This window comes from Vidua macroura, chromosome 7, assembly GCF_024509145.1.
Source record: "Vidua macroura isolate BioBank_ID:100142 chromosome 7, ASM2450914v1, whole genome shotgun sequence".
In the NCBI taxonomy this organism is placed as follows: Eukaryota; Metazoa; Chordata; class Aves; order Passeriformes; family Viduidae; genus Vidua; species Vidua macroura.
In genome coordinates this window covers 22,096,579-22,340,371 of record NC_071577.1, presented here as the reverse complement: position 1 = coordinate 22,340,371, position 243,793 = coordinate 22,096,579, and the positions used below count along the sequence as shown (strand labels likewise).

Genomic DNA, 243,793 nt, shown 5'->3' with positions numbered 1-243,793 from the left:
TGACCCCCACAGCCCACCTGTCAGAGTTCCCCCATCCTCAGCATTCTCCAGATCTTTCCACGTTCCTCATTCCACTCCCATACCATCAGTTTTTCCCTAGTGTACTAAATCTTCCTCCTCTGAGCTCTGTCATGCTGCAAAACTTACATGCAAGAAACAGGAGGCTTGCATTGTGCCTGGTACAGTCACGTACACACTGACTGACAGTGCTCAAACAGAAGGGACACAGCCACACCACAAGTTTCAAGGACCCCTAGGGAAGAAGAGGCCATTTTTTTGAGTATCTTCTCCATTCTAATATCCACACAAATCTTGCAGAAGTTTTATAGTACTGAGACACATCTATTCATTTTAGTTTAGCTGATCAACAGCTCCAAAGTTACTGGAATGCAGGACCTAGCAACCACCAGCAGGCAGCATCACTGTCAAAGTGATGCACCTCAATGTATTCAGAAAACAAGGCTAAAATTTCCCCAATATACAGCACCCAGTTACTGATAAGCAAGATTAGATGCAACAGCAAACAGGCTCCCTTTGGTAGCCTTAACATTGAGTTGTCCTAAAAAGAAACCCAAAAATCAAACTGAAAGTGACTTTAAACAATGTCAACAGGACAAGCTAAAAACTCAAATTGCTTATAAAATACATAAACTTAATCACTACCATTAAGAATTTCCTTCTCATGCCAAAACATTACTTTTCTAGTAAGACACATACAACATCAAGTGCTGTTTGAAAACCAAATACAGCACTGCAACAGGGTTTTTTCAAAAATTCTGCATGAGTGAAAAGAAACCTGATCTTTCTCCTTCCTTTCACTCATTCATGACACGCTACTGCTCCCCTAAAGATTCACAGGTGTATTTTGTATGTGAGACAAGATGTAATAGAAGTTATTGCCCTAAAAAGATGTTTTTTAGAGATCAAACAAAATAAGTGCTAATTTCTGCATATGACTATTTTGCCTAACATATAGTGTTGAAAGACCTTCCACTATAAATTAAGAACATGAAGTTCTCTTCATGGAAATCAGACAGATGGATAATAGCATGAGCAGAAAGTAAATTCTGTGTAAGATCTGCAGGGTCTATGAAAGTCTTTACTATTTACATAGGATCTAAATTTTAACTGTTATATTTTCATTTAAAAATGTAAATTTAATTGAGAACAATGCACATAGCTGTTAATTTTCAGGATTTTTTAAAAAATAAAGCATGCTTTTAATATATGTAGAAATGAAATCCCCTCATAATTTCATACACCTGTATGAATGAAGATTACACTGTAATTATGAAGTACTGGTTTACATGAACTGAAATCCAGCATCTTAACAATGCACCTCCAGGAGATAAGACTGGTTGTTGTTTTAGTGTTATTTCAAATAAACACAACAAAATATTGAGTTATATGTTTAAAACGTTTTTATAATGCTGATAACACTTTGTTATGATGACACTTTACATAACACATGTAGGAGTGCTATTCTATCCTGAATGGGAACAAATACAATTTCTTTCAGGGTTGCAGATTTTTCATAAAAATAATCCAGATCTCTAATATAGTTAAATTCATCGTATCCACAGTATTTTTTTTTTTGCAGACGTGGTCTCTGTCACTGCAGTACTTCATTCATAGTTTCCAAAGTCTGGTTAACAGAACTCCGTGAGTCATACAAAAAACTAATTCAGTTTCTTAGACATGCACGGGCCTTGTCCAGGATTTCCTTCCTGATCTTCGGATAGCTTGGATGTACTTTAAGGACCTGTCAAAAGACAATACAACCCAAAAGTTCAGAGCTGGTAATCCCCCTTATCACTGAGCTTACACATTTTAAAACTAAACTAACAACAAGTTTGTTATAAGAATGCACAAATATTTAATTGTGGATAGAGACCACCACACATGCAAGTCAAAACCACCTCTATCAAAGACACTGCTTCATTTCCACTGTCCTTTCAGCTTGGTGCAAAAGACATGGGAGTCAAGGGCTAAAGCCTCTGGGTGGCATGAAATGCATGAATCAAGACGGCGCCTCTGGAAACATTTCTGAGGTTTTAAACATACTTTCTCTGCAATGAAGAACTGCCCTTATGCCTTCACTCCCTTGGATCTTTCTTAGTGTATTCTACCTACTCCATCTTCTCCCCTTCAATTCCCTCTTCTCTCTTACCTTCCATTCATTTTGTTCTTCCTAATTATCTTTATTTCTTGGAAAAAGAGCAAATTTAATTTACTTTATTATTAATATGAATAATTATTAATTCATAATATTCCCTCTGCTTCTTTAATAGTAGCCCTTCCTCTTTACCCTGCATTCGCTCTGCTTATGTTTGCACCATACAAAGATAATAATACCTCAAGTTACTAAGTGTCTTCTGATACTAATATTTGATTTGATAAATTTTTTCATCTACACTTCTGTATGGATTCACCAAGTTGCAACCACATGGCCGAAAGAAGGCAGTGCCATTTGAATATCCCTTCACATATGACAGCCAGACACTTTTATTTATCTGGTTCCATGGAGCTCAAGACAGAGCAGTTTATGAAGAGGATATTTAACTTTTTAGATAGGGCACTTTTCCAACATTAAGCTATGTATTTTAGAAATGTAAACTCAACCAAAAAGAAGGGTCATGATGTAAAAGAATGTTGCTACAGGAGACAGAGTATTGAACACATAAACAAATTCTACCTTATGGCAAACATCAATTGCATCAACATATCTCTTCCCTTTCAGGTAATTGAAAGCCAGCCTGTAGCCTGTAATTAAAGAGGTGAGGGGAGAGAGGGTGGAGAGCAAAAGCAACAATTTCAGTTTCTGTATTGAATAACAAAAATATCACATTTGAATTTATTTTGGGTCACCATGTGTTTCTGAAGTTAGTATTTTTTTTTCTACTGTTGTCTCACATAAGCCTGATAATGATCAAAATTTCTACTGAAAGTCACTTCAAGTAGTAAATAAAAGTCCTTTACACACTGATAGCTATGTCTGAATCAAAAGGAGACATTATTCTGGAGAGCATGTGCTACTAGAGAGAATACATAATGGCTGCATTCTTTCAATTACCATGGTATCCCACAGAGTTTCTCACTGTGGCCTGCAATACACTGTCCCTCTGTAAAGGTAATTCCATTATTAAAGGAAAAAAGTAAAAAAAAAAAAAAAAAAAAAAAAGACAACTAACTAGGGAATTAAAATGCTATTCAGTACCACTGTCAGCAGACCACTGATATAAAAAGTCACATGGAATAGCTAAGTCACATAGCAACATGCCAGGCTGATACTTGCAACCTAAGACATAAAGCTCAAGTATATCAGCCTGGAGAGAGACTAGGCCTGAGGAAAAAAAAAAAACCATAAGCATTCAATTTCCAAAATGTGAAATTTTAAATCTTTCATTTTTAAACTTATTCTCACTGTTTGTATGGCTTTACTTGCCAGATGGAAATTTGCTGCTTTAACCATTTTTGTTCTAATGCATGACAATCCTCACAATGCTGTAATGCAAAGCTAGAAACAAGTGCACAAAGTACCTTCAATATCGTACTCTCTTTTGTATGCAAGATTATTTCACAGTTTAATTTCACTAAGGAACTCTCCTATCTAGACATCAAAAGGTTTTGTAATTTGTTGAATTACCACTCTCCAGAGGATTTCAAAATTAAAAAATGAAAAGTCTTGATCTATGTTCTGTACAAACTCAAGAAATCACAACTCTTTATTATTAAAACTTCTTTCTAATACATTTCATTGGATTAACAACTGTAATATTTTAGCAACAACCACCATGGCTTAGTCTACAAGAACAGGAACATCTAGTAAAAATTACTGCACCCGAACTCAGATATATGGAGGTTTTTCCATTTAACCTATAGTCAGATTTCTATCAGTCATTTTTATTTCTGTTTTCATATAAGCCTTCCTCTGGTTTGATCCTCCTAATTTTTTGGCTCACAGTACATATGACTCACAACACAATAATCCATCCATGTATGTGCATTTTCAGAACTATGTTGTAAAAGCACGAGCTAACCCACAAACATTTAGTCCCATTAATAAAATACTACTTTAATCTACAGATCGTATTAGATAAAACCATGAACCAAAACACTGCAGTTTCAGGTACGAAACAAAATGTTTGGCAGTTCATGTGCGTAACAGTTAAAATCTTTTTTAAAAAAACACTGGTTTTTCAGCTGATGCCAAAGACTGTCTCATACTAACACAAAAAAACCCCACAGGGCACAAAGAAAGCACAGATGAAAGACTAGAAGTTGTATGTATTTCCAAGGGGCAATAAACACATCCCAAACCCTGGTACAAAAATTGTGTCAACCACCGGCCTTGGGACCTATGGACAGATTCTAGATGTTGAGTAAGAAAATGGTATTTTATCCTATGTATCCTTTTCACAAAGTGTTTCCTACATTTAAACTGTGATAATTTAGTGCAAATTTCAATTTATTATCCAAACTGGAACTTTACTAGTGCCTCAAGTTTTCAGTTTGCTATCTTTTTTAAAATAGATATATTTAAAGACATTTAAAATAATTTACTTTTTAAATCCTCACTCATGTACATAAAACCTGATCAATATAGGTGATTTGAATCAAAAATGAAATAAACAAATCAGTGACCTGCCACCATCATATACATATATATATATGTATGTAATTATAAAAGACTCTCTACTACAAACAGTATATAGCAGATTACTATAAATACATTATTAAAGTTAAAGCTGTACATACAGAGAAAGTTGTTCAAAAACAGCCAACTGAAACTGTTTCAGATCTAACCTTGTACTACAACAGTAAGCAGAAACTTCTGAAGTATCATAAAGCTGCTACCTCTCGCCATGGGGGCTTTCCATGTACACCTTAAAACATTTGTGGTTTTATGTAGGAAAACCAGTGATACTTTATTTCTATGGAAAATTAAAAGCAGTCTTTCCAGTAAAAGGTAGTTGTTTCATTCCTACCATAGTACCCAAAATCATACTTTATAGGTTATATATACATGCCTACTGTTGGATTCGTCTGGTTTCCATATTTCCAGGCCATTTCATAATTTATTGCTGCATCCTTATATGCCTGTTCCTTTTCCATTATGTATCCCATGTATTCATAAGCCTTGCAGCATGACTGCAAAATATAAATATTTATTCAAAATTGTATTTAGGTAAGCTTGCATATAATAACACTGACAACTTAATTGCTAAAATACTCCAAATCCATACAACTGGAAAGCACAAGTGATACTTGTCCTAACTTTGATGACACAAAAGTCTTGATTTAAAGTATCTGTTATATGGAAGTTATATGGAATTATGCTCTACTCTAGGTCAAGTGCAGAGTTCATCACAGAGGCCACTGCAACGACTCCTACAAAACCAGGTATCTCTCTCAGTTAATAATAGCCCCACACAGCTGCTTTTCAAGTCTAGTGTTGTAGCTTCCACAAATATTGTTTGGATTTTTTCTTAATAAAGTATGTTCATAGCTTTGTTTTTGAAAATGGTTTAACATTATTATTTTCCAATTAAAGCCTAAAGACAGTCATAAGTAACCTAAAGAGAAAAATCAACCATTAAGTATTTAATTTCTTATGAATCCAAGTGGGAAGTCACAGGCATCTGAAAAGCAGGTTCCAAAAAACTATTAAGCATTAGTTGAAAATACCAGCCTTGTAAAAATGCGGGTGTTGGAGTAGTGGTGCTGCTGCCAATAATCTGTCCCCCACAACCCTTCCCTGTAGAATAGCAAGTTGAGATACAGCCTTGCTTATATTATACACACATATAAATCCATCTAACTCCATAATAAAACTTCATATAAAAAATATAGTAATTCATGCAGAAATCTTACATTTAGTATGTAAAGCAGGAAAATAATTTATAAAAAACCTAACTACTGTATGCCCTTACCATTAACAATTTATATTATCATGATGCCATTAGGTAAAACATTTTCAGGAGAAAATATATGCACCTTTTCTGCAAAGACAATGCAAAGCAATATTGGTATATAAATTACCTTCCATCTTTAATTTTACTACTTCCAATTAGGCTTTCAAAATCTACTGATAAAAAGCTTTCAAATCACAGCATAGTGGGATCAGTATGGGAATGCTTGAAAGTTGAAGATAAAAATATACTTTCCCTCTCATTTGTGATAAACAAAACAAAAAGTTCAAAACCAAGAGGAGTAAACAGTAAGAAGCCTCAACTTCATAGAAACAGTCTGCTTGCTGGGATCTTACTAACCAATCCTCTTTTAAAATCCAAAAAAATCCTTATTAAATTACACTACGCTTTTATGAAAATTTCACTCAACATTACTTAAATTGTATATATATGCTATTCAAATCTGTTAAACTAACAGAAAAACTAACAAATCACAGTAACATGTTTTCTCAATCCAATCAAGTCTCCCAAATTGGAGAATACCACATAAAAGATTATCTTGTGGATTGACAAAATATGTTAAAATGTAAACTATTCAACATCTCTTTGTATAGCACAATTCCTGCTTACCAGCTTTGCATGCAAGTTGGAGAGAAATCCCTCGTTCCTGTGCTGCATTGCAAGGAGCCAGATATACACACTTCTAATCTGCCATCCTTCTTGCAATAAGCAGAGCCTGTTTATCTAAGTCCCTCATGGGTCCCAAACTTTTATAAGAAAACAAATTACTTGGTAGGCTATGTTTTAAAGCAGCATTCATGGTATACACCTGCTCACAGACAATCTATTTCAATATAAGTCTTGTTTTGGGAGATGACTCATGTTTATCCTTCAACTATATGGATTTTGAAACTGAACACATCCTATTTTAAAGAGGCCTCTCTGCAGAAGTACATAATAGCACTATACCAAAAACTGTTGTAGTTGTCTCTCAATTTTATGTTTAGAAATAAAGCGTTCAAAAAACATCTCTCTCAGAAGTTGCTAAAATGTGACTGAATAATGAACCTTACCTTCTATACTAATGAATTAATAAAAAAATTATAAGCATCATGTCCTTTTCTAAACCAAATCTGTGCTCTATAAACAGTATCCTGAACCTGCAGCAGAGTGTGTATGGAAGAGCAGCCTACTGGACTGCCTCACATGAAGAAAAGTCAAGCTAGAAGAACATAATCAGCTTTTTGCTGATCAAAATCAAAAATAAGCACAAAATAAGTGCTTGTTCCCATAGTCAAAGCACAGTACTGTGCAGTTTCCCTGCTCAGGAACCCTGAGGTAAAGAACACATTAGGCCTTGTCCCCTGACAATCTACCAGACAGTATTGACACAGAAAAAGATTAATACCAGCATAAAAAAAAAATAATCCTGCAGTGTAGCAGGCTTACTAACATAAATGTTTAGTAACATAAAATATGAAGACAGCATCTCAGTAAAAGGAGCAAGTCTCCAAAATTTACACAGCCACATCTTTCTTCATCAGTTTTGTGAGACTCTAAAATGCATCTCTGACATTTCATAAACACTCCAAGTTTTTAGATTCCCTTCAGCTGAAACTTGCGGAAGTTGCTAGAGAACTTGAACAAAAATGACTAAGCAGCATTCACAGGTTTGTTTACTACCCTACAGTGTGAAGTTGCTGGTTTCCTGTCTTGTTTTGGCCTACTTCTCTTTAATAAGTGAAATACCAGGCAAAATGAATAAATAAATAAATACATTTCAAAACTCTGTTTCAGAGGAAAAGTAAACATTTTGATGAATTAAAAGAGGAAGGTTCTAAGGTTACTTTCAATGTGCACTGACTTACCCTGTTATAACGAAGGCATCGTTTTAGAAGTTCACCTGCCATATCATATTTTGCAGATTGAATATATATATCTGCAAGCAGAAGCCAACTCTTTTCAAATTCCTCTGCATCAATGGGATTCCAGCTCATTTTTGAAATCCGTTTTAACTGATTTCTGGCTCGCGGAGTCTGTTTCAAGATCATGTAGGCTGTGGCCATTCCCAAAAGTGCTGGTATATGATCCTTCTGCAGTAAAAAGTAAAGGGACTGCTTGATACTTTTTTATTTTGATTTTTTTAAGTAAGACTTTCATCAGGTATCTAAAAACTAAACTAAAAGCTAAATCTCAGGAAATAAAGATAGAGCATCTAATCTTACAGACATGTTTTGCACCTAGTACTACAATTATTTCTGTAATCATGATAACCACCAGGCACAAGAAATGGTAAAATAATCCACAGGTATTTCATCTCACAAGAAAAAAAAAATCAGATATCACTAAGAGCTATACTTTTTATATACAAATAAACACTTCAGATAAAATCTGAATCACTTGGAAGTTACAATAAAAGTGGTATTTTTCACTTAAAGAAGTGCCTGTCAAATATGAGTGAAAGGGACTCCGATTCCTTTTATTAGGTGTACAGCTCCTAAAAATTTAATGTCTAAACTGTATGCATCCAACCTTTATATAAACAAACAGGATTCTTAAAAGCCATCATTATAGGCAAGAGCCTCAAAAGCAAGCAGTAAGAACTCCTGGCACAAGTGCAATTTTTGAAATCCTGCCTTCATTAGCAAAGGATGAGAATGGGGCTCACATCTTGCAACTGCAACCCCTACATTCAGAGAGTGGTTGTATTAGGCGCTAACTGAAATGCTTCTTTCTCCTTCTCAGTGCTCCTGACTCACTGTTGGTATTCTGCCTTTGCATCTTTCTAAGGTTGTGCTGTAAATACACTTGTCATAGTGCATTAAAAAAAAAAAAATCCCACCTAAAGCTCCTCTTCCACATAATAGGCTCATCCCCCTTCTCCCTCAATAGCCACACCTATCATGGATCAATAACCTCAGAAATATGAAGAGATTAAAGCTATATTTTTATGCAACCCTAGAGGGAAGAATAATCTGCGGCACTCCTCCTGGTGGAACTGTCACCATGTGAAAGATATGCCACATTCACAGGATCTCAGATCAATTCTGAGCAGGACTGGGAAGCCAGTACTGGAGGCAGAGGGACCTGGTTTGTGATTCCCAGAACTGCCTTACTCGTGAGATCATCCTTGGTATACTCGCCTCAGCCAAGCTGCTGCTCAGCACTACTACTAAAGAGTAGTAGTAACTCATATTATTTTATAGCATTCTGATGGACTAAATCTTTCTACACCAGTTGAAATAAAATCTGTTGAAAGTTACTGGTAACAGGAATATCTATTATTAATCATAAAACTAATAACTACAAATAGTTATAAAAATATTGGAGATTTATATCCTAAGGATGAATTTTAAGGCAATGGATAATGTTGTTCTGTAGTCTTTATTCTGTCAAATTGCTACGAAGCACTGCAATTTATTTACATCCTAAGACACACTGCTGGCAAGCCTGGGAATTAAAAAACAAGCCCAGCAACCAAACAGCCTACTCACGTTTCAGTAACTAACAGTATCAGCATTTAGTTGGGTTCTAAATTTGCAATTCAACCAAAGACTTCTAAAATATATTGTTATTTTAGAAATGCCTTTTTCAAATTTTATGTAAAATATTCTTTGATAGGAGAATAATCCTTAGAGCAAATAGCACTAACACATGCCACTCTTGCTGAATGTAAACTGCAAGACTAGTTAAAAACAATGTAGTAAGTATGAAAGGGAAGAGTGAGGAAATGAGACAGGTTACTAACCTCAGCCACAACTATTTCTGTGAAAGTGTTCAGTGCTTGTTCAACACTTGATTTTTGTTTGGTTGCCATGAGACAATAATTCTCCATGATTCGCAGCTGAATGTGACCCTGAATTGTTTGAGGCTTAAGCTCCTTCAGTAGGTTTCCTGCTGTTCTTACAGCCAACTGCACAGACTCCTGCTTCTCTGTTGAATTACTATTAGCAGAAAAAAAATGTTCATAGAAGCTTATTTTTTTAATAAACACCAAAATAATTACAAGTTAGAACTGCTCCTGTGCTAAAGACATGCAATTCTGTAGAAAAAAGGCTCTGGTATATAGGCATTCTACATTGATTCTCTTCAACAACAGCAATTCCAACTCAACAAGCTGATTTTAACACTGCAAGTGTCCAGCATTCCAGAGCGAATCTTCTATATTTTCTGCTTGAGGCTCACTTATTACAGTATAGAATGGCCTCTCACAATAACAAAGAATACTCAAAGCACTAGATAATCTCAAAGTTCTAGCAATTTAAATTAACGTACATTGTCAAGGGGCAGCAGAAGGAGGAGATGACAGAATAACCCAAGCAGTATTTGTTTAGTTCACCTACCCTATGTCAGTATCAAGATTTTCAAAGACTTCTCCACCCACAGTTTCATTATCTGGGTTCAAACAAATTTCAATCATGTTGTAGACTGCATTCTGCCCCCAGTCACTGTCCTTTCGAGCTTTATTAAAATGCCGCAGTGCATCGTTTGGTTCACCCGTGTACCTGTACATGGATAATTAAAATATTTAAAGCTGGGCAAGTAAAATTGTCTGTTCCAAATGCCACCCAAATCCCAACAAACCCCAGTATTTAAAAACAGATGACCCATTTACACGTTTCAAGGTTTAGACAGCATAGACACCATATTTCAAGGTTTAGACAGCATGCATACCATTGCAAGGATCTTGTTTTTGCAAACTAAAAATAGTCTGACAAGTTACAAAATGTGAAGGAAAAACAGAATTACATTATTGAACCTGGAAGAACATCCTGAGCTATTCAGAGAAATTGAGAATTTCCTTAAATCCTGACGCCTTAATTAAATCAACATAGCACCTTTAAATGATAATGGATGACTAGAAAATTAATTTAAATCCATACTACATAGTCAAATAAATCTTATCTTAATAATAATTGCAAGTACCAAAGATACAGTCCTTTGCAGTAGTGAAATCCTGGTTCAAGCTTTGTTCGGGAAGAATGTTTTTCAGCCATTAAAAGAAATCTTGGGACTTCTTCTAATTTCCCGGCTCTTCTTAACAGATCAATTAATCGAGATAGGGTTGCATAGTTATCTAAATATACAAATAATTAGGAGACTGTAATTCTCTTTATTTACTATATGAATAAGTTAAGAAATCATGAGCCTGCCTTGATTTTTTCACATATAAAAGTGAGATATGATTTAATACATAAGGCATATTGCACAGTAACCTCAGATACAACAATGAAGATGTCAAGTGATACTTGCAATATCTTTATACAGGTTTTTATAGAAGTATAATTCTACTTCACTTTCAAAAGCACCCAAAACCATTTGCTGCACTATCATGACTTCTTTCAAAGTCCATTAGAAAGCTTTACATTAATTCTGGAAAATTTTTAATAGATTTTAGTAGCTTTCTCTCTGGTCCCAACTTAAAAATTGCTAAAAAAACCTTACTGCTGTCCAAGACAAGTTTCCTTTATTAGTCTTCAAATAAAATACTACCTTTGTGTTCATGCACTTGACATTTTTAATATACAAGAAAGTGCTTTACAGTGAACAAGTAAATAACACCTTATTAGTATTTGACTTAAGGTAAACTATTCACATTACATTGCAGCAAAGTAAATTACTGTATCTACGAGAAGTATTTTTTATCACATTCCCCTAAAATATCTTTATGTCTTAATATACGGTAATGGTCTTTGGCTTTAGTATCCATTACATTATAAATAAAACATTTCTTTTTAATCAAGCAAAGAGTTATTATTCAGCTATTTATTAATCTATTTTGTTAGAACTATATATCAGAACAAATTTAAAAGTATCACTGCTAAATATTCACCTGGCTTGCGCTCCAGGAGCTGCTGGAAATAAAAAACAGCTTGTTCGTAATCCTGCTTCCTGAACATGAGATCAGCCATCATCTACAGTATTGAACAATTTAGAGAAAAGAAAACAAGATATTATAAATTGTGAAAATGTAAAATAAAAATTATAATTAATTGTCTTGGTTTCGGGCAAATTTGGGAGAAAACATTAATGAACTCTGGTTATGTGGAGAGCTAGAACTATAGCTTTAAAATGCTGCAAGAGCTGCACAAGAAGTAAAATCACTTAGACTTTTTATTACTCTCTGGAAAAGAAACACAATATACAGCACATGGGTAATAATGAACAAGTACATGAACACCTTTTCACATAAGGTGCAAATTAAAAGGTAATTAAGTAGTCTGCCATATCTTTAAAACATGGGTTTTTTTGCATAGTTTTACTCCTAATTTTATTTCAAGTAACTGCAGATTATGCACATAGAAAGCAAAGTTAGTTTACTGTTAGGGAAAAAGAACGATGATAGCTCACTTCAGCATGTAAGGTAAAATGAGTTCTTTAATTTCAGTTTCTCTCCACTGATAGTTAGCTAATATAGAGTAGATTTAATAACATATTTCAAGAGTGCTATTACTTCTGTTCATGCACTAGAACAAATTTCAGATGTTAGATTGCTATGAGAAAACACATTATTCCCATCGTAAAATAACTTTGCTCATAGTGTTACATGAAACGTTGCTCAGACTATTGAGCTGTCTTTTAGGTCAAGAAGTATACAAGTCCTAGACAAGAACCTGCAGCTGGGATTAAAACTTGTTACGTAGGAATGTGAGTAACTAAGGCTGAATGAGGCTATAAAATTACCTTAAATACACAGTTCTTTTATCCTAGCACTTAAAAAAAAAATATTTGTTTTCATATTACTGTGCTGGGAAAATAGCTTCTTCCTTGAGTATTAGCCAATTATCAATAGAGCCATACTTTATGCAATCTTACTACAACTATTTCCTTTACTTCTAAAGACTCTTTTTATACTGAGGTAGAACAATGGCTATGACTGCGAGAAACTTCATATTGAAACATCAGCTGGCATAAACACAAAAGCATTTTGTTGCCATGGATTTTTCGCTTTTTTTTTGAAATCACAAAGCTGTAGGCTTTTTTAAAAGTAGTGCTTTATGAATATATCATATTGCAGCAATAATTCAAAAAGCATTGATGCAGGATTAGTATAACAGCACATTACCATCGTTGCTGCTTCGTTATCTTGGTCATTCTTCAGCAGTAAGGAACACTGATGTTGACAGGCATCAGTATCATCTTGTGCAAGATATAAACGTGCAAGTTCCAACATTGCCTGTATATTAAAATATTTAACTGAATGTAATACAAAGATGAATAAAGTTGGTTCAGTTCTGAGTATCAACCTGATATTATAGGGCTCCAGGGAAAAACTGTATCTCCACTAAAGAGAGAGCCTTCTCTGCTGTTTCCTGTGGGCTCTCAGTCAATTAATGTAATCCATTTTCATTCTCTCAGCTTTTAAAACAGAGAAAACTTTTCTTCTTTGAAGGGATATTCTAAAGGTACATTGAAAACAGGGCTGCTCAGACAGTACTGCTCTGAAGACACCAGTATTTTGGTATGAATAATGTTCTTGGAAAAATGTAGGTGAAAGTAGTTTTAAAAATGTTTTGAAAAAAGCATTTTTCAATTACATTAACATTCACCAACTAATTCTGGAGTACAAGTAAGTTTCAGAGGAAACTATTTTCTTATTTGCATTTCCAACCTACCACATCAAGACTCTGTGTGAATCCACTTCTGAGAAGCCATCACAGAGTAAATATTGACAAACTGAAATGTACACCAGCATACATTCTTAAAGCTGAAGTCCCATCATAGACTATTCTAAATAAAATGCCACAGAAAACTTTATAAACAGAAGTTACCACAGATTTAATCAAGTTTCTATTGAAGCAAACAGAAGGTAAACTGCTCACAAAGCAAAATTAGCAGTAGATAAACTGTAAGTCACTCCTATTTAATTTTAAATGGTGTTTTGATTTTGTTTCCAAAAGGGAGACATTGATAACTGCATCATAATTCTTTCGCTAGTTACACTTGTGAAAGGCACTTCTGAATCAGAACAGTGTTTTAAACATCCTGTTCAGAACATGCAGGCTTCTAGCTCAGTTTTTAAACTGTTTTCTTCCTACCTCCTGTTCTGCTCATACTCAAACATATACCATGTCATTCTGAAACAGGAAGGCAGGTGGGTAAGCACTGAAGTGATACAGAGAATGCATGCACGTCAGAACTTTTAACTATGAAAGCTTTCTTTAAGCTGCTGCTCTTATGTGCACAACTCAGTGGAATACTAAAAGGCAGTCTTGGAGTCAAGGAATACTTCCTGCAGGAAGAAAAAAAAGACAGCTAAACTGGAGTTCTACACTAGATTCTAGAGAGTGGAAGTTGTCTCTAAATTTTCAATTCCAACACAAACAATATTATGAAATGATGTGCATGATGTAACCTGCAATCCCCTTCAAGTCTCCTTCGGGAAACTGCATTGCCTCTTACCTGATCAAGGAAACAAAGGGAGGGTACTACCTACCAGATTTCACGGCGTACAACAAAACAACACAACTCCCCTAGGACATGCTCTGCAATCTCTTCACATTTACCTGAATAAATAGTATTTCAATCCCTTTGGCTAAAATACAGGAGATTTTGTTCTAATGAAACAAGGTCCAGACAGTTTCAAAGGAATTTCCATTATTTCCACATATAATTTTAAGGAAAGCAAACTCTGAAGGTGCTGAGAGACAGATGGACTTTTAACAGCTCAGAATAATGTTTTGTATCTGAAATAATTAAATTCTAATTTTGTACTAGCAATTATTTTAAAAATTAACAGAAGAAAACAAGTTCAAATCTACTGAAACTATAAAAATAGACTGAGAAAACTCCTTTATACTAGTTGTGGGTAACAAAATATTTTGCTTTCATTACTCAACAAGTAGGCGGCAAGCTCTTAATCAGAAATTCAGACTTATTTTCTAAGATATCACTGTATTTTGCGCTGTTAACAAAGTAGGATTAAAGCAAAAATCTTCAGTAATATCTAGCAGATATTTAGTACAAATGTCTACACCTTGTAACAATGGGAATCTCTCAAAGTATGATTTTATAGCAAGAACTAAAGGGAAATGCTATGCTGGTATTTCAGTGTTGGTATTAAAGATAAAGTAAGGCTTTGATACTGACAAAGAAAGCCACAGCTGTACCTGGACCATGACAGGGAGTTTCCTTGCTCTTAATGGGGAAATCACATTTTAAGGATGCTTTTATTCCCTTCCCTTTTTATTTTTCTTCTCCACATCATTCTTAGAAGATACCTTGAGAAAAACCAGTTTCAAATACACTGAAGTTGTAGCTTTAGGAGGGATGTAGATTCTTGGAACCACAACACACGAGTTCAAATATCAAAACTAAGTGATGTATTTAGCAGCTTGTACATGTGACAGCTGTTCAGTAACAACCATCAAAATAAGAAGTCTTCACATACGTCTAAGTATGTAACATCATTATGATAGAAAATAATGGCAAATGAACAAAAATTGTATTTATTGATTTATAATCTAGAAAAACCTCACTAAAGATAACACTTAATCTTTGTGCTCATTATAATTATATATTTCTTAGACTTTTGCTTCTCTCTCTCTTATCTCCAAAGCCCAGGGTTACAAAATGATAAGAAGGAAGAGGAGGATAAAAATAAATTTGAATTTACCTGTATTCATCAACCTGTGGGAAAGAGACTGTGCAGAGAAGGGAGAAGCAGTACAATAATCCAGCTCAAGATCAGCAACATTCTGTGACTAAAATCAGAATCCTACCAAGTCCAGATAAAAGTCTAAAACTCCTAAAGTAGATGTAGAAAAGATAGAAATTGTCTGTACTGACCAAAATCATTGGGAGTTCATTTCAGAGGACAAGCATCAAGCAAGACTGAAACAATCTCCATCATTACTGGTACCTGAAGACAGGCTCACTGGGAGTGCATGCAGACACCACTTGAGTCAGGCATTCTTGTAACAGACAGAAGTTATCAGTGCATGCAACTATTCTATCATGATAAGCAATAAAGGGGAGGAAGTTCAAGGTTCTATGTATATCATGAAGCAGAAATAATTGCAAATTATCCTATTCTGTGGATAACTGGAAAAATGTTTTACTACATCTAAAAACTGAATGAAAAACAATGCAAAATAGAGGGAGAACTGACCTTGTTATTGGTTTCACAGTGAACAAGGGCTTCTTTGTAAAATTTAATTGCTTTTTCATAGTTTCGCTGGGCTGTTGAATGTTTTGCAATCTCAGCACAAATCTCAGCCGCTAACTGTTTCTGTGCAGGAACTGCATCCAGCTGTTCTACTTGAGCCCGCTTAAGCACTCTGCCTTGTAATTCCCGAGCCTGGTGTGGGGAAAGCAGTGAGCAGTCAAAAACTGTCAAAGGAATTCATTCCATTTCTCGACTATAAAATAGTTTACTTGTCTTTTTTTAAGAGAAGGAAGTAATAATACTATTCTGCTTCTTACAGCCCTACCATTTTGTCTAGGAGGAAATTAGGACTAAAACACAAAGTAACATCTGGGGAGAACTTCCAGCATCTCTCTGAAAACCAGGGGAAGAGACCTGTTTAAGACATTTAAGTCAGTGCTGCTGAAATCAAAATGCAGATGTTTTTGTGTAAATGAATGTGGCATCAAAAGGAAAAGGAACAGGAAAATATTTCAAAGAGAATGGGTACAAGGAAGGACATTTTTGAGGGCAGTAGTAAAAACAACAAAAGAACCCCAAAAGGACAGAAAGTTTTTTTGAAATATGATATAGTGAGAAACCTGGAAGAACTAAAGAAGTAAAGAAAAGAGTAAGAGAAGGAGACTGCTTCGGAGGAATTTTACTAAAGGAGAACTGGGGGGGGAAAGTCAACTTTGAGAAAGAAAGGAGTACATTATAAGAAAAAAATAAGTATTTAACAAAGATAAATCTTACCGGTATTAGTATTTAAACTCTCACACACAATTACCTTTCTAACCAATCTGCAGGCTTTTCTTGCTGGTCAGAAGATGCTACCAAGGCTTACAATTTCTGTTACCTTCAGTTTCACAGAGTGGAGGTATATAGAATAGAAAGTACTGACCACACCTCTTGCTAAACCTTTTCATGGAGAAAGCATTTTCTAAGGGATGAAATCTCAAGCTTCCAATTTGAACCTTTCAAGCCTCAGTCTGAAGGATAATATTGAACTGCAGAATGAGCAGATGTTATTATGGATATTTAATACTAATACTGCTGTTCAGCAGTACAACAAAACAACAGGTAGGGATTGAAAGCTGCTCCATTTTGCCCTGTGAACTGTTTTCAATGCTCAGCTAAAGATATGTAATCTAGCTGCCCTCATGGCCAATTTCATTTTCACCTGATATGCTAAAACTATGTTCCACTCACAAATGAAGGCAAAGTAAGACTGCAGGCTTGTAGTAAAAACCTGCATTCTTTTCCCTTGCAAAAAGTTCAGACTGTGTAACATCTTATGTACTTTACATTTCACAGCAGTCACTGGTGCTTTATCCCCAGCATACACTCATTTTCCACATTCACACAGATATTATGGTTCAAATATGGGACAAAAGTGAAACCAGAGGTAAACATGAGAATATTGCAAGTTTTCACAGGTATTTTTGGTTTTCCTCTTTACCTGTTGTAATGAAACAATAGCTCTGTCAATTTTCTCCATTTTGCTGTAAATTTTTGCCAGAAGTACCTGGTAGCGTACATCTTCCATCAGAGAAGACAACTCATTAACTGCAGGAATGACATTAAACAAACATTATTCTTGAAGGAGCTGATCCCAGTAATGTCAAAGGAAGAAGAAACTCATCACATCCTCCAGGAAAGAGCTTACTTGAAAAATTCACAGCTCCATCTTAACTTATTTAGAACTGTGATCTGACTTGGTGCAATGCTAGTGGGCAGAGTCTGTTGGTAGTAAGCAGAGTAGACATTACAGACTACAAACAAAGTGAGATTTAAGGCCAAAGATACTGAAAGATGCAAATAGAATAAAAAAAAAATTGACTGGTCTATTAGCATTTTCAGAGATATGAGAGAAAATATTTTGATGTAAGCGGACAGGAAATAAAGCCATTCCTGATATTTCTTGTTTAAATCCTCCTCAAAGTCAATGAAAAATGTCCAAATTGATATAATGTGCTACTCTACTGCCAAAAAGCAGGAGACAGTTCAATGAAATTTCTAGCCAGACCTCAAACTATGCTTCTTTTCCTAGAGTCTGGAACAGACATGAATATAATAAATATTTCAGTATCTACTTAAAAGCAGCAGGCTGCTTTTGCATAATGGTTAAAATAAATATGCATCCATTAGTATTTGAAGAATTCAAGCCTTCCCTGGCTTAAATTTATTTTACTCTACTGACAAAGCAGTATCTTGAGCACTGTTCCACATTAAAATATAGACACCACCAAAAATTTTGGTTTATCTTTATTAAAATTAAGGAGTTTATAGAATATATTCTATCAGAAAACTGGTCTTCAAGGCGCTGTAATTGTGACATGCTATTTTAAATCAGAGATTAGACTGTGTAACTTAGACCATGTAAAATAATTCCCTTCAGGGTATTTCCTATCATTAATTTTTTTCCCACAAAGTATATTCTAGCATTTCCATAAAAAATTATTAAACCATTAAATAATTTTCCCAATCAGCCAAAAAAACCACATTTTTCTTTTAGAGAATGTGTATGTATCAAAACAACAACAACAACAAAAAAGACATTTAAAAAAAGACTTTTTGCTTCATTTTAGGACAGAAGATAAGATTTTAAAGTACATGGGGCAAACTGTATTTACTGCTAATTATTTTTCCACACTAGAAAAATCAAGCTGTCTTGAGCATTTCTATTAAATTAGCCATATCCTCAAAGGCTTAACTAGGACAAGAATACAATGTTAAATCAGAGGACTTTTTCAGTAAGAAGTAAGCAAGATGGAAAACCAACATACTCCTGCAAAGAATGAAAGTGATACAGCGACATAAGAATGGACTACTAATAATACTGCTTATAGAATGGACTACTAATAATACTGCTTCTCTATTCAGACAGCCACAAAGGTTAACAAATGTAATTAAACCACTGGGAAAAAAGTGCCCATGAACTCATTTACTCCTTAGAGTCATGCAGAAAACACAAGTAACAGTCGAAAAAATGGTATGTTTTCCTGTGAATTAATAACAGTCCTACCAGGCTCATGATGTAAAGCTTGCTGAAGTACTTTTTCTGCCTGTTCATACTGCTTCAGTTTCATTAAAAGCTCAGCCAAATCATAACAAAGGAAGTTCTGTTGACCACTTCTCACTGCAGCCTCATAGTAACTGATTGCCTTGAAGAAAGAAGCAAAAATTTGTGTATAATTTAAAGATAAATCTTAAAGACAACAACCTTGTAACTTAGGTATTCAATGGCATGTTGCTTTACTCTTTTTTTCAATGGAGAAGCAATAAAACATGGGTTTCAGTGCAGGCCCAAACCCACTGCAAGTCACCAGAACTACAATTCACCAGATTAGAATCCACCAGTGTGTGGATCTACCAACTGTGCCTTTGGCCAGATGATCTGAAGGGAATCTAAGAACTTCCTTTCAGGATAAAATGTCTATTTTAGCACTCTGAAATATAATACTTTTACCCAAGCAAAGCCCACATGCTGAAACAGTATTCAACTAATCTAATGCAGTACTTATAGAATACCTTTGAGTAGTTATGTGTTTTGATTAAGGCTTTTCCAATTTTACTTGCTAAAGATGGATCTTTCGGATTTTTCTTCAAGGCCTGCTCGTAGACTTCTATGGCTTCATCAGGCTTCAACAGTAAAATATAAACACATGTAAGTCAAAGATTAAGATAAAAGGTGTTTGAAGAAAACAAAATCTGGTAACAACTCCAGGAATGACTGCCAAGCAGTACTGATTCATAAGCTACAACACTTCTGAGAGAAGAATGGTTACTATAAACCTGGAGGAAACGTAAAGTCCATGTAAATTAACACTGCCATGCTAAAACAAAATATGGAGAGACATGGCAAACAAATGAGTTTGAATAAATATTCATTTTTCACTGCAATTTCTCTACTACTGTCTTCACTGGCTAGCAAAGAGGTAGACGTAGTAGTCCTGGATCTGTTTTTCTCCTCTAGCCACGTTACAGCAGATTAATGAAGAATTATCACACGAAGTGGAATTTGTTTAAGGAGAAAACTACACACAAACTTTAATATGAAAGAAACATTAATCATCTACAGATCTCCAAACTAGTAATCTAAACTATCAGTTGCATGTCCTAACTCAATATATTTTTTTTACATATGAATTTAAACATGTAGCCTACAAATTCCTATGTCCACTTGACTACTGCCAATACTAAACAGCATTTCCAGTTCATCAAGAAAGCAAAGGATGCAAAGAATGTATAGGAACTAGACAATTAAAACATTTAAGTAAAGCCATCAGCATGAAAACTGTTACCTAGAATTATTCTAAGTTTCAGAACACTATTGTAAACATCTCCAGCTTCTTTGTGATTTCAATTTAGCTCTCACTCTAGATATCCATTTGTCTTATGAGGCAGTGTTGCTCTAGAAAACATTCCCTCCTTGACTTTCACCATGTAAGCTTTTAGAAGAAATGTATTTTCAACAGTTTTTAATTTAAACAGTTACTCGTAGTCAATATTTATTGTTTTATATCCTAAAGCAGTTTCTGTTTAACAAATATCAATCAATGAGAGTCAGCATGCCACAATGTTTCAACTAGACAAAGTCAACAAACTACTCAAATATTCCATTCCTCTCTAGCAAGCACTCACCTCTTGAATATTCATGTATGCATCACCAAGAAGAAGCAAAGTATGAGCACTTGGCAGTTTTTCTACTAGGTCACTGGAAACAGAAAACAAAACCTTGCTCAGTATTTAACATGTCAATACTGGTATCTAAACAAGAGAAGGGCACAAGAATTTTATCCTCTGCGGATTTTAGTTTTTTATTTCTCAAAATAAACAAAAAAAATCTGAAATGTCTTTTCAAAATAAGACTTCCAATTATTGTTTTAAAAATTACCACATTTGCTCAAATGAGTTTGTGTCACTAAGTATTTCTCATTTATTGCAATAGAAAGAAAAAATGAGCTCACCACGTTATCAGTAAACTTCTAGAAAACTATGCAAACCACAAACTTTTACCTATAGCAGGTGACATACAACTTCTTATCTTTCCTATACTGAAGATAAATATCTGCCATTTTCTCTTTAGCTTGTACAAAGTAAGGCTGTTCAGGTGTAATATTGCGGAGCATAGTCAAGGCATGTTTCACATCTCCTTGAGCAATTGCCAGATCTGCATTTGCAATCACAACTCTTAGCTCCTCGGGTGTTCCAGAAAATTCATTCATGGCATCTTGGATGACTATAGCAGCTTCATGCTGCAAATAATAAAAACAACAGAATTAATTTAGTTCCTGTCATTGAACTGCTAAAAATAAAGACATCATAAGCATTTATGGGCATTATGCAAACCAACCAAAAAAACTACAATAAACATAAACCATAGTATCCACTTGTTTCGCCATAGTGTTTTTGATTTTTTAAAATAAAACTCCTGTGATACAGACTACTATAAAAAGTTCTAGTATAGAAAATTACATTTGTGTTTCATATAAACAAGTACATGCACAAACTTCAACTAGAGAATGGCTTTAGCACCTTGCTCCAACAGGTCCTGCTTTGAGCAGGCTGGCCTCCAAACCACAGAACTGTATGGCTTCTCTTATATTCTTATACATATGTAGTATCCTATTGCTTATACAGACACAGCTGATAGCAGGGATGCCGCTACACAAAGATAAGGAAATGATCCGAAACTACTGCTAATAGCATTCTGACAGCAAAACAGGGACCTACATCCCAGCAAATGAACGTCAACAGTGTGAAATGGTTTCTGTAGTCTCGAAATTGAGCACCTGTGAACAGTTTGCTTTTCTTTGCTCTGTAAAATTTAAGGTACTTTAATTCTCAAATCAGATATTCACATGCTGGAAATTTTACTAAGCAAATCCTCCTGCTACAAGAAGTGGTTTTCTATTCTGAACTAATAGAAATGGGAATGGGAAGAGGGAATTCTTTTCAGGTGTGTTTTGTACTTGAGCAGGTTTGCCATCTTACCGGTTCTCCATTCAAACGATGAGCTTCTACCAACTCTAAGAACACAGACACACGATCACTTGCATCAATTTCAATACTTTTTCCTTTTGTTTTTGAGGAAGCTGTAGGTTTTCTCATTCCAGGCAAATTCCTTGCCATCTGTAAGGTTTTAATAGCTTCTGATATTTCTCCCACCTTCTTTTGGGTTTGGGCCTTAATTAAGTGATACATAGGATGTTCTCTCACCTAAAAAAAGAGTAAAATAGAGTTTCCAAATTTTACTTGATGTAAAGTATTCAAACCCCTTGAAAGATTTTTTTTTTTAATACTGACTTTGGTTTCTTTTTTTCCCTCCAAATATACACAAATTCAATTTCAGAAACTTACTTCTGAAAATATAAGAATTGTCAGAGTATGCAAACCAGAAATTTAGTAAGTTTTTAAATACAAAGAAACTATTACAAGGGATGAGACTTTGGGACAGAACAACATTAATCGCTGCTTTAAGCTATATTGAATTTTAAGGTATTCTGAGTGTCTCCCACATTGCTGCATGCACACTTTTAGGCTATTCATTAAAGGAAATATACAATCATTATTTGGCACAAGTCCTGCATGCTATTCTTCACCTTCCTAAAACATCATATGAAACAAAATGTCTATAAGAGACATACAGCTCTGTGAAATGGCAAGGACCTCAATTAGGTAGCTAACTAGATATTAATCTTCAACTTTCTTGTATTACTTGGAGAAAGAAAGTAATATGGGACATGCTTGCAGAGAAATGGTAGTTTCGCAGACAAATGGTAGTTTCCAGCTAAGTGGTCTCAAGACACGTGGGCACAACTCAGACCTAATGAGTGGTGTGTGTACTGTGTTCCCAACTCTCTGCTAATCCTACATAAAGTTCCTCTGATGTCAACAAATCAAAAATCCCATACTGTAATGTGTAAGACCCATGAAGTGTAACTTGTGAGGTGTTAGTTATGTCTTCATGGTCATTTCTTTGATAAATATTCAGATATCACATTCATATAAACATTTAGATACTAAATTTGTAGTGGAAGAGTTATAAAAATTTCAGTTGAAAATTATTATATACAAAAACATACTATTTCAGATGACTGACTGAATAAAATTATTTCATTCTTTTGTTAAACTCACCTCAAAATTATGGCTTAGACAAAGTTCCAAGGACTGAGAACATAGCTTTATATTGTTTTGAGCCAAATACACCTGGGCCATCAGTAAGTGTGCATCTGCATAAGAAGGGTTCCTTTCCAGACAGTAATGTAGATTACTATGGGCTGCTTCAATATCCCCTAGGAAGTGGGGAAAGGAAGGGAAAGTGAAAAAGCAGTTGATATGAAATACAGATTTATATATTATATATATATGTTATATACGCAGCATTTTTATTTGCCAATTTTTAAAAAATAAATGGCAGCATCCAGTGAATAAACTCATATACAAAGTATTATAAGGTTACGACATGAAATCAAAAGCAGGTCAAAGGTATGGTATTTTCTCATTGCTCCATCTGTAAATCATTCAATAAATTAACTTTCTGGCAAACAGTAGATAAAAAATACTGTATTTATAGGTCTATATAGATACTCTCAGATAAAGAACAAAGAAGTGAAGAGTAAGTGTTCTTCACTTAGTTGTAACATGGTGTTCCGCAGTGAAAGAAAAATATTCATTGTTATTTACAAGCGTGAAATTAATTTTTTATATTAAATAAACTAAGGAGGCAGTTAACTACCTATTCATATAACTATTACCTGACAAGTACTTCACTTTTGCAATTAAAAAGACAGCTTGTTGAAGACCAGGCACAGTTTTTACAACAGTTTCAAGAACTGAAGCACAGTGCTTAAGAAGTGGTGAAGGAGACTGCCCAGGACTTGCAGGCTAGGAGCAAAAAAACAAGTAAATAATACAAAAAGAATGCCAACAAACTAACAAAAACCAGCATTTGAGTCAACAGGTTTTAGATGTAGATTTCTTTTTAAGTCTGAGCTTCACTTTAAACTCCAATGAGCATTAGCAAAGCCTTGTTACTTCCTTCAGTCAAAGCAGCTGTTGTTGAGAAGAAATATAAAAATAAGTTTGAAGTTTAAGGGGGCAACTTCTTGATATCAGTAGGAACACAAGACAGTCTCAGACTTCAAGGACAATAAAACACTTCAGACCTGACATACACAGAAGATTCAGGCCATAAACATTTGGTTACGCATTCTGATTTACCAGGCCAACTCATCCAACATAGCAGTACCATGAACTAAATTTCAAGAAAGCCGAAGTTAGAACGAATGATGAGAAGGTTGAGAAGAAAAGGTTCTGGTCCTGTCATGCCTACCCTCATCCCACACCACGGCACATATCCATACTGCTAGCAACAAACTGAAAATAGAAGCTGAAAAATAGCTACTTTCATGCAAACCGCTAGTACAATATTTTAATGTTTTAATTGCTCTTTATCAGAAACATTATTCCTTCCTTTCTTTCTGTTACTTTAGCTAGTTCCTGGTTTATACATTAAAAAAGGAAAAGGCAACCTAAACATCATTAAGCTCACAAATAATATTTTCATAGGTCCCAAAAGCAAAATGGAAGCCTCCACCACCTAGCTAACTCCACACTTTCAAACACCATGTGGTCCTTTTCTGCAATAAAGAGATAAAGGAAACTTCAGCAAAAACCTATCTTTTCTTTGCAAAACCTTTCTATGGACAAAAATTCAGAAAAGCTGTTTGAACTCCAAATTAAAAACCATCATTGCCATTCAATATTTCTGGAACGTATCCCAGGGAAATCTTGAGATAAGAGCAAAACCTCATAGAATGTCACTTCCTATCATCGCCATCTTTGACATGAAAGTATCACCGCTACTGATGTTTTAGACTTTCAAATACTGTCATTTTCTTAGAGATGGTAAGGCAGTTCATAACAACGTAAAGCTACTTCTTTTCCTGTTAAGATTTTAAAACTCTACATAAACATATTTATGGAAAGGTTTTATAATCAGGCTAGAAATAATAAAAGGATAACAGAAGTCAGCTCCCAGCTATTTCAGAAGAGTAATTTATTTAAGGAAGACACTATTTAAATAAAACTTAAATGTGTTTCTTCTGCTTTAAAGATGTCAGGTCCCCATTCTATTTATTAAGTTTTATCTGGCTTTGTTACCAAAACTAGAGCACACAAATTCAGCCACGGAAAATTAAGCCACCCAAGTGAGTGAGATTTTTCACTGGAATGAACAATAATATAAAAAGGCAGTATTCCACTGATTTTTACCAACACATGAAAGAATTTATGTATATTGAAAAGATATCCTAAGCTAACAAAAATATTTAATGAATAGGGTGGTCAGTGTCAACATCCTAGTCTCATAATGAGACAGCTCTATTCACTGTATCATTACAGTTTCCTAAGAGATACTAAGACAGTGCAACTACACACACAGAATGCATTGAATAAATATCCCAAGTTTCCTCAAGTGTCATTACTGTCACTTGCTCACATCACAAAATGCGTATTTTTATAATTACTTTGACTAAACAGTGGTGTAATATCCCAAAACATATTCTTCAAATAAATTCATATCTTAAAAGGGAAAATTTTCTATTTTTTTGCTTCATGATTAACTGTGCCCAAAATGAAAAATTCCCATTCTCAGACAGATGCGATCTACAGGTGCTTACCTGTGATGGACAAAAATTAAGATATTCTCTAATAATTTCTAGCAAGAAATCAGGGTTTAGTTTTTCAAAATATTCTACGCCGAGAGGAAATCCATGCAAAGATGAAAAGTGAGTATCCAGAACATCATTCAATAAAGCAAAAACGTCTTCTTGTCTCTTATGTTTTTTCATAGCTAGGACTGCATGCAGGAAAGATAATTCCTACAGGAAAGAAAAACACAAAACCCCAAACATTCTGCATATTCCAGATACATTTATCTGTTACTCATACAATATTACATAATTATTAATGTTAGCCACTTCTTTATTTTTACAGGTACTCTGAGACATTTAGTATGTTGTAAAGGACACTTGATGATTATTCTATCAATTCATTCCTTTAATTTGTGCAAGAACTTTTACACTTGTCTCATCACAAAATCCTGAAAATAATTAACATTTGCCCCTCCCTGACATTTCAAACTTACGTTCAGAGAAAAAACACAGCTAGAAAGTGATGATGTTTTTGCTCTGCAAGCAAACAGTTTGGTTGCCAAGTTAAACAACACATTGATTAAAACATAAAGAAAAAGTGAAACTTAAGACTTAATAGTACTCCATTAATAATGCTCAAGTGACTGAAATATAGAATGTGTAATAGTTAGAAGGCTACAGTTCAGATTGTAATCAAAGTATCTCAGTAAAGAAAGATGTCTCCTACCCCAGATTTCCCAATGGATTGCTGAATTTCATTAAGAAACTCCAACTGATGCTCTGCATCTTCTAATTGCCCTTGTATTAGCTGGCAACGGATAATTCCTGTAACACATGGAAAGACTTTATTGCCAATTCATCTTCCTAGTCAAGCACATGCTTTCTTTTCCAGAACTAACTTCTCCTCTCCTCAACCTACTCAAAAAGCAGTGATAGAAAAAGAAAGAATGGATCAAGACTTATGGCAATTCAAATTTTAAATACTCAAAAAAATTAGGTAGATGATACATGACTGATACATTAATATGCTATATAGCAGTTTGAAATGGTAAATCTTCAACTGGTTATAGACTAAGCAGAAGCATCATGAAGTCTGGCTTCTAAATTCAGAAAAATACAAAAAGGAAAACAACCTCAAGTACACACACAAACCATTTCTGCAATCTAAAGTTTTAATACTGTTTAAGGCCATGGCACGGTCAAAGAGGCAAAAATACAGGAAAAAATCTGACAGGCAAATATTATATATTTACACTCCATTTTCTTGACACAAATGGGACTTACTATAAAGTGGGGTTTTTTTGGATGCAACACATACATCCAAAGTATGATGTTTTGACTTGATTATGATTTTCAAGCTAATTTGGACAAAATAAGGACATGGACAGCTTGTTCTATCATGCCCTTGATTTTCTTATTTTTGTAATGCCTAAGAGTTCTCTAGTTCTTTGGTACTACAGAAATTAAGTAATAAAGTAAAATACAGCAAAATGTCTGTTCCAACTATTTCTTTGGGAGATCTAATTTAGAATAGAAAAGATTAATTTTTCAATAAGGAAGACCAAAAGACATATTCAGTAAGGAGACACTGTTGCCACAAGGAAGAAACCACACAATGAATCTGAAAAAACAAACCAGTGCTCCTGTTCTAATAGTTCTAGATTTTCCTACTACCAGTAATAGGAAAATTTGACTAATAAACAGTGTCTAGTAAAAATCAAAAGGAAGCATAAGACCTCACCAGTTAGTGCAGAAACACTTGTTTCATCAAGTGTCATAGCAGTCTTGTACCATTTTTGAGCTTCTTTCACTTTCCCTTGTAAAATCATTTGGTAGCCAAGTTCAGTAGCAAATTCTGCATTGTCAGATGCCAAATCAAATGCTCTCTGTACTAAGGTTTGTGTATGCTGAAGGATGAGCTGGTTCCGGCCACACTAATGGTAAGAACAATCTTTAAGCCTCATGCTTTTCTTAGTTTTCAGATTCAACTAGACAAACACACTGAATCTAGCCAGATCAGCAGAGACAACATCATCGCATGTAAGAATAAATTAGCCCGTAGTAATGCTATAAAAACGGTTACATTAATGTGGGGTGGATTCAAACATAAATATACAATACCATACAATAACCAATAGTTGCTTTGAGCACTTCTTTACAGCAATTTTTGATAAATACAGAGATCAAAGAAACCTCCACTTTCAAGGTTATGTGATTTACTTTGTCAGTTTTGTACAGTAAGAAGATGGTTGGTGAACATTTGAGTGTATTTTCACTGTTTCTCACTTAAAAGCAAGCAGTAAAACCGTTTTTTGAATGAGATGGCTTAAACATTGTAATTAATGCTGAATATAAGACTTGAAAAATGTGGTTACCTAGGCTACATGAATTAATCTATTTCAATTGTCCACAGTTTTCTACTTTTTAGTAGATATTTAACATCTGCCTACCAAAAAATAGAAGAAAATCGGGATATATAGATAGGTGTATGCTGCTTAAGGAAAAAAAAAGCATACTCACCGTTCTACTGAAAGCTAAAGCCATCTTACAGAATAGCTCAGAATTACGTGGTTCTAATCTATCCAGTGCTTTAATCAGGTCTCCCAGTTTTGCTGAAGCCTTGGAAAAAAAAGAATAATATAATAAGTAATAGGAAGAATTAACAAATTAGGACAGTCAAACAGTTTTCACTATAAACTGCTCATATTTTTACTATGCACTAATATCTTGAAATGTAAATTCTGAGGTTTTCAGGCTGAGGACTTAGACTTGACAACTGTTATGCCAATACTTTGGAATAGTAAAGTGACAAAATAAAATAAAGCGGACCATGTGTCTTTTATCCATGCTAGAAGAAGGTGAAAGGCTTGAGCTAAGTCTGGTATAACAGAGGCATCCCAAAAAGCAAGATACTCCGAAGAAGCTGATCTGCAAATCCTGTTTGGGCTTCAGTGTGATATAGACACACATGCTCAAAAGCAAAGCACTTCCAAGTGCTCAGACTTTTAACACAAGTTTCTCAAAACACCAAAGGGGATTTTCTGACATACAATAATTAGGTACTCAGAGTTTTTTAATAAGACTTTAGATGCAGGCATCTGAAATGTATAAATCTAAAAGGCCTTGAAATTTTTCCCTAGACATGGCTCTTAGTAGAGTGTTAACTAAAAATTCTGGAGTAAAATGTCACATGTAAACTATGTCCAGCAAGGTTTCTTTCTGGATGGCTCCAACTGGAGTCAGCAATTCTTACTACTTCTTCATATTTCCCATGATTGTTCACAAGACTTAAATTTGATTGCAAGGAGGCTAATGACTGAGTTCTTTGCAATAACTGAAAATGTGTTGAGCAACATAAATACCTTTTCATCTACAACTTGAAAACACCTACAACACAATGAAAACACTTTTTTTTTTGCTAACTTTCCACTTAAATTATACCATTTTTTATACCGTAATTAGAAAAAATACAGAATGAATTTTTGGTGACAATTTAGATCAGCTATTTTAGAACTTCCTGAAAAATGGCACAAGTGCTGTACATACAAAATACATGCATATAGCCCTGTGCAAGAAAATGGATCTTGGGAGTAGAAAAAAAAATAGTGTAGAATGCTTAAATCTGAAAAAACCCCACAACTGTCAAAAAATGGTGAACTGGTGTAACAACTATGACCTGCTTCCAAAAATCTATCACTACAAGACCTCACAATTTCCCTTACTTCAATTAATAAAATATTTAAAAATAATGAAAGGCTTACAGTAACTTACTAATTTATCAAAAGAGCATTTATACAAAAAAGGTCACTTTGATGAATCAAATCAACATGATTCAGTCAGCTGCCCAGATTAGATTTCTGTTTGGCTTGACACCTGTTTTCTGGAAAGATGAAGGTTGAAAGTTATCATTTCCTTCACATCCAGAAATCACCCCAGCAATAAGCTGGAGTAGCCACTCAGAACAGGTGAATGTATCTCCTGCAGATTAGTGCAGCACAGGACCAGCCAAAGTATATGAGAATACATAAAAAAAAGACAGCCTTTGTAGGGACCAGATGCCACATGCACTATGTTGTGCTCAGCATTCTGCTAATAAGGACTCACCTCAGATATATTTCCTCCCCTGCACAGATGATGCAGCGCCTCCATTCTTATGGCTTCTATGTTGAGGGGATCTTTCTGCAATAGTCTAAAGCCAAACAACAGATGAATGTAAAAAAAACCAAACCAAACACTTGCTCAATCACCTATTTTATCCTAAAACAGGAATAAGGTAACTTGTATTTTACAGCCATTTTACATCATGGATCTCAAACCAAAAGCACAGCTCTTATTTCATGCCTATCTCAAGAAAGATCCCCTTCCATCCAAAACGGATTCATGTACTGATGTAGCATCCTCATAAAATTGAAAGGCTGGTTTCTAATAAAACTTTATTTACTTGAAATTTATTTTTAAAAATCTGATGCAACTAATCCAGATTCATTAACAATGAATAGAAACCTATCTACTTTTGTTTCAAAATGTCCTTTGGGTCTAAGCACGGCAAGAAAAGAACTTAGTGGTGTGCTACTTCATACTCAACCTATGTGCCGTTTCAATTGTCTGCTCCCAGTCCTGCAAGGCGAGCTGTAGCTTCATTTTCTTTATGAATGCAGGGATGAAGTTTGGGAAGTTTGCAATTATCTGGTTCACAATTTCCAGAGCTCCCGAATAATTCTGTCGGACTTCAAAATACTGTGCCTAATGGAAGGAAGAGAAGCCCTATCAACAGCCTGTACAGTCACACAGGTGAGAAGATTCAGAAATTCCTTCATACAGAAACCAGGAAAAAGAGCTAGAGAGAAAGAACTCCTTCCTGAAGTAATAGTTTTACCTGAGTATCAACCACAACTAGACATTTTGCAACAATCAAATAGCAAAGGATGGTGTCTAAAGCCTGGTGTGCGTGGTAAGTGCTCTGTAACAAAGGTAACTGCAGTATTGACAACTTACTAGTCAGTTGCGAGCAAGCAATAGTCAGACGTAGCTGAAGAGTAAAATCCTTCTGTTAGGTTTCAAATACTTTTGTATGAAGTATCCCACAATTTTAGGATATTTAACACAACCCTCCAATGAAACATTTATTCAAGCTCTGAGGCACATACTGTGCAAAAACCCACATTCAGCAGGTAACTATTGTTGTTGCCCGAATTAACAATTTTCTAACTGTAATGCAATTTACAGGATAGTCCAAATACAAAATTTTCAGAAGTCAAGAATCAGAGGTTTAAATTAATTCAAGTAGAAATAAATTTAGGATTTAAATCTTGTTTTGCTTTGATGCTTTGAATTTACTTACCATATTCCAGGTGACTGTATGCATGCTGTTTTATTTTGTCTTTTTAAAACAGAAATTATGCAAACACAGTAGATTTTGAGAGTTTATTTTTTAAGCCCTAGTGAGATTCATGTCTGTCTAAACCCTAATTACTAAATAACTACATTTGACATATGCTTTTAATCTAATTCAATGGTCCACATGCAGCCAAGCACACACACCTAACCAAATACCATTTTGCACACTCTCCTGAACTTCAGTCTTCTAATATTCACTGAACAATTTTTCTACATTTAGCTTTAGAATACTAAACAAACATCAAGTCAATGAGCAACAATGCCTGTGATATAAAGTAATATGCTTTGAAACAGAAAATGTGTAAAGAAAACAATTCATGCAACTCCTTTAATGAAATGTAATCATTGATGATTACATGAACACAAATGAACACACGAAATAGACTAAAGACAACTTAAAAAGAGTGTTAACAATATTAAAAAAATCACACTACAGTTTAACTCTTGCATTTTGGCACATAGCAATTCTGTAATGTGCATAGGTATCCCGTGCAAAAAGGAAGAGACTACACATTTTTACATTTTCAAGTCATTTGAAACTCATTTTATACATATAAATAGAAAGGTTTTCCCATCTGCATAGAAAAATCGTAACAGTACACATTTAGATTGGCTGAATTTAAGCTATACTTTTCACATTGGTGTCTAAAGAACCCAAAAGTACCTACAAAGTCTGAGCTGTATCTCTGTTTCTTGGACAAGCTCATTATGCACTACTCTTATCAGCATCTCTCCAATCACGCTACAAGACAAAGATAACATTTAGGAAGAGTTAAAAGAGTGAAGGAAACTTACTTTACCAAGCAGTGCAAAAACATCATTGCCTTCCTGCAGTGCTTCATCAAAGTATTTCAGAGCTTTTTTAATGTGAGTTTCTTTCCCACAGGTGAGATCAAGCCATGCTTTCAAAATTAACCCCTGTTAACAAAATACAAATTGGATTTCTTTGCTAACTATGTAATAGAAAATTACACTAGATACAATAAGCAGAAATAACCTAAATAGAGGACTTAGAGTATCTATTTTAACTGCTTCAGAGGCATAATTATATCCAGTCTTTAGCATAACCTAACACTTGGGTAATTCATTCCAGAGTTAAATTAACCAAACAGTATATTTACTTACAGAAATAGAAAAAAAACACCAATGGCACCTAACAAGTCTAAGATGCTCAGCAGTCAGAACAAAACCTCACAAACATGACCACATTAGACAGAATATTTTCTGCAAACATTTCAGTACAATGTTTTTTTAAGATTTTCTTTATATGAGACACCAAGAAACATACTGGTGCTGCAAAAAGGGAGAAACTTGAGGTTTTTCTTCTACTTTCTGATTAAAAAAAGAAACCTTTATGTGCAAGGTAAAACTCTTGACATTTTTCAAATCCTCAAAAGTATTATTAGAAAGAACACCTGAACAATTAAAAGGCAAGATGTTTCCTTTCATTGAAGAACTTACCACTTAAAATTAATGAAATTTATTTCTCTTATGTGTTCCAAATATTAGTTGTAACTTAAGTAAATAAAATCTATTTTGAAATGCTGAATTATTTAATCAAATTATGATTGCCATCAAAACAAAAACTTAAAACCCAAAATATCACTAGCTCTTTTAGAACAATAAGAAATGGGCCTGGTATTTAAAACTCAAAGGTTAGTAGAAGTGCCATATTTTGTAATTGCTAACAATCAGGGTCATGATTTTGTTATGTGACAGAGACTGGCTGAACTTTATATAGTCAAGCATTTTTTTAAAGAAAGGCAGGTGTTGTACTTCTATACAAGGAATACATAAACTATCTTATCAAAGTAAGTGTGTACTAAACAAATCTTATTTCACCAAGTTTAAACACTATGAACCACCTCCAAAAAATCTGATGTAAACATTTAAACATAATTTCATATTACCAAACTAGAAAAAGTGCTAATCATAAGTGAATTTCTAAAAAAAAAAAAAACCTATATATTTAAATACTAATGTACTTTTTCTTTTCTATGCATGTATCTGTAAAAAAAATAAATTAATTACTTTGAATATTTTTAAATAGTTCAGCTGGAAATATTTCACACTAAGCAACATACCCAAACAATATTTCCAAAGAATAAAAGCAAGCAAACAAAACCAAACTACTATTGTTTCAATAAGCAAAATCATAAATACTGCTATTTTACCAAAATGACCTATCCTTAGTCTTTTCAGGAACTACCATATTATTGCTTCATGATGTCCTTAATTATTTCTTCATTAATGTAAGTTATTTCTACATTAGTATAAATTAGCCAATAAATTAGTTCTTATTTAAAATAACTACCAATTTAAATTAATAATCACTGTTAGTTTGAAAGCTAAGTCATTACTTAAATCACACTTTCAGAAAGTAAGGTTTAGAATAGCTGCAGATTTCTAACTCATGTAATAGATCAGACAGAAAACTATAAATTACAAATTGAACAACGTAGTGATACACACAATAGAACATTTTTGTTTGATATTACTGTAAAATAATGCATTCAGTGTTAACAGCTCTGCCTCAAAGATGTTTAACTACAAAAAATATGCCAGATTTTTTATGTTTCTCTCCTTGAACTGAAGCTGATACCTCCTTTAAAAAAATAACATAGTAGTTTTTCAGAAACCTCTTTAGAAATTCAAGATTTTAATGAACTGTAATGTCTCTATATAAGTGCTAAAGACAATGCCATATATAACACTTATTTCAGTAAAACCCTAGGCAAATGTTGACCTTAACAACAGCTAACAATTTGTATCCCAAATCCTCTGGGTATTTTTGAGCCTTCAAATCCAGATGTCTCCCTCTAGTGAGACTATCATGCTTATTTTTTTGCTAGGAATTACGAGTCTTGGTATCAAGTAGCAATACTGGCTTAAGCGCATATTATTCCCATTTATTCATTTATTTTCATTTATTGAGCCATTATTTGTTATTTACTAACTGAAAATTAATATTAGTCAACAAAAAATTATGGGAATTTACTCAGCTGTGTCAAATGAATTTATAACAGTTAAGAAGGAAAGTATTAGAACACAAAATAGTCCAGGGTAACTTCCAAACAGTATTAATGCCATAAGTCTAGCTTCAGAGTATGCATTGTCCTATTAATCTTTTACATTACAGAAAGGTAAGAACCAGTTACCTCTTTCCCACCACCAGACACTTTGATCATTCTATCAACATATTCACGGGCTTTGTCCTCACGACCAAGATGCCACAAAAACAAGCCAGCATAGTACAGAGCCTGCTGTCCTGCTGTTTTACGTTGTTCCTTCAATCTTGCATCCAACTCCAGAATAGCATCTCGATCTGAAAAGGTTTTGTTCAGAGCTCTTGTTGACAGCCTCTCAAAATATTATAAAAGAACAGCACGTAAGCCAAGGGCTTCCAAAGCAAACACTGCTTCTCTACTGTACATTGATAAACATGCAGACAACCCCACCCAATTAGTAATATTTATCAGGTACAGATGGAAAAGGCAGAAGAGGGTTCCCAACAACACAGTTGATGGCGAGGTCCCAGAAGTGGGAAGTCCCAGATGACTGGTGGTTATGCAACCTGATATCCATCTAGAAGGGCAGGAAGGAAGATCTGGTAAACTACAGGCCTCTCAACCTGACCCTGATGCCAGGGAAGGTCACCATCAGGTTACTGAGTGCTATCACACAGCACCTACAGGACACCCAGGGGATCAGACCCAGCCAGGCACTGGGAAAGGCAGAACCTGCCAGGCCAACCTGATCTCCTGCTATGACAATGGTGACCCACCTAATGAATGAGGGAAAGGCTCTCACTCTCAGAAAGTCTTGAGAGCCACAATAATTTTGCTATCCTGCCATATTAATCCTCAGGGACTCAAATAAGAATAATGCCATTAGTCAGAGCTGTTTCACATCAAATTGTTTGACAAACTGTCAGCAGCAGCTATAAACCTCCATAGCGAGAAAGATACTGCAGCAATACTTTAACAACCACTCAATGTACCTGATAAACCTACTCTTATTTTGAGAATGCAATTCCTAACAAAATTATTCCAGCTTTTAGGCTGAAGAAAGGAATATAAAAACTCACAAAATTATTTTTTACATTTGTATAGCCAGGATAACTTAAAAGATAGAAATGGCTTTAAAGACTTTTCAAGTTGCAGTTCTACTCAAAAGTACCAATATCAGATATGAGTGGACAACAATCACAAGAAGATTGATTCAATCTTCTTCTTCCTTCAAAGATTCTTCATCACAGCAGAAAAGATTTTGTGTGTGGGTGTGTATGTGTTTTATTTTAACATTCATTCCTATGCTTCAGAGTTTAGTGGTTTGGTATTTTTGTTTACAATCTTGGTAAGCATCACTCAATTCAGTAATAGACCCTATGTCAAATGCAAAGCCAGAGTAAACCTTTTTAACTTAGGCAGAATTAGCCTACAACTCTCAGGCTTTCACACAGAGCTGTTTAAAACATGAAACAGAATGTCTTAATAGGCATACCTGGATTAGGGCTCTTTTTATGGGCATAGATCAGAGCCATCATTGTACAAAGCGACACCTCTGGTTTGTTTTTAATAGACTCCAACTGTCGAATACTTTCTTGGACATCACCTAGTAAAAAAAAAAAAAGCACAGAATAAGCTATCACACCTTTCAAGACAAAGAATATAATCATCAAACATCAACCTGACTTAAATTTTCCCTTCTGTTTTTTCTTCTATGCTTTTGTTCCTTATGCATATACCCACTTTCACTTGTTTGTGCCAGTCTTTCAAACAGACAAAGGAAAGAAAATAGCATCTCAATGCAAAGAACTTGAATTATGCCAACTAATTCTGTGCTAGTTCTGCCAACTGTCAGAAAGATGAAAATCATATTTATTGTTTTATACAGGGCATTGAACAGCTCTTTTTGCTCCTGTTTCTTTATATAACCAGTATTTTTGTGTGACTATTTCTGTGACTATTAGCAAATTAGCCAATATCTTGAAAAATGATAGGATTCTTAAATAAAAACATCTGGGAGTTTGGTAATAGACACACTCCCTCAAATCCAGCATACCTTCCCAGACTTGTCTCAGCCCTCCCTATTTGGGTTATTTGTTAATATTTCCAACATCCTTGGAATATACATGTTGCTCAATAAACTTCTCAGAACAGTATAATTTACACAAAGATCCCCCCATTAGGTATTAGCTGTCAGTTTCCTGGAGACAGAGGATTCAACAAAATTAACACAGCCGCTTTGAAGGGAAGAGCTGTTAGCTGGGAGACACTAGTGAGTTTCCGATCAAATGCAATATGCGTTTGGGCAGGGCTCAAATTCCCTCCAAGGAACCCATTTGAGCCCGTCATGAAACCACGAAAAATACTTGCTATTTCTCACTTTGGTACGATGCTGTCTAGATCACTTTCATTCGAACTGGGGAGGAGCAGGACAGATGATAACACACCGATAATTTACTCAACAAGGAATGCATTCAGACTCCGCAACATCGCTTTTCCCCGCGCAGCGGACTAGGGGCTGAGTTCTGGGAGGCGAGGCAAGGAAGCCCAGCGTTTCGGGAGAGAGCGGCGCCGCCCCGTTACCTGCCCTCAGAGCGCCGTAGGCCCGGTAGAAGAGGAGCACGGGGTCCGCGCCCAGCCGCGCCAGCGCCTCGTCGGCCGCGGCCCGGACGTGCTGGAAGAGCCTCTCCTGGCAGTAGTAATTGAGCAGCGCCTGCGGGAAAGCGGCCGCGGGTCATCGGTGCCAACGGTTCGCCCCGGGACGGCCCCGGGGACACCGCGCCCACCGCCCCGTCCCGCCCCAGCCCGGCCGCCCGCAGTCCTGCCCGGCACCCCCGGCCGCTCCCTCCCTCCGCCGGGGCGGGACGGCGGTGGCGCCCACTTGCTGCACCTCAGCGTCCATCGTCGCTACCCGACGCTACTGCAGGAGGACTCCGGAAGGGTGAGGACAGCGTCCTGCCATTGGCTTGGGCGGGAAGGAGGCGGGAGAGACACGGGAAGAGAAATTCCTGGAAGGCGGCGGGGCGGGACCCCGCGGCCGAGCCCGAGGCAGCGGGCGGGAGCTGCCGGCGCCTTGGCGCCCCCTGCCGGCTCGCAGCCGGGGTGCTGAAGGGGAGTTTGGGAGTGTGTTTTATTTCCTTGCTTTTCGTGGCTGAACGTGCGGCTAAGTGGCCCGCGCTTCATACGTTTCATAATGTAACTGAGCACTTCAAGTTATGTGGCCCTTCTCTTAGAAATACAATAGCAATAAGGTCAAGTCAGATAGAGAAACTTCGGTTCCCACAGCCCCCGCCCCCCCCCCCCCCCTTCATCCTGGAGAATTAAAGTTGCAAAGACTAGTGAAATTAGGGTTTTTCTCTGGAGGTGAAAACATCCTCAGCCCTAATTTCTAGACACCAGAAACAAAGGTTGCTAAAGAGCATTCATTTGGAATGGGAGCGCAGTCTGTCCACCAGGAATGCGGGCAGTGATGCCACCGAGGACAAGGAATGGAATCCAATCTGCACGGAGTTTGTAGGAGAAGCTGCTTGGCTCTTGTGGCAGAGTGCTCAGAGTGACCTTTCCTAGCAAGTCTATTACACGTGAACTTTGTCACAAGTTCTCATCCCCAGCATCAGGCAGGTGCCAAAGAAGCACTATGTAATTAGCATTCTTGGGTTTCCTTGTTGGCCAAGACAATCCTCTGATTTTCCTGCTGTGTTTAAGTTCTGCTTGTCTTGTTCTGAAGCTACATTTAGGCTTCTGTAACATTTAAAACCTATTAGAGGTATGAGAAACAAGTTGGGGTTTTTTCTGTACTTTAAGGTAACCATTTAAGACATATTTTGTCCACATATTAATCTAAAAATACTTATCTTTTCATTTTGATACTTAGGCATTTTGAAAGTTCTAGACCTCTTTTTTCATAACAACAACAATTTCACAACAATTTTACAGAGAAAAATTTCCCTCCCTTGAAAAAATTGTTGATGAATTTCAGGGAAAATGCTATTTTATTTCTGCCACTAATCAAGCATACAGACTACAGCTGCTTATCAACTGGTTTCATATGAAGTTCAGTATTCACTGTGGGTGTTTTCACAGTAATTTGTAGGGAAATGCAATATAAAATTAGGTAAACATATAAAATGAATATTTTTAGAAATTCACTGAAGCAATTAATAAAGAATAAGGAACAGGCTCACTTTCCAGATGTATTTGTTTTTTTCCCCTATTGTTATCCACAATAACAATGGTTGCTTCTAGGAATGGGGTGCTTCCAGAGAGATTTTTAAAATTCCTGAGGAAAAGACCAATGATTTATACATTCCAACACCATTTCATCTTTTTCAGAAATGCACTCAAATGTGAGATGCTCTGTAGCCTGTTTGTGAACAGGACCCAGCAAGAATAAACTGGCTCTCAACCCAAGTTGGGGCATGTCATGGATCTAGTACTATTTTCTGTCCTCATTTGGTCTTTGTAAACTCTTGAATGCTCAGTTGTCATCCCTGTGCCTGCTCTGAGCCTCCTGGGACACACTCAGGGCAGCTCTGGTATTCGATGGCTGTGCACCCACTGCCTGGAGCTGCTCCTGAGTCACGCAGGGCAGAGCTATTGATACATGCAGGAGTGTCATGCTCACTGTCTAACACACATCAAGTAACAAATTCCTAATTAGTGACTAACAAGCAAGTCCCAAGGATTTCCTTACATGGAAGAACGGTATAGTTGCAGTAGAGGTTTTCAGTATCCTCTCATTCTGTGGTTTAAAAGCATACCCTTTTTATATTAATGTCAGATAATAAATACAAAAGGAACATACAATAAAAAATGTAATCTTTATTATTCTGACGCATTAATAATGTTCTTTAGCATCAGTTAGGGTAATAGCATTTTCCTGCATGCAGTTCACTAATACAGATTTAGTCAATAATTTTAATAAAAGTAATCTATATTTAATTTTCCTGTGTAAGAAACAAAAAATGTCCTGATGGATTGGATTATACAATTTTGCTACTTTCTCTTTGTGAAAAAATATCGTGGACCCTAGATAATATTTAGAACTGTTCTAGTGCAGCATGAATGAAAAAAAAATCTGTGAGTAAACATGATAAAAGATTCAGGATTCTTTGAAAGAAAGGTTGTATCTGAAAACTTAGGATGCAGGCACTGCTTAGACATTCAATTTGAACTTTAGACCATTTCCCAACTGCAAAAAAAAAAAAAACCACCCAAAAACATAGCTTTTTGGAAGCAAATTATGAACTTATTTAGCAGAAATTATTCATATGTTGGCAAATACTGTAAAAAATAAGATCCTACAGTTATCCATTCATTTAGTTGTATCTTGTTCTCAGGAGTTCTTCTGTGAAAAAGTGCTATGGACTGAAAGTAACAAAAATGTTGTGACATCAACCTGAAGGTAAAATTCAGTTCTTGTTTTATGTACATAATGCTGAAAAATAAAATAAAATGATTTTTACAGTATTTATATTTGCTTATAAAATCCTAACATTATTTTCAACAGGTTTAGTAGTTTTCAACATCTGTACAGTTTGGATATACATTATATGTTTTTCACTGAAAATTCAGAAATGTAAAACAAATAGGCTCCTAAATAGCTGCAAAATATTGCTTAATGGTATGGAGGAATGAGGTCTTTTTGCGTAGTTTATTTCATTTAGCTCGGATGTATGGCTTCCCATGTTTAAGAATCCTGGACAGTCAAAGGAATAGCAGCATAGGCAATATAAACATGCATTGATTGCATCCAAACTATCTATAATGGTAGATAATACATCATTTTACCTGTTGAATGCTTGCACACTACACTTATTGTGGTACATATTTGATGCAATAAATGTGCTAAAGTCATTATCTGTTTGCTCAAACATGCACCACGGGTTAAAAATTATTTACATAGCAGAGGGCTTTTCATTAACGTGTACGACATCAACCTTACTGAGAGCTGAAGATGGCTAAACAATACTGCAGGATAAAGCAGAACAACTTTATAGAGGGCTCTTTTGATCAGTTTGGTGGGCTGAGGCAGATTCATTTAGTATTCGTATGCAGAAAGACATTTGACAAAGACAATATCTGTGACTCCAGACCTAGGAAGAAGTTTGCACCTTCTGAGACTTAATGGTCTGTGCAAAAAGTAAACCATATTTACTGTTCTTGTGAGTTGTAGAGGACTTTACAGGCATACTAAGACTTGTTTGAACATGATACGATGTGAATACATTAATTAAGCACCTCAAAATCTGTTATTCCTTTCCAGAAACACTGTGCTAAAAAAATCTGTTGTTCTTTGTGACTTAATGTTATTTTCATGCATGATCTATAAGTGCAGCATGCCTTCATGCAAATAATTTCTGTGTGTATATTAGTTGTATAATAGAATACCTGGCCCTTGTACCTGTAAAGGTGTACTTAATTCCCTTCCCCAACAGAAGCCCCATTTACAAAAATAGTCACATATAATAAACAACATATGAATAAAAACAAGATGAATCCACCAACACAGATTTTGTAAAAATATGAAGTATGTGGCAGTTGAAATGCAAACAGTGGGTAGAGTTACCATATTGTTTTATGCTAAACACACAAATACTTGGTTTCACACCCCTTTAATTTGTCCCTACAGTCTGTGTAGCCATTCTTCTCTCCTCTTCAGCAGTGTCAGCTGGTAGTGAGAACAGTAACCTCCTGTCAAGGTTGTTTCTTCTTATCACAGTCACTGACAAGAGGTCACTGTCTTTTAATAGGCACTGACCTTTAATGTACAGTATATTTGTAAAAATTGTCAGTTTGGCATAGACCTCCTTCAGGAGTCCTGTTGACACAAACACATGATCCCTACAGCCTATGAACTACTTTGCACATATATGATTTTTCTTGCTATTTGTTCTTATTTCTGACCATCTTTAGCTTCCTTTTCATGCTTTTCTTTGACTGGCCTTATTACATGATCATAAGAAGGCGGACAAACTGCTGTTGATGCCGTTATATCTGTTTTCTCCGTGAATGAGTTTTCATTTAACTTGTCAATAAGGATTTCATCTTTCATACCCTGCCCAGCCCCACCTTCAGTTTTATTTTTGTTATAGATAAAGGAAGCTTGTTTTACTGTTCGTTTTAAAAGGTGACGTCTGTAAGCACGCTGAATGATGACAGCAGACACCTCTTCCTGCTTTCGTTTCAGTGTGGTTGTAATTGGTTCATAGGAAGCTTTAGAAGGATTGGATGCCATAAACCGATCTTCCATCTGTATTCTGAGGGCGTCCATCTCCCCACTTTCCCCCAAAACACGCTTTGTGAAAGCAAACAAGATGTCAAGGCAGTGAATTCTGTCACCACTCACCATGGGCAGATCCATTGCAATAAGCTGGACTTTGTTAGGTTTGGGTAGATGAAGAGGAGGCTCAAGTGCTGCTGCAAAATCAGACAATTTCTCAAATTCCATGAATTGTGTTGCATCGGGATCAAACTTCTCCCAGACTTCATAGAACATCTCAAAGTCATCCTCACTCAAGGGTTCAGCGCTTTCTTCAGTAGCAACACCAAAGTTCTCCAAAATCACAGCAATGTACATGTTCACCACTACCAGGAAGGATATGATAATGTAGCTGACAAAGAAGAAAATCCCAACAGAAGGGTTGCCACAGTCACCTTTCACAGAGCTCCCCGGATGAGCCTTGTTAGGGTCACAGTCTGGCTCCCCACTGTTGAGAATTGGGGCGAGCAAACCGTCCCAGCCAGCGGACGTGGTGATCTGAAACAGGCAGATCATGCTGTTGCCAAACGTTTCAAAGTTGAACATGTCATCAATCCCAGCTTCCCTCTTGACATAGGCAAAGTTGGACATGCCAAATATCGCATAGATGAACATGACCAGGAAGAGCAGCAGCCCAATGTTGAACAAAGCAGGAAGAGACATCATCAAAGCAAACAGCAGAGTGCGGATTCCCTTAGCGCCTTTAATGAGGCGCAGGATTCGACCAATTCTGGCAAGCCGGATGACTCTGAATAGTGTGGGAGATACAAAGTACTTCTCAATCATCTCAGCCAAAAACATTCCTAAAAAAGAAAAAAAAGAAAAAACAACAAAGGTACATTACCACTTAATCTCCATATCACAATAGAAATTTACAAACACAGTTTTAAAATTGGCAGTTTCGTGAAGCAATTGAAGATATTCTGTAGATTACACTGGCATAATTTCTGTTTTAGCAGTTACACGTAGTCTTTGCAGGTGCAGTAAATGTTGGATGATTATAACAGCTTTGATGGTTTAGCTAAATTGCAAGTTAAAATGTAAAGTTTAATGACCTGGTTGCAAATCTTGCAATGGCAGAAGCTCACCATATAGCTCTATTCAAGAAAAAGTTCACCTCCTATTCATTTTATCTTCCTTTTAATTTAATTAACAAGACTTACCTACTATAGACAGAATGACAACCACAAAATCAAAAATATTCCAGCCTATAGTGAAGTAGTAATGGCGAAGTGAAATTAATTTCAGAACACATTCTCCAGTGAAAAGGACAATGAACACGAGGTTTATCCAGTATAAAATATTTTCCATTTCTTTGCTCTGGTCATCAGTTTCTACCATCATGGTAACCATATTAAGACAAATAAGAATCATGATGCTGATGTCAAATACTTGCTGTGTTACAAAATCAAAGACCATTCCTTGGAATTTATTCTGAGGAAGAAAGAAAAAAGAAACATCCAATACAAACTGTAATTTATTTACATTTCCTGTTAGAAGAAAGTAGAAAAACACATGCAGTAAGGCTTATGAGACTTCAATAAAATTGTAACTAGTGTACACTAGTTACTAATTGAGTACTCAAATACATCAACTTAATTCAGCCTCCTGTGTTACATATTCATAAATAAAATAGTTGTAAGTGAAAACTAATTTTTTTTAATTTTTGTTTTCCATTTCTGCTGACTAATGCCCTGGTTACTGATAACTTTCAATTGGCATATTTCTGCTCTCCCTGTATCAATAAAAACTCTTTGTAAATAGCTATTTGTCTGATGTGTATAAATAATTTTACCCCTGGTCTTGGTATAGGTTTTTGTGGTTTTTTGGATCCCAGCTTTTTCATTGCATTGTAGTATTTCTTCTGCTCTTCTGTCATAAATATGTCTTGACCTCCAAAGTAAAAACATGAAATCAGAACTGGTTATAATCACATTTATATGCAGTGCTGAAAAAACTGAGTGATTCAAAAATCAAGGAGACTAAATCGGGAAAAATATCTCAGCTATCAAATGCATCTGTCTACGATCTAGGCATTTAGTCTAGAAGTCTGGACATCCGGTACTGTATCGCTCAAAAAAAGAAAAAAAAATGCAAGCAACATCTTTTTACAGTTATTTTCCTGGAACTCCAAGATATCATTTCCCTTACCTCTTTTCTTTTATAGTAAGAGATACAGTAAAGAGTATTTGAGATAAATTCAGATAGTCTGGGCTGCTCAATACTGTCACTTCTGAACTGTGATTTCAGTGAAAGAAACGAAAAAGACAAAGTCAGGTTTTCAGTACCGGAATGTGCTTTAGGTATCTCTAGTTTATCAATCACATTAGCATTGGGGCCCAAAGTCTTCAAGGTTCTTGAGAAAATGGATTATCAGACTTAGGAGAAACTTTGCTGAAGATTGAAGCACCCTTGGTACTATTAACAGCAAAATGTTCTCTTTTAAGTCTTTTATTTTGATTAGTTCTGTGTTCAATGAAGTTGTATTTAGCAAACGCATGAACCTGCCTTTGAAGTCCGACAGTGAAGGTAAAGAAGGAATTACGGGTCCTTCATATTTCTAATCAAAATCCATAGTAACCTTGTTTTAGAGACAGCTTGAATGAAAATCTATGAGACTTCCCATACCTCTTGAAGAAAAGTTTTCCTAGATAAGAGATACTTGCAGACATCTAATTCCAGGAATGCCAATGCAGACACAGGACTGAATACAGCCCTTTGTGGATGACTGTGTGGGAAGCTTGAAGATGTGGGAATGCAAGGACTGTAAGCTGGGCAGGTTCCCTGACCATATACCTATACGTTTCTACATGTACAGCGTCCAAAAATCTTGCTTAGTATTTCTCGTTATTAACATAAACCCAAAGACAGTGACACAGTCCAGTAAAATAAAAATAAACTAGTAATTCATAGCTGCTTTAGTCCTTGAGCTTTCATTGCTTTATCTATTTAAAGAAAATAATTTTAAAGGCAAGCATCTCCTACTCAGACAATCTATACCAGTGAGATTATCTACATCTGCACTGTGAAACAATAAAAGAAGGTCCTGAAATAGTTACAAACCACTCCTGCTCTATATAGTTTCAGATTGTTCAGTGCCACAAAATTGAACTTGAATACTTGGGATCAGATCATTAAAACATCATCTTTAACTGCATGAAATGATTTTGAATGATTTTTTGTTTGATGGAATGATTTTTTGTTTCATAACTAGCTAGCTATTTTTGTGTGTGTGTGCTCATAGAATACTAAAAATCAAGAAGGAAAAATCCTAAGAAATTATGAGTGCTTTAATGTAGGGACCTAATTAAGGGGTTGGATCATGCAGGAAGACTTAATGAAGTTTAGTTATGAAAAAGCAGAATGACTTGAGGAAGACCAAACTGGGAATTGACAACAGAACGTTCTGTCCTGCTCACAAAATGAAAAATCTTATGACTTTAATGAATACTGCAGGTATGATTTTGTCATAACATACTGCAGCTTTTTGAATTTTGAACAAGCTATGGGTGTACTTTCCATATATTATGCACCTGCAAAAATGCATTATTTTAGAATATCTTTAGAAGAGAAATGAAACAATACTTATCTTCTTTTTTTGCTGATTGAAGTTGTCAATAATGACACCAATGAACAAATTCAGGGTGAAAAAAGACCCGAAAATTATAAAGATGACAAAATACAAATACATATACAAGTTGTCTTCATACTTGGGTTGCTCTAACACCTAAGGGGAAAAAAAAGTGAAATATGATTCCTAAGACTTCATGTGAAAATTTCAACCAAACAAGTGGCAACCTTGCACAAAGTGTCACCAATATTTTGCATTTGGACAATATTCCTATCACTTACATCAATATATTTTTTCTATTCTACCTCTTGCTGATAGCACCTGGCAGTTTGCATTCAGCTGTCCACATTTTGTTAACACAATCTCATACTAATCAATTTAGTTTTTTCATTCTATTGTATGGATATAATTGCTTATTTAGGATAAATACACACTTGTAGATAGACAGACCTCAGGAAAAAAAAATATAATTTAAAATATTTGCAGTACTTACATCTCTTGAGTCAATAGCTGCATACATAATATCCATCCAGCCTTTAAATGTAGCCTGTAAACAGTACACACCTGTTTAAGCATTCTAAAGACAATTCATTTAATAATTTCCTGCAACTCAGTACAGCACCAGGAATAATTAGTAGCATTAGATTTCTAAAGTGTTTTGCCTCTTGGCTCTCTATTCAGCTGCTCATCGGATATACTGCTGTGTATCCCATTACTTTGTATTAGATATGAACATTTTAAACAGTAAGTAGGATTAATTTATTTCTGATTTCTGTTTAACAAAAATTAGAGAAGGTATTTTAGTTCATCAAATCATGTCAGCTGCAAGAGCTATGTACAGCTGGGTGTATAGCCTTATGTAACTGAGTTGCCACCAATTAAGGCTAATATGTAGTTCCTCTGTCCTGAGTCAGAAAGGTGGCAACAAAATGGAACCAAAAATTTGATAATTTCAAAAAAGGTATTTTCCTATAATCAGAATATAAATTGAAAGATTTTACCTGGTTTAGTGATTCTATGTTCATTTTAAATACAATATATTGTGCTTTACAGAGCCTAGATGTAGATGTCTCATACATTCTGAGATAAAGTAGTAGGAAGTATTTAATGTGCATTGAATACTTAATATGCCTCATAAATGACAGCATTTACTAAAATTTTGGAGGTATTTCCTCTGCCCAAATCTGTACATTTCTGTATTTGACAGTGAGGTGTAGATTGCTTCATCAGAATGTTCAAAACAGAAAGTAATTTACTCTGTTGTGGCAATTAGTTCTCTTTTAACTAGGCAACATCTCCAGGTAGAAATCACTTGGTTTTTAATCCAGTTGTGCCCCAAAAATAGAGCAAAAAAAGGAAATAATTCTATGTTGTTTAAGCCTCATTACAATTTTGCAAAACAAGACTGCAGATCATTGGTTCCTTCATTGTCCTTGCCACAGAGACCAGTTGCAGGATAGAATCAGGAATGAAACACATTTCATCCATGTTTTTTACTGGATCACCATCATCTTCAGGTTTCATTTCTAGTGGAAGTTTCAAAAAACCTCTTTTTTATGCAGGACACAGAGCAGTTTGGCATCATCCTGAAGTGAACTTAAAATGAGAAGAAATTATTTTCTTAAAGGAAAGGTCCTTTACACTTTTGGAACAGTGGAATACTGAAAGGAGCATGATTATCCTTAGATGCAAATCCAGTGTGCAGCAACTTTCACATCTTGGGGTCAACACAGGAAATATAAAGCTCAGGTAACTAACAGTATGATGGTGAAATCAAAATATAGTATCAGAGGACGAATAAATCAAGAATAAATCTGAAACAAGTAGCAGTCAGCTGAAGAATTTAAAGTCCTCGCAGAATGCTTGGACTGCAAGGGATTAGGAGAGGTAGATAAGGTCTATTTATGTAATTACTAATATATGCTTAATTTGTTCTCAAAGGCTTTTAATGGTGAATGCACCACAACCTTATTAAAAATATGTATTCTGGAGCTTCCTTTTATTATTTCCTAATGCTTACATCCTTCTGTTGCCATTTAAGACTCACCTGTCATAGCCATTACATATTTGGAGAACTGCAGGAATCACCTTCATGCAGCATCTCTTACTTTTTGCAAATTGATGGTTGCCATCTTTCTTTTTTAGGTAGTGATCACTGTTCCTTTAGTCTTCCCATGCAACTCTTGTTTTCCAGAACTCTGATCACTTCCCTTATTTTCCTCTGAGCTCTATTACAATGGTTCATCTCTAGTAATGGCAACTAAAACAGTATTCAGTATTTCATCTAACAAGGTCTAAATAGGGCAAGATGATTATATCATGTCTTACAGTGCTACTTTTGTTTCTGTCTTGGTACACTACTTGCATTTTTTGGTATATCATGACTTGAAATTAGCACTTCAGTCTGAAACACCACATGAAGATAATGGGTAGAGTTTTTCTTCAGAAAGATGATGCAAATGATGGAGTGGCACCTGTGGAAAGTGTGTGCTGTTGCCTCAGATTCAGACACATGATGATCTTTGCATATCATCTTCCAGGCAAAACAGAATAATTATTGGCTTTTTTTGAAATTTATTGGTTTAGCCTAGATTAAGTAGAGTCAATGAAAATAGACTAATTTTAAAATATTAAGCTTCACCGTCATCACTAAAGTACTGCACTATAAACAGACAGTACCCTTTAACTAGTGATAGGAAATAGAGCTAAAGAACTGAGCTGTATTATTATTATTATTATTGTTTTTGTTATTGTTGTTGTTAAAAAGGAAACTTGAAAAGAGTGTGGGGTGGAAAAATAGAAATATAACATATTGCTATCTTGTGATTTCCACAATGAGGTTCATAAAATTCTAAGACATTAAAATTTTTGAAGAAATTAAGAAAGAGAGTCAAGATATCCCATTCAGTGAAAGCATCATGTCTGCTGTAGATGCATAGACCTGTTTATATTTATCTGCAATGTGTTCTCTTTAAGAGAAATAAGGTGTCATTTGTGTATTTTTGTATCCTGAAAGAAAATAACACAGAAAATGACCAAGAGATCAAATGATTAGTTTCCATTTTGCATATGACCATATAAAAAATATTGTATCTCCTCAGTGACACTAAATCAGGAATAATTAATTGATTTCAAAGATTACAGCAGTATAACTGAAGTCAGCATCTGTTGCAAATGTTTTTTTTTTTTTTTTTTTTCTGCCAGGGAGATTTCAATGACACATTCAAATGCAGATTCAAATGTAGTTATAAAAAACAATGGAACAAACATCTCCCATCTCCTTTACTGTTAAAAAATCATAGTTTTTTTCTCCCCCTGATAAATAATTTCTAATGAAGTTTTAAGTCATGCTGGAGTTTTACCACTCAGTTTCTTTACCAGAAAAAATCACCACGAAGATTCACATTCCCTTTTGGAGATACAATACCATCTTGCTTTTAAAATACTAACCTGCTGGAACTTTGAAAGTACCCTAAAGTTTTAGCCTTAGAATTCAGCTTCTGATTTTTTTTTTACCATACACTTCAAGAGATGTGTGGTCTTACTGATATTAGTAACAGTAGAGTATAATATTGTGCTTTGAGACCCACTGGTTTGTTACATTTTTTCCTGGTGAGCAGGGTATACTCTTACTAGCTGGATAAAAGCAGGCCTCTGGGAGATTTACTTACCAAGAAATCCAAATACTAAGTTCAAGTTAAAAGGCATAAGGCCATAAAATTATCAGGGCAGAAGCCAGATCTCTGTGTACACCAACCTTTTCCTCTTCACTCATTGGTGTATTACAATTGTGAAAGGAATTTCTCCAGCAGATCTGTCTCTGCTTTGATGCTTCTCTTTAGGGACAGATAAATACTCAAGCAAGTTCAGACCAAGAAATGAAAAAAAGAAGCTTGAAGATCCACATAAAACAACATCATCTACACTATATTGTAGAAGAAAAAATTCTTAGAGAAGAAATGTGTGCTTATATGACTGATGGTATGAATAATTATATTCCAACTTCAAATTATGAAAGAACTCTGGAAAACAGTTTGATCAACAAAGTCCATAAAACTTGGTTTTATCAATGACTTGTATTTTTAGGCTGTATTTTTGGGCAGAAAGAATTATAACATTGCTATAATACTAAAGATTTACCATGCAAAAATGCCTCCCATGGAAGAAAAAAACCCAAGAAATGTCAACCAAAATTTAGGTAATGTTCTTTTCCTAGGCCCCTCATTCAAGAAAGTCATTCAGCATCACTGACCAGTAAACTCAAGAAAGAGCTTGTTAGAGAGTTCCTTTTCCTTAAAGTTACTATCACACATTTGCATTTTTTTGAGCCCAGAATACTTCTTTCTGAAATTATCTCTCTGCTTTTGAGTATTTCTCTGTGAAATATGTATGTTTCTTTTCCATATCACTCTTAAAAAAAGAAGAGTTTTCTGTGATGAACAGACCCATATACTGCCGGAGGCATTAAAAAAAATTCTTTACAGGACTCATTTATGTCTTTCCTAGAATAATAAGGCCCTCAGTACCTTGGTTTGAAGTTCTTTTGGCTTGTTTTCATTTTGATTTTTTGTCATAAAAATGATTCTAACTTTCATTAGTATTCACTTCAATTAGTGATACAGATAGTAAGGTTATGGTTCTTGTAACCCAGAAAAGCTGAAGGAATGGAGAATGGAAATAATGAGGAATAAGAGGAAGCTTTCTGTATTTGTTTTCTAGCCTCCTGGCCTTGCATCAGTAATTCATGCACTGATACTCTTCACAGAAATTGTTATTAGAAAAATGACATTGACCTCCCTGGGCTTATTTTCTCAGGTCCAGCACTAGCAGAAGTTTGTGCCAGAGGTTGTTGAAGTGCAGAACCAAATGGTTTCAGTAGGAAAGGCCATTCATGTTCACTTTAGGCAAACAGGAAGCATATCCACTTGCATCATTATAATCAGATTTTTCAGGCTCAGTATATAATTTTAGGCCAACTGCTAAACTTTCAATAGCTTTATCTTTGTTTCTGACACAGTAATGTGTACCTCTAACTGAGCCATACCTTAGCATTTAGTCTTCTTCCTATTGCTGCAAGCTGTTTAGGAAGGGTAGGAAAATCTACAGCTATGACATACCTATTCAAGTGTCATGTTTGTTGAAACATGATGGCTTTGGAGTCCTGTTCTAGAGTTTGATCCAAAATACTTTATATATCAAATAGAAAATTACCTTATCAGTCTTTTTTGATTGAGAAAGCAATGTAAGAATCTCAAACAGTTATGAATTGTGGCCTTGTTTTCTTGAAGGTGAAAATACATAGATTCTCCACATTTTAATGCATTAACTGAAAATCAAGCTGATATTCTTTCTCAGTCCTAGGGCTCTTATCATTCCATAACTGCAAAATCACTACTACTGGCTTACTTACCAAATCTTAAAAGATGCAGGGATGATGTTTTGTTCAGTGACAGAAATGCCCCTGTTTTTTCTGCTATGTCAAACAAAAAGGTCTTGATGATTTTACAAGCATTTTAGCAATACAGAAAAACTAAGCACTGTTGTCATGGACATTCTACTCACACAAAATAACCTCCATGATTAAGTGAGGGTCTCATGTTCTTGCAAGATCTCTACATTGTAGATGGTGCACAAACAAACAGGCTTGTCCTCCATGAGAGCTAGGTCCCTCTGTGTTAGGTCTAGATTAAATTTTCCTTTGGAATTGTGGGAATGATTGTCAAATTTCTCCTAATTTGCCTCCCAAAAAATCCAATAATTTAAGAATCTAAGTCTTCATGAATGGAAATATTTGTGTCTTTTCAATAAATAGAAGATGAAATAATCTATGCATAGATACACTGAAATAGATATGACTGCAAGTAGCTGAGGGGTAGTGATTGCAGCCACGAAGCCAGGAAAGAAATGAACCGGGAATAAAGACATGTGTCCCTGAGTAGAATAGGTTACTACTAGAAAGAAAGTTGCAAACTACTTGGAAAGAGTTTTGTTGGTGTCTTGTTTCTCCTGAACACCTGTAATGAAGCTTTCTGATTCCATGGGTGAGTAGACTTCATAAACACGGCAAAGAAAGTACTTAAAGTCTTTAGTTACCAGAATCAACTTGTATTCAATTCAGTATTTTATTTCTTTAGTACTATTGGTCCCTCTCCACTCTTTCCCAATGTGCCAGTAAGGTAAGGAATCACAATGAAATTTAAATGTACAGACTTACGAGTCACACAGGTAAGATGCTGTATTAGGTGGGAGAGGCAGTTCACATTGCTCAGAACTATTGCTGTAGACCTTGTGCAGGACTATGTCCATACCACTGCATCATGTTAATGATTTGTTTTACTGGGATTTTGTATAAACAACATAAAATCTGGAAACTAATTTAAAAAGCAATAAAAAATAAACATAAGATACTGCAGATTTAGATAGTAACCTCAAAAAAAAAAAAAAAAAACCAAACAAACAAACAAACAAAAAAAAAACCCAAAAAAACCCCATAGAAATTGCTGAAGGTATACAGCATAGGTAAAAGTCCAGCATTTTCTTGATTAAAGCTGGGTCAGATTGGTATTGTTTTTGGTATTGCTATTGTCAGATAGACGGTGTTGTGAGGACATAATTTTTGATACTGAAGGCATATTCTTATAGTATCTGTCTGCATATATTTTCTTTCTTCTTCCCTCAGATTTTGCTAAATAAACTCTATGAAGTCTTTTTGCACAGAAATATCAGGAAAAAAATCATAATTATAGTCTCAAGTGGTATTTTTCTTTTCTTATTTCTCTTCTGAATGAGAAATTGCTTTTTAGATTCGATCTGCTCTGGCAGCAGCCACAAACCTGAGATGAGATTAATTACCTGGAATTCTTTGTGACTTAATCACACCAATGGAGATTTTTTTTTTTTTCAGCAACTGGAAAACTTAAAATATTTAGATACCTGAATACCATCCCTAGGTAATTCTAGAAACTTTAAAAGTTAGAAGTGGCTAAAGGACTAAGGGTGCCATAAATAGGACTCTGCTTGCTGCTTATGAAAAGAGTAATCAATTACCAGTGTAGCAGTGTAGCAGAACTACTAAGTCACAGATAAAAATCATCAGGAAAATGTTTTGTCTCTTTGTTGCTAGAATTGCTTTTCACTACTGCATATAAACAGGAAAAGGTATATAAAGAGTGATCACTTACTACTTGAAGTAAAGAAAGATACCCAAATCCTACATTATCAAAGTTTACTTTCACGTTTTTCCATCGGGCACTTTGATTGTTTTTTATGAGTTCCTCGCACTGACTAAAATTGTTGATTTGGTCGACTTCAAACCTTTCATCAGTTGTGGTGTTAACACAGTAGTAGAACTTCCCAGCAAACAGATTTACTCCCATGATGCTGAAAATTAGCCAGAATATAAGACAAACGAGAAGCACGTTCATGATGGATGGAATTGCTCCTAAAAGGGCATTCACAACCACCTAGTACACAAATACAGGGGGAAAGAGAAAAGAATATAAGCATATTTACAGCAATACATTTTTATATATTGTTTCACCATTCCTTAATAAATGCTTATTCAGAAACTAATACTATACATTTTAAAGCAGTACATTAATAACTGTAGCATTGCATCACTCCTTTAAATTATTGACATTAGTTCATGTAATGACAAGAAAATAAGTGAGATAATGACAATAATTAATAGAAAAAACAAAAAAGAAGACTTGGCAGTAGTAAGATGATGCCTGACACTGACTTGTTCTAGATAAAAAAGAAAAATGTGCTAAATGAAAAATGTAGACATAATAAAATTCTAAAAATGAATGAAATTATTATAGCTTAAAAAATGTTTAAAGCAAAATGGCAGTCTATAGATTTGATCAGCATAGTTTTGAAATTTAAGCTAAAAATATAAATGCCATGAATCTAGAAACTAAGCTCTACATAAAAGAATTATGCACGAATTAAAGACATCACTTTATTGCCTTATTGTTCCATGCAAGATTATAACAAAGATTAATTTCTTTGTATACGAAAGCAAGACAGGTTTGCAATATGTGTCTGCTTGTATCAACATAATTTATTTCAAGCTCCAGTCTTGTTGTTTCATTAATTAAATTAGCAATACCCTTAATTTATCTAAAAAAGGATATATTTAGGACTTCAGATTTTGCATTTTGAATTACTTTTGGGGGGTTACCTTCTTAGATATTTGCAGGCAAGATGTCAATCTATCTTATGTAGATAAAAGGTGCATTTTTCTGATATCTATAGAAATTAATCACATGTGTCTGTCAGACCTATCAAAACTTTTGTGATGAGCAGTTATTTTTCTTTAAGTATCCAATTCCAGCTTCTCATTTACAAGTTATTTTATTTAAAAGTTCACATTTTTTCTTCTGTAAACTTTTGGGACCTGGTAGGAAGGTAAAATAAAATATGAAGTAGGATTCTGACTTTCAATAATCTAAGTCCTGCAGCAAGGCAGGAAAGGATTGGCATGGATATTGGAGTACATTAAGTTGTCTTAGTCCATCTCTGTTCCCTGCAATATAGATGCATTCTCCCCACTACCAACATAGTTGTGAGCAAGCTCAGAACTGCTCAATCTTACCACCTGTATTTCACAGCCTCTAGAAGGCCTTTGGAAGAGGAATATTGTGGTTGTGTTATTCATCACTCAGCATCCTCCTCCCCTCTTCCTCCCAAAGATTATGGCCAGCAATTAGGATCTGTTTAGAGATCTTAGGTAGAAATGTTGATTTCAGGGCATATTTTCTATTCAATTAGAATGGTCTCCTCCATTGCCTGACAGTAGAAATGGGATCTTTCTGTAGCAGAATAACCCTTATCTTCTATAAAACCATGATTTGTTTTTTTAAGTTTAGCACTTCTAAATTTTAAAATTTTTTTTATATTGCTTGTATTTTTGGTGATGAAAGGATACCAGTAATAAATCTGTTGCTATTTAGCTTCATGGAATTGAGAACATAAAAATTAGAAATGGAATTAGAAATTCATAAATTTGTTCCAAGTCTGACCTGATCTATGATACTGCATAATGCTATTGCTGCTTTGAAATTCTAGGCCAGCTAGTGTTTGTCTTTTTTTCCCCCACTCATAAAAATGTTCCAGATGTGTTACACTGATTGAATTCCTCTGTTTAGTCTTGATGAAAAACCTGAAAATAAAGATGTCAAGAAAGAAAGATGGGGATTTAGTTCTGCAACTCAAATGAATCAAGGTTACCTCTGCTCACACAAAGAATGGTTTTGCAAAAATTGAGTGCCTGTAGCAGTTATCTTTATAACAAGCCTGACATCCATTGAACCACAGCACAGATCCAGAACAGGCAGCAGAATAATAACAGCAACAATAACTGTTACAACAATTATGAATTGATAATAGTTTTAGAAAAAAAGATTTCTGCAAAATGCATCAGTGCGTCTTGCACTTGATAATCTTTAGATGACCAGGTAATGCAGTCTCGCCACTGAGACTATGGAAAGATCAGCCACATCTTCTTGGATAAAAAGAGAACAGCTTCCAGCAACTGTTCCAACAATGCTTCCAACAACTTATTTCATAGAGGTCACTGAAAACCCATCAAATGGTAATAATTTTTGGTCACTACTGACCTGGCCTGGATGCGAACTGGTGACCTAGAGATGAAAGGCTCTGTATCCTATTACCAACCCCTTGAGCTATCCAGTCCCCCTGGAAAGTTTTTTAAGAAAAGAAGAAAAGAAAATTAAAACTTTAGAAGTTGTTTTCTGTTTGCATTTTTTTTTCTGTTTGATTTTTCTTCCTCAACAGCGTTGAGCCTTACCCCTATCACATTTATAATGTAAAACTGTGTTGCTACATGTTGGTCAGATGCTCGGCTGACTGTAAAGTCCTCTTTAGCAAGAGGTCTTTAATTTCTTCAACACATACAGTTGCAGGTAATTGCCGTATGAGTGTTTTTCTGTTTTACTTCTATTTTTTGGGGGTTTTTTTGTTTCTTTTTTAATGGTGTTTTGTTTTTTTTTTTTTGTTTTTTTTTTTGGTATTTGTTTTGGGAATTAGCTGAGATATCTCAGGATAACCAGGACATTAACTTAATATATATCCAAGATTGTACCCATACATACACAGACAGCAACTACACACAAGTTACAGCAAATGGACAAAAGAAAGGGAAAACCAATTGAAAAGTGAACTGAATGCAGAAAAGAGGTCAATTAGGATTTCTAAATGAGTTAATTTACCAAATAAAAATTGCCATTCTCATCTTGTTGGAAAGAGTCTGTAGAAGGTTAAAAGAATGTTGGCAACTACAGCTCCTATTTTTGCTTGCTCTTTAAATCTAGATCAAATATATATGATTCAAAATGCATTTTTCATTTTAAAAGGGGCTATTTCTCATGGGCCTATTTTCTATTATTTGTTGATACAGAATATAATGCCAGTAAATTGGAAAAAGATGTTTGCATAGTTGTTTCTTTGGTTTTATAAATTACCTATGAATTTCCTCAAGGCTGGGACGTTGCTGGTCAGGCTGACTCCAGTGAGCAAAGCTGCAAAAGCCCAAGTTGATTCTGCTTGTTCACCTTCCTATAACTTCAGGTAGGTGGAACAGCAATAAGAACAAGTGAGAAGCAACACCTGATGCCTAAAAAGACAAAGGAGCTCTAGACTATTTTACATTTCAGTCAACATTCATCCAGGGGGGAAAAAATAATTGTGGGAAACCATATCTTCTCTAGAAGAAAGCAGTATGTCATATATATACACAATTTTTCATGTTTAAATTTACATAATATTTATCTTCCAATATCAGATTTATATATAAGAGAATTACTGCAATACTAATTGTATGTCCTATTTTCTGGCCAATATGACTTTCTGTCAAGGCAAATTAGTAATCCAGATGTTTTTCATGGCTGCTGCTTGTATCTTCTTTTGAAAAAATCTCCAAAGAAAACAGTAAAAACTGGACAAAAAAAAATCAGTTTTGGTGTCATAACTGTTCATATGAGGATTGTACAAAACACTAGCTTTTCCCTGCTGTATGAATAGACTATAAAGAATCTTTACTAGATTGACTCCTGCTGTGGGAGACGTAGCTGAACACGTAGTGAGAAATAAATGTATTTTAGTTGCCAAGGGAAAGTATTTTCCATGGATCCTGACACCTCAGCTGCCACAGACTTTCCAGGAATTCCTACATTGGAGCTGAGTAATGGATATATCAGGACCTCCTGAAATCTGTAAACAAACAAGGAAAAATCTTTAGTAGTACTTATCCACTTTTCCCATAACTTTTGCAGATTCTGTGAAGAAGTTCCTAACTCTCTTCCTGGTGCAAACGAGGAGGAAGTTACCATCTTTGGGATGGAAAGGGAGATTACAGGACTGTGTGTGGAACATTCTTTCTACTCAAAATTAAGTACTTTTTTTGCCTCCACTTGGAACGTATCAACTTTGTAATTTTACCCTTAAATAGGAAAAGTTCCCAAAGAGCTGCCAGAGAGAACATTTGCAGTGAGAGATGGAGAAGTGAGCAAGTAGAAATTAGTTTGGATTCTTGGTGCAGCACATAGATAAGACTGCTGGAATGGCAGAGGGTAAATGAATGGACACAGATGTAGGCACAGGTGACAGTGGGATCTGCATTTACCATGTGCTCATAGTGAAGGACCTGGAGGACAACACACAAGGAAATCTAGAAGACTCTGAAACCATGCTGACTTGACCAAGTGGGTATCAAGTAACAGACAAGTGCATTCTCTCTTAAACTGTGGAAGAGTTGAGGCAAGGGAAGAAAGGAAATAGTAATTGTATGTAAACATACAGTAGCTATCCCAGGCAGGGGATCAAAAGAGCATCTGAGGCAGACCATGAAGAAACCCCACCTATTAATCAGAAAGATTAACTATCTGGTGCTATAATAATGGCTTTCTGTTCTCCCTGGTACTGTAAAATTGATGATGGAAACTGCCTTTCTCTGAAGTTAGAGGAGCTTCTTCTACAAGTCATAACACAGCAGTAAATCAGTGAGATTGGAGGAAACAGTTATGGGGCTTAATTTAGGAGCAGCTAAGTCAGTTGAAAATGTTTGTCACAAAAGCAATGGAAGTAGTGGACCTGAGGGCCAGCAGACAGAATAAAAACATGACCCAGTGTTAAGGATTAAGAGAGACCCTCAGCAGAGGCTCTGGGATTTTTGCCATGGTTGCTTAGTGTGAGGTTTGGAGGTGTCCATGAAGGAAAATGACTGGTGATGCAGTACAGGAAAAATATTCCCACATAAGATACCCTGTCTCATCGGAGTGCATACGTGGAGTTGGATTGAAGATGGCTGTTGAGAGAGAAAGGTTAAAACGAAGATTTGGTGAGGACGGAATAGTTTCTCTCAAAGTGAATTTGCAGCTGGGAATGCTAAGCATGTCAGTGTGGGAAAACTCCATTTATTATGCCTAGTGTTGTTTATCCTCTGCCTGTTTTGAGAAGTAGAATTCCTGTGCAGACATAATACACTCTCACAGACATGCTTGAGCCTCCTGCTGGGAGACAGAGAGCTCATAAAAGCACGGCCTTGTGATAAGCTGTGCATGCACAAAGCCCTTTCATATATTGGGGCAGGCTGTGAGCCCTACTGTCCCCACGAGGATGAAGTAACCCTAAGGGAGCTTGTGTCTCTGTGTGTCTCTGCCTCCCAGCATTGTTGGCAAGGTAATGAAATAAATTTACTCTTTGCATTTGAGCTGTGTTTTGCTGGTTGCCCTGGTTACCTGTTGATTCACACAATGGCTATCTAAGGATAAAAGTTCTTTACATTGAAAGGATAAAGTATATGTACTTTGCCACAGCACTATTGGAGATGGGAATTTTACTCAGAGTTAATAATGACAATTTATCCCATTTTATCAATGTTTATATCAGGTGATAAACATATGAGATATTGCAGTCTAGCAGATGACGACAGAACAGGAAAGGAAGAAAGAGAGAGAAGGAATTGAGAGAGAGAGATTGCAATAATTCTTTTACCTCAAAACTACAAATTTTGTCATTGAATAGCTTGGAATGGTACCCTGGGAAGAAGCATGCTGCATGTGCTTGGTGATCAGCTATGAACTGGCTGTAGAGGCAACAGTGAATGAAAATTAGGTATATCTGTGAGAGAAACTGCAACCTACTTGACATGATCCAAATAATGGTTAGAGAGGAACTAGGAGAAATTTTAGATTCTAGGAGCCTAAAAATGTAGAGTAATCTAAGTAATTAAAACTTTCTCATTTTCAGTTAATTACTCCTATTTTGTCTCAATGGACTTTTTCCAAGAAACTAATTTTCATAAGTTTGTCCCACAAATGGAAATCAGAGTGGTGCACCATGCACCATGTTGATTTGAATGTATGATCTATAATCCACTAACTATGTGCTAGTGTTCCAGTATTTACCTGACATAAAAAAAAAAAAAAAAAAAAAAAAGAAAAAAGAAAAAAGAAAGAAATCCCAACCCAAAAGAATCCCAATCCCAAACAAAAACCCCCGCCAGAATGAAAATCAAACACCCCTATCCCCCAAATGAAAAAATTTGAACCACAAACCTCCCTAAAATCCCTTCCATCAAGTAAGAATTTCCCTTAACCCAACTTAAAGCTATTGTCTTGTTGCCATTTTTGCACGTCTGAGAAGAGTCTGGCTTTGTCTCTTATCTATCTTCCAACCCAAATTACAGGTAATTAATGGATTTTCCCATTAATAGGTGTATACTAAAAAAACTAGTTTCTACTTATCCTACACAGTTTGCCCAAATTCTATATATATTCTATTCTACACTCTATTCTATTCTGTGTGCATATATATTTTATTTTTAAAGACATGATCTAGGGTTTTGTAAGGTCAGAATTAAAAAACATTTAGAAAAATGTTTAGAAAAGTTATAAGAAATTTGAAAAAATAAAAAGCCACTTATTTTTGCATATAAACAAATGTTTATCTTTAAGTCATGATTACTAAAAAATTAGTAAACCAAAAGTTTGGAGAAGTAAATTATGATGGTGGGCCTATACTATTATTTAAATCAAATTTTAAAAAGGCAAAAAAGGTTGTTTCCTGAAACAAACATTGAATGCATTTTGTCAGTGTTAGGCATGAGAAGGACCTTGTGTGAACCAATTGAAAAAATATATTTATGACAATGTCTTCAATTTTTTGAGCAAAAGGAAGACTGTGTTGGGAATATACAGTGAAGATTATTAGAAAAGTATCATTTAAAGCAGAGATTGTAAAAAAAGTTGGACTTAACTGAGAGTATGCAAAGTCAGGCAGGTGGAAAGAACCAAAGAGACCTGTCAAGGAGTTACAAGTGAATCTTAATCTGAACAATAATGAATAAATAAAGCTGAAGTAAGAGATAAAAGGTCTCAGAGGATAAGAAAATCACTCCCTGAACAAGACAATTGCTGTATTTTCTACTTTTCTGCAACTGTTACTGTACAAGTGCACCAAACTGGAGAATGCTTCTCATAGTGAATTTTGTCTTCAAGGAAAGCAAAATACTTTCTCAAACAATGCACCAACTATTTTTATAACACTTGGTGCTGGAGAAATTTCATACTATTGGGTGGTGAGTTTATATCTTGGAATGCCACAATTGTTAGCAGAGAAGTTCAACTAGGTGATTCTGAAGTTCTGTTCTAGCTTCAATAAGAAAGTTTAACTTGTTTAAAGTAGCAACAATAGCATTTGTTATTCACATAACAGTCTATTAAAAGCAAGCTACACTGTTGGATTTAACAGAAGATGAGGTTCTGGAGCAGCCTGATTCTGTTTCTCACCAGAAATCAAGTATGCAAAAAGTACTTTTGAAGACAATATAGAAGAAAAGACATAATTTTACATAATGCATTGTAAAATAAAATAATTATCTGCCAAGCCATAAATCACAGGGCTCCATTAGTTTGAGAAGACCTGGTAAATATTGTAAAGAGACATGAGCATGAAAACAGAGCAGTTACTTGACGTGGGAATAGTATCTTTGTATTTCACTGGATGCAGTAAAAAGAATCCAATTTCTTGCTCTCCTTGTTGCATTAATGAAATGTCATCAACTTTTACATGCCCTATAACATTTTCAATTCAAATCCAAACTATATTATGTATCCCATTAAATTTTTTAAAAATTTGGATCCTAACAGTGAGGGTTTTCTGTAAGATACAGCAAATACAAAACTGAAAAGAAATGGTATCATTTTCAATTATATAAAGTAACTCTTCAAAAGCTCTCTTCTTATTGTAGGATTACAGTCTAAAAAAATACTAACATGCTTCCTGTATGATTTATGAACATCTACATAGAAAGACTTCAAAGTTTAAATTTTTAAATTTAAACTGAACGACAATTTTTAATTGTCGTTCAGGAGACACAAAACATCTCAACAGACTTTCCTCAAAGCTCAAAGGTAATGAATAAGATCACAGTCCTCAGGAAGTTCTAATGAGTGCATGATGTTTAGATCAACAAAATATATTCCTCTATTTTTAAGAGAAATTTGAAGAAAATATTCACTCACTTTCTTGAGAGTGAATACATAATTCTAACTGTGAGATAAGATGCTGAACTTACACTGAACATGGCTGCTACTGATCCATCATTTACACTGCAGCTATAAAAACCCCTGCATTAGTGATATCCTCCTGCAGTTCATGCTTGCAAGGTTTGTGGTTTTAACAAGTGGATTTTACTAACGATTCTAGTGAATGCAAAATTTGTATATCGCTGATATGTCTCCTGCAGGACATTTTTAAACCCCAAGAAAGATAATACTCTTACTGGAATTTTGTAAAAAAATTATGAAAACTAGTTTCCAACACAGGCCAAAGAAGAATGACTTCAGATTCCAAGAAGGGATTTAATATGTTATATATTGTGTGTATACATCTGGAATTATTTACTTAATGTAACATATAGGGTGTTTTAAATTACTAAAAAAATTAAACTGCAGTTATATAAACATCTGTAGTTGTGACTATTCAGATCACAGTATTTTGCAGTGTGTTTAAGGTATTAAGAGTAATGTTCAAGACTTTCTTCAGGTTATTTTGAGTATATTAGTTATAAATTGAGTAACAGGGTAAAGCATAGATCTTTCCAAAACAATATATAAACCAGATTCAAATTTTTAAAGAAAATCAATTTTTATCTCAGTTAAAAAAGCCACTAAAAATCTTAAAATAGCTGACAAAAATACCCATTTGCTCATTTTCATGTTTTTTCTTTAACATTGAAATTTCAAAGAATTATTTCCAAAGATTTAAAGCAATTGAGAAGCAGTGGAGGATGAATATATAGAATCTACTTTTACTGATACTGGGATTTGCAGATGAGGTTGTCTCTCCTCCTAACCCTTAATATACAATGCAGTGATTAGTCAGACTGTACTCATTAAGGGTAGAAAAGGAGGAAATACTGTACCCACAATACAGGTAAGGGGAGGAACCAGTGGTCCACCCCATCCAAGCTGAAACATATCCTAAATGAAATAGAAATACATAGCCTCTTATTAGTTGTGAATCTGTAATGACAGACACTTGATGCTATGTTTTATAGCTCAGTTATATGAGAAATGTTTCTTTCATACTAATGAAGTTTTGAGTACTCTTGAAAATGCCTTATTGCCACTGGTAAGGGAATCTAAGGAATAGCCATTGAATTTTAGAGGAGATTTAAGATTTAAGACATCAAATACTCTAATTTAGATTTTAAAAGTTATGAAATTGGACTGGAAATTTGAAATACAGTAAATGTTTAAAGCCATCAGCCAGAAATATGCATAAGGCATGCAAAACTGAAAGTGCAAGTGTATTTCAGATTGTTTGCTGCCTTCTACTATTTCTCTAATAAATCAAGCACGGCATGTCATGCTTTATTTTGTGAAGTTAGACACAAATGCATGCTTTATTGTCACTTAATTCTCTAACTCAGCAAAGCAAATGTACTCAGTATTCTACATTTTCCAGTAGCATACCAATTCAGAACTAGCGCAAAAGCATTATACTGCGAGTAATAAAAAGCTAAACAAAAAGCAATGGGTATATTCAAATCTCAGTTTGCATCTACTTCTGCTTAGTACATACACTAATTGAGATGAGAATATAAACCCTAAGACAGAAATTTAAATTAAATTAAAGCAATCCTTTACTTTGCCTTCCAGCATCTGGGTGGAGTTGGTTTTGAGATTCAGTATAGAAAGTATTAAAATTTCTCAGAATTCAGTATACTAGCAGATATTCTAAATGCCTTTAATATGGCAGAATTCACTTCTGTGCTCAAGGCCAGAACAAGCTATGGATCGCCTGTACACTATTTTGGTGCAAGTGATTCATATATCTTATACTCACTTTAGAAATATAATTATGAAACGGCATAATTATAAAATTAATTGTAACTAAAGAGTATAGCTGAAGACTTCTAAGAATGTAACTTAAAATTTGAAGTGTGTTTCATATTTAGGCATAACAGAATAGTCATTAGTATGTACTGACTGTGTAAAATGCTGCACTCTTCCAATTTACCAGAAAGAAAAACTTATTTAAGAGAAACATTGATTGAATTAAAATAGTTGAGTACTTGGCAAATTGTTTTACAAAATGATGCAGAACTTCTTATATCCACAGCCTCTTGTGGAATACTTAAAATATTTTATATTTTCAGTGCAAAATATGCACAGTTTTGAACATAGGTAAACATTAAAATTTAAATACATGCTGAATATAAACTGTTTTATCACAGCTCAGTGTAGGTATGGGCAATATAAAAAAGCTAAGAGGGCTGTTTTATCTTTATTTTCTGCAGACAGACAAAAGAATCTCTTTTTATGAATTCTTATGAAATGAACTTGGTTTCTGAGAAGACTTCAATTTGACTATAGTTTTATGAGCTGGTCAATTATTTATTATTTGAATCTTTTTACTGTTCGTGAGTCATTCATAAAGTAATGCCAACAACTGTCAGTAGGCTCTTTTGAATACTTGCCAAGTGCTTTGGAAAGAAGCCGCTATTTCAGAAGTGCAAGTAGTAACTATAAGGCCTCTATATATTTGGCCTGTCGAATCTGCTAAGTGACTGGAATCAGGTACTTCATTGACTGTCATTAATATTGGAGGATAGGGTTGAAGCCTATTTGCTTTTCCAAGTTTCTCTGTGATTCCTAACCAGTAAATTGCTCATGAATTATTCGTGTTGTGTAGATGAAATTCAATCATATGATTGGGCTCCTGGCAGAGTTTCATAGTTATTCAGCAAGCAGTAAGGGAAAGCAATAAATAGATTTCAAATAACAGGTACCTTAATAACAGCTTCTTTATGCATAAGTATCCTAGAGCTTGTAAGTGGAAAATTTACTAAGGCAATCATGTAAAGATACAGAAAAAATGAATAAAACATTTGGCAATCAATTTTAACATCTTTTTAGAAATGGTCTTTTCTTCCAATATCATTTTAATAGCTGCATTTTTTTTCCTCCCTGAATAATGTCTGTACTGGTCTCCCATTCCTCCTGCAGCTGACCAGAACATCATTAAAACATAAAGCTGACAGCAGTTTCCCAACATTTCTCTGCACAAAACCACATACATTTATCTGAATGTTCATGAACATTCAAAGAAAGACAAAGAGAAAATGGCTAAATCAAATAGTTGCATATTCTGTGGTACTTGACCAGCTCTTACCCTGCTGAATATCACTTCATGAGTTTCATATAAGGAGAAAACTGCTAAAGTCAATTTGCTGCATAAAGCTGAAATTTATTAATTCAGTAATCATTGGTTAGCAACGTATTTTCTGCTGCATTCTGAAGTGGAGATAGGTAGTCTGCTGAATACAATTTCAGGAAAAGAATTAGAAGCCTCAGTTTGACTTAATTAATCTTCGATTTTTTAATGAAGATTTTGCATTGTTTCCTCTTATGTTTCCATGATGCAGGAAAAAGCATTCTCTTAAAGCATATTTCATTGACATGCATATAGAGTTAGTTTGTATTCAGTGGCTTTAAGGAACAGAAGGTATAAACAAATGAAAAAATAAAATGCCTTCTTGAGTGAGATGAATAGTAAGCAGGGCCTCTAAATTATTCAGAGTAGCAAGAAATAACTTTATATACATTGTATTGAATATTGAATAGAGATTAGTTGAACTAAAAGAAGCATTTAACATACAGAAAGAATAACTTCATAGAGGAATCAAACAACTTGATTTGCTTTTTAAGTCAGCCAAACTCAGAAATAGATTTAAACCACTAGTGGAAATGAATGTATCTGTAGTATCATCTAATGAAATTCAGTGGGGTTAGATTAAAGGGGGTTTATAAAATAAAATGAAAAACGAAGAAGTTCAATTTCTAGGAGAAAATATCTTTGTTAACTAATGCTAAATTAGATTCCTGTATAAATATTTTGATATATTTATCAGTAAATAAATCAATACAGTTGTGTTACATTTTATTTATAATTAGGACTCTGTTAAGAGTTCATAGTTGGCAATTTCAAAGACTCATATGAAAAACTCCTGAGATTGGCTAGAAAGTAAAGTAACCTTAATGAATATAAGTTCTGTGTGATAACTGTATATGGTTTTAGGTGAATGGATGAAGCTTTTTGCTTATCTGTTAGTAAAAGATATGCGATAAAAAGATAGTGCAGCCTTTCTGCATGGACTCGTCATTCCTTGTTGTGCATGCATGTATTCCTTATATGCATGCATAGTTTCAGACACTTTCACGTTGTCTTACCCTCATGCCTTCAAATCGTGACAAAGCTCTTAGAGGTCTCAAAGCTCTTAGTGTCCTAAGGGACTTAATGGCACCAAGTTCAGAGTAACCCAATGCATTTGCTGTTAAGCTAACCAAAGAGACCTATATGAAAACAGGAAAGTAAAAATTATTATATGGTACCTTCTACTTTACATACCATAGATGAGAGATATACACTTCGTTAGAAGATTCTAATTTTGGATCACTTTCTTCAGGAATAGGGAGTCTTTCAAGTTAAAAAAAAAAAAAAAAAAGAAGAAGAAAGAAGCAATATGAAAGGTGAATAGGTAAACAAACAAGCAAAAATATAAGATAACTAATATCTGGAAACATTAGTACTTCTGAATTTCATCCTTTACTACTGATCTGAGGACATATAATACCACAAAAACTGAATTACAATAATCTCTCCTTTTTACCAATTTAGATATTGGTCTTATTTTTTCTTTGTTTTACAATACTTCTGGGATCAGTAGTTGTGGTTGATAATGTCATTTGATTGCCCACAACTGAAAGGGAAGTGATTGAAGTTTGTGTTGAACTACATGTGGATCGCAGAACAACATTGCTCCCTGAAAATTGGTAAAAAGGATTATTTTTGCTATAGGCAGTTATACTGATTAATCCTTTTGCCTGACTGCTGAAATTATGTGCTTTACAAGGTGACATTTACCTGGACTATGCTGTTTCTAAGACCTTAGAAGAACAGTTCCATAGGTGGAAGAATTTGACAAGCCTTTAAATATTCCATGTCCCTACATTACCTCAGTGCGAAATACCACATTCTCCACATTTGCTATGGCTCCTGTCCAAAATATCACTTTCTGTTTGTTTCCCATTTCCCCTAAATGTTCCTTCATTATGCTGTTCTAATTACTTAAGTATTTATTGGGCCAAAAATAGCATAATGTTCTCATATACTCTTTATTATAAAGAACAGTGTATCAGGTAAAAAGAATTCTAAGACTGTGCTCATATTTAAAAACAAGCATTATATGTGCAATTTTTAGCTGTTAAAAGTAAATAGCTTTTCTGAACTTTTCAGCAGCTCTAGCAAGCACGAAACGTGGTTCTTCTGAAATCTAAATTTCCTTTTTCCAGCACATTCATCGTATTACTGAAAACTTTAAAATTGCCTTAATCTAAAAGAAAATTAAAGAAAATATCCATGTGTGTAAATCCAGCATATATCATGAACTAATTCAGACACTTGAATATGTACTATACCTTCACATCATGATGTATTCACATTTTCACATTCACAAGATGGCTGTTCGGGATAGTACAATTTAAATAAGGTCAAATATTAGAGAAAATTGGTTTAAAAAATGAACAGCTGATTCTGCTTCTTGCATGCTTGTTCAAGCTTTTTTGTTGTAGGTATCACTTAGGTACCCATTTTGAGAATTTCAATACTAAAGAGCAAACTGTTTTCCAAGAGAGGGTATTTTCTTTGTATGAAACATGGCTATATGTAGCTGTATATGTGGAGTTGAATCCTCAATATATTTAAACCACAATGTATACAAATCAAAAATGTTGTAAACACCCATAAAAAAAGAAGGGAGGACAAAAAACAAACTGAAGAAAATTAATTGTTCTGATGCTCTAATTAGCCCTTGTATGATGGGAGCACATTGAGAAAGTGTTGGATTTTTGGCAAAACTTTGGGACAATAAATTCTTATAAAGATCTCTTTTTGCCTATTCAATGTACATTTCTAAGTCATTGAAACCAGGACAAAAATAATCTTAATTTTAAAACTGAGCTTGTTCAATATTTGGTTTTTGTATATGTTTTACCAGAAATTACTGTCTTGAAAATATAGTGACTGGTTCTGGTTTTGTAACTCTGTAAAACATAGTATTTGACGTTCACCCACAGAAATTCATGAGCTGCAGAAACAGTATGCATTCCTGCACATTGATGTTTCTTTCCCCAGGATATTCTTAAATGCTCCATAATTGTATCAATGCATCAAGAAATGTTCTCTCCCATTTCACAGCACAGTACTGTAGAGCTAGAACTATGAGATAACCCTTGCAGCAAAGATTTCAAACATGCCTGTGAAGACTGCAAGCTCACTAGTACTTATTGGACTTCAATACTAATTAATCCACACTACCAGTGCTAGAGATAAATCTTTCTTTCCTTGTGGAGCCCTTAATTTATCCACATGCTGAAATTTGTGGATATGATATTCATTTTCTTGCCAGAGGAGTTTTGATTCAGATGTTTGTCTGATGTCTGGTGGATCAGACACACATCTAAATGCAGAGTTCAACCTAGACCACAGCAGGAGGAATGATGGGTCTGAAGGTGGGAGCGAGCATCCCAGGCCAGAATGCAAGGCAGGATGACCTCTTTCAACAGCAGTGTTGGGAACAACCCCCAAACTGCTTGGGAGCTACCATGCAAGGTCCTTGTGTTCAGCAGGAGAACTTCCAGTCTCTCTTAACATAGCAAGGCAGTGCTGCAAACATTGAGTGAAAGAGAGAGAAACATGGAATTTTTCCAGCTACCTTACTTTTCAAATTGAAAAATAGACTAGTTGGCATTAATAGATATTATGGCTGCAGAGAAAGTAAGTTTAAAAATTATCAGACAAATATAAAAGTATCACCTAGGAAATGCACTACATACATCGACAATCAGGAAGTCCAGCCAGCACCAGGCATTAGTAAAATATGTTTGGTAGCCATAGGCCACCCACTTCAGCAGCATTTCCAGAATGAAGATGTAAGTGAAGACCTTGTCAGCATATTCCAGCATGGTCTTGATAGTTTTACGTTGTTCAATATATATGTCTTCAAAAGCCTGTGAGTATAAACATTCAAAGCTGTGTTATGTTTGGTTACTGCACATGCTTCAGGTTGTAACACAACAAACCAAAGACAACAAAAAAAGGAAATAATATTTAAGAAAAGGCAAGGATATGTCATTTCTATCTAATGCTTCTTTTTCTGATAACTCAGTATATATCTGTTTTCTCCCTATGGAAATATATTTTTCCAGGTCACAGGAGGAAGAAGCAGATATTACACAGCAACCACTACACTTGTCAGAGATTTTTAAAAATGTATTTATTTATTGCTTATAGTGAATTATTCTTCTCAGATCATATTGCATAGTGACAAATGGAATTGATTCTGCCAAGTGTTGTGCCTGAACTGAATTCTACAGAGATCATTTGGCTTGCATGTAGGTAGGCCCAACTACAAAATCCAGGGCCATAGCTGTAAAATTTTCAGGACAATGACAATACAAGCTAACTTTTGTTTTTAAATCCTCTGGCTTCCTGAAAATTTTAAGTTATAAATCTTAAAATAAGTTACTCCTTTCTTAAAAAAAAAAAAAATCTATCTTAATCAATTACCTGCTTTATTATTCACATTTTATGAGATACATAAAATTTCTGAGCTCCTTGCCATGTTATTTACACTTTTTGTGTTCTCATTTCTAGGCAATAGAAAAACAAATAGCTCCTGCTTTTCATAAATTCTTCAATTTTTTTTCCTTTAATTGCTTTCAAATTTCAATGATGCTATTATTTCTTATGGAGACTGACTGATTTTATGAAGCTGAAAGAACTGGAATGATCAGCTAGCTTGCAAAGATTTGGATATTTTTTGATACTAACATTCATTTTTACTCAGCTTACTTTTGAACCACTTGACATCTGTCAGTTCAAGTGATTAGTGTTTGTATATCAGACATCAAGCTAAGATCTGTGTAATTCTGGTTACTTCCATCAGGCACTGTGGTACCTGACACTCCTGTATTCACTAGAACCGGGAAGTCAGCACTTGCCGTTTCATTTGTACAGGTGGGGGATGCCAGAGGCTGAGTGAGCAGCGCTCCTGGCAGGGAAATGTGTCTGCTCCCTGCCTGGGAGCCTGGGGAGGGCTGTGCAGGCAGCCTGTGCCTGCTGCATTTCCTGGCTGTGCTGACAGTGAGATTTGTCTGGAGCATGGCCTTGGGGTGAATGTGGGATGCAGAGCTGTTAGGTACAAAGAAACCTGTTCGCTATCACAAAGGACTTTAAAGGGAGAGCAGAGTCTCACATCTCCAGAGACTTGGGCTAATCAATCCATGGTCTTTGAAACGTTTTCACAAAATAAAGGTTCTTTGCATGACACACCTTAGACTCACAAGCACGAGGTACTAACACTGTGGGATCTTGTCTCAAACTTTCTCTAAATATAGTAATAGAAATTCACCTTTTTCGGATCTCCTTCCACTACTTTTCTCATTTAAATTTCTTGTCACTGACGATTTTCTCCACTTAGTTGTATGAAACAAAATTCATTGGCGTAAACTTGACATTTTTTTTTGTTATTTGGAGGATTTTAAATGGCATGGAAGGTGTCACATGGCATTGCATAAAAGTTGTTTTTCTGATGATTGTGTCAATATTAGACCAAACAAAAGCAGAATAATTATTAGAGATGTAGCTGAAACTAGTGATAGGTATTATCATAAACTGCTAACAGTATTTAACAGTATTTTAAAGTGTTGGCAGTGGTCTAATGAGCTTATAATACAATTTGAAACACAATTTTGTTTATTATGTAGGAAGTTAAGTAATTTGCTAAAGGGTAATTAAATCTGTCAGGGTAGAGGCTAGATATACTCTGCATTATCTTACAGTAAATAGTTTGCCTAAGAAACATCACCTCAGTGTATTTATTCAGACTCACTTTAATTTAAAAATTCATCTATAACTTCTTTATTCTTCATCATTATTTGTATTTTTGAAAAAACATATTATTGTTAGAGTTTATTTAATTCATTTATATAGATTTTTATTATGGTTGGCTTCCCTTTATTCTGCCCTTGCATGCTTGTAAAAGCAAATCCATGTTTTTGCAGATGTCCCTTCAGTCTACATGAGTATGAGTCAGTAGAAGTTTGAATTTTAAGTCTAAATAATAAATTCTTATTCTTAGAAAGGAATTAAAAAAACCCCACACAGTCTTAGCTTTTTTTTTTTGCTGTTCTAGCACACAGCATTGATAGGACTACATAAGGAAGCCCTGGCCCTTGCAAGGTGTTTTGAACTGTTTATGCCATTATGGTTCCAAATACTCAACAGTGACAGTCCTTTTCCCTGAGCTACATCAGTAAACAGCAGTGAAGGGAGGGAGCGCAAACAAATAAGAAAGTTTAGTACATTCTCTTCTTCACATGTGGTTTCTCTCTGCCTGAGGCATATCACTGCCACTTCCAGCAATGGAGGTAGGCTCTCTCTAATCACTTTTGTCTGTTCTTTTTTCTACATGTTGTTAAGAAGAGACTGGTTTTGCTGCTTTTCCCAAGGCCTGAAAATTTAGTCCTATCATTTGAAGACATGGAATTGTATTAAGTTAAAGCTGTGTTAGAAGAGATAATTATAAGGAGTTTTCTGACAACACAGAAAGGTTCTGTTCGTGTTTTACTTACCAGAGCTCCACTACTGAGGAGAATCATAAAGACAATGAAAGTCTCAAACCAATTGTGTTCAACAATCCTGAAGCAGGTTTTTCTAAGGTTCCACCACTGCTTTCCTCTCCCTTCTTCTATACTTACTTGACAGCACTTGAACCTTCTTACACAGCCTTTAGAACATTGTATGTAATGACAGGAGGAAAAAAAAAAAAGAAGAGATTTTGTTGAGTTGCATTAATTTTGGTTATGCATTCTGTTAATAATATAATGCTATCTTTACTGTGCTATTTAGTAAAAACCCAATAGATTTTTACCTAGATAACCTTTTTCTTCAAAGAAAAAAAAAATTGAGACAGTTGGAATTTACAGTTAAATTAACAAGTGAGAAGAATGCATTTCTCATTTATCAAGAAGTGCTCAATACCGTGCACATAAAAAGATAAAAGTCCATCAAGCATGAAGCCAAATTACAGAATACAAAGTAAGAGTTAAAATATAAAAACTCATCCAAACATCAGGTAGGTTGATGTAGTAAGATATGGGCAAATAATATTAAACTGTACCTTCTTTTGTTCAGGATACTCAATTCAGGCAATCTTGCATTCATTGCATGAAAAAAACCTAAGCCTCTTATCTAAATTCTGGGCTTTTCAGTACCAGTTAATTTCTCTAACTAGTGCCCCTAATTTATTTTACACTTTTATAATTTAGCTGCTGACTTTTATGCAGAAAAATATTAGTAATAAATAACAGTATATTCCATGACAAATCCTAGGCTGTTACAGTACTACCTCTTATGAGTTCAATGCAAATTTCTAAAGAATGATCTGTTATCATGTCCAGAAGTAATCCAACCTGACAATAGCATTTATTCTCCAATGCCTAAATCTAACTTTTGTTTACAGATACCAAAAATGGTATTTGTATCCTGATACTATTATTTAAAAAAAATATTTCTTTCTCCACCTCCTTCACATGCACACATCCATAAGGTTTCTCCCAAAGAAATGCCATTGGAAAAACATTTATGACCAGATTGGGGTTTTATTGAATTGTGGGCCAATATAAGGAAGAATGAAAGATGAAGGAGTCCACCATATTAGACTGTTCTTTCCCCAGTTGGCACGCAAGGCTCTTCCTTCTCCTTTTGCCAATTTGTAGAAGATTCATTTAGCATTTTTCACAAGACCATCTAGGTGCAGTTTTCATTTATCGCTAAACAGATTTATTTTATTGTAGTAATGTATACTTTATAAAGCACTTAGATATCTGTGAAGAAAATTTTAAAGTGTGTTTATTATCTGTAACTAAACTCTGAAAGTACAGTAACATACTAAAATAAAACTTTCAATACTGCATTTTTCTTATTTTAGAAATAGAGATACATTTCCAATAAAATGTTTTCTTAACTGTTTATCCAATACATTATATAATTGTGGTATCAATTTCCACATAATGAGTTATGGACTAAAATTACTACTGCTAGTAATCAGAGCTTAAACACTAACAAAAGGGTAATATGCTTCATAAATCTTAATACTTAACTTACATAGAAAATGGTTCTGTAATTCTATTAATAATTATTACTAATGTTTTTCTTCCAAATACCTTCTGTGAAGCAGGCCTCTGGCTCCTGGGCTTCTTCAGGTTCAGCTTCTGGTTGTTCTTCTGCAGGAAGTCCAATATCAACTGTGCTGCCTTCAGATGAGCTAGATGAATTTAACTTCTATAAAGGAAAGAAGCATCACAAATGAACAGTAAATAATTAAAAGGCAAATATTATTTGATTCTGAAATAAGTAAATTAGACAATGTTTTTGAATATTCTAGAGTTCAACATAAGTAAGTTGTTGATAAAACACCTGAGAAATTTATAGTCTGGTTTTCTTCCTGTACTGTATGAATCTATTAAATAGAAGTTGTATCAGTAACAGATCAGACTTTAAATAAGATTGTGCTTTAAACTGAAAAATGTGGGTAATGCTAAATCTGAGAAGATTTATGACCACAACAAGCCGTAAGTCATAATGATCTCTTGACCTACATAGAAATAATGAAGCTTAAAAAAATATACAGGAATTTGTAGTGTCTACTGGAAATCAGGTAAGAGTCTAAAAATAACTGCATAAATGAGGTGGGAGCTCAGAGGAATGAGGAAAAAAAGCAGAGAAGGCCATACTTCAGGGGTTAGTAAATCCAGATTAAAACTGCTGGAAGTCTAGCTCAGAGTGAGGCAGAATCTGCATACAATAAGGCTGAGGTAGTTTAAGCCCATAAAAAAATCAGATGTGTTTTATCAACAAATTTTCAACAACGTGACGAGCATAAAGACAGTGAGGCATAAGTTGGAAACCAAATTAAAAAAAAAAAAAAAAAAAAAAAAAAAAATGCATTTAAGCTAATTCTCATCCTAAAAATCCCAAAACTTGTAACATGTAATGTGCAGCTGGAACCTGCTTGCAATCTATCTCTTTGGTATTGTGGCTAAAACTTGGGCAAAATTGTGAAGGAAATATATTTAAGTATGAATGGCTAAACAAAATAATGAAACAACTGCAATATAGATCACTGAGTCTAACTGTAAACTCAGCACTGCCAAGACTACTATTAAACCATGTCCTCAGGTGAGGTGCCACATCTTTTAAATACCTTCAGGTATGACAATTCAACCACTTCCTTGGGCAGCCTATTCCAGTGTTTGACAATCCTGTCAGTGGAGAATTTTTCCCCAATATCCAATCTAAACCTCCCCTATGGCAACTTGAGGCCATTTCCTCATCCTGTCTCTTCTTACTTGGGAAAAGAGCCTGATCCCCACCTCGCTGCAGCCTCCTCCCGGGTTCATCATTGCTAGGTGGCAGCAGGCCTTTTGGTATTGAGGACAAAACACCCCAAACAGTTACAACAAAACTCTTATTAAAGCAGTGGCAGCAATAAGTCAGAAGTGTCACAGTACTTTTTCAATGGGATAAAAGGTAACCCTGTTCCTACAGGTAGCAGCACATCAGCAGACAGCTTTCCTAAGCTTTCCTAAACTGAGTCTATGTCTAAACAGGAACAATTCTCCATTGGTCAGTCATAAACCAGCTGATGTCTCTCTATTTGACTGTCTGCTCTGTGAGAAGTTGGAAGACTGGACTGGACAGCATGAAGGTAGTTGTGGAGAGTAGATGATATGTCATTGTTTTCTTCTAAAGGATCTTTGTTTAAATGTTTTATTTTGAAATTGTTCATGCTGAGAGTTGTTCATAATGTGCTGAAAGAAATTTTAAGAACCTTTATTGTAGCAGTGGTTCATAAGCATAAGTCAAATTAATTATAGACATTTTAGCTAATATTTATAATCATTAATTATATTATTAATTATTAATGGTGCAGATATTAATTAGGGAATGAGAACAACAGTGTCTCTGAAGTAAGTTGCTGTGGGGAGAGGCTGTTTTGTACAGGTTTCCTTTCTTGGAGGAGGATCCAAAAATTGCACTTAGCTTAACACTGGCTGGGAGCACTAGAGGGCTCTTACACACACTGAAAGGATAGTGATAAGGAATTCAGCTACCCTAAAATTTGGCGTCTGAAACAATGGTAGCAATACAACCGTGTGACAGAAGGGGGAAGATGAGCTATCCTGTAAAGAAACTGCATTGCAACCAAAATGGGAACTAGCTGTTTAAGGCTGAGGTTTCTCAAGTGAGAAAATTAACATTGTTAAGTGTCTGGAAGGGCAATTTTCTAATTTGATAAAATGGCAACAAAATAAGTCATTGAGGGTGTAGTTGTTTTGCAAATTCTGTCATCAAGTCAATTTCAATTATTTTGCTAAAATAGCCACATACAAAAAGTTATGTAATGGAATAGTTATAGCCTTTATATGCTTTTTAAAATTACAGTTCTCAAAAAGGCATTATATCAATAGTCTGCTTTAGCATTCCTTTGGCAACAGTAGATATTTTCATCTGTTGGTACTTTTCAATTTTAACAACCAAGTGAATTTGAATTATATGGGAGAGTCTGGTTAAGACTTCTTTTTATGGGAATCTAGGTGTAGAAGAGCTGACAATTTTAAAATTCAAAAGAATTCATATGTCTAAAGGAATGTCTAAAGGAGTTACATAAACTATTTATACATTTTCTGGTTTACATATGCTTTTTCAAGAGGCAGAGAGAAGATGTATCACACTCCTCATGGGGCCCTTGTCACAGAAGGCAAACAAAAATTTCTAGTGGAAGAACACTGCAGCTAAGGCACTGTCCCCTACAAGTTGTTATAACTACCATGTGGACCATACTTGGTTTTATGGATTAGTTGAGTCTCCCATTACATGGCCTCTTATCCCCTCTAGGAGGCTATAATTCTTAACTCTTTCTCACACTTCTGTTCATCAAGAATTAGGTCCTCCTTTATGTACTCATTTATGCCTATCTACAAAGAAATGTCAAAATAATTGATTAAGCATTGAATACACTGGTTTATGAGAAGTAAAACAAAAAAACCCTAAACAATCAAACAAAATCGCACATAACAAAAACCCTCAAAAGATGAGAGAGAAGTGCAAAAAATATCTAAATACCTCTTTGCTTTCTTCCAGGTCTGATTCACTACTAAATTCTTCTGTGTTTAAATTTTCAAAGTCGGATTCACCCACAGCAATGGGCACTGTCACAGTGAGGCTTGGGTTGTTTATGAATGACATGTAATCACTCTCATCAATTATGTATTTTTCCACACTGCTGCCTGTGCCTATACCACTGGTGGTTCCATTTGCATCTTTAATATAATCATGGTCCTTGCTTAGTTCCACAGTTGTATGGTTAGAAATACAGCTATTTTTGTTGTTTAAATCTTCAAGTGGCTTGATTTCATCTAAAGCTTTCTGTTTTTTAACAAAAGCTTTTTGGATGAATTCACGTGCTTTTCTCTTCACATAATCTATGCCTTTCTGCATTCTTGCCACAGCAATCTGGAGATTGTTCATTTCATTATCATCGTCTGTCACAGCAAGGTTGTCTGCACTAAATGAGCTCAAGAGCAAGGCCAAAAATAGGTTCAGTACCTGCAGAAAGATTTTTAAAAATATGTTCTAAGATGTTCTAAGATGCTTTATTTTAAAAAATAACGTTTATTTTGTTAAAAAATGTCCTATTATTGACATCAAAGACTGAAAACCCAATAATTCACCATAACCAAAAAGTACCCTCAAAAATTTTTCTCTTCTCTGTAAAAACCAAGCTTATTTCATTTAGTTCAGGTCCTGCTCACTATTCAAAAATATTTGTACGACTAATATCTGTAAATGTGTCTTTAATTCCCCACAGTATGTAAATATTTTGGTGTCAAAGCTTATAATCTAAAAATGGAGCTATCAGATTTGCTGTTCAGCATCATTAAAAAGTTTCATTTATCCCATCACACAACAGAAATTAGATTATTTAGGTGACTAATCATATGGTATAAATAATAAAAAAAATCCACAGCAAATGGTCTATAAAGAGCCCATAAACTAAAATTATTTGGAGCACAAAATATTTTCAAAGGGCCAAAAGAGAAATTAGTCATATTCTTAAGTGCCCACTCGGACATTCTTAGGATTTTGACATGGCAGAATATTTTGTTCTTTATCCAAAAAAGCTCTTAAGCTTAACTTTAAGCATTTCTTGAAACCACCTGCTTAAGTGCTTTGTTGAAGCAGAGCCAGAGCACTTAGTTCACTTCAGGACTGAGACCACTCTCTTGCCAAATAATTTTTTGTTAACACTTGGATTACATACCACTAGGTTTCCAATCACCATGACCATCATGAAGACTGTAAGGCACATAGCTTGGCCTGCAACCTCCATGCAGTCCCACATGGTTTCTATCCATTCTCCACACAGCACTCGGAATACAATCAGGAAAGAGTGGAAGAAATCTTGCATGTGCCAGCGAGGAAGTTCACAGTCACTGGAGATCTTGCAGACGCATTCCTTGTAGCTCTTCCCAAAGAGCTGCATCCCAACCACAGCGAAAATGAACACAATGATGGCCAGCACCAGGGTCAGATTCCCCAGAGCTCCCACGGAATTACCAATAATTTTTATCAACATATTTAGTGTTGGCCAGGATTTTGCCAATTTGAAAACTCGTAACTGGAAGGAAAGAAAAATATTGTTAGGCGAACCAGAAAGACACAAGGCTATTTGAACGTTAATTTGTGTAAGGATATTGCTGCAAAATATGCCTTTAGTTGGATTGTTCAGAGGATATCATCTTGCCTAAAAGCATGAAGATGGAAGTTTCCCTCAAGAAAAATTTGTAAAATTGTAATTTGATATTCTCAAAGCATAGCTTTTACTGAAGGCCAAAGAAGCTACTGATTTGAACTTAAAATCTAGGGTTCACCTGTTAAAATAATCTGGACAACTTTTAAACTAGTATTTGTAGAGATCTGTTCCTGTGATGCCAATCAGAGCATAATACCTCTAGTGAGTCAATTTAATTCAGCATAGTGGGATGTTTAAGGTGTGTACATACAAAGGATACTTTGGAAATAAGCCCAGGGTACCTACTGCTATCTGTTTGAATCTCTATCAATTTCCACTGAAGACTGTAAAATACCACAATTAGTAAGGATTTGTGCTAATGAAACTGTCCTCAGGATCAGTATCATGGCAAACATCAAGCAAATTTTTAAGACAAAAATAAACTTATTTTAATAAAGCCACATTGAAAAATCAGTACAATTGAAGTATATTTACCAATCTGAATGATCGAAGAACAGATAGTCCTTCCACATCCGCAAGACCAAGTTCAACCAAGCTAAGGGTTACAATAAAGCCATCAAAAATATTCCAGCCTTCCTGGAAATAATAGTAAGGATCCATTGCAATTATCTTGAGAAACATTTCTGCTGTGAAGATTCCAGTGAAGACCTGAGTTCAAAGGGCAGTTTGTTATTTCAAGGTGAAACATAATACTCCAGATCTAGTTTAATTCAAGCTATGTCTTATCCAAAAGCAATACTTAAAAATAGTTACATTTACTGTAGTGATTTATTATGCCCACCTTCCCTTAACAAGTGTCAGAAAATCAGGTAATTTTTCTATTGATTAAATTTTGTACTAAGCAAATTACAAAACTTCTGTTTTATAACATTTGAAATCCAATTTCAACTTTCTAAGGATATGGACTTTATCATGTGTAGTACAAAGAATGTCCCAAATTTGATTTTCAGAACATAAACCAGAATGCTTTCCAAGAAATTATATGGTATAGCTCTTTCTTGTTGTACAAATTACAAATTAGGCCAAATCTAAGGCTACAGGGGGGCAGCTTCTTGCCTGCTATGACCTGCCTATAATTCAGCTGAACAGAGGTGTGATTATACCAGATGAATAAATGGAATATTATAAATGGTATATTATAATGTACCTCAGTTGATACAGCAACTGAGATACATGATGATGTGCTGAGATACAATTTCCTGAAGCTGAGTAACTTCTACCTAGGCATGCCCAGAAGTAGCAGCAAAGTTGGTTGGCTTAAACATTTCAATATCAGGAATAGAAGAGTAATTAAGAATGCATTTTAAACAAAGTGCTGCTGGTAGTGGTTTCTCATAATGAGTTTCTGTGCTGAACGAAGTAGGAATTATATTTAAGACCCACCAAAGTAATAAACCTGGGTAGCTTTGAGAGAAGTCTTGGGAGAATTTCTTCTAGGATAGGAATGTACTAAAGTCACTGTTAAAAACTGCTTGAGCCCTGCTCTGACTGGTTGTTTTCTGTTTTCTTTTTTTTTTTTTTTTTTTTTTTTTTTTTTTTTTTTTTTTTTTCTGGTTTTGATAACCCATTTTTCTGCAAGCTGGAAAGAAAATAGGACAGCTAAAGAGAATAATCTAAGTGGGATAATCAGGAGACAGGAAAGAAGTCTGACTTGCTCTGCCTAGGAACACCAATACTCAAGATAGATTGTTATAGTCTTTAAATACACTCTAGATACAGACACCAGAGAGGGAAAGGTTACCAATTTTTAAGATATAGGATTGGAACCCCTGAGAAAGACATAGGAATGATACAGTTTGAAATGCTGACAGGTTCTTAACAATCAGAACAGCACAAGAAGCTTTAAAGTGGAGCAGGCAACCTCCAAGATCCTCTCTATTGCAGAAGGGGTTCATGTCAGGGAGCCTAAAACTGGAAGAATGTGGTGCTTATAGACAGGTTCTCTCACACTCCCTTTGTTGTCAGAGGTACACCAAGATTTATAGGGAATTTTCTTGGTTGGAAAACAAACCTATAAAATGCTACAATACAAAATTTTACATTTTATTAGGAAACAAAGGTTCAGCATTTCCCTTATATTAAGTATATGAAAATCAGCTGTACAATTTTCTATTCATTCTCCCCCCCAAATTCTATAGTTATTTACATATAACTATATATATATGAGGAACTATTTGTTCCTCATATATATACTATATATCCTCATATATATACTATATATATATGAGGAACTATTTGTTCCTCATTACAAAACAAGGATTATTAAAAATCACATTATAAGAAATCAGTTCTTAAGAAGGACATAAAGTAGGACTGTAGCTGCAGATACTTCTATGATCAAACCTGTCAGTTCAAAAGCAGGAGAGCTACAAAAAGTTAACTCATGAAATCTTTAATAATTTATCTTTTTGAGGCAGAGAGAAAGGGAGAAAATACAGCTGACAACCTGAAGAAAATACATCTTACTAATTATCAGAGGATAAAAACAATAAAAAATAGGAGAGGAAAAAGCACTGTGGGATTTTTTTTTACATAAAACATAGAAAGAAAACAATCCACTTATCCATATAAAAAGACTTTTGCACAAGAAAATTCTAGAAATGCTTTTAAAGGGATCTTTTAGCTATTGTAATTTCTGCTCAGGAAACAGCAATTAAAAACACATTCATAATTTAAAGATTTATATTGTATTGATTGAGAAATTAACACTGCATTTATTTGCATAGTGTCTGTTTCATGGAAAAAATGCATTTCCTGTAGTAGTTACACAAATCAAACTCTGCTTAAGATGGACTTTACTTAATGTAGCATTGGAGCCAATTTTTAAATTTTTAATTTGATTTTGCAGAACACAGCAGTATATTGATTTTACAGCATCCTAAGCTACATGAGCCAGGGTTGACAGTCAAATTTCCAAAAATGTTCTGATACTTATATCTGAAGGTAAATAAATATCCAAAAAGCTGTTAAAACCTTTTCTTTCAGTTACTACAGGCATATTTCCTTCCAAATCATGACTGTAAAACCCCAACAAACTTACCAGATTTCCAACTGAAAGTACATTATTGAATTCGTCGGTCATTGGATAATGTTCCATAGCCATAAAGAGTGTATTTAAAACAATGCAAATTGTAATAGCCAGGTCAACAAATGGGTCCATTACCACTAAGTTGACAATGTGCTTAACTTTTAACCAGTGTGGACTGCAGTCCCAGATCAAGAAAATATTTGCAAATTTATACCAACACGGTGGGCATTTCTGTCTTGATTCTTCAAGTTCTGTGGGGAAAAGAAAATTTATGTATGCAACTATGTGATTTCTCTAACAGTCCTCATTCAAATATGAATTGTACCAGTCAAGTTTTCAGTCTGTAGTGGTACTGATTAACCTCCTTTAAGCCCCGATTCCACAGGGCTTTTAAGGAAAGCCTTTAAAAATTGCTATTGAATATATTTGCTATGTTCAAAGCTTATCTGTCAAGCACAACTTCTTTGTATTACTATCACTATGCCAATCAGTATCAATTTATGCATCAGTTTCTAATATGTATTTAATTTTTCCGTGATTACACTTCAGCTTGTTTCTCCCACCTACTGTTCAGCTATGTAAATATTTTTATTCTGAAATTTGTAGCATTTAAGTGAAAATGTTTGTTCCGAATTCAAGAAAAAAATCATTTTGATGACCTAGAATAGCTTTACAGAATGATTGAATAAATATAACTGTAAAAATGCTTATATATTTTAACAATAGTTGCATATGTTTGAAGAATATTCAGTGGCTTTTTTGTGTCCAATAATACATTTTTAATTACTATGTGTAAGTACCCACTCACATGTGTTAGAAGGCAACAAAACAATGAGATAGAAATGCTTCTTTATGTAATAACTTTAATGCTTAGTTATATAATAACCTTAATAAATAAAGAGCTTTGAGATTACTGGTAAATATATATCAGTTTGTTGGATGTTATCTGTACTTAAGCTATTTTAAATCTGTTTTCAAGTTTCAAATCAAACTTTTAGAAATCTATGGGAAAAACAGAATTAAATATTAACCTATGCATAGCACACACCTTCCACAGTGTTTGTGAGGATGCTAGCAATACTCATGGCTCTTTCCCTTAAAGCTGGATCTTCCAGGAAGTCCATAGAAACATGAAAAGAACCTGATATTCTCTTCCTCATTTCTGGTTCTGTTGTGGTGCCCTATACAGAGAACGATAGTAGGTGAGACCACGTTGAAGAAACAACCAGATAAGCAAATACTACATAAGCCTGTTAGTAGTGTCTTAGCTTGGACACGTGCTCCGTGCACTTCATATTTTATCATGTCAGACTTTTATTACTTTTTAGTACCTTTTAAATAATTTTAGAATTCCATTAGGTCACAGGTACCTACAGTTCAAGACTGAGAGGGAGTTTATTGACTCAATTTTTGCATTTTTTTCTTTAAGATATGGAAAGTCTTTAAACATTTAAACAAATTTAAACAAATGGAAAAGGGTTGAGTTCAAAATATTGCACAAAATTTTGCAAACTGTAATTTTTTTTCCTTGCTCCTGTTGACAGAATATTCTGGGGTTTGCAACATAATAGTCTTTTCTCCTAATCAAACTGTAGCAAGTAAGAAAAGTCTGACTTCCTCATGCTTCCTCATGCTAGTATTTTTTAGCAGTCTGAATAGACAAATTTGAACTAAGCAAGAAATTTTTTTGGAGACATTTTCTCTTACCTTTGTATGGTAAGAGAATGGCAGCAATATGTGCTGCCAATATGTTCACACAGCCATTTGCATTTTTAGAAATATGTATTAAGCTTTGATCTTGCAATGAACTATTTGTTGTCTATACTACAATACTCCACCAGAAATGGATGGAAAATATATAGGAATGAGAAATAAGTGGTAATAAGTAATTGACAACTTCCTTACATTTTTAACCAGGCGGATAAGGAAGAGTGATATCAAAATTAACTAATAATGCTAATTTTGATAGTGGTAATACAGCATCATATTGATTGCAGTTATTGAACATTTTTGTATAATATTTTCCACTGTATATCAACTACGATAGCTAGATGGACCTTTAGATCAGCTAAAGGAAAGTATGGCACAGTAATACAGTGAAGCATAGCATTTTTATGAATGTGTAAGTTTTTACTCTATTACTTAGAAACTGTCACTTGCATTTGTTAGTTATGTGAATCTTTGTAAGTAAATGCTTAGCTTGCAAACCTATCTTAGCTGTTTTATTTACTAAAGAGTTTACAAGATGCAGGAGCATTCATAGCTTGACCAACCAGGAAGCATTGCCAAGGGTTCCATTCTGTAGAAAACACTGGCTGGTGCAGTAAGAAAAGGCCACCATGCCTGAGCTATTTAAAACTTTCTTACATTGTCATCAGTAGCTGGTTTATCTATTATCACCTCTGGCAGAAGCTGTCCAACAGGCGATGTAGGAACAGATGGTCCACCAACCAGGGAAACCACCCCATTGCAATCCACGGTGCTGTGCATCTTCCCATTCACTGGAAACACTGCCAGCATCCTGGATGACCTACTGGCCTGGCTGATGTTACTGTTGCGCCGTTCACCGTGCCTGCGCGGCACAAAGAGAGAATCCCTTCTGCTGTCATTGTCTTCAAAAGTGCTGTGCTCATCATCAGCAAAGTCATTTTCTGACCCTACATCCTTTGCTCGACCTCTGAAGCTGAAAAGACTTGTTCTGCTGTTGCGCCTTGGGGAAAACAGGGAGCCACGAATGCTCAGCAAAGACTGCAGGTAAATAAAATACGTGATTATTAGCTGAAATCCTCAAACTTAGCACTGTTATTAGATTAGGATTGGTTTTCTTTTTTTTTTAGATAAGAGTAACCATATTATCCAGAAGCTGCATGCTGCTGTGAAATTTTTGCATGTATTTCATTAGAGATATATTTTGCAGCTAGAAGTATCACTGTTCATGGATTCTTAAGACAAAACCCATGCTGAACACTCCTTTTTCATCTGAAGTTGCCAAATAGATTAGTTGCATAATTCCCACCAAGAAAAAGAGGAAGTCCATACACACACTTTTTTTCATGTATGAGGGATCTCACCCATAGTGAACAAGCATTGGTTCGAACATCATTGAAACAAGAGGAAAATGTGAGGTTATCATAACAGAAAAATAGTGTAGCATTTTTACAAGTCTAGGTAATATATAATCATGCTAAAAGGAACCCTACATAATCAATCAGAGGATATGTTATTATGATTTTTAAATAATACTATTAGAAGAACAGAAATACGAGGTTACATTTAATTCTGAGGGTTTTTTAACAAGGCAATCTAGCAGCTAGACCACTTCCTCTCAAGCCCTAGCAACACTAATTAAAGTAATAAAAGTATCACTATTTCCTTTGTTTATGCAGTAGCATCATATTACTGTACTTTAGGAAGACTAAAGTAGTTTTGCAACAGCCTATGATGCTTTAAATATATGCTTTTACTTAAAAAAAACAACTATAGGCAATACCTGATGTGGAGAAGAATACTTCTTTTCATATGTCAGTCTATTGCCTTCAATAGACAATCGGAAACCTTTCCTTCTGATGCTGTCTTCTGATTCAGACTTGTGAAATTCATCTTCATCTTTTTCCTCTCCTCCAGACTGTTCTTTCTGTTTCCTTTTTTTCCTTCTATTTCTCCTCTCTTTTGCGCTCTTTGAGCTCAATTTTGATGCATCTGAGGAACTCTCTGAGAGCCCTCCTGCTTCTCCTGCAGCACTGGGCTCCCTGGACTCTGCAGATGCTGTTACTGCTGCTGTTGTCACCGCTGCCGCCTGCCATGGTGCAGAAGGAATTGAATAAACCATGACCTAACATTTTCCTTTCTTTAATTTACTTATACGTAACTTCTACTCCAAAAGTCCCAGATCTTAACACTTTCTACAGGGTATCCTCTCCCTAGGTTTTTCTTCTACTTATTATTAATCAGTTGACTCAAGAAATGTGTTGGTCACAGAATTCTCTTAACCTTCATGAGTAAATTTTAAATGCAGAAATCTATCAGACTGTGTTAATGGCACTAGACTAGAAAAACATAGTGAATAACCTATACCTAGTTTTGAATATTCCTTCTCGATGGCTGAATCATTCACAATACCCTTCTTCAGTGCAGAACAGAACTAGCTCAGTCATTGAAAGACCAACAGGGTACTTTATATTTCCAATTTCAGAAAGCAGAAATTGAATATCTCTAGTAAACTCACTTCCTTACAGTCCTGCATTACTACACCATAAACGATACCTGTGCTGCTTCTTGTTGCTTCTTCAGTTGCTCCAGCATCTGCTGAAATTCTGCCTCTTTCTGCTCTGCTTCTTCCAGAGTTGCTTGGTTCTGTTCTTCATATGCCATGGCCACCACAGCCAGGATCAGGTTTATCAGATAGAAAGAGCCCAGAAAAATCACCAGAACAAAAAATATCATGTATGTCTTCCCAGCAGCACGAAGAGTCTGGAAATAATAAGACATTTATAAGCAAGTATATGTTAACTGTTCTGTTTTTCATACTGTTAAAATTCAGATAAGAAAATTGACTCTAGTCCTTTTGCATCACTGATACAAACATATTTGGTCTATTTTTCATTAAAAATTTCTCACCAGTTGATAAAGGTTTTCCCAGAAGTCCTGAGTCATTAGCCGAAACAGTGACAGGAAAGCCCAGCTGAAGGTGTCAAAACTTGTGTAGCCATAATTGGGGTTTCTACCAGCTTTCACACAGGTATATCCTTCTGGGCACTGCCTACAAAGACAAACTGGACATTACCTATTTAGTAATTTTAATATTATCAGCTGGATGTTAATATACTCATATGTGCAGCCAGAACTGCAAAATAACATGTTTTGTCATCAGGTATTGCTCTTCCTTTACTTATCAACCAGGCATGAGCTATATTGATACTAAATTACTCATTCATCATGCAAACACTCAGTTTACCTGACCAGTCCACTGAGTTCTGATCAAGAATACAGATCTTAAGCCCAGTGTAAAAGCCTTTCTTATGTGGAAGGAAGTGGTCACTCAAAATAAGGCCCACTCGAACTGCACATCTATGGAATGTGGATCTAATTTCTACACAGTGCAATAATATGATGACATTTGTTCTTACCCAGCATCAGAGCTATTTCCACAAAGCAGAGCATCGTTTTGCCCTTCCAGAAAATAAAAATGACCTGTTTCAAAAAGAATTTAAAAGATTATAAAATTCAAAATATAGCCATTATCTCTAGAAGTTTTAAGGTGATTTCTGATCCAATTTTAAACATGCAGTGCTATTTTCTCAGCAGGACAACAGCTTTAGAGTAAATGACAATATGAATTTCATTAAGTACTATTGCTCACAGCATTCACTGTTAAGATGCCAAAATTTACTAAAAATTCTGTCAAATGCTTCTGGATGTGGATTCTCCCTTCTGTCTCATCACTGAACTAAACAATGCTTTGTGAAATGATGTGTAGTTGTTTATTAGAATAATTACAATCTATCTGAAAAAATATTCTCATAATTTCTTCAAAACTGCCTGATCAGTGTTGCCAGGGGTTTCAGTTTGTTGGTCACAAGCACTTGTGACAGTTATCTCATATATAAACCCTGCAAAAACCCAACCATCTGCCAGTGGCTCTGATGGCCATGGGTATGCACACTGCAGTTATAGCTCACTGACTCTATGAAGGCCCTGGCATACGCCTAAATTCAACTCAGACATAATTACTGCAGCAGTCACAACTTCTTAAGTAAGATTTTAAGAGTACATGACAAAATTATTGAACACCTTAGTAAAAGAAATTGGGTAAGTTCTACCAAATCACCCTGTAACCAATCATACCAAGGTCTGTACAATAATGCCATAGTTAAAGGACATATTAGATGGTTTAAATAAGAAAGACATTGACCTATCTCTTCTTACAAGAACATGGAGATGAGAAAAACTTTGTGCTTATTAAGATTCATCTTGACTGTATCCTTGAGAAGTGTTTTTCTTTTCCGCTTCAAAGCAGATACCTACAGTCTTGATTGCTGAAGTCTTGATTTTTGTAAGAATTGTCACAGGAGAAGCTTCTCCTGTAATAACAATCTCCCATTTGGTCACAGGCATAAGGATGTTTTTTTATACAGGGTCAGACCATGTGTCACATTTCTGATGGAATCCAAAAGTATTGCCTCAGGCTGTCTGTAAGGAAAGGGCAGGGACAATGGTGATGCTCCTCTGAGCACCTCCCTAGCTCCACCACTTCAGAATCATAGCAGCTTCAGAATCAAGGTGGTACCCTTTTTGCTTCCTGAGACCATTTAAACCCCATGTTGGATTTCTGTTGTGTTAGATTCCATTAAAATTATCTCATTTGAAAATGAGTGCAGGTGACTTTCAGCTTGACTCTGCCTGTGCTGCCCAAGCCAGGCTACTACAGACACTAATGAATTCTGAGTCTGAGGAGGTGTCACAAGCTGCTGGCTCAGCACATATTGATTTGCTGCAAGAAGGGACACAGTACCTGGGCCAGCTGCATCACTCCATCCTGTGAGCAAAATTCACCATCTAGAAAAATGAGTGTTTAAGCTGTATGTAGACCTTGATCTGACACTTTGCAAAGGACTCATTTTCAGTGTCTAATGATGTATCCACATCTCACAGGGAGCAATCTCCTGTGCTGTGCCAATTGCGCAGCCCTGTGTGGCTGCTGTCGCTCTGGACTGGTGTGCATTGCAGAGCTGCTCTGTGCTGAAACACAGCTGTAAACAGAAAGCTGACAGGATGCTGGCCACAGCTGACCCTTAGGAAGCAAATTTTATTCTGCCTTATGTCAGCTAATCATGATTAAAAGATGCTGGAACATAGCAGCTTGTTGGGAAGAATTCAAACCTGCCTTGATGCGGTTTACATGGAGCAGTCAGTCCTGATCAGCACTGCACCAGCTGAGCTGAACTGCTACAGCAGGTCTGCATTCAGGTTCTGTGCTTCAGACAAGATGTGCCCTGCAATGGTGCTGTGCTTGCCAGCTCCACAGAAACTAGAGCCACACCGGCCTTCTCTGAGTGCACTGATAAACCTGGGCAAGTGCTCAAAATATTATCATGGTAGGAAAATTTTTGTAACACAAACATATAACCAACTGAGAAGTATAAGCAGGTATATCAAAGAGAAGTGAAAAATCCCTCATTACACCAATGGTGTAAGTTTGGCTCCTCTTTAATTGATTGGGAAATGGGAAAATTTCCCTGCTAAGTGAGCACCTAACTTCAAGAAAGATTAAAGCTGTTTGAGTAAACATAGGGTATAATATGAGAAGCACAGGGAATAATTGTTATTTCATAAAATAGATTGTGAGATGCTTTTCCTCAGAAAAAACTTGCTTATGGAAAGCTTATTAAGACAAACCTCAGCTTATCTGGAGCTAAGTTTACCAGAATTCTTATCTTGGAAAAAGAAAAGGGTGTGGGGGAAAAAAGTGCTTGACTCATTAATGCCCAGAATGCTTAAAGACCCTCTAAATGATGTCTCCAAAAATGAGCTCAGTGGAAAAATTAGGGCTTACGTGCATTTTTCTGCATAGTATACACAACTAATGGCATAATAACTTCCATAATTCCTAGAAAAGACACTGCCATTGCACTGCTCTGAGCTGCAGGTAAAGAACAGCTTATTGCCTTGTGAAGCAGCTGGTTTTTGTATCCTGTCTGCAAAAAGAGAGCAGGAAGCTGTGAGAAGATAATTTTACTCTTTGAAACTGCTGGTAAGCAAGGACAACCTTATTAACTTCATAATAAGACTTGTAATTTCATTATAAATTTCATAATACATATGAAATTCTGTAAATATACCAAAGGCAGATGTAGCCATTCAGTAAAGTACTTCCTGGAACCAATTCAATTGAGCTTTATTTTCAGGGGGCTTCAGGTCTTCTTTAAATCAAATGAAATCAGAACTTAAATTTATAAATTCTTTGTTAAAAAGTCAGGAAATTAAGTTTGGCCTTGAAGTCTAGGCCTTCATTAGGAGACTGCTTAGACTGTCATACCCCATGGCATAGGATCACCATGAATTCACATGTTCAAGTAAATTGAGTTTCACAGAAAGATTAGTTTAAGAAATTCAAATGGAAATCCATCATAGTCATTGATTAGCTGTGTGATCACAGTTAGAAGCTGTCTCACTTCTATTCAAAATTTGTCTGGCTTTGACTTGCAGCTATTGAACCTGTTATATCTCTGCCTGCTAGATCAAAGATATGTCTACGATGAAAATTCTGTTCCCCATGGATTTTTTTTTTTTTTAACTGTGATCAAATCACCCCTTAAACCTTCTCTTTGATATGCTAAGTAGGCTGAGCTCCTGGTCTATCTTGGTATAAAGCATGTTTTCAAACCCTTTAATCATTCTGCTCTTTTTTGAACTTCCTCCATTTTTTCAACTTTCTATCTAAATTGAACTTTATACAGTATTCCAGTAGCAACTGCAGTACTGCTAAATACAGGGGTAATTCTGTCTTCCTGGGCAATAATTTATTTATGTGAACAGGATATTATTTAGCTTTTTGGCTGCAGACGTTTAGCCTTAATTAGTCAGTCCTGGAGTCAGCCCTGGAGTCCTTAGGTGCCTCATCCTCTATATTGTTTCAATTGCACTTCTCCATCCTGCCTTTCAGTTTCCCTGCAGCTTTACACATAAGCTGCTGTGGCAGTGTATTCCAGAGCCTCTGTGGCATTATCTTTCCTGTGCCCTCATGTTGTTCTTCATGTCACTTTTATTCTCATGACATGACACTTGCAAACACACTATTGCCACAGCAGGTGGCAGGAAGCAATTGTCTTTGGTCTGAGATTAATCTCTTTTTCTCCTCCTTTTTTCTATTCTTTGCTTGTGGCTTTATATTAAGTGACCTAATAACATGCATATACAAGCTTAAAAACCAGCCAGCCATGCAGCACCCACTCTAATCAAAGGGCACTCCAATTAGTGCTAATAGCACTGTAAGAAGGAGCATGCTGTAGGGAATTTGAGGAGATGATAATGAAAATCACAGAGATGCTGTGGGAGACGTGCTGTGATCACCACTACACTGGAAAGGATACTCAGGTGAGGAGACTCACCTGGAGACCCCACGATTTCTCTTTGCAGCTGGTCACTGTAATCTCTTTTCCTTTTCTATCTCTCTCTCCCCTTTAGTTCTTAATTTACATCTACAGTCTCTGTGCAAACCTGTCTCACAACATGAACTGTGAGCATTGAATTTTAAGACTTTTCTGTCTCAGGGGAGATGTGAATTTGGCAGATGGAGTTGACAAAAAGAGCTATTCCAAGTAGCAAGACCACGTTCCTTGTTCCCTCTTCCATGCAGGCCTTTAGAGCAGATGTATGAGAGAGAAAATATTTCTCCTACTCTGTCTTAACGAAATGTATCATTCCTTCCTCTCCTTCCTTCTAAGAACTGGGTCAGCCACAAACCACTTCAGTGCAGACAATACTTACTTTCGTCTTCAATGTACCCCTTCCAGTCAAATGGAGTCACTGTGGAATTAACCAATGTACCATTTTCACCTATGGTGCTGTTTAGCTGGGAAGTAATATTTGTTTCCAAAGTAAAATTTTCTGGAGGCCACTGCAGGCATTTATTCCTCAGGTTGCCCATGAACAGCTGCAGCCCTATCAGTGCAAATACACTCAGACAAAACACAGTCAGGATCATCACATCTGAGAGCTTCTTCACAGACTGAATCAGGGCTCCTACAATAGTCTTCAGGCCTGCAAATGGAAAGGAGTTTTTATTCTGATGTTGGAAAATTTTTCAAAGCACAGAAATGACAATGTCTCCCAGTAAAGTTACAAATTTCATGCAGAAGCCCAAATACATGATTGTAATGTCTGTGAAACAACATTTTTGTGAAGAACTTTTTCACTTGTGAAAATGAATAAACAGCTGAAATTTATGTCCACTTGAAACTGTGAATGGAATGAGTTGCATATATTTCAAAACAACTTGATTCAATGATAAAACAAGCAACTATTTTTTATTCATGCTGTACACTGATCTCACATAAATATCTTCTTTCTTTTCATTTGTCAATACATCTTGCTCCAAACCTTTACTACTATCAGTTTTATAACATACTAGATTTAGAAGACAGTAGTAAAAAGCCTGTTGAACAATAAATAGGATTCAAATTTAATGCTATAAAACTGGAAATGGTTTGGAAAATTGTAGCTTTTTAAGATAATAAATCCCCCATGCAACACCCATGCTATTCTTTATTATCTTATTCTTTTATCTTCTTAGTAAGTCAACATTTCAAACAGTTTTATTTTTTAGACACAGATAGTCATGAAAAATACCACATAACATCATGTAGGTAGGATACACATGGGTAAGAAAACTTTAGGATTACTAATACTCATTGAATGTGGAGAAGGAAGCTTGACGTCATACGAAGCAAACCACACACACTGTGTACTGCAATGTCTCATGCAAGAATCTGTTAAACTCAAAGGCTGATTTCAGAAGGAAAGTGCTCATTTTCAAAAGCAATGAATCAGAGATTTCAGTGAATCCTGATATCTTCTGATCCCTGCTTTTTTTTTTGTGGAAAAAAATAAGATTTATATTTAAAAAATATGAATTCTGTTTTAGTGAATTAAAGTCAGCCTCAGTGTTTAACCTCGCTCTCACCTGGAATGACTGATATTGTTTTCAAAGCTCGGAGAACTCTGAATGTTCTCAACGCTGAGACATTGCCCAGGTCCACAAACTCTGTCACATATCTGTAATAGGGGAGTTCACACACAAACACAATGACAGGATAAAAAGGAACAGTTGGGAGGTAAAAGGGGCCTAACACCTTACACCAGTTACTTCTTACCTGGAATTACAGAAATAGTTTTCAAAGCTCTCAATACTCTGAAAGTTCGAAGAGCTGAAAGATTGCCTAGGTTTACAAATTCTGTTACATACCTGTAGGATTAAATCACAGTTATTCAGAATTTAGGCAAAGTTTATGCTACTTACTTGGGTCTTGCATCAAGACCACTTTGGCGTTTTTAGCAAAAACTTAAACAGCAACAGTCAGAGGTTTACCTTTCACTGCAGTTTGCCTTGCATTATTATACTTTCAGAGCCTTCAGCTAAATTAAATGTCTCTGAAGTGAATCACACTGATTGTACTTTGAAAGCCTAAAATTTATCTAGACTAGATTGGTAAGTTTGGAGAATGAAGTCAAAGGGAAGCTCCTTTTCTGCTCAGAAAAAAAAAAAAAAAAGAAAAAGCAGGACATGAAATTAGCCTCTCTAATACTATCTGTACTAATGGCTTCTGCAGTATTTATGTTTGCATAAAAATACGCATTTTTGAAAGTGAAAATTGTTTTAGACAAAAGTAAGTCCATAAAAAGATTTCCATTTAACAAAGTTGGTATGTATCGATACTAATTTCATGCCCTTTTTGCCCTTCTCCTTCCAAGAAAAAGCAAAAAACGAGAACTTACGCAAAGGTAATGACAGTGAAATCAAGCCAGTTCCATGGATCTCGAAGAAAAGTAAAATCTTCCAAGCAAAAGCCCCTTGCAATGATTTTTATTAGTGACTCAAATGTGTAAATGCCAGTGAAAGTATACCTGAAAAATATAGGAAAATTTAATCAAAATAAGTAGCAATATTTTACATTGGTATTCTGACAGATCAAATGAAAGGGTTTTTTATTTCACAGCTGGAGAAGAAATACAGTAAATAAGCAATTTCTTCTGAAATGCATTATATTAATCAGAGATACTTTTGTATGTACATTAATTAGTTCTGCTGTTGAAGTACAGCAGTCCTGATCTTACACATAAATAAAAATAAATAAATCCATCAAATAAATAACATATTAAAATTTATAGGTGACATTCAGCTTAAAAGTATGCAGTACTAGGTCCTTTACTGTTAAGTGAGAAAGCTGTGAGCATAAATTACTGGATACTGTCTGAGTCACCAACATATAAAACACCTGGTATTGGCTCTAAAGCGGGAAGGATGCAAGCATGCACTGAGTTCTCACTTTAGTAATACTTTTGCTTGTATGCTGCTCTTAAGTGACATGAACATTGAAGTGCCCATGGTTCTGCTATTAATGCAATGGTGTAAGGAAGGGCAAAAGAAATGGGTAGGTGCTAAACCATGGAGAAAACTAGTGGAATCTCAGTAGAATATGATCTTTAAACTATTTTCATGTTTTTTCTACCCAATTGTTCTACTAGAATGAGATTCAAATAATTATTCAACATTTCTGCATAGTTCAGAGAGGAAATAGTCATAATGCCTCACGATAACTCCTGCTAGCACATCTTGCACTGCAGTTACTGGCATGGTAACTCCTAGAGGAACAGACAAAGATATATTGAAATAATGTGCAACTTACTCTACATTCTTTGTCCAGTCTGGAGGGTTACTCATGGTCATAAATACACAGTTGGTCAAAATAGTGCACATGATAAGCATGCTGAATAATGTAGGTACAGTTAAGGAAAACACAGTAGCTGTTCAGACAATATCACATCAGTCATGGCTTAAGTACAGTAAAATACTGCCACTTACACAAAACATTTAACTTTGGTAAACACTGACATACACTTTGCTTAACCTCGTATTTTTCACTTTAGTACATTAGACTTTAATATTGGTCTCGATTTGTTGACACTCTGATGTTGCTTTGCTGTTGTCCTGATGTTGTTTTCAGCCAGTCCTGAAAAGGAGATGGCTCTCACACCCTGGGAGGTAACATGAATTGAGCAAGAGCCAAAACCAAAATACTTTGCAGGAGTACACAGTTTGCCTTAAGTACCTGGCATGACTGAATAAGTGTTAGTCTTTCACTTCTACAGGCTTGGTACTAAAATTAAGAGTTGGCATATGCAAGGGAAAAAAGTTTCTGCTATCTACCCAGAGTCAGAGCTGAGCTGAGTCAGTACCTAGCACAGCCAGTCTGTTGAAAACACAGAATAAAACATAGAATAAAGTTTTTCATTGCTGAAGTGAGTGCATTCCATGTTTCCCTAACACCAGCTTAATGTTTCAATCAGTGAAACAGAAATCCATAGTGAGCTCAGAGACTAATGTGAATAGTTTTCCAGTATTACTTTTGGTCTCTCTCAAAACCCAGCAAAATCAGTGTATTTGTTTCTACTAATGGTATAATTAGAAAATACTTCAATAGTTGTGTCAATTGCTTGAAAAGCAAAGAAAACTAGTGAAGATTAGAATGAAATAAATTTTTATTTGATGTTCCAGCAAGGAGCATTTAGGTACTCTGGGACTATGAAACCTAGACAGACAGCTCAGAGGGGCTGGTTCTAGGGAGGTGAGACAATCCTCTGGGGCTTCATGACATTCAATGCAATGTTCTTTGTCCACTAGATCACTGCCTCTTCAGACAGTGCAGTTCTTCCCGTTTTGTGGCAATAACCTCTGTTCAAACATTTGGAAGTACTGAAGTAACCAAACTAGACGAAAATCTGACTCAAAATGGCCACATGATGGCAGCAAAAAATCAGCACTGCTACACATTTACACCAAATGGTTAACTTACTTTTCCTCTAGTCATCTCTCTAAATTATGTATTCCTTAAAAGTCCTTGCATCACCATATGGCAAAGAAAATAGTTTAAACTAAAGAAAGCTGTTTACAGCTAAGATTGTATCTGAGAGCCCATGATTTAATTTTTTTTTAAATCAAGTAGATAGCATTTGGTTGTTTTGGGTGTATTTTTATACCATCAACAAAACCAAAATGAAACAAAAACCAAACCAAACCAATCATCCACCACCACGAAACCCAAACCAAGAACATGACCCTTCACTCTAGGTGAAGGAGGAATAAGAGAAGTAGCACCAGGATCTAAACTTCTCAGAAAATTGCCACAATCATTTAGATCTTTCCTTACAGCAGCTGAAATATTCAAACTTTAGCATAAATTTGCAATAAACACTCAAATCACAGGGAAGGAATTAGCTGCCTGATTCCCACAGACAGGTGTGTGCCCTTTGCATAAATGGCTGGTCCAGCAGTGGACATTTTGGTATATTTCAGTCAGTGACTTAATTAGTTTTGAAGATCATGTTGCCATACAAACTCTGTAGAGTAAAAATTGTTCAGTGCCTTAGAATAAATTATTAGAATGCCTTACCATGTTTGTCATCACAGTCCACAGACAGGTCTAAAGAGCCTGTTTTAATTTAATTAGGAAATTCCTTTCAATATAGAGAATCCATTTTGGAATCCAAATTGGAGATGTGTGGCTGCAGTTTCAGTCATCTCATGAAAGAGTTAGAGAAGTGCAACGTGCACTTAGGAGAGCTGAGGTTTTACCCACGTGCAGTGTGTTGTGTGCTTACAGCTCAGTGCCATGGTACCACTCATAACAAGGGCCACAGGTAGGTCCTTGCACATTGCTCACTCTTTACAAAACTTGGCACATCTGGGAGCCAAAAGTCACCAAAGCGCTGTCCACTCTGAAAGGGAGCAGATGCTCATTAAGGGCTAAAATACTTAGAAATATAGACTCTGACCATTTCTCTTATGAGAATCTGAAACATAACTGTCACATTCAATGTCTGTGCACCTCTTCTGTTCTCTTCCACATTTTGAGCGATTGATTTACAAGCTCAATATTCCCTTAATTTACTATTTTATGTTCTATAACAATTCAACTATACACATAGACAAAAAAAATCTGATCTATGATGACTTCTTCACAGAAATGTACTGCCTTTCTCATGCTCTTCCCATACAGGCATGCAGAGGCACCACACAGCCTCAAGTTAATCAATTACAGGAGCAGCTGAAGTCTCTTATCACCTGTGTGGATTGGTGGAAGATGAAACAATTGGGAAAAAACCAAATATTGCCAACTGGTTTCACAGATACCATCTGGCAGTCAGGCCACACTGTGGAATACTGTAATTTAAGCTTCCAGAGCCTTGCAGAGGAGCATTTACACATTTTTCTCTAGAGCACCTCCCCAGTTCTTTCTAACAGAAATCTCTAACACTCTGCAGCTCCAGCCACTGCCACCTTCCTTTTTTTGACTGCTCAACACTCGTTCTCACCTTTTCATTCTTTCCTATTAATTGCCAAAGGGTGGCCATCTCCACTCTTGTGCTGCCTCCTCAGTTCCAAGTTCTACCTTAAGTCGAGTCAGGCAGGAAAGAGAAAAAAAAGGGCAGACTACCAGGAGATGAGTCAGCAGAAAGAAACTCATGCTGTTACCAGTTTCTGCATTCAGTATTACAGTAGGTACTGGCAGTGAGAATAATTGCAGGGAAAGTCTGTGGGCACTGGAAAGAGACACACTGTTTCTCTGCAGGGCAGTAACATCTGCTCATGTTCTGGGCACATGTGATCGGAGCACCCTGCACAGAGGTTCAGGGAATTTGGAAGACAGACAGATGAAGGTTTTCCAACCAATGTGCTAGTTTCATTGTGCTCAACACTTGTCTTTCATACTGAAAGTGAAAGGCACATTTCTGCTACAAAGGCCAAAATGGCAAACACCTGCCATAAAATGTGGAGGAAATAGAGTTTATCTATAAAAGTCAGAGGATTATTAAAAATAATAATCCATTTTACCCCTCATCTTTTTGTGTAGGTAGCTAATCTTGTATAAGCAGCTGAGATTTGAACTGTAAAAAGGAATGTATTTAATGGTTCTTAGTTAAAACACTTTAAAATTTGCAGTGTTTGTACTATAATGAATAATATTTTAAAAAATAGAAAATTAGAGAACCTGCACATCTATTCTTGTGGTTTAGATTAAAAAAAAAAAAAACAACAAACAATCCTATGCCTATATCTAAGATATAAATAGCTCCAGCAATAATTAGTTGGTTGTAAGAAGAAATCAATCCATATACTGAAAGAAAACCTCTTTTTGTAATAGAGTTAAATTACACGACCACTTCATAGATGGAAGGGAAAATACTGAAATTCCATATTGTCTACTGGAATTTCTTTTGTTCTTACTGTCATCAAGACCAGCTGGATACTCTTTGAAGACAATTAGGAGAAACTTAAAACCAAGACCAAACTCAGTAACCAATATGCCAGTGAAAAGCCTTACCCACAACTCAGCCAGATGCAATGATGGAAGGTATTGCAAACCAGTGTCATGTGAAGGAATGAGAATTCATTGGAGGCTGCAGTCTGACAGTATTTGGCTGTGTTTTCTCACCATCACCACCACTGTGTCTCTAGGTCTCTGTCAGCTCCCTTAGCTACTGTCCCCAAACGCTCCCTACCTCCTCTCCTGCCTGTCACCTTCCCCTTCTCTCACACTGCTTTAACTTCCCAGAAGCTCAGAGTAAAAGGTGTTCTGAGCTAGCAACCATCAGCCTTGTTTCTTACTTTTTCCAAAGACCTAGAAAATTCTGCCACCAATCTCTATTAATAAGGCTTCTGCCTTTCACTACTTGTTCAATGTTAGAAGTCTTACTGTCACACTGAAATTTTCATTTGATAACTACATTTCTCAGTCCTGAGGTTTTGCAAAAAAACCAAATGCACCAAAGCCTCACCCACTAGAAATTCCCATCAGCCTGTTATGACCATCAGGCAGCAATCCCCCATGTCAGTCTAAAACTTTACCTTGTGCACCATCCCATCAGGTATGGTCCCCCAGTCTGTCCACCACCTGCAAGTACAGCTGCTTTGCAAACCGCCTGCAGGAATGCTGCCTATGCTTTCTGGCAATGTATTAAATTTGGCAGAGATTTATGGTGCAACTGGGAGGGTTTGGGAATGTGAGAACCGGCGTGCATGAGCCAGGCTTCAGGCGCACTGCTGCAGCAGACTGGAAAGCTGATCCTGAGGACAGCCCCAGAAGGACCCTGAACCTTTATTTATGATGAAATCATTATCTGTTTTCTTCATTTCATTTTGAACAACCACTGAAAAAGGATATGAATGTACCAAAATTTTAATAGCTATTTTTCTAAGAGGGTTGAAGGGTGTTAAAATGTACAGGGCAGAGGTGGCACTGAATCGGAAGATTGCCTTCCCTTTATTCAATACTATAAAGGTCTGAAAAAGAGAAAGAAAAGACATTTTATCAGAGTTTATTCACTGTAGATTCTCATTTAAAAACTGTTACAAGCAAGCAATCACTAAAATTGTAACTTTTTGAACAGTTAATACACAAAAGCGTGAATAATTTTTCAAATAAAAATTATTTCCAGTACTTACCTGATGAATCTAACATATGAAAATGCAATTAATTCAATTCATTAAGGTTTTTTGTTTACTTCTTCATTAAACAAACTCAGTAAAGTAATATTCCTTTTCATGTGTTTCTTGTAAATAAAGATGCATAAATTATTAACTGAAATTTTATTTATGTTTTCCCCCAGAAAATTCTCCCTGTTTGAAATAGTACAAGTAGGGTGTGGTGGTGCATTCTCCCACACTCCTTTCAACCCTATTTGGGGACTTTATTGATCTATTAGTCTTACTAACTCGAAATCCTTCTGGGAACTGATTTATTAGACTATCCACTGTTGTAATTTTTGGGGTTTTGTGCTAAGGAGAGAGGGAAATAACAGCAACATATACAGCCATATTTAGGTAGGTCTCTGAGGACTGGAAATCTGAATATACCTTACTAGAGGAGAGCAAGAGACAATCCCAGTGATCCTTCTGCACAATTGTGGTTTCCAGGTGTGAAAATTTCTCACAAAATACATCCTTTTAAAATTTAACTTTTAATATCTATGGAACTAATCAAATTTAGAGAAACTTGCAGGCATCAAGCCTTACTTCAGAGGATTGTAGAAGACTCTGTAGGTTAAATGTCTCAAATAAATCCATGAGCCAAAGCTAAACAGTACGACAGCAAACCCTGCAAACACTGCTTTGCTTCCACTGCAGGATATCATGGCTGCACCTGCCCTAACACTACAGCACACAAAATGTGGGCTGTCGGGTTCTTTTGTGTCACTAAGGTGCTCTTCAACTGCAAGATCAATCAGAAAAGAATGAAAAACAGTGCAGAAGGAAGAAAGGTTCAGTAACTCAGAAGAAATCTCCATCCAGTGAAAGGGACGATGCAAGAATAACCTAAATTCAAATGAAATTAAAGGAAAATTTCTTAAATTGCTTTTTTCATTTTTTCCATTGTCATATTTTGCACATAAGCTATGACAAAGCCTCCCTGATTTCTGTTAAGTTGCTGATGAAATGAGCTGTAAGCTAGAATTCCAGTGGAATCGTGGGCAAGGTTATGTTGGTTTCATCTGGTGTCCATGATATCAAGTATTGCTTCAAGACTATAAGCAGTGAACTACGTGACTATTTCCAGGAAGGCTGGCAGACAGGGAAAATATGCCAAGGAGGTTCAAGGAGGACAGTGCTTCAGTCTGCTGAGATTTGGAAAGTTTAGAATGTATGAACTGTGAAGTATAGATACAAATGTCTAGAAACACACAGGAGAGAGATGTGGAGATGGGGGTTTACTGAAGGCAGAGGAGAAGCAAGGATTCAACTGTGAGGAAAAGCTGCTCCAGTCTCAGTGGCTTCTTCCCTCAGCTGTCCCTCCATCACAGCTCTACACTGAACAGCTTCTCCTACAAACCAAACCCCTTAGGAGTAAGGGACTCTACCAGGCAGACTTTACACTATCTTGAGTACAAACTCAAGATGTGTAGGAATGTATAAGATATGTATATGATTTCCCACTTCTGCACAGAAATGGAGAAACTGCATGTGAAGCTGAGGACAGCCTGAGCTAATGTTTCCAAATTGCACTTCCAGTTTGGGCTTAGAGGTAACAGCCTTCAGATGACCTGGCCTTACATGAAGTTTTCATTTCAACTCCTGAAGCAACCAACCAGATGAATGACTTTTTAAAAAATGTTTTAAAGCCTCACACCCCAAGGGGAAGGTGAATTTCCTCTGCCAGGTCTGTCCCCAGCCCCCAGGACTCACGTCTCAGATGCCTCCAACTCATGCTCTTTTTGGTAGTTATGAGGTAGTTGACAAAATGCATTAAAAATCACACTTCCTGCTAACTCTGTATCTAAGACTACTGCACCTTCATTTAGTCAACCTATATTTTAAAAAACATCTTTGAACACAAGCATCTTAAACACACATCTATTTTCTAACATGCCGTATGGAAAATAACAGCATGCTGGCACAGTTCCAGTTTCAGTTGGAAGCTGCTGCTATTTTAGCTGTTCTACTTTCTGCTGCCCTGCATAAGCAGAACCAACAAGACATAAATTCCCTACCTCGGTTTTAATTTTTCACTCAAAGCATCTTTGTGACTTGAGCTTTCAGAATGACTTTGGTGGTCCTCTAACTTCTAGCCTTAAATATGAATTAGAACTGTACCTTATTTCTGAAGGAGAATTTTCATTAAAAAGTACAGGCAAGAGCTGATATGCCCTATGTAAGCTCCCTGCTATGCCTGCTATATCTCACTCCACTCTCAACCCAGATGCAAGCCAATGTGTAGGCAGTGTGGATGAACATGAAGTATTGTACCCAAAGCTGTCAGCACAAAGTAGACATACACTAAGAAAAGCTAGATAAATTCTAAACAAATTGTAACATGAATGCTTTTATACGAAGAATTATGTATAAATTTCAGGCCTTATGTTTTATTCATTTTTATAAAGGCACAAAACCGACTCACACTCAAAGTATTTGAGGGCGAATACAAATTCAGAGCTCCCTGAAAGGAAGTCCCTTATTTGCTGCTTTTGCATCTGTAACCTAAAACCCAATCCATCTTCTGCCATATTTGAAATCAAACCAGAAACTGAATTCTTAGCAGGGCAAAGGAGAAGGAATAGTGTTTTGAGAAGATGTAGCTAAGAGAGAAGAGTCAACACTGAATAAAGATAAAGAGTTCCCAAAACCTTATTTCTCCTCTCCTTCCTCCTAGTTAGCTTCAAATGCAGTTTATGGAAGGCTAGATTTAGTGCACTGTGTGTTACCCCACTGCACTTCCACCTTCTGAAAGACAGGAGCAGATACAACGTTGAGCTGGGTCCACAGCCTCTCTGGAAAAGCTCCCGCAGCAGCTAGAACAGGACACTCATGGCATATGAGAAGTTGCCATTTCTTGGGTTTGTGGTTATCTTTTGAAACAATGTTTTCTAGCAAGTCCTTAACTTTTTTGCTTTGCTAGGACTTTTCACTTAAAATTATCTCACAACTATGAAACTATCACTAATGCATTCACCTTTGCTGGTGTAATAAATTGAAGAAATTTTACAAAATCTTTTTGGGTTTTTTTGCAATGCAAGACACATCTGGGAAACCCAGGAGTTAGGGATTTGATCAGATTAGGGACTGATATTGAATGCCAGGAGAAAAGGAGGCATCTCTGGTGACAGACATCATTCAGATCTTTCTGGCAAGAGGCAGGGCATGGAGTGGCAATAAACAGTGTTATATCTCTATCACTGCAGGAGGAAAGTGAAGCTTTACCCACTTAGTTCCACCTATTCTCTCCCTCCTCTTTAATGTAGCAGCCTAGGTTCAGAGGAAAAGAGCCAGCCCTTAAGTGGACCAGATTTTGATTCCTGCCTGCAGGTCAGGATCTTAGGGGATTCCAGCTGCTCTGTTCTCTACAGACAATGAAGTGAACATCGCTGATCCTTTGTGATGGCAGCCTGAGCATGAGCAGGCAGGCACTGTTATACTGGGAACACACAGATTTGCAGTTATACAGAAGCAGAACACAAAACATGAGTGAACTTCCCGTTCACTTTTAATCAATTTTGGATTAAAAAAAAAAAAAAAAAAAAAAAAAAAAAAGACCATTGCAACCCTTTCAGATGCTAAATTTCACAGTTCTAAAGACCAGCATTATTGGCCACCACAGTCAGCAGTATTTCAGTATAATGAAATCATAAGTATAAGACAACATTATTCTATTTTACAATAAAATAATTATGTTTCAATGGTACAATTGCTGGCTTTCAGGCTATCTATGATACAGTGTAAATTAAAAATACTATCAAGTGTGTAAACCTGCTATAATGGGCTGTCCTACTGTCAAACAGCAGTTGTCAATATTTTTCTTTTCCTTTCAACTTCAGATTAGTATTGAGTACGGATATGTCCTCTTTCGCGGTAGGTTTTGCATAGAAACATGCTTACAAAACCATAAAACTATTATACCTATTTGGGTGTTCTTCTCTTAAAAGATTTTTTATTTTAACTTTTCTTCTCAAGGCTACCTCAGGCACAAATTAGGGCTCTCAAAGCAGCTCAAAGTACATATTTATTTCTGTTTATTCACTATTAAACTGCATCAAATCATGGCATGCACAAACCTTTTGCTCAGAAAAAGCAGTCCCAAGGATGGGACATAAAGCACTCTAGATGACATTTAAACATTCACCACATGAAAAATACAGTGAGCTTGATCAATCTTGGTATAAAGAATAGGAAAAAGAATAAAAAGCAAGAGAGATGCAATATTTGCTTCTAAGGCAAATGATGGATGACTTCATTCATGTCTCATAATATTCCTAATATTCCTAAAATTCCTATACAGCTTTTCCAAATAAATACAGCGACCAGTGCTGTGAGCAACCATTTGTGTTCTCTATTTGAAAGTTTGGAAGCCAAGCTTTCTGGTAGTTTCTGTCAAAAGATCAGCTATAGTTTATGCAAGGATCTTAATAGAGCTCTGAAAAAACAGTGGCATTGGGTAATCCTCTACACTTGCCCTAACCCTTCCTTGCAAATAAACATTTTCCTTTATTCTGGTGTTTTTCATTAGATCCATGACATTTCAGATAGATGCTTCACCAGGGAGAAACAGAACATCCCTAATGATTGTGCAGCAGTTGTCACACTGTCTCATTGGAGAAGGTGTGCTGATGGACTTCTGGGCTTAACAAGATGGAATTCAGAGAGGGGTAAAGAAATGTTAAATATTACAGGGATAAATACAGTGAGCATTCCTATGTGTCTTCCTAGAGATGTTTACTCCTGCTACAAGCTTTTCTCAAATTATTTCTCCTTCTGAGACTTGCAGGAGCATCAACTGCTGCCAATAGTTTCAAAATACAAGTGAAACCAGACATAAGTATTTCCAGAATTCACACATAGGTAGATAATATAATTTAGAAATTAGATATTTTAAAGTAAAATTACAGGTGAATAATTGAAATAGGTGTTGATTTTCTATTAGGAACATCTATTTTCATCTAACTGAAGAAAGAAAAACAGAGAATTGAAGCATTTGAGATTTTTTTGCCTTGTCTTAGACTGACAGGGCTGTTTCTATTTCTGTCCTGTAGAAGATTAAAGCATGTGCATAGAGAGAATATGTGTACTTCAGCAGAAAGAAGAGAATTCCAGAGGGTATGTGTTTGGACCATACATATTTAGTGTGCAAATAAAAAGATTCTTCCTTTCAAATAGTACAGAAACTTGACTGAATATGCTCAGCTGGTTTCTCCCATTTCTTGCAATTCTATCACCAGACCTGGCTAATTTAGTACGTTTTTGGCCACATTTGTGAAGGGACTGAAAGGGTCTTCCATACCCAAGGGTTTGAGAGACATATCTGTTATAGGTCATACCTATCATGTATCTGTTTTCACTGCCAGAAACATCAGACTGATTTGGCTATAAAGGTCCGGGATGAGCTGTGGGCAGGTAGGGATAAAATTATAGGGAATACTGTATCATAAACAGACACAATTAGTACAGAACTCTACAAGGCCTGCTTTTATAGAAACACATCTTTTATCTTTGTAAAAGTAGAACTGTGATTTAAAGATAAATCTTTGTATGCTGTGAATGGCAGATAAAGGCTCTTTCAGAGGCACCAGATAATAGAGATAAAAAAATTGTTCTTCCACACAGTATTTTCTCTCTTGTCAAAATAGGACTCATAAATCACATGAAATTTAGCAAGCTGAGACACTTAGAACACAGTAGTTTGTGAAAGTCAAAATAACTCCTATCTTAATATTGACATTTTTACAATCATAGAATCAGTAATTAAAGTATCACCCAATCTAGCTACAGCTATAGAGCATGAACTTTTTCTTCTGCTTATAGGCTGTGCAAAGGATCATTCTGAAAGGATTCCACACCTGCCCAAGGCCAGTTTCACTAAAACTTTAAAATCAGTTTTTATACTCTTTTTGTTACATTTACTGCTTATCTGTTTGTTTCCCTATTGATTCCACAAACTTCCTAAGCATTTGCTATCAAAGCAAATTTCTGTGAACGAAATGTTTTATGCATCAGTTCATGCTGTCAGTTTTAAATCTGAAGAACTTTAGAGAATTTTGGTGTACACAGTATGAATTTATGTTCATTTTTAAGAAGTTCACAAAGTATATATATGTATTACATATTCACATGTTTGTATAGGTATTACATATTGCTTATAATCAAATATTACATATTATGCTTCATCTTTGATATAAATGTTCCATTGATATAAAGTCAGTTATATCAAAGAAATAAATTTTGAGGTAAATTAAAAGAAAAGGGTGAAAAGTTAGTAACCATTAAGGCAAATGGGTTCTGGCTGAAAATTAACATACTGAAGTAACAAGCTCTATGATCCACTCCAAAAAAACAAAACGAGCATGATAACACACTGCAAACACTGGCACGTGAACAGGATTGATATTAGACTCACTTTTTTATTGATGTAATATGGATCCATGTCTTCCAAGGGCTCAGACACCATTCCTGGAGGTATGTCACCATATATAAAGGGGAGTGTTTTTCCTGCCTCCAAGTCACTGTTTGGTTTTGGCCCATTTTCATCATCGTCTTTGCGATCTTGTTTAGGGTTCTTGGCTTTTTCTGCAGCGATGCGTTGTTCAATAGCTGCAAGAGACTCTCTAGTGAAGTATTGGAAGCTGTCTGGTCCTGGTGGTACAAGCACTGACTGCTCCATCTTTTCATCCTGCACATTTTAATTACCATTTATTCTTCTGCATAGGAAAACACTAAAAGAAAGCAGAAATAAAATTCAAATAAACATGTTGAAATCACCAAGTAAGAAAGATGCAGTAGTTATTTTCAAGTGCAATTGCTTTTGCTATGTTGAATTGTTAAAATACACAATTTGAAAATTATGTAAACAAAGTAAGCAGTTTAGTTGGTGATTTGGCATTTGTAAGAAGAAGCACTTGTGTTGTTCTTACATTAGTTATTGAAACTGTAAAAATTTCTCAGCTTCAGGACGATGATAGTCTTTTACTCCAAATAAGGAGAAGTATGATAGTTAAGAATGATCAAACACATTCTTTCCTCATAACTCATATTGTGATCACACTGCTCTGGAATCAATCAGGATTACCTTGGTAACTATAAATAGAACAATTCAACAGAGCTAACACAGAAAATTTCACTGAGATCAGCAAAAGTATCAGAAAACAAGCACTGTAAAATCAGAACTTACATTTAAAAAAATCAATTTGTATGTATTACAGTAATGATTCCAAATAAATTTTTGTATGGGAAATTATTTTAGATAAGAAGAAGAGCAATTGCTGAGTATTATTTCAGTTTAGCTGTTACTGTATCTGGTTCTTTAGAAAATACCTGTAACTGGAAAATTCTGGAAGTATTTTAGTTTACATATTTATTTATACATTGCAATTGCAAAAATAAACCTGTTGGGAAGAAAGAAAAAAAAAAAAAAAGGAAAAAAGAAGTCCTGTAAAGACTATAGATTTGGCATGTTCCATGCTGCTGAATAACTTTCTGATGACACCAGCCGTACAGATGAAATGCATATTTGGGCTCACAACGGTGCATATATCCCTCATGCCTGAATGTAAAGAGGTAAATGCAGTCTCCACCCACTGCAGAGATCCTTATGAAATGATCAGTCAGCCTATCAAGAGACTCAAGGGCCAAGGCAGGTCAGTAGTCATTGAAATAAGCCAGAGATATGGAATGAAAGAGAAGCAGGAATACAGTAGTAGGTAGGGGGCTGGGGGGAAACACGTGAAAATGAATTAAAAAGTGACAAAAAAAACCCAGGAATTGAAGAAAAATGCTGGAAATTAGGAAGGAAATAGAGATTAAAAGTGGCTCAATAGGAGATTGTAAATGACTGAAGAATTAAGGGAGAAAATGAAGAATGCAAAAAGATAGAAATAGGAACTCTGGAGGAATAGCAATATAAAAATGACATGAAAACAAAGTAAAAATAAAACATAGGTGGAATAACAGATTACTGGCAAAGGAGCAGAAAGGAAAGCAAATACTAATAGGGCTAACTTTCTATTGAGAAAAAGTAAATATGGAGAATAAGCAATTAGATGACAAATAAAGGGAGAAGAAAGAAATAATGAAGCTGGGAAATAAAGAAGAAGGTTATATTATATTAAGAAGGTTAGATTATATTAAGTAATAAACCACAAATTTTCTTGATCAGTAGTGCCAGGGTGAGCACAACATCTTAATCACATATTTGTAATGAGTATTAGAATATAGTGTATAAAACAAGAAAGAGGGGGGAGAGTGCTTATGGTCTCCACAAACCCAAATGTCTTGATTTTAAAAAAACATTAACACCCCCATATTTCACACACATATATAAGATCATCACCCGCAATTCAACGAAAGACTTTCAAACAATCAAGGTGCAAGTTTCTCACTGTAAAAAAATTCAAGTGAGCTGATCTCATACCAAACACTAAATATTCACCCATGCAGACACTCATGCCAAAACCAATTCTGTACAGCTTTGCTTCTTTCCAAGGCAAAAGGAATTATACTGTTCTGTCTCCACTGGTGGGAGCAGGGAGGATATAAGAAAATGTACCTCAGCTAAAAGGGATTTAAAATCTTGCCTTTCTCCACATAGAGAGTATCCTCTAGACAGTCCTCAACTCCCTATGTCATGGTTCTGTTTACTTCTGTGAATTGCCACTTCAGTCACTTAAGTTAAGTGAAGTTATAAACTCACTATTTGTACACTCTGACACTGTTTCTTAATGTTCAACCACACCTTGTAGATACTGGGAAGGAAGGAGAAAAAACTGTCAGCCACATCACTGAATTTTCTGATCTCAAACTGATCCCCATGAGTGGCACCACAATTTGGAAGACAGATCTTGTACTAAGCTGTTATCCAAATGTTATGGGGGACACAGCTGCAGGTAGATTCCACTTGCTCTGTGGGCTTCAGGTAGATACAGAGACTCAAGACAATCAAGCCCTCTGCTCAACTTATTTGCGAAAGAAGGGACTAAGACTCTCCTCTCCTCTCCTCTCCTCTCCTCTCCTCTCCTCTCCTCTCCTCTCCTCTCCTCTCCTCTCCTCTCCTCTCCTCTCCTCTCCTCTCCTCTCCTCTCCTCTCCTCTCCTCTCCTCTCCTCTCCTCTCCTCTCCTCTCCTCTCCTCTCCTCTCCTCTCCTCTCCTCTCCTCTCCTCTCCTCTCCTCTCCTCTCCTCTCCTCTCCTCTCCTCTCCTCTCCTCTCCTCTCCATAGACATGTCTGCCTTTCCCTCTCCTCCTCCTCCTCGTGAGACCCAGGAGGGTCCTTTCCCCGTTGCCATTTTCCCTTTGAATCCTTCATTCATTGTCCCAAAGCAGCACTGTGAGCAGCACTTGGTGTTCCCTGCCCGCAGCCGGCGAGGGCACACCAAGCCAGACGAGTCCTGGCGCAGTGGGAGGAGGTGCTGGACAGCAGCAAGGGCAATCTCATGTGCTGCAAGGAAATGGGCAGCCAGCGAGCAGTCAGCAAAGATGAGATCTGAAACCATAGGGTGCTGTGTCAGGATCACCTTTTAGCTCAGTGAATGTCCCCACCTGGCATGCAGGACAAGGATTACCTCAGGATTTGCCTGCAGGTGCACAGAAACAAAATGCTTCACAGCCATTAGTTATGTTGCAAAAAGATTTGATTCAGCTACTGTGTTTATATACCAAGTTTCAAATCAGCAAATGCTGTGGGCTTTTCTAATAATATGTGCATTTCTTTATATAGAAAGGAACTCCACGTTATTTTTCTATAATTAATCCTAGAATGTTCTCTAGTCTGTCAAAGGTACATGGAGCTAGCTAGCTACACCTTTAGATGTAACTAAATCTAGGTAGGCTGTACTTAACATCGTTCAGGAGGCTTTATGAAGATTACCTACTTTCTATCCTCTGCTTAACAGATTAGAGGATGATATTCTGGATACGTTTTCCCCTTTTTCATACACTTCAATGATTATAAGTCTTCAGAATTGCAAATAGAAATCTTCTATGAATTTAAAAGTCAGTACTAAATACATGCAGAATTTACTAAAATCTTAATCCCAAATCACTTTCATTGCTCATATGGCAGTGCTTAACTACTAGGTTTGTATTTCCTTTACTATAGTCAATTGATTTATTCTCACTTATATGTGATGGGGATGCATAAACATTTATACCAGACCAATTAATCTACTGCTATCCTTCTGTTTTCCACCAAGTGAGTTATTAAATATTAATTGAATAACTACAGATTGCTTACATGATACAAATGTGGTTTTTTTTCTTTAGCATAAGTCATTCAACATAGGAAAGACTTTAAGAACACCAAATTATTAATTTCTTATTAACTTGTTTCCTACTCTCCTCTACAGAATGAGGTTTTTTATCCTTCTACATTTCCATGTCTGAGTGACCTTCTTATGAGCAGTGCAAAACATTTCAGATTTTGGAAAATAAGATACTCAGAACATTTGAGAATAGAATCATGGTTTCTTCTGATACTTTCCAGGCAAAATAGATTCACATATACTTCATAGCATGCATTGTTGTAAGCCAGATAACTGCAGAGCACACTCAGCATGCAGGGATGGGACCATCTGCAGACCACAAGCAGAATAAGTCAGAAGCTGTTCAGCTGCATGTGTGTAACTGCACAAAGCACAGCTGTTTGCCTACGTGTACCAAGTCTCAGGCAGCCAGAACTACCCTGGACTGGCTATGCACACACAGACCAGCTGGGTGATACACACACAGTCACTGCCCTCCTGGATGTGAACTACGGTACACATCGAGTCATTTTAGAGCTAAGCATTCTTTGAGAATAACCAAGCTATCAAACACCCATAAAGCATCCATGTATTTTTATAGTCTTCAAATTTCTCCTGAATCTTCAAATTTCATCTGAGTAATTTTTCTAGGCAAAGTAAAGGGACATATTGTAAGTAGATGAAGAGATGGTGCCTTGTCAAACAATGATTTCAAATCAGTTACACACTGCTTCTTGAAAAAGTCAATTAAACAATACATAACTCAGAAATAGAGACAAGCTTGAACAAGATTATTTCCTAATCTGATATCATCTAGTGCTGTCAAGCTTGCATATCCTTCATATCTTTATAACAAGAGTTTCTGGAGTGTTTGGTATGGGGGACCTTAGCGTACATATAGAACTACAGTGATGCAAATACTTAAACTTCAGCAAGTGAATTTCTTTATATTATCCATACACTTAGATCTGAGACTGAAACATGCTTTGATGTTTGATATTCTGGTATAACAGCCATGAATTAAAATTTAACTGCTGAAAAATAAAGTAATGAATCTACATGTAAAGTCACAGAGCCCAGATCTCTGTTATAACAATTTCCATCATTTATTGGCACAGTTTCCCATTGCTTTTGATTTATCAATTAGTCATTAGGATTCTTGTCTTCAGCATATGAATAAATATAATTTACCTTCCTCAAAGTGTGGATCTGTGGGAGGAGAGGAAGAAAGTTGTGGGAAGCCACTACAGTTTTGTATGTGCAGCCTCAGAACCAAGCCTGTGCCTGTCCTGTCTGTCTCAATTATAGGGTTACTGCAGGTAGCAAAGCTAGGTAGGATATCCAAAGCAACACGCTTGGCAGAAGGGCAGGAATCAGGTTGGAATATTGGAACTATACAACTTTTTATGATTCCCTGTAGCTCACATACAAAATTAAATTTAATTCTCATGGACAGTGTTATAAGGGAAACTTGCATATTACCAGACTGATAATAGGATTCTCCCATATCTTTTTTTACCATCTTCTTGATGTTCCCTCTCAGCATGGATAATGCAGATCTGGCACAAGGGCTTGCTTGCATTACATTACTTAGACTTGGATAACTGCATTGATTTAATGCATATTAATTTTAAATAAAGGGTAGGTGCAGTAATACTGCAGACATCAGAATAGGGTACATAGATATCCACTGAGCTATATAAATAAATTATCTGAAATATTGGAAGCAATCCAACAGTACATACCAGTTTAAGTGGAAGTTTATGCTTTGGAGCTGGATATTTCCATTACTTAACCTGACTCACAGAAAGGGCTGCTGAAGGGGAGTGATGAGGGGAGAGGATGACTATTTAATTTGCCACAGAGTTGCAAACACCCATGGGGTAGCTGTGTGATTCAGGAAGGCAGTTCAGTGCTCAGTGTGGGCTGCCCAACAGCCAGAAAGCAGAACAGACAGGGATAGGAAATGCAGCTCGTGTCTCTGATACCCACACTGTTGTACAATTGCTTAGCTTATTGTGCTAATTCAAGATTAATGGGATAGAAAGAAGGCGTGTAAGAAAACATGGAATTGGCATCTTAAAGGTAAGCTTTGATTTGGGAAGGCGATCATGACTTCTGATCCCTGTTCCTAGAACTATTTCTCTATTATGCCTAGTAAATTCACTTGAGAAAAGTCAGTTGAAAATCACCAGAGATTAACTGAGAAGAAAAAACAGGAAAACAGGGTTTAGTTCTACTGTTCACTCACAACCAATTTCTTTAACTCAGGAAGAAAATACAAGCATAAGTTTTGAAAAAACTTAAAGCAAAGTAAAATAAGCCAGCCTTCCCCAGCAAGATAACCAGCCAGCAAAACCCTCATGCTGGTAAAATCAGGGTGTTCCCTGTGAGCTGTTTGCTACTACCTTTTCTCCCACTAACACCTAGATTTTCAGTCCTGTTCTTGTGTCTTGTTTAGAAGAAATCAGAAAATCATACGATGGAGACACAGTATATTATCCAGCTCTATTAGTTATATATATGTATGCATTGTTGAAATTGCTATTCCCAGCATATTTTTAAATTCAACTAATGTATCTCTAAACCAAAATGTAAGCTTGGCTTTAAATTTAAAAGAAATTTACTTACTTCGGCTTACTGCTTTGCTAGTCTAATTCCAAGTCTAATTAACTGTAAACAAATCTTTTCTATTTTAGAAAGCTGAAAAAACCAAAATTAATTATGAAGTTTCATAGAAAGAAAGAAAGAAAGAAAATATTTTAATGGGACAAGTCATAATGCAGCTGCATTACTACTCCATTTGAGCAAATGCATTTAATAGCTTAGAACTACTGGACTGCTACCAAGCTGAATGGATTCTCTGCTTGCTTTGTTCCTGCAGCATATCTTGTGCAGCAAATGACTGCAGCACAGAGAAGCAATCTTTCTGCTTTCCTTCATTTGATCCGAGCACTGACCCCTTTTACTGACAATCTACATTACTAACTCAAGTTTAATTTTCTTAAACATCTGTTTCTTAAACATCTGTTTATATTTACCTTAGCAAACATAGCAGCATCTTTCTCCAGTTAAAAAAACAAACAAAGCCATGTAGGCTATGCAGTGTACATTACATAATACTACTGATTCATTTGATATTAAGCTAAAATTGAATTTAAGACAAGATTTAAGTTCTGGTCTTGGCATATTGCCACACTTGTGAAGGAAAGAAAAGTGGATGGAAAACAGATTGCTCCATACCCTAGAATGATGCAAAATTTGCAGAGCTAACAAACCCAAAGACATTGCCATACTCATATTAGTGGGTTGCCTGAGCCCATTAACAGCATTCAGGTACTTGCTGTCTCATATGATCAGTGGAAAGGCCAGAAGCCTGAAAGACATAATGACAAAAATTATTTACTTTCTAACAAATTCAGCAAGCACAGATTTCATTCTTGAGGTTTTCCTGGGTCAAGGAAGCAGATGCAGGAACAACAGGAACATGATTAACACACAAGACCGAAGGGTAAAAAAATCAATCATAATTAAGGAAACGAAAAGCATGTCTGCTTTTCATGCACAGTGATGGGGCCACTGTGAAGTAATAAACACCCCAAATTGTAGAAATGTGTACTTTTTATAGAGCACAGAAGTCCAGACACCATATGAAAGCAGCTTCTGAAACTTTATCCCTTTGCTTTTACACCCTTTGCACTCAAAGCATGCCCCAGGACATGTCCGTGCAGAGAGGAGGCAGTAGCAGCCCCAGCACCCTGTGTCAGGAGCTGGGTATCACCTGCTGTTACTGCACTGCAGCACCCAAAGGAGAAATCCATCTCACAGACTGTCTGTGAAAGAGGAGAGTGCTCAAGGAATGGGAGACGCTTAAACCGCAAAGGAACTCTTCAGCCTAGGAAGCTCTACTGCCACTGCACGACTTTGGGATGGTTCTGTGGCCTCAATCCCTTCTGCAGCTCTCAGTCTGTCTCAGGTTTTATGAAATGCAACAAATACACTACATGTGAATTAAGTGTTTTCCAAATGAATTGGTACTCTATAAGCTAATGCCACGCAGCAGGTAACACAAGTCTGTAAATGCACATTTGCGTTTCGGTTTTTGTGGGCAAGGCCCTGCACCTTGGTCACTGGAATCTTCTGATCCTGCTAAGGCAACTCCTCTGCAGCTCTCCCCTCATGTCCCTCTGCATTTTGTGATTCTGAATGCACAAACCACTTGTACCAAAAGTAAGAGGATTCTGGTGTTTCCTAGTAAGCTTCTTTGAACTTAATAATTACCTAATAATATGTGAGAAATGGCTTATTCCCAGATTGGCAATTTTACTTTAAAGTAGCATAATTAGTATCTATTCTTACAGATACAATTTTAGTTCACTTCAAAAACTATTTTATATATTTTCAAATAGTTTTAAAAATAAAAATAAAATTTTAAAAATTTACATCACTGCTGTAAAGAAACTTCTTCCAAAACACAGACCTGGTCAAAAATAAACAAGTAAATAACTCTCACCTATATCCTGATTAGGTTTGAACTGATTTTTAACAACCTTTGAATTAACAATGATAGTCCAATGTAATTTTGGAAAGTTTTCATTCAGTGGACACTCATGAGGCCACGATGTCCCAGCCTTGTGTCCAAGCATGTCTGTACATGATGTGGACTAGAGACATGACAATACTCAAGCCCTGGCACCTTGTCCCCTGCAGGTAGTATAGTTGCGGAGCTCATTTACTCTATTGAATATTAGATATTTAGCTTGTTTTAAGATCTAAAAAGCTCCAGATTTCCCATTTTGTAGGATTTGTGATAGGTGATTAAAATACTTTCAGCTATTCTCATTCAAAACCAACACTTTTGTTTTTTTCATTAATTGAAAATACACTTGCATTTGTGATTGAAACTGTTTATTGCTGTTCTAAATTGTTGGTTTTAATGTTGCATTAGAGATTAAAGTGTTTTGCAATGTTTTTTCTAATTAATAATTTTTAGTATATAAGAGTGAGTTGCAATGCCTTCTGGTATTTTGGCACTGGGTGTCCAGGGCAACATCTTAAATAGTTTAAGGATAAATTATAAATTAGTAATAGTTCCCCATAACTCTTTACTCCACTAATAGCAGACCAGTGTGAAAGTTAGTTCTAACCCTACCAGATGAGAGAAAGCTTCAGCCACTCAACCTCCCGGAGTTAGGTATTGATTTACAATACACCCAGCTGAGAAAAATTAGGAGATTCACTCCTCAGCATGTCACATTTCTGGTCTGATCAATGCCTCTGAAGACAGGGCACCATTTCCTACCACACTGAGAGCTGAACAATGTTTCTGCACATACTGTATGTACAATCTAGAAGCATTTGTATAAATAAGCTTACAGTGAGAAACGAAAGTAGGAAACTTCCTTTTTCAAAAACCATTTCTCAATGCACTTTAGCACAACAATGGAAGATACATAAAGATAAGAATATCCAGTTATGCAGAACTTGTCTTTAGTATGTCAACAGTGAACACTGTCAGAGAAGAGATCAATGTAATTTGTGGGGTCATAGCTCTAATGAATCGAAGGACATTTAAATCTGAGGGAAACATGCACAGTTAAGAAGCTTAAAAATATTCATGTTTCATTCATTGTGAGTCAAGGACAAATTGGGGACTTAATATCACAGGTGGAAATGACATCAAACAGATTTTAATTTGACTTTGAGGAAAGAGCCTATGAAAAGTATAAATACAGAATAATTTTCAGTATTTAGCAATTTTGAGTAGGAGCTGGTTTGTTACATCCATTTATGTAGTTTTCCATATTTATTACTCTTTAAATTTCTTGTTTTCTCTATATTTAAAATTTCATCACGAAGTATGAAAATGTCATGAAAATTTTTGTTCTCCCTTCCTCTCTTACTTTTCTTGCTCAGACTTTTTTTCCCTCCATGAAGTCTTTTTGTCTTTCTGGCAAACCCATGGAGGACATGAGCTTAACATGGTCCTTAAGTGGATCCTAAAGAGTGAGATGCAAGCTCCCTCCCTCCATGCCTGTCTGAGCCTTCCCAGGCAGCCAGGCTGAGTGTTTTGGGAGTGTTTTGGGCTGGATGGCATCAAGGCTGGGTTTGCAGGTAATGTAGTTGTGAAGTTAGGCTTGCTGTGGCTCAGTGATGAGGGAATTCTTGGGGAATTACATGTTGACCACAGAAGCTTGAAGCAAGCCAGCAAGTGGGAAGCAGTGCATGTATCTAAAATATTCCAAACGCCGCTAAGGTCAAGGTAAAAATTGTTACTACTGTAAAAGATAGTTAAAGTCAAGTAAGAGTGCAAAGCAAAAGGCAATTTTTCAGTGCAAACACCATGATGTGATTCATAACAGGCGGCCAAAGTGTTAAGACTGTGATTAGGCACCCTAAAAAGACTATCCCCTTAGTGACTGTGTCCCCTAAGAAGAAAGGACCTCAGTGAAAAAGTGCAATATATTATATAATAAAATCTTAAGATGTTTGTTTTGGAACATGAGCACATAGATTTATCAGCAGCAATATGAAATGTTAATATTCTATTTTACTACCAATTTTGCTCAGGCTACATCTATACTATATTTGACAGAGTGCAGCCAAAACTGTATTCTGTCACAAGCAGCTCTTGAGGCAACGTGAACCTGCCTGTACTGCCTTTTACAGGCAGTTCTTCCAGACTTGGGAGACAGTATGCTTTCAAAGCTCCAAATCTGCAGATGTCTGAGCTTTTCTAGCAAAGCCCCACTTGAGTTACTTTTGATTTTGTGCCCTCAACAGACAGCCATGTTTACTGTGAAGGTAAATGGATTTACACACCTGTGAAGTTTACCTTTTCAGAATAGCATCAGAGCTGTCCAAACCACATGAACCCTGCTGAAAGTGGGAAAAATGGATAGCTGCAGCTATTTTAGTCTCCAAACTTCTTTCAGAGTCATCCTATTTATCCTATATGTAGTCCAATTGACCCAAGTTTTAATTACTTCAGACTTCCCTCTGCTGCCATTGCTGGTGAAAATGTCTTCAATTTCTAGATGGAGTGATTCATCCCAAACTATGAGTGCTTACCACAGCAGCTCAGCACACAAAAGGCAACCAAGCCTAAGGGCTGCTGAGGTTAGTGGAGCCTGTGCTACTAGCAGTCATAATGAATCTGACTCTTATATGTGTCAAATGTCCTTGTCTAAGTTTTGGAGCCAAACTATAAATCATACTATACTCCTCCTGCTGCCATACAAACCAAAGGTCTGTTTTCCATCACTCTTACAAAAAAACAGGAAAGTTTCTTTGCCCTTGTCAAAAAGTGCTGCTCTTATTCAGAATTATTTTCTAGCTAGTTTCTTGGGCTCCATCATCCTGTATAAATTCTCAGAAAGCAAACAACTGGTTGCCTCTCAGAGGCTCTTAGCAGCCTTTCTTCATTATCTCAAATTTCATTTTTCAGATGTTAACTCCATTGTTTAAAATTTCAATTTACATCAACACTGTAATTTTGAAGATTTCCAGTCATATGTAGGAGATACAAATATCTGTAAAGATCCCTCATTTTGCTTATGCTCCTTTTAACCTCTTCTTTTTCAAGATACCTTCCAAAGCTCTTCAGTGGTTTGGCTGCTCAGCTACCAAAACTACTTCATCACCTTAAAGGTCTTCTTTCCCTCTGAGCATTTTTCCTTATACTTAGGTTGGGAGACAGTATACTTTCAAATCTCATTCAAATATCATGGCTGGAGCAGCAACTCCCTCCCTCTCTGTGTTTGAATAGCACATTCAGACTGAGATCCTACATTCCATGTCTGAACTCCTGCCTACTATAGACATCCAAAAGTTCCCGAACATCATTCCAAGGGAACCCACAATGCTGGCCACAAATTGAAATAGAATAATTTGCAGGTAAGAACCTGGATGTTAAGAAGTGTTAAAATTCAAGAGTGCATACTTCAGATGAGCAATATGAAGGAATGGGCACAGAATTGAGTCTGGCACAGCCAGAGAGCAGGAGGTTTTTAATAACAAAGTTCCTGAAACTTCCAGAAGTAAAATACACCCTACAACACTGCAATATGGAATTTTAACAGGGATGACACATGAATGTCTCTGAAAATCTGAAATCTGTCTTCTTGTAATCCCCCAAAGCAGTTAAAAAAATACTGCTTCAGTAAAGCCACTTGAATTAAAAGCATTACACAGAGAAGCACAGACCTGAAGATCTCTAAAGAGAAACAGCTTACTTTGTGGACTTCACTTCAGAATACTGCTAATCACAGTTGCACTGCCCCCAGCCATTATTTAGCCATCTTCACAATCTCTTCTCACATGAAAGAGAGAAAATGGCTCATATTTCCTATCTGAAACTTATCTGAACAGACAGCTAAAGGCATAAGCCATCCTTTTCCAAAGTGCTAAGTAATCAAGAATTCACACAAATGTCAATATAAAATTCTTGTCACTCTGCATGGAGGCATTGTTTTTTTTGTCTCAGCACTAAAATATATAAGCTTAGACGTATCATATGAAATTTCAGCCTTAATATCATAGTCAATCTTACTTTAATCACAGGAGGAAAAAAAAACCTCTCCCCTAAACTGACCAGTTTCCTGCATTTCAGAATTCTGCAAAGCATACAGCCCTGAGAAATAATTGCCACTGCTAAGACCTGCAGAGAAATATGATGTACAATAAAAGGAAAAGGGAGAGGAAATTTTGGGTAAAACACTATTAGAGAGTTAAATAGAGCTTACTGTCCTGAAGACAGATTGCTTTGAAACAAAGAAATAGCTTTTAAAAATAAAATTTGGTTGCTACTACTCCCCTGCATTTTAAAAAATTGATTTGGATTTCCTCAGCCTTTATTTTTTTCTCTTCCCCCAAAACTCATTGTTACTGTCTAGGAATTAGGCATGCAGACTATTGGTAGGTATTGTACCAGCTACTTTGCTTTCTCTTGCTAGCAAATCTCATATTTTATCACTCTCTACTCTTTGGCAGTTAGCATTTTTGTTTCTCTCAGCAGAACCATTAAATATTATTTAGTGCTGGTTCAGTAGTAGTCTGAACTTAGACTTCTCAGAAACCTGCTTGAGGGGAAAGCAGAGGGCAAGTCTGAGATCAACGCCCACAAGTGCCAGACTGGCAGGCAGGCTGTGCAGCAGCTGGACAGCACGTAACCCACAGCAAACCACCAGCTGCACTGCCTGAGAGAGAGCAGAGCTCACCAGGCTGCAGCACAGGCTTCCCAGGAACTGGAAGAATCCTTAGGATTAGCAGTACCTACAGCATCCACCAGTTTTTAAAGATCTCACCCAGAATGTGTGTGCCCTTCCAAGCTGCTGGGCAGTGCCAGCTGGTGGCAGCGATGCCCTGGGCAGATGCTGCTGCTGGCAGAGCACAGGAGACAGCGCTTCTCTCTGGGCTGGACAGGGGCTGCGTGGCAAACACAGTGGTAGCACCACTGCTACCAGTCTTACAAGAAAAGAGTTTCAAAAATGATTTCTAAAAAAAAGCCCTAAAATACTGTCTGAATAAAAGTAATCTTCAGCTTGATTTCTATTTCAAAGGTCCTCCATAGTAATTAAGACTTTTTTCCTTGTCTCCTTGCACATCTATATCAGTCAAGCTGAAAACTTCTGTCTACTCTCTGTCCCAGCCACAAAATATGACAATTCAGAGCAGGTACACTCCTCATACCTCACAATGCAACATTATACCTACATTAGCATTTCCAAATTTTCTAATACATCTTTCTATTAAAAGAAATGGGTTTATATTTATATGGGTATATATTTAATATAGACCTCATGTATTTTATAAACTATATTTACATTCTCATTTTTTGTCCTTGGCTCATAGCTGTTCCTTATTAGAAATGGGCAGGCTGGTGACAGCCTCCATCCAGCACTCTTAGGATGTGGTTTTGTGTTATAGGCTCATAAAGGCTGAGGAGGGAAGGCACTTCTAGAGATCTGCTGCTATGTTAGAGTAAAGACATTTTGCAAAATTTTCTCAGATACGTAGCTCAGGTGGGTGGAAATTCTGCTTCTATAAAATGTTGCAGGCAATTTTATACTTGCCATCAAAAAGCAGACAGCAATAACCTGAAATAATATCTGACAAGCTTTCTTAATCTGGATGTGCCTAGGAAACAGAATTTTACATAACTCCACAGTTCCAGAAACAGTGCTATAGATTATACTATTTTTCAGCACATTTTAAGTATATTCCATACATGTTTCTTTTCTCTGACCCTATATATATCATATTCATCATTCATTAAACAAAACCACTTTAGTCTACCTTTAAATAAATAGTAATGCATTTTTAATGATTCATGTACACTGGTTTCCATGTAAATATTCAGAATTATTAAAAAAAATTGTTTTGTTTCACTCAAGTCCAGTTTGGTATCTCATTTCACAAGATGCTTTCTAAATGGGTTTTGCATTTCCTGTAACTATTTATTAGCAATCTTCCACACTACAATAAAGAATCTCTCTGAAGGTGTGCCTCTCCATAACATTGAGTTTAATGGAAAAAAAAGAAGATATATATTTCAGATTTCTTTTTTTCCAACTATTAACTGTTTCTAAAGGACACTCAAGACAGTATTGTACTACTTCCTTTGCAATTGTTAATTCAGAAGTTGCAACATTTTGTATCTATTCAATTAACATGTTGTACTAGTTTGTGGATTTATTTAGCTTATTCTAAAACCATAATCTAAAAAAAAAAAAAATATGCTCATGAAAATTTAATTATCTCTTCCTAGGTAGCCATATTCATTTTTCATTCTATATATTTATATAGACAATATTTATTTTGTTTCCTCCATAGCTTAGAAGCCAATTAATCAGTGGTAAGAAATACTCCTGGATCTGGGGACACAATCCCCTGTCTTGCTAAAAGGAGCTGATCCTGATGCAATTCTCAGTAGTTTCCCTGCTAGCAGTTTCCCAAGGAGTTTGGGAGCACCCCTCAGGAGTCAGCCCCCCCAGCAGTACCCTGCTGACAGGGTGCAACAGCCACTGGAGTGGTGAACACCAGACCTGTGCAGGCACAGGCCAGCCCAGTGCCAGCTAGTCCTGGTCTTAGACTGAGCCAAAAGGAGTAAGAAAAAATACATTGTAATACATAGATAATTTTTCTTGGAGTAAAAATTTTTCTTTCAGATCAGATGCTTCATTAATTCAGAGTAGTTGATTTTGCAGTATTTAGTTCTGAGGCAATATGAAGTTATGAAAACATAATAAAGCATCATCCTTTCTGGTTTATCCCCCCAGTGTGTGTACAGAAAAAATAAATTGAACTGAAGGCAAAAATACTCAGATGCAGGGTTTCTAGATTATGCTTGGATCACACAGCTCCTGTTTAAGAAAAATATATTAATTTGTTTTATAACTTCTTTTTCAATTAAGCATTGTTAATGTACCCAGTATGGAATTCTGAACAGTTCTCTGTCTCTATCCATCACTGCACATTTTAAGTGATATATAAATACATACATAGCATTATTTATGTTTCATTTCAGAAAATAAATGTATCAGACTAGGTTTCTCAGCTGTGAAAAATACTGAATATGAACATTAAAAATAGAACTTTGAAATGGCTCTGGTACACTCACTTTATTTAATCAGAGTCAGAAGTGTCCTAGTTCTTTCTATAAAGAAAAACTATCAATTTAAAAATCTTTTTAATTAAATGTGTACTATTCTCCAGACAGTATGGAAATTTGATCAGATTTGCAAATATCCTTTTTCTACCCCTTGTATTCACACACTTGCTAGTTCACTAGTAAAGACTATGTAATCTAAAAGAAACACTAAGAAATTAAATAACTTTTAAGGACACATTTTCTGCTCTTTCTTGGTACATTTGAAGCATTGCAGAGTGCTTATACCATAGAATAAACATTTTCAGGGGATGTTTGTATGCTTTTATGCAATCCTAGTGAAGATAGCTTTTAGTGGGTCTATTTTTGACCCTATATAATTTATTGCACACTGCCTACTATATCTCAGATATCTACTTCTTTTTGTAGACTCGCAGAAAACTGGGTTGGAAAAAAGAGATCAGAGGCCACCTAGTTCATCTTGCTGCCCAAGGCAAGACTGCTATACCTATTTATCAACAGATGTTTCATTTAACCTCTTCCTACAGACCTTCAGGACAAATTTCACAGATTCTTCTGACATTCTATTACAGCTCTCCACTATCTGCTTTAGTACAAAGTTGGTTCTCATATCTCATCTGGGTGAGCCCATTTCTTTAATCTTCACTTCCTGTCCCACCCACTCTGAACAGAGAGAGCACAGATCATCTTCAGCATTCAGCTTCTATGCTCCACCAGCCACTTCACTTCTGTTCCCATGTGTGGACTTACTCCAGGGATCCTGCAAAGCTACTTACAGAGCCCTGCTGAGACATTCCTGAGAGGAGCACCTATCATCTGCATTCAGAAATACCTCCAGCACCATTTCCTCTTAACAGATAAATCCAACAATAATTTTAAACAAAGAAGTCAAACGCTTCAAATCAAAAAAATGAATGCTCTCACTCTGAAGGGAACAACACTTGGTAACAGCACTGTAGTTGCTACTTTGATTTGTCTTCTTGACCAATGCCATTATTTGAGTTATTAAATAATTGAGTCACGCAAAAGCCACTTCATTTACTCCTAAATTTTTATTTCTGACCTTGACAGGATTTGAGGTTTTGTTTGGTTTTGCTTTGTTTTACCAGGAGGAGATCATCAGTTTGTTTGATTTGTGTTACAATTCTAGAAGCAAATTAGACCATTTTTTGAAGGATTAAGAGAAAGATTAAGATCAGTCTGCATGTTTACAAACTACTTAAATAAATTACAAAGAGAGGGAATTAGAAGGGATAGAGCTTGGAAGCTCAAACTGAGCTGGGTGTTTCTGAGACTAAAAATATAAGGGTTTTGTCCTTTTCTCAGAGACTTGTGGAAAAAAGTGGAAATTAATTAAAAAAGGGATGGAAACACTTTAAAATAGAGCACTGGAAGGATGGCTAGAGATCCACTAGATACTGCTGAGACAGAAAGCAATGGAAACTTGGGTTCTGAAAATGCAACATAATGAGAATTTCATAGCAGAAAGAGGAAGGAGAGAGAGAACTTCTGGGGCTGATAAATTACAAGAATAAATAGCAGGGTGGATGAATCAGAATTGTGGATTTTCAAATGATATTTAATATGGCAGGGAAGGTTTCAACCCAGATTTTCTTAACAAGTGCAAAATAAAATTAGTTTTTTTTTCAGAGCTAAACAGAATTTCAGAAGAGTACAAAAGGGGACCTGAAATCACCACACAATGGTGAAAATGGAACAGACAGAAATAATGACTCAATAATCAGTAAAAGACAGCAATCCTAAAAACACTGAACACCCACGTATTTAGTAAAACATCATAGTGATTCTTTCAACAAATATAACTCATATTGAATAAAAAGAGATCGGCATGTTTTACAGAAATTGGACTAACCCCAGAATGGAAAGAGTGCTGATTTCTATGTCCATATTTGCTATTTAATTAATTTCTTCACTCATACCAAATTTTCAGTTGTTTTCATCCAACTTCTATGTGTTTTTATGGATAGAAATCTACAAAAAATAAGCCTAAGACTAGAAAAATGGAAGTAACATACCAGAATTATTGAGCTTTGGAAAAAAAATCTGGAGAATTTGCATGATATTACCCATCTCCCTACAATACTATGTTCAGTCAGAAATAACAGCTTTAGATTTTAATGGTTCAAATTTATTTTTTCCCCACATTTTAGAATAGTTCAGCTTTAGGGATTTTTTTTCTCTCATAGCAATGTGATCTCTTAACTGCTGTTAAGTATTATGCTAAAAAAAGCCTAATGGTATTCCTTAATGGTACTCCTTCTCTACTATGTCATACTGTCTTCATAACAGTGGTTGTCTTAGTTTAGAAGTGTGAATAAATATTGTTCAATTTTTCATTTGGTTTTTCTTCTGCTGTAGTCATTTTGGCACCAAGAGGAAGTCTACAGGTCAAATACAGAACTCTTGAGGAATCCCACTGCCTCCTACCTACATAAGCTGTTATCAATGAGGAAAAATAAGGCAGAATATGTTTCTGTTACTGGAAAACAATCCATAATTCTCTTCATTATATTTAGCCAAAAGACAAAATATGTTTTCCCACAGATGAGCTGGGACTGGAGTTCAGAAAATGAATAAAATGAAGGAAAAGAAATTAATCCACAAGAGTGTCACAGTTCTAAATGCACACAGAAAACTAAGATCAAGATTTCTGCCACTTCTCAAAAGAATTTGCAAAGTAGTCACTTCTCCTGATTATTAACAGACTGTTTCTCATAACTAAGGGCAGAGAACACTCACACTTAGTTAATCTCAGTTCTCCAATTTCAGGTAGCCAAAATGATAGAGAAGGATTTGTAAAATATCATTTAAAGGACAAAATTCAATGCTAAGCTATGCAGATTTGCCCATTAAATATGGTGTGCTCTGTCATGAATGTACAAAACTCTGGAATTAGAATTCACATGCTGGAAGGATGCAGTGAATGCGGACAGCAGCACTACTGCCATCCTTAAAAGTCAACAACAGCCAGTTGTCCTGGCATTGGGCAGTGCATTGAATGCATATTCATAAATACTGTGAAGGTCTTCTAGCTCATGGCCTTCTTCATTTTAAGAATAAAAGAATCTATAATTAATTTTAACTTCTCAGCTGTTGATGATTACAACTTCTGAAACTTCAAAGCAAGTTTAGGCTTTTATATGATAATTTCAACAAAGGTTTCAGTGATCAATAATGAACTACCCTTGCCCCTATATAAAGTACTGTCTCAGACAGCTGACAGGATATATGGTTTCTTGATATACATTTATCCATATAATTTTTCTGTAAGTCATCATAGACTTTTAATTTTTTTTATTTTTGATACCAGAGGGTTTGCAAATTGCTGTTGTTTTCCTAGAATTTCACTAGAATCATTCTGATTAGACTATGCCTTATGCAAGCTCTTAATTCCCCTAATTCCCTGTCCCACTCCCCTTGATACTTCCTTCAAAATAATGAACACTTTCTGACAAACAGAGGATAGCCAGTTTAAAGCTGCTTGTCTCTAACTTGCTTCCCAGTGTCTAAATACTTCAGCAAATATTCAAGATCACACAAACTAGGCTCAGCAGAATAAAGTATCAGGGTGTCAGTCCTGACAGCAATCTTGTTATTGTTTTGCATTAGATTTCAGAGTAATTTTTAGCACAGCCTTTTTTCTTTTGTACTTGACATCAACACATTGGTCAGGAATGAAAAACACAATAAACAAGGTAGGTGCAGTTCAAAAATGCAACACTAACATCAGCCAATATAGCTCAGGAGTCTGACACCATAACCACAAAATAAGCATTTCTGGAAAAAATAGAGTTGAAGAGGTTCTCAGTAGGGACAGAAAACACCAACCCCTTTTCAAATACTGCTGAGTCAGTAACAACAGCTTTCTCAAAGTGGGGCTGAACAAACAGCCCAATCCCAGGTAATTAGTACAGTGGGATTGTTTTAAACACATACCTCAGACAGGCAGCAGAGAAGAAATCCATTTGAGAAAAGATGCTGACAGAGCTTGAAGTCCACCTGGCAAATTTCTTGTGCTGTTTGAAAAAGATGGTTCAGATGATGAACCAGCCATATCTACAGCATTAGAGCCAGTCCTGGTCAGTATGTAAATCAAGGTAAGAGCTGCCAGCAATGCACCTGATCAGAAAGACTAGGGGCAGAGGGAGGGAGAGAGGAAAGAGAGGGCTGCCTCTCTTCCTTTGGTAAAACATTTGTGTGAGGCATTTAGCCTTGAAGCAGAGCTTCTCTATGGGAAGGAAAACTGCACAATCCTGCAGTGCTTGCTTTAGACTTTAATATGCCTTCCATGAGAAGGAAAAATACAACTGCTCTTATCTTCCAAAAAGTTCAGGGGAAAACATGTAATAATTGAAACAAAATCACCCTCCAGCAAAAGGGCAAACACCGAAAACTAGAAGACCATTGAAACACATCTTGTAACAAAATGCTGAGATGCCAAAAAGAACTGACTGCAGCTTGAAAAACATTTTTGAAGCAAAATACCCAAATTCCTCCTTAATTAAAAAAAAAAAAAAAAAAAAAAGAGGAAGGGAGGTTGGGGTGAGGGATCCATGCTGACTGCTCACATAAATGCACTAAGGTCTAGGATTTACCATCCTCCTGCCTTACCTGATAAAACTGGAATTTCAAAAGCATTATGAAAAAAAAACTTAAAAAACCCCCCAAAAAACCCAGGAGATAGTGATGATGAATGCTTGAAATGCTAATAAAGGCATTTAGATTCACGGTTCCAAAAGATTAAAAAGTGTTATAAATTGCTGCATTCTCATTGAGAAGGGAAAAAAAAAAAAGACCTCTGCAGTATCCTCTCTGCTTTGTTCTCGTCTTCCTGTTCTGAGGCTCACTCTGTGGTACCTAATACAAATCAGCAAATAGCAGGGGAAAGAAAAAAGAAGGGGGAAGGGAGGAGGGTAAAGAGAGACAGAAAGGAGGGTAGAGATAGAAAGAAAGGGAAAAAAAAAAAAAAAGGATACTAAGCCATCACCTTAAAGGACAGCCCCATCTATCGGTAAAAGCAAAGAACCGCTGTAAAAGACCGCTTTTTTAGAGATTTCCTGACCTAAACGAGACTGGAAATCTGCAACTCCGTTTTCCTTCAGGGAGGGACAAAGGGCAGGGATAGTGCTGAGAAGTAGATTTCTTTATCCAGTATTAAATGAGCTAAGGTTTTCAGTAATTTAAATTTCTTTTCAGTTAATTATTTGTCTCTGAAACGTGTGAAGGAAATATTTTGCATTAGTCTCAGCCCCTTATGAAAGCACCAGAAACCTTTCCAGGTCAGCCTCTGACATGTCACAGATAAATGCTACCTGTGCTCTGTCTCATTTTACACCTGCCCACTGAGGACTGGTGGGAGATTCAACCTCATCAGTCATGGGTTCAGTCACCAAAAAAAGGGTTCCTGAGCCTGAGCCCCGTGCCGGGTCCACCCATTACAGCCTGCACTGCTAATCACGGCGCCTGGTACGACTGCCACGTCAGCTCTATACATCCCCCTGGATTCAGATGGCAGCTGCGCAGCCAAATCTGGAACCTAGACAAAAAAAGGCTCCTTTTTAATATTCAGACTCCTAAGTACCAGTAACTGCTAACACAATGAACCCCATCTGCATTGGATCAGCCTCAGCTGGAGCTAAATCAGACAGCATTCTGAATTTTTCATTTTGCTGTACTGACCAATGAATTAAAAGTGGGGATGGCCACGAGTGAACACTTGTGAAAGCCCCAGGGCCTGCCACGCTGGGCAGGGGTGGGCACACACTGGCAGGAAAGGAAAGGGGGAGGCAGTGACTGCCAAGGTGAAAGGTGCATGGAAGGAGGGCTAAAAATAACATTGCATTTCTTTCATGGCTCAATACCATTTCTGCATCTAAAGATAGAAGAATACCAATCTAATTAATACCTGTGGGCAATGAGGCATATCTATAACAGACACTTAATGTCAACCCCTGATTCAGTGACCCCAAGCAGCTCTAATGAATTTTATGCCTTAGAGTCACTTCCAATATTCTGATATGGGGTTTTTTTTCTAGTATTTTTACATCATGGTGTTTTGATTGCTTAAAGTTTGCTTGAATCCAAGCTATGTGAATCAGAATTTTTCCACCTCCCAGTGGTGACCTGGGGTTCTTGTGCCTTCACAAGAAGCACTTGGAATTCTCTCAATATAACACCTAATTTTCAAGCATTTATCAGTAGAGAATATTATGAACAATTGTTCTAATAATGAAATCTAATTGCACAATTTTAAAATATGTTGTCTTCAAATATTGCAGTGATTAAAAGGACACAGCAAGCGAGCATGTGACACTAAATATTTCCTTAAAACACACCATAATAGATTCAAATACTAATACTAAAATGTGACATGGAAATGGCAAGACCAAATGGCCATAACCATTCAAGCTGTCTCCTTTGAATACATCTGAGCTCTGATTTACAAAGACCTCACATGCTTTCATCTTTCACTGCAGTCATGACCGCCAGTTTCCAATGTATCTTTTCTACTAGCACTACTGGTAGAGTTGCTAAGTGGCTCAGGGAGGACCTCTTTACCCAAAAGCAGTTTGAGTCTATGATCTTCAGGTAGAAAGAGCTTTATATAATTTTCTTAATATTAGTTCAGTTGTTTGGTTCTTTCTTGGGTACAATTCTAAAGGCAGATTTGTGTGTTTTTCATATATTCGCAAAGCTCTTTGGGATCATGTAGAGCATTTGCAGGTGACAAATGACTTTGTAGCACTAGTGATACACCTGACTCAGAAGCCTAAAAATTTTAAATACTAATCAGATGTTCAGATACAATTGCTGATGCCAACTGATCATTCCCAGAAATCTTTCTGTTCATGGAGGGTTTCTGGAAATGATGAATTGTCAGGTGTTTATAAACATAGATTTATCACAAGGATAAAAGGCAACATATTTGCATTTGTGTGTCATATGACACACACATGACATGCTACAGGCACAGTTCCTTTCAAATATTGCACTTTGAAATGAAATAAACATGACAAAATTAAACACTAAACTGGGAGCAAATGAACTAAGACATCCTTCTTTAAGCACCATCAGAGGTTCAGCATAAGATGCTTAATATGACCACTGACTTAGAGAAATCTCCAAGTATCATAAACAGAATGCTGAAAGCTGTTTTTTCCAAGCAGATTTCTCATGGCTACAATTTCACTGCTCACAGTATAACTAGGTGCTCAAACTCAGCTCCAGCTGCTTACATTATCAGGAAAATTGATAGGGTTTCTGATTATCTTACCAAACTTCTTTGGTGGCTTCTTGAACCAGACTGTCATCTGTTATGGGGTTTGAGAGAGATTTGATAACACAACAGCAACTTCTTTCCAACGGCTAAAGAGCTATATCCCATGAATTCTTGCATTTTTAAAGTTTTATATATTGCACCACAACTGAAGAAAACAGAAAAGGTATCGATTTCTTAACCAGAGCTGCGCCAATTCTAAGATAGAAGGAAAGTTAGTAAATAAAACATGGTCTCCCTTTCTTCTCCTCCCCCAGGATACTCACTGCATTCCATTTGGAAATCTTTGAGGAGTTCTTCATGCAGGTGTGGTGACAAATCCCTCCCTGAGTGCCCAAGAAGGAAACAGGCATGGGCTGAAGCAGCCATCCAGCAGGCATTGAGGAGAGCCCCTCGTGCCACGCACAGCGGGGACACAGCTGCCAGGCACACTTCCAATGCAGCCATGAGCTTGCAATCCTGCAGATTTCAGGTTCTGCAGACCTGGACACTTTGCATTAATGGAGATCTGTGGTTTACGTGTCCTCATATAAATTTTGACCAGTCCTACCTCAGGAACACTGTGTAAATATTTGAGAGCACTGGTGAAGAGCAGCCCAGTAAGATTTTGGCTCAAGAGCCTTAGTGATCACCAGGCATTAGGAGTCTATTATTCTTCAGCACATGAAAAGATTCATCTGGAAGTCCTTCTCTAGTGCCCCTCTGCAGCACAGTTCTCTTTCTGAAAAGACCTTATAATGAACTGTAAATGAATTAAAAAGAGAATGTAGGTTTATTTGTCTCTATCCTTCAGCATTTTTGCTGCAACAAACAACTATGTTTCAGCATTTTTTTGCTGCAAACATAGTTGTGTACAATATAGAGAAACCTTCAAAATTAACCTTAGAAGTTCAGATGTTCAGCCATGCATGGCAAGCTAACCACATAAGCAACAATGCAGAATGGTATGTTCAATTAATAAAGTGTTAAGAGTAATATAAAAATATATGTGTCTTTTTAATTAAAGTTTAACAGGTACATTTTATTTACCAAAACATTTAAAACAAATCTCCCCTGATTCTTTATAGTATCTCTTTCTAGTGTTCTAACAATGAATTCTGTGAATTACAGGGGGTGTGGAAAACAGCTAATGGAGTAATTAATCTAATAGATAGGGGATTAGCCAACCAAGATCCTCCGTAGACACGCTGGCGAACATCATGATTCAAGGGACATTTTCTCTTTCTAAACCTGTAAACCAATTGTACTGCAGTCATAGAAGTGCTATCCAAGCAGTTAAGGATGGGAAAACATCATAATGGAGACCCAGGACCTGAAAAATGAGACAAACTGTAGCAACACAGAAGACTGCATCCAACCAGTTTCAAGGAAGAGCAAGGAAAACCTCTGAATAAAAAGAGTAACTTTTTGCACAAGGAACAAAGCACATCTACCAGCTTCTAAACAGCTGTTTTCAGAATAGGTAGAGCACATTTTGACAGCAATAGATTTTTGTCACATCAGGAATATTTTTGTGTACTAGATGCAAATAAAAATTGGCAGTTCTAGACAGTGAAAGATCTGCATTTGTGAGCCCAAACTTACATGGAAACTTGTCAACTATACTACAGTCATATTTAGTTGTTACATGACATAAAATAAAACACTAATATTTTTAGTCTTTCCTTTTCAATTTAGCACTAATTCAGCATATGTGTGTCATCACAATATGCACTTCAACTACTCAACTTAAATGGACAGATAAAACCTGAGATCTGAATAACTTATTTCACACACTTTGGAATTGTTTCCATGCTTGTCAGTGTAATTTCCATAGCTACAAAGAGAGCAAAGAAACTCCTTTGCAGTACAGAAAATTCTAGTGCTCAGAGAAAAAGTGAAGAGAAAAATTTGCCAGAAAATCCAGCTGCATACTGTGATTTGAGGAAATATAAAGAATACTGAAAGCAAGCTGCTGATGTAGCCATGGATTGGACAATTCCAGTAAACCACAGAAAAATACCAGGAGAAGGTACTGACCACTAATAATAAATATCCTGCATTGTAGTGGGTTCAAAACATATTTAGCAGCTCAGATTCAATTTCTCAGACCCAAAGTAACATGCCAGAATATGGGATATATGAATACACATGGGAAACACCACCTTCTAACACTTTGTGTCCTGCTGTAGTGTCTGCAGTTTTCTATGCTAAGAAGTACTGTGTGCCCTGCTATGGACCATGATGCAAAAAATAAAAATATGACTTCCAGAAGACCACTATACATTTAAAGACAATAAGGCCTTTTTTTTCTTCTTCTAATTGAATAGATAATATTTCTTACAGGCTCCTTGAGCCTGTAAGAAAATACCTCAAGCACCCACACTTGAAATGGGATGGAACACAGTGTACTCATATATAATAGCGTAACTATTTTAGAACACTTCATGCAGCAAGAGACAAAGAATGTGAAGTACATCATTACAATAATTCATGGTACCTAGCAGTTTTGTTCTAAGTTCCTATACTATGCTATTATTTTAAGTTTGTTTGAAAGACATACTTCTGTACTTTGAAGTCTGAAGTGGTATCTATAAAATATTATACAATGTAATGTGCTGCATTGCAACAGAGGTGCTATCAAGATACCAAAAAAGAGCTACATTTTCTTGAACCTAACTTTCACAGTGTAATTAATGAAGGCAGCAGACTGGTATATCTAATAAATGACAACATAGATCTATATGACTGTCATTACCAAAAAAAAGTAACTGGTAAGGTAAGACCATGATGAAAATACAATTCACTGCTTGGCAGTTCTTTTCCAGAGAAAGAGAGCTTTCAAAGACAGTAAGAAAATGATAAAATAATCCATCTCACTTCAGAGCAAGTGTTGAAATTAAAGTCTGTTAGTTATTTCTAGAACAATGTGAAGAACAACTAGTTTTTTATGGGGAGGGAAAAATACATTTAAAAGGCTTCCAGCTTCCATTCTTCCCATCAACATTAGTTTTAATCTGATATTAATACATAAACTTATATAAATATGCAACCTTATTTTGATTTAAGGGACCTTGGCATTTACACTTAAAGTGAGCAGTTACCTATTAGACATGAAAATTTTTTCAATGCCATATTGTAAATTGTCAACAATTTTGCATTCTTAATTTACTATTTTGACACTCATTAACATAATAAAAACACAACTATTTTAAAGTTCATATTAAAAGAAATCTTGGCAGTAAGCTGTTAAATGCAGTGCATTGATAACAATGCTGACCAAAGTTCCTCTCAGTTTTGGTTTGTTATTTTTTTTACTATACATTCACAGGATTTTTTAATTCATTAATGTATCTTAATTTTATATTAATTTTCACAAATTTCTGAGTCCTATGAAGGAGACTCACTGTACCACAGAACAAAAAAGTTGCTGTCCAAGGTACTGCACATAAAGACAAGTATTCCAATTAATCTCCCAAACGTGCTAAAAATGTTTTCAGGTTTATTAGCTGTCCTTAGCAAGCAAGCTAGTCTTGCTGAAATTCCTTCTATGATACTGCAGTATCAGTGTTATGCTGTTACTTTCCAGGGCCTCTTCTACTGCATTCCAGCACCTGACAATACCCAGTATGTATAATTAAGGACAAACCTGTTCTAGCCTTTGTTACAGACTGATTTTCAGCAGGGCTGAAATACAAAAAAAAAAAGTCTTTGAATTCTACACTATGCATGAATAAAAGCTACCCTCTAATATAAATCTAGCTCCCATGTACTGTTCTGGCATTCTGCAGAGCAATCACTAAACGTAATTTTATCTGCAGTATTCACCTTACATATCCCAGAAGCATAAAGATTCACACAATCATGCAGTACATAGCAAATAGCATCCTGGGTTTAATTGCTGCTTCAATAAGTAATCATAGAGTATAAGAAAATTAAATACAAGTTTTGGTTCTTTTGTTATGTTTAATAGGAGAAGCATATTTGTAATTTGCAAGGCTAAAAAAAATGCAACAGCCAAGAACTGCAGTAAACCTCTCAGAGCTAATAGCAATGTGCAATAATGCTTTTCCACACCATCTTCAAGCAAATGGATTTAATTCACTGCTTAATCAGTCAAATTAACACTAATCCCCATATGGTTAGAAAGGATGCTTCTTAACAAACCCGATTTATGGTTTATTTATTTGCAAAGTGTCTTAAAGCTGAGATACCTAGAAGAACTACTGTGTTAATTCAATCATGCTGACAGAGCCGGTTTCACCTAAGAAATTATCTCTGCAATTCACAGCATGGCTGACAGCTATCTGCATAGAAAAGCAGCACAGTAACCATTCAAATCATGAAAAAAAATACTCACCCAAGAAGATGTAGCAAAGATGAGGATCCAGCTTCCAGACCCCATGAAGCTGAGGGAGCAATCCAGCAGCTTGCTCAGGCCAGCAGTGTCTCTCCTACACTTGACCTAGACTGCCTTACATAATGAGGAATCAGTGCTGTATCCTGTGTGGAGGAGCAAGCTGAATGTCATCACTGGCAGAAGTAGGGAGAACTGGCAGCAGGCAGGCTGGTAGTTAGCATGGAGATCACGAAGTCTGCTTTCCCTGACTGTTCTGGGAGAAAACACAAGAACAGCTCAGAAATGCTGCTGTCATTGCTCCCCTGGAACGAATGACCGGAAGGAGCGAGGGTGTTCCAAATGTGAGGCAGACAGCAAGAGCTGAAGCTGCAGCTGTACCTGCTCCCAGGCAGCAGAGCTCCCGTCACACGGTGTCTGCAGGACTGCTCAGCTGCAGCTGACAGCAGAGCAACAGCACGGCAAAGCACCGAGAGACACACTGCTCCTGCACACCTCTGCCTGGGTATTGCTCACTGGGGTGAGTAGAAGGAAAGCATTGGTATAAGATTAAGTCTGGGATTAATTTCCAAAGAGAATTGCTATTCCCTCCAATAAATCTTACTGCATGCAGGTTAGTTTCAGGAAAGTAACCATTTTTTACCTGTTGTACATGCTGCTACAGGGGTTAAACTGCTTCTATTACAGAGGTTTGGTTTTTTTAACAAACCTCTATATAACAGAGATATATTATCTGTTGTGAAGATATTTACAGTCATTTATGGTGTTTCTTTGCTTTTGTTTTTTCTTTTTTCTTGAGAAAAGCCTTGCTATATTTTGTAGTTTATTATTGTTTGGGTCATATCAGCACTTCTGTGCAGGGCACAACAGGAGAAACAAATATTCAGACTTAGCCAGCCATTACAACCTACACAACCTTGTTTACAAAAATCACTTTATATAAATTAAAACTACTACATATAACTTGTATTCCATAATTAATTTCATTTTTAATGCTTCAATAGTAACTAAAGAGCCTTAAATACATGTAATGCATATATAAATTATTCTTGAATTAATATTTTGATTGATAAAGTTTCTCTTTACAAAAGAAGGCAAAGGTTTCACCAAGATGTTTTGTGGTTATATTTGAGACTGCTTGATTAGACATAATCAAGAATAAATGCAACTGGACACAAAATCCTGTGGCAACATTTAAAGACAGGGCAAGAAAAGTTTTAAGTCTCAATGTGGAACATTGACTGGGGTTTACAGAGGTCAGGCTAGGTGCAGACTCTATTATTATTAGTTATGTCCTTACCAGACTAAACATGACTTGAGCTCTGGTCTCAAAAGGGAAAATCAAGGTGAAAGAGATAAAAATAATACAAATTTTTGTCTTCCAAATCTATTTAATTTATATTTCTCCTTTCAAGATAAATTTACAATGACTTTTCTATCAAATTTGATCAAGTAAAAAAAAAATGCTGGGTTTTCACTGGTTTTGAAATATATTTTTTCATTGTCTCTTGTTGAATGCTTTCCTTTATCCTTTCTTGAGAATTAAAAAAAAATAAGGAAAAAGAGAAAAAAATCAGAAGCATTTGATATAAGAGGCAGATCACTAATAAGACCTATAGCTAGCATACCCTGAGTTAAGTAGACTGTGGAAACTAAAAAAAAAAAAAAAAACCAAGAAAATATAATTTGAGAATGATTTTTAAAAACCGATTATTTCTGTATTTGAAATTAATAACTGTTTTTCCAATCTTCAGAAAATAAGATTAAAAATACCTTGGTGCATTTATTTTTTCACCGATTGGTTTAGACTAATGAGGAGGACCTATTAAAACTTTACATAATTTGTACGTACCAACCTCTACTTTTGGCATGCTTCAAGTGTTAAATAAGAGTGCTTACTTTAGAAAAAATCTGTTTGCATATTTGGCCTGGGTTAATGTAGAGTTGAAAATATCATGACCTGTGTTAGGCTTTGGAAACATACACGGGCAGTTTAATTAAGGTGCAAAACCAGCAATTCAGTTGGTCGCAGCACTCCAAACAGCAAAGCAGACAAAGCACTCACCTAAAGCAAGCACAGGTGCCTCCACAGCCATGGCACTGGACAGTACAATCCAACTAGAGATAACCAAATGTTGACTGCTTCAGGTAGAAATATAAAGAAAGTTCATCAGTAAACTACAGGTTACGCAACCCAATCCACAGAAATTAAGTAGAAAAGGCTACCTAAATGAACAGAATGCAAATTTGGCTGGCAGCATTGCAAAGGCAATATACAGTCTACTTGATGTTGCAGTTCAGGCAAACTTATCTAAGTTTGATACAGCTGATCCATCTTTGGGCTAAACAATGAATCAGATATTCTTTCAAAGTTTTCCAGTCTTATGTTCTATGATATTTCTTTTAACTGTGTATCCAACCAGAGAACAACTCATCACAGTCTATTCTCATGAGGATAAGCAAATCCAGTCTCATAGTTTGCAAACACTAAGTTTTTGTCATTCAGCATACACCTGAGAGCCGTAGCTTTTGTCTGGAGTATAAATACTGTTTACTTCTCTCAGGTAGTAGCCAAATTGCTCTTCCATTGAGTCACAGTACTTTTCAGTTTACAGTAACTCCTATAAGCTTTTTTCCTTGGGGCTAATCTGCTGGCAAGTCAAGACTATTTAAACACAAATTGATACAGAAATTGCTGACATGTAGCAATGACTTTCAGCAAAATATTCTTTCTGAGCCAGCTGCACTGGTAATGTGAGTATTAATGTCTAATACTTGACAGTGGTAAGAAAATAAGTCAAGTTTATATAATACTCAACTAGCAAATTAATTATTCTGATGCCTCAGCAGATAGATGGTCAAAGTAAATAAAGTAAAAGCAGTTTGAAAAAAATCCTTTTAAAAGCAGCAGTCTTTTGAAAATTACTGCAGAAAAATCTGCTGATTGGAAAAGAAGAATGGACTAGACAACCCCTCATGAGGACGGAGCTGAAAATATGAATGTTTGGGGGCTTAATGTGAGCAACAATCTAAACTCTTGCTATGCACGTTACAAAGATAATGCTAGTCATTATTACAGAAGACTGTAAGCCTATGAAACAAATTCTGGAATTGTTCTTTTATGGAAAATATGGCAATAGAGATTTGCAGTGCTTGTCACTAAATTGCCCTTACTTGCTGAATTTATTTCCATAAGGTCCTTTCTATTCCATGCTGAAATGAAGGAAGCAGTATCTCATAGACCTTACTCCTGCCAACAACCTTGAGTAAACAGGACAATTTTTTTTTAGACACCTTGCTCTTAAGATGCCTTACACATAAATAAATCATTGCTTGAGGTTTGCTCATACTAATATAGATTCCATTTGGGGTCTGCTGAAACACTAAAATGCTCTGGTATCAGTGACTGGAGAGACAACTACAATATCTTGTGGTGCAGGTTTTTGGTGTTTTTTCCGTCCTTCTCGGTGACCTTTCTTTCTTTTCTCAAAATAATTTATCACTTGAGTTCCTGAACAACCTGCACAAGTGAGTCATGCTGAAATGTGTAAACAATGGCTCAAAGTCTTCAAAAAATAAACTCCTGCATTTCGACCCTATTACACATAGACCTATAAATGGAGGAGGAGGGGGATTCCTTACAAGAGTCCTTTACTCAAGTCTCTCTGAAGACTTTGGTTATTTCTCTGCATGTGCTAATTCTGTAAGCAAAACCTATAACACATACCTCCTTTTTGAAACAGGTAGCAAAAACTTTTGATTTCTTTCTTCAAATATTATTTAGCAGCTCAAGACCTCAATTTACTCTGCATATATTCTTTTATTATTTGACCCAGTCATATCACAATGAAGACCACTGGAGGACTTGTCAAAGAGGAATGTTTTTCTCTTTTAGTTGACTAAACTTCCTGCTATCTGACTAATGCCAATATTCAAATAGGCAGAAGAGTATCTCTAAATACCCTTTTGTCCTTAAATGATACCGTACCAAACTTGCAACTGAATTAAACAGCATTTTAAAAAGTGGTCATATTTCCAAACAAATTGTACCATTTAGATGTTAAGATCTGTCAATATTTTCAAGCCTCCTTTCCTTAGCATTTGACAATATTTAGTATCCTACTTATTTACAAGAAGGTGCCTGATCTTCCTCCAAATGATGAAGTATTCCTGTAGTGAAGGGTGAACACTGAATTATTGAATTCAGTGGATACTCCTCAGGTGGGTATCACTAACTTTATGCTCACATGCAGTGTCTGATATTTAACAATATAAATTATCCTAGAAAATAACTGAAAAATTATAATCCAATTAAGCATAAAAACCTTCTGCAATTAAACTGTGAGCATTAAATAGGTCAAGGTCACAGTAATCTGAATATTCATGGACTGTTCTTTCATTTCTCTTTGACATCTCTTCCTCTACAATAAAACTAGCTATGATAGTCTTCTAAATTCCTTTTCCAGATTTTTTGTAAGATTTATAGGGTTGCCTATTATACCTCTGAGAGTGCCTATAAACTGATTTCCCAAGTGACTATTTTTGTACTTATATCAAATAAAAAACCATCTGCTGTTTTGCATATTAATACTAAAAGAGAATGGAAAAAATAGGAGGAAAGAAAAAAGTTGAAAAATGAAAAAGCAGTTAATTAACCATTCAATAAATATGCCTATTTATTTTGAGTAAATGAATGATTTTTATCAACTGAAAAGAATTAGTACTGGCAGGCTTTTCAGTTGGATTTTCTTGTGTCACTGATTCCAGGATGTTGAATTTAGATTTTAATTATTTTTAGCATCTCCCTAAACTAGGTTTTATGAGCCTAAGAGGAAGAAAGGGACCACACTTAGTTTTGGAGATTAAGTTGTCAGCCATCCATCAGAACATTTGTAGAAATTGTAGTGGCAGTACCTTGAACTCCAAGCCATGAGTTATTGATGCCTAACAACAGTATCAGGCAAAACAGATTTATGGTTCAGCATAATAAATGTACCATTAGCACTAAAAGCAATAAGGTGCCTTTTTTCCTCCCCAAACCCTTCCTAAATAGCCACCAGCATGCACCATTTGTGATATTGATTTAAGAGATGCAGAACTGGCTAACACAAAATCCTGAAGGACCTACTACAGCGAACATGTTCGCAAGACTGGTTATCCCCTCTAGCAACACATGAAGACACAATCAGTACTCACTTTTAGCTAAAAGGCATAAATTCATCACTTCAATTTCATTCTGGATCCAAGTACCTTATTTTTGTCTTTCTTTAATTGACATGGGCCCAGACCAGTCAAACAAACTGATATATAATACTTTCATTAAGTTTTAATGTCTTTTCCAGTCTTTGAAATGTCTGTATTTTTGGGAAGAAAAATAATTCAGATATAGTTCTTTAGAGAAAAGTGATATTTCTTGTATTTTGCTTTACCACAAATTTTAGAAACATGCTTAATAACTGCAGAGTAACAAAAGGGTGGGTGACCTGTTAAATGTTTTCAATAGACTTCTTTGGTTCCCACCAAAGAAATTGTTCCAGCTCCTGTATTCTTGTTCCTCTAATTTACATCATTTGGATGCTTCCAGGAAATAATACAGATTCCCTTTCAGTTTCTTGCTTTTCTTACCAAGATGTTCCTAGCCACTTGGGCATAGTTTACAATGCAAGCGCTCACAATTATGTAAATAAGAAACCTGTGTCTCAGGTAATTTTCAAGTCTCTAGTGTCTGTAGGTATTTTTCACAGAGGACTTATTGAGCAGTAATCAAAGCTCTTCAGGTTATGTATTCCACATCCAAATTTTCAACTTGCACACTACAAGCTCTCATAGGCAAAAGACTGTTCAGCCTTCAGACTAGGTAGAGTTAAATATGGATGATGCTTAGGCATCTAGGTCAGGGTGTGCTTCTGTCTTCATTTCTCCTTCACCAACCCAAAGATGAAGCTTAGTAAGAACAAGTCAAGTCTTTTAGGATAATACCTTTGTACTAAGCACATCAACTTTCCTTCAGTGCTGAATGACACATGGTCCAACGCACCAGATGTCCCAAATCTCTGTGCATTAAGGGTAGGCCCTTAGGCCCTTGTAGAGCAGGAGGCTGTCTGTGATATTCTGCAAACCCCAGGTTCTGAGGTTCCAGTCCTTTGCTGATTGATAACCAGTGTTTTATTATTTACAAAGCAAGATACATCCTTGCCAACACCATAGGTTTGCATACACATTTCACACTTAAGTGATCCTTTGTCTAATGCTGAGCTTAGCAGCACTGCACAAAAGCGTTAGAAAAGATATGAATACTATCTCATCTAAAGAAAATTCAGTAACTTCTAGAATGCCTTGTTTTAAAACATCTGTTTTATCTGGCAGAATAAGTATTATTTTGGTTACCATTAATTGATTTTTCATTTAAATTAACTCTGAAATTAAAAAAACACAATAAATGCATAATCAAGGATAGTATTTTGAAGTTTGCAGGACAAAGAGACACGAAAGTCTGTTGTATTTCCTTATCCTGTTAATCTTTTTGATGTAGCTGTCTCTTTTTCCTTCCCTTATGTGATAAAGAAAACTAAATATCCTTGTAAGCCACTATGGCTTGATTTCAGCCAGAGTAAATCAAACAAACAAACAAAACCAGCCATAAGCAGACAAAAGCAATGCCTAAAATGCCTCGTCATCAAATGATATTAGCTCTTTATGCTAATCTTTTTCAAACTAATTCCACACTCTAAAGCAATGGTATCTGAGAAAAATCTACTCAAGTTCTCCATTTCTCAATCATTCCTAGTGGGTAATTCTTCAAAATTCAGCTGTGTATAGTCAGATCACTAAGTCCTTAGAGGTCAATAAGGGAAAATACATTTCTGTTCCTATTTTTAACAGGTCACCTCAGGTGAATTCAGCAATTTCTATTTTTTAAGGTACTTTAATGAAGCAAAATTCTTTCCTTGATCATATTTATTTTAACAGTTTTTAACTTTTATTTGAAGCTGTGGCAATGTGACCTTGAGAAAGACATGTTTCTATTTTTCCTTCTTCAATTGCTTATAGTGCAGTATTGGGATGCCTATCACAGTCCTGACAGAGACTATCCTCCTTCCAGAACCAGTATCTCAATTTATGTTAGCTTTGAATCATTGCCTGGCAAAATGCAGATTTTGGTCTCCTTGTCTCCAAAGGTGGACTTGCAAAGGAAATCAAGCAATGCAAATCTCTCCATTCTTTCACCTGAGAACAACTGGCTGAAGCCTTCTGAAAGCTCCAGGTCTAAACAGTGTCCTCTGGGAAGGAGATCGAGCTCTCTCTCACAACACATGTCAGAATTTCTGTGGAACTCGAACAGAATCACAGAATAATTTAGGCTGGAAAAGCCCTCTAACATGACATCCAACCATTAACCCAGCACCACTGTGCTCACCACTAAACCATGTCCCCAAGTGCCATTAGAATAGAAACTAGAACAGAAATATTTATAGGACATTCTGCCCATAACTGCAGCTCTCAAACCTTCCTCCAGGATTTCTGTTTTGATTCACCAGCTTCCTGAAAACACTGAGTTTTCCACTGAACTTTCATTACTTCCTCCTTTAAGACTAAGAGAACAGGATGAATAATTTTTATTTTTCCTTTTTTAACACAGCACTTCTGTGAGGATACTTGAGCTTCAGTAGGGTTACCCTGATTTTGGTTGTGAGGCTATATTGATATTTTATTTCTGCAACCTGTGCCCCCCTCTTTGTTACTCTGAGTCTGCTGGAATAGCCATGTCAGTCTAGAATTGGAGCAGTATGATAAAATCTGCCATCGCCAAGAGCTGTTCTTAAGCATTTTCAACAGCAACATAGAAAGGAATGCTAATCCATGTTAAGTTTACTTAATTGCAGCCACATTCAGATAATGCAGTAATTTTAGGCAAAAAAATTGGAAAATATAAGCAACATTACTTCATAGGACTTCAGGCCTCATGGGCTAGAATGTCTAGTGTCAGCTTCATTCCACTGAATTTAGCTCAGTTACCTTTCTAATGGAACAATAATTTATTTATTTTGATGGGAATCAGAAGGAAATTGAATAATTGGGTGACAAAGGTCATAGAATAAAGACGAAAAGCAAGTGCCTCTATGGTAAGTGATTGCTAGATGAAATGTATCAAGATGTCCTGTGCTGCAGAAGAAAGGTTTTCAGGGGCTTTCCCCTTCCTTGCTTGCTGATATGAGCTGTAGCCCTAAGCTCAACAAACACCTCACCGGTGCCACGAGCTCCAGCTCACACCATGCTCATGTCCCTGCTTCTACGTGCTGCTCTCCATTCCCATCATCACAGTAGCACGTTGGCCTTCTTGCCCAGGCCAGACACTTTGAGTTGGTTTTGTCTTTTACATCTTTTATTCTTGCTTCATTTGAAAATGAACATTCTTATCCTACATTCTGAAGTCCCAGTTCTTGTACGTTGCATTTAACTACCTTCAAATTTGGTGTTTTCAACGCCAATATTTAAACCAGACTATGCAGCTTGCTTTGAAATACCAACCTCATTAACTTTGTTCCTTCTTCCATGTCATCTGCAAACTTTACTATCAAAAACATTACAGCATAGTGTGCATAACTGACAAAAATATTAATTACACCAAATAAAGAATCTATTTATAGAGGATCCTTCCTAGAAATACTACCACTCAGATACATCTCCTCATTGGTAATATTTTTAAATTTATCAGCCCAGCCAGTAGCGCACCTAATGTAATCACTTGGATCCAAAGTAAATGTTTAAAGTGTATGATATTTAGTAACACAAAAAAAAGAAACTGTGCTTCTACAATTGCTTTTTAAAAGAGATTTATGATCTTTTCAAAAAAGAGAGTAATTTGACAAGATTTATCTTTGTGCTCACTACCATAATTATCACTTTAGCCTGTATTTTGTTGTTTTTCAAATCCAAGTATCTTCAGTATTTTACTTGGAACTCACATTCATGTAACTAATAATAGTTCTTCAAAATGTCATTTCTAGTATTCATAAATTTGGAGTTAGACTGGAAGTCCTCCAGTATTCCTAATGTCATATTTTCTGAAAGTTGCTGTTAAGTGTGCTAACAATAAGGGAATATTACTATTCTTCATTAAGTCTTCACTGATTCATCTCATTTATTTCAACTTTTGATACACAGTAATAAAATGGAGTCCATGCCTGGTACGTCAATGGACAGCATTCAGAATATTAAAAAGAATGTATTGCTTCACTCCTTTTCTTCTCATCTATCCTAATGATGTTTTGCTGATCTTTCTTCTGCTATTTCAGTAAGATGCAATCTACCCCTAACAGTCATAAGCACTACTGTTAGTGCCATGATAACTGAATGTGTATTCTCATGTTAACCTTTGGACCACATTGAATATTCTCACAAAATGCTTTGTGGCTCTCAAACCCTTTTTGACTATAACTTGAGCACATATCTCCATTGATAAACTTCTGGAGGTCACATCCCTGCCTGTGCTCACTGCTGCCACCCCATCAGGAATGATACAACTAGGTTCAGTGAAATGTGGTTGCTCCTTAAGATGGGAATGGTAGGAAAGTATTTTCTGTAATTTTAACTGAGATTTGAAGCAGGAAACAAATACCAGCAGCAGGCCTGTGCAAGTCATCACGTGGCAAAAACATGACTCTTGATAATTCAGAATGAAATTATTCTCTACTCTTCTGGTTATACTTGTGCTGCTATTTTGGTAATGCTTTAAATTTTTAAATTTTCATTAAAAGTATTTTTCTGTACAGAAGAGTTCTTTTCCGATCTAAGAAAAAAAATATGCAAAGGGATTGTTTTGGATGTATTACAAGCACATTGTAATTAAATGTTTTGGACACTGCCAACATAAGAAATAAATGGTGAAATTTGGCAATGAAACTGCCATATAAATGTAGTGAGTTTTGGTGCACCCCAGCAGGTGCAAAAGAGCAGCAAGTTGATTTCCCCAAGTCCAACACACAACCAGAACGTGCCACAAAAATGTGCCACACTGAAGCTACTCAAAACAGTATAAAAGATGTTCTTACATAGATGGCATTACACTACAAAGCACAGCTCCCCTAATGATTTAAAATGCTTCAGTAATGTTTACCTTAATTCAAGTGCTGATCTGGTGTGCTTTGCACACTTCAAACTCAGCGGGGGCCTGAAGACTGACAGTCACCAGTTCTCTTGGCTAGGAGTAGCCATTAGAATGTATTAAGCTTAAGCAACATTTCCAATATTCCTTCAGCATGCTCCCAAGAATAGCTTTCTCCTATTTCCAAATATCTTTGCAGTCTATCTGATATAAATATATAATTATTAGAGAAAGAGGATTCATACAATCTGTGGATGAATGGCAAATAACGGACAACTTAAAGCAAAGTTTTGTGGGGATGAGATTTCATCGTTTACATAGGCTGGAATTTCTTGCCTGCAGAGACAAGAAGCTCTGCATGGCTATTGTGTGCCAAGTACTATTGATCTTGATTTTTTATTGCACTGAAACTGGAGGGAGTCAAAGTAATTATAGACATATAATTTGACATTCTCCCAAAGGACCTTAAAGCTTATAATAATCACTAGAAAGATAATTACCAAAGTTATTTTAGATAATTTTCAACCAAAATTCCTGAAAGCAAAGTGCAGAACAAATTATTAAATTTTTGAAAGAAAACAAAGTAATAATCTTTAGAAGGCTGATAACACCTTTAGTCTAAAATATTATCAGGCCAGTAGGAATACCAGTAGCAAAAAAATATATTCCCCCAAATAAATCTTAATTTTGAGAACCAGAATAAGTAGCTGAATAAAATGCAATATGTCACATAATAAAAAGTGATAACTTTTAGGCCTTAAAATTGTACTTGTTTTGGTATATTAAAATTCCTGAGTTTTTTCTTTAAAGATTGCCTTTTTTTATGGAATTGTATTTTTTCAATTTCTTTTATAATAATAAATAATCCAAAACATTGTATAAAACTGTGTATGGGGTTTTTGTAGGGGCTTGTCTCACTTTTCACCTGTCTTGAAGGTTTTGCTACCAAAGTATTAATGCTTCCTGAGGCATTCTCAGTGTGCACCTCTGGGAAGCTGCCTACTGTTACTGCTACATTTAGCTTTCTGGATTGCATTTGCAGGCTGAAGTCTGAAACCATTACAGCATATTTTTATATTATTTTTTTCCACAATTTTTCAGAAAAGAGCACGATGATTTTCAGTAATGAAAGTGATGGGAGTATGCTTTCCTGCTTACATTACCAATTCTTTCAACCTGTATAGCTGGGAACCCACTATTCTTGGGAGCAGATGTTCCAAATTATCCGGTTTAATAGGGTTAAACAGGGATTATTTATTAACAGGGTTATTTTATTATCAAATAATAAGCTTTTGCAAAACCTTTTTTTTCATATGACAGGTACACACATGTAGATAGGTATTTCTCTGCTACTCTACTTACATGTTGCAGTTCATGGTTACAAAATCTAATTTCCCTGCAGATGCTGTAATATAGGAACTATAGGAAGTATTTCTATTTCTATGGCCTCCCCTCTTGGTGTTTCTTTGCCTGTACCAAAATGATTTGGAGATAAAATCCTGTCTAAGCCAAATCCAGATAACACAGAATAGGAAATGTGCTGCCAGTAGGAACTCTTCCTCATGAGACATAAGGACTGATCAGAAACACAGATTTTTTTTTTTTTAATAGCTGCTATAAAGGCATATGTGTGAGCTTATGTTTAGGAGGGTCTCTAGAGGAAAGCACATATGCATGCTATGTTTACCATAAGAACCTCTTCATCTTTCAAATATGCCTGGCATCTACATTTCTGTTTTCAAAAAGATTGACACATTATATATTCCAGTAACTTGAAAAGCAAAGCAAAGTAAATTTCAGAAGATCTTAGCCTGTTACTGAAAAATCTCAATCAGCAAATATGAAGTAGCTGGGTTGATGGATCATCATGCCTGAAATTGTTTTTCCCAACCATTTTGATGTAAAAATAAGATGGGATTAAAAAGAAATATTTGTATGTTGGAAGAAAGCCTAGGCCTAATTTTACAAATTACCACCCTTTAGAGAACTCAAAACTCTTTTTCAGCACTCTGTAGCTGTTGATTGCCTTCAGTACCCTGTCTAAAGGTTTACAACTAAAGATTCATTCCCCTCACTTACAATTTATGTTGCTCAGATGGTATCCAGGATGCTTAATTAGAACTGACTATACAGTCAAGAGCTTCAAACATGGAGAATACTTTCAATTATCTATGTTTTGATAATGACATTGAATTGAGTATAATGACATTGTCTTGAGTATTCAGTATCTAAGCTAGTTTTGCTTAAATTTGCTGAAGAGTTTCTGAAATATCGATCATAGACCTCTTTGCTTCTGTGGCCTATTCTAATGTACTTTCTGAGTTCAATCAGTTTTTTTCTTCAGTTTATCATCCCCCATTAGACACATTTTGAAAGAAGCTACACTTGGATGAGTTTGGTATTGCCCCTGGCCTATTCCTTAAAACAGATGTAAATTTGTCAAGATCCCCTTGGACCGCACTTATTGCAAAGTATATGTTGATACTGGTGGTGCTTTCAGACAATAGATTATTGATACATAGACTTGAATATGTTGGTAAAAGGGTCTGAAAGTAACAGAAAGGGCTCTAATGTCAATGAGAAGTATCTGGTGTCTTGAAGTGAAAAGTTACATTTTAGTGAGCTGAGTGGCTGTGTGTTAATTCTTCTGAGCTGAGCTTACTCAATTTCTTCTGAACTTGGCATCTGTATGTCTTCCATTGTGAATTTAATGAGAGGATCATGACTAGACAGTTTTGATTTAACAGAAGGGGAAATATTTAGAACCGCATACATGGAGCACCTGTTTTGCTAAAAATATTATCTCAAGATCTCTAAGTTCCTACACACTGATCAGGAAGAAGCTGAGGAGCTCTTAACACCTACCAGCCCTCTCAGGAGACAGCTGCCTTTCTTGCAGCCAGCACTTCCATAGTCCTGACACGCTCCAGGCAGCAACTCACAGGTCAGCTTCAGTGGGATTTGCAGGCAGCCAAGCCAGGAATCTTCCAGCTCACTTGTTGTGACCTGGTTCCTCAACTGCCCTCTAGTTAAGAGCCTGCAGAGCGATGGCTTCCAACCATATTTTCTTTTTACTCATTATGATCTGCTGTCCTATTAAAGAAATTGACTTATTCATAGACCAGACTAGTAGAAGCAAAGCATACACTATCCAAAAACTGTTGCAGAGGTGTTTTGTTTGTCATGATTTGATCACACTTCCTTTCTATCTGCATTTTTTTCAGAATATTTTTATATCTTTTTCTTTCTCTACATGCTTCAGGTCATTCACCTCCTATTGCCTCTTTTTCCTTCCATTTTATCATTTACTTTTAGCTACAAATTCTCCTCATTCACCCAAATCTTAACATTTAACACTTTGTTACTATTTATGAAGCTTTCCAAAAAATGGTGACTGTCCTTGAGATTCTGGAATGAAAGGGATTGGAACAAGTATAGCCGTGGACATAAAAATCCAAATGCACCATGTACTAATTCTTGCCTGAGAAGTAATCATACAAATAAAATAATACACATTCTATTTATAAAAGACAGGGTAGTGTATTTTTTTTTCTTCAAGAGAATACCACATTTGCCTAATGTATTAATTCCCTATTCTCCCCACCCCCCAAGGAAAATCATAAAACTTTCTGCCTTATGGAAAAGGGGGCAGAGACTTGTCAGAGATCCTTCCAAGTATTATTATGCCTCTCATGCTATTCACTATGCATCAGCTCTGGCTTGTCTTCCCATCCAGAAACTCATTCTTTCTCCTCCTGAGGAGATTAATGTGAAATTTGATAGCTTTCAAAAGTGGTTTGAAACCTTAAACAAGAAATAAGAGCAGTTGGGACCAATTGTTCTGAACAGTGAAACTTGTCACACTGCATAGAGCCAGGCATGCTTTGACAGTCCTTTCACTCTGAACTGGGTAATAGGAAAGTCAGTAAAGAAATGTTGTGTAACCTGCCTTGAAGCCCATATTCTCCGGGTATAAGAGAATTTGAACGAAACACAATGAAAACTGTATTTGTTCTGTAGGAAAAGAACAAGTTGGTTCTGCTTATCTTCTAAAGTAAGTTCCCCCAGGCAGGGACTTTACCTGCCTGTAAATGTATCTTTGTACTTTTTACAATATCAAGTGTGCTGTAAGCACTTAACAATTAATGAATTGTAAGTAAATGCAAAACTTGTGAAAGGTGCCAGACTGCTATCTCTGGAGAACTGGCCTGTCTATTTATGTAGAGAATAGGCAGCACAGCATTGCAGGCTTGTTTATGCTGCTCCAAAAATTTACTAATTCATTTCACATAGGCTGCTGAACAACCATCAGATGGTAACTGCTCACAATCACTGAAGTCCTAAAGAGATTTAATTTTTCATGTTCTAAAGCTACAACAGGGGGTGTATCTCATTTTCAATCAGCAGAATGAAGTAGCATCCTCTATTTTTAATTGGAACTAACACTAATTAAGAAAATAAAAGATTCTTAAGATACGCCAAGAAATATTAAAAATAGTATTAGAGGAAATGCTATTTACCAGAACTCTGTTTAAGTGCCATAGTAAGTGAATTAAAAATAACTTGTTTGCATTTCAGCCCTATAATTTTTAGTTCATTTAACATGTCTTGCATTTTCTGAAATTTTGAGGAATCTAGGCATTGTATAACTGACAGTACATAGAATGCTTAAGTAATATCTAATCATCTTCTTTGAACTTCCCCTTTAAAATGCCATGTAATAAATGAAAAGTATGAAAACCTTTTAAAATAAAATCTGAACAAAGTGGAATGCTTCATTCAATGCTGTACTTACCAGTAATTCATTGGATAATTCATTGGCAAAGTCAGGAGACAAAAGGAACTTCGTCAGTTCTATGCTGAAGTAAAAAAAAAAACAAACCTGAAATTTTTTCCTTATGTCTACATCTTCCAGAGAACAAGAGGTTCACCTTCACATCAGTTGCTCTGTAATTAATAAAACAGCAGGAAATCAGGCTTATCTCTCTTACAGCTACCAAAATCAAACCACTGTCTTTCTCATTAAGCAAATAATGGAAAAAAATGGGACTAGTAGGGTAGCATTCTGTAGAGGTACCCATCTGCTTTTGCATTGAGGCAGGTAAATAACATCAATGTGACCAAAATGAGCTCCTGTGGACCTGCTCCCATGTGTCTGTGTACTCTGAGCGTGATGGGTTCAGGCACAGATTCACACAAACGCACTTAGGTCTAACTATGGCACCAAACGTTGATGGCACTTGGCTTTTCAGGTGTTGCACGGCTTGCTGCCACCCCCATGTCCCTCCCCATAGCTGAACCTACTGGAACCAGCCTGTTTTTATAACACACAAGTCTCAGGCTCTCTGAACCTGATGCCTCCCTCCCCACATGGCAGGTATAAAGGTACATCTCTCCAGCTGATTTACTATCTAGGTTTTTAATTACCAATAAAACACGGCTCAAAGTAATGTCTGTCTGCTTTGTTCAATTACCCACTGTAGGAGACACCAGCCTGCAGCTTTTTGCTACCATTCCTGGCTATTCCTCAAGTCACCATGCACTAGCATTGCTTTGCATGGCACATGTAATCAGCCTCTCAATTTTGCCCTAAAAAAAAAAATCAGCAAAACACAACTAATAAGCACATGTCTACCAGCCACCTTGAAACAATAAATTCACAGGTTCTATTCAGGGTCTTTTTTTGCTCCCATTTAATCCCCAAAATAGTATGATCGTGAATATTACTGCTTTTTTTTTTTTTTTTTTTTTAATTATTGAAGTTCATTTTTCAATTAGTTTACATTCTGTGCTTGGAACAAGCCCCACAAAAGCCAAAGAGTCACTATCAATATCTGTTCCTACCTATGTAAGACATATCACTAGCAGCTTTGCTACTATTTACTACAGTAACATAGACACTTCCCTGAGTCTGTGTAGTGAAGACATTTTAGCCAGTTCATACCTCTGGACTTTGTGTGGTAATTTATTCCAAAAGCCTCTAAGGAAGCAGAAATTTGTTGAATTTCTCAATATTCTTTTAAAGGCATCAAGAATATCAGTGGATTTCTGAGAGCACAAACTGCGAAAGGTTGCTCTCCTTACACCTGCAAACTGCTGCAGCATTCTTCCAAAATCTAACTCCCTGCTCAGCAAGCATACTGCAGGATCAACCCAGTCTCCCCATTTCAACTCCCAAAATGTCGGTACATTTACTGAGCCTGGAATACAAGTGAATTATTTCTTCCATTTTATTAGCATTTGTGAAGAGACAGGTGAGATCTAATTTTAAAGAGCTCAGTCTAATTTTTTTGCCATACTCATGAATCTTGGCAGAGAGCCCAAAGATGAAGAAGGATCATTGTATTCATTTTTTAGGGGAGTCCTGCTCTGATTAAATCCTTTAAAGCTAAAAAAATATCCTTCTTTTCTATTACTGAGGCATGTATAATTACATGATATATGTATGAATTAGGTTAATCAATTATTTTCAAATGCATGGACTACATATTCATATCAGAAAAAGTGGTTTTTCAAAGAAGCAAATTAATGTATATTTATCAAAAGGTTTATTGTTGCTAGAAGCTGCATTTCTGAAATTTAATGACTAATAAGGTTTTTGAGACAGGGAGAATTTCTCAAGGTTGTTCAGAAATGTGAAATAACTATATCATGATGACTTAAAAAGTCACCATCTGGGAATCCTTCCATTCAGCTTAGGTAGAGTTTGCTTCCTGATGGCATGACTCACTTTGATAAACGGAGGCAGCCAAAAGTGATAAAAAGCCATTAGGGGGGGTGGTGGCAGGATGCTAGAATGAAAATATCCTACCTCATGGGAGATTGTGTCTTATTATTATTATAGGTCCTGTCAGACATTAAGAAGTGATTAAAAAGATAAAAATCCCTAATTTTGACTATGAATACCTGAACAAATTTAGCGTAGAAATTGAAAAAAATCTACTGTATGATAATAAACATGTACACAGCTTATTTTGTAAAAAAAGTCATGGAACCACTTGCTTCATAAAAAGATCTCTGGAATTCAAAGATTTATCTTTAATTGAATAAAGACTCCTTAAAAAAATCTCTTCTGATCCTTGGAAAACATGGCTATGGAAAAGGCAGTTATGCGAGAAGCACTTTCAAGCTATGCAAATCCTCAAGAGGAAATGATATTAATCCCCAGATTCTATGCATTCTTCACTAATCATTTATTATGCATACTTAAAATACAGAAATACAGAAAGCAACCCAACTAAACAATAAAAAAAAAAAAAATTATGAGTCTAAAAATTCACAGATCTTCACAGAATAAATAATACAGGGACACACAACCAAAAGGTGAAAGTCAAGTTTAAAGTGGAAGTAAATTCATGAGTGGATGTCATCTTATTCCTTACCCCACATTTTATACAATTCCCACATACCGAAGTTACCGTATTTCTCGTCTCCGGTAGTTGCCAAACCACAATACTGGGTCCTCCTCCTGCCTCACCAGGTCACTGCCTCTGCCTTAATACACCCACCCTGATGCCATCTCACTGTGCCTCTGCCAAGGCACACTTTCATGTCAGACAAAAATATATTTGAATATACTACAACAGAGTAACAGATGGAATTCCTCCACACGGAACTGCAGCACAGCCCTCTTCTGAAATGGAAGTAGCCTGTGCTGACTTAGTTTGCCTCAACATCCCTTAACTTTCTCTGGTAGAAGACAGTGTTTTTGGAAGCTGGAATAACCAGAATGAGCACATCTCAACAGGGGGCACTATGTATCAATTATGGACTGCACTGAAGCCATACTTAGGTCTAATTATTTGTGGCAACATTGGGTAGGGAGAGGTATCCGCCAGGAAATGTTAAAAAGGATTCAGGTTTAAAAATCATCAATCAGAAGTGAAGTTGATCACCTACATAACTTTTACTTCTCTTGCAGGCAGATGAAATGACTGGCTGGTAAATCAGTGCTACACATAGAATAGCCTACTTTGGAGATGACAAGAAAAAGGATGCTTGTGAATAAAACATTGAAAGAACATGAAAGCAGTTTTCTCTTGGGCAAAACTTCGAAGAAAGTAATGCCTGAACTGCAAATCCAATGATTGAAAGACAAAATGAAGAAATTTTGCATCACACTTTTGAGGCTATAAAACTACCAGCGGCAGAGACATGGAAAATAAAGCTATGTAATTTAAAGGCTGGTGCTGAGTATGTTTTAATTATTATGATTAAACTTAGGGAAGAACATAAGACTTGCTATGAGGTGACACATCCAAATTACTGAGAGAGCTTAGAGCAATACAGTACCAGACAACAGTGTTTTCTAAAAAAAATTTCTTAGAAGAACAAAAAATTATAAATAAACTGAAACTTGAAATATTAGGTGTATACAGACAAGTTTTCCATTAGTCATAAAGAGTGAAAATTCTAATACAATGGTGTTGAGTTTCTGAGTTTCCATACATGTCTTCTTGCATTTTTACTTGTGGATTTTTGAGGTGGTTTTTTTTCCTGGTATTTGGGGTTGGTTTTTTTTGTTTGTTTCTTTTGTTTCTTTGTTGTTGGGGTGTTTTTTTAATAAGCATTATTTCATAACTTAGAAACAATGGTAGAGACAAATGAATCAGAAAAATATAACACACCGTAGTACTTGAAGTAGTGTGAATTGAATAGAAAAATTATCTAGGTTAAGGATATACTTCTTTTGTTCTCGCTGAGCTTTTAGTTCCCCAATCTTGTCTGCTGTAGGAAAGTATAAATGGCTGTTCTAACTGGGGGAAAAGGACTTCTTTCACATACATTGCCACCTTATGGCAGTTAAATATGTTTGTGAAACTATGGCCTAATTTAGACCTTCTACTTGGCAATTAGTAAGGATAAGCAAATTCAGAGCTGTCAGCTGTCGGAAGTGCTACTGGAACAAAAATCACAGTGAGGCACAGCACCAGAGCTTGCTCACCAGAGATGTCTAGAATTCTAAAGAGGGAAAGAGAAAGCCACAGAGATATAAAATATACCTACATAAATGAAATTTTGATTTTATGATAACTAGATTTATAAACATGATGTCTGTCAGTATTACTTTTACTATATTCACACTGAATCAGAAGAGTCAAAACTGATGCATTGTATTTTAGGAAAGGAAACTGGAATGCTGGAAGATAATTTGATGTAAGGTTACAAAATAAGAAAATTATTTTCCATTAATAATATGTAAAGAATGATTTTTTTTTTCTAAATCACTTAAGATCAGGCAAATTCACTTATTAGTAAGATTTGATCCTAACTTCCCTGTGCCCATTCACTACCCAGCAGCTGTGTTAATATATCTTTTACATAAACTCTGAACATTGAAAGTACCTAACAGCACTGTAACAAATTCTTTTCATAAACACTTTGACATTGCTTTCCTGCAATGCCTTTCACAGCTGAGTTTTGAAGGATCTGCTAAATTGTCATTATATCCTAGCAAATTTCTGAGCCACTTGGAGTATTCTTCAGTTATATTGGAACATAAATGTGCCCATGTTATTAAAACTTCTTTAGAAGTCCCAAACAATTGCAGTTTCTGAAAGTATCAGGACAGCACTAATAAAACCAATGAGCTGAAGCAACTCCTCTGCTACAACTAAGATTAGGAAGACAATGATATGGAATGCTAATTGAAGTACACTGATTATCTGTGATTGTAACAATTCCTCTTGTCAGTACAACTGACAGCAATAGATCAAGATGGTTTCAGACAAATCTTCAGTGATCCCTTAATACATAAACTGAGCAGAAGCAGGCAGGAACTCTTAACCATACATGTTTTATAAATACAAAGAAAGCTGTGCAATTGCTCAATACCTCTTTATGCTAAAGAATCCTCATTGATCTCAAGATCATCTTTTCAGTAGACTCATTATTTTCTGACATATTTTTTTTAATACTAAATTAGAGTAGTTAAGCTAGTTCAGTCTTTGACAGTCTGCAACAGAAGTTACTGCCCTCCTTCATCTTTATCCCTACTCTTCCCAGCTCCTTGTCAGCTTCCTGAACTGAGTTGCTTCTCCTCCTCCTTTCCATACCTTTACTTATTTCCCTCATCTCACAGCCAGGTAAACAGAGCAGAAAAATGGGATGGAGAAACCCTGCCTCATCTACAACAGAGATTGCTGGTTATGCACACAAAGCTCTCACCACAGTGTGCAGGGTAGAGAAGGGACTTGTTGGCTCTTGTGCTTTTACAGACTTATTGAAGCATTAAGGTGCTGAGAGTTGTTTGTGGCATGCTGAAAGAACTTTCTTCCTGCTTGGTAACTACCATGACTTACCCAGTGCATGTGCAATCAACAGCCTGGAAAGAACCAGAAAGCAATTGATTGGTCAGTCTCTCACCCTGGGAATCAGATAAACCTTGGATTAGCTTGGTAATACCTCTGGTGGCTTTTTGGCACTAATGTGGTTTGTTTTTTCACTGTCAGAATGGCCAGCAGCCAGTAATATTCAAGGAAGGCTTTTCAGACCAGCATTCCAGTTGTGCTCAGAAATACTAGAAATTTAGTAGAAGTTTATATTGCATTCTGCCAGATTAGTTTAGATTAGCAAGATATCAGAAAAGCTCTAAAGCACCATGAGAAAATTTTTAAAGGGTTAGGGAAGTTCATAGCTGAAATTGTCCTAACATTTAACTAGAGACTTGAAACTGTTAAGAAAATGCAGTCATAACTCAAGAAACTCTCACAAAGTTATGAACAAACCAGATACTTTACAAAAGTCCTTATTACTTTCATCAGATGGGGCACTTCTTAAAGAGACAGAACCAAGTTCTCTATATGAAAAATATAAGTAAAAGGAGGAAGTAAGTTGTTTATCAGTCTCTGAATATCAAATTTATTTGCCTCTGCTTGCAGTTAAATGGGACATTTTAAGGTGGTATTTTTGCCGTGTTTCAACATTATTTAAAACCACTTCTGAATGTCCTTTATCTCCACAAGGGAGGTCTGAGTACTGTGCATCTGTTTTTTAAAGAATTCATACAAAAAGTTGTAATTTTATGGGGAATAAAATTACCTATAAAACCTAAAAGACCTTGTCTCTAATTTTTGTTTTTAAACACCAATTATATTCTCTCTTCACTCTTTAACATTTATTCTAATTGCTGCTGAAGTCTATTTGCTAATGAGGTTACCTACCATCATTTGCTGGTGATGTCACATGTGAAAAAACTGCTGCAGCTGATCCAGTTACTCTTCAGCTCCACCATTTGAATCATCTGCAACAATAAATTGATTTGTGGTCTTCCTGCTTCAAAGGCAACTCTTCTGTCTTCCAGACTGGGAATAGAGCAGGAAGGAAAAGGAAAGGAGACACAATTATAACCTACTAGAGCTGCCTTAAAGTCAGAAAGAACCTTTGTGTAGAGGAACAGACACAGGCTCCTATTTACCTACTTATATTCTCTCCCTTTAGATTTCCACACATTTACTTCTGTAAAACCAGAGGCAAAAGAGATTGTAGACTAAATGTAACTCTGAAGAACTAATTTTTTATTCTATGTGCTATGTATGAAGAAATACTGAGGAAACACTGAGGAAACCTTTCAAATGCAGTTCCTTTGACTTAATACAGAACTTTTAAAAAGCCAAGAATTGCACAAGTGGATTTTGGACAGTATATTACTGATAATGCTAGGGAGATCTGCAAACACAACCTTTTTCTGTTCTTCAGAGGAGAAATGGCACTTTATTTTACTTCATCATGGATTTTTAAAAGGAGTGCATTCCACCACATCAGTCTGAATTGCCATGTGAAACCTTCATCTCATGGAAAGGGATTGATGGTGGAACAGAGAAAGGGAAGCTGGAATGTGAATAGGTACCAAGTAATACAGAAAAGTTGAGTGCACATGCCTTCCTATTATGCCTTTTCTCTTTTTTTCTTAAGAAAATTTTGAGAACTTTTAAACTGTAAAATTATTAAAGACATTTATATAGTAATAGATGTGAATAAATAGGGTATGTAGACATAGATGTGTTTTGGGTATTAACAGATATGTAAAGTATTTTCTGATCCTAGCTTTTAGTATGAAGTATTCTCTCCAGTCATGAAAGTAAAACAGTTCCATGTGTAAGACAGTAATTTCTAATCATACTCTGCTGCAGATTTTTCTTACTCCATGTTCTGTAGCACAATCTTTTATTTTCAGAGTTCATCAACTTCCAATTAACTTCTGCAAAAGACTTTTTTATTAATAACCTGTCAGCACTGTGATTTCTTTTCCTGTCACTTCTTCTATGCAGCTTTTGAAGTTTCCTATTGGATGCTCTCCTCATATGTAGAAGAATTCAACTGTGAAAAAAAGGTTTTAATCCTGAAATACAAGTAGAAAAATCATGTCAACACTGCATTATGTTGTCTTCATATGTCATTGGTTACTATCTTTTCAAAGCAAACATTCTCCTTTCCTTGTTCTTTCAGTATTTATATAAAAGTAACAGAATTCTAAAAGACTGATGCAACACAGATAAATGAAATTTCAAGTATCTGCTTTTCAAATAAATGAGGAAGCAAAAATGGTAAAGCTGGTGAATTCATAGTGCTCTTTAGCATCACACTGAAATTTTTTTTCTTGGATGTACGTGAAGTTCCAGACAGAGGCCATCAGGAGCCTGCATTTATCTGCCCTCCTATTCAGCATTACATAAATCACATCCAATTTCCAATGTTATATAGTTAGAGCACGAGCATCTGCTTTCCATCTGCATAAATAAATTTACTAGCATTTGCAGCAATGCTGCAGCAATGATTTTAAGACCACATTTGACAACCATCAGGGCCATGAAGAAGTTAAGACAAGAGAAAGGGTATTCACAATGTTAATTATTGGAGAGAATATTTTAACTTTTTGCCTGCCCGAGACCATGAACTTGAGAGCACTGCTGGCATAGTTCAGTTTGCATTATGTTGTGGATACAGCTACAATTTTCACTGAACACTGTATAAAGACATTAATGCAAGTATGGCTGCAGAATATGAGCATAAAGCTACTATACAGCTTGGCAATCAAAAAGTACCACATGATGGGTTGCTATGGTATCTGCAAGCATGACTTTTTTACAAAGCATGTAGTTCTCTGACCATTTTTAAACATGACTGTTACAGATACTACTTTGGAAATGAAAACAGTTTATTTCATTCCATTTCAGATATACATTGTTTGAAAAATATTTTGTGCTGTTTGTTCATCAGCTGTCACATTCCACAAAGATGATTATCAAGATTGCTGTTAAAGAGAAAGTAACATGCTTTTAAGACAATAGAAAATGGAAGTGCAGAGCATGTCTGGAACTGCAGGGTTTGATTGTTATAAATTGTTTATGAAATGCCATTCCTTATTTTCATCAAAAGCTTTTCTTGCAGCAGACATCATGTGTGCTCCAGCATGCAATTTTCCCTCTCCAGAGGGATGAGAATGTGCCGCAGTTTACTTTGCTTGGGTTACACTGCAGTGTCTTTTTTTTTTTTTTTTTTTAAGGCAAGCACTAGAATATGTCTCTTTCCACCGTGCAACAGCTCCCACTGATCAGCGAGGCAAAATAAATATGCTGAGTGACAGAACCTGCATGCTGTATCACACAGACAAAACCTAGTTGTGCTCTAAGAATGAAAGAAATGGTACCATCCCCCACTGAAAAAGATGTTGCTAATGCAGAGGTTTGTGAGCCATTAAATATTCCTACACTGCAGAGATTTCAGATTATTTCTCCTAATGCCTTACTGAGCTAGATAAGCCTTTTTGAATCTATACTATAGAATGGATATTGTAAAGATTTTCTATGTCCAAAGAAATCTCCTACATTGTTAATAATACTTCATTATACATATATATACATATATATATGTATATATCACTGTCTGCTGTGCAAATGACACAGATACTTTCATATATGACTCTTTTAGAAGGCTGGGGCTGTTTCAAGGGTGCACCGTGGGATTAGATGAATTATGCCTATTAAGAAAAGTAAACCTAAAGCTATTTGAGGAATTCCCCACTGCATCAAAACCCTTCAGCTGTAGTTTAGTAAGCTCAGATGAGCATGGCAGTTCTTAGCTGACGTGTAAGGATACAGGTCCACGTGCCTTACAGAGTACAGAACTGAAATCCAAGAAGCTGCTGTTTCAGTCACAAAAGTACTGACAGTGAACCTATCTTCACACAACCAGACGAATTACGAGGCTGTAAGAAGCATAAACCCCGTCCATTCCGTGCAAGCCCAGGCTCTCGCGGTGCCTGTCCCTCACTCGGTGCTCGCAGGCGCCGCCCGTGGCTCCGAGCAGCTGGGCGGGCACGCCCGGCTCCTGCCCGCGGCCGGATCCGCCCCGGAGCGGCCGGGAGATGCTCCCACCGCCCCCAGCAACGCAAATTCCTGCCTGAAAATACCAACTACTCCAGAACCTATTTAAGGCCTCTTTATGAAAACAAGCGAGAGAACAATATCCTACCTATTCCCCCTGCTATCTTCTCCCTTTCTCATTTTCACAAGCGATTTCATATGATGGATGCGGGACTAGTCTTGTCCTTAGAAGTGAAACAGAGTTTTGTTACAGGGTTGAGCCAGGCCAGGATTTGAAAAATCCCAGAAATGTTTCACTTTTATGTTCCCATACAGGTTTGGGGAAGAGCTGAGGCTTTTTTTGGAGGGTGGGAGGAGGAGCTGGAGGTTGATGGCACCTTCACAAAGTAAAATACACCTGCATTCCTGGGTTAGTAAGAGAGAGTAAAGAAAGCTCATTTCTTAGGCAATTCTAAGGGAGTTTTGTTATTATTTTTTCCTTCTCTGTGAGCTGGGACAATAAGAGACTGCAGTGTGACACTGCTCTGGGAATTTTGCTTAAAGTTTACCATAATGATATATGACTGACCCATTACCTGAAACCACTGTCTTATATCAAAATTAAAACACAGATTTATTTCATACCTGCAGGTTAAGGAGTAAGTCTGCAAGTCAACTTTGTCTTCCATACATTTTTTACCTTCAAGGTATACTGGCATAATTTCAAAGAAATACAGAAGTATCCAAATTTATTCAAATATATACACTTGGAATCCAAAAATATATTACTATTTTTGTAAAGGTCTAAGACACAGTATTTGAGATACTAAAAATAGAGTGACTCCAGCTGGATTATTGGTTCAATAGTCATAACATTAAAAATAATAGAAATTTTATAGGGTAAAATGTTTTTATAAATGACCTTATATAATTCTGTGTACTACCAAATCTGTAGAAAAAATATTACATAAATATTTTATGCTTATTCCACAAAGGATTTTCAAATTAACTACACACCCATCCAACACTAACTTAACTTTATTCTTTAAACAGCAATTTAAGAGTATAACCAATATTTTTTAAAAGTATTTACATTATTACAATAATATGTAGTTATTGTTAGCAACTGCCATATTAAAACAGTAGCTATTCTGGATTGAAAAAAACATGCATATTAATTCAAATCAGGTATAATGCAAATTGTCCTACAAAGCACAGCATAGTTCAGGGTTTTTTCCTGTTAGCCATATTGGTCCAAGTGTACAGCGGCTACTCTTCACAAAAGAAATGAGAACATACACACACAAACAAAAAAAACCCCAAAACCCCCCAAAACCAAAAAACACACAAACAAACAAACAAAGGACTAACCACCCCATGCCCAGGTCCAATGCACACACTGTGCCACCTGTGTGCAGCAGCCTCTCGCCCGGACCACGCCTGAGAGCCCCAGCAAAGGCAACAGCTGCCTGACGACGGCTGCGACACGGCCACTAAAACCTCTAATAGCTCTTGTTCCCTCCTCTTGGCAAGCACGGACTTCCTCAGAAGGAAAGGAATTAAAGCAACTCTGTTATGCTCCCATGGGGTTCTTTTGGTAACAGATCCCAGGTCCCCTATCCCAGGGTGAGCAGTGTCTGCAGGAGCAGCTGCACAGCCATCCCACATTGGACTTGCCCAACAGAGAGTATCACTGGAGCTCTTCCTGGACAACTCAAAAATTGGGCAAAAAGACACATAGTTGAAATGTATTTCTTTTTCTGAATTCTAGAAAAACTCCTCTGGTCAGGACAACATCAGCATTTCATTTCATCTTGATGGTGACAAGTTGATACTGAGCTAACTCATGAAGCAACATGTGATCTAGATGTCTAAATCACCTCACTGCTGAAGTGGCTCCCCCTTAATTTTACCAACCATTACTTGTTAATCATTATAAAATTAATACAATAAAAGACAAAGACTAAAATAATTACATAAAAAGGTCATCTTTATTCTTTTGGGTTTTTAGCACTGTAGTTATTTTTGGTAAAACAACTTCCTGCATGCAGTTCATCAGTACACTATAAGGCAATAATTTCCATAAAAGCAGGAGCCCATCAATATTCTGGTTCTTTTGTAAGAAATGCAAAGTGTTTCACTGTCCATTGCACAAGTTCACTATTCATCCTCATGAAGGAACATTTTTTAATAACAAATTATATTTAAAGTGTTTCTACTTCAGCGTGCACGAATAAGCAAAGCAGACAGTGTGAGATTAACTCTGGGGAAAAAGCAATTTTCCTATGATTAAGATTACCCTGAAAATCAACAGACAGGATTATAACATAAAGAAAGGCCTTCTATCTTGTTTCACGTAAAAAGAACAACCTACGGATCAGAAAAAAAATTCGTACTGTCCATTTGTTTTAAAATTATTCCTTATTAGAAGCTGCTTAAAGCAATTAGCAGAAATTTTCAATTACACGTTGTATATTAGGTTTCTGAACAGTAAAGTGTCAAAGACAGACAACAATAAATATTAATAACAACAGGAAAATATGTGCAATTTCTTATAGTAAAAAATGTTATAAAATAAAACTATTTTTAAAATAAAAATAATAGATATATGTTATAATTTTCTTCTAGCCCCATATTTTAAGCTATCTATTTGTCCTGTATAGTCCACTACCTTACTGCATATTTGCTGATTACAACACTCACACAAAATAAAATCTTTAACAGCAGCAAACTATTGCTTACTGGTATGAGGAATGATGGTCTTGTCAAACAGTTTTTCTTTTTACCACTCACATCTCTTCCCATGTTAAACTTTAACAGCTGTAGGATAATAGCAGCAAGCATGCATCAGTTAGAGCTTCCAATTATTTGAAGTATCAAATATGAAGTATTTGAAGAATATATCATAATATCTACTGAAATGTTGTAAGCTAACTTACTAGGGTACATATTTGACACATATGCGGTAATTAGGTCATTGTCTCTTTGTTCAAAAAGGTACCACTGTGTAAAACAACTGATTAAATAACAGAGGGTATTTTACTTACGTGTATAGTGTCAGCCTGAATGCAAAAAAAAAAAAAAAAAAAACAAACCCCCCCAAAAAAACAAAACAAAACAAAAAAAAAAAACCAAAAACAAAAACAAACCCCAAAAAAAACCAACAACATAAAAAAAACCCAAAAAAACAACAACAATAACAACAACAACAAAAAACCACCAAAACATCTAAATCCCAGTGCAGGACAAAGCTAATTTCACTACATCTTTTTAGTCATCTCAGCTCTCTATAGAAGGTTACATTACCGTAGAAACCTGACAAAATTGCTAAGAGGGTGTCAAAACCACCTCTCACGTACATATTTTGTGTTTCTATGATTCATCCTTCCAAAGTAGAGAAATTTAAATCTGAGGTATATATTAAAGTAGTATTTGTCCCCAAAGGTACTCTGCTATCAACTTATACTCATAGTGTTTATTATTTTTCTCAGTAGGATACACTCATGGAAAATAAGAAGTGTAGCAACAGACTTTGGAATAAAGTATGGAACCTACTCACAATACTACAGGGTCAAAACATACCACTTAAAAAAAAAAAAATTTCCTATAGGCAGAATTTGGCATTTGTAGCTTTTCTGTGAAAATAATTGTTTGAATGATTTAGGAATTATGAGCTCTCTTGCACTCTGAAAGTAATTTTTTTCATAATTTCACAATTTTCCAAAAAGGAGCTCTATGTAGCATCATTTATTTAAACCAGTGTATCTGAAATGTACAGTACAATACATTCAGAATGACTAAAAGGTAATAAAAATAAATATATTAAACTTAAAAGACTAAGTTACCAACCTATTTTCTGAGAGGATTATTCCCTTGTTAGATTTGCTGACAAATTCTTTATCTGGACTCTTGTTTTTTTTATAGTTTGCTGCTTCTTTGATTTACACCCTGAGGTTCGGTAATCTGGAATCCTGGTTTTCTGCATTTAGAAGTGCCTTGAAGAGAACTATGTTCATATTATGATGCCACAATTACGTACTCATGACATTTGTGTTTCTCTGCACATAAGAGTATTATTTAGTATTTATCTAAATAAAGAGTACTTAGATTATTTTTCTCAGCAGAGCAGAATTAATAAAGCGGTATGTTATTAAAACAAACTAAATCATCAACAAGAACTGCCACACATGGAAGATAAGAGATGAAATGTACACAGTGGATACACTTACTCCACAAAAATACAGGCTTATTAGGACCCATTAAGGTTTCCTGTAGTCCAAGTAGAAATTTTGTGTCTCCTTTCAATTAGTAACAGCTGATAATCAAAACTATTGTTCTGCAAGTTTGTTTCCCTGTTACAGAACAAGAGTTTACTAGGGAAGGATCATTGTCTTGGACAGGCATTGACAGCAGCAGTGGGTAAATATGTAAAAACCTGTAATTTTGGCATAATCTTCCAGTAAGAGTGCTAGTGACAAAAACGTATTTTCAAGTTTGCAAACATTCATCGAGGATAACATCTGCCTTTTACTTTTTGTTTCCTCTTCTGTCTTTTCCTTTGTCTTCCTTTTCTGATTTGTCATCTTCATATTTTTCCTTTTCCGGTTTTGTTACACTGTCATAAGAAGGTGGAGCTGTGGTGGATGCAGACATATCCATTTTCTCTGGAGATGAGTTTTCACTCAGCTTACCAACAATCATATCCTTTTTGATGAGTTGATCACCCCCATCTTTCTGATACATAAATGAAAGTTTCTTTACTGACTGTCTTAGAAGATGACGTCTGTAAGCACGCTGAATGATAGTGGCAGAAACTTCTTCTTGTTTTCGTTTCAATGTGGTTGTAATTGGTTCATAGGAAGCTTTAGAAGGATTGGATGCCATAAACCGATCTTCCATCTGTATTCTGAGGGTGTCCATCTCCCCACTTTCCCCCAAAACACGCTTTGTGAAAGCAAACAAGATGTCAAGGCAGTGAATTCTGTCACCGCTCACCACAGGCAGATCCATTGCAATAAGATGAATTGTGTTTGGTTTTGGTATATTAAGAGGAGGATCTAGAGAAGCTGCAAAATCAGACAGTTTGCTATATTCAATGAATTGTGTTGCACCAGGATCGTATTTTTCCCAAACCTCATAAAACATCTCAAAGTCATCCTCACCCAAGGGTTCAGCGCTTTCTTCAGTAGCAACACTGAAGTTCTCCAAAATCACAGCAATGTACATGTTCACCACTACCAGGAAGGATATGATAATGTAGCTGACAAAGAAGAAAATCCCAACAGAAGGGTTGCCACAGTCACCTTTCACAGAGCTCCCCGGATGATCTTTATGGGGGTCACAGTCTGGCTCCCCACTGTTGAGAATTGGGTTGAGCAAATTATTCCAGCCAGCGGACGTGGTGATCTGAAACAGGCAGATCATGCTGTTGCCAAACGTTTCAAAGTTGAACATGTCATCAATCCCATCCTCCCTCTTGACATAGGCAAAGTTGGACATGCCAAATATCGCATAGATGAACATGACCAGGAAGAGCAGCAGCCCAATGTTGAACAAAGCAGGAAGGGACATCATCAAAGCAAACAGCAGAGTGCGGATTCCCTTAGCGCCTTTAATGAGGCGCAGGATTCGACCGATTCTGGCAAGCCGGACGACTCTGAACAAAGTGGGTGACACAAAGTACTTTTCAATCACCTCAGCTAGAAACATACCTGTGAAGCATAAAAATAAATTAAGAGAGTAAGTTTCTAACACAGATTACATTTTCCACAAAAAGTATAAACACCCTCCCCAGCTCTAGTTGTGGAATTAGTGGAAAATACAATTGGAGATAAATTTTATCTCCTATGGATAATTTTAGAATTTTTCCCAGCACTTTTAGAAAATAACCCCAAATTTAGAAGTATTACAACTGATACAGAATAACTAAGAAAGTTAGCACTCTCAAGTATGCATTTAGTTTCCCAAATAATCAAGAGGAATTAAAATTAAGTAACTCCTCTAATTTGCACAACTTGACAGAGATAAAACATTAAATACACATATAACTATATTTAATTTTGAACATACTAATTTCTTACCTATTATTGAAAGAATAACAACCACAAAATCAAAAATATTCCAGCCAATGGTGAAGTAATAACAACGGAGTGAAAATATTTTGAAGACACATTCACCAGTGAAAAGGACAACAAAGACCAAGTTAATCCAATATAAAATATTTTGCATCAGTTCAGTCTGGTCATCTGTTTCTATCATCATTGTGACCATGTTAAGACAGATTAGAACCATAACAGTGATGTCAAATAGTTGCTGTGTTACAATATCAAACACCAGACCTTGCAATTTGTTCTGAGGGAAGAAAAAATAAAAAGTTATAGTATTTTTATGTAATAAACATCTGTTTCCACCTTCCCATTTCATTCTTCCTCTCCCAAAATATACAACCAAGCAAAAGGCTCAAAAATCTAAGAAAATCATCATCCAGTAACTTATATGCCAGTTCAAAGTTTTTCTCTCAAAACTCAACAAGCCTACATTTCTTCATGTTCTTTGATTCTCTACTTTCTCAGGCTTAACAAATATGAGAGATTTTTCCTGCAGAACAGACACATGTACATTTCAATTCAGAATGAAGGGGTAACTTTAATTAGGCCGAAACCATTTTAGAGTTAAAGGAGAAATTTTATTATAATTAATGTACTGCTGTGATTTCTCACCAAATAGAGATGACATAAGAATAGCACAATTCTTACCACTGGTCGAGGTATAGGTTTTTGTGGTTTCTTGGATCCCAGCTTCTTCATTGCATTGTAGTATTTCTTTTGCTCTTCTGTCATGAAAATGTCTTGGCCTCCAAGGTAAATTAATAAAAGAAACCCCAAATCTGATTACAGCCAAGCCTTCATATCCATTAATTCACAGCATTGCAGAACATGGTTTAAATGAGCCCTTTATTCATCCTTATACATTATTACCAAAACCAAAACATAATAATTATTTCAAAGATTGTTAAAATATCTGATGAATCTTGAATAAAAAATGAAAGAAATTATGGCATAAAGAAAATCCCAGAAACGTCTATTTCTTACTAAAAAAATACATACCTGATTAATTCAATTAAACAAATTTTAAAAACTAAACCCAAATTGCAAAATACACATTTCATAGATTCTTATAATCTAGCATCATGAACTCCACATTGTAAATCAATCTACCAGAAATAAAAAAGCTTCAGAGGTAAAAAGATACACTGTGAGCATATATGCCTTCAGGTAAAACATACAAAGAGAAAGAAATTACTGATTTTACTTTCCAGGATGTGCATTTTGCCATTTGAGTATAGGTATCTCAATTCAGATGATATATGAACAGTGTATATGAAGCTTCCCCCTGCATTGTACCTAGATCATCAGAAGCATGGGTTCACTTTGGGGTTTCTTGTCTAATAAAAGGATTTCTAGACTGGTGTAATACACACATGGAAACACTTATCAGAAATACAATTTATATTGACAAGTAACTTTTTTTTCCTTTCATGCATTTGTTTGTAATTATATTCCAGATATGCATGACATCAAAGCAGTGGCATATGGAAATGGACTTCAGAGCCAGGGGTGATTGTGTGACTTTGTCCCACTGAATTTGTCAAATGTAGTGTCAGTCTTATAGACAAAGTAATGATAAGTTTGAATGAAGGTGTGTTTAAATTTCAGTTGTGTCTATATATTGACATGAAGATTCAGAAGTCAAAAGAGACCATCTCTAACAAACTCTCCTCATAAATCAAATATTCAAGTAAAATTAACTTATTGGAGAGCAAGAGGTTTGGAAAAAGAAACAAGAAGTTGATTTGATAATTATGGTAGAAATGTGCTGTAACTGTTGGAAGATTTCACTCAGTGGGAAATAAAGAACAAAAGCAAAGAGCCATAAAGATAGTGGGAACAGGTTGGGGATTTCTTCTGCTGTGTCACTGATGTAATGGCTGAACAAGCCATCCTTGTGTCAGTGTGCTGTCCCTAGGGAGAATATAGGCCTCAAGGCAAGATAACCCGTAAGGACCAATTAGGAAATAGACAGTAGAACGTGGCCTCCCTCACAGAACTAATATAATGAAAACAGGATGTACACAGGAACCACAGAAAAGCACAGTTTAACTACACAGAGACAGTATACTGCAACATGAGGCCTTTTCCCATTCATATCCCAACATGCCCAAATGTCAGTGATATGAAAAAAAAATCCAAGAAGAAAAATACTGCTGGGTAGCCATGAACTGTGTGATCTGCACACTTCTATGAATACAGATGCACCTATACATTCAAAAGACAGATAAATAATGCTTGCTACTTTGCTATATGAAACTGAAGAATACCATATAGATAGAATTTTCCCCAGCCTAACTGTATGTCCAGTATTTTACTTTCTTGGTGACTTGCAACAGCTCCAAATGTACAAAGGGTGTATACCACACTGCCAGAAAAAGCCATTTAGCAGGAACCCTTATCTGCCTTCTGAGTCATGATGATTCCAGTGGACAGTGTCTGCCAACTGAACTTAATAAAATTTATAATTTCCTCATTACTGAGTAAGGTCACCTTGTTACATATCAACTGCCAAAATTGCCAACAATATGTATATAACCTTAGTCTTGCTCTCCAAGGATGAGAAATGGATCCACCTTCCTGCTAAGCACTGGATGCCCCTGAAGTTCCCTCCAAGGAAGGTGCAAGTATTTTGAAGGATGAAAATGCTACCATTTATGGTTTAAATAGCAAGTACAATTTAATTTGCCTTTTCGTCTATTTACGTGTCTCTAGAGTTCTTGACACAATCCTGTGTTCATTTAAATAATAGAAACAGCTTAAGCTGAAAAAAAAACCCTACACATTTTCAAATGATACCCATTTTCTTTTCTTGCAAATTCACTAACTCAATACAGTTTCCCTACCCTCTCTAATCTTACAATACAGAGAAGTATTTTCAGCATTCAACGTGTTAGTCTCTGTAATGGGAGGCCTTCACAATACTGCTGTATGTTATTTCCTTATCAATTTTGAAATGTATAGTTTTGCATATTTTCTTCTTTCCTGCCTTTTATTTACTTAGGTCATCTGCGCTTTCACATTGCTTAGTCACAGCACTGTAAAGTTAAGAAACACAAAGACATGACTTTCTGATGGACAGCATATCACTGGGCTGTACAGGGATGTGGAGAACACTCAACACTAAGTGTAATTTTAAATTACTTCAAATGTGTTAAAAAGAAAATACTGTTATTTCATTATTTTGAACATTCAAAAATCTGAAACATGTGGTACTTATCTTCTTTTTTTGTTGGTTGAAGTTATCTATGATGACACCAATGAATAAGTTTAGGGTGAAAAATGATCCAAAGACAATAAAGACCACAAAGTAAAGGTACATGTACAGGTTCTCTTCATACTTGGGCTGTTTCTCTGCCTATGTAACATAGAAAAACAGCAAAGCATCACAAATAACACTGAAGACACATCAAGGATTCCTGAGCAGGAGAAGAAGTTGCATCCAGATGGACAGGGGGTAAACCCAACTCTTTTGGAGCATGCACTACACTTGCCTCATATTTGAACTTGAAAATCTATTTAATACAGGTTTCTGTAATTGCACACATTGCAGGACTTGCTATCCCTCTCTGTCTGTTCTCTTTGATGACATTTGACATTGGTCCTACTAAATTTGAGAGAAATGTGCAAATCTCAAAAGCAATTCAGTTCCTATAGACTATATGCAAAATCAAGAGCTGGATTGAGGAGAGATGCAAAGAGGTATCAAGATAAAAAGAAAAATAGACAAAAATTAGCAAATTCAGTTTTTGAGATCATCAGAGTCAGCAGCTCTGGATTAGCTTTTGCAGTGATGCCTCTTGACTATTTGGGTTATTTTTGAGGACACAGAAAAAACTTATTTCCTAATCTTCAGACATAAATTAATAGAAAACCAGATCTCATTAGTTTGGATTTTTACAAAAGAACTATTAAATTAGTAATAATTTATGTAGCTTACAGCTATAATTTTTTTTTTTACCTGATAAAAGTATAAGCATTTTGTGGGCATAGATTGTAGAAAATTGATCAGGACTTTACTTTTAACTTTTTATATTTTAGTTCATTTCAACTGCCATTCAAGAAGCCTTACATCAATCTTAGATTTGTTTTCCCTCAGTAGATTTTATTTTTATGTAGATTTTATATTGCACTCACTTTTGTAGAATCAACTGCAGCGTACATAATCTCCATCCATCCTTTAAATGTTGCCTAAAAAGAAAATTTGTTAATATTTTCTATCAAAGCTCCAGTTCTGAGAACATTCTAAATAAAGCAATGTCTTCTCTAATGTATTTCTGTTCATAAAAATAAAGAAAATATTAAAAACCTGGTGCATTACAAGTGAAGCATTCACAGAAGTTCATTACTGCGGAATATCTCCCCCCAGTTCTTAAAAAACACTGAATAAATTCTAATCTTCATGGAAATTCATATAAACTCTCTGTGAGATGAGTTGTAATCAATATCATCATACCAGAGAGACAGCAATTTATCTCCCAGGGAAATGTGATGTGCTGGTTGCCATCTGTAAAGTATTACCTTAACAGGAAAGGCACTGTGCTATTTGGCATCCCTGTGAAGCCAAGTCCCTGCTGTCAGGATAGAGGGAACCTGCATGATCAGCTAGTCCACCTGCACAGGGATGGTGTGGCTCACTCCACTGGAAACAAGGAGCTCCAAGAAGAGACTGAGTGAAGCTGCCCAAGGACTCAGTAGCTCATCCATCCTTCAAGTGTGTGCCATGGTGTCCATGGGGACCACGGTGGGCCATGGACCACACACAGCTCTGTGCTCCTTCCAGAGCCAGCACCCAGCCTGGGTCCACTGCTTCTCCTCCAGGACCTCCCCTGCACATCCCAGCTCTCTGGCTCCTCTGTAATTCCATCACTGATGGAACCATTCTGAGCTGCACCATTCCTCTGCCCTGAGTGCAGCACATTATGCCAGCCCCAGCTCTTCCCAAACAGTGCCTGGTTTTCCTCAAGGTGGCATTCAGTTCTAACTGTCTGACTACCAAAAAACTGGAGGACTTTTCCAGGAAAAAAAAAATCAGCCACCACCTATTGGCATTTTTCAGACAGAATATGGAAACAGTCTTAGAAAAAACTCTAAAAGGTAAGTAGTCCCAAGAAATCTTAAGAAAATAATAGAATCATAGAAGGGTTTGGCTTGGAAGTGACTTTTAGAAATTATCTAGTTTAAACCCTCTGCCACAGGCAGGGATATCTTTCACTACATCAAAAACTTCCAATGACGGGCCATCCACATTCTCTGCATTTCCATAGCACTTGAAAAGGTACTAGCAGCTGGGTGCCAAGCAATCTTTTATCCATCAGGTAAATATTAGATATTCCTCCTCTTCCAAAATGGCCAGAGAATCTATCATATTTTTACAATAAGCAACATGAATTAGCTCCATAGAACAAAATTATACAGTCAAATCCATATCTATTTATTTATTTTAAAATAACATTGAAAATGATGGAATTAAATGATACCACAACTAAAACTAAAGCTGGAAAATTTATGCACTTACCACTTGAAGCAGAGAAAGATAGCCAATTGCAACATTATCAAAGTTTACTTTCACATTTTTCCACCGAACACCTCCAGTAGTTCTGCTCATATTTTCACACATACTTTTATTACTGACTTGCTCTGGTGTGAACATCACACCATTTGTGGTGTTAACACAGTAATAGAACTTGCCAGCAAACAAGTTTACTCCCATAATGCTGAAAATTAGCCAGAATGTAAGACAAACCAGAAGTACGTTCATAATGGATGGGATTGCTCCAGTAAGAGCATTCACAACCACCTAGTCAATAAACACAGAAAAAAAAAATTAAAAACAACACAAGGGTTATTTTTTTTTTTAATCTAGAAGATGATTTAATGTAAAACATTACATTACACTGAAGTAATGCAAATAGAAAAGGAGTAAGGCATGTCATATAACCAAACATGCTACTATTGGCCTTACTAACACATTCAATTAGTGCTCTTCCGTGCTTTTATAATTTGGCATACTTTTAGGGATTTGTTTTACACATTGTTCCCCTTTTTTTTTCCTTACCCTCATGCCTTCAAAGCGTGACAAAGCTCTTAGAGGTCTCAAAGCTCTTAATGTTCGGAGCGATTTAATTGCACCAAATTCTGAGAAATCAAGGGCAGTAGCTACTAAGCTAACCAACGAGACCTAGAGGAAACAAAACAAAACAAAAGTACTTTTCTTTTTTAAACAGCTTCAAAATAGAAATGCCTTGAGGGGTAAAATTTTCATCGGAATATTGGGAAAAAAAATTCACAAGGTCCCTAGTCTTTCAGTGAAAATAAATTAAAAAAGAAAAAGAAGAAAAAGAAAAAAAAAAAAGAAAAAATTAGTCTAATACTGCATGTAAATTTCAGAACAGTTTGAACAAAAATATACTTTAATCCATAATACTATCTGTGGATTGTATTGGACTATGTGTGTATTTACATTTTTTTTTTTTTTTTTAAATAAGTAATTTCCTCTCCCTCCATGTGTTTGATTGTGGTTTGGACAACCTGTGATACCAGTTATAAACTGGCTTCTACATATAGATATCCTAAATATAACATTAGAAAATTAGAAAATCCAAAAGCTGTTTTGCAAAAAAAGAAGGGGAAATATTAAAAAACATCCTGTAATGATGCACATGAGACAGAATCCCAACCTCAGCTTCATTTCAGCTTTCTGTTCTTGTAGCTACCAAACAGTATAATTGCACAAAAGCACACTGTTATCACAAGCTGTAAAAATCTTTGGATTTTTCAAATTGTTTGTATTTTGGACAACTAATGTGCCTACTTTTGTGGAAGAAAGGGTTTAATCCACAAGAATTTTTGAAACCTTCAGTACAGCTGGATTAACAGCTCAAAAGTTGATTTTCCTGCTATTTTCCACTGGAAGTCAATGACTTGTGTCCTCACTGAGCCTCCCACTCCAGATGGCTATCTCCTGTTGTGTTTACGCAAGGAAGTCTTCTGCAGATTTCTTTCCTCTAAGGGTAGCTCAAGCAAGCTGCCAAATACTATACAATCCCATTTTTGCTCTTCTCTGTGATACCATTTGTAATTGCACATGGAAAGCTGAGCAAAACGAGCATTTTTATTTGTTTCAGGGCTAATAATCTGTTTCTGAAATAACTGTAAACAACACAATGGGTAAGAACTTCTATCTGTATACCATAAGTTCTTTCCCAAACAGGGAACAGCTGGAGAGTTTAGGCTGCTATGTACAGAACAGTTTGCCTGAAAAGATTCTGTAAAATGTCTCACAGTGATAATTTAACTTGACTGGTACTGGTATGGCAAATTTGTTCAATGTTTAGCTGAATAAAGGCATAAGACAGAAAGATAAAGATCTATTTAAGCAGTTGAGGGCAGCACCTGCATGCTAAACCAGCAGGAAGAGAAAGAATTAATATTTCTTGTTACTGGCTGAAAACAATAACAAGTAAGTCTGGCAATAATGTCAGAAAAAGCTAACCAGACCACCACGTCTTTAGGGGTGGGAAGGAGTGGGTTTACAGTACAGGAGGTCAAACACTGGAAAAGCATTGCTAAGTAAGGCATTCTCCATTCAAAACAGAGTATCAGCCTGAGCTGTCTAGCCTAACCTTGAGATTACAGCAAATGGAAAACTGCCAATGGTGCCTCCCAGCATGAATTGTTATATAATCTGCTGCTACAGGACCACAAAATGCAGACACTCTAATCAAAAGATTAAGATGGCTACATGAAAGCACTGAAATTGCTGAAAAATGAAGAGCCCCTACCTATCCACATGGATATATGGTATGCCTAATCAGAAGAATTATCTTGAAACTCAATTCAAGATCAGCATTTCCCAATACAGGCTTGTACACAGACATTAAATCTGAATACTCCTTAAATAGTAATAGATTTATTTATTTCTGTTTAATTTTCTTTATTTTTTACCAATGACCAATGTAATGGAAAGAAATGTCAAGATTTATGTATCCCAAGCTTCTGGAAACATAGTGTCTTGTTATTCACAATATGAAAAGAGTCTAAAACATGGCATCAACAATTTTATGCAAAGGTGACAGAATCTATCTAGATGATTGCTGCTGATTTCCCATTGATTATATAATTGTCATAATTTTTCACTTAACACTTAAGTTATAATAAAGAAAAATCAGAATGCTGTAGCATTCACAAAGAAAGCAAATATACAAAAATTATATATTCAGCCTAATTCAAAGACAATCGTAACTTTTTTTCCTTTCATGTGCTAAGGTTATCTTGTTTTGGAAAATTTAGTCTTAGGGGAGGGCCTTGATACTTGGTAAGTTTCTTACAAGTCAGTACATCTGTTGTGGGAATATGTTGACTTTATTCTTGGTGTAAGTATTAACTGGGAGTTCACAACAGAAGAAATGGAGAGGCCATGAAAGTAAAAAGCAGTAAACTGCATATCCCAGAAAAAACATATCACATATTTCTTCATGTCACTGAGTTAGTTCATTTGCTAAGAATGGGGATTCACTGAAAAGAGAAGCACAGTTAAATTAAGAAGACAAATAACAAACACCACTTGTAACTTCCCTTCCAAAAAACCAACTTTAAAAAGCGCATTAGGTAAGTTTCAGTTCTACTGGTAGGGGACAAAATTTCTGTCCTAGATTCCAGATACCATCCAATCAACAGACTTTTCTTTTGTCCACTTGAATTTCTAGTCCAACATATTCACAAAAAGAAAGAACTCCTTTCAATGATCATATCATGCAATGTCACTAATTTAGTTTCTTTGGAGCGCAATGTCAACACTAGCTTTTAATGTTACTGTTGAAAAACAATTCTCCCCTGCAGTTCTTCATCAGTGCCCCATTAACCACAGGATCAAATGCCCTACCCCAAGTGCTCACTTAAATTTCCCTTTCCTTTCTTGCGTCTGCGTCCTCCTTGCTCTCTGCTGCCACATCCAGCAGACTGAAGTCAAATCTGTAAACAGTGTTCCCTCACAGCTGGGACCCGCACAGTACAACACAGAACACAGTACAAAGGCAGATTTAGTTACACACTGGATAATTGCAGCAGGATCTTATTCACCAGTATGTAATTTTCCATTCCTTTAAACCAAATTTATATTATTCACTGCAGGTATCTCTATCAGATTGAACTTATATAAAATGACCTGCCTAAACAACAGAAACAGACTACTTAGAAAGCATAGTACCTACATCGACAATCAGGAAGTCCAGCCAGCACCAAGCATTAGTGAAGTAAGTCTGAAAACCATAGGCTACCCATTTTAGCACCATTTCCAGAATAAAGACATATGTAAAGATTTTATCAGCATAGTCCAGAAGGATTTTTATAGTCTTGCGCTGTTCAATATATATATCTTCAAAAGCCTGTAAACAATGGGTTACATACATATAGGTCAGATATTGAAAAGTCTTTGAAAATTACAAATTAAGTCAGAACTAAATGAAAACAGATAAGTAAAATCACTTTCAACTTTAGATGTTTTACCTTGAAAAACCAAAAGAACAGAAATTATAATTATACTCTTTCTGCATTTTAAATTTTATTATTGCCTGAAAATGGAATTACAATATAAAGTCTGAGGTTGCCTAAAATATTTTTAGAAATTTCAATAATAGTCAACACAGAATTATAATTTTTCATTATGAAAAGCCCAGCCAGGTTCTGTCAGAAGCCACTCTCGTTATTACATCAACTTCAATTAACAAGAGACCAGATTTTATGTTGATTATCTCTAGTGAATTCCTATCTTAGGTGCTGATGGCAAGGTTTTAGTAGAGGGAGGCCGCAGATATGGCCACTGCGAGAAGAGACCAGGAGACTGCTTTGTGCCAGCTCCACCATTGATCCCACACAGGAAATAGCTGGGCACAACAATGAAGCTGTTTGTGCCTCTGGGAAAACATTTAAGAGAGGGCAAAGCACTGCATGGCAGTATGAGCACTGAAGGAAAGAAGTGAGAGAAACTACCTTGCGAACACCAAGGTCAGGGGGGAAGGGAGAGACGTATGTGGTGCTTTAGGTGCTGAAGCAGAGCCCAAGACAATATATAGCAAATCCTATGTCAATCAGCAACCAAAATGAACCACAGTATGTGAAGCACTAAATGTAATTAAGAATTGTAAAAAGAAATTCAAGTATTCCTATGTAACAGTCCAGAAATACAGCAACTAAAACTGTAGCAAAAAAATTAACTAATATGATGAATTCAGTATCTGCTTTTGGGGACAATTTTCATTTGAAGTAGAACAATTGTTTCATGCACACATTTCCATTTTCATTATTTTTATAATTTCTTAAACAAGATTTTTAGCGTAATCCTTTTCCTAAACACACACATCACCTAGCATTCATCAGAATTTTAATGTAATGTAATTTAAATGTAATACTCAAAATATTCTGGGAATTTAGTTCCAAGTTCTCTTAAAAGACAACTTTGTGTTTTATTCTTAAGGAATACATGTGTTATAATACTACACTTAGATAAAACATTTTTATAGTTACTATGTCTGTGGGTGCAAGCTCTACTTACCAGAGCACCACTGCTGAGAAGAATCATGAAGACAATGAATGATTCAAACCAGTTGTGCTCTACTATCTTGTAACAGGTTTTTCGAAGGTTCCACCAGATTCTTCCTTTTGTGCTCTCCGTACTGCCTTTACAGCATTTAAACTTCCGTACACAGCCTAATAGCACAAAAATTAAGAAACTGTTATATATGGTAGAATTTTCATTATCCTGAAAAACAAAATCCCTCTTAGCTAGCTCCTGTTTCATGAAGTTCAAGCTACTTCATGCTACTTACGCTACTTATCTTTTCAATTCTATACTCCGGATGTAGGAAAACTTGAGTGTACACAATTTTTTCTCTACTCTGATGCAACATCAAGCTTATAGTAAAGGACAGTCATCTAACTGAGCTAGTTTTCATTTACAAACACATTTAAAAATATCTATTATTCAGTTTATATACAGATAATTAAAGAATATATGCAAATTGTGAAGGAGTAGAAACAAAGAGCATACATAGCAACTTACACATGCTTGTTTAAGACTACACAAGTTTCTTCTTTTAAGAAAAATTTTGCCTTTTAGAAAGTTTCAAATAAATCAGACATAAATACTATTTTTACTATGCTGAGGCACAACTGATGCTCCACGGGCTGACAAAGGATAACTCTTTACATAAAGAAATGTTTTAACAGGAGATAATGAGAGCTTTTCCAGTGTGATACAGATCTGTGGCAACTGTCCACAGAAATCTGCCTCACACTGGAGAACTCCCTGCTTTATCATGGGGCCTCAAGGCATTGTTAGCAATGAATCTCAGTAACTGCCTAGCCAAGAGTAGCCTCCTTAATTCTTTAAAAATTACTACTCACATAGAAACAAAACCAAGTGGACGTGACTTAAATGGATCCCAAAGGCATTCTGGTTTTCCCGTTGTGTCATTAAGTTAATATGTTACAAATAAGTTACACTGTATTTCATCATCTCAGCTAAAACAGCTACCACTATGAAAAACATGAGCTACCTTACCTTCAACCACTCAAAATATTTACATTATGAAAATATGAATCTTATGCCCAAGAAGGAATTGGTATCACATAACACAAGGATAAAGAAGAATTTTAATATATTGTCAAATTATTTGAGAAAGGTACTTTTTTTTGTTGGATTTTTTTAAATTAAGAACTTGATTTAGTCAATTCAGCCCCACATTGACAAACAATTCTGGTTTTATAAAGACCAGTAAAATAATACTTCAAAGGACAAAAGTCCTAGCCTAAATCAAAGATGTCTGCAAAACAGTATCTAAAAAATATGGACAGGATAGGAGAGTTAATCCTGGACCATATTTTGTTCTGAATTATTTTACTTATGATTTAAACGGAAATTTAGATCCATAATATCACAAAAAAACAGAAATTCTTTCCTACATAGTAAATTTCAATAGTCCCCCAGAAGATGTAGCTATTCAGAACTAAAATAAATCAAAATATTTAAGGACATACAAGTATGCTGTTATGACTTCTTTACTTAAATAGATACATAGGATGTCATCCACCTGTTTTAACCCACAGTATACTTATAGATACTCTCCCCCCATTAATGCTGCAATGTCAACAAAATAAGCTTATTGTTTGAGTCAAACTCTCCATTGAATAATGGTGGATAATCTCAATCACCCACTGGATTGCTTTCTAGCACTAGGAAGTGATTAATCACATGATTCCCTTTTAAATTTCTCAGTGAAGTGAGCCTAGTGTAGGGCTTGATCTTGCAGATTTCACTACTGACAAAGTAATTTATATCAACAGAATTACTGTCTGCTGAGAATAAGTTTATAGAATTGTGCCTAGTGATTATTTTAAAATATTATGAATTATTACATACATACATATTGAACTTTGCTTTAACAAATTACTTCATAGATGTCGGTATTGCTATCTACAACAGGCAAAATTAATTATACCCTAAGACTTGATGAATTAGGATGCAGGACTGCTGTAGCAAATAGCTTCCTTGAACTTCCAATGTTTGTTGCAAACAAGCAAAATGTAATTGCTAGGCCCAAATTTTATTTCCATACCTTCTGTAAAGCATGCTTGTAGTTCTGATGCTTTTTCTGGTTCAGTTTCACTTTTTTCTTCTCCAAGGACAGCTAAATTAACTGTACTTCCTTCTGATGAGCTGGAAAAATCTAGCTTCTGAAAATAAAATTCAATTATATTTTTACTTTATTGATATTTATATTTTTAGAAGTGTAATTAACTAAGCATGCAACACCATGTGCCAGTAATAAGAACAATATTTTTCACCAGAAATACAAAAAAACACCCACACATAGCAGTCAATGCTGTTGAAATGTGCATAAATTGTCCACTTTCTATCTAGAGATTGCACAGTACATCATGGAATCTTTAATGGAATTTCAGAATTTCTAGAAAGTTAACTGTTACCAAGTTGATTTGCTGATACATATTCTATTTATTTTGCTTTCTACTATTACTTTCTTATACATTTCAACTGGCATTAATTTGCATTCTTTTTTGCCAATGCACATATGTAGTACACTGTGCATTCTGAAACTACCCATTACTCTGGTACACATACCTGTACAGTCAACACCCAGAAATAGTTTTTGGTTTTTTTGTGACATAAGTCACATTATTAAAATGATCCCCAAACATAAAAAAAAACATACACACACACAACCCCCCACCCCCATTCCAATACAGGAATAAGCCTTATTATATTATTTTGTAATCTGCCTATGTATTGCAGAGATGTGGAGATTTTAAGGGAAGATGTGGTGTCCTGTACACTTAAGTAAAGTATGAGTACCAAACTAAATCGGAGTAGTTTTGGTGACAGCATTCTCTGACATTTTACAATGTTATTATCAAGAACTATATAACATCAGTAATGAAGTCACACAAGTAAATGTCTGTAGGGAATGATGTAAGCACAATTTATAAAACAACCTCAGTTTTGTCAAATCATTACCACTTTTACCAATTTAGTTAGATTTTTATGATTAAGAGATATTTAAAAGATAAATGCAGACAAGTTACTACCCAATCGAATTGTACTTACACCTCAATTGTAAAATGTGAAAGGACAAGATTATTTTTGGCAATAAACTATTTCTTTATGTTTGTGAAAGAAGACAGATATGTAATATGATAACAATAAGTAACCCAGTATTCTGCATTAACTTTAATTAAAAATGGTTTTGTTATATTGCCTACTTTCCTATTACTTTACAAACTGATTATCTGGAATAGAACTCCCATATTACTAATGTTTACAGTAAAGATGTATTTTCTGTTTTAGCAACAATTTCAAAATAGCAATATTCACAGCAAACAACGTTTCCTACCATTACTTCTACTGAACCCAGGGATAGCACAATATGCCCTCCACAATTCTATTATTATGCTGCTTTCATCATTCCATGACATAGATATATATATTGCAAAATGTTGCAGTGGTGGTGAGTAAACTAAAACATTTAATTAAGTCAAATTATTATTTTTAAAATATATACTTTTTAAGAATAAAGAAGTTTTGTGTCATATCATTAATAAAAATTTGAAACAATGTGAAGTACCCTAAATAATTTGAACTATTAGCTTAGCAAATGACATTAATTCAAATGAAAGTATAAAAGAGGAACAACCACAAACACAAAAGTAACTGAAAAGAATCAATGTGTTTAGAACATGAAGTTATATATTTCATATAACTCATGGTAGAAGAATCAGAGATTAAAGCTTTTAAAAATTTATTTTTAATTACAAAACGCAATTTTCTTTACTCTAGAAATAAAACTAGAGATTCCATGAACTATTTTCATATAAACCAGGTAGTCTGGCCTCCTCTTTCTCCTACAGACGGTATAGAGTATAATCCTACTGCTTGAAGAGTTACAGATTTAATTAAATATTGGTTCTCTTCTTTATGTGAGGGGCTCACACTTTCACTAAGATGCAGGTATCAAACAACAACAATAACAAAAAAAGTGATTGTAAAAATCAATATGCACAGAAGAGTTTCTCCCTCTAATTAAAAAATAGAAAGTTAGTGTCTTTGCTATTTACAACAGAAGTCTTTGTAGAAGTCTAACTGATCTGGGGAACCACTCCAGGGAGAGAACTTTTAGGAAAGACAGAAATGTTCATCCTTCAACTTCCAGGGCCCTTAGCTTCTGTTCAGTTTATTAAACAGAGGTAAGAAGGCCACATTGTATGAACACGAAGCACTGGATTGAATGGATTAATTTAAAAATAATTGGCACACATATCTATTAGAAAAAAGTATTGCCTTATTATGCAGGGAAGGGTAAGTAAGACAAAGTGACACCCAAATGAAAAAGATTTGTGTATTTTTCAGTCAAATGACTGGAAGCTCACATTTACTGGTTTGCATGCTGCTCTATGCTTGTCTAGACTCATGTAAGCAGAAGCCTGGGTTAGGAGCACTGTCACATAATCAATATCCATCAAAAGACTCATCTCCTCATACCTGGGATCACTAGGATGGGATATTACCATTCTACTCTTCCCTACTAAAGTGCCTTTTTGAAAATAGCTTCCAAAAATCCCCAGAAAGGTATTTTTCCATTCCTTCTGAACTGTTTACCGTCCCCTCGGACACACAAGAGAGACCTAAATACTGCCAATATGTAATACAGTACAAAAGAATACATGGAATATAATGATTCTCCAACAAATCCACACAAGTTGCATTTGCAAAAAGATTATCTCAGTGGTAAAGAACAGAACTGTCAAACTATAGAAAAGAGATCATCAGGAATAAGAAATGCATATCTTGGTACAATTAAGCTAAATAAAAAAACTTTGTAAATTTTATGGTTCTACAGTTTCTGAATTTAGAGGTTTGGGAGTGTAGTAGTTCCTATTTTGTCTTTTTAAAAATTGTCTTCATTTGATCCTTATCCCAAGTTTTCCTATTTTATATTTCTTTCTTGTTTAAATATCCTTATTTATATAGTGTTAAACGATCCAGATTTATTTAGACACCTGCATAGAAATTTTAATTAATGTTTTATGTTTGTCTTTATAAAAATAAAGCAACTGGATTATATTCACAAAGAAACGATTACTTAGGCTGAAGAACAAAACTTACATAAATGATTCCCTATCTTCCAACCTTGCAGACATATATAAACTTCATGACTAGACTATAACTAAATCATTATATCTATATTCAAAGGAACTATGCATATGTATAAAAAAATACATTTGATTGTTCCTAGGAGTGCATCTGTCATCCTATATTTTAGCTTCGTTTATATAAGAAAACTGAAATGTGAATTACAAAAATGTTGTGAACAAACACAAAACTATTTCTATAAAAGATATAAACATTTTAGCATACAAGTAGCTGTATATATGTAATATTACAGAGGCATTGGTCAAATGAATGTGATCAGAAAATGTTCATAACTACATGACAGCTAAAAACATAGTACAACAGATGAACAGAAAACACCAAGTGAGGACAACCTTTCCATTGTCATAAAATCATAGGTTGTTAACCTCTTTTAATCTTGAAAAGTGTTGATGCTTAATCATTCAGTTAACAATAATAAAACTTAAAAAGCATGCATGTTATGTCACAGAAATAGTACAGAAAATACCAAGGATGTAACAAGGAGAGAAGTGTGGGTGTTGCCCTCGGTCATGCTGTGATGTGACTCGTGGGACCCAGCTTACAGAGCGCTGCGCATGTTCCCACTACATTGCAACATATGGGGGAAAAGATACTGGAGCTGAGTAGCATGCAGGCCAATCAATCTCAGAAGTGATCAAATATGTATGATTTGTTTAGGTAACCTGTGCAAACATGCTGACACGTTGCTCTGCCTGGTTTAAAAGCACCAGTCTTGACTGATCCAGCTTGATTTTACTCCTGTGAGAGAATGGTACGCAATGAAATTAAAATATGGTACCTTGAGGTTGCTTGAGTACTGGAAACAGAAGTGTGGATTCCTACTTACTTAAAATATGTGTTTTCTAGATATGTCACACATTGGCAGAACATAACATTTTTAGGTGTGGATTAAAGCTTTAGGCATATCCAAATACATAATGGAAGAGGTAAGATTAGCAGAACATCCAAAGCTCGTAGATGTATACTGCACTTGGGCCTGAACATAAATAACACCCCACAAACAAAAACCCAAACCACCACCAAAAATCCATCACCCTCAAATCCTTCTCCTTTGGAAAAAAAAAAAAAAAAAAAAAAAGGCCCAAACAAAAAAGAAATACAGATGCACCCACACTATTTCAGCTTTAGGTATCCTTTAAGTGGTATTAACTAGACATTTAAAACAACAGAAATATATTTCTCCTTGAATTTAATTTTCAAGGTTATTCCTGGTCTTCACTAGATGCTAATTAGGATACATCTAGGTCCTTTATTTCAGAAAAGAGCTGCAGGCAAAACAAAAAGTAAATCGTACCATGTTAAAAATGGAAACTTCTGCATAAGAAATTTTTCCCAGCATCTTTAAATATTTAACTGAATGGTTTTTAAAGAATTTCAAACAGTTCAAGGTGCATTATGGATTGTAGCAAACATAGCAATGAGAAACAAAACCTCATGCTTAGCAATAAACCTGTAAGTTCCTCAGTTTGTCTTCTGGTATAAATCTGATCTCACTTCTTCGCAATGGCTTCTCAAGGATTCATGAAATAATGAACAATTTCCCTACTGACTCTGAACGAATGTACACGAAATAAGGGGGGGTTTTGTTAGTTTATGTATCTCCTGTGGTTGCCAACTCTCAGCCAGTTTTCCAAATGTGAGCAAGTCAAAACTGATACTAGGCAACAGTATCTTATGAAGGGCTGGTGCTTATGTATCATCTTGAATATCAGAGCTAAGAAGGCAGAGATTTTGTCACTCAGTTCTAAAATATAAAATACTGAAGAAATAGGTGTCTTCAACTGAAGGCTAATTTACAGGCAAGTGGTAGATTTAAAGTTAAATAATCTGGATTCATTAAATACTCCTTCCAGAAAACCCAAGTTTTATTAAAACACTAAGAAATACAGTATCCTTCAGTCAGATAATATGTAAAAGTTGTAGTAGCTATTCAGCAAACATTATAGCTCTATTACATAGAGCAGTTTCTATTTTAAATGGGTTAATAATACTGTCTGCTTTGCTTTAAAGAAGCCTCTTAGCAATCTACAGTCTTCTCAACTGAGTGGTCAATGTAATGTCTGCAGTAACACAATCTCCAAAAAGTAGATGGAACAAATCAAGGATCAAGAAACAAGCTACTGAAATAACAAAAATTAGTGTAATACCACTGAACACTGTACTCTGCAATAAAAGAAACACCTGAAGAGTACTTTATTACACCTTTCTAAATTTAATTTCACTACACTTCCCAGGAACAAACTTATTTTCTTAACTTTGGAAGTAATACTGGCAAATTAACTTCCAGTTCAAAACAAAACACCTGAAAACCTAACATGCCCACAACCAGTCAAAAATCTCCCAGATTCATCAACTGAATGCCCAAAAACCAACCACACACGCACAAAAAAAGAAAACAAAACAAAACAAAAAAACAAACAAACAAAACCCCAAACCCACCAAAAAACCAAAACAATCCAGACAAAGATTCCAGACTGGAGTACAGCTGTCTGCACAAGCGACGATATTCTACTTATGTCCTCGTGTCTTCAGGTGCCAGAGGTGGTGTTACCAGACACAGCCTGCTTGAGCCACAGATTGCAATCTGAATTTTTAGTGTCTTTCAAAATCCTGCTGAAATCCAAGATTTTGCTTTTCCCCTCAGACTGAAGCTGCTAACAAATGACTACAGTCCTAGAGATGACCCAGTTTAAAATGAGGCAGTTGTCTTAGAAATGACTGGTTTAAAACTCCTCAAAAAAAAAAAAAAGAAATTAATTTTTTTTCATTCAGTAATTCTATTTTTTTCTTGAGGTTTTAGTTGATACATTCACATTATAATACAAACATTGCTCCCTTGGCTTTCCCCATTATTCTGATTTCAGAATATGAAAACAGTTGCTACTGCTCTCATTAGCCTGAGTCAGCACCTCTGGAAAGTTTATCCAGTAAAAGAAATGCTGATTTTCCTTTAAGCGTATTAATATTCTTTATTAATATCTTCCCTAATATTTTTAAATAGCAGTTTACTTAAATTTAGCTCACAAAAACATTACAAGATTATAAAAAAACCCCAGTCTTTTGACACTCTTTATTCTGTACATATATACTAAGTTCTCTATTCAACTAACAATTTGGTAGTTTGCTTTACAAACGTCTTTATAAATGGATTCACATATATTTATACAGTTCTTCCAGGATTTCCTACTCTCTTGAACTCCACTTTCCCACTTCAGATTATTCACTCTCTGTACAGTCCAAGAATCTTGAGTTACAATTGCTTTGCATTTCTAAGCAGGAAGAATTACACTTGAAACAATACAGTTAGTATAATTTGTTCATCTAAAATATAAAATGCTTAAATTTTACCTCCTTGCTTTCATCCAAATCTGAGTCACTGCTAAACTCTTCTGTATTCAGACGTTCAAAATCAGACTCTCCAACAGCTATTGGTACTGTAACAGTAAGGCTTGGGTTGTTTATGAATGATGTATAATCACTGCCACCTATAACAGTGGCCATTCCATTTTCATTTTTGCCATAATTTGTATCTATCCTTAGTTCAGTGATGGTAGAATTTGAAATGCAATGATTTCTCTCAACATTCAACTGATCTGTTGCTGTTCTTTGGTTTACTGCAGCTTGTTTTCCCAAACAAGACCTTCGGACACATTCACCTGCTTGTTTCTTCACATAATCTATTCCCTTCTGAATTCTTGCAACAGCAATCTGCAAGTTGTTCATTTCATTATCGTCATCTGTAGCAGCAAGGTTGTCTGAACTAAATGAACTCAGCAGTAAGGCCAGAAAAAGATTCAGCACCTAATTAAAAAAAAAAAAAAAAGTGAAGACAACAGAGCTGATTTTTTCCATTTCTCATCCACACAGTTCTTATGAACTCATGATGAACACAGGCTTTGTGTTTTCATCGACAGTAATGATTCTGAAAGTACACAGTAAAGAAAATGCAAATGCACTTTAAGTACAACAGTTTCCCTACACCTCAGCAGAGGGGGTTTGTGGCTTTACATTGCTTATATTTGTAGAAGGTCAGAAATTAATGATTCTTTGGTACTGTCTGAACAGATTCAACATGTTTACCTTTCTGGCAAATTGCAGCACTCTGATCTGTGCAGAAAACACATTTTCTACGTGCTGGTCCAAACTCACACGAACAATTTTTTTGTATGCGACTTAAAAAATGAAGAATGCACCCTGTCTTTTAATCCCCAAGTCATCCTTTTCCACAGCACAACAAAACATAGAACATATATCAGTTACAAAAGCCCAGAGGTTACCAGGAACTCAAATGCCAAAGTAGCAGAGTACCAGCTCTTAAAATCTTCTAATCAGCTCTTCCATCAGCTTAGAAGATAAAAAAATCTTTTGGAAACACAGGAAGACAAATGGATAAAACAGCCCTGAACATAGAGCAGGGATGTCTGCTCATGTAAGAGTTTCTCCAAGAGCTAGGGAATAAAATCAGAATATAGCAAACACTGTGGAAATATTCACATAGGAGAATACTTCAGTCTACAAAGTTCAATCTTCTGGTTTAGAAAACTACTTATGGAGTTTAATCAAACAACTTCACAGTTCTCTTCATTATAAGACAATAGACTTGTAGAAAATCCTGAAGCAAGTGGCTGTGCAACTAGATGCAGGGCTGGCTTGGTTTAAAGATACTTACCTTATTCCTCTCAGAAATTTTATTCTTAAGGAATACTTACAGGATGGCTAATTTAAAATCCCTTCTGCTACTGAAAATTGTTTAAAGCAGAGATGTTTAATAACAGAGAGAATGAGAAAATCGGACCAATAGGCAGAGCAATTAATGTCTTAAATACTGGCAAGCTAAAAAATAAAAATAAAACATTTTAAAAGAGAAATTTATACGAATTAGTGCAAATCTGATGCTTTCCTCTGAAAAAGAAAAAAGCAGATATAATACAGGCCATGTTAGAAGTAGAAAGCACGAAATAGCAAGCAAAAAAGTGAAGAAGCAAAAGAAAACCCGAAGTAATTGAAGCTGGGATTTTTTTCTCCATAACAACTTCCTTCTAATTCAAGTTTCCTTAATCCATTTGTGTAAGATGCTGGCAGTGCAGCAAGCGGGTCTCAAAATGGCATATATTTCAGAGTCTTACTAATGCAATAGCAGTCATTTAGACAGGAGAGATCAGAGAAAGATTTTTAAAAAGGCCCAATAACCTGTCTAAGTGTGATTGGAAGCAATGACTAAATTGGTTAGGGAGAAAAGGCCCTGCTATATCCCCTTCTGCAAATAAGAAACTTCCACTCTGGAAGTCCAACACTGAGGGTGCCCTTGCTCTTCTCTCCCTCTCTCGGTAAGCAGGAGTAGCCCACAACACCCTGAGCTGCACGCTCTCATCCACATCTCTGAACTACACTCCGGACCCCTGACGGGGGGTCATCCTCCAAGCCGAGGACTCCAGATAGGCTCAGAAATCTAACAAAGATTTCAAAACCTATACTCATAACAAATCCAAATAATAAAAATCATATTTTAAAATAATATTTAATAATACTTTTATAATTAATTACTGGTTCTCTTACCTTTCATATTCTAAATGAATTGTGAAATTACTTTGGCTACATACCACTAGGTTTCCAATCACCATGACCATCATGAAAACAATAAGGCACATGGTTTGGCCTGCAACCTCCATGCAGTCCCACATGGTTTCTATCCATTCTCCACACAGCACTCGGAATACAATCAGGAAAGAGTGGAAAAAGTCGTGCATGTGCCAGCGAGGAAGTTCACAGTCACTGGAGATTTTGCAGACGCATTCCTTGTAGCTCTTCCCAAAGAGCTGCATCCCAACCACAGCAAAAATGAACACAATGATGGCCAGCACCAGGGTCAGATTCCCCAGAGCCCCCACTGAGTTGCCAATGATCTTAATCAGCATATTTAGAGTTGGCCAAGATTTTGCCAATTTGAAAACTCGCAACTGAAAGAAAAAAATACAGGCATTATTTGCAGAAGTTACAAAAATGCTATAGAGAAGACAGCCTGTTACAAACTAGTGACTCTCAGCAATAGCAAAAAGAAGAAATTTCAACATGATTCCAACAACCATAACTTCCATAGCATTTTACGAAACCCACACTTTTAAAATGTAATAAATTTTAGACTTTGCTCTTTTTTTTTTCCTCTGGGGTTTTTTTTTTTGGTAGTGTTGTTTTTTTGTTTGTTTGTTTGTTCGAGCATGTCTATTCTTTTCCACATGAAAGAAAAGCATACTGGTTGTATTTGTTCAGACAGTGGATTCTGAACACATACACCTTGGACATTACATGTAGAAACATATTAAAATAATAATATTTTCTAATAAAATAAAGATTTTTTTTTTTTTGCTAAGGGAAAAGAAAAATCAATCTTCTTAAAATTCATTAAACCCATGAATTTTATAATTCCTACATTTTAAAAGAACACCTCTAGCGTTCTTGCTATTTCCAGATATGAAAGTCAACAAGACTACAAAGTTTTCCACTTCTCAATATGCACTAAACAAATTGTACATTTCACTGAACTTTACTCATTCATGTTTAAACAATTACAATAAAATTACAGCTCTTTCCCTTGAAAGAATATTTACTCCTGAACAGTAAAATGACACACAGTATTCAATGATAAATAATTTTTAAAACATGCCTGCAGACATATCCTGTGTCACTTACTAAAAAGTATACTAAAAGGTGTCTTATTTATATGAATAGAGTTGAAATACCAACACAATTCATTAATTAATGCAGATGTATTATTTACCAATCTGAATGATCGAAGAACGGATAATCCATCCACGTCTGACAAAAAAATTAATGAAAAAAACAATTCATTAATTAATGCAGATGTATTATTTACCAATCTGAATGATCGAAGAACGGATAATCCATCCACGTCTGACAAAAAAAGCTCCACCAAACTAAGAGTAACTATAAAACTATCAAAAATATTCCAGCCAACTTGGAAATAATTAAAAGGATGCATGGCAATTATCTTGAGAACCATTTCTGCTGCAAAAATTCCAGTAAAAACCTGAAGAAAAAGATGTTACTGTTACTTTATGGATGAATATGAAGAAGTCGAACCCACAGATAAGGAACAACTGAAGAAAGAAGTAACACCCCTCTTACAGAAGGATGCCACGAAGTAAAATTATTACAAGCTGAGCCCCACAGAGAAGGTAAGTAGCAACATCAAAATGAGCTGTAGCATAAATATGTAACATCAGTTAAAGCTAAGATACATTTTGTGTATACTGAAGAATAAGCTACTCCTATCAGGCCTCCAGTTTGCTCCTTATATCTGCCATTTATCAAATTAAATCTAATTAAAGAAACTTTCCCCAGCAAGATAGTACACTCACTCTTGTCAGAATGGAAGCTTTAACAGAGGTGTGTGGGAAAACATGAATTGGTCATAAATTGGAGTAATGTACCACTAATGAGGTCTATATAAGAGCTCACAAGTAAGCTTATCTTCTCTAACGGCCAAAAAAAAGGTGCCAAGGCTTGCCTAAATAAAACTTCTTCCTGACTCTGAATGCCTCTGATATCTTTGGAAGCAGCAGGCAAACACCACCTCTGAAATAAGCTCATTGTATTTACTCTAGATGTATGATCACCAGTATCTACAAAACTGCATAAATTACTATCTTTCATGAGAAAGATGAAAAAAAATCAAAACAATCAGGAGCATTTTACAGTCTCTAAAATGTAGAGCTACAGAGTCCAAAATGGAAGAAAACAACTGCTGAAACCATACCAGTGTCATACTGGCTGACTGGGAGCACACACAAACTCCTGGCATGAAGGAACTCACACATGCTAAGCTACTCCGTTACATAGGAAAGGTAGGAATGGGAGTTTCCTGGGTAAAACAGACAGACATGATCCCAAGACAGTTCTCTGAAACAGCCATTGATCCTCATCTATTTGTCTTCCCTATCTTTTCCTCAAAGAAATCCTGCATATATTTCAAACAGCAACATGAGATATTTACTTTCTACAGATAATGATCTCTAATTCCAGGTTAAGGTGAAAACAGTGATTGGATAAAAATATCAGCATACAATTTAAATGCTGATACTTTAACTCTTTAAGTCTGAGTATGTTACAAAAAGGTATTAGAATGTCACATATTCTAATAACCAAATTGTTTTATTATTTTTCTAGATCATAATCACCAGAATAACTACTTAGAATAAGCAGATTAAGGAGTATAGCAGATCTGTATTATTGCTGTTATAAACCAAGTAAAGCTATGTCACCAAACCTGACCTACAGACTGTGTCCATCAAAGAACAAAACCCAGATGTATCAACAGATACTCTTAGAATAAGTCACACATTCTTTGCCTTCCAAATTGTTACAGTCCAATCAAATAAATGGTCTTCAAGGAAATACAAATTCAACACATATAAATAGCAGTGAAAAATAATAATCCAAAATAGCATTCAGCTCTTTTTGTATTATCACTGATACTTTCACTAAAAAGGATCTTATTTGACTCCTACTTATTTTTGTAATACTAAACAAAAGCATGTCAGATTTCTTTCAGTTTCATGTAATTCAAACTCTGGCTGTTGGAAACGCCATTGAAGAAGTTGTAATACAGAAGTCAAACTTCAGGATACAACATCTTTCAAATACTCTTATATACAACATATTTCAAATAGTTTTTTTAGACTATTTTTAGTACAATTAAGCCTTTAACATTTATTTTATGGGATGACAAAAATTATAAAAGCAATTCTATTCCAAAGAGAAACCAGATTCCAACTGTATAAAATTTTATAGATTGAAGGACTTACCAGATTTCCCACTGAAAGTACAGTGCCAAAATGTTCAGTCATTGGATAATGTTCCATGGCCATAAATAGTGTGTTTAAAACTATGCAAATAGTGACAGCCAAATCAACAAATGGATCCATTACAATAAATTCAACTACACTCTTTACTTTTAACCAGGGCTCACAACACTCCCAAATTAAGAAAGTGTGGGCAAACTTATCCCAGCAAGGTGGACATTTTTGTCTGGATCCTTCAAGTTCTGGAGAAAAAGAGAAATTTATAGTGAACAAGTTTTGGAGAATGTGGAGGTAATTTTTTATCTGCTTTTTCAGGTTTTAATCTTTATACCTCATACCACTAAGGACACTTGGAAGAATATCCTCAGATTTCCAGGAACTTAATTTATTGTTTCTGATACAAAAGGTTTTAGAAGACTAAAAGAAAAACCTCAAGTGTTCTGAGCAAATAATTTAAAAACTTGTCTGTTTTTAGTAACATATGACTGTGCTTAAAAAGAAACCCAAAAAACATTAAAAGCCACACTTATGATTAGGGATCTTTTTTTCAGTAAAACTTCCAACTTCAATGTTCTCTTAAATGTCTAAATACATATTTTCAGGAAAAAAATAACATTAATTTTAGCCTGAAAGGGGTTCTGAAAATTATTCAAGTTTTTTCATTATTTTCACTAGTAGCCATTCCATTATTCAAAGTAATCCTTGTACAAATTTTCTTCTCCTTGTTAACTAAAGCCTGGCCTTGAATTTGCTCTAATATTTTTATGGGATTGTTAGTGGCAAATGTATCACAAAGCATTTCTTCCAATAACTGCATTGCTCAGCATGAATAACTAGCATAAAACACATACATATTACCCATTTTAATTACAATGAGCTTTTTACATCAGCCTGTTTATCAGATTCCTTCCTTTTTTTTTCACTATGTACATGCATTTTTTTCCTGTTATCCAGTTTATGTATTTGCAATGGCTACATATTTTTTCTCTTCTGTATTTATATTGTGATATAATACCTCCAAGCAAGTCTAAGAGTGTGTCAAGAAAGTTCAGGTGTCTACAGTTACAACACACCTTCCATTCTATTTGTGATAACATCAGCTAGACTCATGGCCCTTTCTCTTAAATCAGGATCCTCCAGCAACTCCATTGGTATTTGATATGAACTTGTACGTCTGTTCTTTATTTCTATTTCTGTGGTTGTGCTCTATAAAAAAAAATAAAAAATAAGGTGTGTAAATTCAACCTTAGAAATACTGTGATTTTTTTTTAAATTACAATTTTCATTATATACTTCCTAATATATAATACTTTTAAGTAAACATTTGGATACTTAGCTCCCATACTTCCACTGTATCCCACTTCCAATTATATTCAAATAACATTACTCCACGTTAGACACCAATAAATTATGGAGGGGCTACAGCCAAGAAAAGAAAGCAAGACTTGCAGAACTTGTGTAAAAACAATTCCCAGTTCCATACTTTCTCTACCAATATTTCTGTTCTAAACTAACTCATTCACAAGATACTTCTAACAAGTTTTTAATGCTAGGAAGATTCTGCAGCAACAACTATTCCATAAAATAAAGTTTTAAAGATCAGTTTTGATCTCTATACCCATTCAAAACTTATTTAAATTGTATTTTCTAAATTGAATCATTATCAAGTCTGATTAATTTTAGGAATTTCAACTGAAGAAACAGCATAGGTCTGACTTAAATGATCCCAAAAATAAATACTTGTTTTATATGATTTTATTTTAAAAAATGAAAGCTATGTTATAACTATAGTATTGAGCACATCTCAGTTACGAAACATTTTTGAATGGGTAGACTTTTTTTCAGTCCATTAAATATATGCATGAAAATAAACATATAATAAACTGCAAGAAGATTATAACTGCAAGGCATCTGGCTGATAACTGCAAGGAAGCTGGCTGATGTACTTTCAGGTGCTGTGACACATACAGAAGTTTCTGTTTCAGTAAAATAACATTTTTAGGAAAAAACATGCAGATGTCTGTGCTACATTCCCAAAGCAGACTGAGGGAAAAGGAAAAACCGAGCAGAATTAAAATGTTTTGATGATTTGGGGTTTTTGGCTTTTTTTTTCTTTTTAATTATACAATGATCCTAGGCAGCGAGCAACTCAGATAGTCTTTGAAACCCAAGAGGAAAAAATGTTTTCAGGACTTTTAAAATTTCAACATAATCTTTAAAACTATGCTATATTTGCACAATACCAAACGTATGAACAAATGCGTATTACTGACAGAGAATCAGAAAATACACTTAAAAGGAGGCTAAAACCATAAAGAAAAAAAGAATTGAAATTATCTAATAATGTACAGGAAGCTTAGAGTTGGACATCCTATTTTGCACTCTAAAACAAATTTAGCAATGGAACATTACTAATCTGATTCATTAAGCATATGTATGCGTATCTTTTCTTTCCAGGTATGTAAAAACTTACTGCTTTGCTCACTTTCATGCTTCAGCCTCTCATTTTTGACTGAATCACTTCAAACCCATTTAATTACAGTAAGATCTGCAAAAGCATTCATGACTTCCCATCCATTTTCAAAGCAATAATTTCACTGAAACACTGTCCATGCAATAAAGGCCAGGAAACCTGGAGTAATTTATAACTTTCTTACATTGTCATCAGTCGTTGGTTTATCTATTATCACCTCTGGCAGAAGTTGTGCAGTAGGAGACAAGAGACCTGGTGGTCCCTCCACCAAGGAAACCACTCCATTGCAATCCACGGTGCTATGCATCTTCCCATTCACTGGGAAGACTGTCAGCCTTCTGGATGACCTGCTGGCCTGGCTGATGTTACTGCCGCGCCGCTCACTGGGCCTGCGCGGCAGAAACAGAGAACCTCTTCTGCTCGAATTGTCCTCAAACGTGCTGTGCTCATCGTCAGCAAAGTCATTTTCTGAACCCCTCTCTCTTCCGTCGTCTCTAAAACTGAAAAAACTTGTTCTGCTACTAGGCCTGGGAGAAAACAGGGAGCCATGAACACTCAGCAAAGACTGCAAAGGAAACATAAAAAATGACCGTCTGAAGATTATAAGTATACAAAATGCATGTCTATGTATAAGAAAAACAATAGTAATTTATATTCCCCAGGAATTTGTCAATGTTAATACATTGCTTCAGGCTGATCTCAAAGATGCATTACAGATGAAAGTCAACTGAGTGGGTAAATTTACAGTGTGCCTAAAACAATAACCGGAGAGAAAAAAAAAATAACATGCATAAGGCCATAGTAGTTTCAATCTCTGCTTTAAAAAGAAAAACCAAGGTTTCCATAAACTCCAATGATCCACACAGATCATGCATTACTTTAAAAGGTATCAAGACCTTTAGTCTTCTAAATTTATATATTATACTTAAATTTTCCTTTTATGAATTAAGAAGGCATTTCTATTTCAGATTAACTAGGAAAACGCAATGCTGCTGTGCATGTTAAGGTCCTAAATAATAAAATGAGAGATTTTTTAAGGTACACTTTAGAAAATAATACCAATAGTAAGTTGGTATTTAAGTGAATGCTACATTATTTCTCCTTTGATGCCTTACATTGCAATGTTGCAGTGAAGTTTGTTGTATATGACAGTAATCTCACAATTCCAAAAATGACAATTGCATTACTCACCTGGTGGGGTGATGTAAATGGCTTCCCATAAGTTAGTCTGTTCCCATCAAAAGAAAACCGGAAACCTTTCTTTTTGATACTGCCATCTGATTCAGATTTTGGAAGCTTCTCATCCTTCAAGTCATCCTCTTCTCCAGAGAGCTCTCTCTGCCTTCTTTTCTTCCTTCTATTTCTCCTTTCTTTGGCACTTTTTGAGCTAAGCTTGGATGCATCTGAAGAACTATCTGAGGGCGCAGCATTCCCACTTTCACAGCTGTACTCAGTCATCTCTACTGCAGCTGCTGCTATTGCCTGCCATAGCAATTATTTAACAAGATGCTTTATAAATCACAGCATTTTAAAAGAAGGATATAGCCCTTGTTCCTAAGATTACTATCAAATTACTTCTAGCAAACAGTGTAGTTGGATTTGTGCAAAGCTACAAATGAAATTCTGTAGTGTGAATGGAATTCGAATGGCGTTCTACTTAGCATCTGCGTCATGGAGTCAGCCCACATCATCTACAGCCACAAAGTTTATTAGAAAACATTTGAAAATTATTAAATTTATTAATTAGAGTGAAGACAACAGCAAATAAAAGACCTAAACAGAGTGACACTTCAGTCTGTATTAATTTAGTAAACTAATCCTAACTTTTATTGTAAGTAGCCTCCTCAAGCTGCTTCCAGTCTTTGATTCGCTAGTAGCAGCACAAGTAGCAAAAATGAATCAGAAATTTATAGATGAAAATATTTTACACTCTAATCACGGGTTGAAAAGTACTGAAATTATTTCTAGGATGAGAATTTGGAAAATCATCATGACAGTTTACTAGCTACTACCCCAAAATAATAGAGCTTCATTTAAAACTATTATTGTGATTTGGATACTACTCTCTGTTCTCAGTTCAGAAATTCATTAATACTTTATATATTATATATTTTAAAAGCAGTCTATAGTATTTGCAAGGTATGTTAAAGAATGAAATTTTTTAAATATGTAAATTTAATTACTGGTTTTGTTTTAACAAATAGCATGCAAAGGAATGCACCAAGGTCCAGATTCTTGTTAGAAAATACCTGAGCTTCTTCTTGCTGCTTCCGCAGTTGTTCAAGCTTCAGTTTAAAGTCTGCCTCCCTCTGCTCTGCTTCAACAATAGTTGCTTGATTTTGTTCTTCATAGGCCATGGCAACCACAGCCAAAATCAAGTTAATCAAATAGAAGGAACCCAGAAAAATCACCACAACAAAAAATATCATGTATGATTTGCCCACAGCTCGTAGTGTCTACAGGAGGAGAAGAGAAATCAACCAGCTGGTGAAGAAATGCATCAGTCCTGCAGTTCATAAGCGTTAATGATTTTGAAAAGTGCAAAACTTAGTTGGTTTTTCTTCTGTAGTAAAATTACACAAGTTTTCTGAATTACAAAATAATCAAAATAAAGGGAGCATTCTTGTATGTGAAAAATATGCCAAAGGATCACGCTGCTTAGCGACAAACCTCTTTCAATGCCTAATAATCTTGAGAAGTATGTGGGATCAGAGTTCTTAATGTAAGTCACATATCACAGGTTGGAGTCTTAGAATGCTTACCATGTATTAGCATGCTTTTCCTTTGAAATAACCAAATTAATTAAAAATGGCACAACTGATTAGATAATTAGAAGATAGTATTTATTATAATTAATACATTTGCACACACCATATAATGAAAAGCTACTGTAAGAAAGTTAATTTGTATCAAGTCATTCATTCTAAGTCATAAAAAATAGGATTAAGGGTACTGAAATTAAGTTTCAGGTTTTGCTGTCATGAAGTCTTTTTACTTTAATTTTACTTTAATTTACTTTAATTTAAACTCAATATTGACATTTTTGAAAATATCCAGAGGCACAAAATGAAACATACACTGTAAAAATTAAAGGACCAAAAAACCCCTCATGTGCCTCTTCAGAAATAATGAGATTCTGTATCAAGTGTCCATGTCTGCTTAGTTTTGCAACTGAATTTTCTTCCTTTGATAAATTTTAATGGCTAACAATAGCAACGGTATTTAATATAAAAAAGAATGGCCTTTCCATGATTGATTTGGGGCCAGTAATATGCTAACCACAATTTTTAAAATATACTCACCAACTGATAAAGATTTTCCCAATAGTCCTGTGTCATCAGTCGAAACAGTGACAAGAAAGCCCAACTGAATGTGTCAAAGCTAGTATATCCATAGTTGGGGTTTTTACCAGCTTTCACACAGATAAACTCTTCTGGGCATTTACTAGAAGAGGGAAAAAACAAAGAAAAAGAGGCAAAACAATCCATACATAAGTTTCATATAGAACGTTTTAAAATTATTGTTTCTTGAGCTCCTTATGAAGCTTCATCTGTGGAGGGTGCTGCTATTTATGGCACAACCAACTCAAGGATTAGTGGGGAAGTTAAAAGTCTATTCTTTAAAGAATAATCCAGAGCGAGCAAACAAGTAATGTCAATATTTTCTTCTATCACCTTTCACAATTTTAAACAAAATAAAGTTTATTATCAATAGTTTGATATTACCTCTTCAGATATCTCTTCAGTGAAAATAATATATGTAGTTAACACAGAGATTTCAATAGGTGAATACTTCCATGCAGGAAAAAGACAGCCAGCACACATATTTTATGCTGAACTTTGTCTGTGAGGTTGGCATACCAGATTTCTTGGCTTCTTCATATCTGTGAGCCTAATTAACAAATTCTACCAATTTGTCAAGAGCAAAAAACCAGCATAGGGATACTTCTATCTCATGAAATTTTTCATATTGGTTTTGAGAGTAGGTGATGCAATCTTGATATCAAATGTAAGCACACTGTTTCAATTAGGACAGAAGAGGCTCTTGTTCCCAAAACCTCAACAGAAAAACACTATGAAGATTTCTTTTCATGTGAGTCTGCCTGTTTGATGTGCATTTATACACGTTACATTATTATCTCAGAGTTACATATATAAGTTAAACGTTTACAAAAATAGTTTGTGTGTTTTAAAGCTATTACAACCAAACCCAAGGGATGGACTGATAATTCATAAGCATATAGAATTATATGATTTGGTTATTATATGATTACTATTTTAGGGTTGAGAAATGACAGGAAACCCATGGAAAACAATGTTCTTAAGTCATTGATAACACAAGGTCTACCTGCTAAGTGGAATTTTCTAGTTACATATGAGCTTTTAAGACAAATTTCCAGCAAAGTATTTTGTCATTTAACATTTTTACTCATTCAAGTGTCTAACTACTAGGAACCAAGACCATATTTTTATTAACTCTGACATTAGGTAACTACATTATCTTTTTAAAGTTTAGATTGATATTTTTTACATGTTTAGACAGATAGTATGTAATTTTCAGTGTACCTTACCCTGCATCTGAGCTATTGCCACAGAGCAGAAAATCCTTTGCTCCTTCTGGGCGATAGAAATGACCTAAAGAAAAAAAAAAAAAAAAGAAGTAGCATGTTTACAATTGAAAGGAGTTTTTTTGGTTTCTTTTGTGAGGATGAATCTATGTTCAAGTCATCAGGTTTTGAATGTTCATAATCTCCCATTAATGTTTTCTCAACAATGGGTTCAAAAACTGGCAGAATCATAGAATTGCTTGGGTTGGAAGTGACCACAAAGATTTGTTTCCAAAACACTTGCCATGGGCAGAAATGCCACTTAACAGATTGGGGCCCCATGCAACCTGGCCTTGAACACTCCCAGGGATGGGGCATCCACAGCTTCTCTGGGCAACAAAATAAAAACAAATTACAAAAATAAAATCCTAGAACACTGATTAGAACATAAATTGCATATTCTTTTCTTGAGTCACTGTCCACTGAATACCCTTCCAATACAGATAAGAGATATAAAATACAAAACTTAAAACTCCTCTTATTCAGTAAGTAAACTGTTATCAGACAAAGCCTGCCTCCTTTAAAAAGTAACATTTATAATGGCTTTCTGGCAGTTTTGCAGTCAGAGTAACATTAACTAGCACATCCTGGGAAAATATGATGCAGCATTTAAAAAGAAGACAGGTGCTCCAATTACAATGTTCTAACAGCTGCTGTACTATAAACAACTTTACAGAATTTTTATTTTAATTATAAGGTGGTAGCCTTCAGAAAAAGAGAAATATATGTTATTAATGAATAACAATTGTGCTGTCCTTAAAATAAAATTAAAAAAAAAAGAAAAAGAATACAGTTAGAAAGATGATAATGAATTAGGGAGGAAGTTTACAGAAGGTAGACCCCATTCAGTGGAACCTAGGCAAACTGGAAAAACAGGCTGACAGGAGACACATAAAATTCAGCAAAGACAAACGCAGCTGTGTATCTGGGAGGGAAGAGACCCTTGCAGTGATACAGGCTGGGAAGTGACTGGCTGACAACAGTGCTGCAGAAAATGCACTGGGAATTTTGCTGGACAGAGAGCCAAGAGAGGCTGAGTCAGCAGGGTGCTCTGACACCCAAGAAGGGCAACAGCCTCCAGGGCTGCAGGAACAGGAGGGGAAGTGACTGCCCCCCTCAGCTCTGCACTCATCAGACCATACCCAGAGTACTGTGTGCAGGTTTGGCAGCTCAGTGCAAGCAGACAGGAATAAAATGGAGCACAGGGTCACCAAGGTCACAAGGGGGCTGGAGTATCCACCATGTGCTGAGAGGAACCTGCGCGCGTTCAGCCCGGCAAAGGGAGGGCTCTGGGGGGAGTTGGTAGAAAGCATCCAGTAACTCCAAGGAAGTTATCAAGGGGACAGAGACAGGTTCTTCTCAATTGTGCATGGCAGAAGAATGATAGACAACAGGGATAATTACAAACAAGAGAGGTTCTGACTAGATACAAGGAGATACTGCTCACCATGAGGATACCCAGGCACTGAGATCTGGAAAAGAGACAGAAATCTGGGAAAACATTCAACTAAATCAACCTAGTATAGCTGTCATTCACTCAACCTAGTGCTGTCATTCTCAGCTGCTTTCAAGCTGACAAAGGTTTTGGCTTTCATAGGGTAAAAAACTTACTGTATTTAAATAATCAGGAACAGCCCATAATATACGAATATAGGACGATGAATAATATTTGAACATAGAAGGATTCTAAACTGAACATTTAAATATAGTGATGAATATAGTTTTGAATCTACCATTCAAAACCAGTACTTATAATGCAGCTGACACTGCATTATACAAATGATTAAGAATAGATATGAGAGAAAGCAGGAATACAAAAACAACCAGACCAAACAGCCTTGCCTGCATCAGCACTCTGTGATGCCCAGCAAAGACAAAACATGTAGCACAGAAAGCAACTGATATTCCAGAAAATTTTATTTCTTTTAGATTGCCACCTAGTGCAAACTGGAAACAGAGAATCTATTTACAGGTAATGTATAACCTGTATCTGAAGTGAGAATTCACAAATGTTCTGTAGCATCTTCAAACTATCAGCCAAAATTGCCCAAAAAGCACTATCACCACTCCATTTTCACTCCATCCCTTCTTAGGAAAACTAGCTAAAACAACAGATTTCACAAAAAACATAAACACAGTCACAGAATTTAAACAATTCATAACTATAGAAAGATAACCCAAAAATGCAGAAAACAGCAGACAACTTTAATGCCCAATGTTAAAAATGGGAGAAAATCTGGTTCATCAAAACTCAGCCTGTAACAACAGTATTTTCCTTTACTTTTTGTGAGAGTCACTGGGGAGGAAAGCTAGCATCCATTATCCTACATATTTCTTTTTACTTAAATACACAACTTTTATAATTAATCACTAAGCAATGCCCTGTAAATCCACTTCTAGTACAAACCCACACAGGGGGGAAACAGATTTTTCGTAATTAGAGAAGTTATTATACTACACCTCACACTTCATTGCGTATTATAATGTTATTGATGCGATCACTTAAAAGGACAGAAATACAAAACATAAGCATCTACATGTTTCTGAACCAGCCTGGATGTTATCCCTTCAGTCTACAGACATTAAGCCTGCTGGCAAATATCTGGATAAAAACATCTTTTTCAGTCCCAAGCAACAAATCCTAAAGCTGAATACCATCTCTTTCCTACCAGAATCTCAACCTGCCTGGGGAGTTGTGTATCAGTGAAAGCAACTGGTTTGTTACCTCTACCAAATTAAAAAAAACACCTCTTAACTAGGCCCTCATATTTATCTAGCCTTTCTCTGTCTTTTTTATACCCTAAACATACAAAAAGAGCATAAAAGAATTGGTTTTGTGAGGCCTTGAGAAGACTAGGGAGGGAGCAGGCGTGGAAGAAGGCATGGGCAAAGATCTCAGTCCACCTACAAGTAAAACATGAAAGACTGTAATGAAGATGGAGCCTGACTCATCTCAGGAGTGTACTCCGGAATGATAAGAGGCAACTTATCAATAAAAGTTTGAGCATGGGAAATTCTGAAATGATATTCAAGAAAGTTTCTGTGAGACTGGTCAAATGCTGGCACATGCTGCCCAGAAGAAGCTGTGACATCTCAATCCTTAGAGACACTAAAAACTTGACTGGAACAAGGGATTGAGCAGTCTGCTCGAACTGGACCTGCAGCTGAGAGGCAGCTGGTCTGGACTGTGGAGATTCCTGTCCAACCTGCATGATTCCATGATTCTAAAACTAACATAAGCCTCTACATACATTTCTAAGGGCAGTTAATGGAAAGAGCAACCACGTCAGCATGAGTTTGGGATGTAATATACACAAATTCCTATTCTTTGCCATCCAATTAATTTTTTTTTTCATCTTTAGTCTGCAGTATAAAACATTTATCTTGTGGTGGTATGTTGGTTTATATACAAAAAAAAAAAAAAAAATCAGCAAGTTACCACAGTATTTCTTACTTTCTTCATTAATGTATGCTGCCCAGTCAAATTCTGTACCATTAAAGTATGGGACTACATGCTTTTCATAAGCTGTTGAATTTTCTGTTGGCCAGAACAGGCATTTATTCTTCAAGTTGCCCATAAACAGCTGCAGCCCTATCAGTGCAAATACACTCAAGCAAAATACAGTCAGGATCATCACATCCGAGAGCTTCTTCACAGACTGAATCAGGGCTCCTACAATAGTCTTCAGGCCTGCAAACAGAGGCAGATTTGTATTACAATATTAAATATCTAACTAAGCTAAAATGCAATCTAAATGTCTCCAACACACTACTAAATACCATGCACAGCTTCAAAACAACAGTCTTAAAGCATTTTCCAAAGGAAAAGCTACCAATAAGTTTCATCATTCCTGAAAAATATTTTGAAATTATGAATGGGAATGAATGGCACACATTCCAAAGCACCTGCTCTACAAATCAAGACCTTTGAATTCATGCTCTCTATATATGTACACTACATCTAAAGAAAATAGTTTATTTTATTTTCTTTTTGATGCCTCTTGCTCCAAACCTTTGCCAATATTCTATTACAATACACAACATTTGGTTCTATAACAGCAAACAAAAAGAGACCGCAATTTTATTTCAGTAGTAATTTTAATGCCTACATTCTAATGCATCATCTTCTGTTGGAGGTGGGGTTTGGTGAAGATGGGCATCATAAGCTAATAACTACATCATGCAGTCCCCATGCTATTCATTATTATCTTATTCCTCTGTCAGAAATTCAGCTTTTACGAAACTCTAAAATTTTCAATCCCAAATGTCTTTCATAAATACGTATATGTAACATTAACATTCAAAAGACTCAATTTTGATCCTTAATATGGGAGAGAAAATTTGACATCATTACATGGAGGAATATACAGGCTATGCAAATGAGTTCTTCATGCAATTGACTATTAAACTCTGAGGCTAACTGTTTTACAGAATTAGAAAAGGAAATGAAATTGAAATTAAGATGAAAACTGGGCTGTTTCTGTTAAAAACATGAGTTCAGCTTCTGTGCAGTTTCAATCAGCCTCAGTGTTTAACCTCGCTCTCACCTGGAATGACTGATATTGTTTTCAAAGCTCGGAGAACTCTGAATGTTCTCAACGCTGAGACATTGCCCAGGTCCACAAACTCTGTCACATATCTGTAGTGAGTGATTCCACACACAAACACAATGACAGCACACACAAAATTAAACAGAGGTGACGTAGAGTGTATACTATTTTACACAGTTACTTCTTACCTGGAATTACAGAAATAGTTTTCAAAGCTCTCAATACTCTGAAAGTTCGAAGAGCTGAAACATTGCCTAGGTTTACAAATTCTGTTATATACCTGTAGGATTAAATCACAGTTATTCAGAATTAAGGCAGAGTTTATACTACTTACCTGGACCTGAAATCCAGAAATCCTGGGGGTTTTGTTTTGGTTTTTTTTTTTTTGTTTTGAAGGAATAAGTTAAAATCAAAGACTTGCATTCATATTTTCCTGTTTCAATTAAGTTTTCCCTAAGAAATTCACCCTTAACTGCAAATTTAAAATGAAACCTAAAAGACCTGCTTTTGTTATTAAAATCCTTTTTTAAATTGATTGTCAGTGGTATCTTCTGTACTGTGGAATATTCCACCAATTCTGCTATGTGCTACGTTAGTGCAAAATATTCTAGAGGAAAAACCTGAAGCACAATTCAGCTACAATTACATTCATATGAACAAATATAAGCCAAACAAATTATTACAGGTTAAAAAATTTGTTATTTTACTTAAAAAATATTATATACTTACGCAAAGGAAATGACAACAAAATCAAGCCAGTTCCAGGGGTCACGAAGGCACGTAAAATCATTCATACAGAAGCCTCTTGCAAAGACTTTTACTAGAAATTCAAAAGTATAAATTCCAGTGAAAGTGTACCTATGAAAAATCATTCAAGCAAAAGTTAAAGATTGTTGTGCTGTTCAGTGACACATCATGAGCATACAGGAAAATAAGTCAAACCCAGTAATTAGTACATGCACTGAACAGCAGTTATAAACTCACATAAAGTATGACTGTTTTTCCACCATTCTTTTGTGAGACAATAGGATTATACTTTTTAATTTTGTTAAAAAAATATTTTTGCAGTTTCTAGCACATAAGATTTTTTAATTTCAGCAATAATAATGATAATCATAAGTAACATGAAAAAAAAAAAATTTTCAAATAACATTTGAGCATGTTTGCCACATGAGAAATAAAGTCCATGGGTAAGTAAAATCTATTTACTGAAGGTACTTGACAGTTGACCAGGCAGACCTAAGAATGATAAATGCTAATCCTCAGCAGATGTACTTTCTTTAAAGAGTGGGTGTGTCCCATAACTAGATTTTGCTGCACAAAATGAAGATGTTTCAGAGGGGTTAGAGAAAGCATCTTCCACACTGAAAACCAGTAGTTTTGGGTGGAATGACCAATTTCTTTTTTTTTTTCTTTTTTTTTTTAATTATAAAGAACAGGAAGGAGAATTCATGAAAACATTGCTTGTATGAACATTCTGAGGAAATGTATTTATCAGCATTTTGTTCAGAGACAAAGTTTAAGAATGTCACAGTTTCTTTCCTTCGCAGAGCTTGCAGGACTGTGCTGCTTTGGGTTGCAGCCACGATCAAACTCCAAGAAGGGAAAAGGAGAATACTGGTATTACAGAAGTAAGTAAAACTGCATGGTCTAGCTCTTAATTTTCTTTTCATTATTAAAGCATTTTAACAATTATTAGCCCATTTAAGTATACTTACTCTACATTCTTCGCCCATTCTGGAAGATTCCCCCATGTCATTAACACACAATTTGCCAAAATAGTGAGCATAATGACCTTGTTGAACAATGTTGACCATAGTTAAGGAACATACCCCTTTTAAAAGCCAAATTTGCACAACACAAAATACAAGGAATTGACCAGGACATAGAATACTGACAACATACACAATACAAGTCAGTTTACTATCACTAGCAATGTCATAAATAATGCAAAGATATTTCACAAGAATGATGGTTATACACCTATCACAGAATCATTTAGGTTTGAAAAGACTGCTGAGGTCACCAAATCCAACTTCTAACTCTTCACTTGTCAACTAGACCATGGCACTACATGCCACATACAGCCATTTCCTGAACACCTCCTGGATATTGACGCTACTACTTCCCTGGGAAGTCCATTCCAATGCTTGACAAACTTTTTTGTGAAGAAATTCCTCCTGATGTCCAACCTGAACTTCCCCTGGTGCAGCTTGAGGCCATTTCCTCTTGTCCTGTCACTGGTTACCTGGGAGAAGAGCCTGCCCCCCACCTGGTTACATCCTCCTTCCCTCAGCTGCTCCTCACAGGACTCACTCTCCACACCCTTCACCAGCTTCACTGCCCTTCTCTGGACCTGCTCCAGCACCTCGATGTCCTTTCTGAACTGAGGTGCCCAGAACTGGACACAGCACTCGAGGTGTGGCCTCACCAGTGCCGAGTACAGGGGGACAGCCATTGTCCTGGCCCTTTTGGCCACGCTATTCCTGATACAGGCCAGGATTGCCCCTGGTTTTCTTGGCCACCTGGGCACACACTGATGTGTGCTGTGGCTGCTGCATGTGTTCAGCTGCTGTGTACCAGCACCCCCAAGCCCTTTTCCACAGGCCACTTTCCAGCCACTGCCCCCAGCCTGTAGCACTGCATGGGGCTGTTGTGGCCAGTTTGTAGGACCCAGCAGTTGGTCGTGTTGAACCTCATGCTCTTGGTCTGGCCCATCAATCCAGCCTGTCCAGATCCCTCCACAGGGCATTCCTACCCTCCAGCAGATCGACAGTCCCACACAACTTGGTGATATCCACAAACTCACCAAGGGCACGCTCACTCCCCTCATCCAGATCATCCATAAAGCTTTTAGACAGGGTTGGGTTCAATACTGCCCCTTAGGGAACTCTGACTTTTCTTCTGAATTTCATCAGCAGGTGAAATGACTAATCTTAGCTCAGATTGATTTTGAAAGAATTAAAGGCAAGAACACATTCAAACACTAAATCAAAACTCCTAGTGTTAATATTAATAATATTAATCAGTAACAATTTTTAACAAACCACTTGAAAAGGATATGAATGAACCAAAATCTTAATAGCTAGTCTTCTAGTGATATTGAAAGGAGATAAAAGGTACAAGGCAGGTGTGGCACTGAACCTGTGGATTGTCTTCGCTTTATCCAGTACTATAAATGTCTAAAAATAGACAAAAAGGGCATCAGGGTAGTGGGGTTAGGAAATTAAGGATACATTTTAGCAGCTTTAGCATAATACACATTACACACATGTCAGTAGCCAAATTTATTTTCAGTAGAATTGCAGAAGGAAATAACAGATTCTAAATTTTCATATGAGCAACAAAAATGCTACACCATGCATTCTTTGTGGTCTTAAAATCTGCATTTCAGATTTTCTAGGATTAAGTTATTACATTAAAACTATAATTTAAATGTCACTTTTTACATTTAAATTTAATGCAGCTCTTTTACTTGCATTTCAGAACAACACAAAACAAAGCACATAAGTAACCAATTTTTGGGACCTCACAAGGAACTATTTAACCATTTCAGCATGTTAAAACTGCTTTTGGGGTGAGACATCCTTGACTTTTAAAATCCTTGGCTTTACTGCTTTTATTGCTTGTGCAGCTGTCACTATTAACCATCAACGTAACCATTTTTGATTTTAAATAGGAGACACGATGAAAATATCATCTAATGAAATCTTAATTCAATCTACATTTAATGACTATTCTCCCAGAATTTAATATCTGGAAATAAGCAGGCTACAACACTGAATATTTCTGTTTTCTAATGATATTTTACTACAAAATAAATAGGTCATTTGTCAGTAGTGTTTGTGAAGTCAACAGAACAAAAACTGAAATAACTAAAAAATCTGCATCTGATTATTAGTATTCAACATTTTATACTAGGAAAAAACACTACTTTAATTAGGTTGCTTATTACAGATATAATACAGCTCTTTGGTTAAATTCTTATCTTGCAAGATACTATTTTGTTGATTATTCAGTACTTAATTTCAAAAACTCATTCTATGGTTTTAAGTCAAAAAGCATTTTATTGATTACACAATAAAATAACAACTTGCTACTTATTTTGTACTGCCTTTTTAATGTAAACTCAGTTTTGTTTTCTTTCTTGACATCATTTCACTTCACATGCATATATAAAAATAACTTTCCTTCATGTGTACTTGCCAAAGTAAACACCTTGCTCTTTTCTTCCTTTTTGATCAGTATTTCTGTGAATGAAACTGAATCAGTATATATCAATTTAGATTTTGTCTTCAGGTCTATATTGGGCCTATAACATAGACCCAATATTGAAACACAAATATTGGTTTAGTCTTTACGCTTTTTTTTTTTTTAATTTTGTAAACCAAACATTTTTATGATATTTTCAGGAATGTTTGACAGTGATTGTTCTGTCATATGACTGAGTGAGCATTTTGTCTAAAGACATCTGTAATGAACTAGATCTCGGGTATCATGTTTCTTACAAAAACCCAGAGAGCAGCCAGAGAGATGGAAAGTTTTCAAATGGTTCAGTATTAAATCAGACCTAAAGAGATTACAGGACATTTAATACAAAATCCATTAACTAAAATACCATAACATGAGACATTAAAAGAAAATTGCCTTTTTTCCCTTTTTTTTTTTAAAGGCAACTTTAGCAAGAGTTACAGTTGTAACTGCAACTTTATAATGAAATCAAAATAACTAACATGATAGCACCTACTGCATGATACTTTCAACCAGTGCTTCTAACCAACTCCCCAGCAGAGCATTTATCAGGTTACAGTAAAACAGGAGTGCTCTAATTACATTCTTAATACAAACCACTTACTTTTTTATTGATGTAATATGGGTCCAGGTCCTCCAGGGGTTCAGACACCATTCCTGGAGGAATATCACCATAAATAAATGGCAGTGTCTTTCCTGCCTCTAAGTCATTATTTGGCTCTGGGTGGTTTGCTTCATGACCAGCATCATCTGTAGGCTCATCTTGGTCAGAATGAAATTTTTCATCAGCAATACGTTTTTCAATAGCTGCAAGAGATTCTTCAGTGAAATAGAAGAAGCTGTCAGGTCCTGGTGGTACCAGCATTGCCCGTGCCATCTTTTCATTCTGCAAATTTTAAAAGCTTTTAGGCTCTTGTGTAAGAAGATCCTAGGAGGACATGTAGGAAAAAGAAAGAAGAAACAGAAGGTCACACCACCAACAAAATCCCCAAATATCAGCTTTTGACATAGTCAGAATCTGCCTCTTTCTCTTTATAAAGCCCTGTAGGAAGAAATATTTCAATTAACAGCCAGACACTTAATAGAAAATTAGCTACTCATGGCAAAGAGATAGAAGTTAGGAAGTAAAGAAAAAACTAATGAAAGAAAAAAGAGACAAAATTTTCTTACAGTTTGTCAACTCAGGTTAATACCTCACAACAAAAAAAGAACAAACATTCTAACTTTCCCTAGCCTAATACTAAGTTACTTTATTGTGCAAAAGTAAAAAGTGTTTCAGCACAGCTAAGTATTGCAGTCAATGATCACAACCTCTGCCATAAAGATCTATACATTTTTGGCACACCACCTTAAAAAACCTTGCATTGATATTACAAAGCAGAAAGAAAAAACATGCTATTTTTATTACTCTCAATTTCTTATGGCAACATTGCTCCATCTGGTGGCTTATACTACCACTGCCAAACTAATGTTTATGTGATACTATTAGGTACTACACAAACACATGGTATATATAAAGCCATATTCACAGGCAGAAAGCAACTGGCCTGAAGTTTAGTCTTTCCCTTTTAGGCTTTCTGATTCATATCTACCTGATTTCCAATTGTAACTTTGATGGCGCTCTCTCTGCAATTACATGAGTTATGATGGATGAAGTGTTTTAGATTTATACAAAAAGCACAGCACAAGTCTTTGGCACATACCACAACAGAGACAAAAAGAGGGGGGGGCTCTTTACACTGACTACTAAAGAGATGAGAAATTTCCTAATAAATAATTATAGAAATCAGACATTTTTCATGTCACCTGCTAAGCACTTTAAGAAAACACAGACAGTTTTTTTTTTGTCTGGAAAAGAAAGCCTGAGAATGTCAAGTCTTTCCTTATTTATATAAAAATGCCTAATCTCATCTGTTTCATCTTAAAGCGATTCACCATTTTCAAATGCAAGATTTGATTGCTGTTTAGCCTTTTGGGGCAAATCGTTCTAAAGTCCTAAGCATCAGTGAGCCTGAAGATCTGACCAATCCTACTTGGACTGACAACCAGCTGTGTCTCAAAAGGTACTTTTCCTTCAGAAGTTGAATGACACACATGGCTCTAAATAACCAAAAAACCTTCACCATCAAAAATGGAGTGAGATCTGTCTTCCAAGGAAGAACACCAGGATCACTTTCCTTCAACTTCATTTTTACTTAAGAGCTAAGGTAACACAAATATTACATGGTACCTTTAGGTCATTTATTTAGCTTACAATTCTGGGTTTGGGATTTTTTTTTTTATAAAATAGAGGGGTAGATATTATCTGCTTCTTCATTTGTAAGCTGCAAATTCAGAAAAATAATTTCCTTAGTGCAAACAGTTGAGTCTATATATATATTTTTTTTTTAAGTCAAGGAAAGTTCTTGTAGGGGCTTTCTCCTACACCAAGGTGGTAGCAGTATTAAATAGTATGTTTTCCTAAAAAAAAAAAGTCAGTAACATATGTATAATGTATGTATGTCTGTAACACAGGAATGACGTTTTATATACCAGTACTATATGTATTGTAACAGATTCTGAGGACAGCATTTGTAATAAAATTTGTATTTCATGAATGATGCAAAAAGTTAATGCCATTATAAGTAGTCCACACCCACTCAGTTATTATCTAAAATGGTTAGCAAAAAAGTAAGATGTACAGCTATCAGACCAACTTCTATCTTATAACCAAATGAAAAAGGAGCTGTACATATTGTGCTGCCCTGTCACGGGAATGTTGCTCTTTAGAGGCTAAATAAAATACAAGCTTTTCAGCACAGCTACACATTCACTGACCACTATGCCTATAAACAAGTAGGAGTACACTTGGCAGTCTAAGAAATACTTAGGTAACTTTGTGTTTCAATTATTATCTTCAGAAACAAGCATGTGAACAACAAAAACTAACCAAACAAAACCAAACAAACAAAAAAAAAGGGAGATACTGGATGAGAATACAAATACATACCATAACATTCAGCTAATCTTTCAGAAGATGTTCTCATTATTTAATGAAGACTCAAACTTCAAAAATAGTTTTCTAGTCAATGTTAGGCATATGGACTTGGAAAGTGACAAATGAGATGCCCACAGAAACTACTTGTTATCAAACAATGTACTTGAAAATTTCACTAACTGTTATGTCTGTCTATGCATTTTGTCCAAATTTACTCTTTAAAGGTCTATAATGCATAAAAGTAAAAGTTCATGACTGTTCATTTTACCAAATACCACTACAGCCTTATGGCAGTTTTTCTGAGTTATTGCAGTTGTGATCAGAATGAAAACCAATGTTTCCGCTTGCGTGTTCATATTCCGCTGGTTTATTCAGCAAGGCTGAAGTGGTACCCGTAGGGTTGAGATGAACTCCAGCATTTCTCCCTGGAGACACCACAGTCAATGTCTGCAGCACAATTTTCAGTGTTAACACAAACCAAAAAAAGTAATTTTCCACTACATGACAAATATCTTCTATGAATGCCTTATTCTAGCAGCCTAATCACGGCCCATGCTGGGAAAAATAACCCCCACCTATTAAATATTTCTTGAGTTTCAGTTCAGTGACTGTTTCCTTTTCATGACTGTTTTAAAGTACTGCAAATACATAAGTATTGTAACACTGTGGAAGAAAGTGATGCTGCTTATACTGTTAGCTCATGAAAATCACTTTACCCAAGAAAAAAGCTGAATTAAAAAAACCCAAAAAAAGATAAAGCAGGATAGATTTGTATGTGTCTCTTTCCTGCAATTTTGACAGCATTTGTATTACGAACTAAGATAACAATCAGACTAGAAAACCATATTTAATGTGAATCCTGAAGAAACTGTCACCATTCCGTCCAAAAAATCTCATGAAGGTCCTTTTGAAAGCCCAACATTAAAAAAAATCACCATCAGTAGAAACAAAACCCAGCACATAAATCCCCATTTTCTCAGCTTACAGTTAATAAATAGGCTTCTAATCTTTCATGGCTACGTTGTGCATGTAAACCTGACTGGAGACCCTGTCCATCAAGCAAGACAGAAAATTCAAATTAGAAATGAAAGATTACAGAAAACTGCTACAAACCACAGACTGTAGTAGGACGGTACTAGGAGGAAACTCCTAGGGCAGGAATGAACTAGTCAACAACCTGATACTAATGGTAACATAAATATACTCTTATGGAGTATGGTAGAATGAGCAAGAATAATTTTTAGCTGATCTTTTGAAAAATAGTCTTAATACGTATACAATGAAAAGCATCAGGGTAATTTATATTAAGTTAGGGGTTTTAAGTTTGAGTCCACCCAACTGTGAAAAAAAACATGAATATATAGTTTTTATTGTTTCCATATATATATATATATATATATATATAAATTTAAAAAATATATATTTGTTTCTATATTACTTTTAATATTTGCAAAAATAATGGTCAAGCTTAAACAAACCAGTCAGCAACAAACCCTCAGTACTTACAAAATGTGTTTCCCTAACATAGCATTTTTATCTTAACATTTTTCAAAGGTAGAAACAACACATCTTCTCTTCCTGCTAAGTATTCTACAACATAATGATGAATGTTTTACAGTATTGTTTCCAATGTTCTCTCTGCTATGGTGCATTTCATAGTGTTACTTGAGTAACTTGAATAAAGCTTTCAGAGTACTAAAGAAGCTATACTACTGAAACTACTACGCCTCAAAACACATCTAAGCCTCACATGTATGAAATTTCATTAAAAAATAAGACAGGTAAAGATGTTCAGTGAACTTCATTTAGGCAAGTGATCAAATCTGAGGAGTCATAATCAAATTTACAGATTTATTTTTTTTGCTAGGCTCTTTTTTGTGCATTTCTGTATATAAAAAAATAAGGTTTTTTTTTCCCATGGGTGTTTAATTCTACTATATAAATTAAGACTTATTTTATTAACTAATATATTGTCATTGAGCAGTGATGCAGCCTTCATTTTCTACAGAAAATAAGACAGGTTTATTACTGCTATGTCAATTTTACAATTCTGTAACAAAACTGTTTGCAAAACAAGCAGGAGGCTCTAAGACAAATCCAGAAAATTCTTAGGACAGTGGTTTAATCTAGAAAGCATCTGCTCCTAAACATCAATAAGAACTAAAAGGTTTCTGAATTATTTATTGCTTTGAGACTGAATAGATTAGATCTATGCTATATTTCACCCCTGATACGTCTCAACAAAAGATTGTGCTAATGCAATAGCACTAAGTGGGACAGCTGATTTTTAAAGAAAATATTTTACTATGTCATTCTTTCGTCTGTAAGTAATTTCATTCTCTATAGCTTGTCCATGAAAATAATTTTAAAACTCAAAATAAATGCTTACAGAAGACAAAATGCACTTCTGTTCAGTTTAATGGGTTCTACCCCTTATATGAAAATTGCCTCACACAACCTGTATTACTTCCAAAGATACTCTAAACTAGGTATTTTCAATTCAACAGCCTCTGATTTCAATTTGTGAACTTACGGTAATACACAGAAGACATACAAAAATATTGCAGGAATGAAAAATGCTTAAAATATAGAGGATGCTACAGCTGATCTTAAAAAAAAAAAATTCTCTAATATAAGCCCCCTTTTAGATTCTGCAACCACTTAGAGGCAGATCAGTTTGCCTTTCCTTTATGTCAGAAAATGCATTAATTGGGTGCAGATCTAGGAAATTCAGTCCTCACAAAAAGCAATTCAATCCCCATGTATCAAGCAGCCACCTTGGAACAGAGCCAATACAGCAAATAAAAAACTGTAAGAGATTTTACTATTGGCTAGGCACGGAAGAACTGTGAAAACCACGATACATTGCCACAAATGTGATATGCACATATGATATTTTCTGTTACCTGTATGACTACTTGGACATTTCTCCAGACGAGAGGAATACTGCTCAAAACATCAAGTTTTGATGCTTCTAGTTAGGTCCAAATAAGTTATGTAGCCAACTCTCTGCATTATAAACCTAATTTAAAGCTTCCTCAGCCTGTTAACTCCTCTTAGAATATAAAGACAAGTTTCTATCAGATTTGCTCCTACACTAAGGCTGTTATTCACTTCAATAGCCCATCACTTCAATAGCCCATTACTTTCATGTATTTATAAAATAATATGTAAAAATTGTAAAAATTCTCTCAGTATTTTCATCTGGCGACATAAGTTCAGTGAACCTTTTCTGTGAGTCACATAAATGGTATCAGTCACTGAAACTTATCTTTGCATTCTTATGTTATACTGTGGGGCAGATTTGTTGTTGTAAATCCTGGTGTTCAGTCTTTCAAGATTTCATTATCAATGTGTAGGGCTTTTTCCTCCTCATTTCTCCAGATTACTTCTTCAATTTTCTGCTGTTATTTATGTGTCATTTAACAAATTTATGACAAAATAAGACTTTACATAGTTTCCATCACAAAGCCCTGATAACGTGTGTTTAGTGCCTTTGCTCCAAAACACTATTTGTACGATGCCAAAGATGATAATATCAAGTTAATTACATTATGACCTTCATATTTATACGTTTGGATAATATTTCTGTGTAAATTCATAGTAAAGACAACTATAAAAACTTTTAAATACTACTTCTATCTGTGGACTGAAATCAGTGTGTATCTAACTCCTTGGTTTGATTCTTAAAAGATGTGGCAGCAGCTCTCTGGCCACAGAGAGAAACACACAACTTTCCCAGGCATCACCTGAGAAAGGCTGTGAGAAGATCAGAGAAAAGAAAGAGAAACAATTCTTATCTCCACTTGCTGCACCTGTTATTGTGAACATGTGGAATGTGTTATGGAGATCTGTTTACCAAAGGGTGGTTTCCTAATTAGTCAGTGGTGATGGTGTCTTAATTAAAGGACCAATCAAGTACACGTGCATTGTAACTGTCTATAAAAGCAATGGGTTTCTTAATAAAGATAGATGGAGCAGCCTTCTGTGAATCATGGAGTCAATGCTAATTATCACCTGGCGAGGGGTCTGCCTTGTGATGACAAAAAGATAAACAGAAAAAAGAAATTTCTCAGTGGATAATATATAGTAACATAACATAGCTGCTTGGAGATTAAGCTATGAAACGATACTCTACATATATTTTAAAATAATCATGGTACTTCTGCAGTCTTTATTTTCCTTGCATTCCTTAGCTGAAAGAGAGCATGAAGGAAGGGCAACTACTACAAAGGATAAGTTTATTTTCTTCACACGGAGTCTTTATTACCCAGTAATTGTGAGTTACAAAAGATAGTACACCACTTAACTTGTTTTAGCTATTTGAACTCCTTAGGATGTAACAGCCAGATTCCTAAAATTGTAGTTCTGGAAACAGGGAAAAAAATTGAGAGCCGCTTTCATTCTTTTATGGCTAGGTGCTAGAATTTTCCCAGGGAATCCAGTGCTGAACCATTAAAATATATCCCCTGAAAGTTCATTTACTACTCAGAGAGCAAATCAGATGTGCTGCAGAACTTGCTCAGGCCTTGTAAGTTTGTATTAATTAATTATTAATACAGTACTAAATAAATTAAATGCAATTATATTGCAAAGTACATAAACATTGTGCACAGTAAAGAAACTGCATGCATCCACGTACATGGGATTTTTCATTACTCTGACTCTTACAAGTATCAAGCCTCATTTATCAGAATGCTCCAAGTAAATCACTCAAAGTTTGTACATGATACCACCTCCAAGTGAATTATTCCAACTTATGCAGGTGAATCCCTTGTTATAAATTTTTTACACTAGACTGTGAAGTGATTGAGTTTTGTTATCTTTCTGATAACTTCACTGTAAAATTTATTTAAAATTAAAATAATCTTGGATGCCTTACCTCTATCAGATTAAAGTTAATGTATTGAGATCCCTATGGCTGTACCAACACTGTGGTTACAGAAATAACTTTCATTAATGCAATCCTACTCTGATTTATGACCAATTCCATGAAAGTTAGAAGAAAACATTCTGTCTGATTTTTCCAGACAAGGAATGTGTGTGTTGTGTCTGAAATAGAAATGAATAGTTTGTACCAACTGCATCTAGAGGGGAAAAAAAAAGCAAAATTCTAATGAAAGTTTTGGTGTTGAATTCATAATAACTTATGTAAAATAAGACTGCAGATATCAGAGGAAAATATAGCTTGGTAGGCACCTTCTCAAGGCAGATAGTTCCAAACCCAGCTCAAAAGGAGGCAAAGGTTACCTTATATAATCTACAGGAAGTACAAGTATGTACAAGGGATGTGTTTGAGGTTGCTACCCCATATTCTTGCAGTGTGTCTTCCAGCCTGCTCCTCATGGAAGAGCCCAGGCTTCTTTTACCAGCTGTCTATCAGCCTCCCGCATCAGCTGCAGCCTCCAACCTTCTGGCTCATATTCTTGTAGGTGGAGCTCTGCAATAATTGCTGTAGGTTATTGCTTGCCTGTTATCAGAATTTCATTCTCCTTTTTGTGTTCTGCTTCAGTACTGGGCCACCACTAACACAAGGCACCACTGCAAAGCAACAGTGATAAATGATGTAAAACCAGTACAGCTCCCAAAAACCACCCCCCCCGCCAAAAAAACAAAAGTGAATTAGGAACTTATATTAAATGAGCTTTTTAAGCTGTCCCAAATCAAAGTTTAATAACCTGAAGATTTTTTTAATATTAGAAAAGTCCTCTTAAATATTAATAAACTAAAAAGATACAAATTAGTAACATACTACAGAACAGAAACCTATGTTTGACTAGATTTGAAACAGTAAAAAATGTTCCTGAATCCTTAAAATGTACACAGTCTGGTTTTTATCTACCAGAAGCTAATTATATTTAGAACATAGCAGAAAAGAACATATCTACCGATAAAAGAAAATAAATTTTTTCATTGACTGAAAACTGCTAAAATTCTGAAGCTATCTTTAAGTTTATTTGCTGTTATAGGTAACATTGGTATTATGACCTAATAAAGATGATGGACTTTTATTAAATATTTCTAACAACTATTTTAAAACAGTCATTCCATTGCACTTTTATTTCTCACAAAGAAAATGAAGACCTCTGTAAAATGGTCGGAGAGCATAACTGACCATTTTACAGAGGTCTTCATTTTCTTTGTGAGAACAGACATATAATTGGGAAGACTTTTGAAAGCCAATGTGCTTTGTTAGTGCATGTCATGAGCTTTTTAGCCTGCAAACACTACTTATGTCAGGTCTTCTTCCTCAAATTTTTGCATAGCTTTTTTTTTTTTCCTTTTGGCAAATAAGAAAGCAGGGAAAATGAATGTGGAGGGGGATGGGGGGGGCAGGAGGAGGAAAGAAAGCAACTCTCCCACCAAAGTAAACACACAGAATGTGAAAACTGGCTGCAGAATGCAGAAGACACAAAGCAAGGAGTACAGCCAGACCTCTTTCCGTTCCTCTTTCTGGCCAGACAGGCTCCTTATATCTCATTTAATGGCCTCATTAGTGTAATCTGAGTCTACTTTCTGTGCTGGTCTAATTTCCTAGAAAGACTCAGCTACTGTTCTGCAAATGGATACACGCTGGGATGATTGGTAAAACCTGGCTCAGTTTACAGCAATGTGGGGGCAAAATTCCCACATCCATTCTAGGGCTTCCTGCAAACACACCAAAAGTGGAAAATGGCATCAGCATGCATCAATACAGAGATGTATGGTACGATGTTCTTGAAAAGGTCTACCTGTTAGGTTCAGAAAAGATTTTGTTCCTTCCAGTATATTACTGAAATTTTGTATGTATCAGAAAAAAATTGTTTATTAATGACATCCATTAAAAAAGCCACAGAAGCAGAATAAGCCTGTAAAACTGAAATGAGAGTTCAATACCAATTATTCCATTCAGTTCAACAGCCTGAAACACAATGCTCTTTTGGTGCAAGAGAATTTCAGGCTGTCAGCCTCACTGACAAAGTTCACTATCTGCTTCACCATGAACATGAGAGCATGAGAAGGAAAGCAAGAATATGCTAGACCACTTGACACCATGATGACATTTAAAACTGCATTTGTTCATTTTTTGGTTGGTTTCTTTTTTGTTTTAGTGGCGATTCAATTACTTACAAAGTAAAGCTTTTTTTGGTACAGATTGCCATGTGCTCTGGGATGACTCTACCTGAGCAGGGAGGTTGGTCCCTTCCAACCTGACCTATTCTGTGATTCTGTGATTGGGAGCAGTATAAACAGTGGCATTAGCATCACTCCAAAATATCTTATTCCTGTGGACAGAACTGTTAAATGGAAGTCCATTGTCAAGGCTTTGTCACAGAATGAAGTTTCTCTTACATGTCTGCTTTGGTCCTTACCTCCTGTGACTTGTGTTCCATAGTATATTATTAGTTTGTACCTTCTTAGTTGTCATCTACATATTCTGTCCTAACCAATTCAATTTATATGGCACACTAACATTAAAAACTCCCATTATTAAAAATTCACTTAAAATTTCACGTACTGTGCATTTCCATGAGTTTACAAAAAACACTGGATTTTATAAATATGAAAACTAATGTAAGAGCATGTCTTCTCTTTGACACATTAACTATGGAATAGCCACAGGAATACCTATCAAGCAAAGGTGCCAGGAGAGTGTAGACAAATCAAAGTGTTTTGGAGAGCCAAAGAAACTCCTCTAGCTGAAGCAGAAAATATGTACATGTCAACAGCAATGTAGGAACTTGCAGAATATGGTAAAATTACAAACAGCACAGCACTTAGAGTGGACATAACAGAATTAGGGGAAGCATTGATAGCCTTTTTCCTCATGCCAAGTTCATCCCAAAAAAGCCCCAAACAAATCAGGCACCCTTGTCATCATAATTTTAAACCAATGTTAACCACACTAAATCCACCACTATGCCAGTGGCTGAAGTAAAGAGCTAGAGAGCATTTCCTTTGGTTTTTCTCCATGTTCTAACAATCACAACTAGTTTAATACAGAATTGCTTCCTATCACAAGTGAAAGACAAGTGGTAAAGAGATTGTGAAAGAAACTCAGAAAAGAAGTTACTTGAATTTAAAGTGTTAGAAAGTGTCAGGGTGAAACTAGTTTGATAAGCACAGGCCTCTTTCACAAACAAATAATCCCTGGATTTACTACACTGTCTGCTCTGCTCAGTTGTGTTCAGGGGTGTAATTATTTTTAAAAGGAAATTTTTTCTTATGAGCACCAATTCTTTCCTATAAACAATGGTCATTCTCTTAGTCTTTGTCAGTCATTTTCAGACATTCATGTGATCATAACCCAGAACAAAGGAACTTCAAGGCAAATTTGGCAGTAGTTTTCTCTGAAAAAAGAGGAACTACTTTTGAATCTAAAAGTCTTAACATTTTCTGAAGTATTTGTCCTCCTTCATTCCCTTTTATTCTCGGCTTTATATTGTAAGACAGGTCTGCATTCAAATGTATCTGACATTACATCCAGTTGGCAAGAATACAATCAGAGACTTTCTCATACAAAACCCTCACCACTGGAGACCAAGGGACAGCTGGAAACACATCTCATATTTTCATTTACTTTCATTATTTACTTGCTTTTGAAAATAACTCCTGTTCTAGATTGTGTAAACAAAAATTATGGACAAGAAAAATGAACTAGATTAGGTTAAGCTATTATAAAACAAAACCCCCAAGTTATTGCTACTCTTGCGCCTGCAGAGGAAATGATGAACAAATCAACAGATACGACAGTATCCTTTAAAAGAATACAAAACCTGCTGAATGAAAAAGGGAAAACAATTCTGAAATATTAATCTAATTTCATAATTGGTTTTTTCCCCACTGAACATGTTCTACCCTCTGCATTTAAATTTAGTTTCAAAATCAAGACTGCACTGGCTGATACCAATTGCCAGCTGAAAAATTAATAAGAGGCAGAAGTAAAACACTATATCACATCGGATTATTGAAAAATACTGAAATATTGACAATTATTAATGAAGTATTACCATTATAGTACCAGAATCTAGCCAGGGAAATACATTTTACAACCAATTTACCTGATTGAAAATCCATTTTAAAGGATTTCACTGCTTGTACAATGAGAAGTAATGTCCAGTAATTACGTATAAAAGATTCTTGAAGATCAGAAAGAAAAGGATAGACTTCTATGACCTTTTTCATTATAATCTTTAGACAAAGATAAATGTAGTGTTCTGGTTCAATCTCCTCTTCTGCTCACTGACAACATATAGAAATTGAAAAACATTTCTTTTTCACCTCAGGTTAGAATGCCAGATACCTGTATTTTCCCAAAGCATGCTTAAAAATTCAGTGATTAAGAATAAGGAGAGGTAACTGTTAGTTTAATTGACCTAGGTTTTGTAAATTGTGAAATATTCAAATTGCTTGCAATCAACTTATTAGCAGCATGACTATATATAAAAAAAAAATCTGCCAGGTTCACGCTGCCTTATCAGGATGAGCCACTTGGTAAAAGAAAAAGAACTGCATAGAAATGTGTCTTCCAATAGTACTTATTCTGAAGTCACAGAACCATCTACTGGCTTGGAATCACTTTCCTTGAACTCAGTGATTCATAACCCTTCCAAACAAACCCACCTGCACCCTTGGTGTGGTCCACCTGCACCCTTGGTGTGGTTCAACACAGCAGGTTGGACAGGGCTTTGAGCAACCTGATGGGTGAAAGGTGTCCCTGTGTGCCCCTGATGACAGGCCTGTCCCTGTCTCCAGCACAGACAGTTAAAAACCCTTCTGACCAGCAAAGGCTCCACCTCCCACACATGAAAGCACTTGGTAAGAGTCACACTTTTATTACTACTGCAAGATCAGCACAGGAAACATCCAAAGATGCCCTGATAGATAGTCAGTGTTTGGTCATCATAAAATCTAGAGCCATTAGGAATCCTTTCAGAAATGACACTTGATAATCATTTACTTTGCACAAAAAAGCACCACATATGTATGGGCAACCTCCAGGCAGATGTTTGAAAATACACCTACAGCAAAGGTGACTAGAAACAGTCATGAGCATATAGTGGACAGAGACTGAAAAAATCCTCCCTCCCCCCACCCACCCCAAAACCCCAACCAAAACTAACTCTAATCTTGTTCCTTGCTGTAGGCACACAACTTTTCTTAATACATGTGCCATAGTACACAGTCCCCTATAAACAAGGGAGTCTTTGCCTGAACTGCAGTGATTAATTATATTGTGGTTGTGCAACATAAAACAGAATTGCAAGGCATTCACAGAAAACAGACATTAAAAGAGCAGGATATAAAGTGCAGTGATTGTTTTTTAAAAAGAAATTTGCTTTTTTTTACATAATATGCTGCCATTTTCCATTTCAGACAAAAGGAAAACAGCTGTTTCAGTCCAGACCACCAGAGCCACTGTACTTTGTCAGCACTGTGAAATGACATTCAGCTTCTGTGTTTCTTCCTTCCCAGTCATAGAGTAGGAATCAATAATTTAATCAAGTATTCATCAGAAGAAGGGAATATCCTATTAGTCAGGGCCTGCATTCCTTCCCCCTCACTTCTTTGTATCACTTAGATTTCCAGAAGTGTACATCATTCTTTTTAGCTTAGCCAAAAACAAAGCTCTATGAGTTTAAGAAAAAAAGAGTATCTGTAAATTCATGTGCAACTTTCTAAAACTAGAAGTGAATACATTCCCATTATAAACATAATGTTGCAACTTTTAGAAAAGAGCCAGAGAATTCACAATACAAAAGAAACAGGAACAGCACTAAAACACCATTTTTGGAAAAACAGTTACTGGAGACTTCTTCTATTAAACACCCATCTCCATCTAAAAGATACCAGTAAACACACATCACTGTGATGCAAAAACCATAAAAAAGGATTTTGTGGCTAGTTGATTTGCTGGTAAACACATTTACATCTCTTAAATTACTTGCAAAGTACTAAGCTACTGTCACTTGACACATTTGTCCAAAGATGGGAGGAACATTGTGCTCAATCTGACTGAGAACAGATTTTTAACGGAAAAACCTGAAGATGATCCTTACTTATTATTTTCTGAAGGCCATAATTTTATTCTTTTTCATCATTCATGAACTAGTATCTTCACTACAAAAGGAGAGAACTCTGATTGAATTTAGTGAAAGGACAAAGATATAACAAGATAAGAAAATAAAATACGCCTCCAGTGACCAGATGGAAGGAGAATAAAGAAAGACAACATAGGAGATCATGGCTATTAGGTGCTTGAGACACAAGGATTCTTCTTTCATTCCATTTATCAAATCTAATTTTAAAAATAGTCTTTATTAGGCCACAGAAACTTCTACATAATATTATCAAATATTATCTCTAAAGCATCTTAAACCTTTTCTTGCCTACGACAGTCTTTGTCTAACAAAAAAAACTACATCACTTGAAGGACATAAATAAGATTTAAAACCTTAAGATTGTAAAAGAAAATTGTAATAGAAATTCTCATTGGTTTTACTTCCTTATAAATTCTTTAAAAATCGTGCAAGGCATCACTCCAATTTTGAAGTACATTTTCCCACCAAAGCTGAGGGTCATATTATTAATGAAGTGAATAATTTGAGAGTGAGTCAAGAGCTCTGTTTAAAAAAAGACCTGTATAATCTTTTAACAAGGGAAACATGTAGTAACTCCTTAAAAATACATCACTTAACCTGCAAATAGAAAAATAAGCTTCCAAGAAATAGGATCTGAATCCAAATATAAGTTAATTAATATATTTTTCTTAACAGAAGTGGTATACAACACAGAGCTCAAAATTATCTAACACAGTAGTCCACTACGTCATGTATTTACATGCCTGGAAATCTCTTGTGGAGGCTATGGAAGAAATCCAGGCTGTGTTGATCAAGGCTATTGTACCTAACAGGATTGCCTGCAGGGAGAGGTCAAGCAAGCTGCTCTCTTATATCCTCTAAGACAGACCAGCAGACCAACAGAAGTTCAACACAACTCAGTACCGCGACTGCTCTACACAAAAGTTGGAGTCCAAGTCCCAAAGCAGAAGTACTGTAACAGAAAAGAAACTGTCTTTTGATGGGGAGAGAAGGGAAAAAATCCTACCCCATGAAAATTGGTATGTCCTGGCCAGTAAGGGGTTCTGTTCCTGGATGAGATCCCTCTGACTGCTGAATCTGAGGTCTCAATTGTCATAAAGGCTTCTCAGATTTTGAAGGATTTACAAGGAAAGCAGTGACCTTCATGTTACCCTTAAAATAAGGTGATTCCAAATATGAAGTTCCTTTGTCTCCACTGGTCTTTCTATAGACATGTTTGCCTAAGTAATGCCTCCACACATTATTTTCCTCATTAAGTAGCACCTCACGTGCCAGTTGTTCGACCCCCCGCCCCCCTCTCCTTCCCCCTGCCTTGACTGGCCTGTATGTAATGAAAGACAACCAATACTAGAAATACTCTCTCCAGTAATTCAGCTCTCAGATAATGAGCCTCTCTCCCCCACCATCTAGGTAGGAAAAAACCTCAAAACCTTAAAACACCCTGTGTTTTAAGATGAATAAATACAGAAAAACTTGTAGCCAATCAGAAGGTTTGGGGGTTTTTTCAACAAAATGCTGCAAGGCCTTTATAAACAAATTCTAGATAAACACATTCTAAATGCTTTTTTCTGTCTCTTATTGTACCAATTAATCTGGCTATACATCCTAAAAACACTGAAGGTATTGCTTGTTTTCAAAGAATTGATTTATTAAATTTCCTTTGATGTTTTCTCTTCAATGTAAACCTTGGTGTAAGAGAAGGGTTCCCAGACAGAATCAGGGTGGAGATACAAAAGCTGAGCCAGCACCGAAGAACACACCCCTTCTTGAACAACCACAATCTCAATGCTGAGCAAACGTGCAGCTCCCAGGCAGCAGGTCCCAGAGAAGCCACTGATGGATTAAGGGCAAAGAAGCACAGGTCCCTACTAGGTGGCACACCTTCCAAATAAACATCTCCTCACTGGCTGGCCAGCTGCTCAGAAGGCACATTTCTCATTATTAGAAAGAACTTGCATGCTAGCTGAGCAAGCCAGATGGTTAAAAAGTATATTCACATTCATTATTTGGGTACCAGAAACAAAAACTTCCTTCCTGGCTGCTGTCTGATCAAATATCAAACGTTTCCTCTACACATGCAGCACAAGAACAGAACAACTGTGTCTCACCTGGGAGGGAAACCAGTGCAGTGGGTGGAGGCAGCTGGGAGGGTACATCAGAAGGAAAGGGTGACTATAGTAAGGGAGGTGACATGTGAAACAGTCAAGAATTACTAAAGAAATTGTGGAAAGAAAAGAAATACAGCAAAGGCAGGAGGAAGGGAAAGATGCAGCCTTTATACAGTCTGTAATAGCCTAACCCCTGGTATATAAGTTTATTATACACAGTAAAAATAGTTTGGCAAAATACTTCCCAGGGGTGTTGTAAATATTCTAAGACATATATTATACACTCAGGAAACCTGAATATATAGCAATGAATACAGTAGGATTTCACATTTTCCACTTAAGGCACAGAAGAACCCCTTATCAGTGACACTGTAGCAAGATAAAACAGTATCTATAGAAGCAATGTACAGTTACATGCACTTTAAATCAAAGTGAGTGTCAAGATTGTGCTTGTATTAGGTTATTTTTCCTCTGTAGTATAGCATCACTGATTATCTACTCATTTTCATACCAGGATAATGTGTTCAGTGAATCATAGCTGTCCAGACACAAAGCCAAACAAGGAGTCAAATGCAAAGGGGTTGCCTGTTTTGTCCCAGAACTTCGTGGGGTCTTGGGAGCACACAAGACAGAAAAAAAAACCTAGAGATGACCTGCCAGGCAGGTCCTGCTTTGGGTGCAGCATAAATGGCATCATCTCTCTGCATGCTGGCAAGCACCGGGGCACAGCACCCAGCACTGCCCAGCCCTGCATGCACACAGGGGCAGCTGCTACAGGACACTGCTCCAGCCCCTCTGCAGCGGCAGGTAACACTGCAAGGGCACAGAGGGATGCTTCAGGTCTCTTGGCCACTCAGGCCCCACTAAGACATGGCAACTTCAAACAAGAATTTTAAGTCCAAACATACAGGATAACACTGGATGATTCTGCAAATGCTTCCTCTGAGAAAGCTGTAGTTTCAAACTCAAGAAACCCCAGCCTAGATCTATACATCACTGGTTTCATCAACACAGTAAGGACCCAAGAATAAATTAAAACTTTAGATACAGAAGGGACTCCAATTTAATATATGTCACAAATATATCACAAAAGGGCACAAAAGAGGCTTGCTGGAACATTGCTGCTGAATTTCCTTACTTAACTTGTTGAATTGAATTTCATGGTGAGTTTTTCAAAGAGAGCCCAGTCCTCACAGAAAACATAACAGAACTTCTATGGAAATAACTGTATTAAATCTATCTTTTCACATATGAAAATATATTCAAATTTCTGTTGGGGGGAAGGGACTTTGTTTAGTATGCAACAACTGCATATGATCCTAGATCATTTAATTTTTCTTTTAAATTTCTGCTTTGATACTAAACTTCTAGAATGGATTTCTCCCACAACTTTAAGAGAACTATTTATACTGAACATATTACATCACAGGGGAAAATGCAACCTGTACTTAAAAATTTGAGAAAGAGTTAGTTTGCAGTCTAGACATCAACTAGTTAACAGTGACAGAAACCTTTACAAGAGGAACAAGACAATTAATGGAAAATCTTCCCTGGCAGCAGACAGTGTGCTTTGAACACAACTGCTTCAGCCAGTGCAATCACTCATTACTGAGGATGACTCAACCCTCTCTATGGAGCATGACATCTGTGATTATTACTGATAAATACATCCTTGTCCTGGGCTGAGTTTACAATTTATTTCAACAGGAAAGGAAAATATTTTTGAAGATTAAATTATACCAGTTCCGTCTCCATGTGTTCTGGATTATATGCACTTGTGCAGTCCCAAAGGACATGCTGCAGAAGGCACCCGACTTAGTGTGCCTGTAAAATAATTAAATGAGAACACATATTCTTGAAGGATTAGATCCAGGTACAGTATTTTTCTTTGGACTGGAATAAAATGGAATATCTTCTACATGCTATCACTGCTTATTAGTAGTGAGTATGTATTAACAATAAATTAAATTTACTTATATGAACAAAAACAAAGTGTTTTTCAACATTACCTCAAAGCTTCATCCTTGCCTCAAATAAGAGAAACAAGTTTTACGATAAAATACTGAAGGCAAAAGATGTCAATATCAATATTGCACTGTTGTTAATAAAACCTTAGGCTAACAAAATCTGTTTAAATGCCCAGAAAACTGTTCATGTCTCATACTATTCATCTGCACCTAGTATTTCTTTTAATGTATGCAGTTTTAAAATCAACAACCTGTTTTACCCATTTCCATTTCTCTCTGTTGAATTACATCTGCAAACACTGAAAAAATGTTTTAAATACGGAAAGGGCAATGTTTGCTTTTGTGTCTCTTAGGAATAATATAAAATGATCAATGCCTAAGATTTACACAGAAATTGTATTTTCAAGTCTGCAGTTGCAAAAACTTTAGCTAAATACACCTTTAGAGGGCCAGTTAAAAGCCACAGTATTTTAAAATATAGATAAGAAAGAAGAAAAAACCAAGATCCTACATGAAGCTATCCTCTTGAATCCCCAACACAGAGAAAGGGCAGGGATGGAGTGGGGATAAAGTCGTGGGTGACATCAAAGCCCTTGGACTGTCTAGTGGCCAACATGGCCCTTGGCAAATCTTGCAGCATCTTGTACACACACACCTCTGACATCCCGAACCTCCGTGCGATGCTCACACAGAGCTCTGCCTCCCTCCCTGACACACCCTTTCCCCGGGAGCAGCCAAGCAGCCGTCGTGGCTCGCAGCGAGATCAGAAGCAGCACACAGGATGGTGTGTTTGCCTGCAACAGCACTGTTGGGCAGACAACGACAACAACGCAGCAACTGATCCCATTCTAATAAAAGTAAATCTTCAGTCCACTTAAAAGCTGAAAAACGTTTAAACACACATAAAACTGACATGAAAATGGCAGTGTCAGAAGTGCCTTTCATTCCATACAAAAATTCACACCTTAAACGGTGCTGTGGTGCTTTGCATCAAATTGTAAACATGTCATACAGTAACACTAATTTTGGGGGGAGTTGGTGGGTGGTTTTGTTTTGGTTTGGGGTTTTCATTGATTGCTGTTTTTTTGGGGTTTTTTTTTTGTTGTTTGTATGGGGGTTTGTTGTTGTTAGTAACTCATATGCACATATTTGCTCAAGCTCAACAAGTTCAACTGGGAAAAATAACATTAAATCTACCCTTCCACAACTTAATTTTTCTTTTTGCATCCCAACTCAGACTAAATTTTTTTTATTATAATCCACAAACTATGAGGTATTTTGGTGAACAAAGAAACATTAAATACATCGGAGTCCTCAAGTTCAACAGCAAAACCTGATTTTACAAAAGGAGGGGGAAAGGATTCTGAAATTAATTGTTGCAACTAAAAGCTTCCTTTTCATAAATCACCTTACACTTTTGTGAAAGGATTATTCCCATCATTTGTTTTCCTATCAAGACTTTTTTTTTTTTTTTTTTTTTTTTCCCGGCTGAAGTGGTGCCACTTATGGGAAGCACAAAGTGCACTTTTATAAATGACTTCTCTTTGTATAAAAGTCATGACAAACCAATTTGGTTGAACAAAATAGTTTTGCTGCACCTGAACTGTAAGTTGGAATGCCAGAAGTTTAGAGTTAAGGAAACAGGCACATAAGAAGGATTAATGCATTGGTGTTAATTCTCTAGAAGAATACCCAGCAGATAAGGCTGCCCGAGAGGAGATTCTGCTGTTCTTCCTGGCTTTTCCTGTTGCTCTCTCCTCTGTGCTTCTTCCATCTTTTCACAGATGTGGTCACCACTGCTTAGCAACCATGGGGACATGATGACAGAGGAAAATCCTCCATCTAGAGCTCACCCTGCTCCACCTACAAAGCAGCAAACTACCTTTCACAGCAAATTAGGAAGAATATGTTTTCTTTGTTACCGCAGAAATATCAAGTGGGACCTCACATGTAGCTTCATGTGAGACAAATTTTCTTTGCTTGGTGCGTGCACAGGTGAGAACTTAACAAGCTGGAAGAGAACCTGAAATTTGTCGGCAAAACAGCTCCCCGGATGTTTATGCCAGGTAAATAAACACATAAATAAATATAAGGAAAAGAATATAACAGAAAGGTCCGATACCGCGGGGATGGGAAAGAGGGAAGCGAAGATAAGAGACTCAATCGAATACCCTACCTACTTTTACTCAAGTGCTCCAGCCGACCTCCAGGGAGAGCCTAGGCAGCTCAGACCCAAGTCCGGGCAAGACCCCGCCGCCGCCGCGGGCGGAACGGCCCCACTCACCTCTGCCATGCCACAGGTAGCCGCTGCCTGCGCGCCGCCGCTCCGCGCCCAGCGCCGCCCGCTCCGCGCTCCGCTCCGCCGGCTCCGGGGAGCCCCGCCCGGCCCCGCCCGGCCTCGCCGCCGCCGCGGCGCCCCCTCGCGGAGCCCGCGGGCACGGCCCGCAGCGCAGGGGGCGCGCCGGGAGCGCGCCGCCGGGAAGCGGCTGCGGGCGGGACGCTGCTGTCGGCCCCACAGAAACGTGCAGGCTGGACGGCGCCTTTCCTCCGGGAGGCCATCCCGCGGCCGCCCGCCCCGACCTCCAGTCCCAGGGGGAGTCGGAGCGGGGTCCTACCGCCGCCGGGGACAGGCGGAGGCGGCAGCCCCGGGGCGCGCCGGCAGCGGGAGCCGGGGCGGGCGTAGGGCCGGGACCATGGCGAGCGAGGGGCGGCCACGTCCCCCGTTCCTGCCCGCAGCGCCTCCCGTCCGCTCCCTCCCCTGGCGGCCCTTCCCGTGGCGCGCGTGGGTCGGTTCCAGTAAGCGCAAAGCCACACTTCCCTCAGGTATTCATTCACGTCCAATGTTAAACGGGTTTCCGAGAGAAAGTCATGGTGTCCTAGGCTGTAATTCAAGGTGGTAACATAATACAATTTGCCTTATGAGCTTTTATAAGCATTTATGTGTGTTTTTCCTACTGATGACTAACTTTAATACCTTCTGAATCTCTCTTGGAAACCTACAGTGAAAAACAAGCTCGTTTGCAGCTCAGTGAGAGGTGTTTTATGTGATACATTACTCAAGGAAATATCTCAGAGGAGTTACGTTCTTGTTTAGAGAGAATACCCCCCTTGCTTCTGGATGTGGACAACAGACAATAATTCTGTGCAGATTTTAGGGGGACATCAGCACCTAAAGAGCACTAAGCATGAGAGCCATAGAGCACCGTTTTCAAAATGTGTATTTAAACCCCTTACAGATCACCAGCTGCAACTACAGCCACGGCTAAGCCTAAGTTAAAATGCTTAGCTCCTCGGGTAAAATGCCAGCCTACCACCGCTTTCCAGCACTTCTCACAATCAGTGCTTCCTATTCCTGAAGGCCTCCTGCTGTGGCCTGGGCACATTGTCTGCATCGATTCCCTTGTTCTATTGTTCATAAAGCATCTTGGGAGCTGTAACTTAGTACAGGAAACACCTGATTTTGGTGACTACAAATGAAATCCTTTAGATTTCTGCATGTGTTTGAAATTTAATATTAAACTGAAAGAGATAACATGCAGAGGAAAAACTTATCTTTTCCTCATCTCTCAAAACTCAACCCAAATAAAGGGAATTTTCCCCTTTTTCGATGTTATTTCAATTTTTTTTCTTTTCTTCATCATTTCCACATTTTAGCGATGGTGCGCAATTACTTTCTGAATGCCTTGTCTATGTTGAAATCTGTAATATTTCCATATATATTACTGGAATAGTCATGTCTGTCTTAGGGACAGACAGCCCTGTGATATTCCATAGAATGAATATTATGTAGTCAGCAAATAATGACAATGCTTTTAAAACTAATATGCATTTTACAACCTATAGGTTTTCTTACAGCACAGAAGGCTAAATTAATACTAAATACGTCATTCGTTATATTAAATTGAAATAGGTCATTCAAAAGCATCCCTACACAGTAGTCTTGTTTTTCATCTGTTTATATAAAAACATCTACTGCAATTCATTACTTGGCTGCACTTACCAATGCTAGAGTTGCACAGACAATAAGTACCCTACAGCTACTTTACGTATTTGTGGTCTCTGGTTTCACAAAGTTTTAGCGATGCACAATACTATAATAATGACACTAAACATGATACCACCATTAGTAGTAGAACCATAACTGTAATTGCAATCTAAAAACTGAAAAGTGGTGGGGTTTATCAGGTGGTACAACCTGTTTCCAAGGGAGAAGAGTGAATTGCAATATTTAATATGAGAGCACCACTTAGTGTTCAAAGTGGATATGGCTTTGTAATCAGCACATTTCTTAACAGCTGCACTGCCACCTGAAGAAAAACAGTGATGACACTATTTATAATCTCATTAATCTTATACATGAGAGAAGTAAAGCATGGATACAAACGTGCTGAATATAAAGATATTGGAAGAAAAATGTTTAATACTTATCTTGATATAAATGGTCCATATGGAAATATTTACAGGATGGAAATCGCTGCAGTTTGTTACCAGCATCTTTTCTCCAAAAGCTAAGACACAATTTTTGGCATGTTTAGTCCTTTAATTACTTTTCTACTTTGCTACTTACAATAGATCATCCTGAAGAACAGAACAGACTTATGCTCTGCCCACACTTCCCACTGAAGAATATTATACCATGTAATCTGCTAACTTTTTATTCAAGAACATGATCAGCAAAAGGAGATGGCCAATAATTGGTTTCAGAAAGTCTTGGCTTGGCATTCAGCCATGTTAAAGTCACAATGCTTGTATTAATGTCATGGTCTCCTCACAAGGATTGGATATCTGGGAAATTAAAATTATCCTATTTTCTTCTCCAGCAATCCTTTTTTCTGTCAGCAATGAAATATTGCTGTCTCAGGACTGCTTCACTGATGTCTCTGCAGTGCACCAAGATCAGCAACTTCCTCAACAGTCAGAAAAAAAATTTCTATTAGAATTTTTTAACATGTATTTATTTTAATCTTCCCTTCCTCTTAATTGGTAGTTTTACATTTTTATATAAAAATTGTACCATTAGACTTCACTACTGACATTGTCCAGTTAAGTGTTTCTTTCTGGCATTATGTTTCTATCTTCACTTGACTTTCCTTTACCATATATCCTGTATTTTAAAATAAGCCATTTGCAAGATGTTTCTTGATGAAATGAGTCAATATCATAAAAAATATGTGTCCCAAAATACACTGTACGTAAATAATTAGCCATAAAGCCAAAATCACAGTGTTCTGAAGTGCTGTTTCAGCAAATTGCTTATTAATTGCAGAAAGTAATGTGTTGCTCTGTGTGATTCCTCAGCTCTTCCATAGTCTTATCTACCACAGGCTTGAACTAAAAAAATAGTGGACTATTATCAGTGACTTCTTAAGATCTTTTAAGATCTGCCAATGAATTAAAATGTGGTTATGAAATTATATAACTATAAAAAAAACAAAAAATTGAAAAAATAAGCAGCAGTCAACATTTCCAATTACAAATTTTCCTGTAGTTCACCCATTCCAAAGCAGTATCTGAAAGGTCTCACTGGGCTGCAGTGTAGCGGTCTCAGAGGATGCACAGAAAACATTGTTTCAAGACAATGGTTTGAATTAAGGGAATCATGTACTGCTTTCACCTGCCCACCAACAGTGGTCTCCAACTTCCTGCCCAATACTTGTATATTGGTTTATTTATCTTATTTTAATGGAATTTCCATCCACAAATGCATCTTGTTTACTGGAGGCTGAATTGAACTTCTTGCCTTCTTGTTGACTGTAAGAAGTTTCAAATAAAATTAGTATTTTTAGAACATCTTTTGTATTGCTTGGTGTTTGGCTTCTATATGAGTGACTAAGCCAACACTGTAGAGAGATCAAATTAAGCATTTAGTGCAAAACATCACTGGATAGCTTGACACTTGCAACATCTGATTATTGATTTTACTTTTGAACACATTCTTTTGCCATTTCACAATAAAACAAGACGAGGCAAAATGGATGAAAAAAAGTATTTTGCAGAAAAATGTACATTGTTTAAACCTTGTCTAAGCAAATCATTTGCACACTAATATCTAAACAAATGTGCTTAATTTTAAATATTAATAGAAATATTAATACAGTATTTCAGTATCATAACTGATTTGTTTGTCCTGCATGAGAGCATCAAATCTCACCTGGATGTGACATGGATTTTGCTTGTATCTTTCCAGTCACATTATCCTGATATGTTCAGAAGAAAAATCTTCTGCTTTGTTGTGTATGTCTGTGATTTCTGTTACATTTGGGAAGATGGAACATAAAAGACCAGAAAAGGTTGGATAGATGAAAAATATTATTAACCTTTTTATTGCCATTTTATAAGCATTTTTAGAGTAGAAAGAAAACAAATAAATATGTATTTAATAATAAGCAAGTTTTACAAGGAAATTAAGAAAATACTTCTACTCATAAAATGAGTTTGTAGAAATCTCCACTTCACTGCCACAACAATGTAAGCATTTATCTCATTTTCCAACATGAAAACACACATAGTAATGCAGATGAAGTTAGAGATACTTTACATATATGAAATGCATATATGTATTCTGACTTAAAACCTAAATTAATGCTAATGAATTAATATTGAAAATTAATGTGGGCAGAGATTAGGTTTTCAAAATTCATTTGTTTAAACCATCTTACACTAGCTATTCACATTTACTATCTTTTTCACTATGTTGACTCATTTTTGTCTCCATCAGTTTTAATTGTACTTGCACAATTTATACTTGAAAGAGAAATTTAATTGTTATTGAAATAAAAAGCAAAACTTCCATAAAGAGAAAGATTTTCACAGGACCATACTATGAAGAAACAAAATGATTACTTTAAAGAAAGTCTCTATTTTCTAAATTAAATATTTTGTTACTTGTCTGCCTGCTGCAGTTACTGTGCCCACTGTGCTGTGTTGTAAAATAAACCAAGTCTACTAGGCACACTAAATCACCTTGGAATCACAGGCCTGTGTGCTCACAGTCTCCGTAAGAGGGCACCCTCCCCTAACAGCAGAATGTATTTTAAGAAAGGCTTGTCTAAAAGCTTTAGGAGGGAAGAAAACCCTCTGGAGACTATAGTCAGAGAAAAAGCTACAAAATGCCCCGTCCCTGGCAGTGTTCAAGGCCAGGTTGGATGCACACCCTTCCTGTGCATCAGTTTCTGCCCACTGCCTCTGGTCTTACTGATGGGAAGTGCCAAGCAGGGCTTGGATCCATCCTCCTGACAGCCTCCCTTCAGACATTTACTGACATTGATGAGGCTCCCTTCAGTCTTGTTCAAGCTGAACAGGCCCAGCTCCCTCAGCCTTTCCTTGAGTGAGGTGCCCGAACCCCTGCTCACCTTTGCAGCCCTTTGCTGGACCCACTCCAGAACCTCCGTGTCCCTCTGGTCCTGAGGAGCCCAGAACTGGACACAGCAGTTCAGATGTGCCTCAGCAGGGCAGAGCAGAGGGGCAGGATCAGCTCTCTTGAACTGCTGGCAATGCTCTTCCTAATGCACCCTGGGACACCATTGACCTCTTGGCCACAAGGGCCCCCTGGCTCATGGACAGCTTGTTGTCCTTCTCCTCAGAGCTGCTCTCCAGCAGCTCAGCCCCCAGCCTGTGCTGTTGTGTGGAGCAATTCCTCCCCAGGTACAGGGCCTTGCATTTGCTTTTGTTGAATTTCAAAAGGTTCCACTATTTTTTCTTATTTTGCTAATCTGTTGTTAGAGAGATCTACATAGATAGTGCATTCATTCTGTTTCTTTCCTTAAAATGAAGTCTGATCTGTAGCCATTGCCTTGTCTATTTCCCTGTATATTTAGAATCTGATCTTATTTACAGATGTAGTTGCACTAAGAAGTACATGATTACTCCTGATTTATGTAATGTAGCTAACTTTTGAGAAGAGACTTCTGACATTTCTATGAAATACCAAGGGAAACCTTTCCTAATCACTCCCTGGTTCACTTCTGTTGAATAGCAGTAGTTCGAAGAAAAACATCACTGATTTAAGAAGAAAATGAAAAAATTTACAGTCATTTCCTTAAGTCACAGATATAATTAACAGAAAACTTTAAACATGTGAATAGAATAGTAAATGTATTGAAAAATGTTTTTACATAGGAATGAAGTTCAATGACTTGATCTTGAACTGTTCATTAATTTTTAATCATAACTTTTAGTGTCACAGATTGTTTTGTATTGTTTCCAGAAGATGCAGGTTGTCTCTGATGAATTTCAGGAATATAATCACTAATTTTTAATGGAAAATTATTTTCATCCAAGCTAATATCCTATTAAGGATTATAAATTCCAAATGCTGCCATTTGCTGCCAGAAAAGGTGTCAAATGAAAGAAAATTCATGTTCTGATGTGTTAATCTGGGTAACAGTTTCTTTAGATGCTTGTTTTACCTTTTCTCACTTTTTTTTTAGCAGAGTACTGTTAATTGCTTTTCTCTGTCACAGTATTTATTTAGCCTGATTTCTTTTCCACATTCCGCTTTCACCGGACCAAGGTGCACACAGTTATTTAAATGGCCCAAATCAAATAGAAGTGAAAATTAGAACTATTTACAAACATATCTGGTAGAGAGAAATGGTATTTATTTACTATATTAATATTTATAATTCTAAGACCATCACCTTTTCTAGACTCATTGATAAGTTTCCCTCTTGCTATAGGAATAAAAAAGAACTAGCTGTGGCTCTTCTTTCAGCATCAAAAATAAGTAAGTTTTAGGGAACCTTGAGTATTTTAGGAGTATGTAAAATAGGAAAATATATCTATGCTGAGTAAGACCAGCAGCAATTGACACCTGAGGCTCAAAAATTTTAATAGATGACACTCGGTGTTTTGTTTCCTTCTGTGTATTTTGTTTCCATCATCATCTTTGTTACACCTTTGTTAAAAAAATATGACCATTAACACCTGGTAGACAAACACATGTGTAATACAGTATTTACATTAAAAGGACAAAAATACTAGTAGCCTAAGAAACTTACAACTCCTATTTACTATAAATATGAAACAAATTATTTGTTACACGGTGTCAGATTTTTTCCATTTTCCTCAAGAAGAATGTGCAAAACACTTAGGTTACCCATGAGGCGAAAACCAGCAATTAATAATGTACTTCATTTACTTCCTGTCCTTTCATGAAGTACATTTACTTCATGTACTTCCACAGAGCTCTTCTTTGTCTTGCAAGGCATTGCACTGATTTTCCTGAAGATGGAAGACTCCGATTTACAGCAAAGCAAGCTGTCCTTATCTCCAGGATAAGGGGGAACCTTGGGCAGGGAGATAGTTCAGTCTCAATAATCATTCAAACCTCAGATCAAAGACAGAAATGGTGGCGGTGCCTTTTGTGCCCACTGGAAACTGACCTGCACTGAAAAGGCAGTGGCACTGATGCCTTGTGAAGGCTGACCTAGAACAGAGACTAGATAAAGTTAAAGAATAAAGTAGGCATTTATTAGGAGGCCTCAATAGATCCACCTTGGGCAGCACAAGAGCCCAGCCAGGGCTACACCCCAGGTGAACCCAAAATGGTTACCAAATGGACAACCAGTCATGGGGTCTCATACTTTTATAAGTTTGGGTCCATTAACATATTGGAGCTAATTGTCCAGTTACAGCTCCAGCCCATGAAATTCCATCCTTCTTGTTTTTCTCTCTTCAGTCCACCATTATTTATGCTCTTGGGCCTGAGACTTGCATCAGTTGTCCGTGGGTCTTCAGCTAGTGAAGGAATTGTTTTGTCTACCTATTCTGTGAAGAGAATTTACTATCCCCTTAAAGGAAGCCCAAACCCACACACTAAAAAAGCAGAGAATCTGAAAAATAGAAAAGCTAAAACCTGAGGCATCTGCACTACATCTCAGTGCAGCAGCAGGCTGCAGCAATTATCCCATCTATCTTTAATGCTATCTTGAGTGCTTCCATGTGTGCATTACAGCTGACAGGAGTACAACCAGGGCCATAAGGACACTGTCAGTAATCACAAAAAGATGGATTTGACCTACTTACCCAGAGATGAGTAGCATCTTATTTTCAAGCAGCAGAGGTGGATTACACACCTTATCTATACAAACATGAAAGATAACAGGAATTTGACAGGTGAGCGAAAAGGACTGCTATAAAATTTGAATTTGGAGGAATGTGAGAGAATGAAGACAGGGAAGACATAGCCCCTGTCTAGGCTTATACCTTACCGCTCTCCAGCACTGAACATTCAAAATTCTCACTTAGTTTCACTCAGTTCAGGCAGTAGGACAGGAAGCCATATGCCAGGGTATTGGCTAAATGGTGCCTGTGAGGCTTTACTAAGAGCATCTACCAAATGTGAATTTCATCTTCTTTTAAGTGCCTGTCAGCTATACCATATTCCATATTGACATGACCTTTTATTCTTATCACACCACCAGATAATTCACATCAATGGTACAACCATTCTGGTTCCAGTAAGGTTAAAGTACAGCTGAGATATTTTTGTTTGTTCGTTGCACAAATTATTCCAGGCCATCCAATATTATCAGGCCAGAGTACTACATAAAACATACAACAGTACTTCATACAACAGACCTAAATTTCATCTGTACAGCATCTTGCCTTGCTTTTAGGAGTGCTCAGAAACTGCAAAGCCTGACAAGAACACTCATTTACTATTAAACTGGTCTCACACTTTCAGAGAGAAGCATATTAGAATAGATGGAAAGCAGACTCACAGATCATGAGACAAAGAGGGTTCCCACATTAAAGAAAACAGGAGCAACCAAGTCTGTTTAATAAATGGATTACACTTTTAAAGGCTTGTGTGTAGGAGAGTTGTGAGCTGTTTTGAGTTTTCTGCTAGTAACTGCAAGATGAAAGTTTTGGGGAAACTTAACGAGACACTATTTCCTAGCAGTCCCTCTCCATCAGGAATTTTCTTTCTAGCAAGGTCAGCAAACAAAAATAAATGGAGCATTTGTGTTATGAGGACAGTTAGATCCTCAAAGGGGATTGTTCTGTTGCTGGAGAGCCTGAGCATCCAGATTAATATCAAAGGATTATGATTGCTGAAATACAGTTAGCTGAAAACAGATCCTTTTTCTATTTTTTTTTTCTCTTCTTGTGCAGAAAGATGCATTCAAGCATTCTGAACAAAACAACACTTTGATCTGTTCACACACAAATCAGAGCATTCCTGGTACTAGAAGATAAATTTCTGATCAGTGAAATTGTATTATTTTCACAGATAAAATTATACACATTTATAAGAACCTTGAACAGTACCATTTACTCATCATGCTTTCAATACAGCATGAGTATTTGACTGCATCATGAAAGAAACAAGTCGCAGTACTTAGGCAGAAGCAGAACTGTGGAGCAAGTTTGAGGGGACAAACCAGAAGGAAGACTGGAATTAAAATTAAAGAATAATACACAGTTTTTTTGGTAGGAAACACAAGATATGAGGAGGAAAAAAAATACATGTAATTGGGAGCCTTTTAGAGAACACAGTTCAAGATGACTTCAAAATAGATTTGGTCAGACTTTTCAAATTTCATTCTGCTGGGAAGGTCTTCACTCTGAATCAAAAAGAAAACCCAGAAATTGTGAAGCTCCCTATGGGTATGAAATTAAGTCTGTCTTGTTTCATTTTGTTTCATTTCATTTCATTTCATTTCATTCCATCTTTGTAACTCCTTCTACTGATTTAATTCCTAGCACTGATGAAAATCTACTAGCAGCGTTTCTGATCCTAGGAAAAAAACAAAAAGTCCACTATTGATCTCTTAGTACGGCTGTGATCCCTAAACTGCATTGACAACTACAACCATATCATGAGCAAGAGTGCTTAGGCAGCTGTTGTGAAGAAGGCAAACTAGAAATGAAGAACAGTTAAAGACAAGGCTAAGGACACAAGAATCTTCACATAGATCATGGCAGCAGGAATCCTTCAAGCACTAGAAGTTCTCATTCAAACTCCTACACTGGACATGCTCTTGAGTTTTTACAGTAATTTTAAGTAGTGCTACATGCAGAATCTACTGAGGAGAAAGAATGCAATTTTGCCCATGGATTTACCAAATGAGACCTGGAACAAAGGAAAAGCATGCAATCTCCACAGAAAGTAGTACAACTCTCAGTAGCTTTGACAAATACAATATAATAATTTTTTTTACAATGCTTTAGAAGACACGATTAAACAGTTTCAGATGAGCCATATTATTTGGAATCACATTTTGATTGTGTGATTTACCCTCCCAGCTATTTAGGCTGCATAACATCCACTGTCTGTTTAACCAAAATGGACCAGCTCATGATGGATACTTTTATACTGAGTGAAATTGGCTGTGCAGCTGTTTAAACACTGAAGGCACTCAAGCGGCTGCTTAAGCTATTATTGCTAGAGGTACTGCATTCTGAATCAAGCTCTAACTAGGAAAAAATACCTTTCACATGATTTTCATGAAAAAATACACTGAGACAGAGTTACTGGGTGAATACCACTAAAAATACGGTTTGTTAAAAAAAATTACTTAAAATTGCACCATTTAATTCTGTTTTGAATAACATTTCCCCAGGGTCTCTGTTGTAAATTTTTCATAATGCCTATATTGGAAACATAAGGAATGTTATCTACTTGGAAAAAAAAAAAGGATATTAAACAACAACAACAACAAATCTACTATATTTAGTCCTTCATTCAATAAATGGCCTTCTTCTAAACCAGTAGTGATCAAGGTACTTTGACAACCTGGTTGTGTTATTTGTAAGAAGTGGAACTATTTTGAAACAAAACCAGTCTTCACTGAAAAGCATTCATGTTAATTGATAATTCTCATTAAAAAAAAATCACAATTAAAAACTCTGTTTAGTTTTCTAATTAAAAACAGCCTGTGTATTAAGTTAAGCAATACTATTAAAAGCACATGTCCCTAAAAAAACCTCAGAACAAGTGTTGATTTTATTACCTTCATGTTCCTCACAGGAACATAATGATACATAATTAATTTCCCTACATTTCAATGTCAATGATGACCCTCCATTAATCACTCAATTTTACAATGTTCTTGCATATGGGTAAACTGCACAATGCTGTTTATCTGGGAAAATTATAGATTGCAGAATTATGAAACAGTATTTTACAAAAGATATATTCTCTTGATTTGTTTTACTGTGATGAAATGGCCGACTACACAGAAACACCTGCACAGTTTGCCAAGTTGCTTTCCTATTTTAGAAAATGTAACTATTATTCTTTATGATTATTGCAATAACAAATAACTTTGCTTTTAATCTGAAGGGGTTATCTAGGGCTTAGATAAAGAGAATCAGTGTCTGAAGCCGATCTATAAATGTTTAGTATTTGCATAACAAACACCTTTTTTTTTACATTAAATAGTTTGGAGTATAAATAAAAATTTCAGACGCAGGATCTGCACAAAAATTAGTATTCTTGCCTGACAAACACATATTCTCATTTCTTATTTTTTGAAGACATGAATTCACTAAAATACAGTACAATTATAAGTAATAAATATTAAAGGCAATATTGACAATTTCAAGGTTGAAATTTACAAACTTCAAAAATCTGTCAAATTATCTATTTTTCTAATTTGAAATTATCAAATTGTTTCTTACTTTGACATGGTCAACACATGGATGTGATGCGAGCTATACAAAGTATTTTGTATTCACTGTGTACTTGGTCATGTACTTTGGTCATGTACTCTAACTTCAAATGGAAAAAATGGCATCTAAGCAAGATTCAAATGAAAAAAAAAAAAGAATAAATTTATAAAACTTGCAGTGCCAATCTCACTATATTATGAGAAAATGATAAATTAATATTGTACCATGTCTGGGTTTCGGCTGGGATAGACTTAATTTTTTTCATAGTAGCTGGTTCAATGCTGTGCTTCCAATTGAATATGAAAACAATTTTGACAACACAAAGCACATTTGTTTTGGTTGTTGCTAAGTGGTGCTTACCCATAGTCAAGGACTTTTCAGTTTCCCATGCTCTGTCAGTGAGAAGCTGCACAAGGAGCTGGGGGAAGCATGGCCAGGACAGCTGTCCCGGACAGGCCAAAGGGACATTCCACAGCATGGGAGGGCACGCTCGGTACAGAAACTGGGGGAGTCGGCCGGGAGGGGCCGAGCACTGCTCGGGCGTGGGCTGGGCATCCATCAGCGGGTGGTGAGCAGCTGTGTCCTGTTTCTTTTCAGTTTTATTCCTCTCTCTCTCTCATTTTCATGACAATTATTATTAATAATTATCAATTAATATCAATTAAGTATTATTATTGCCATTCTCATTGTTATTATTATAATTAATGTTATTATAATTTTTCCCATTAGTAAACTGTTCTTGTCTAACCCATGAGTTTTGTTTTTTTTCCCCAATTCTCCTCCCCACAAGGGGGGCAGGCACAGAGGGGAGCATCTCCATGGTACTTAGTTTCCAGCTGGGTTTAAACTACAACATGCAATTTCTTCTTTGCTTTGTCACAAAAATAATGTGTAATAATCTTTAATGTACAGAATTGGTAGGTTGCTAGTCAGTCCCAATTCAGTCTCAAGACATTCACAATAAATGAGTTAATAACAAGTACATCACTGACTTTGGCTTGAATTAACGTTTCATAGTATGTTGAATTTGGTGGTACACAAATTTGGTACCAAATTTATTGAATTTGGTGACACAATAATTGTTGTGAGAATGACAGATATTACAGACAACACTAATTCAGTTCTTCTTGCATTCTATAAAAATTATAAAAATGACACTGTTTTGGAGAGAAAAAAATTACCTGTTTAGAGATGTCAAACCTTTCAGCCTTGCAATTTGCTTTCCCATGAAGAGCCAAAGCAGACCAAAAGAACTGCTTTAAAATGGGATAAAATAATAAACCAGAAGTCTTAACAGCCTTTCAGAAAAATAAAAAAATAGCTGCAATTTGGTACATAACATTAATGGTGCACTATTAACTCCCAGCTGCAGAACAGACAGATGGCAGCATACAGCCATACTTTTGTGAAATGGAGTAGAATTTCAACACTGACCTTCTGAACCAGGGGCTCACAAAAAATTCTATACAAGATTTGGCTGTCTCACCAAAGCTTCACGAGCTACTTACAGGGTAAAAAAAATTAACAAAAAAAAAGGGTTCACTGTCTTTACTAGTACCTTTTGTGGGAAAAAATACATGTAAACAGAAAAGAGATTGCAAGAATAAATGCTAAACTGACATAAACAAAAAATGCTGTTTCTAATACCCCAGCAACTAAGCACACAGATACATTTGTTGTTACATTTTTTAGCAGAATATCTCTCTGCATATGGTCTTAAGAAAAACAGTTACAAATATAGACTAGCATAAGGTTTTAGTTTGAATTGATGCTTGAAGAGTTATTTTAAAGGGCTACATTAAAGGCTTATTTTAAGACTTTTGAGTGTTGCAAAACACACACAGATTTCCCCTAACTTCAGCACATCACACATCCAAATTAGAAATTATATTCATGCTGGTGACCTTCCAAACAAGAAGGACATGTTAACCATGTTTAGGAACATCATGCAAGAATGTCAATCTCCAGTAGAATTTTGGTAAGAACTTGTCACAAGAACTATTGATAACTGCTATGTGAGCAGAAACAATACTTAATGAACAAAAACCCCACCTTTCTTTCCAACATCAGAACCCACATTGTTTAGAAATTACTTGAATACACAAGCTTCACATGTAAAACAGATGAATATTAAAAAACTAAAATGTCAAAATTTAGGTCACAGCTCCCATACACCAAGGAAATATATCACTTCATGAATCACCACTTAGCTGAAAGACTGCTCTGTTCTGACCTGCCAAAGAAGTTTATGCTGATACAATCAGATAGGATGGAACTCTGGAGCAAGGGTTTCCCAGAACAAGCTGTAAGGTACCGGAAAAGTAAGGAGGGGAAGGAAATTCTCAAGCTTGTATTTCCTAATTATTGGATGCATAGCTTCTTGCTAGCAAGTCAACAGAAAAGACCCCTGTTGTCACCAGAATATGAAAATGTGAAAGGTTTTCAAAGACACCGAGAACAAAGAAGAAGGTCCACAAGTCAATCATCATATGTAATGATGCAAAGATGGAAATATAGTGTTAGCACCATTGTTTTAAAGCTTATTTCTTAAGGATATCAAGAAAAAATATTCACTACTGGTTTTGCTTCCCTGGCCTCCTCACAGTGATTTTTTTAAATAGAAAGACTAATCTTGGCCAGATTAGATAAAAGTAAATCTGTCAGCTATTAAGAATCTAGAAGTTCCAGGCAACTAAGTGCAGAGGGTCTAGATGTTATTAGTGCCCTCAGAGATGGAAAGACCAGAGTCTGAGTGCAGGAGTCATTAGTCACCAGAGCATCCAGATGGGACAGAACTGTAGGAAATACTTGACGTTTGTATGTCATTCAAAGGGGAAAATAATATAGAAAACCATAATGTTAAGGTTTGTTATTTCCAGTATTAAAAAACCCCACTGGAAATGCCCTTGTGATGTTATACAGCTTTTATATATTGAACATTGTTTTACATAACAATAGGCATCTAAGTATTCACATAAAATAGGCATATGATAATTTTTCAGATAACTCAGATTTGTACAGATAGAGTGCACAATGAAACAGCCTGAGATCCCTCTTCCAAAGGGAAACTTTACAAAAAGAAAGACAACTAGAAGTGCCATTTTCAGTTCCATCTTCCATCGGTTCTGGTTTCAGCCAAGTGACTTGAGTGTTACTTAAGGCACTTAAGTCATCACTTTAAATATATTCTGGTTTATTGGCCGTGGAAGGAAAGAGAAGAAAGACCACATGACCTGTTGCTACAGCTGTGTAACAATTAAAAGGAAGAAAATTGGATTTCAAATCCACAGACTACAGTGGTTTACAGCTACTGGGCTATTAAGGAAATTGTCTTTGGGAATAAACCCATTCCATGTTTTTTGAATGTCAGGATTAAATTACTTTTATTGTTTCAGGAATCTTCATTTTTTAGACATTGTGCAACTGTTTCATGCTTGCATAAATTTGGAATGGATCCTGAGCTAATTAATTGTCATGGAGTCTTTTAAACTATCCAGTTGAATTTAACGCTAATGAAAGACCTTGCCAATCTGTTTGACAGAATAGAGGCAAAACACAGGTAGCAATATCAGCAGCTGGATTTCCATATCTCATTTATTGATAGGCTAGTTCTGTCTTTTAGTTCATTCTTTTATCTTATCATTTACATTACAGGAATCTAAAGATGAAGCAAAAGATGAATCAAAGTACTTCAAGTACTTTGCTTCTGAGTTCTGCTATTAAAGTTGCCCTTGTAGGGTCAAAATTTTTGAAGGTAACTGCTGTTGCCTGCTGCTTCCCTCTGACATGTAGTGCACCTAGTTTGCTTTTCAAAGCTTCTTCAGCTGAGCATGGGGCTCTGAAAGCTCTTCACAAATAGCAGGGTATTGTTTTTCAGGCTGCCTTCTCCTACTGACAGAAGCATACTTGGAAGAAATCAATCATTGTGGCTAGACCGGTTTCCTGATTGGATACGGGTGGTCAGTTCTATTCAAATAAACCTCTCAAATCACTGTGACTTCTCTTTCATCTTTTTCACAGACAGAAATTCTGAACAGCACGATAGGCAATTCAGATACACAGAGACATGGGTTTAGATGGCAGTAAGAATGTAGCTACTACACTTTTTCCAGTATTACCTTAAAGAGATAATACTGAGCCATTTACCACATAGCAGCACACTATCCAAAACTGCTACACAGATTGAGTTCTTCTATGTCTATTTCTATGTTAGAAGCAATTGTATTTTTGTGAATTCTTGCCTTTTAATATTGCCACAACCTTGGGGAGATAAGGCAGGCAAGGTAGAGTGGTAGGCTACCTGTATGTCCAGAATTGCAGAGGAGATGGCATGGCCATACACAGAGCTGAAATAATGTGACAGAACAGAAAGACATATAAAGCTAGTAGAGCATTAGTTGAATTAGTAATCAAAATTATTCACAGTCTGTCCTATTTCAACCAGTATATCCATGTAAATGAAGGGCAGAAAGATGCCCAGATTTTTTAAAACAAAGCATATAGATTCACTTCCCAAATACCCTTCTTCAGGCTAGTTGCACCAACATAGTGCATAAGGAGACACTGGATAGAACAAGAACTTGAATTTTTTAGCATATATCTAATAATGTGCACAATATAAGAAAACATTTCAACCTTACTCAGCTGGCTGCTACATTATTTCTGCCAATCAGATAAATGAATGCATGGGGTTACATTTGTAGTCCTTATTTATATAGCTAGATTTAGAATCCCCCTCTCTTAATCCTCCTTTAAAGTAATCCCCTTTTATGTCTTCATTTTAATTGTGTATCTTGCTGATGCCTATTTTTTGTTTAACATAGCATCAGAAAACCACCAAGTAACAGCACAGAAAGACTATTTCACAAGAGACTATTTTGAAACATAATATTGAAAAACTACAAAAGCAAATATTTTTATGGTGCAACTATCATGTAATTCCTGCATGAAGATTGAAGCAACCTCTATCTGCTCTGTTATGTGAATTACTCTAATTCTCCTAGAAGGGCAATGCCATGGTTCAGAATGACAACACTGCAGTATCTTTGTTTTAACTTCTATGGCCAACCATAAAAACGTTCAAATAAAGTATATTTAAAGTAATTGTGCTGATGTGTCAAAGTAGGAGGTAACATTACCTAAGAACTGTATCAAGTCCATGAAGCTAGATCTGCACCTAAGCCACTAGACTTTGAAATCTCAGAGGGCTTTTCCTTGAGTTTGATGGATGAGCATGGCTGCAGTGGCAGGATACACCAGTTGCCTAAGCAGCATTCCAAAGACGGAGTTCAACTGGAGCAGAAACACATCTTAGAAGCACTGTGTCACCTGCACCAAAATTAAAATGGTGCTTTCTGCCTGATTTTTTTCCCTGTGCCCATTTTTTAAGAGGAGTAACATTTTTGGAGAGAAGCAACATTGCATATACAGAAAAGAACTTTTGTCTCATAGTTGTTTTGGCTACTTGAATATATCTTATTTGCTTCTTACTATTCCTACTTGGTGACATTTCATTATCTCCCTGGTCATAATGAAACCCTGCTGCCATGGTTTGAAATTGTCCTCCCTGCAGGCATCTTCCTCTATTGGTTCATGGCTAAAGCATTTTGTATTTGAAAAACTGTATGAGTCCTGCATCTATACTCATGAATGAAAGCACAATGGTATAATAGCTCTGTCACCATTTTCTTCTTTTTTTGGTAGCAGAAATGATCATTAGTAAACTAAGGACAAAATCAATTACAACACTTATTACTGCGTGAAGGAAGTGGGGCAGAATGAAGATTGCTTTTATTCCACTGCTGTTGGAAATTTTACATAATATCCTTTTAAAATCATGGAATCACTGAGAAAGCTTCATTCTTCTGGCTGTGTCAGCTTTTTCAGTGTTTCAGACTGAAAGCTATTTTTACAACTGTGGGTAAGTGAAGAGGTTGAGTGATGAAGATTGTAGATGAATCTGTAGACAGAATAAGAGATGAATGCATTTTTCCTAAGTCACCTGTAGTAGTTGGCTATATTTTACTTCATATCCCCTCAAAGGGTTTCATATAGCTACACTGGACTAATTTTTTTCTGTCTGCCTTCCTACAAGAAGTTGACACAGTCTCCCCATGTTTTTGGCAACAGTTCAAAACTGACCTAAAATTTTCAAGACATATGACAAAATTTTGCATATTTGAGTACTTTTGCAGTGAAGAACATTATTTTATTTGAATTTTATAAATGAAATTTAGAATGCTGTAAATACTTACAATTTGGTGGAGAAGAACTTTTAATATCCCAGCACACTTATTCCATCACTTTTTAATAGGAGAAATATTTTTCATAGGATATATCTTTTTAGTCTGCAAAGCACATTCAAGATTTTTTCTTGTTTCAAGTTTGGAAACAAACAATACTATGTAAGCCATCTTATCTTTCAAAGTTCAGTCTGTCATCCTGGATAATTATATCATTCTGATCATCATACTTTCTAAGAATCTGTTTAATATTAAAAGCAGTAATAGACAACTCATTGGAAAAATAGCACAGTAAAAAAATCAGTTTGAAAAATTATTGAGATACCCTCTTAATTTTCTATGCATTTATTTTTGTAATTACTATTCTCCTAGCTTTATAGCTTGGCAGTTACAGAAATAGTGTAATTATTATTAGCATCCAATAAAACATTTTAAAGTACTTTCATAAAACTGAAAATCATCCAGTTGGTACTTCAGAAATTTGCAATGGGAAATGAAGAATGAATCCCATGAATCAGAAGTTATTTAATATTCCCTTATTTTGGCTATCAGCAGGAAATGCTTCCAAACTACTAAAGGCATTTCATAGTTCTTTTGAAAAAGTGCATACTTACAGTTAAAAGACTTAACATATTTGTGAACAGTGGTAATTTAAAATAACCTTTCTGTTTCAAATAATCCATATTAATTTCATATCTAGCATTGTATGTGTTTTAACCTTAAAGTAATGGCTGCTGATATAAAAGCTGTAGGACATATGAAGAAATTAAGCTAATGTTTTTAGCTTCAGGCTTAGGCTGTGGTTCATAACCGTATTTCTCTAAGAAAGCAAAACAAGAAATACTTTCTGCTGCAATCACCATGTATATTCTGTCCTGAATAAGAAACCCCATTTTAATTTAACTTTTTTGTGAGTACTGTTACCACACCCTCCCACAGGTACAAATAAAACAATAATTTTTCATATCAGAAGTCAATGTACAGTTTTGTACTAGTGTAACCCTACATGGTTATGATTAATGACCTGCCTGTGGCATTTTCATAAGGGTTGGAACTTCAATGTATAAGTTAAAGTATTGCTTCCATTCAAGTCAACAATACAATTCCCAGTGACTTAAGATGTTTAAGAATTTCACCCACTGCCCTTTGCTTCACATTGTTCTTGATTATTCATTTGGAGATTATATGAGAGATGAAAAATATCAGTTTTTATCAATTCATAATCTTTTAGATGAGCTGTATACAGCTGTTGTTTCTTTAACATATATAAGTGTTCTTGCTAGGCACAAAGAAATCTGACTTTCAAGCACCTCTGTACAAATCATGTGAAAGCAACCCACTGAGTTGATGCTTCTCTTGTAACACTGTATAGATACATACAGAAAAGTACATCCAAGTTTCAGTAATTATGTATTCATATATTTGATTGTGCAGTGATGTGAAGATTAGAAATTTAAATTTGTTTTAAGCCTGAAAATTCTGTAAATGCTCTTCTAGAAATCACATATAGAAAATATTTTCAGTTCTTAAATAAATAATCATTCAATCACTCTTCTGCATCTAGTGAATATGGATGTGTAAGTAAAAATAAATCTAACACGAAGTAAGGGGTAAGAGATATAGAGCAGACAAAAAAAGCTTTTTCATGTATTCTTTCCTTTGGCCCACTGTGTGATGTCAGTGCTGCAGAGCCAGAAGCAGGCCTGTATCAAAGCACCAGTATTCCCCTCTTGCATGGACACATGGTTCTATTGCTCACTCTCTAGCACAACATGGGCACCAAATACACAAATTACAAAAAAAAAAAAAAACAAAACAAAACCTCAACTTGATGCAATGTTACTATGTAATATATAACCATTAAAGCACTTTGTCTTCAGGTGTTTCTGGGCCATTGGATCCTTGTATTTGCCTCCGTTAACTGCACTGCATTTCAGAAGGTTCCACTTCATGTGGCACTGTGTCCTACCAACTAAAACATCTAATTACAAAGACTGGCAAACATAGAGTTAAAAAAAAAAAAAAAAAAAAAAAAAAAAGGAGAGAAAAGAAAACCTCTAAGATATCAAGGGATGGAGGTTATGGTTAAGATGAGCCCTGTGACTTTGTGTACCTGTATATAAAACTGGCATTTACATGGTACTTTTTATAAAGGCATTTGTTGAGACTTGGTATCTTGATATCTTGGGCAAAGATAATATTGATAAAACTGTACAAGATACTACACAGTCCAAACTGCAAAATTGTTTTAGTTACATTTTAACCGTCTAAAGAGAATACAAGCAATCAGATAAAGCTTCGATGTCATAGAGAAGACTGATTGGTCCTAAACTATGCTATACTATAAAACAAGTGCTCAATAGCATCAGAGCACTAAATTCTTTGATTACACTGACTCTCAGCAGCATTACTAACATATCTATTCTTGTCCCTAGTACATCAGAAATGACTGGTTCAGTGCTGCCATCAGAAGAAAGACACCAGAGCTGAAAAAGAGATTTTTACCTGAACAGTCTGATTATATCAGGACTCAAATTCTTGTTCTTCCCAATGAAATGCTGAATTTGTCAGGAGAGAATCATGTAAATGATGGGCAGAAATTTCTGTATGTACCGGTGCAGTGGACCTAGGATAGCAAAACATGCAAACAATAATTTGTAACTGTAGCTATCACATAGAGTAGATTAGCAGCTAAAACTATAAAAAGGCATACTAGAATCCTGACAGCAAGAAGGTTTCCATAATCCCATTTTATGCTTTTACTTGCAAGAAGTATGAACACAGAGATAAAAAGCTGGCATGTTTCATCTTCCCTCTCCTCTGGCCAGGTCTAATGGAATTCTGGCTATCAATAAAACAAAAGGGTGATTGAATTTTGACACTCTTCTTGTGAAAGTGAATAATAAACCAGAAAACCTTCATCTTTGACCATGGTTCAAGAGAAATTACCCTTGTGTCTTATGTTAAATTAATATTTGATGTAATTCCATTTAAAATTTGGAGTTATACACTATCATTTGGTAATAATGATTTAATTTCAATTTGATTAGATGTGCTTCAGCTTATTGTCATATTCATTAACTACATTCACTGCCATGGGAGTGTAATGCTAATCTGTTTGTTTGGATTAATTTCCCCCAGTCAAACAACCTGGGCAGAAGTGCTCTTTCTGGGTTTTACAAATACATAATGTCTACTTCTAAATCAAGAGTATGAACTTGAGATTACTGTCTCTGCTGTAAACATAGGTAAAGAAAAACTGAAGTTCCAACAAAGTACCAGGCTGATGATGCTTACCATTACTTATCTTGATTTACTAATTGATTTTCTGGCCTTCCATATCTTTAAAAAGCGGCTGGGCTTTTTAAATACTGTAATTTTTCATAAGCTGATGAGTAACACTGAGATTTAGAGCCTCCCTGCTATGATCTAATTCTCAAAAGAACACATTTACAATATTTACCCCCTAAATTTTGTTTTTCTGTTATACCTTGTTTCTGAAAATCCTTGAGACTCCCAGAAGCATTCTTTTCCTACATTTCTGTATTCACATAAAGATTCTCACCCTTCAGCATTTCTTTTGCAACTGAAGCCAATAGGACTTTTCTTTGTAAGGACATGGGGAATGTGTATTTGCATCACAAATTATGCCAGTGATTTTTTAAAAATCAAAATATGATTAAAACTGATCAGAGGATCACCTTACCTCATTCTTTTGAGATCTTCCGCTTGAATTTGTTTGATTCTGCATACAGACTGACATAAAAATGAAGTTAAACATTATAGGTGGCCTCAGACCAATCTACAAAACCAGATGTGAATCCAGGGCTAACCAAAATTCAGTACTGAATTATAGGCTTGAAATATCACATGCCTGGGTGAAGGAGTGCCATAAAGAGAACTTTGTGTACATTGCTATCTAAGATCTTGAATGCTCAACTCAATATCTTGTTCATAAAACAGTACTTGCCCATCATGAACAAGCCATGATCTTACCAGAGGTTCAGTCTGAAGGATTCTCAAAACAAGAGCCTCCACTTCAATGCTGACTACCTTGAATATAGGTATTTCTGTGCTGAACTGAGAAAAAAACACAGAAAATATAAAAAAAGGATGTTTGGATAAAAATATGTAATGTTTACTGAAAAAAGTGAACAACATCAAAACTATTCTTGTGAGTTCTTGCTTGAACAGGAATTAATCCTGAGCTTGCAAAAAAGACTTTAAATTTTATGATAATTATTTTAAGGGCAAAATACTAATAAGAAAGCTTTAGGAAAAAAAAAAACCTACATACAAACCAGCAAATTACCTATTGATAATTTATATTTTAATTATAATTTGACTTTGCCAGACCATAATCTGATATTTACAGAGAACAGCAACATGGGGCTCATTACTTTTATTACAAAGCAGCAGCTACATAAACTTTTTACTGGCATGGGCATTTACTCAGCCACCAAGCTGTCCTCTCTCAGAAATTGTTCCCTTAATAGGCCCAGGGAGTAGTGGTTCCCTTTCAAAGGGATTTTTGCCATTGAAATACAATCTCAGTCTCTGAATTGAAATTACTCTTCTCTATTATAATCATTCAGTTCTACTATGGAGGTACTTGAATGTGATTTGAAAAAATACTCACATGTGTGAACATCTGGAAATAAAGTTTTCATTG

The 243,793-nt window shown here is 36.0% G+C and overlaps 3 protein-coding genes across 4 annotated transcripts; all 3 read right to left on the bottom strand.

Annotated features, from left to right (window-relative positions):
• Positions 1-1,403: 1,403 nt before the first annotated feature.
• Positions 1,404-37,086, bottom strand: TTC21B (tetratricopeptide repeat domain 21B). Of its 2 annotated transcripts, none has more exons than XM_053982755.1 (29): positions 36,996-37,084; positions 36,689-36,818; positions 35,601-35,711; positions 34,256-34,422; positions 31,893-32,015; positions 30,286-30,443; positions 29,805-29,889; positions 28,221-28,319; positions 27,442-27,634; positions 26,428-26,525; positions 25,728-25,928; positions 23,802-23,931; positions 23,182-23,339; positions 22,039-22,263; positions 21,061-21,299; positions 20,686-20,758; positions 19,573-19,683; positions 19,067-19,205; positions 17,501-17,607; positions 16,024-16,212; positions 12,979-13,089; positions 11,746-11,827; positions 10,839-10,989; positions 10,256-10,417; positions 9,661-9,856; positions 7,781-8,005; positions 5,031-5,151; positions 2,696-2,763; positions 1,404-1,762 (listed from the first exon to the last, which is right to left on the bottom strand). In XM_053982755.1, exons 1-29 carry the CDS (start codon positions 37,005-37,007, stop codon positions 1,685-1,687), a joined length of 3,942 nt encoding a protein of 1,313 aa, XP_053838730.1. In that variant the 5' UTR covers positions 37,008-37,084; the 3' UTR covers positions 1,404-1,684. The 2 variants fall into 2 exon arrangements, with proteins under 2 accessions (XP_053838730.1, XP_053838731.1); XM_053982756.1 differs by having other exon boundaries at positions 1,675-1,762; positions 5,027-5,151; positions 36,996-37,086.
• Positions 37,087-38,906: 1,820 nt separating this feature from the next.
• Positions 38,907-130,250, bottom strand: LOC128809856 (sodium channel protein type 1 subunit alpha-like). The gene is made up of 27 exons (XM_053982235.1): positions 130,192-130,250; positions 103,094-103,409; positions 96,377-96,495; positions 91,841-91,930; positions 90,930-91,058; positions 90,118-90,209; positions 88,923-89,195; positions 84,563-84,626; positions 84,054-84,195; positions 83,700-83,906; positions 82,927-83,232; positions 81,804-82,184; positions 80,485-80,617; positions 79,449-79,687; positions 76,883-77,056; positions 75,917-76,273; positions 74,719-75,201; positions 71,757-71,874; positions 70,164-70,318; positions 67,365-67,538; positions 64,701-64,823; positions 52,119-52,400; positions 45,431-45,484; positions 44,956-45,093; positions 43,162-43,266; positions 42,530-42,800; positions 38,907-42,169 (listed from the first exon to the last, which is right to left on the bottom strand). The coding sequence occupies exons 2-27, from the start codon at positions 103,355-103,357 to the stop codon at positions 41,001-41,003; spliced, it is 6,042 nt and encodes a 2,013-aa protein (XP_053838210.1). The 5' UTR covers positions 103,358-103,409; positions 130,192-130,250; the 3' UTR covers positions 38,907-41,000.
• Positions 130,251-156,568: 26,318 nt separating this feature from the next.
• Positions 156,569-202,003, bottom strand: LOC128809778 (sodium channel protein type 2 subunit alpha-like). The gene is made up of 27 exons (XM_053982045.1): positions 201,731-202,003; positions 199,939-200,057; positions 198,594-198,683; positions 197,605-197,733; positions 197,064-197,155; positions 195,780-196,016; positions 192,290-192,353; positions 191,022-191,163; positions 189,969-190,175; positions 188,911-189,201; positions 187,904-188,284; positions 186,320-186,452; positions 185,250-185,488; positions 183,299-183,472; positions 182,028-182,384; positions 179,776-180,228; positions 173,318-173,435; positions 171,256-171,410; positions 169,916-170,089; positions 166,762-166,884; positions 166,222-166,503; positions 164,841-164,894; positions 163,924-164,061; positions 161,352-161,456; positions 160,677-160,947; positions 158,446-160,307; positions 156,569-157,416 (listed from the first exon to the last, which is right to left on the bottom strand). Exons 1-26 carry the CDS (start codon positions 202,001-202,003, stop codon positions 159,124-159,126), a joined length of 5,985 nt encoding a protein of 1,994 aa, XP_053838020.1. The 3' UTR covers positions 156,569-157,416; positions 158,446-159,123.
• Between the last annotated feature and the right edge of the window lie 41,790 nt (positions 202,004-243,793).

Excerpts from the sequence above, each read along its gene's own strand:
- LOC128809778 (XM_053982045.1), bottom strand. The coding sequence starts at position 202,003 with ATGGCACGGGCAATGCTGGTACCACCAGGACCTGACAGCTTCTTCTAT. Across the intron at positions 198,684-199,938 it reads ATTAAGATTTTGGTTCATTC|ATTGTTCAACAAGGTCATTA; the intron begins ATATCCTTTTCA and ends ACTATGGTCAAC. Across the intron at positions 164,062-164,840 it reads CTGCAGTTGATTCTACAAAA|GCAGAGAAACAGCCCAAGTA; the intron begins GTGAGTGCAATA and ends TATGTTACATAG.
- TTC21B (XM_053982755.1), bottom strand. Across the intron at positions 21,300-22,038 it reads ATCGTTTGAATGGAGAACCG|CATGAAGCTGCTATAGTCAT; the intron begins GTAAGATGGCAA and ends TATTATTTGCAG. Across the intron at positions 5,152-7,780 it reads GATGCCTTCGTTATAACAGG|TCATGCTGCAAGGCTTATGA; the intron begins GTAAGTCAGTGC and ends TATATTTTGCAG.
- LOC128809856 (XM_053982235.1), bottom strand. The coding sequence starts at position 103,357 with ATGGAGCAGTCAGTGCTTGTACCACCAGGACCAGACAGCTTCCAATAC. Across the intron at positions 83,907-84,053 it reads GGGAAAACCTTTATCAACTG|ACTCTTCGTGCTGCTGGGAA; the intron begins GTGAGAAATTTT and ends TATTATTTCCAG. Across the intron at positions 83,233-83,699 it reads AGCAACAAGAAGCAGCACAG|GCGGCAGCGGTGACAACAGC; the intron begins GTATCGTTTATG and ends GCACCATGGCAG.